This window comes from Xenopus laevis, chromosome 3S, assembly GCF_017654675.1.
Source record: "Xenopus laevis strain J_2021 chromosome 3S, Xenopus_laevis_v10.1, whole genome shotgun sequence".
NCBI lineage: Eukaryota > Metazoa > Chordata > Amphibia > Anura > Pipidae > Xenopus > Xenopus laevis.
In genome coordinates, this window is record NC_054376.1 from 72640000 (window position 1) to 72894190 (window position 254191).

Here is a 254191-nt window from a genome sequence, read left to right on the forward strand (position 1 = left end):
GAAAGCATCCATTCCCACAGGGTTTCGTAAACACGTGTCTTGGCTAAAACTTGTCTGGAATATACATGACCCCAGAATCAGAAAGAAACACAATCAAATTACAGGACAAACCACATTAGCGAGGCATTGAAATAACTAAAATTCTCCATAAATAGCTCCGGTGTTCATCAAGTAAACCCCCTCTTGCTAATTATTGTGGATGAAGCAAAATGTTATTTACTTTCTATATATCATCATTTTATTAAAGGAAAACTATACCTCCGAACAATGTAGGTCTCTATGAAAATATATTGCTTAAAACAGCTCATATGTAAAACCCTGCTTCATGTAAATAATCCATATTCATAATAATATACTTTTGTAGTAGTATATACTACTGGATAATCCTAAAGAACTAGGGGCTGTCCCCTGTGATCCTAAGATTCACAGTACACACAATCAAATTAAACAAACCATACATGTTATGTCATATGAGCCAATTATAGGACAAAGTTCTGACTTTTGCTTCCACACTTCTTCCTGTTACAGTTAGAGCTGCAATATTTCTGGTCAGGTGATCTCTGTGGCAGTACAGAGACCATCATAAAATGGGGGTTCAAGACAAAAGATATGAGGCCGAAATTAACTTAAATATATATTTCAAATTGGTAAGATTCTTTAATATGCCAGTTGATGTGGTGAATGCTATCTGTTGCTTAAGTATTTTTTTCATTTTGGGGGTATAGTTTTCCTTTAATAGAAAATAATGTTGAGAATTCTGCATTATTAGAAATCTAGTATTCGTGGTGTATATTTCTAATTGTTTTTGTACTTGGATGGTTTTAGTTGGAATTAAATCATCTGTACAAGAAAATGCATTTATTAGCTTTAGTTGCAATGATATAATAGTTTTAGGTGTTCATGTAAGGATAAATTCATAAACAAATGAAGTCTAGAATAAGAATATCTAGAAAGAGAGAGAATCAATATGTAAATGCTGAAATAGATTATAACCATCCTAAAGACTGACAATATACTGTTTTGTGTTGTGGAGTCAGTAATTTACTAGAAAATGCACCTTAATTAGATTTGTTGCATTGAAACAGCTCAGGGCAGTAAATGGAAAATGTATTTATGACCTACAATAAACATAGAGTATCTTATTTACTATTTATACATAATAGGCACATCAATATGGTCATGCTATATACATTACAACCTGAATGGACCCAAACCTTTCAAATTTTAGAAGCTGGACTCCCTGGGTGGCCCAGCCAGGAATAATGGCATTTGATACCAACATTATGGAAAGAAAAATAACAAGTCCAGTATTTATTTCCATAAAAGGTGGTATAGTTTAGCCCCCTACCACTAGATATACCATGCATTGCAGGTTATCTATTTAATGGCACATTTGGCATATTATATTTTATTTTGATCATATAGAAGTATGAGATGGATACTGGTTTTTTTTTGGTTTTTTTTGAAGTAGCAGTAGAACAGTTAGGAATAGTCCATCCAGGCGAGTTAACCAATAACAGGTAACATTCTTTTTTTATTATTATTATTATTATTATTATTATTATAAAAAGAAGGCATCTAAGTTGGTTTTAGCTGGTAGTTACATTTCTCTGCTTTAAATAATTTGGCTTTTAATTATACCATGTCAGAGTTGTACAAGCAGAATGTGGACTGAATACCATATGCTGTTTTTAAAATGGTTCTCCTTTGGCTCTGTCATACTCCTGGCTGCTCGTTACACTCACCCTTGCAATGGACATCTGAAATGTATTAATGATGGTTAGTTATAGTTATAACTTGAAAAAATGAGCACTGAGTTCCAGATTTTTTCTAGCACATGAGATAACACAGAAAAGGTTTTGCTGATTAGTAAGGTTGAACCATAGACTTTTATTATATTAAAATAAATGTGCATTCTTTTTTGCAATATAAGACAATTAAATAAGACTGCTAGCAAATTAGCACACAGTTGTCAGAGGAACTGACTATTTCCTTTATATTGAACAGTATGTCTGTCAGATACATGTAGACAAATTATATCTACAAATCTAAAGATAGAACTGAACTGACATATCTAAAGGTAGAAAAAAAAATGTCTGTCTCTATCCGACATGAACATCTGAACTGCAACTTTTTTTCAGAATGGATCTATGTATTAAATCTAGATTTGTTCTTGTATTATGCACATGCTGTATACTATCAATTCTTTCTGCATATTATAATGCATTTCTTGTATAAATGTAAATAAAATGAAGCTATAGTAATATATGCAACAACAACAAAAATATCTTGCTTTTTAAACTTGTTTCACTTCTTCATAAAAATACTTAACACAGCATTGCATACCGGAGATTTTCAGTTAGTTGTTGAGAAATTTCAGCAATGTCCATATACCGTGGACCGTTTATACTATAGGACTTATCGCTCTCTTTCCTTGTGTCTAGTACCATTTTTAATAATAAGCAAGTATTCATGTATACATACACAACTATAAGCAACAAATGTGGCGGATACACTAAAAAAGGATTTTACGTTTGCAAGGTGGCAGAAACACAAAACTGAAATTTGACTTAGGAAGGCCACGTATATCCATTTATGTTATACAATGCAGAATTATGTCAGGATGATGGCCAAGGAATACTAGTGGGACCACACTGTGCTTCATTTGGCAGTAAAAAGCCGTGTCCAGAGAAGTGGCATTATATAGTATATTTTAGTTGATGTCACCAGACCCTTATTGCAGCTGTGCCAGAAACCTGGGAGTCATTGAAGCCACCTGACCTGTAGAAGAATATCTGCAATATAGGCAGAAAAATAGGGACAATGGGCCTGAGACTCCCTGTACTGTTACTGGGAACTGTGTGAACTAGTGATGTGTGGAACAGCCAGGTTTGGGCCAACCAATTGCCCCAATAGACAGGTGGTGGGCCACTGCCCGTCACTACCATGGCATCTATTCGCCGCACCAAGCCCCACAAGCGCTGGTTTATAGACTCATGCTCACCCTGCCCCCTATTATTTCAGAAAAGGGGCAGAGCTGGGCATAGATATATATAAATTGGGTCTGTGAGCCAGATTAGCTTAAGGTGGTTTAGGGTTGGGTATTAGAATTTTTTTCGAACCTGAACATCAGTTTTGTGAACTATTGAGATAGCTGGAGGAGCTGTACTAGTGACTGCCAATAGAGCGGTTACTGACTTTATCTGCAGAAAGTTGACTTTCAGTTTAATTAAAAGGAAACTTTACCCCTCAAACAATGTAGGTCTCTATTAAAAATATATTGCATGAAACAGCTCATAATTAAAAACCTGCTTCATGTAAATAAACTATTTTCATAATAATATACTTTTTTAGTAGTATATGCCATTCCAAGCTGCATCCTAAAAGTGGATTTGGTGAACAATACAATAAATAATTAAATTATGTAAATATAAATAAATATGTTTATTGTATGGAGGGGTGACAGATCTTAAATGTGAGTTCCATGACCATATAAAATATACTTTTATACATGTCATGGAACTCCGAGGTTACTTCTAATATCCTCATATTTTCCAACAAGGAGCACTTTATTTATTATAATACACAAGTTTTAGTGAGTCATGTGACAAAAATGACATCACTAATCACCGTTTATTACTGATGACATCACTAGTCACCGTTTATATAATATAATATATAATTTACAAGATATTCATGGCTTTTGTGTATTATATATATATATATATATATATATATATATATATATTATATATATATATTTTTTATATTTATATATCTTCAAAAAGAACTGCACTCTCAGGGCTTAGTTAAGTGCGAAAAAGTGATTTATTACTACGTTTCGGCTCCTAACTTAAGCCGTCATCAGCTGTCATCAGGAAGGGAAGGAAGGGACGGCTTGAGTTAGGAGCCGGAACGTCGTAATAAATCACTTTTTTGCACTATACTAAGCCCTGAGAGTGCTGTTCTTTTTAAAGTTTTGTATTATATGTTTAACCAACACTCAGGCAGTGACTAGAATTTTTGGTTTTCTGAGTGCACCTGCTTATAGTTGGATATATATATATATATCCTATACACATTCAAGTGCAAGTTAAACTTGACAGTGAAAAAGACAAAATTTTAATTTTTAGTACACATGTGGTTAGCTTTCAGGCAAACATGAAATCTGGGTTAAGGCTGCTTGGAGAGTGGATTGTGAAAACATGTGCTGTGAAACCCTTCTGTTGCCAGTAAGAATTCACTAAATCTATAATTTATGGACTTGAATACAGAATTCCCCACTAATCCAAACCAAAGTTTTCTGTTTCAAACTTGAAGGCTAATCCAAAACATTTGAATCATCTAAAAAAAAATTAATTTTTAGTTTTAAAATCATATGACTGTAAGGCCTATGGCACGCAGTGCTTTTTAGCACCACTGAATCAGAAAGGTGTGAAACACAGGTGGACCTCTGCTCAAAAACACTTCAATTACTAGCACGGCAGCAGGTAAGAGGAGGCCACAGGTCTGATGCTCTCCACCAGAGGGCAATGGATGTCAAAAGGGGCTCATCTCTGTTTACTGGGCTTTACTGTGCTTATTAAAATGTTATACAAGTAATTTTATGTAACACCACTCTTTTGGTGGCAAAAGAAACTGGTGTAAATTTGGGTAAATTATTGTACAAGACACTGCTTATCCCCTTTGTATCCACTTTAGAACATGCCTGTTTGCATGGAAGCTCCAATAATGTACACTGCCAGTGAGCTCATATATGTATTGATGGTCAAACCATGTTTTCTCGTGTAATCTATCAACAGTGACATCTGTGTGCAAACAATCAGAAAAGAAAAAATATGATGCCCTTAAGAATTCAGCCAAATATGATTTCTGCAAAAAGTGCTGGAAATGTTGCATATTTAAGAAAAACGGACTATAAAGTCAAAATAAGTTTGCCAAAATGAAAATAAACATTTAAAGTGAGAGTATCGCTTTTGGGTAAATATATTTATAGGTAGAAACTGTTTAAGAGTCATATAACACCATGTTGCATTGCAAAAGTGCTTGCATTATATAGACATACAGGCATCTCAGAGGTGGTAAGGTTTCTCAGTTCCCTAAACAGCTAATGGGCGCTGACAAATTTTTCTGCTTAAATTTTAAAGGGCAAAAAAAATCTGAATTATTAGAGAAAAAAACTTGATTTTTTCTAGATTTATTATGCTCCTAAACTGCTAAGAATCAGAATCCGAAAATACCTAGGCTAAAACCTTTCAAAATCATGTAGAAGAAAATGGTAGATGGTCCCTTTAACAAATAGAACATTTTTTTTACCTTCAGGATTCGCTATAGTCTTGGGATGCCTGTGCAGGTTTTTGTTCGATAATCCGATAATTTTGAGTTTTCTGGGCAACAACTCCATAAATTAGAGTTTTTGGAATGACAATTCTAAAAAGTCACACAATTCGACTTGATGCTCAGTTTTGTCAACTTTTTCTTGCACTCGCATTTTATCAGAAACAATTATTGATAAATTAAGGGAATTCAGGTTTGGGAGTTTGGTTAAATTTTTTTTAAATAAAGTGTGAAAAAATCAAGTTTTAGTAAATATGCCCCTTTCCTGCTTTTATTTTTTTTATACATATCAGCAATGCTTTCTTAAATCTTAAATGTTATTTCTTTCATATGTGCTTCGGACTTAGCAAAGAGGCCAGTTGGGGTTGTTCACCTTCAGACACTTTTCCAGTTCAGTTGGTTTCAGATAGTTCACTGGAAATAAAGCATTTTCCCAATTACTCATTTACTTCCTAATCATTGCTATGAGATTTTTAAAAGCATATTTATCAAATGGTGAACTCCACTGATAAATATGATTCTAAAAATCCCATAGGAATAAATAGAACATGGGTGAGTTATTCTGTGGTGAGTTCTAAACTCATATTTTGATAAATCAGCAAATTAGTTGAAATTAGTTGATACATTTGTTATCTTTAGCCTTGGGGAGCAAAATCGCTGAGCTTCATTAAAGGGGTTGTTCCCCTTCAAACACTTTTTTCCATTCAGTTGGTTTCAGATAGATCACAGACATAAAGACTTTTTCCAAATACTTTCTATGTTCTGTTTGTGACCGTTTTTTTAATATTGTCAAATTTTCACCTTCTAAAGCAGCTGTGGTGGGGGTCGCAGACTCTTTAAGGGCAGAGACACACGCTGCTATTTCGGGAGATTAGTCGCCCAGCGACTAATCTCTTCTTCGTATTTGGAAGGTGAACAATCCTATTAAAGAATTGCTACAGTAAATATTATTAGTGATTTCTAAAAAGATCTCCACTATGTGCTTATGAAAGTGGATAGGAAAATTGGAATCATTATATCACCTCAAGAATACCAGGGATTAGTTACTCCTTTAGGCCCCACAGTTTGGGAACTACAGGCCTAGACGCTTTACCAGTTATTGTGAGCACTTCTCCATCCTTTCACGTACATAACACCACAAGGAAAGTAATACTGGGACCTTTAAATATATAGTGATAATAAGTAATGGAGTGATTGAACATGAATGCAAAGCTATTAAAATCAAACTAAACACATGAAGGGAAGGTCATACATCTTGCTACCCATACAATGTGTATCTTAGATGAACAAATATCAGTTGCATAAAACTACTCCATGGACCTTCTTGTGGATCTTTAGCAGATTATTCAGACTGAAACAATATGTTTCCCCATAGTATTAAAAAACATTGGATTTGAATATACTGCATGAATGGTGCCAAATAAGAATTACACTACAGCTATCTGGTGAATACATTCTGTAGAAGAACAAGTTGTGTATATGTATATGTCTAATTAACCAACTATATATATATATATACATAAAATACATATATATACAAATGCTTGGGATGTGTTATGTGTAGTACATTGATACAGGGCACATACTTTACACACCCATGTACTGGCAAGAGATACACCATTCGCCAAAGAATGTCATGTGATACCACTATGGTAGTGTATATTATCAAGTGCCCACATGGCCTCATATACTGTGGGAAAACCATCAGAAAGTTAAAGGAAAGAAGTGCAATGCATAGGTCCAGCATTCGAGCAGCCTTGGACCCTGATAGGGCTGAAAAGGGTAAAAGTAAAAAACAAGATATTTCCCAACAGCTTGTGGCAAGACACTGGGCAGAAGCCAGACACAGCCCAGTGACATTCAGATGTATGCCCATTGAGCAAATCCCGAAAAGATCTAGGGGGAGATTATGACAACATGCTGCTAAAGAGAGAGGCATTTTGGATCCACGAGTTGGATTGCATGGCACCCAGAGGATTGAATAGAATATTGGTCCTCAGTTGCTTTTTGACATAAAGGTGTATTTTCCCCTGCTCTAATAGGCAGATGGATGATAATGTTTGAAATAATGATATCTTAAAAATATGCATAAACATGCGTGATTTAAGGAAATCCTTATTTTATTTTAGGTGAATTCATTATGTATGTGTCGCATTTGGAATCAAAGTAAGCAATACTTATGTTTTTATGTATCGATGCATAGCACTATTTTTTTGTTACATTTTGTTGTTTAATTTTAATTAGCACTTGTATCAATTTCCTTTCGAACTACATATACAATGAACTTTGTACACATACAGATGCTGGAGTCAGAGAGCGACACCAAGTGGTGGAATTTGGGAAGTGCTTTTCACATAAGCGATCTATGGAGACTTTTTTGCACCTATTGCATCAATGGACTACTAATGACATCATCTTGGCGCCTTTTTTCAAAAATGGGGGTTGGGAATGTGTGCATATATGTCACTGATCAATCACCCACATTTTATCTTTGATGAAGGCCCCAACGGGGGCCGAAACATTGGATACACGAGTGATGTTAAAATAAAGAATTTTGTCTTTGTATCTAACCAACAAACCAGGCACCTCCACCAATAGGCACTTCTTTGCAAATAACTAGAGGCGGCAATGCATGGAAGGGGGCTGACTTGAAGGCAGAGGAAGCAGAATGTGAGTGAAGAGGAACAGAATGCCTTAAAGGGATACTGTCATAGGAAAAAAAAAAATTTTCAAAACAAATCCGTTAATAGTGCTGCTCCAGCAGAATTCTGCACTGAAATCCATTTCTCAAAAGAGTAAACTGATTTTTTTTATATTCAATTTTAAAATCTGACATGGGGCTAGACATATTGTCAATTTCCCAGCTGCCCCAAGTCATGTGACTTGTGCTCTGATAAACTTCAATCACTCTTTAAACAAACAAAAGAACAATGGGAAGGTAACCAGATAGCAGCTCCCTCACACAAGATAACAGCTGCCTGGTAGATCTAAGAACAGCACTCAATAGTAAAAAAAAAAAACCCATGTCTCACTGAGACACATTCAGTTACATTGAGAAGGAAAAACAGCAGCCTGCCAGAAAGCATTTCTCTCCTAAAGTGCAGGCACAAGTAACATGACCAGGGGCAGCTGGGAAATTGACAAAATGTCTAGCCCCATGTCAGATTTTAAAATTGAATATAAAAAAATCTGTTTGGTCTTTTGATAAATGGATTCCAGTGCAGAATTCTGCTGGATTACCACTATTAACTGATGCGTTTTGAAAAAAACATGTTTTCGGATGACAGTATCCCTTTAACTTTAGTTGCATAATGCTCCAGGGCATGGCAAAGAATGGCTGCAGCCATTTAAACAAAATAAGGATACTCAAGAAAAAAATGTTTTTCTGGAATTGATTTGCATTTTAAAAATAGTATTTTCATTATTGTGTGCAGTTTTCATATTTAGTGATTGAAAGTGGTTTTTATCCTAATCCCAAACCATTAACCAGAGGACAATGCAATGTCCTGGAAATGTATAGGTTGTTTATTTGTGACCTTTTACATTAGTTTGTTTTGCTGTTTCAGAGCCATGTAGTTCACATACGTACAGACGGAGGTAAAGTGATCTGCCTGGGGACAGTCCATGGAAATGTGAATATTTATGCTTCAGCTCAGTGTAAGCAAGAATGGAAGCTGCCTTTTTTGAGGTTAATTCTTATTTTGCTATTTGTTACTGTAGGGAACCATAGGGTTAATTCCACATGTCTTGAAATCCCCTGTGGACTGAGCTAGGGGTTTCCCAGGGGCTGGACAATGGTGCCAGAGCCCTTGTGCTGGTGGCAGATACCGGAGTAAGCCACAAGGTGTCGCTGTTGTACCACTATAAAAGGAGATGCCATGTGCTCATACAGCCATTGTTACAGTTTTACTGTTACAGCCATCTGACTGCTGGATACTATTTCATGGAGGAGATAATGATTCAAGCTACCAAGATGTAGAGGCAGGCAGCCTCTGAGGCTGGGGTAGTCGACCCCAAGCCTGGAAGCCTGACTTGGAGGGTCTGGAGCTCCAAAATCTGCAATTCTGTGTGCTCACATTATAGACAACATTAGGAGCTGGATGTGAGGAGTCAAGGGGATAATCGTGCTCACGTTATGGACAGCGATGGGAGCAATACCCTGAAGGATTTAAAGCCTTGTTGTGTTCTTGGCTAGGAGAGCCTGGAGCTTCTAAAGACTTCATCACTGTGGATGTTTGTTCCAGCTCTGTGTGAGCCTACCTGTCTGTGTGAATCCCCAGGGTGAGTGTTGACTGAGGGAAGGTAGAAAAAGAATAAGATCCAGCGATCTCCTGTTTGGAAAACAGGCTGTTTGTGTGCCTGCCGTGTGGGAGCAAGTACTTTCCAGCGGGAAATTTGGGCAGGTTGTGCTACCTGGGACATTCATACTCTTTTGGGGAAAAGGGACTGAGACTCTCTGATTCTGCCAAAGGGAATAGTGCGGGACTTTGCCTGGCATGGAGGGCCAGGACTGCCACAGGTTCCCAGGGAAGAGGATCATTTATGTATTATGTAAATGTAGTTTTACTTACCCTTTAATTTACACTTCTTTATATAAAGTTGATGTTTTTATAAAAGCAAAGAGTGTTTGTTGAATGTTATTCCTAATGCACCACCCGCAGGTGTATTCCCGGATCCCATTATGTGGAGGCACTGCCGGAGAAGAAATCCCAGTACCCTTTTACCTTGTAAAGGGGACTCAGGGCCGGAAATAATGAACAACCTTGGCACCAGGGGGGTCGCCAAGAGGGTGTTACATTACTGTAAGACTGTCCAATTAATTATTGTGTACAAAATAATTCTTTGCACAGCCATCTTAATATCATCCCTTGCATATAGTGACTAGTGACTAGTCATTTTCATTGGAGACAAACATCACTGTTAATGTTGCCGATAGCAACCAATCCGCAATTAGAATTGAACAGTCACAAGTTAAGCTGGCTATAGATGCAAAGATCCGATTTGTACGATTTTCGGACCGGGTGTGGAGAGTCGCGACATTTTTCGTGCCATGGAGAACGGTCGTTTGGACGATCGGCCAGGTGTAAAAGGTTGAAGATAACATTTAAAAAACATACATAAAATTGTCTGTGTTGCTAAGACGACTTTGAGCCCTGGGAGGCAGTGTTGAAAAGTTTACAGATGGCAGGGAATCGTCCTTGTTTAAAGGAACAGTTCAGTGTAAAAATAAAAACTGGTTAAAGGAGAAGGAAAGGTTAAAACTAAGCGTTATCAGAAAGGTCCATCTAAATATACCAGTAAACCCCAAAAGTAGTGCTGCTCTGAGTCCCCTGTCAAAAGAAACACTGCATTTCTTTCCTTCTATCGTGTACACATGGGCTTCTGTATCAGACTTCCTGCCTTCAGCTTAAACCTCATTGCCCTGGGCAAGAGCATGCTCAGTTTGCTCCTCTCCCCCCCTCCCTTCTCTGCTGTAATCTGAGCCCAGAGCAGGGAGAGACTCAGGCAGTAAGTGGTGTCACACCAAGCTAATACTGCAGCTCCTATCCTAAACAAACAGAGTTTCTAGAGCTTTTTACTCAGGTATGGTAAAACATTCTACAGAATAAATATAGCATTCTAGCTTGCACTATTGCAGCTAATCTATTGGCAATAAAATGCCTCTGTAGCTTTCCTTCTCCTTTAAATACATAGGTTGTGCAAATAATGTTTGTAATATAGTTAGTTAGCCAAAAATGTAATGTATAAAGGCTGGAGTGACTGGATGTCTAACATAACAGAACACTACTTCCTGCTTTTCAGCTCTCTAACTCTGAGTCCTTAGTATTCAGCTTAGATTTAAAAGCAAACAGTTATGACCCATGTGCCCCGTCCCCCCTCAAGTCACTGATTGGTTACTGCCTGGTAACCAATCAATGGAAAACAAGAGAGCTGAAAATCAGGAAGTAGTGTTCTGGCTATTATGTTACACCCAGTCACTCTAGCCTTTATACATTACATTTTTGGCTAACTAACTATATTGAAAACATTTTTTATTTTGCACAGCCTATCAATTTATTCAGTTTTTATTTATATACTGAACTACTGCACTTGCCTTGCAACACAAATGAATAGTGTCCTATCCCCATTACCTGAGACTAATACCCGAATCATCTGTACATTACATGGTAGCCAGGAGCTGTCCTCTCTAGCATCTATTGCCAAACTTGTAATGTTCATGCAGATGAATTAGCAGAGATCCTTCCACCTTCTACATCCCTTTCTAAATGTTTATTTGTTTACCTCATCTGTGCCATCTCTACCCCATCTTCACTGGGCACTACCGGCAGTTTCACTGCTAACTCAGATTTGTACCCTATATCACAATATTCATAAGAATATGCCCGTTGGAATGGCTACTTGAAAACCATACACATGTGGTACCATCATGGCCAATAGTATGCATTGTGCATTGGTCTTTCCATTTTTCCTGATTCCAGAAGCAGTGTGCTCTACACCACTCCACGTGCAATGCTTTGTATTTGGCTCACATTAGATGTAGGTGTAAAATGCATGATTCTAGGCACACCCTGTAGTCAGTTGTAGGATAACTGATCATTCCTATGTGATACTCAAATGTGGCCACAAGATGGCCTGTGAATATTTATCTTTATAGTACTGGCTACAAATCCAATGCAGTCATAGTAGATACCAAATTGTTCAGGCATATTTTCTCTTATTTACAGAATAAAATGTGTTAAAACCTAGGTCATTACATTGTAGGTGCAACATTTCCCCAGTGCTGTTACCCACAGAAACCAAAGCTATTATATTCTAAATTTTATTAGTCTAATCAAAAGCAATTGCAGTTACTGTCAGATACTGACACTTAAAATTAAGCTGTTTTTTAAATATATGATAACACTGTCCTTCAAGTAACAATTACTTACAAAAGCAGAACTATCAGTGAAAAATGTTCAACATGACCTCTGGTAACTTTTAATGTACATTAATAATTTAAAGAGTATTTTTTGTGTCAGTATCACTATAAGTTCACAAATGAGACTTTTTATGAACTGCCTGGAGTTTGGTATCTTACTGCAATGAGGGCTAAAATTCCCCTGTCTTCATCACACCTTTCTTGACAGTAGGATTTAATCGTATCTAGACTGGGGTAATGTAATGTTAGACCTCATTTTTAAAGGAACATTTCAGTGTGAAAATAAAAACTGTGTCAATAGATAGGCTGTGCAAAATAAAAAATGTTTCTAATATAGTTATTTAGCCATAAATGTAATGTATAAAGGCTGAAGTGACTGGATGTCTAAAAGCAACAGATTCAAAAGCAACAGATATGACCCATGTGCCCACCCCTCAAGTCTCTCATTGGTTACTGCCTGGTAACCAGGGTAACCAGTCAGTGGAAACCAAGAGAGCTGAAAAGCAGGAAGTAGTGTTCTGGCTATTATGTTACACACCCCAGTCACTCCAGCCTTTATACATCACATTTTTGCCAAACTAACTATATTAGAAACATTTTTTTTTTGCACAGCCTATCTATTTACCCAGTTTTTATTTTTACACTGAACAATTCCTTTAACACGTTTTATTCTGTATAGAAGAGAAAATGTGCCTGAACAATTTGGTATCTACTATGACTGCATTCGTTTTGTAGCCAGTACTATATAGATAAATATTCACACTGACACAACAGAGGTTAATAATGCTTTGTGTTGTTTTACTACCTTTATCGATATTTGAGAATGACATGATGATTTACATGCCATTGAAGGACCCTTATAACACAATACAGCACTTTGTGTCCTGTTTAACTCAAGATTTAAATAGATATATTTTTTATGTAAATAAAATCTATTTCCTTCGGTTTTGATGAGCGAAATAAAATCTTTTGGATTTCCGTCTCCGCTTAAGTGGTACTAAGCAAATGGCCAAACATAAAAAAAAGTATTTTTTGTTTAACATAAATTCACAGAAGCCATCTCTTTATAACCTTCTGTGGAATATAGATATTATAGACCTAAACAGTTTACCTTTGGTAATCTATCTACCTCACAAGGACCAAACATGGAGTTGCTTTAAACACTATGTGTCCTGTTTAACTCAAGATTTGAATAGACAACATATTTTTATGAAAATCAATAGCGAAAAATTCTCTTGTGCATTTTAGACATGGTAGTTTAGTGGGGAGTCACTGGGTTAGAGAAGAGCATTTGCCATTTGCAACATAGTTTGAGCGCTGCAGATCTAGATAATGCTTGCAATTTTGGATAGAAATAAAGGAGAATTTATGGAGACTGAAAACACAGCTAAGTAATTATATCTTGTTATAAATAGTTTGAGTATTGTGCCAAGCAAAATATAGCTGGCTTATCTTAAGGGATTTTCCCCTTTGGCACACTGTCTAGAGAAACATTTGTACTCATTATGGCCAATAAAATCTTAGTAGCATATGTTTTGTTATTACTGGAAACAATATGGCCCTCTGAATTGCTTTAAAAAATACTTTCTGCAATACAACATACCTCCTGTTTATTTCCCTATAATATTTTGAGTTGTTTTGTGAACTCACAAGGGCTATTGTGGTATTTAATCTTGTTTGCCATTGCAGTTTACTATATAATCAGCTGGTTTTGTTAGAACAGGATGTATAGAAGAGCTTCCCTCACAAAGTGAAGCGATAAGAATGGTCTTCTTTCACTGCCCTGCTGAGTGGATGAACATAAATGTGGTCTTCTGACAAGCCTGTATAGGCCTCCATTATGATCCAATCATTTGCCTGGGGTCCAATCTAACAAATCAGTCCAATTTGGTTATTTGATGTGATCATAACATGTTATATCTACATTAGTAAAGATCACTGTTATAATTTCGGGACAACATTTTTTTGGGATAAAGATACTAATTTAACACTAAGGCATACGTTATGGCCCTGGGAAACGTTATGGGAAACGTTATGGGAAACTGAATTATTAAAATGGGAGTATATAATTATATACACTTTTTTATTTATGAGCAACAAAGATAGAACTTATTCTTTAAATACATTCCTATTCCTTTAATTAAAATATGTTTCTTTGTTCTTTTTATTATAAACCGGTACCAAAGCATTGGTTTACTCTCATCTTACCATAGTTAGTTAAACTATAGATACTGAGCTCTGAATAAATCACCACCTCCCTTCACCCTTTGTTGTGACTGTTTTGTTTAGTCATCTATTATGCAGGGGGATTATCTGTGCACTGGTAACCCAATTATCTACCTCGTTAGTACTAAACATGGGGTAGATTCAGTTTTCCCGTTTAACTCAAAATAGATTTTTTTTGTGATTAAAACAATTTTGGCTATATACACCAGGGGGTATACTGCCCCTTTATGAAAATCATTTGTGATTACTGCACAAACCAAGTAAAATTTCCTAAAATTTTCCTAAAATAGACAGCAGATTGGAGCCACTTGATGTTTGCTGTCTGGTAATAAAATTCTCTGCAGCCCAAATACCCAATTTCCTTTGTAATTAGTACTACATTCCATTTTATGACTGTTTATGACTGGCTTTCATGGAGTAATTTCAAAGTGCAAAATATCTTAAATATGCTTAATATAGCTTACATATGAATTACATTGAGACAAGAGATATATACAATATATACAAAATTAAGCGTAGGACTGGCCAGATATGGGATGACTTTGACGTAGTTGGCCAGCTTAAATATATTGCAATATATGGACAAACAATTCCTGTTTTGCTTAAAGGGTAAGGCATTTTTCAGTAGCAGTATGTACAAAGGGGCAAATTCACTAAGATGCGAAGTTGCGCCAGGCGCAACTTCGCCGCACTTCGCCGCACTTCGCCAGGCGTAGTTTCGCCAGCGCTTCGCAAATTCACTAAAATCCAAAGTTGCGCACAGGTTGTACAAGGTTGCGGAGTTGCGCTAGCGTTGTTTCGCTATATAAAGCGAAGTTGCGCTAGCGAAGGCTAATTTGCATACGGCGCGAAATTCAAATTTCAATGGAGGAACACGTATCTGCACTACAAATGCCTAGAAAACCTTCAAATCTGCAAATAAAAATTTTATTTTGCCCTACACATGTGCCCACTGTCTAGGTAAGTTGCCATGAGTCAGGAAAAGTAGGGGGGAGGAAGGGGTGCCCCAAAAAAATTTCGATCTTTTTCAGCATATCAGCCATCATGTAGAAAACACGCCAGCGTTTTTTGGGACTTAGAAAAAATTTTTGACTTTTTTTGAAAAAATCCCTATCTACTCTATTGCGCTTCGCCAGGTCTGAGGTGGCGAAGGAAGTCTAGCGTAAAAGGTAGCGTTCGCTACACTGCGCAAGTTAGTGAATTTGCGTAGTTTCATCGCTAGCGAAGATTCACCTGGCGTAAGGTTGCGAAGTAACACTAGCGAAACTACGCCAGCGTTCGTTAGTGAATTTGCGCAGAAGCGAAAATGCCAAACGCTAGCAAATTAACGCTAGCGTTCGGCGCTTCGCGCCTTAGTGAATTTGCCCCAAAATGTCTCTGTCTTAAATATATTGATAATGGGTTGAGTGCAGAGGACTCTTGTATTTGTCTATATGTATTTTGTGGTCACAGCCTCATTGCACCCCTGACTAATGGTTTTAAAAATTAGTGGTAAGCACAACTTTCCCTTGTTTGTTATGTATAATGATATAAACCTTTTTTACTCATGAGCAACATAAATAGAACTTATTCTTAAAATACATTCCTATTCTTTTAATTAAAATATGTTTCTTGGTTCTTTTTATTGTAAACCGTTAACAAAGCATTGGTTTGCTCTCATACTTATCTGTGCACTGGTAACCCAATTATCTACCTCGTTAGTACTAAACATGGGGTAGATTCAGTTCCCCCATTTAACTCAAAATAGATTTTTTGTGATTATAACAATTTTGGCTATATATACCAGTGGGTATACTGCCCCTTTAAGAAAACCATTTGTGATTACTGCACAAACCAAGTAAAAAAGTTAATATTTTCCTAAAATAGACAGCATCCTTTAGTAACACCCAGTTGTCCGGGTGCTCAGCAGACAATGAGTTGGACAATTTGTGATTATAACAATTTTGGCTATATATACCAGTGGGTATACTGCCCCTTTAAGAAAACCATTTGTGATTACTGCACAAACCAAGTAAAAAAGTTAATATTTTCCTAAAATAGACAGCATCCTTTAGTAACACCCAGTTGTCTGGGTGCTCAGCAGACAATGAGTTGGACAATTAACATCCATAAATATTCCACACTGGGCCAGAGATCTGACCGAGTGCATTAAATCTTGTTCACTGATTGAAAATAATTCTGTCTGTAAGCTTTTGTCAGGCACAGAGTGCAGGTGGGTCTTCAGTATTGACTCACATTAAAGCCAGATTTTACTTAGACAAAATATAAACATACATTTAAAGCAAACCATTTTTCCTCAGTCTCTTATTCTTGTTATTAGGCTTATTTCAGTAATTTTCAGACAGATCTGTTACTATACACATAACCACAGTTCAAAACATAGTTAACATAGATATTATAGTGCACATACACAATGAAATGTGTTTAATGTTAACTGCCTTTATTTTTATTTGAATATAATAAAATAGTAAGTTAACAATAGTTTGGCCCCTGGGTTGTATTAAATGTGGGGGTACCATGACAGGGTGAGCCACCAAGTATTTAGTCACCCAACATGCCCCAAAGTTGTTTTTCCTGTGCTTTTAGGAGCAAGCTTGGCTATTCATTTTATGGCAAATGAGATAGAAAGTGTCTCTTTGAAATGCCTGCTCCATCACAGTGAGATATAATAATAAAGTCATACACTGAATGATGTAAAATTCATGTAATTAAAATAAAGTATAAGATGTCATGGGACAGGTGTAACTGTCATCAGGAGTGTATTTTGAGATATAGGGAGGGGTTTCATTGGTAAGGTCTTGAATATGAGTGTTAGTATTTTGATTCATGGGAGATTTGGAATTATTGAGGGGATTTACATAGGGGAGAGGTTGATGAGTCTAGCATCAGTGTTTAGAACAGATTAAAAGGTGATATATTGAAACACCCACAAGGAATATGTTAACAGTAGTCAAGGCTGGGAAAAAAATTAAAGACTGAATAAGTGTGTCACGGTCGGCACCCTAAATTCAGAACCAATGCTAAGAACCCTGTTCTCGGCTCTTGCTTCCGCTTTTCACCTCAGAAGGTGCCCTCAGCTAATCGGATGCCGCCAGGTCTTATTAAGAGAGGTGCCAAGCGAAGGGTTCTGAATGAGCAAAGGGGCACGATGGAAATGCAAAGTCTTTTGGGCAGAAGGTCGCGGTACAAGGTGTAGACAGAAGCGTAGTCAGATCAGGCCGAGTCGGAGCAGGCAGAATACAAACGGAGTCAGGCAGGCAAGGGTCAAATCAGGAGATCAATCAGAGGGGATATGGATGCAGAAGAGTCGGTTATCAGGCAGGGTCAGGATTCCAGAAGTCAAGATAATCACAAATAGGCAGGGATCACAACAGATAATCAGAATCAGAAGCTTTAACAGCACAGGGGCACGAGGAACTCTAAGAGAAGAAACCTATAAAGGGCAAAGTACTGCAGCCCTAATGCGCCTTTCAAACTTTCAAACTTCGCGCCATTGCACGCTGATGTGGTGGCGTCCGTAAAGAGAGCAGCGCACCCTTAGTGCTCACAACGCGGAAGAAGAGGTTATATACAGACAATGGGGGTTATTTATAAACACCTGGGCAGTAACCCATGGCAACCAATCAGATGATTGGTTGCTATGGGTTACTGCCTAGGTGCAAATTTGCCCATTGTTTATAAATGAGGCCCAGTGTTTTACAGATAAAAACAGCAAGATGTGGCAAGTATTTGGATATGCACTGAAAAAGCCATGTTATAGTTATAGCGAGTGTTAGGGCCACTAAACTCCACTGTGCTATCCCTGCACTGTCCTTGCAGCTGCGAGCCGGCTCGTCTTATACTTGATGCAACGCAAACCATCTGATATCATCTCTCCAAGCGTGCTGATCAGGGAACTTGCAATGAACGACACTGTAGGCTTGTGTGTTGCAAAACAAGTTCAGTTTATTATGGGTAGTACTACAACTTATATAGCATAGTAAACAAAGAGATTCCATTGTGATGACATACACAATGTGATTACCCTATATTTGGTAATGTTTGAACACCTGAGTGGCTATAGTAGGTTTACACAGTCTACAACTTGTGTGTATTTGATAAGAAGCATACTTGTGCAATCAAGTGTTCAGGCAGGAAAAGACATTAGCCCTTTGCAATCCCTTTCAATCCCCCTTTTAGTCACATAAGTGACTATACGCGAACAGCATGAATAAGCTTAAGTTGCAAGCCCTCAGAAGAAGTAATTAAAGATGAAGTTAATTTCCTGATATAGGGAATTATACAGCAGAAAAGAAATGAAACAAAAATTAAGACAATCAATAAGGTGACACCGATCTGAGCTAAGATTTTTTTTGCCAACGGAGTTATACCAGAAGGTGGTAGTGCCATCACTTTGTTTGATTGCAACTTGTCATTCATTAGTAGACTGACCTCCTAAGGTGGCGATGGGGTTTGATCGTTCATGGCGATGGAGTGTTGTATTGCTCTTGAAAAACTGGTAACAAACTGATCCCAAAGGGCTGTGAGGGTTTGGGTAACATATGCAGTTAAGGATTATCATAATCGGGAAAAATAGAAAAAGGAAAGTGCCAATTATGCACCATAGTGCATATTTTGTCGACTTCCTCATCATCATCGGTGGTAGGGGTGTGAGGTCCTGAGACGTCATCTTCGGGTCCTTCTGTGACGGATTTGGTGGTGGTGTCCTGTTCCGTGTTGTCAGTTTTACTCAGTTCCAGCGTTGGAAGTGTTGGCGCGAGTTTCACTCGTGAAGCGTGGATCCAATGGTCGCTGGCATCGGTGAGGACTGCTGTCCGTGTGATGGCAATCACTGTGACACGTGGGCCAAATGGGAATAAATGGGAATCCCCCTTTTCGATAGCGATGGAGCTGTCGAACCACAACAGGATCGCCTGGGCGAAATGGATGGGTCGGCTCCTGGGGGGGCAAAGGAAAAGACAAAGAAACATCACCATAGATGCCATTCAATGTAGTAATAAGATTACGTACATACTCCTCCTGAATTAAATTAAGATCAGTGTGTTGGATGACTAAGGGGCCTTTGACCCAGGGAGTGGGAAATGGGCGTCCCATGACAATTTCAAAAGGAGATAATTTAGTAACTGAATGTGGTGTCATGCGTATTTCAGCTAGTACTGCAGGTAAAAAGGACTTCCAATTAGTCCATGTGGCAGATGTGGCTTTGGTGAGCTTATCCTTTATGGTGCGATTCATTCGCTCAACAACACCGGCACTCTGTGGATGGTAAGGAATGTGAAACTTCCATGTGATTAGTAAGGTGGAAATTAGAAGCTGGAGGACCTTACTAACAAAAGCTGGGCCAATATCGGAATTAATTTGTTGCGGACAACTAAATCGGGGTATGATGTCATTAACTAGGAACTTAACAACGGTTTTGGCGTCCTCGTGACGGCAAGGGAAAGCTTCTACCCAGCGAGAGAAATGGTCGGTAAAAACGAGCAAATATTGCTGTAGTTTGCCAATCTTAGGAATATGAGTAAAATCAACTTGCCAGTGAGAAAAGGGTGCAATTGGGGGAGGCAAATTTTGGTGTACTTTGTGTGTTTCTAAGGTGTTGGCCCTAAGACAGGTGAGGCAAGTTTTAACAAAGGTAGAACAATGCTGTCTGAGATTCTTTGCGATTAAATGTTTTTGCATTTCAGCCAAAGTGAGCTTAGAACTCCTATGGCCAATGCCGTGAGCTTGAGAGATAAGTAGGGGTAGACTGTTTTCGGGGATACCCACTTTGCCTTGGATGGAATAAAGACCAAACTGGTCAAGGGTAAGATTTTGCTGTTCCCAAAAATGCAGGTCAGTCTGAGTGGCAAATGTTTGCAAATACTGTAGAATTTGACTGTCTGGACAACTCGGAGGTGTGTGGAGAAACATGGGGATGACAGTGAGAGTGGCAGAGGATGCAGTAGTTTTGGCAACCTGGTCTGCTAGGGCATTACCGAGGGAAATCTCGTCAGTTCTGTTGGTATGTGCCCTGCAATGGATAATTGCAATTTCAGAAGGAAGTTGGATGGCCTGTAAAAGATTATCAATGAGGGCAGGGTGTGCGATGGATTTCCCATCTGTAGTAACATAACCTCTTTGTTGCCAAATTTTGCCAAAATCATGAACTACCCCAAAAGCGTATCTACTGTCACTGAATATATTAACGGGGCAGTTGGCAAACAAGTGACAGGCCCTGGTGAGTGCTATAAGTTCTGCTGCTTGTGCAGAATTAACAGGGATAGACTTAGTCTCGAGTACAATATTAGGGAGTTGGACAACTGAATATGCTGCTTTGTAGGTGTCAGCAGAAGGCCTGGAGCAGGAACCATCAACAAAAACATTAGTAGCATTTTGCAAGGGAGTGTTAGTTAGATTGAGTCAAGGTGAGGTAGAGTAGTGGATAGATTCAACACAGTCATGAGGATCGAGTATAAAAGCATTAGTAGGGTCAGACAGATGTAATAGAGCATGCAGTATGGCAGCAGGCCCTTGAGTGTTGATTGCGTATTTGATCTGTAAATTTGCAGTACCTAATAGAATAACTTCATAGCCACTTAATCTTTGGGAGGTCATGTGTTGGGTGGTAATGTTCTTCAATAGGTGTGTAACTTGATGTGAGGTGTGCAAAATAGTATTGTGGCCTATTGTGACAGACTGTGACAGTTCAACAGCCATAGCACTAGCTGCTAAAGCTCTGAGACACGCCGGCATCCCCTGTACCGGAAGCGGCATTACTTTGGAAAAATAGGCCACAGGACGAAAACTTCCCCCAGATTCTTGAGCACAGACCGCAGCCATGGTTTTACAGGTGTCCTTGACATACAAATGAAAAGGTTTAACATAATTAGGTAAACCAAGCGCAGGTGCTGTAACCAATGTCTGTAGGAGAGAATGAAAAGCATTAGTCATTTGTTCAGTCCATTGTACGTAAGGTGGTGCATCCTTTTTAGTACATTGTCTTAAGATATTGTCAAAGTAAGAACAGTTCGGTATCCATTGACGGCAATAGTTGACGATGCCAAGGAAGGACAGCATTTCCTTTGGAGTTTCAGGTTTTTTTATCTTAGTCAGTGCTTGTACTCTCTTTGGGTTTATTTGTCTCTGGCCATGGGAAAGAATGAATCCCAAATATTCAACAGTCTCAGCCCCCATCTGAGCTTTATGTTTAGCAACCTTATGACCCTCTGCTGCCAGATGTTGCAGCAGTGAGGTGGTATCATGGTGGTTAGCTTCCTGGCTTGGACTACACAACAATAAATCATCAACATATTAAAGCAGGACAGAACCATGGCCTGGGGCCCATGACTTAAGGGTATGCTGGAGCACCAGGGAGTAAGCCGCTGGTGAATCCACTAGGCCTTGGGGGAGGCGTTTCCAGGTAAGTTGGAACCCCTCAAAAGCAAAAGCCAAAAGTAACTGTGTCTCAGGGTCTACTGGAACCAAAAAAATGCATTAGATAACTCCAAAACCGTGAACACCAAAGCATCACACGGAATGAAGGTAAGAAGAACCGTAATGTCTGGCACAATAGGTACAATTGGTATAATTAGTGAATTAATAGCTCTTAAATCTTGTACAAATCGAAATTCGTTGTTCTTCTTAGGAACTGGATTGATGGGAGTATTGTAAGGAGACACAACACTAGTGAGGATATCCTGATTAAGGAATATCTGTATTAACAAGCGGATACCATCTAACTTTTCCTGTGAAAGAGGGTATTGTTTTATGTATACTGGATGTGAGTGTGGTTTAAGTAGTGCTTTGTAAGGTGTACAGTCAACAAAGCCCACATCAAATTTGTCATTAGCCCATACAGACAGAATGGAAGGGTTAGTAAAAAGGTCGTTAGAATTTAGAAAAATAGAGTTAGTTTCGGAAACAAAAATATCTGCAGAAAGGCCCCCATCAGGGGAAATTCTGATGGATTGAAATCCTAACTTGTGGAATAGATCTCTGCCTAACAGATTTTCGAGGCACCCAGGGATGAGTGTAAATGGGTGTGAAATGGTACGGGTAGAGCCTGGGCATACAATAGGTAAAGGCGGTGTTTGGAAAGTGGGAGTTAGTACCCCGTGGTGGCTCCCGTGTCCACTAGGAATAATAAATCCACTCCTGCAATACAATGTATGGGTCTGCACTGAATGAAGATGAGATGACAGGGAAAAGTGGGGTACAACCTTCAGGGCAGCCCTATGTAGAACCTGGCCAGTTGATGGTGTGTCTGGGAGTGGAATTTGTCGAAGTCTGGGGTTGTGTGTGAAGTGCTTGTGGTTGAAATGTTGGGGCTGGGGCATTAGGGACTGTTTGTTGATTTTGAAAAGTAGGACGCGGCGTCCCGGGGCATTGATTACGCCAGTGGCCAAATTCATGACACTTAAAACATTGAGTATCATTTGGTGAAGTATTGGAGTTATTGGGAGAACCCCAACTATTATTCTGATTAACCCAATTACGTCTACCTCTTCCTCTACCACGACCTCCATTCCAGCGACCTCTGCCATATCTTCCTCTTTCAGCGTATTGATTATTAAAACCCTGAGGATTATGAGAATACATTTCTGTAGTACTGTTTGGACCAGAGATAGTCCCATTTTGGGTATTGTATTCTGGACTAACTACTTCCATATACGTGCCTTGTACTTTCTTATCTGTTCTAATGAGGTTTTCGTAACAACTTGCTGCTTCTTTCTCTATTACTCTTTTCTGGAAATCTCCTGAGGTGAGTGTGGGCCATTCTGAAATAAGTTGTTTAGTAGTAAGACTAAATTGAGGAGTCATGTTTCCCAAACATGTTTGAACCTTTAGTTGAGACATGTTTCCCTCAGAGGAAAGGGCGGCTTCCTCTTTCCATACTTTATAGAATCTTTTGACAAAGTCACTTGCTGTTTCATGCGATTTTTGCTTACATCCCAGAGCGATCGACATAGACTGTCGATCGGTCCATAAGCGTTTCATTTCCTGTTCTACCTCCTGCCACATGATATCTATGCCTGCTGGGGTATTTAATAGATATTGAGCAGCATTCATGGCGTTAACATTAACAGGTACAGAGATTGAGGGAACCTTAGTCCAATCCCATCCTGATTCAAGATCGTAGCCCAAGATCCCATCAATAATCAATTTTATATCAGACTGATGCATACATTGTCCTTGACACATTCTTTTTAAATAAACAAGACACGCACCGGGATTCTTTCTGGGATCAGGGGCATTAGCAAGTATATTTTGTAAATCTGTGGGGCTTAAAGGTTTCATTATGAGTTGTTCACCAACAGTAAGAAAAGGATACTGTTTTGTAACTGGATATTGATCCCCCCTTTTTTTAGGTTCTCTTTTCCTTACCGTCATCTTCAGGACGGCAGGCAGGAGTGATATGAACTATTTCATAACCTGCTTGAGTTATTATGCCCATATCTTTTTCTAATTCGGGCATTTGGGGTATCTCGATTTTTATCAGTATCTACTGTATCTAAGCCAGATAGGGGGAAGGCCGGCAATGGGTAGGCTGCAGCTTCAATCATACGGGGTGGGGCAGGGACAGGCATTGGTTGTTGAACCAATGGGGCTGCTTGGACTAGTGCTATAGGGGCAGCTTGGGGTACTATAGGAGCAGAAGCTACAGCAATGCAAATCTCATCATCCTCCACGGTATCTGGTTTATGTGTCAAATTGGGGTAGATAGCCATGTAAGGGGGTGGGGTAGTATTAACAGTTTGATCACAGGTTGTAGAGCATTGTGAATTGTGTCGTTTAAATAGTTTTAAAACACCAGTTTTTCGTGGATTGTAGTTCTTAGGGAGGGAAGGTGTAGAGTACCAACCTGGGGCAATCTTAAGACAATTTTCCCCACCCGGTGTCATATATGTATAATCCCATTTAGGGTCACCTTCTTTCTTCTGAACACACATTTGATAAACTATATTCATATAATATAAATCATTAGCTCCATCACGTGGAAAAGGATTGTCTAGTTCTAAATGTTCACACCAACCTGCAAGATTATCTACCCAGGGGTCAACATAAAATCCTCCAGTAGGACTACATCTATACACATACTGTTTGCAAGTCTCATTAAGGAGGGGCGGTGGTAAATTTTTTGAAGTCTTACCACCCATCTTGATTCAAGACAAGTACAGTCTACACATAAGATTAGTAAGTATCAAAAAGAGAAAAAGAAGGTATAGGATAGACTAATTGGTGGTGTAATGATTAAATGTAACTCACAGTTTTCCTAACGAGAACTGTTTATTTGTTCTTATATTATAGGCTGACTCTCTGTTACAGGTTTATTCACCTACTGCCTGGACTCATAAATCTAAACTTTTTGCAGGAAAAATAGCCTCGAACTCTGAACACGCAGAGTTTATACGTCTACGGTGTATAATGGGATAAGAATAGGCCGAAGGAAGAGAAGTAAAATAAAGTCAACAGAAATATTGGTTAATCAATTATGTGGACTATCGAATTCAATTAAAAAAAACAAAAAAAACAAACATCTCAATACCTTAAATTCTTATCAAAGAACGTGTCATGTACGATTGCAACAAAACAGAGAAGCCAGGGCTGAACTGAGATCAAGGTCCCAACAATACCCGTTTAGCAACTCGTGATCACTCTTAACGCTGCAACTGTTCACAGATATATTTTAAAACACAAATACACAAATACACAAACAAGACAAGACAATAATACGCATGGAAAGATGAATCAGTCAGTAAGAAATGGTTCCCGTGCACAACCTGAGTATCCCTATTTTACTATACTACCATGGGATCTCTATAACCAGTCTCAACCATACATGAGACAGTCTCAACCATACATGAGACACTTTAAGCTGCTAATCATGCCCTTGTCTCAACCATACATGAGACAGTCTCAACCATACATGAGACACTTATTTAAACTAAAGAATCGGTCAATCGGAAAGAGCCAAAGGTAAGAGAAAACACTGTCAGTTCAGACAGTGATTCTACTTACCTCTGGATTTCCAGCCGTTCCACTTCTGACACCAGAAAACTGTTAGGGCCACTAAACTCCACTGTGCTATCCCTGCACTGTCCTTGCAGCTGCGAGCCGGCTCGTCTTATACTTGATGCAACGGCAAACCATCTGATATCATCTCTCCAAGCGTGCTGATCAGGGAACTTGCAATGAACGACACTGTAGGCTTGTGTGTTGCAAAACAAGTTCAGTTTATTATGGGTAGTACTACAACTTATATAGCATAGTAAACAAAGAGATTCCATTGTGATGACATACACAATGTGATTACCCTATATTTGGTAATGTTTGAACACCTGAGTGGCTATAGTAGGTTTACACAGTCTACAACTTGTGTGTATTTGATAAGAAGCATACTTGTGCAATCAAGTGTTCAGGCAGGAAAAGACATTAGCCCCTTGCAATCCCTTTCAGCGAGAAGGTTAAAAGCTTCAGAGATGAACATGTCATGGACTTGATTACATTTATAAGTAATAGATTTTGCATTCCGGTGCACATGGGAAAGGAAAAGAGGGTGATGGCTTTATGTGACTGTATTGTATGTATTGTATGTATTTAAGTTTGAATAATTAGTGGTGCATAAGGTCTTATAGACTGTAGAAGAGGTTAAACCTGTGACTGTATTTAGAAAGGGATGAGGGAGGGGACCATAGTTTGGGGAGACATCTCCAGTGAAACCAGACTTGTCTTGTTGACAAAAGTAATGAAGAGATGTCCAGTATTCAGTGGAAGGTTCCAAGCCAACTATTAATCCAACTGCTGTTTAACCAACTTGATATGTTGTAGTTAAAGTAGAAAGGAATGGTATAATGACAAAGGGGTGCTAAAATGTTAGGCACCACCAAGCGATTAGAATTGGCCACATGAGTCCCCAGGCTGGTGCTCCTGTTGGCTGAAAACTGCACTGACCTGGGCTACTGCTGTAGGAGCACCATTCTACCATCTTCTTTCTGGATCTTCTCTATGTTTGGCTGTATTTTAAATTGCTCCCCTGCCATGATTTTGCTATAGAGCAAAGGGTCACATGGGTAAGGATGGGCACTTGAGTAATTAAATTTGTTCAAAAACACAAGACTTTTGTAGTCTTGGTTATCTGGTAGAACTGCAGTAAATTAAGCATTTGACACAACTGAACCAAATGTGTCTGTTAAGCAAGTAGCCAACGTTGCTAGATAAAATTTATTAGCAAAAGAGTGTATAGCACACACCCCACAATTGAACAATTATATTAGAATTTTGGCAGCTGGCTGGATAGGTAAACTGCACAAAGCAAGGCGTAGTAGGGCTGATCTGATTTTGCAGGAATAGCACATTCCCAAAAGTTTCACAAATGCCCATGGTATTAAAATGCAAATGCTACAGAGTTGCAATCGCTGCCAAACCCTGGTATCTGATAAAAACCCTGTTAGATTAATACTGTGAAGGGGCCAAAACACCTTACACATACAGGGATATAGGTGGATTATTGGGTTTAAAGAAAACAGTGATTTGGTTATTGAAAACTCTGAACTCTAGTCTGCAACTCTGCATTTATCTTTATAATGTACTCAGAAAGTGCAGTTTATTTCTGTACCTCTTGATTGTGCCTCACCAAAGCTAGGGAAATATGGCAGGGCAGATCAAATTTTCCTATGGAATTTTTAAAAGCATATTTATCAAATGGCGAAATGCGATTCTAAAAATCCCATAGGAATTAATAGAACATGGGTGAGTTTTTCTGTAGTGAGTTCTAATCTCACATTTTGACAAATCTGGCCCTTTCTGTCCCCTGTTTGTTTTGTCCTCTATCTGTCCTAACCACAACGTTGAAAATAGCTCACAGTTCTGTATAGCATTGTGTAAGATTTTAGGAAAGTAGGACCCCAGGTATTTACATCTTAGGCAAGGATCTAAGAAACATTCTTAATAAATGTTAGTGAAGATAAAATGCACCAGGAGTGACAGGGTGTGATCATTTGGACAGGCAGCATGGAAGGAAAAATCACACCAAAGAACTCTGCATGACAAATTGGCTGAAGGAGGAATGGAAGCAAAGGTCTGTTTATTCTACCAGCTTTGCTTCCAGTAGGGGCTGTATTCAAGATGTGGGGCCCATGACAGGAGATCCACTAAATACTAATAATTCCAACATGCTATTATTTAAATTCAGGTCACAGTCATGCTAAAAGTTGTTACTCTTTGTTCTGCACCTCGCCTGTCATTGTTAAACATGTACTGACAATATTAAAGCTAAAGAATGTGTGGCAAGTGCAGTATGAATTATTATGCAGTTATACATTTATTTGATTTGAGAGCAATATGGGAAATAATGGAATAATATATGTAGAGATGCTACACTGTAAGTGCCACAGTTTGTGCTTGTCTCGTTGACTATATTTCTGCACAGTGTCTTGTGCTTTTCTAGCAAAAACACCAGAAAATTTTACAGACCTCTTTATGTGGCACTGCATACATGTGCCTCTTGCATACATGTTGCAATCCCGAATAAATCTAATGTAAATCAATCAGCAATAATTATTTTGTCATGACTCTTCTCATCTTAAACCTCTATGTATCTGGGATCATAGAATCTACAGTGCTTGGGGCACTATACCCTGTATATTCCACTAATAAATCACTCAACTGATGGAAGCATGTGACTTTCATTAATATGTTGGTTTAGTAAAAAATTTTTAGAACCTCTCCTCCCCCCCACACACACGCAAACAAGGTGTCAAGCAATTTCCAGCTCTCTTATTTTTCCCTCTTTTTATTTTTTTAATGGCCCTTTATTTAATGTTTTGCCAACAGAAATGTCTGCGTAATTCAGAAAGAAGCATTTGTTACTATTTCCTTGTTTAGCACAGCAGTCACACAGGCATGGAATATTATAATCAGCAGAAATTTTTTTTGGGGGGGAGATGTTGGATAGAAATGTCTTCCCATCTGTAGTTCCTTCTAGTTTTCCAGATGGTTGTAATCAGCAGCTCCATGGCCCAGTGCATGAATAAGTAGTGAGGGAGCAGTGTCTTCCTTTAACGCCCACAGGTAGTTATGGAATGTTGTGACTATGGAGAAAGAGAAAATAGTTCTGATCACAAACACCAATTGAGTTTTGTTTATTTCTGCTTTAGACATAAAATGTTACATTCTAGAAGTAGTAGTATTATTGTCTGGTTGGCCTATCTGCAGATCATTTGCAGTCCATCTTTGATGCTCTGTTGTTGTTATTATGTTGTAAACAAATTCCTTCCTCTCAGTATGTGAAGCATACACTGTTAATTCACAAGTTACATGGAGTATATACTAAGAACTATTCTGCACTACTTTATAATAGGAATGTACTACTTATACAGCAGCTTATACAGCAGCTAACACTGCAATGCTGCATGTGGTCCCCTCCACTATAGAACTGGAAGGTGAGATTTTATTTATGTTTTTACCCCATATGTATTTATATAATATACATTAAAAAATGTTTACTGAATATTTAGTGCCCCTGTTTCCTGCTATGAGTATTGCTCAAGGCCCCTCCCATGCATTCTGTGTTGGGTTGTTGCCACCTTATAATTAGCTTGCCTGTCACAATCAATATCAGTGCATTTAGTTCACCTTGAATCTGCAATATTCAGTGTAATTTGCCTGTTTATCTATTTTTCTTCTTAGTCACAATTAGGGGTGCTCCTTCCATGAGAGAAAGTGTCCATGCCTCAGGTGGCAGATGTAGCAGGTTACCAGGGATGGTAAAAAGCAGCCTCTTTACATTTGCCTCTTCTAATGATGCAGGATAAACCTATATGCACTCCCCCTTTTTCTTCTAAAAATGTAGTGCAGAGGTTAGAATTGATGCTTTGTATCACTTGTTCAAGAGCAGTGTCTGTCAGGAATGTGTATGTTCCTCCTGTGTTTATATGGGTTTCCGCTGTTTTTCCAACACTTCAAAAGGCAAAGGTTAATTGGTCCCTTTAAAGGGGCAGTATAATCACTTGTTCTGCATGAGTTCAATGTATAGGGCTTGTGCTGTATACACAAGTAGCTATGTTCCTAATGGTGCTGCTTTCTGCATCCAACTATAACCCCTATATTTGGGCAATGGACCCTACTGAGTAAGCTCCTTCTGATTTGGAAAAAACCCTTTGTGGCATGGCGACTGGCATGGAAGCCTATGAAGCTCAGCAGGCTTGCATAGGACAAGTACTAGAGGCTCCTCTCTCCAGATGCTACTGCTTCTCCAGTCTCTGGAAACCCTCCTGCTGCAGTAGCTCCTCCTCTGACCTCAGCATGAGCACATGAACCTCATTTTCTGCCACCTTCTCACTACAGTGGGGATCCTGAGTCTTGTAGAGGTTTTGTGAACCAGTATCTCATCCAATTTGAATTTCAACCCACATAATACTCTTCTGAGTGAGTCAATCTCCAGGTTGGAAGGTAAAGTACTAAAATGATCATCTCCATTCTTGGAAAGGAATTCTCCCCTAATTCATGATGCCAAAGCTTTTCTCCAAACCTTTTGCATGGTGTTCAATGCACCTGGTCATTTTACTGCTGCCTCCTCTCGCCTTTTACAGATCTGTCATGGGAATTGCAGTGCTAGTGAGTATGCTTTTGATTTCAGAACCCTGGTGACAGAAACCAACAGGAATAATGAGGCAAATCAAGGATTGTCCAATAAGAGGACCAATAAGAGGATCTGATTGCTCTCGCCATCAAGGTTGACACCCGCCTAAGAGAGAACCAAGCTTATAAAGAAAGAGGCAAGAGATTCCAACCTATATTGGCACTATGTTTTAAGAGACCTCTTCTTCACAGCCACTGTCCACTTCCTCAGAAGAACCTATGCAAATGTGGAAGGACTCATCTCAATGAACAAGAGAACATTTGGAGATTCTCTGCTGATCTTAGTTTATACTGCGGTGGCAAGGCCCATTTTGCCAATAACTGTCCCTTGAAGCAGGGAAACTTCCAACAGGTAAGATTGGGGAGTCTTATCTGGGCGGCATTGAACCTTCCCAAACTAACTCTCATAGATTTTTACTTGCATTCCTCTAAGACGAGCAATTTGCAAGCTTTCCTTGATTCCAGAGCTGCACTGAATTTCATGGACTCGTTGTGGATCCTGGTGATTGATGATAAACATCTGTCTTCTGAAATCATCTCTAAGACAAAGGGGGAATTACCTTTTTCAGTTGGTTCCCTGCATAAAGAATCTTTCCTCATTATTAATTGCCCGTCTGCTCCTGTGGTCTTGGGGTTATCATGGCTCCGGTTACATAACACCTCCATAAAGTGGTCCACCAATCATATCTCTTATTGGAGTGTCTTCTATCCTAAGAACTGTTTGCCTGCTAATGCTATCCATCAGGTATCTCTCGCCTCATTTGAACCTCATCAATCCTTGCCATCTGCGTATAAGGATTTCTCCAATGTATTCTGTAAAAGATCTGTTAAGACTCTTCCACCTCATCGCCCCTATGATTGCCCCATCAATCTTCTTCCTGGAACCATGCCCCCTAGAGGTCACACATATCTCCAGCTGAAACGTCATTAAGAAGGAGTATATCCAAGATCATCTTCAGCGTGGGTTCATATGGCCAACTTTTTCCTCTGCTGAGGCTGGATTCTTCTTTGTAGAGAAGAAGGATGGTGATCTTTGCCCATGTATTGATTATAGGGACCTCAATAAGATAACGATTAAGAACCGCTATCCCCTACCCCTTATCTCTGAACTATTTGATCAATTAAAAAGGGCTAGGGTCTTCACAAAATTAGATATCTGTGGGGCCTATAACCTGATCCAGGTATAAAAGGGGGATGAGTGGACGATGGCCTTAAACACCAGAGACAGACAGGCATTCTGAGTACCTGGTAATGCCCTTCAAGTTCTGCAATACCCCTGCCACTCTGTGCACAGTTGTGCTCAGCGCATTATTACTCTGCAATTTTATTTTATTTTTACTTGTTATTTTAGAGAAAATAAATAGATTTATAGCATTTTCAGTATAGCACTGTGCTCCCATTATGCCTTTTAAACTGTCTGGATGGTAATCTATCTGCTTCTACATATATAGAAGCTACAGTGTCGGACTGGCCCACTGGTGGGCCCAGGTGTCAGTGGGCCCTCATGCTGCTAAACTTTTGGCCTATTTCATGACTATTCCCTATTTCTATGAGGACAAAGAGGCTAAATAGATGGAATAATTGATTATAGTATAAAGAAAACAGACTAGGAGAATATAGGTTGATTGAGGAGATTAAGAATATTAGTACTCAGAGTGGGCCAATGTCTAAGGTTTTTGGGTGGGCCCCTGGTGTCCCAGTCCGAAACTGCTACACTACCTGAACTTCTTAAAATATACAGAGATCTATACACTGCAGCCAGGGACCCTATATGAAATCTGTCAACTTCATGATGCAGAATTTGGTTTAAGCCATCACTTTTTGTTACTAATCTCCTAGCAGGAAAAAAATGTAGGTTCAAATGTAGGAGCAAATGATAGCTCTGTCCATTCATTAATTGATATAACCACTGTGTGCCTTCTTAGTTGCATATGAGTACAGTGCCTTATATGAGCCAGAGGGATGGCCCCAGTAAGTGAGATGACAGTGTTTCAATTTGGGATTATCCAGTGGCACACTTATAAAAGCTAAATATTTTCTATTAAAAAAGGCCCCTTCTGCCATAGCCCTTACGATAGTGATTTCATGTTTTGTACTACCACCCCTAAACTGGGTGCTAATTATTAGCCCTACAGCAAGGGAGCTTGTGTACAATGTGTGGAAAACCAACATTGTCATATAAGAAACATATTTCTATAAAAGTTACAGTGTATAAAGTTAATATTTTTTGTAATTCTCTTTATGTAGATCCTTCCTCTCTCTACTAAGGATGCATTACAGTGAGAGTGAAAGCCTTCCAACATCACTACAGCTTGATGGAACCGAGGATGATGTGAGCTCAGAGATTCAGTTAAATGAAATCCAAACTACTTCCAAAGAGGGCCAGGTAATGCTAACAGGTAAAGCCTGATAAATGAGTGTAAGACATGCTGACTTGGAAAGTCTGCACATTCACTTAGACTTGATGACTTTTACATCTTGTATCCTGGGGAGGATGCCTGTACAGCTGCTTAGAGTCAGTCCCAAGAGATATTTGTGTTTTGTGCTAGAAATCCTAAACCAGACTGAGTCATAAAACAATATAACCCTCTTGGTTTTGTCATGATAGCCATAGCATAAATAATCCATTGGACCGGATTCTTCATAGTTAGACATACAAAAGGCATATTATTTTAACATTCCACATGCAACCCACACTGCTGTGCGTCTGTTTTTTTGCTACAGTAGCCTCAAGCTCAGGAACTGTATATCAAGCAGGGAGATAAATATTGTTCGACAACTGTTCAAGTTTGTATATCAGAATAGGTGTCATACTTTACTCAAGTAATTGCATGTATATTTCTCTGTTATTCTTCTTCTAGCTCTCATATGTAGCTGTGGGTTTTATAATGTTAGGTTTTGCTCAGCAAGGTGTAATCATGGTACCCATGCAGCCAATCAATCGTTTTCTTGCAGAATGGGTTTGGTTAGTTACTAGAACACAGGTTGGTACTTTGTACTGATTAGATTCGTCTCTAACTAACAAATAGAGAGGGACTCTACTAGATATTTAGTAATGCTGGCATCCAAAATTTTCTGAAATACCCTCTTGTTTTCTTTTTTCAGCCTCCATTAATGAAGTCTGTGAAAAAGAGAGATGGATTATGAAAGCATAAAAGGAACAGTTTCCCTAAAGCTGCAGAGCTGGCTCCAGTCCCTAAAGTTTCCCACAACCTGAACATGAAAACATCAGCCTGATGAAAATTTAAGCCTGAATCTGGATTTTGCCACTTCAAATGGCTGTAATCTTTTTTTTGGCGGTAGTCACTTTTCCTTACAGATTTGCATGTTGTCAGTAGGAAAGATGGGAAATACAGTGGCAGGTTTCATGTGTTTCCTTTGTTAAAGAAGCTGAGGAATGCAAACATGAAAAGCCATGCTTTATTGTATTGTATGTATAACTGTATAATGTGATGTGTAGAAAGTACATTACACGTAGCATTGCATCATATTATGTTAGCGTATGCACTGTGCCTTCGGTCATGATCTGCACAGCAGTGTAGAGCTTGTTAATAGGTGGAATATCAACCATGTTGGCTTCTATTCAGGGATATACTAGAAAAAAACACACTGTAGCTGTAGGGTTTTTTAATCTAACTGTATGGTTTTACAGCTTGAGGAAATAGGGTGAGCAAATTCTGTATGATGGCCACTGTAGTTGGCAATAAAGACACCTTACTGTGGTGTTTTACTTCCTTATTGACATGAGAAGTAGCTTATATTAAATTAAGACAGTTCCCTATTAAAAAATTACAAGTCATGAATTTATATTGGCCCAATATGGCCACTTTTTAATTGCAAAGAAGCTGGGAGGTAGGTACAACGTATAGCACTTTCGGGTGATTATGTGGCCTCAAACATGCACCAACTAAATCATCTACAGACCAGACCAAAAATACTTCAGGCTAAAACTACCCAAACTAAAGATTTTACTTTTTAATTACTTTTTCCAAATAAGTTTGCATTCAGTATATGCATTCGCTTTACAAACTCTTAGCACTGCCATTGGAAGAAAATGTGTGTGTATTTTCCCTGCCACTTCTGTTTCTTCCAAATAAGAGACACCATGCATCAGATTCCCATAGCGATCATATCCAAACCATAGGGGAGGGTCTTTATTATTATTATTATACTGCAGCATTTGAAGCTTTGATTCTAACTTCACTGCAGCTGTTCTGCAATACAACCCATGGAATGAGAAATCTGCAGTTGATTTCTTGCAAACTTGCCCTTTGCACTCACATGATAATGAAGACATGAAGATATTACTATGGCTTAAAATACAAATGAGAGCAGTGTCTGCTGGCAATTGACCTGGCCTAATTAGAAATCATTCAGATATGAGCAGGGCTTGCCAGATAATCCTGTTACTATTAATCCAAGGGCCAATGGTGGGGATCTATCCAAGTTTTGTGATTTTACACTTTGTACAGAAATGTTCCATTTTAGTTTGTGGGGAACAATTTATTTAAGTAGGCCAATCACATTAATGGGAAAACAAGTTTTTTCAAAATGCATCAGTTAATAGTACTGCTCCAGCAGACTTCTGCACTGAAATCTGTTTTCTCAAAAGAGCAAACAGATGTTTTTGATTTAATTTTGAAATCTGACATAGGGTTAGATATATTGTCAGTTTCCCAGGTGCCCCCAGTCATGTGACTTGTGTTCTGATAAACATCAGTCCTTCTTTATTGCTGCACTGCAAATTGGAGTGATATCTTCCCTCCCTCCCATCAGCAGAACAATGGGAAGATAACCAGATAACAGCTTCCTGGTAGATATAAGAACAGCAGTCAATAGTAAAAATCCATGTCCTACTGCCACACCTTCAGTTACATTGAGTAGAAGAAACAATAGCCTGTCAGAAAGCAGTTCCCTAGAACACTACTGGCTCTTTCTGAAAGTACATGATCAGGCAAAATGACCTGAGATGGCTGCTTACACACCAATATTACAAGTAAAAAATACACTTGGGTTAGGAATGAAATTTTACATGGCAGAGTGAATTATTTGCAGTCAAACCAGTTTAAATGAAAAATTAAAACTACATAAAAATCATGACAGAATCTCTTGAAGATTTACTGCTTTGGCCAGCTTATGTTACAGTATGGGAATTCTGAGCTAGGTCTGGTTATATAATTAATATTATTCTGTGGAAACAATTTGGCTGCTGACAGAAATAAGTTCAGAATTAATTTCCATCCCAAAGGCATGTTAGAATCACTATGCAGGCATAGTTCTGAAAGGCTACTAGAAAAAGTTATCCTACAATGTAACCAGCTAAAGCTGCTATCTCCTCTTTGAAGATTCTTCCAGTAAATAACAGCAATGTGTCAAAAACATACCAGCAGGTTAATTTGCTTCTGACTAAATTGACAAATGATGTACAATGTCTGTAAAGCACTGAGGCAATGTGTTGGGGCAATAAAATTAACAGGAGGTTTTTATTTTTAAAGCCTTACTTGGTAATATTTTTGCAGTATAACATTCTCAAGACACAAAGTTGTCTGCATCCCTTCCGTAAGCACTTCAATGTTCAATGAGATTGGCGCATCCAGAGTTATCCAAGACCTGAAGATAAGAGCACACCCCAGAGAGAAACTAAATGCTTAAATCTGTCACCTGCATGTCATATTAAGCATTATTATACAGCAGAAAGTGTGAGTAGTGATGTTTTGATAGAATTTTATTGTTTTAAAAATTAACAGGAGTGGGGGAAGGAAGGAAAAGAAGGGGTAGCTTTAAAGCTGCATCAGTCACTGAGAGGACATAACAGGCGATTCAAGCCATGGGGTCATTATTATTTATAGTTATCATGTAAAATAAGAATATGAATTGGGCATCTGCATACTCATGTTTAATTCTTCAAAAGTTTCAAAAACACTTTGCTTTCTGAGTTAAGTTAATAAGGCCTGCCAATGAAGAGCATTTGGAAAGCACTCTGTTCCTGAGCTGTCGCACAGAAGCTTCTAACTTAAGTAAAGAGCAGTTAGGTACTCCAGAGTGAAAATATATTTTTCCCCATGTTGAATATACCAGACTCTGTACTTCCAAAAATGTATGACTTTCTAGGGTTAACTTGCTATTATCATGTCAATTTAAATTTTTGGGCTGACATTTTTGGCATACCATTAATATGTTGTATACATTTACCCAGAAGTTCCCTAGCTTTTATAAAGTGTATTTATAAGACCATGTAGTAGTTCTAGTGCTATTACTGTGATCTTTGGATGATTTTTTGGACAGACATAATATCAAAGTCTATTGTGATACTAAGCTCTATAGTTAGTATAGGTATGGGTATATAGAATTTAATTAAAAGTAGGGAGGGTGTATGTATGGATGCTGGGTTTTCATTTGGAGGGGTTGAACTTGATGGACTTTGTCTTTTTTCAACCCAATTTAACTATGTAACTATCTTTGTGATGATATGTAAATAAAAAAAAAGAAAGCTATATATGGCAATAAAATTTGTTTTTGCTTGTAAAAAATATTATATTGGTGTTTTGCATTTAGTGGAGTTTCTTCTTTTGGATTTGACTATGTGAGCAGTCTAAAGTATGTTTATGGTGTTAGTAAAAAATGTGCCTCTGTACTGCACTGGTGGGACCGAAACGTCGGATTAAGATGTAAAATCACTTGAATAACTACTATTTTCTTCATCTACAACATTGTGAGTGCTGATCCTCTCTATACTATATATAGATATAGATAGATATATATATATATATTATACATACAGTAGTACACACACACACACACACATTTTGGGAACATTTGAGCACAGTGAATGTACTAAAGAAATAGTGAACCTAACCTGGAATTTTAATAAGTATAAATATAATAAAATATAATTGATTCACAATTAATGTTTCTTAAATTCATGATACTACAGGGGGTTGCTTCTTCATTGAAATCACCTCTATCTGTATATATCGTTTGAATGAAGATATTGTTATGTACACATATGTTAAAGAAAAAAAACTGTATAAGCGGTGTATTAACTTTTTCACATGATATAGTTTCACATTTTAAAATTGGCCCATCTGTCTCCAGTGCCTCCCCTTCATGGAATGTGTGTTACATTTAACCTTGATGTATGCATCATTATCCAATTATCTTGTGTATCCCAGCACGATAAAAAGGTTCTCACAGCAGTACTTGTAAACAGACATTACCAGACGTCAGGCTCCAATCTCTGCTAAACTTCAATGTAACCAGTATAACCACTGCAGCCTATTAAAAGTTGATTGCTAACAGCTGGGTTTTGTTAATCAAAATGGATGTTTGTAGATAACAAAGTGCAATGTTCCATGGTCTGTTGTAAGTGACCTGATCAAATAGAATGCAAGATGCAAGGGAAATTATTCCTACTGATGAGTCTTACCCACATCTTGTAAATGTATAATACCTACAAATATGCATGACACAGCAAGTGGTGAGTGCAGGATTCAATTATTGGAATTCTGTAACATATAGAGTTCTGTAGCACTAATGTTTTCCTGATGTTTTGTTGGCGATGATACATAATCTGAGGTTTTTCATCTTTTGCTGAGCAGAACCACATACACGCTCTTATTCTTCTGCTTTGAATTTGTTCCCATTTTCATGAATTACTGTATGCAGGAGTGCATTTTAGCATTTGGTTAACCCAGAATACATCGTAATCTAAAGTGTGCATAACATCTGAGATCATCAAAAAATAAGTGTTTGCAGGAATCTATGACCTGCAAACAACATTTGTTCTAGGGATAAGGATTGCCACCTAGCAACAGCTAGTGGGAGATGGTGGCAGCCTCCCGGAGAAGTGCTGGGAAAGTTTAACTTACCCACAGCATCCAGTTCAGGAACTCCCGCTTTCTACTTCCTGGTATGGGAGGGAGCACGATGATGCTGCCTCCTCATTGGTGGATGCCTCCTGTGACCATAATTAGGTCACAGAAGGCTGGTAGGCGGGGAATCTGAACCGTATGTTAGATTTTTTACCGGGAGCCTGACGATGACAATCCTTTAGATAATAAATAAATAAATTAAGAATATATCCCAGAATATGAACAATAAACTACTTTATTGGAAAAGTATTCCATGTTTTGTCCAGAAACTATAACTAGGAAGGAGCTAAGCATAACTTTGTGGTTTCCAAAAAACCTAAGGATCATGTGTTTGCAGATAATGGAACTGTCCAAAAACCGCACTCATCTATTTCGTAGAGAGTCTGTTATGATGAACTTCAATATACTCGAAACATCTGTTCCTTAATTCTCCTTGTTTTTAGGCTGGTGAGTTGTGTCCTTGTTTGTTTGATGATTCCAGCCTAGGAAGAAGAAAATAGTCACACAATTATTAGCAACTACTAGGACTCCTCTTAGGAGTGAATACATGGGAGGGAAGGGAGGGCCGCTGTTGCTAGGTGGCAATCCTTATCCCTAGAACAAATGTTGTTTGCAGGTCATAGATTCCTGCAAACACTTATTTGTTCCTCCGGGAGGAATTGCCACCTAGCAACAGCTAGTGGGAGAGTAACACACACCTAGTAGTGGCTTTCATAAAGGTTACTCTCTCTGTCTCAGATGGTCTCCAGTAGTGTTTGACAAAGGTTCTTGATGAGGACCATCTTGCAGCTTTCATGATTATTGGCAAAGAGACACCTCTGACTGCTGCCTTAGTGGCTGCTGCTGCTCTCAGGGAATGACCCTTAAACTGAGAGGTGTCAATCCCTGCCAAAGACATTGCTGATAAAATCCAACCTCTGATTGTATTAGTCTTGGCTGGTCTGAATGGCTGTCTACAAGTAATGAATAATTGGGTAATATTCGCTCTGACAGATTCTGTCCTCTCTAGGTAGGATGACATGCATGTTACAACACATAAGGAGGAATCAGTTGTATCTCTTATTAGGTCGATCTCCACTGGAGTTACATCCAGCATAGTTTTAGTGCGACCCATAAGTATTAAATGAAAACCTCCTGGGGTCTTGGATAACCAAGGATCTGTGATGTGCAATAAAGAGAGTTCTGCACCTCTGGCTGCAAATGTCAAACCTAGTAAACAAGCCAGTTTAATGGCTAAATACCTTACTTCAGATGGGTTTGGAGGAACTTTAGAAAGGTATGTCAACAGAAGGTCTATATCCCACGTTGAACTATATTTTGGTTGAACTGGTCTTGAGATGTTAGCTCCCCTAATTAATCTGGAGTAAAGTCTGTGTTTTGTAACCTCTGGGAATAGAATAGCAAAGCTGAACCATAGGTTTTAAGGGTAGAAACTGATAAACCCAGGGTAAACTTGTAAGACAAAAAGTCTAAGACCACCTGGATCATATCTGAAGAGTGATCTGTATGTGGGTTATTTGTTCGCCAATTCTGAAACTCTTGTGTAATAGCTTTGTATCTTTTATATGTCCTGGGACGCAAAGATGCCTTAATTAAAGCATTCGATGTTATCGACAAATGTGGTAAGGTTAACCCCCTCACCAGGGCTGCTAGCCACATAGACTGGGTTAGGGACATTAGTAACTCCTTCGGCCCTTGAAAGCATTCTGCAGTGAAACCCAGGGGAACCTTGGGGCCCACTATCATCTTTTGTAGGACTGGGTACCATATCTTGGAGGGCCATACTGGGTAAACTATGACAAGGTCTGTAACCTGTTCCTCCTGGACCTTTAATAGGACTTTGTGAATTATGGCCGGAGGAGGAAAAGCATAAAGACCCTTCAATGTCTGCCATTTGAATGAAAAAGCGTCCATCCTCCAAGCGCCTTTTGACCAAATTCTGGATACAAACTTCTGAGTTTGTGTTGACGTTGGAGAGGCAAAGAGGTCTATTTGCCTGGTCCCCAATGTATCCTGAATTTTCTGAAATAAACTGTCGTGAAGTGTCACTATTGCCAACGAGAGTTTGTGTCTTGAAAGGGAGTCTGCTAATTCGTTCTGAACCCCCGGAATGTATTCTGCTGATAGAAACAGATTGTGGCGTAAGGCCCAGTTCCAGAGAAGAACTGCTTCCCTGCACAACTGCAGTGAACGTGTGCCGCCCATCCTGTTGATGTAAGACACCGCTGTCTTGTTGTCCATTTGGAAATGAATAGAAGCGGGATAGGGAGGGGAATCTAGAATCTGATGTACCGCTAGGCGAGCTGCCCTGAGCTCTAATATGTTGATGTGATCTAGCTTTCCTTCTGCAGACCATCGCCCTTTTATGGCTTTTGTTCTGGAAAAACCTCCCCAGCCTACTAGAGAAGCATCTGTAGTTATGACTAGTTCTGGGGTCTGCCGTACTGTTGGAGAAGGAGTGGGATCTAATATGGTTAGCCATGTTTTTAGGTCGTTCTGGGACTCTAAGTCTAGAGTTAAATATTCTCTCCACTGCTTCCCTTTTTGTAGGTGATAATTTAGTTGAAACTGTAAGTTTCTGCAGTATAGTGGGGCTTGATGAAAGCCTGGAGAAAGTGCCACTAGTTGGCCTATAAGAGCTGCTAGCTTCCGAAGAGAGAGCTGTCTCACAGCTAGGACCCTCTGAATTAGTCTGGAAACTATCTGAAGTTTCAGTGGCGGAACCTTTAAGGTCAGGTTTGTAGTATTGAGGATGAACCCTAGAAAGGGAATCTGTTGGCAAGGTTCTAAGACTGACTTTGCTGTATTTACTAGAAACCCTAGATTTGAGAAAAGATTGAGAATATCCTCTCTTTCCTGGATTAATATTTCTCTGTCCTGATGAACCACCAGTAAATCGTCGAGGTACACCAGGCAGGAAATTCCTTTTAGGCGTAAATGACCTAGTACTGCCTTCATCATTCTGGAGAAGGTGTACGGAGCATTTGAAAGGCCAAACACCATGACATTCCACTGGAATAAATCTGTTCCCCATTGAAACCGAAGAAGCCTTCGATGTGGGGGGTATATGGGTACAGAATGAAAGGCATCTTTTAAATCTATTTTTATGGCCCATTGGCCAGCACATAAAATGGTGGGTAGGTCTTTTAAACCCTCCATTCTGAAACGCTTTGGTTTTATGAAGGTATTCAACTTTTTTACGTTCAGAACTGGACGTAATGAACCATCTTGCTTTCTGACCGGGAAAAGAGGGCTTACCCAGCCTCTCTTTGTTGTGTCTACTGGGGAAATCTTTCCTGCATGAAGGGCTGTCAGCAAGATCTCGTTTTAATGACTCTGGACAAGGGGTGTGTGAAATGCTGAATTGAAAAGGAAAGTTTTTTAATGGGAGGGCTAAGCCTCTCCTGACAATCCCCAATACCCAAAGGTCTGATGTAATCTCTGACCATTGTGTTATTCTGACCAAAACAGAATGATGTAAACCTACCTGGTTTCTTCTTGGAGAAATTTCCCTTGGAGGGAAAGTGGGACCTGTTCTTAAAGGTCGACTGATGTGAGCCCTGTCCAGACCGGGACGACTCCTGGGCTCTGGAAAACCGTCCCTCCTTACGAAAGGGTTTAGCGGAAAATCTCTTAGTAGGTTTAATGTCCGCAAAGGACTTCTTGGCCTTATAACGGGATTTAACCTCTTGAATGAAATCCAGGCCAAAGAGGTGAGGAGTAGAAATATTGGGACACTCTGAAGACTTTGGAGCCAGATCAGCCAACCCTGCTGACTTAAGGAGGCGTGCCCTCCTGATGTTAGTAACATGGTTAAAGGTCTGCCCAATAATTAAGGATGCCCTGGATATTGCCTGAAGCATAGCAATCCTAGAGGCCAGGAGTGTGGTTCTAGGAAGGTGTTCGGTGTCCGGACCTTCCTGTTCTGCCTTTACTAGCATCAGGGCTAGTGGACCAATTGCATCAGCGATCTTAAACTGTATGTTACGCAAAGATTGATCCATTATGTCAGCCTTAAGTGCCTGGTTACCCAAAATAGAGATCAATGCAGGGTCTAAAGGTGGCCATACACGGATAGATCCGCTCGTTTGGCGATGTCGCCAAACGAGCGGATCTCCCTCCGATATGCCCACCTTGAGGTGGGCAATATCGGGCTGATCCGATCGTGGGCCCTAGGGCCCAACGATCGGATCCTAGCGTTCGCCAAACGGGCGGTCGGATCGCGGGACCGCATCAACGAACAGATGCGGCCGCGATCCGACGGGATTTTTAATCCCATCCGATCGAGATCTGGCCGACTTTCGGCCAGATCTCGATCGGGGAAGCCCGTCGGGGGCCCCTATACACGGGCCAATAAGCTGCCGACACGGTCTGTCGGCAGCTTTTATCGGCCCGTGTATGGCCACCTTAACTCTGGTGCCGCAAGCTGTGACATATCAGTATACCAACATGTGATCGGAGTATAAGCTCATCCTCCCTGACTAAAGGTGTTCTAAAACCTAAGTGCAGGAAATTGTACACTTCAGTGTCTTTATCAATGCACCAACGTTTAGCTGTGAGCTTAGCTGGAGGTTGTTTGCCCTGCAAATTAACTCTCGTCATTTGCAAATGACTACACTCTCCTTTGTCTCCAGAGGTATATGAAAGGTTAACTTCCTCAGACTCCCAGTCAACTAGCTGAGACATGGGAAACAAAGTTTCCTCATCTGACATATTAAGGCCTGCGGATACTGACCTCCCAGCAGGTGAGCAGGTGCAGCTAGAGCTACCCAAACGGGCCCCTTTGGCTGAAGAGCTGCCCTGTGTAAGTCTCTTATTCTTGCCTCCAAACGGAGCAGAGACATGTTTGTGTGCTTTTTTAGTAGAGGGAAACCCCCTTAACAGCATGCTTACTGCCCCTCTCAGGGTTGTCAGGGGAAGAGTCCCCAGAAGAAGAGGATATCATTCTGCACTCAGTCCTCCTTCTCTTAAACTCTGGCTTTTGTGCCTGAACCTCCTCAGAGGAAGAAAAATAATTCCTGAGGTGTTTTAGGCTGCTCCTAGAAGGAACAGACCGAATCTCAGGAGACAGCACAATGGAGTCTGTAGCAAATATGGAAACTGCGTCCTCCATCTTGTGCTGAGGAAAAAAATCTAACATACGGTTCAGATTCCCCGCCTACCAGCCTTCACAGGAGGCATCCACCAATGAGGAGGCAGCATCATCGTGCTCCCTCCCATACCAGGAAGTAGAAGGCAGGAGTTCCTGACCTGGATGCTGTGGATAAGTTAAACTTTCCCAGCACTTCTCCGGGAGGCAGCCACCATCTCCCACTAGCTGTTGCTAGGTGGCAATTCCTCCCGGGGAACAACTGATTTTGCTCATACATTTTTGTATACAGAAAGGGGGTTATTTACGATTTCACATTATTTTATAAAAACAAATTTGATAAAACTCCCATACACACTGTTACCTTATTTATCAATAAAATTACTTCTGGTGCTGGAAAAGGCTTGATAAAATTTTGAAAAAAAAATCCAAAACATGCAAATTTTGGGGATTTTACGTATAAAAATTCAGATTTTTTCAGATTATCACCCAAAAGCCACAAATTATTTGTATTATTGCCTCGAAACCCAGCACAGATAACTATATCTTCCAATTTTAAAAGGGACATCAGCCATTGACTCCTACATGACCTCAGCAGGTTTGAGATGCTGTATTTTCGGATTTGGACTTTTAGCAGCCTTGGGGTATAATATTTGAATACACACAAAAAAATTGTATTTTCCACTGTAAAAGCCCAACCAGAAAACTTAAGATTTTAGTAAAAAAAACCCTAAGGGGCAGATTTACTAAGGGTCGAATTTCGAAGTACAAAAAACTCGACCATCGAATTAAAAAACTTCTAATTCGAATATCGAATACAAAGGTTTTTCAACAAATTTGGCAATCCTGTGGTCGAATAAAAATTGTTCGATCAAACAATTAAATCATTCGAATCAAACAATTCAAACTATTTTTAGCGATCGATTGAAGGATTTCTATTTGACCAAAACAAACTTAGAAAAGTGCAGGAAGGTCCCCATAGGCTAACATTGCACTTCGGTAGCTTTAATTTGGCGAAGTATGAAGTAAAAATTTTTTTTAAAGAGACAGTACTTCGATTATCAAATGGTGGGATAGTCTAATGATTTTTACTTCGAATCGTTCGAAACGAAGACGAATGGTCAAATATCGCCTGTTCGATGGTCAAAGTACCCAAAAATTTACTTCGAAATTGAACTTTTTGACTAAACGAGAAAACAATAAAAGTTTTAAACAAGTAAATAGAGTGGCAAGTTCACTTCACTTGACAATATATATGTGTAATCAATGTGCTTAATTTACAAAAGGGTTGCAAAGTGCTACAGTGCATTCAGAATACAAGTATGGGACCTGCTATAACGGATGCTCGGCAACAGGGGGTTTCCAGATAAGGGATCTTTCTGTAAATTGGATCTTCATATCTAATGGTTCAAAGAAAGGCTTAATGGTTGGCCCCACACATTTTCACCTCACCAAATCTGGCCCTCGTTACAAAAAGTTTGGACACCCCTGCTTTACATAATAATTCCAGCCAAAAGGCGCTGTGAAGTAAAAGATCTTTTACCCAGAAGCACACAGTCCCCAACTGTTTTCTGCAGGAGAGTCTTTAAGATTAGGTACACAGTGATCAGTTCCCACAATTGCCATGCATTAAATCAAATATGCAGCATGCTGTGTAAAATATTTAGCACTGCAGCAAAGAACTTGAACCAAGCCAAATAACCACACCACACCCCCTGAGAAATGACTCACATTGTATAAAAAGCACATTCATTTTTATTTCAATAAAATTTATACTGCAATAACAGCTTCCTGAAACTCACATTATTTCTTAATCGAGTTAAACCAAAATGAAGACGTTAAAAGGTACCTTAATAAAATAGAGGTGTTATATTGCCCTACACATGTGCCCACAGTATAGTTTAGGTGCCATATGTTAGGAAATGTAGGGGGGAAGGAGGGTACCCCAAAAAAAATTTACGATCTTTTTCAGACTATCACCCTGTAAAAAGACGCCAGCGTTTTTTTTGGGACTTAGAAAAATGTTCAACTATTTTTGAAGAAACTCCTATCTACTCTATTGCACTTCGGCTGGTCTGAGCTGGCGAAGTAAACTCTGGTGCAAGAGGTAACATTCAGAAAAATACGCATCTTAGTGAATTAGCGTAGTTACGTCCCTTCGCCAGAGTGCAACTTTGCCTGGTGTTAGTGAGCGAAGTACCCCGCTAGAGTCTATCTACTTCACTAGCGAATTTACGCCAGTGACCATTAGTAAATCGGCAAAGTAGCAAAATGACGTCACGCACTTCGCACTTTAGTGAATTAGCCCCATGGGGTCTTCTCATCCTCTTCTGTCAATTGCAGATACAGATCTTGTTGGAACATGTGCAGTAGAAGCTTATTCAGGACATCAGAAAGTAATGTGGGCCAAATTAGACAGACTTTGGGGTATATTTATCAAAGAGTGAAGTTACAGATCACCACAGTCCTTTACAGTGAAATTCTGCCACTCTCCATTCATTTTGATAAATACACTCCTTTAAGTGAACAAATCCTACCTAAACCAAATCCTACCTTTATGTAAAGGTTTAAAACAAAATTCACATAAAATGACTGTATTTTTTCCTCAAGAAACATAATGTATAAATGCAATTTCTCATATCTAATATTTAAACTAAAAGCGGAAGGAAAAGTTATCTTTTCTATAGGCAACTTAATTATCTTGTGGCCATTTCCTGTTATGCTTTCTGATACTATAGCAATGGGCCAAGAAAAGCTTCCCGATCTGCTGAGTAAAAGTGATAAGAGTAGGAAGCTATACAACAAGTTAAGAAACATAACACTTTTGCTTCTCTATTTTATTCAGTGTCATGTCCAATGCCAGGTCAAACTTGCAGAGTGCAAGTGGGGGGGGGGGGGGGCACAGAGTGGAAATGTGATGGGCAACGGTGACATGTGGAGAGGAAGCTTAAAATGTGCCTATTGTGTTCCCCTCTCCATTGAACTTCAGGCATGTGCCTCTTCTGCCTACACCTAGTTTTAGCCCTGGACGTGTCTGCTTTAATATAGCCGTGACTAGCTGCCCTCTGTGATTACACCCTAATAACTTTTAGGGGCTACACATAGGGGCAAATGTATCAAGGGTCGAATATCGAGGGTTAATTAACCCTCGATATTCGACTGGGGAATTAAAATCCTTCGACTTCGAGTATCGAAGTCGAAGGATTTTGTGCAAATAGTTCGATCGAAGGAATAATCCTTCGATCGAACGATTAAATCCTTCGAATGGAATGATTCGAAGGATTTTAATCCATCGATCGAAGGATTATCCTTCGACCAAAAAAAGATAGCCAAGCCTATGGGGACCTTCCCCATAGGCTAACATTGACTTCATTAGCTTTTAGGTGGCGAACTAGGGGGTTGTACTTTGACTATCGAATGGTCGAATAGTCGAACGATTTTTAGTTTGAATCGTTCGATTCGAAGTCGAAGTCGTAGTCAAAGGTCGAAGTAGCCCATTTGATGGTCGAAGTAGCTAAAAAAACACTTTGAAATTCGAAGTATTTTTTCTTCTATTCCTTCACTCAAACTTAATGAATGGGCCCCATACTGTACACCCTGCATTGACAGCCCTCTGCCTGCTCAGTACAGCACCAAGCAGCAAGGGTTAAAGGCATACTGTTGTGTGAAATGGCGATAATTTTTTTTTTAAAGGTAATGCTTTATTTGTTTTAAAAAAAACATTAAACATTAACAAACTATAAACAATGTTATTTCACTCTTGTGTCATTGTTTTGATTTCCATTATGACCTATACATGCTCCCTTACTTCCTTACTTTAGGACAACCATACATATAAGATAGTTAGCATTTTATTACTTTACTTATTCACCATGTCATTCCTTGGCTGAATGCCAGGGCCTGACTCCCACCAGGGACTCCATATCTTATCAAATTTACGGGCCGTACCTCTGGCTTCTTGTAGGAGCTTAATCAAGGGTATTACCTCATTAACTAGCTTTATCCAGGAGTCCCCTGTGGGAGGGATGGGTCCCATCCAGTGCATAATTAAACATTTCTTGGCATAATACAATAATAGGGGAATGTAATGAAAGTTGGTAACGGAAAAACTATTTGCAATGCAAGAAGTTATGCCATTGCACGAACAAATTTTACTTTGCATGAACTTTTTAGCGACCACTTCCATAATACTACTATAGACTGGTATTATGCTAGTATACATTGTTTCAGTGGCTTCATCCCAGTCTTCCTGGGTGAGCTCTAGTATCTGCGACTGCCATTTGTTTTGTGCAGAATGAAATGGAGGTGAGATACTTGCTAATAGATTGTGATAAAGTCTGGACGTTCGTTTTGTAGGCTGATCAGTCGATAGGGACTCTTCCAGTGCCAAGGTAGTCATAATTGGAGAGAGAGAGAGTTCAAAATTGGGCCCTGAATAGATGCCAAATTTGGAAGTACCTGAACAGGGGTATACTCGCTGGTGCACATTTGCTTTTGAGCTCCGGATATGATAAGAATGTATTATTTATTAGAAGGTCTCCAAGATATTTGATTCCCTTTTTGGCCAATACAGGAAATCTTCTAGATTTCTAAAGTGTGGAAGATTGGCATTTCCCCACAGAGGCAGTGAAGGAGTTAGGCGTATGGGGTCTTTTTAAAGATGTTTCAGCCCTTGGCGCCAGGCTCTGTGGGGTGTAGTAATGGTGGATGGTAACACACCCATGTCAGAGAATTTACGGTGGGGTAGGTTCTTTAGACTTTCTAGGGACCCCGTTATATTAGCTTGTAGCGCCATATTGGGATTGTATGGGTCAGGGTGGAGCCACCAATGTAAATAGTAGATTTGGGATGCTAAGTAATATAATTGGAAGTTAGGAAGAGCTAGGCCTCCATCCTCTTTATCAGTACTCCGCTTCTCCCAGGCAATTCTCTGCACCTTTTGATTCCATATAAAAGGGAGAATCAGGGAGTTGATTTTTTTAAATACAGACTTGGGGCTTTGGTTTGGGGCGTTGTGCAGGTGGTATAAGAATTTGGGTATATATTAATATACCATATTAATCAGATTTATTCTCCCCTACAACGTGAGGGGGAAATTCGCCCAATTTTGCAGGTCAGACTCAAGCTTTGTTATTATTGGATTAATATTGATTTGTGCAAATCTGTTGAGTTTGTATATTGAGACCAAGGTACTAAAACGTCTGTACCTACATTAGTGAACCATTGGTGGGGAGGGGTGGTCTGATTTTCAATAGGGAATATCAGGGATTTGTTCCAATTAATCTTAAAACATGAGAATACTCCAAACTGCCCTATTACAGCAAGAGAGTTTAGGGTGTCTGCTAGATATATTAGTAAGTCATCAGCATACAGGGATATTTTCTTGGTAAGCGGCCTGAGAGTCAGACCAATGATTTCTTTGGATTCCCTTATTGCTATGGCTAGGGGTTCAATTGCCAATGCAAACAGAAATGGCGACAGTGGGCACCCCTGTCTGGTTCCCCTATTTCATTGGAATAGTGGATATTATCCCATTTACCCTCACTGTTGCAGTTGGCTGTTGGTATAGTAACTGTAGCCATTTGATGAAATGTTCTCCCAGATTTAACCTGCGCAGTGTCTTCCAGAAATAGGACCATTCTATGGAATTGAAGGCTTTGGTGGAATCAAGTGAGGCCACTGCTCTTGTACCCACTTTGTCGTGTTCTATTTGTATGTTGGTATGTAGTTGCCTAAGATTAATATTAGTGGACCTGTCCGGCATGAAACCAGATTGATCTGGGTGAACCAGGTCTGTAATATACCTTTGGAGTCTTTTTGCTAGAATTTTTGCCAGTATTTGGCATCCGTATTTATGAGGGAGATTGGTCTGTATGAGCCACATCTATGAGTCTCTTTGCCTGATTAAGGGACCACTATGAGAGACTCATTGAATGAAGGGGAAAGTGAACCTACTTGAAAGGAGGTTTGCAGGGTTGCTAATAACTTGGGGGCCAGTTGATCCACCAGGGACCCTTGAGATAACTTGTAGTATGGCGTAGAGAGTGATATTCTGAGATAATTTGCCATTTGTTTTCATTTTTTATTATTGAAGGTTTTTGAGTTATTCAGCTTTTTAGTCAGCAGCTCTTCAAGTTGCATCTTAACCAATTTGGTGACCAGGGTCCAAATTACCCTAGCAACCATGCATTGATTTGAATTAAAGACTGGAATATAAATAGGAGAGGGCCTGAATAGAAGGATCAATAATAAAAAGTAACAATAACAATACATTTGTAGCCTTACAGAGCATTTGTTTTTTAGAAGGGGTCAGGGACGCCCATTTGAAACCTGCAAAGAGTCAGAAGAAAAAGGCAAATAACTATAAAACTATACAAAATAAATAATGAAAAACATTACTGGCAGTTTGCTAAAAAAAATAGAATCAGACATGTGGGTACAGGCAGTGGTGGAGCTGCAAAAGGCTGATTTTATTTATTTATTTTATTAATTTGTGATGGTTTTTTTTTAATACAGGATCCCATTTCTGCAGCGCTTTACAGAAATTATACATCATTTACATCAGTCCCTATCCCAGCAGAGCTTACAATCTAAGGTCTCTATCACATTTACTCAGAAGGGCCAATTTTATTTGGAGCCACTTAACCTGTGGAAAGAGAGGAAACAGGAGTTTCCAGACTAAACCCTCACAGACAAGGGAAAAACATTCAAACTCCTTACAGAATCAGAGTCAAAGACAAAATAAGGATATTGATTCTGCAGTCAGTATAGTAACGAAACTAGCGGGGGGCAGGCACTGGTGCGGGATTTGCAGTCTAAGGCTACACACCCCCTCGCTTAGACTGTCAACTTCTCTAGAATATTGTTAATGATGAAATACTGTACCTACCTCTTTCTTTTTACAAAATGACGCTTTGCAGAAGAATGCATCAAAAATCTGTAGTACATTATTATTCTTTTATACACATTAAAATGTTAAAGGCATTTTTACATTACCTGAATTCCTGTGCCAGGAATCCCAAAACATTCAGAAACACTTAGGGGCCGATTCATCAAGGGTCGAATATCGAGGGTTAATTAACCCTCGATATTCGACTAGGAACTAAAATCCTTCGACTTCGAATATCGAAGTCGAAGGATTTAGCGCAAATGCTGCAATCGAACGATCGAAGGATTATTCCTTCGATCGAACGATTAAATCCTTCGAATCGAACGATTCGAAGGATTATAATACAACGATCGAAGGAATATCCTTCGATCAAAAAAACTTAGGCAAGCCTATGGGGACCTTCCCCATAGGCTAAGATTGACTTCGGTAGCTTTTAGCTGCCGAAGTAGGGGGTCGAAGTTTTTTTTAAAGAGACAGTACTTCGACTATCGAATGGTCGAATAGTCAAACGATTTTTAGTTCGAATCCTTCGATTCGTAGTCGTAGTCGTAGTCGAAGGTTGAAGTAGCCCATTCGATGGTCGAAGTAGCCCAAAAAACACTTCGAAATTCGAAGTTTTTTTACTTCGAATCCTTCACTCGAGCTTCATGAATCGGCCCCTTAGTTCTTTTATCTTGCTATGGGCACCAAATGCTGCCAATCCCTGCAATAAACAAGCATGTCCATAATATATAACTTTGTTTTGTATAGAGATGATTAGGAACCCCCTACTGTGATGTATAAGAATATTAGAAGTCACCACAAATTTCCATGACCATAGGTTAAGGTAACAAAACTCCAAAGTGACTTCCAGTATCCTTAGAAATCTTAGTACAGGGAATGTTATCCTTTATAATATTTTACTATGTATTTTATTAGAAAATATTTTATTTTTTTTATAAATTCTTTATTTTTCATTTTAGTAAAGAAAAAGACAAGGGGGGATACAGAAAAAAGAAAGGGGAAGTGGGGAGTAGGCAATAGTAATATCCAATACAAGCAGATGCATCCTGGAAATTAGAAAGCTGAGAATAGAGTAGATCCATGTTATAAAAGACTCTTCTGCAATTTTTACAGCAAAACACAGCAGTACTGTTGAATACAACTATAGAGTGTGTTACTAGAATAAAAGTTCCTATTGTCCTACTTATCCAAACTTGCAACATTTGAGTTCGGCAAAATACCGCATAGCATACATCACAATCTGCATAGATACCTTTGCGACTTCTCATATTGCTATCTAATAGTAGAACAATAACATATGAATCAGCTATTATTGCAAAGCTGGTATGCCAAAAAAAAAAAAAAAAAAAAGAGGTGGGGGGAGAGGAAAGGGGAGCAAAGAAAAATTCGACAAGACACAGAGTAACTTCAACAGGATCAGAGTGAAGCTGATTTTTGTTTTTTATATATTTTTGTTTGCCGTTCTATTGCCTGAGCTGCCTAGTTGCTCGGTATGAAGGCAAAGTGAGAGGTGTTACTATCTGCAACTTAAAATTACAGGCATGGCATCGAAGCCAGAACGCTTAGAACCTGAGGTTGTATGAAATGCATGGTAGGAGGGAGGAACGCCAAGAGCACCTGAATGCGCATGAACACTGAACCCAACTCTTCACTAGGTGATCTCATGCCTAAGAATGTTTATGTTGTTGAGGAAAGTAAGGCCTTATATTCCGGAGTTTCTGTATAAAGCAGCCAGTGACATTTTAGTCTGCATCGAGTCCCACTCGTTTGCCCTTCATCAGCGTCTTTCAGTTTTTCAAAGAGATACAATTCTTGAACTTTCTGTGCCCATTCTTTAATAGTGGGAATTCTCTCCAATCTCCAATATTTGGGTATCAGTGCTTTCGCAGCATTGATCATCGTTGAAATACAAGAATGTCTATATTGTGCCGTAGGCATGTGGTTGTTATGTAATAAAAAAAAAAGGATGCAGAGTCAGTGATCAATAGATCGGTAAATTTAGGTAAAAGCTGCATGATGGCCGTCCAGTATGGTTTTATCTTAGCACAGTCCCATAAGATGTGAGTGAGTGTCCCTCTTCCTTGGTTACATCTCCAACAGGTATCAGGTAGGTTTGGGAATATCTTGGACAACTTGGTAGGGACTCTATACCACTGCGAAAAAATCTTATCGTTGAGCTCCTGTAGTTTTGTGCACTGAGCTGATCGAAACGTTTTCTCTTGGATAAGGGATAAGGGATCATAGAAAATATTTTTTATTAAAAAAAAAAACCTCCTGGGTCTCCTGTGGAGCATCTGGAATTAGACAAATATAGTACTACCCGATTTCTTCCCCTCTATTTCTCTGTGGCCTGCCGGTTTATTTCCATTACTAAACATCTTCCCTTCTGCTTCCTGCAAGTTTACTCCGAATGTTTATGCTGTTTACCAGCACCTCCTTCAAGTCTCTGACTTCCACTTGTTTAAATAGCTGCAGTCAGGTATTTGCCATTCCCAGTGTTCTCCAAGAAATCAGAACAGCTGCATAATTTCCTACTTCATATTTTTTTTAGTCTTTTCAACAGGCTGTGTCTTTTTAGGTTACATTTAGTTTATGTGAAGTGAGGTCCAGGAAGTGGGTGTGAAGGATAGGAAAGTGTTGGCAGCTATGGAGATGATCCTATGCCCATTCCTCCCACAACACAGGAGAGATTTTTAGTGTTGTACTAGGCCACCTCTACTATTTTGTACAGAGACTAAATATTTCCTCACTGGCTCTTTCATTTCTTCACAATTTTTTTTCATATTCATATACTGCTTAAGTGAGTTCTGACATCAGAACATGCTACTTACAAGTTATTTACACTATTTCCCTCAACCAGCCCCCCCCCACCTATCCTATTCTATCCTATTCTCTCTGATGGGGGAACAGACCAACAAGTCACATATCACAGAAGCAATCCCTGCTAGATTAGAATTTCTTAACATGGACAAATGCTTCCCTGCCCCAAAGAATAATTTAAAAAAACAAAACACGGTAAACAGATAAACATTTGCTCAGTCACCAAGGCTATAAAATAGGCAATACATAATTAAGTGCATTCATGTTCAGCTTATTCTCAAATATTCTACCAGACTTCATTCAGACCAAGGAGACAAATAGCAATCCAGCAACCTTGGATCACAGACACCACTGAAACGACTGATGCTCAGACAACATTGTACATGTAGGATGTATCCAGTAACCAGTATTGTACATCATTCAGATGCAGTCCGTTGCTCCTGCGCTCTAGAAAAACAAAGGCTATGGTCCACATTGTACTACAGGACTATAATGCCACATACCATCCTAAAACAATAACAAGTAAAAAACTGCATTGACAATATGAAAATGTCTGGAAGTCATCATTATTAAAAGCTTGGACAGAAATAAGGACAGATTTAAAATATTATAACCCAACACAATATTTCTTCAGCTGGTAGAACTTAGATATATGGCATAGTAGTCTCCTTTCTGTTCAGCAAGCTCTTTAAACATGGTAAAATTTCCATCTTGGAGCAATAAGTAAACTAAATGACAGTACTGGATAAAGAGTGGGTTATGAAGCTATAATCATATGCAGTACTGTAATTTTCTGTACCATGTTATTAGAATCAGGCTGTCAGTGCAACTCTGGTGTGCTTATTTCAGTTTGGCTTGGAAGAACATAAAGAAAGAATCACAGAAAGTGAACATCCAGTTTAGAATGTACTTTCTTTAGTTAGTTTGATGCAACCAGTAGTATTGCAGGCATCGGCAACTGGTGTTAGATTTTATATTTTGAATTAAAAGGGTTGTTCGCCTTCCAAACACTTTTTTCAGTTGAGTTGTTTTCAGATTGTTCACCATAAACAAAACTTTTTCAATTGCTTTCCATCTTTTATTCTTTACTGTTTCCCAAAATGTACATTTAAAGTTTTAATGGTACTGTCTCAAGTGTCTCAGTCTGACAGCTCAGTGTTCCAGGAGCATCTGAACTGTTACAAGTAATTGGAAAAAGTCTTTATTTCTGGTGAACTATCTGAACTGAAGTATTTGAAGATGAACAACCCCTTTAACTTTTTGTGTACTCTGTAGCTCTTTCATTTGGAATGTAGGCTCATGGTACACCAGGTGTTTTTTTTATTGCCAATGCTGCCTGCCATTGACAAGCAAATATGATTTAAAGCTACCCTGCCTCCTGCATCAAGCTTTATACTAGCGAACAGCCCATGCAAAATGGTACATAGGTCATAGTTTTGCAGCCAAAATCATGGCCATAGACACTAATGGGTGAATAAAATGTGTAGCACATCAAAAAAAATTTGTTGCCCATAAACTAATATATTTTGGCAAATTTTCAGATTCACCCATTACTATTCATATTAATTTCTACATAGTAACATTGTCTAAATGCGTTTATCAGGAAGCTAAAAGTGGAAGGGATACTTTATTTAAAAAGTGTTAAAAAATGTTGGGAGATTGTGGCTGATATAGCAATCTTCTGCCTTCTTTTCAGGAGTGGAAGGTAGTACAGACAGTTTTAATTTTGCCATTGTAAATAAACTGGCAGAAAAACAACAAATATGCTATTAGCATTAGTGATGATCAGTTAACATTTATCAACTTGTAATCTAAATTGAACAAAGATGCCAGGTTACAATGCTAAATTATACCTAGAGAATAGGAAAAGAGTTTTAGGAGTAGTTTGCCTTGCATTCATTAGATGTATCTCCATCATCATCATGCGATCTGAAGCAGCTTCTGTTGAACTTACAATTTGTCACATATTGTGGAATATTAATCGTGAAAAAATTGTGACATTCTATTTTTTGTTTATGGTATAACTATATAAAATACCATTTTGCTGTAAAGCATTTTTTAGAAAATAAACAAAATATTTATATTAACATATCTGGTCTGTAATATTGGTCCCAGACAGATCTATGGAGATAAGTGATGTCATGTTTCCTAGTACCTCAATGCCAGAATCTGTCAAATTTATACGGTACAGAAGACTTAGGTAGGTTAAACTATGACACCTAAAATAAAAATAAGAAAACATTTTAAAATATGAAACCAGCAAAAAAATATTTTTTTTTTTTGTTAGAGATTTATTTTATGAGATATCTCTAGCCAAAATATTGCCAACATGTCATTGCTGAGAATGGAAACCGTAAGTGATGAGGGTATCGAGGGCATGCGTAAGGCTTGGGCTCCTTCCTCTGTGCGTGCTCCCACCCTGGCTAGAAGATTTGCTTCACCACCAGGAAATGCAGGCTCATGGAGACAAAACAAAGGGATTGTGGTGCCTGTACAATAATGAATGCTGCACTATAAATGTAAATTTTCATAACCACCTTTTCATGTAATGCCCTTTTATATGCTAGACATCACTTTATTAGCCCATTGAGTGATACTGCCTGGTTAATTTGCTGCCCATTTCTCCAATTTAATAAAATCTCTCAAGGACAGTAACAGCAAAGGACTCCTGTTCCAATTAGAAAATGTTCCATTTACCACCACTCTTTGTAATGTATATTCAGCCAGTTCTCAATTTTAGTAAAAATCATGTTATCCAGGCCAATATTGCTTAATTTAATCAGTAACCTTCTGTGTTATACAGTATCAAATGCTTTAGCAAAATTGATCATACTGTACATACTGCTACCCCAATATCGAGGTTTCTGCTCAATTGAATATGTTTGATAAGCACATAAAACATACTGGCACAAGCTCATAATATTGTGATTTCCAATATATTCAATGATCAAATTTATTATTTACCCCCTCCAAAAGCTTTTCTTCCACAGATGTCAAACTAACAGGCCTATAGTTTTTAGGCTATGAACAGAATCCCTTTTGTTTTCAATAATGGCACCACATTAGAAATTGGCCAATTTTGTAGTACATACCAAGAGTGAGTGTCAGGATCAGCCCAGGACTTGAACTCTGGTGGTGCTGTTCTGCTCTTTGTAGCACTTACCTCATGAGCCACTGGGGGCTCTCGGGACTGGTCCTGAACTATTGTGTCTATTGTTTCTGTTATATGCCTGTTCACAGTGTTTTCCACCCACCTCGTTTACCCTCATGTGTTTCCCATTTCCTAATCACCTTCCCTTTATAAACCCCGCCCTGAGCTTTGCTCAGGGCTGAGTCATTGAATGTATTCTGTTTGTTCCTGACCTGCTAATCTGAATCTGAATCTGAATCTGAATCTGAATCTGAATCTGAATCTGAACCTGAACCTGAACCTGAACCTGAACCTGAATCTGAATCTGAATCTGAACCTGAACCTTGAAACCTTGTATGCCTAGTTCCTGAAAACCTTGTTTCCTGAGTGAGTACCTTTGTTCCTGTGTTCCCCATTTTTCCCTCACCATCTGGATACCTCGATTAGCCTTTTTGCCTGTTCCTGCCTTTTGTGTTTCTGTGTTCCGACTGCAATAAACCTACTATTACTTCATCATCATCATGTCTTTGCCTACAATTACCTATGGCTACACCCCTGGGCTCCCACCATATCCACTCCCCTAGGAGTGGCTATCCTCGGTTACAGCGATTCCTCGCTGTGAACGTTACAGTGAGATCTTTTAGTACCCTGGAATGAATATCATCAAGTCATGGACCTTTGTTTATTTTCACATGTTTTAATGTATCTGGAATTGTTCCCAAACAGCAGTCAATAGTTATAGTATTAGAATTAGGTCCATTAAAAAGGAAATCTTTTTAGCTGGTTCCTCAGTTGTGCAAAGAGACAAAAATAACAGTTCAAAATCTCTGCTTTTTCCCTGCTCTCAAAAACCAATTTATGGGTCCCAGCCCTGCTTACTTAATTTTTACTATTTTCATATTTAAAAATGTATTTTGAATTTATTTTACCCCAGTAAAATACAAATTTTCACTTTTATTTTAGCTTGTCTCATTGCTTTTTTGAATGCTTTATTAGCCCTCTTTTGCACCTAATAAAAGTTTCAGCTGTCCAGCTAACTTGAAAAATAAATAAATCTCACAGTCTCTTCCACATAATTTCAAAAGGAACATGTTAAAATGACCTGAAGTCCCTGAATTTCTGAAATAATCAAGTTTATCTTCACTATCCCTCTCTCTTCATTCAGGAGTTGGGTGTCAGATGAATGATCCAAAATACAGTATCTTATAGGGGGGCTCCTTTTGCCTAATAGATGTATTAGAGCTCACTCTATTAAAGTCACCAGAAATTCTGTCTCTCAATATGCAGAATTTGTGCAAAAGGCAGTTATTTCTTTAAATTTGTTTTGTACTGGAAACAGTTATTTGAGTGAGCTCTAATACATGTGCTAGGAAAGGAAGCTCCCCTACAAGATATATTGGATCATTCATCTGACACCCAACTGCTGCAAGAAGATAGAATGAAGAGAAACAGAGGTTGATAGGAAGTGAATATAAACTTGATTATTTCAGAAACAATGCAGAATTTTTAATTGATTGTAATTTGAAAGTTTATTACTTACATACAGTATGAGGAAGCTTATATTAAATTAAAATTTTTACATTAGTTCCCCTTTAAGAAACTATCATGCAACTTTTAAAAGGGCTGCTTAAAGTAGTTCTTATCAGATCCCCTTATAAAAGAAGTCACCCACTCACCCATTGTCTGAGTCAGTTTGTAAACTGATTATTTACAAATAAATTTTAAAAATGGGTTTATAAATCAACAGAGTCTTACTCTTCAACTGTTCTGCAGATACGTATATTTGAATGGCATTCAAGCATGGTGTCAGTTGTTTTAATGAGCTCTGCCACAGACCAGTTATAGTACTGTAAGAAATATGCCTTTTTTAAACCACATTTATTTGCTTATAATAATGAGTTTTAAAAATAACATCTGCCTGGAAATATTTTCTAATAATTTTTATTGAGAATCCAAACTTTCAGTAACATAAAGTTCAGTAACATATATATATATACTGTAATATATACTGCAGCAGCCACCAGGTTACCAGGAGCGACAAAAAAACACTCCTGGTAACTTTAAAGGAACAGTTCAGTGTAAAAATAAAAACTGGATAAATAGATAGGCTGTGCGAAATAAAAAATGTTTCTGATATACTGTAGTAAGTTAGCCAAAAATGTAATCTATAAAGGCTGGAGTGACTTAATGTCTAACATAACAGAACAGACAGACTAAAGGTGGCCATACACTGAGAGATCCGCTCGTTTGGCGACATTGACAAACGAGCAGATCTCTTCCCGATATGCCCACCTTGGGGTGGGCAATATCGGACTGATCCGATCGTGGGCCCTAGGGCCCAACGATCAGATCCTAACGAATAGTAATGTGCTGTCGGATCGCGGGACCGCATCAACGAATAGATGTGGCCGCGATCCGACGGGATTTTTCGTCCCATCCGATCGAGATCTGGCGACTTTCGGCCAAATCTCGATCGGTGAAGCCCGTCGGGGGGGCCCCCATACATGGGCCAATAAGCTGCCGACATGGTCTGTCTGCAGTTTTTATCGGCCCGTGTATGGCCACCTTAACTCTGAGTTAGTCAGTGACTTGAAGGGGGGCCACATGGGACATAACTGTTCAGTACGTTTGCAATTGATTGCAAAAGGGAACACACTGCACTGGAATCCATCCCCCAGAGACAAGTGAGGAATCAACTGCTGCTGGTGATGGCCAATCCACTGTGGTCATGTGGTATGACACGAAAAATCATCAAGGCACACTTGCAGCCCACCATGTAGCAGGATTGATAAGAACGAGTTTGTAGATAAAAATCCAAATTTATTTAGGTAATCCAATAAAATCATTTCTACGGCAGTGAACAGTATTAAGAACACTGAATTACAACAATATAAATATATGTCATATGCATTATATGTTCAGATAAAATTCAAAGCCATAGTAAACAGTAAAGATTGAAAATTAAAAGATAAACCAAAACTAGATGTTATTGAATTAATCAACAAAGCAATTGATTTCCTACTCTCTATGTAACCCACCGGGGGTAACTGTGTCCAGCATAAAGATCCAAATCGCTTCCCTCTTCAAGAGGGATTTTTCAAGGTCTCCTTTCCTTACTCCAGGTGTGAGTCTATCTATTACTTGAAAGGTGACACATTGTTTGCCACCATGTGTTTCTATTAGATGCTTAGCCACTGCTGAACTTTTGTCCCCTCTGGCTACACAATTCATATGTTTAGAGATACGTTTTCTCACCGGTCTATTTGTTTTGCCAATGTATTGGATACCACATGCACAAGTAATTAAATATACCACCCATTTTGTACTACAATTGGCCTAAAATGTCATCTAATATATCCGGGGAACTGTTTCTAGAACCAAATTCCTTAGCAGGTTTCATGAAATTACAGGCATGGCAGCATGATCTACCACTGCCTTTTACACCCAACCAGTTTAAATTTCCAGTTTCCTTGCAATCCAAGTATAAACTGTGGGACAATTGTGAATCTGAGCTTTTGCCCTTCTTTAACACAAATCTTGATCGGGATAGTAATAAGGTTTTCAAGACAGACTCCTGTCTCAATATACTCCAATGTTTTTGTAATTTGCAATTAATTCTTAGCATTCAGCTCAGTTTCAAAAGCAACAGTTATGGCCCATGTGGCCCCCCTCAAGTCACTGATTGGTTACTGCTTCGTAACCAGGGTAACTAATCAGTGGAAACCAAGAGAGCTGAAAAGCAGGAAGTAGTGTTCTGTTCTATGTTACACATCCAGTGACTCCAGCCTTTATACATTACATTTTTGGCTAACTAACTATATTAGAAACATTTTTTTATTTTGCACAGCCTATCTATTTACCTAGTTTTTATTTTTAGACTGAACAATGCCATTAAGAGCTGAAATTCTTGTTATTAAACTGGAAATTTGGCTCTTCTAGTGCAAAGAGGGCAATTGCCCCCTGGACCCGCTCCTACACAAGAACAATAAGTGTTGGGAAGCGAGGGGGCGGCATCACAGGAGCAGCCTCAGGCGGCAAGGGGCACAAAATTGACCCTGGGGAAGAGCAAAGCCCACAGTTCAGGCCCCTGCAGGGTGGGATCTGTTTCCTTTATAGTTACGCCACAATATAGTTGTTAAAGCCCCAATAGTGAGGTTACACAGGCTGCCATTTGGAACATTGGAAACACCCATTGTTTTCAAGCACAAATACAAGATCCAAAAATACCCTCTCTTTTCCCATATTAAGGAACATGTGTTAAATACCAACCGTGAATTGCAGTGTAATACCACTTCTTTACCAGTTCATTTGACTCTAAATTCATAAAAATGACACATTTATTCATAATGTAGCAAAATATATCATAACATTTTATATGAAGAAAAATACAACTGATTTGCATAATCTTATGGAAATTTCTCACGTATATAGATTTAAAAATTCAACAGTATAATAGCAAACTCTCAAAGACCTGTACCAGAAAAACATACTTTGCAGTGTCCAAAAGGTTCCTAACAATGAAAGTTGGAGGGGTGCCATGTACAGAAAAATGTTTCTGGGGGGAGCTATAATTTAAAGGACAATAGCAGGCATTTAGTCAATACAGATCTGCTTTTGTCATGGGCATTTGAGGAATTGCTGCCCCACCCCCATTCTTTTCATTGAAAAGATTATAAAAGCTACGATATGTGGTATTTTGGTACTTTTACTCACAGGTCATGGAATCTGAGGCCTGGCATTTTTAATCTGGCATAAGGTGCCAAACACAGCTATTGCTATAGGCCCAATAATTGCTGTAGAACTTGGGGAACGTGTCTTAGTTTCCAATTTATTTGTGGTATTCATTGTAAAGAGATTTTAAAAGCCAAGTCAGCTTGTGAATACCACATGTTATATGATAAAAGCTCTGGCGTGAATCGCAAATTTTATTAACTGTTAGTTCCCATTGTTTATGTGCACATTTAACGCCAGATTTTAATAGGCAAAATAAGCATTTCTGGATGTATTTAATAAGCTTTTAATTGTTTATTAATTTATTTAAATAAAAAAAAAAAAAAAGTAATATACCATATATACTAGAGTATAAGCCGAGTTTTTCAGCATCCAAAATGTGCTGAAAAAGTCTACCTCGGCTTATACTCGGGTCAGCGGGCAGTAGCCGATATTGCAGTCACTTTTAATCATTCCTATACCAACAGTTCACTTGGGGAGAGACTGCAATATCCCACAATGCCCTCTGTTGGTTTTATGAAAGAATAACAGTGCGCCCTCTGTTGGTTATATGAAAGAATAACAGTGACTGCAATATCACACAGCGCCATCTGTTGGTTGTATCAAAGAATAACAGTGACTGCAATATCACACAGCGCCATCTGTTGGTTGTATCAAAGAATAACAGTGACTGCAATATCACACAGCGCCATCTGTTGGTTGTATCAAAGAATAACAGTGACTGCAATATCACACAGCGCCATCTGTTGGTTATATGAAAGAATAACAGTGACTGCAATATCACACAGTGCCCTCTGCTGGTTATATCAAAGAATAACAGTGACTGCAATATCACACAGAGCCATCTGTTGGTTATATCAAAGAATAACAGTAACTGCAATATCACACCGCGCCATCTGTTGGTTGAATAAAGGATTAACAGTGATGGCAATATCACACAGCGCCATCTGTTGGTTATACAAAAGATCAGTGATGGTTTTATGACACACAGCACTTTCTGCACAATTCTCTGTCACCATCAACTTTGCAAAGAAGTCCGGTCGATCGCTGGGGGAGTCTCTTTGGCGGAAGGTGCGCTGCTGGGAGACAGGGCTGTAGTTGTGTCTAGGCTTATACTAGAGTCAATAAGTTTTCCCAGTTTTCGTAGGTAAAATTAGGTACCTCGGCTTATACTCGGATCGGCTTATACTCGAGTATATACGGTACTGACTAATTCTTTAAGTATCCTTGTGGCTATAACGCAAACATTTTTTAATATTTTCTCCTTTACACAGCCATGATCACTGATTTCTTCTCATTCCCATTTTGTCTGTATACAGTAAACATTCTTCATTATAATGTTCTGAGCCACATGGTTATTGAACCCTGCTAAGAGTGACGACCATCAGAACCTTTTTCTGCAGAGGTCAATGGAAATTTCTTTGTATTGTGATACAGGTATGGGATCTGTTAAAGGAATAGTTCAGTGTGAAAATATAAACTGTGTAAATAGATAGGCTGTGCAAAATAAAAAATGTTTCTAATATAGTTAGTTAGCAAAAAATGTAATATATAAAGGCTGGAGTGAACAAATGTCAAATAAAACAGCCAGAATCCAACTTCCTGCTTTTCAGCTCTATAACTCTGAGCTAGTCAGCGACTTGAAGGGGAGCCACATGGTACATTTCTGTTCAGTGAGTTTGTAATTGACCCTCAGCATTCAGCTCAGATTCAAAAGCAACAGATATGACCCATGTGGCCCCCCTCAAGTCTCTGATTGGTTACTGCCTGGTAACCAGGGTAACCAGTCAGTGTAAACCAAGAGAGCTGAAAAGCAGGAAGTAGTGATCTGACTGACATGTTATACCTCAAATCACTCCAGCCTTTTTTGGCTAACTAACTAACTATATTAGAAACATTTTTATTTTGCACAGCCTATCTATTTACCCAGTTTTTATTTTTACACTGTACAATTCCTTTAATCATCAGCAACCAAAACCAAGTTCTTCTCAATTGTACGAAAATGGACAATCTGCACCGTGTGCCCCTAGCCTTACAGCATTCCTTAAATATTCCACTTTGGTAAAGATTACGTTTACCTGAAAATTCAATATTTGGTTCATTTATATATGTGTGTGTGTGTGTATGTATATATATATATATATATATATATATATATATATATATATATATATATATATATATATATATATATATATATATATATATATATATATATATATATATATATATATACACACACACACACAGTCAGATGAAAAAGTTTCTTTGTCGTTTTGGCTGAGCTTTCAAAGTAGCAACTTCCTTTTAATACATAACATGCCTTATGCCTTAACATGCCTTATGGAAACAGCAGTGACATAACGTTTATTGGATTAACAGAAAAATGCACTATGCATCACAACAAAATTAGACAGGTGCATAAATTTGGGCACCCAAACAGAGATATTACAACAATACTTAGTTGAGCCCTCTTTTGCAAATGTAACAGCCTCTAGACGCCTCCTATAGCCTTTGATGAGTGTCTGGATTCTGGATGGTGGTATTTTTGACCATTCGTCCATACACAATCTCTCCAGTTCAGTTAAATTTGATGGCTGCCGAACATGGACAGCCTGCTTCAAATCATCCCAAAGATTTTCGATGATATTTAAGTCGGAGGACTGTGACGGCCATTCCAGAATATTGTGCTTCTCCCTTTGCATAAATGCCTTTGTAGGTTTGCAAGTGTGCTTAGGGTCATTGTCTTGTTGGAATATCCAACCCCTGCACGACTTCAACTTTGTGACTGATGCTTGAATATTATCCTGAAGAATTAGTTGATATTGGGTTGAATTCATCCGACCCTCGACTTTATCAAGGGCCCCAGCCCCTCAACTAGTCACACAGCCCCACACAGTGGCGTAACTAGACCCCTAAGGACCCTGGTACGTAAAATGTAAAACTGGGCCCCCTTCCCCCCCCCACGCATTTGGCTGGAATACAGCATTACCGGGTTGGGAGAGCAAGTAGTAGGGTGAGGATTAGGGTTGCAGGCACTCGGTCAGCTCCAGTCTATGGAGTCCTGCTCTGTAAAAAGGGACTTGGTGGCATTGCTCAGAGGACCATTTCAGAGGCACCATCTCTCCCTACTATACCTGCTATCCCACAGTCACAGTCCCTTCCCAGAGACTATTACCCCACTGCTACTATAGGCACCATCTCTCCCTACTATACCTGCTATCCCACAGTTACACTCCCTTCCCAGAGACTATTATCCCACTGTTACTATAAGCACCATCTTTCCCTACTATTTCAGTCACACTCCATTCCGAGGATTTTGTAACCCAAGCCATTAACTAATCTGGTCCATGGCAAATTGCAGTTGATACATGTAGCTGGTTAAAAATATTTTTGTATCCAATGGTAAAAACCTACTGTATAGCCATTTAGCAAACCTATCCAAATGGAATGATCAAGCTGCAAATTGCAGCAGTGTGAGGGATGCCAGTTCATTTGATTGCTTATATGTGAGTGAGCACTATCAGTAGCTAATCCATGGCGTGTCATTGGAGTCTCGTGGGGGGGGTTACGGAGATGGACAGAGCCGGTACAGGAGCATTATGTCCAGTTACAAGGAGGCTGCAATAACCCCGGGCCAGTCTTACCTCCCCTATAGCCGCCTGACCCTTCTATTTCCCTTCACGGTTCTGCTGCTTGTGTTGTTCCTTGAAGCTCAGTACTAGAGCCCCGCACTCCCTTCCGCCCTGCCCGGGCCTGGCCCTCTCCTGCTCCTCCCTCAGGCTCTGCTGTAGGTGCAAGATGCAGTATTTCAGCTTCTCGTTCTCTGCCCATAGCTGTTTCAGAGCGGGGTTAAGGTTGTGCTCCACTGTACCCTGCAGGCCCAGCTGCAAGAGGCTTCCGATCTCCTTTCCCTCACCACTTCCACTTCAACGGCTAGGGGCCATGGTGGTGTGAAGTGGATTGGACGGGGGAGGGAGGGAGCCCGAGCCCGCCCACCCAGTCAAAAAAAAATTGTAAAAAAAACAAACCTGGAAAAAAAGTCAGTGGAGGCGGAAAATTCTGGGCGGGCCCCGAGGGCAACTGCTCCCCCGGTAGTTATGCCACTGGCCCCACAGCATGATGGAACCTCCATCAAATTTGACGGTAGGTAGCAGGTGTTTTTCTTGGAATGTGGTGTTCTTATTCTGCCATGCAAAGCGCTTTTTGTTATGACCAAATAATTTGTCTCATCAGTCCAAAGCACTTTGTTCCAAAATGACTGTGGCTTGTCTAAATGAGAATTTGCATACAACAAGTGACTCTGTTTGTGGGGTGAGTACAGAAAGGGCTTCTTTCTCATCAACCTGCCACACAGATGTACTTTGTGCAAATTGTGCTGAATTGTAGAAAGATGTACAGACACACCATCTGCAGCAAAATGTTCTTGCAGGTCTTTGGAGGTGTCTTTGGGTTGTCTGTGACGATTCTCACAATCCTCCACATATGCCGATCCTGTGGTTTTTTTTTGGCCTGCCAGACCTGGGTTTTACAACAACTGTGCCTGTGGCCTTCCATTTCCTGAAACACCCCAGAACTCAGATGTTCCTGAGAAATGAAATTGTTGAAAGGGAAGTAAATTATTATGCAGGCTGAGAGGGGTTCCCAAACCTTTTCATATGACTGTATATATATGTATATTAGGAAACTTAAAGGAACATTATACAACATAAAATTGGTCATTTACTGAACCCAAGCTCTAGAGCTAAATGAGAGTATTGCTAAACATAACTTAGGTAACACTTCAACGAAAATCAAATCAGTCAGCAATCTTGGTTGCCCTTTTATTGGCCACCAGTGGGATCACCTGATTATAGCTGAAAGGGTGGGAGCTACAACATTGAGCTGGCCACTGTTCCTGTATAAAGGATAACAAACAATAGAAAGTTGTGCTCCCCACTATTTTTTAAAAACATTAGGCGGGGTGCAATGAGGTTGTGACCACAGAATTCACATTGACCAATACAAGAGTCCTCTGCACTCAACCCATTATCAAAATATTAAGGACATTGAAACATTTTGTGACTTAAGCTACTAAAAATGCCTTACCCTTTAAATAAAACAGGGATTGTCTTGTCCATATATTGCAATATATTTAAGATGGCCAACCACTTCAAGGGAAAGCAAATCAGTCATTGATACAGTTCACCAAATCATATGGTTATTCTATAACATAAACTCAACTAGTATGACATCTGAAGGCTGCAGTCTTAATTTTTTGCAAAAAGCCCTCCTTTTTGGACATAAAATATTGTTAAAATTTTTACCTGGTTAAGGAATTGAAAAACATAACCATATCCATTTAACTAATGTGGTACTGCTATTACATGTATATTCTATTTGTGTTGCAGAGTTGGTCTACTATTATGGAATGAGATTCTTATTTTTCAGCAGAATTATACATACTGACAAACACATTACTGTAAAGTTTGAAAAGCAAATTAAGTCACTGGGTGTCAGCCAGCTGAGTTGCTTTCCAAGCAAAATATTGCTGTTTCCAAGAAATAATGCTGGCAGTTTGTTCTTGGCACTGAATTTCCATGCCTTTTGTAATATACAAAAAAACTTAAATGTTGGCCATTTATCTAATGATTACAGAAACAATATTGTCAACAGCAACTGCACTGAATTTAAAAACAAGAGACATCTCACATTGGCTGGATGGTGTGAAAACTGTATTGCATTGCATTTAAGGCTTCAGGAACAGCGAAGCCAAGTCAGGTACTGCAGGTGTTGCAAAGTCAGAATTTACAAAATGCATAAAAGATCATTAAAACTCATCTCTAGACATTATGGGGCAAATTCACTAAGATTCGTAGTTGCGCCAGCGTCCACTTCGCCAGGCGTATTTTCGCAAGCGGTACGCAAATTCACTAAAATCCGAAGTTGTGCTCAGGGGAAGCGTAAGGTTGCGAAGTTACGTTAGCGATGATTAATTTGCATACGGCGCAAAATAGAAGTTACAATGGAGGTATATGTAGCATCACTACACAAGCCTGGGAAACCTTCAAAACAGCAAGTAAAAATTTTTAATTTTGCCCTACACATGTGCCCACTGTATAGTTAAGGTGCCATGAGTTATGAAATGTAGGGGGGAAGGAGGGTAGCCCCAAAAAAAAATTTCAGCCTATCACCCATAAAAAAAGAAAAAACGCCAGTGTTTTTTGGGATTTAGAAAAATTTGTAACTTTTTTTGAAGCAATCCCTATCTACTCTATTGCACTTCGCCTGGTCTGAGGTGGCAAAGAAAGTCTGGCGTAAAAGGTAGCGTTCAGAAAAATTCGCGCGTCAGTGAATTTGCGTAGTTACGTCCGTTGCGCAGGCGTAAGGGTGCGAAGTAACACTAGCGAATTTATGCCAGCGTCCGTTAGTGAATCGGTGAATTAACGAAAATGCGCTATGCTAGCGAATTAACGCAGGCGAATTAAAGCTAGTGTTAGGCGCTTCGTCCTTTAGTGAATTTGCCCCTATGATGTACTTATTCAAACACTGACAAATATGGTTGTGCATTCCACAGTAGAATGGCTATATTTAATTTTGTTTGAATCTTTTCAAGCTGCATGCGGGTGGCTGGCATATGAGCAGGCAGCAAGGCCCAACAGCATCAGAGACCACAGAGATTTTTCATGGTATCCCAGTGGGCCAGCCCGAAGCTGAGAGGAAAGTTTTTCACTGGTGGCAGCACTTTTACCCCCTGTGTCCTAATCTGGATTATGGCAATTAGTTCTTAAAAAACAATACATATTTAAATACTCTATAACTACTATAAATGCATATCCCATAACTTATTTAGAAAAAGAATAGCAGTAAAACCCCACACTTCCTTAAATTATCAGACTTGATTAGAAATACATATAAAGTGCTTCTGTGTTCTATAAGGTGCTTAGGGGCAAAAATGCACTAGCGGCTTCTCTGCACTTCGCCACACTACGGCAGGCGTAGTTTCGCCAGGGCTGCATAAATTCACGAAGATCCGAAGTTGCGCACAGTTTAACGAACGGTTGCAAAGTTGCGCTATCGATAATCCGATAAGCAGTCCGAAGTTACGATAGCGATGCCTAATTAGCATACGGCATGCAGTTAAAGTACAATGGACATCTATGTTGCAGCAACTACATTACACTACACAAGGCCAGGGAAATTTCATAAAATGAAATAAAGGTCTTATAATGCCCAACACATGTTCCCACTGTATAGTTTAGGTGTCAAATGTAAGGGGGAAGGAGGGTACCCCAAAAAAAATGTCAATCTTTTTCAGCCTATCACCCAGTAAAAAGTAAAAAAAAGCCAGCGTTTTTTGGGACTTAGAAAAATGTTCAACTTTTTTTTGACAAACTCCTATATTGCACTTCGCCTGGTCTGAACTGGCGAAGTAAAGTCTGGCGCAGTAAAATACGCAACTTAGCGAATTAGCATAGTTATGTCCCTTTGCCACAATGCAACTTTGCCTGGCGTAAGGATGTGAAGTACCACTAGAGTCTGTCTACTTCGCTAGCGCATTTACGCCGGGGACCAGCGAAGTGCCAAAATGACGTCACGCTGGCGAATTTTCGCTAGCGTTAGCAACTGCGCCCTTTAGTAAATTTGCCCTTTAGTGCTGATACAATCATGTGTAACAACTTACAATCAATTCTGTGCCTGCACACAATTCATTAATAATAAATTCAAAAAGTCAATTGTATCAGTGTATAAAAAACTAATTAAGTAAAGTGCTTGTGCTGTTTTGTCAATCTTCCCTGCATTGCGTATGGAGCTGCAGTGCTGCTGAACTCTCGTTTTTAACATTTGAGTTGTCATGCCCACATATTTCTTATTGCATGAGCACTGTAGACAATAAATCACTCCCCTAGATTTACAGTTCATATAAAATTTAAAATTGACCTTGTGACATTTTACAAACTGGTCATGAAAGGTTGAAATCTTTGACATTTTCCCACACATGTTGAATTCGCCGCATGGGAAGCATCCCTTAGTGTTAACTGGTTAGCTAAATATAATATACCAGACCGCAGTCCTCAGTGTCCTGCCTTCTCCTCCATGTGGTGTGCCAGGGCATAGAAAAATCAGCAGATAGTTTCTTCGCTACAACTCCACCTCTATACTATTTTCCATATCTGATCTTTTACTCATGAATTGCTGGCACTTTTTCTAATTTTTCTAATTATGAACTCACTTTTAAATTATTAAATACAGCACAAGCACTTTACTTAATTTATTTATTATACACTGATACAATTGACTTTTTAAATTCATTATTTATGAATTGTGTGCAGGCACAGCATTGATTGGAAGTTGTTGCACGTAATTATATCAGCACTAAGCACTTTATACAACACAGAAGCACTTTATATTTATTTCTAATCAATTCTGATAATTTAAGGAAGCATGTTTATCCTTTTTTTTGGATTTGCAGTCATTCTCTTATTACAGAAATCTGTTTGTAGCTTTGCAGGAAGAAATTATTCAATGTAAGATAAGGAAGTATCTATATTGCATCCAAGACTACTTGTCAGATATAGAATTGTATAGAGCGCTGTAAAACAATAAAATGGGGGGGGGGGGTTTAACATTGACTGGTGACAAGCACAGATTTTTATTGGCTGAGACTATTCAAAAATACAGGAATGCACCAATTTTTAAATAAGGGTTTCCTTATTCTAAAAAATGTCAATTTATTGAGAACCTTTTGGAAACAAAGTGATTCAAAAAATAGTGCAGATTTACATAAAGAAAATGCCATTATCAAGAATAAAGTGGGTTTCCTTGGAGCTAATTTTGTTTTGTTATTTAACATTATCCAATTACTGAAGGACAATTACTGAAGAAGGATGTACAGCAAATTGTGTTAGTTTTAGTTCATTTGCAAAATTTTTAAATTGTAAGCTTGTTTGGACAGGTTCCTCTTTATCGTTTGGTAAACAGCTGTTATTGGTTGTTTTTTATTTAAATCTGTATATTACATACATACACCCATTCATAGTAACATAGTTACATGGTAAGTTAGGTTGCAAAAAAGATAATTCCATCAACTTTTTATGTCTATATATAACCTGCCTAACTGCTAGTTGATCTAGAGGAATGCGGAAAAAAAACCATTGAAGCCTCTCCAAATTGGAAAACAATTCCTTCCTGACTCCAAGATGGCAATTTGATTAGTCCCTGGATCAACTTGTACTATGAGCTATCTTCCATAACCCTGTATTCCCTCACTTGCTAAAAAGCCATCCAACCCCTTCTTAAAGCTATCTAATATATCAGCCTGAATAACTGATTCAGGGAGGGAATTCCACATCTTCACAGCTCTCACTGTAAAAAACCCCTTTGGGTGACCTTGTGTCAGCTGGAAAGACCTACTGGTATATAAAGCATTAGAGAGATTATCATATGATCCCCTTATATATTTATACATAGTTATCATATCACCCCTTAAAGTGATACTGACACTAAAAAACTACTTTTTAATATATGAATGTACATTAAAAGTTACCTACAGGTCATGTTGATCGTTTCTAGCTGAGAGGTTGGTTTTTGTAAGTAATTGTTAGTTAAGGGTTGCAGGCCAGAAATGAGTCAAATGTCCAACAGGAATGTTATCAGAGTAAGACACTAACCACATGTTAATTAACAGCACATGAAAGTAACCATCTGCCAAACATATTCATCTGGAAGCCAGTGTTGCCAAATGGCCAGCAATCCCTTATTCTGATCATCTAGCCTGCAGTCTTGGATTTCTTACTCTTTACCATTTCCCTTTTGCTATAATGAAGACATGAACCCCAAACATGCCAGTAAGGCCACTGTAGAAATGGCTAATGAGCATTACATTTATCCCAGACATTTCAATATAGTCACAACAGAAAATGCATTATATTATTTTTAATTAACCCCAGACATGATAGCATTTTTACTACAGAAAAACAACAATGAGCACTGCAAAATGAAAGAGCATTGCATTTACCTCAAATATGCCAATAAGATCCTGCAGAAAATAGATAATGTGCATTGCATTAACCACTTGAATGGCAGTGACATCACTGTGGAGGGGCATCAGGCTGAAGAAATAAGGAGCTAATAAAGGGACTGGACAGAGGCAGCATGGGAGTTAATTGACATAATTTACATGGAGGAAAAATAAAGAATTGATGGAAAATGGCAATACATTCTGATAAAACAAAAGTAACTGGGTCTTCTAGGTGCAAAATTAGGGCAACAACATCCTATTCTCAGACTGCTCATAGTTCCAACTGAGGTAGTAATAAAAGTCTCATCAAGAAGTCAATACCTTCCTTCTCCTACTGTAATAATTCTACCTTTGTCAGTTGTTTATTTCTTTGACTGACAGCACTTCTTTTCATGTGCATACTATCCACACTGTGATTGTAGAAAGGTAGGAAGCCCTTTGGCTCTCCAGTCTTGGCACATCACAGTGCTGCTGGTATCTTCAGGGGAAAAATAGAAATTTGCAACCTCAGACAAAGGGAGGAAATGTTAAATAAATACATTGCCTTGGCTTTGAACCTACAGGCAATTTGCTCTCACATTTATAACAGCCTGTTATGGTAACTGATTTTTACTTAACACTTTTTATAAGCAGATGCTGCAAACAACGATCTGACTGGCAAGGATGGCAGGAGGCTGAATAAGTTGAATCTCTCAGCAATCTCAGCGTTGATCACAGCAACTGCTTGTCACAAGTGTTAGGTAAAGGCTGGGCATTGTAATAGGGCTTTGGATAGAGGAGAGAAAAGTTATTTTAACCTCAATTTTGTTGTGGCACTACCAAACAAGTTTACGCTTATGGTAGTATTTATTTTCAGTAGAAGCCCTATTAGGTACATGCTAAATATAAGCATATATTAACAGTTTAAGTCATATATTTCAAATGTACCACTAACCTGTACAAAACAAAAAAATGGTTAGTTATACAATTTGTGCCTAAACTGAAACTCCACATCTTTCAAGTAAAGGTAACACTTCAGGAGAGGGCTCATCTTTCTCTATATGAAGTCATTTTATGAGGGAATGGGTTATACTGTGCGTTATACTGTGCACAATGTTTCTCATAAAAAGGCAAAAAATTGAAAAAAAATCCAGGCCTTGTACAGAGAGATAGAGCAGGGATTTTAGGACATCCAAACACGGGATCCAATTAACCCAAAATTATCCTTCTGTAGGTATGCATTAGAACAGCCACAAGCATGCTAGTAAATGTATGTGCAAAAATACAACAGAGATTCCATTGCTTACCCACAGAACAGTATTTTCACACATTTTGTTGCCCAGATTTTGCAGCAAGTTTTTCTGATTAATTAATTCAATACCAGTCAGTGAACTGTTATTACTGTAGGACATTAAAGTAGTTTACAATGATAGACAGACATTCTGAATAGGGATGTAGCGAACGGTGGAAAAAATGTTCGCGAACATATTCGCGAACTTGCGTCAAAAATGCGAACGGTTCGCGAACGTCGCGAACCCCATAGACTTCAATGGGAAGGCGAATTTTAAAAGCTAGAAAAGACATTTCTGGCCAGAAAAATGATTTTAAAGTTGTTTAAAGGGTGCAACGACCTGGACAGTGGCATGCCAGAGGGGGATCAAGGGCAAAAATGTATCTGAAAAATACATTGTTGACACAGTGCTGCGTTTTGTGCTGTAAAGGGCAGAAATCACACTACGTCACTCAGGTGATGTTTCTGGACACGGAATGTGAAAAAGCTCACACAGCTAGGTGGCACTTGGTTAAAGACTGGGCAAACAATGCCTGCAAGGGCAACGTATACAGTAGTGGATACGGAATATATTATTGCTGCTGTAAAAACATCACTCAGGTGATGTTTACGGACACGGAATTATTATTGTTATTTAGACAGAATGTGAAAAAGCTCACACAGCTAGGTGGCAGTTGCATACCTCCCAACTGTCCCTCTTTTGACCACTTAACCCCCTGTCCCTCTTTTGTACTGGAAAGTCCCTCTTTTCTCTGCACTGAACAGCCAGAAAAAAAACAGTTTCTAACTTAATTAGCTTTTGGCAGAGAGCTCAGAACAGCTAACAGGTGCAAATAAGATACTTTGTAACAATTTTGACTCTGGTTGGTGGTGGTGAACTACTAGGAGGAGCAGCACACCAGTCCCTCTTTTCTCTGAACTGAACAGCCAGAAAAAAAACAGTTTCTAACTTAATTAGCTTTTGGCAGAGAGCTCAGAACAGCTAACAGGTGCAAATAAGATACTTTGTAACAATTTTGACTCTGGTTGGTGCTGGTGGTGGTGAACTACTAGGAGGAGCAGCACACCAGTCCCACTCCCCAACACAGCTAGACTAATAGCACTGGGCTCTTACAGTAGCAAAGTAAAAAAAACAAAAAAGAAAATAAAAGCAGTCCTTACAAGGACTATTGGGTTACAGGCAGCAGTCAGCAGATGAGAGATCAGCAGCAGGACAGCTGCCCACAGCAGCTACATACAGAGCACTGCAGTAGAAGGTAGATTACTAGCCAGCAAAGCTACCTAACCTAAAATGTCCCTCAAATCCCTGCAGAGTTCTGTCCCTACAATACAGAGCAGTATCAAGTAGATTACTAGCCAGCAAAGTCAACTGTCCCTCAAATCACTAAACAGCTCTCTCCCTACACTAGCTCTTCCAAGCACACACAGGCAGAATGAAAAAACGCTGCAGGGCTTCAGTTTATATATGGAAGGGGAGTGGTCCAGGGGGTGTGGGGGTGGTCCAGGAGGGAGAGCTTCCTGATTGGCTGCCATGTATCTGCTGGTCTGGGGTGAGAGGTCAAAAATAAGCGCCAGCTAAGGCGAACCCAAATTGGCGAACGTCGCGCGACGTTCCCGAACATTCGGCGGACGCGAACAGCCGATGTTCGCGCGAATTAGTTCGCGGGCGAACAGTCCGCGACATCCCTACTTCTGAATAATGATCTTATGAAATCTTTTCTCCTGCTTCTTAAAACTACATTTTTAGGTATGCTTCACTAACCTTTATGCTTTAAAAGGCAGCTTTACAACAATTTGGATAATTATTAATAATTTAGATTGTTGTTCATACAAATTATGTAATACTATTAGTATCTGAACAAATGTATTTGAAGGCATTCTTCGAAACCAAAGTCAAATAAAGTTCTACAAAGCTGAAATCTTTTTTTCATTATCCAATAAGTATGAGCTGTTTATAACTATGACACTGCTTTGGAGCGGAGCCAATGACCATAGTGCTGTGCTTTAGGAGACTGTAAGCAGCTGCAGCCTTGTAATTTAAAACCGCTGAAGTTTCCTGAAGGACCAGTACTACTTGGATTCACCATGAGAGAAAGACATATATTTGCTCGTTCCAAGGTTTTTATTTTATTCTGAATGGCAAAGAATAGCAAAGGACCAACCTGAGTGCAAACGGACAGATCTAAATAGATGAGCTAGTGGCATCCTTTTCCTGAGCCCAGGTACTGTAATCCTTTGTCTGGAAATTGTCAGCAGTAAGCCAAGCTTAAAAACTGCAGGTTTATAAGGCATCTAGAGAGAAAGATAACCATAAAAATAGCTGTGCAACTACAATGTAGAAAAGCTTGTTTAAATCTGCAACTACATTAAATGTATAATATTCTAGCACTTGTAGCTTTTAGATACACAGACCCAACTTTTTACTTAGCAGTTCACAATAAAGCATTGATTTTAAAAACTGAAAAAGTCACCCATTCTTTTAGGACTTGAATTGTGAACTTTGTATATAGAATGAAAACAATATTTTACAGGCTTGATTTTGATTTTTTTTTAAGTGATGGGAACACATTATAAGAAATACATTTTTGAAAAATGACAAAAAGAGACAGATTGATGAATACATTTTCTAAAGTTAAAATCTGTGATTTTATGAAAGCTTCATATTCTGCATGAGTATAGCAAGTACACAAGTTAAACATAAAGCTCCTTTTGTGCCAGGGAAGCCAGTACATATTCAAGCCAAAATGCAATGTGCGTTTCCACACTGCCATGCCGACACACCTCTCTCGTTATTCCAGAGCCACATTACAAAGAACTCATTTAAAATGAAATGCTGTGTATATTCAACCACCAGAGGCACCTCTTATATACTTCTTCCCTAAAACTCATTATACTGTAAAGTAGCTTTAAGTCCTATTTTATGAAATATCTAATAAAAACTTCACTATAATCTATGGGAAAGTAGACATTATTTTAGATAATTCTCCATTTTAATTTAAGAATAAATATAGAGTAGTTCTGAACTTCTAAAGGGATTTTTGTCTCCATATGACACTTTTCCCTCAAGCTTGTTTTGTTGCAGTGATATGTGCCTTTTGTTAACAAAAGAATTCTACAGAACTGTACTGTAGATTAGAGCACATTCTCTGATTTTTCTTGTTTATTTTCCTCTATCACCACCAGAGTCAGCCATGTTACCTTTGGCAAACTTACAGCTGTGCAATGTCTAATAATAACACAGTTTATTTGAAATTTCAAATAAGTCCAGGTTACAATGTAGCACTCACTGCCCACATTCCAAGAAGCGATTTTTCAATAATGTCACAAAAAAAGTAAAGGGAAAAACAATTTACCTTGACACAATTCATAGGGTAGCATTGTTTACATCAGTATGAGGTATGTTAAGATACAGCAGTGTGGGGCATCCTTCAGAAATAATTCTCATTGATTCATCCTGAATAAGGTAATTGAACAAAAAGGAAAGGAAGAAGACATGGACCACATGCTGTGTTTCCAATGTGTGTTCTTTCTGGCACACACAAGCATGTTATAACCAGATAGTAACACTACAGAACAGTCAAGTGAGCGAGCATGGACACAGAACACTCCAACAATAACTGCACAAGAGAAGAAGGGTAAAAACACAGAATACTTGCTAAATCTCCATATAAAAGCAAAACTCCACAATATAAACACTAATGTAGAAAACAAGTCAGCCATGTCATGCCAATTTGGGGCCCTCCAGATGCTGCTCAGCTTCAACTCCAGTGTAAATAATGGACATGCTGGGAGCTATATTTGGATAAAAAAGTGGGACACATGTCACCCATCTCTGAGCTAGCTATTTCAGTTATCTATAGAGATATATTTTAGAAACATATGTTAAAACCCATGGCCTGTACAGCCAATTGCTGCTTCCCTCTGCACGACATCTGGATCAATGATGGTGCAAAAATGTATCAGCACAGAACCTGCCATTACTTATATATATATAGAGTCACTATAGATGCCGGCACTTACCATATTTCGAAAAAATTCCAGGTGCTTGTCAATAACCTCAAACAAATGCAAACACTGGAAGCACTCACTGGTATAGAAAAAAAGATTTATTAATTTATTTTAATTTATTTTATTGGAGCTTCATGTGGATCTAACACTGACATATTTTGGTTGTCCTTGAACTGTCATTAGAATTAGCATCCTTATCTTAACATATTAACACCTAGTTAAGAATGGTTTAAGAATTAGATATATTTGGGGAGCTAATTGCTGTAAAAAATATTCTGATGCAGCGTGCTCAACCAAAATCTTTCTGGGTTTGGGATGTCAGAGGAAGTTACGTCACATGTATGTGCAGAATCTCTCTCTCTGCTGACGTCAGTGATGTTCTGCGCATGCACAGACAGGATTTTTACCTGCAAATCATTGGAAATCAGCAGAAATCGGGGGGTGGGAATGCAAGAGTGGCAGGAGACCAGGGGACAGAGCAGAAAACCTGGTCACTCCCAATCAAAACTGTTGATGGAATGTTTCTCATAGGTCAGAAGTGTTATTGTTTATAAGATCTTAGGGAATTAGCCTGTTGTATAACTGCCGAGATATATGAAGCATATGATTGTGCTTCATTCCCCATGGGCCATACTTCACCTTTGTGTAGATGTGGATACTTATACAAAGGTATATGGTAGCAGTGCACACAATGACAGTTATTCTATTACTTATGTTGCAGACCCCATAAGAGGTTAAGGTGTGCATGGCTGAGGGCATGAGTCATTTGTTGAAGAACATCTGCAAAATCCATAAATAGATTAAGACTTACATTCTACTAATGGATGAATGCCGAGATATTATTTCTAGTGCTAAGCCGTTAAATGACATTTTGACACAAATGTTGCACAACAAAGAAAAAAACATTGCTCACATTTCATCGTTAATCTCTGTAGCCAATGTTCAAAAAGGAGTTATGTTTTGGGGTGAATATGCACTCTGATCATTTTCACTGTTCACTGAAGTTCAATGAGTACTTTGGCATCAGAACAATGACTGAAATAAATGGGACATTCTATTAAGCAAAGGAGAGAGACAATATAAGGCTTAAACATTGATGTATTGTTATATTTTGCTACATATAAACCATTGAGCATATTTGCCCTTGTCCACGCATTGGTGCTGCTGCCCAGTATGCTGGGTAAAAAGAACTTGACACCAAAAAAATTTGGTGTAGCCAGATCAGACACTGATGTTCACAAGTTATCTCCAGATGTTACAATAAAAGTTCATTACAAATAAACATTAAAACACACTGATTTTTCTGATTGTATATATGGTTAACATGTACATTACTTTATTTGTATGCTACAAAACAAACAGGATTATCCTTTGTTCTCCAACAAGTGCCTTTTATGCTGCAACCTAGGTCAGCTCTATTCTGCTGAAATGAATAAGTGAATCCATATGTAGATCACATAACTTAGGAACTTTTTCCAGATCCAAATTTAACATAACATCTGGCAATCCCACATAGAATACATATTATTTATTTATTTTATTTGAATAAATTGCTATGGGAAATTTAACAGGCTTAGGGCTGCCCTACACTGGCAATTTCCTTGGATCAATAAACACAGTTTTGTAACAGACAAAATAGCAACAGGATACAACCTTGTTAGCTACAATAGTTTTTGTTTTCTAAAAGTTAAGGGTTTCTAAAAGAACACTGAAGGGTTTAAAATTCAAACCCTTTTTTACCATAAAAGCAGCATTGCAGGTGAGAAAGAATAACATTCTGTGTATACAGATTCCCATGGAAGCCCCCTATCTTGGATGGATTCTGTCCTAAAGCTATATTGCGCATTATCAAGTTGAGCAAGAGGAAGAACCATCACATGGGCATGGGCAATTCTTTGTTTTTCTATGCTGTGAAGCGATATCTCCATGCGTTTGCAATGATAATGCCCTTTCTGCCAGTAAGTTCTTATGTCATAGGCTCACAAGTTTATAAACGCTTAGTTCAGAAGCTCATGACAAATATCTTTTCACCTCAAGTGGTCTCCGGTTCTTTAAGTTCTACAACAAAGGCATTTAGTACTCTTTATTTTGGAGGACACAGTTGCTTTGACATCGACCCATTACTACCCCCTTGTGTGTCACCTTAGGCAGCAAGGAAGCACCATTGTGCTCCGGGTGCAAAGGAGCCCTCCCCTTAGTTCCTGCCCTATGGCAAGGTATAGAGTGCAGAAAGAACTTAGCTCTAAAGAGCACAATTTTTAGTTTCATAGTGCTGCTGCATTTGCATATGGGGCATTGGTACATGATCCCTTAATTACACATTTAATATGTGCAGTGTATTTATCTAACTATACAGCAAATAATAAAGTTGCAGTAGGCTGCTTTTCTGAGATGATTGCATGGTACATATTAACTTCTATTATTATCTTCTAATAAATGATATGCAAGTTCACCTTGAAGATGCTTGGTGCAACTTGTACTACATGTGCAAAACACAAGTGCTATTGAGCCCATTTTGATGCATCTATATACAGAAACAACCAACACTGAAATTATAAACAAATAATCTACATTGGTCTACTGAAAACAACTGAATCAAGGAAAGCTACATAGTACATAAGGAATGGCATGTGCACTCCATAAATAAGCCCACAAATGTGAATGTATATTAAAGATGATAAAATGGAAGAAACCCCTAAGTCTTTATTATTACTACATATTGTCAATATAAGTACCTTAGTGTCCCTGCTTTTGGAGATGCACATAGCTTCATGTAAAAAGTAGCATTTTGTACCATCTTAGTGAATCATACACAAGTACTATGTAGTAGATATACAATCCAGCCAGGTGCATTTAGATTTTGATAATTTTTCTTGAATCCCTTAATTGCCCTTATCCTAGAGACAATTCTAAGTAAGGATAAACAAGATGAGAAGATTACTTTTTCTAAAACAAACTATAGCATGATTATATTAGTGAAATGTATTTATAAGGCTCCCATATATTCCACAATTTTTTTCTACTGGCAAGGGTTAGGCTGTTTCCAGTTATCTTTTTAATACAGCTCTCTCACAATTAATAGAACAAAAACACCATACAATTTCCTATTCTCTTGTCTTTCAGAGCAAGGATTCCATGCAACCCAGCTGCACACACTGATTTTAACCAGAATATTTAATATTAACTGCGTGATCAGGGCCAGCTGGATGACAGGATGCGAGTGGTTACCTTTCTAATGCTACTTTGCTTTTGCAAAATATCTGAGTGTAGAAAGATAAGAAGAAACAGAGAAAATGACAAAACAAACAGCACTAAAAGGACTTCTAACACAGTAAAACGCTATGCTCCAGGATTGCCCTGTGAAACATACATATATCTTAATGAAAAGTACTTGGACTGCCAAGAGAAGAGACAGACATCCATACTCCCTGCCTGGCCAGAAGACCTCATACACATATTGCTTGCAAGAAATCATATCCGTATACTTAAAAACAATGCATTTTCTAAGTTTCAAAAAGTAAAAAGTCTGGATTTACAACAGAATGCAATAATAAAAATTGAGAATCTAGCATTTTATGGTTTAAAGAGACTTACAACTTTGTTACTGCAGCACAACAAGATAAAAGTGCTATCAGAAGAAGTGTTCATTCACTTGCCTCTATTAAGTTATTTGCGGCTTTATGATAATCCTTGGGACTGTAACTGTGAGCTGGAATCCCTTGTCACACTGCTGAAGATTCCACGCAATAGAAATTTGGGGAATTATGCCAAATGTGAGGCACCAATAGAAATGAAAGGACTAAAACTTAAATCAGTCAGTCCTGAATTAATATGCCAAGATGATAACCTGGAACCAAAACATGTACAAGGCCCTAAAGTAACTAAACCCCTAGTAGACTCCTCACTTTGCCATACCTACCTGTACCCAATAGCAACACTGGACTGCAAAAGTAAAGGTATGTGGTTCTGCTACTTTACTGATGCTGTATTTATTTAATCCCATATAGAGCCTACATGGAGTATATGTACAGATATACACACAGGATGACCAACACATGCATAGTGATATATCACATTCATAGTTAACTACAGGAACATAAAGGAATAATTTGCATGTCTCCTCCCATGATTCCTGGAATGGGAGGTAAAACATTATTTTTGGTTTTAAGGGAATGCTATTTATGTAACATCAGGTATGTGCTTTCATCTAGAATAAGAAGGCTTTTGCTGCATTTGCTGCTTGGTGAAAGGGATTTTGCCATTTTTTAGCCCTTCTCATCCTAACCCTCTGGTTCTTTCATACATATGGGAAAAAAATCTGAGGTGTCATCCCTTCCCATCAGCTGCATTGCAAAGAACAACCTTACCATCATCAACTTTTTAATTTTTTAATAAGTGTATATTGGAAAGTTACTCAGAATTATTTTGTCTTTTATTTGGCAAATTCGATATTTGGGTTTATATCCCTTATTTTGTTTGTGTACTGCTAGAGACTTATTATGTAAAGAGACTGTGTAACCTTTTTAAACAATGAATTCAATGAATATGGCTTCTGCCAAACATAGTTTTAGTATAAATTGAGCTAAATAAGGTAAACCGGTAGATTAAGGCAACTCCATATTTTGGTCCTTACAAGATATTTAGATTATCGGTATAGAAAGCAGTCTATTGTGACTGAATTGTTAGCTGGTACCTATTTGCAGGTGGCTCATTTGTGCACTGCTTTGTGAAAACTACTTTTTATGTTGCAGGAAAGTTTAAGTCCCAGACATTGGACACTTGACTGTCCCCTCTCCTTGCTAATCTGACCACTAAAGACTGTACTGTGCAAATACTAATCATGGTAACAGATGACACCCTCCCTGTCTGGTGGAAATGTTCTTCTTATAAATAAAACATTTGCCATCTGCTTATTTTCCACTTGCAATTTGAAAGGAAATAGGCAAATTAATTGTGGAGTAGTTTACAGCCCCCCTCACATGAGCAGAGAGGAAAAGTCTCAGCTCCTGTTTATTTAGAAAACTGAAAGACTTCTAGTCTGAATGTAGTTGTCTCTAACAAACCAGAAAGTATAGTAAAAGTGCAAGTTCTAGAACCCCTGAATAATAGTGACCATAATATTATTACATTTATTGTTTCCATTCGAATGCACAATTATAACGTGTGGTGATGCTTTTTATGGGAAAATAGTTCTACCGTGATTTGTAGATAATGCCCTCTAATGTACTTGTAAAAAGTAATCATGTCCCCTGCAAGTGTCTTTATTATTACAACACCAACCTTGACAGTCTACCCTCATAATTTAAGTCTTCCATCCCTCTAACCAGTTTAGTTACACATCTCTGCACTTACTCCAGCTCATTTATGTCCTTCTGAAGGAATGGAGCCAAAACTGCACTGCATACTGTTTAGTGTTTAGTCCCCTGGGATGAATACAATCAGTCTCAGAGCTTTGTTTATCTTTACAAATTCTAATCTCTTTTGAATTTCCTCTTGTGTGAACCATGCATCAATAGTTGTATTACTAGAAATTGGACTATTGAGAAGGAAACCTTAATTAGCTGGTTCCTCATTTGTGTAGAGAGATGAAACATAACAGTTCAGAATCTCTGCTTTTTCTTTGTTCTCATCAACCAACTGATCCCCTCTGATATTAAGGGTCCCGCACCTTCCTTTTGCATTATTTTTACTCCTTGCCGCAATAGCCTTTCCCACATCTATTTTAGCTTATGTTTTATTCTAAGAGTGATTATGCATTTGATGGGGGATACCCCCTCCATACTTTTCTGGAGGCAGTTAGTAGACAGAGCTCTCCCATTTATCAAACTAACATTCGAAACAAGGGGGCAAGTTTGACAATGTGCGTGGGGCCTGGTGTGATCCTGACTACCTCGAGCTGTACGCCTGCCTTTTCGGTGTGACCTGTACTTCACTGATACAAAACCTTCTGTCAATTTAGGCATTGGCAACCACCAGTGACATAAACCAGCACCAACCAACCAGACTGTATCTGACTGTAACTGTCAATTATTCCACTTTATTTAGAAGTCCCAAATTCTAATGATTAATAACCAGGACCACAAGGAAGTGTTCCAATTTGTGAAGTTCATCAGTCCGTACTGACTGACTTTCCAGAGCGGCAAACAGGCAGATATCAGTAAGTGACAGAATTCAGGATGGTAACTCTCTGTGCGACTGCCTCTGAGGAATTTTTGTACCTCTGCCTAACAGTTGTATTTGGACTTCAGTGCCCTAACTGCATGTTTTATTTGGTATTGTAGAAGGTAGAGAATATTGCTGATGGAAGCAGCTGGCAAGAGGAACTTAAATGTAATTCTTAGCAGAGTGAGGTTGCCTCTTGATTGGGACTGGCAAAGCAATGTGGCAACAAGTAATGTGGGTTACAGAAATCATCTAACGGCACAGTGAGGCATGGGTAATAGCAGCAGTTTTAAAGAGATTCTGTCATAGAAAACCAAGTTTTTTTACAAAATGCATCAGCTCTCCTCCAACAGAATCCTGCATTGAAATCACTCTTTACTGCTGCACTGCAAGTTGGAGTGATATCACATCCTTCCTTTCTCCCCAGCAGCTCAATGGGAAAGTAATCAGATAACAGCTCTCTGATAGCTGCACTGCTAAGAAATGTTCCCATACTCCATCTAGTGGTAGATATGAAAACAGCAGTAAAGATCTAAGTCCTGCTAAAACAGAAAACAGCCCGTGTGAAGTGCTGGCTCCTCCTGAAAGCACATAATCAGGCAAAATGGCTGCCTATACACCAATATTACAACTATAAAAACATTTATTGGTTCAAGAATAAAGTTTTATATGACAGAATGAATTATATGCAAAGTACACTGTGTAATTTAGTAATATAATTTACACAATAAAAATCATGACCTAATTCCTTTAAACATGGTAGACTGACATTCCAGCTAGAATAATTGCAGAATGTTATTACAAGTATTATTACAGATACTCTGCATCTAACAACCTATATTAATTAATTAAAGTATTCATTATTAGAATTGCTTGTGACCTCTAAATGTTAAATGTTGATTGGTTGCTATGGAGTTACTTGACATGTCTTACTCATTAGAGCAAAAAACGTCAGTCTTTTAGTTATTTATTTAATTTTATAATGAATACATTTGTACTATAAATTAAGGTTTTCAGATATATCTTAAATGCAATAAGTTTGCAATCAGTTGCAATCAGGGTATCAGAGCATAATAGATTCATTTAATGTGGCCCTGATTTTCCAGGTGATCTGGTAATCTTACTGCAAGTGCATATGACATGTCCTTATCCACAGTAAGATAATAATAGTGCTATTTCCAGAATTACAAACATTAATCCTTTCCATTCTTTTAGAATTACAAGGCGTGCCAACTGACATTTCTCCAGACATTGTAAAGCTTGATCTGTCCAACAATAAAATCAAACAGCTGCAATCAAAAGTGTTTGCAGATACACCAAATCTTGAAATACTAAATTTGAGCAGCAATGGAATTGAGTTAATAGATCCAGGTAAGTCAAGCTACGTGTGATTCTAATCAAAACTGCAAATACTAAACAAGATTTTTATTTTTCATTACAGAGTCCCACACCATAGGATAATCTGTACTCACTTTCCTTCTGTATATAAATTTATCATTTATAACATTGCAATAAACTGTATGTGGATTATCAATTTTATAGGAACCAAAAACACCAACAGTAAATTACTTTTACTACCCTGTAATATTTGTATTAAGGCTGCATTAAACTAGACTTCATCCTGCACAAACTTTACACATGGTTTTTGGTCTGTTGCTATATACAAACCTTTTTGTAGGTGGGTGAAATTAATCTAAGGAATAGGAATGTTTCTTTGTGCGTTTGCGCTTTGTTTTAATAAATAGAGACTTTCACATTGGGTGACTGCCACCACACAACATGTATGAAATCAATGGGCAATTCTGAATGGCTATATCACTTATGTCCAGGGCCAATGTCTAGTTTTGCCAGAGATGCAAATGTGGGCCTCAGGATCACACCCAGAGACAAACAATCCCTTGAATTTACATTTAAATGCTTGCAGTTATTTGCAGATATGCTTGCAGATAAGCCATGCTCATGGATCTGTGCAATTTTACTACAAAGTGTCAAGTGTTTCAAATGTTTATTTAGCCTTAAAATATACAAGAAAAGCAACTTTTGGGCCTATCATGCACTTTATCAAGAAACAATTCTACGAAGTTTAGTGTTTGAGTGCTCCTTACATAGTGGTTTAGGATCCACATATCCAGTAAAATGCTAACACAATAGAATCCACTGGACATCTCAGTTAGTGCAGTCAAGTGTTTAGAGATGCATAGCACTACATGTTTTAGATCACAAGGATCGAGAAATTTAAATTGAAGTTAAAACACCCTGAAACAGGTCAACTAAATTCTAAAGTATTTTGTAAATTTACTGGGTAGTAAAAAAAAAATACACATCTAAGGTGTTTTGTCACATAAACAAAAATGTGGGACAACATGCAAGAATTCTGGTGGACGAGATATACATTTTATTACTGTACCTTGTCTCAGAAAAAGCCACAGTGAAAAAATGTCAGGTGTGCCAAAAAGCCCATGCAAAAACTATTTTTACTAATGTTTTTCTCTCCCCATAGCTGCTTTTTCAGGCTTAATGAATCTGCAAGAACTTGACTTATCAAATAACACACTTTTCAATATTCATTATGGTGTACTGGAAGACCTATACTTTTTGAAAAAGCTATGGCTCAGAGAAAATCCATGGAGGTGTGATTACAATATTCATTACTTATTTTACTGGCTAAAACATCACTATAATGTTAACTACAATGGTCTGGAATGCAAGTCACCTGAGGAATATAAAGGCTGGTTTGTTGGAAGGTATGTCAGAAGTTATTATGAAGAATGCCCAAATGAGAAATTCCAAGTACAAGTAGATCAAGGAATGGATGAAGAGGAACGGGACAGAAGTAATGATCGTTCTTGGCAAATTGAAAAAGCAAGTAAGAAGAGTGCCAGACTAACAGTGTTAAGTTAAAGTGCTGTGTTTTTTTAAGAAAGATACTGGTTATTTTCATCTTCAATCATTTCATTTTTACTGTGCAAATGATTAAACTGGCAGGCAATACAGACCATCAAAATACTTTGAATGAGAAAATCATCTTGTATTACAACAAAAAAATCAAATATATCAGAATATGTTATATATGCAGCAAGTAGCCAGTCTGATTGCTGGTTGTTGTTTCTGCAAACGTGTTAGTGACAATACTTTTAGATTCTGCCTTGCAGTAAAAGCCCATTGTCTCATGTCATGTTTCCAAAATCATCCTTATCTCCTCCCATACTCCTTATGTATGTCTGTACATTCTTTTACAAAAAAATACTGTGAAGCATTGTAAGGCTGCCAAGGGAACATGTGTTGTTAAATAATAATAGGTCATAAAAATGAGAAAGTCAGTCTGTACAAAGAGATACAGTAAAACAACATTTTTATTATAGGGAATTTAAATATTCATAGTAACATACATATGTTTGTGAAAGTTCTCATCCATCCAGGTCATGGTATATCTATTGAAATAAGTCAAATCAACTGGCTTTCTCAATTCAGAATGGTTACAGCAAGCAACAATTGATTTGACTTATTTCTATAGATAGCAACATACATAGTTTGTAAGTAAGACACATCTGACAAGGGCAGTAAAAAATAATCTTCAACGCAAGATCTAAATAAAGTAAAGACACTGAATTACTACCACAAATTAGCCTCATGAGGCACTCAATAGATGAACATGGTGGCCATGTGTGTGAGGAATAAGGGGCAAATGAGGACTTTATCTGAAGACCACTGAATAGCAGGTAGTAAGCTGCAAGGCCTTTTCATGTGCCATGTCAAACTGCACATCTTATATTGAAGTTTTAGAGTACAGGGCTGCTCTTGCCAAGAAGCAAGGTGAGAACCTTGCCTCAGGCGGTAACGAGTGGCCGGTTACAAGGGCAGCAGAATGCCTTTTTTAAAAGCAGAATTTCTGGGCAGTATAAAAGTATAAAATAGTGATTCATTTCAGAGACTGTGAAAAGCATTCAATGAGATCATCTCACTAAGTAACTATTATTTTTCACTGTATATTTGCTATAATTCATAAATTAATAACAGTCTTCATAAACATGTGCAAAGCACAGAAATGTATAATAAATGACAAGTAAAATGTACATGTGATATAAGTAAAATATGTAAGGATGGGGACTGTGGCATATAAGGGGAGGAAACTAAAAGAAACAGATTTCAAATGGTAAATAAACACAATATAGTCTTTTAAAATAAAGAATATACAATTACTATTTTAGAAAATTCAGAGCATTTCCACTGGGAAAAAAAAAGATGCCAGTAAAAACATCTCTCAGAATAGCAGAAACATCTTTAAATCTGCCCAACTAGAAAACATTCTTGCTCAATGACTCATGTTTAAATAAACAAGACAGTTTGGCAAGTATCTGATTTTAGGAAATGAGATAAAATATGTTTAGCTGAATAATAATAATAATTATATAGCTCTAATAAAAAATGTTATGTTGTGTCTACTTATGCTAGGATATTGATATACAAATTATAATATGCCAAAGGAATAATGCATATGTATAACTGACATATGTTACCCCTCTCTTCTTAACCTTCACTCCATGTTACTGTATAGTTATATGCCTGCGCATACTTTCTTTAGTTGTAGTTATCAACAATAATTAGATCTTAAGGTGTACCTTGTTTTTTACAATTACAAATCTGTTTTTTCACTCTGATATGAATTTTATAAATAAAGAGAAAGAAAAAAAAACACTTACAAAAGTAGACACAAATCATAATGCTATCTTGGTGCCTGCATTCACTTCCTTGGCAACATATGATTTGCCTCTGCATCCAGCTGACCAATAGCCACCAGACAATGCCTAAAAGACTTAACATTTTCCTGCTGATACTTTCTGGAGCACATTATTAAATAACCTATACTAGCAACAAAAAAAAAAAAAAACAACCTATGCAATGCTAGAAAACTTTTTTAAACCAGTTTGTAAATAATTTAAAACTGTATGTATCATGTTTTTGCATTTTTTGTATTTTTTTTGTAAAATTGGTTTCAATAAATTAAGCCACTGATATGGTTTAGATAAAAATCATGCTGGTATATTTCAGTTTTACATTTTTCGTTGTGTTTATTTAAGTAGATAAAACTAAATCTACTATATAGAATTCCATTTATTGTTGTCAAAGTAATGTTCTGTCTTGAAAACTAATAAATCATAATGGTGCACTGTGCTAAGTATTAGATAACATGTTCAGCCCAGTTTAATATTATGTTTGGCAGTTGCTCCCATTGGCAGGCTTGGAGTAGGGATAGGGACTTTACCTCATATTCTTTGTATCAGTTATTCCATTACTGTCCAAGAGAAAAATAAAAAAAAGGTCTAGTCACCCATAGCAAGCAATTTGCATGCATCATTTAGAGGTCGTTACTTTGTGCTTTAGCTCCATCTTGTCGAGCAGCGCAATACACTCAAAATACAGCTTCTGCAAATTGTTGATATCCATCTCTTCCTTTGGCCGGTCAACCCCTGCTTTCATAAGTACGTTTTATGGAGGGGAGGATTTTATTTACTATATTGACTCAGTGTGTAACTGAGGGTGTTTTGGTTCCCATCCAATTCATGATTACTATTTTTTAGCTAAATATAATAGGGACCTGGTAAGAGAGCTATATTTGTTCAATAGGAGTAATTATTGTACTAAACCCCGGAGACATCCTTCTGCTATGCAGATGCTGGGGAATGCCAGATCTACCATGTATTGGACTACTTCTTTCCAATAGGCCTGCAGTGATGGACATTCCCAAACCATGTAAAGGAAGGTGGTGTTTACGTTTTGGCATCTAGGACAGTCGGCTTTGGGCCAGATGCCCATTCTTTGTAACCTCAGTGGAGTAATATAAAGTTGATGTATGAATTTAAATTGCATAAGTCTACGAATTGATATCAAGTCTTTGTATGAGGAATCAATTGATTCTTCCCATTGCTCTTTGCTAAGAATGAGCAAGCCCATTTAGCTTGTGCACTAGTGAAGGGAGAGTGAATTGTATCATTGAGGCCTTTGTAGAGACGTGATACTAGTTTACTAGGTAGAGGGTCCCGAAGGGCAAGTTCCACCGAGTGGGTGCTATACTGTGTGCAACTGTCTTGGAATGCATGATACAACTGTAAGTAGTGAAAGTATTGTACTGAGTGTTCCTTACACTTGGTCCTGAGCTGTACAAGGATAAGAAAATTAACATCTGCTATCAGATCAGCCAATAGTTTAATCCCCAGTTGAAGGTTCCTAAGATTGGGCAGATGGGAATTTTTTCCAAAAGACATATTGCTAACAAGCTTAGGGTATATTTTTTAACCTGATGGGGGTCTGTTTAACACGTGACCATCATTTTAGCATTAAGTCAGATTGATTCCAGTCTTCATATCTAAAGTCTTGTTCTCAGTACAACATGAATCACGGACAGCAGTGAAATGCAAACAACTGTGTATTGCCCCCTTGAATGGTCTGTCCGTTTAGCCTGAGGACCTATCGAGAGTATACATGATTGGTTGGTCTCTTTGCATTTCTCTGCTCAGCTCTCATAGCAGAAATATGAAGACTCTTCTTTGCTCACTAACTTAAATTTTTTGATGACTGGGTGGCAGAACTGAACAGCCAATTGCTAATATACTGTACAGTAGAACACCGATTCCAAGTTTCCCAGGGGACCCCATCAAAGCAACTTAAATTGCAGGACACCGTTAAATGCAGGAAAGAAAAAGAGACACCTCTTGCCTGAATTAGACTGCGACAAAATGGCATCAACTGCGTGGGTGTAAAAAAGTGAGGTTCCACTGTATCTTGAAAACTTAAAAGAAAATCATGAATTTTGAAATTGTCCAGGAAAGTGCAAATTCATGTTTAACTCCAATGTGGCATATCAGTAAGCAGGGCCGCCATTAGAAATCACGGGACCCCGTACAACAACATGTACGGGGCCCCCTGGGCCCCACCAAGCCTGTCGCCCAAGCCCTGCCCCAGACCCTGCCCACTCCACATCACAGTTAAAAGACCACACAGACATCAGCGCTAAAAAAGTAACCCCCCCCCCCACACAAGTTATAAAAAGCTATTGATGATCAGGGCCCCCCATAAAAAATTTTTTTAAAAAGCATTGGTGCCAGGGCCCCCCTTACAAGTAAAAAAAAATTGGGGACCCACTTGTCCCTCCCTAATGGCGGCCCTGTCAGTAAGTCCACATACTGATCATTTGAAAGGAAAAATATCACTATTTGATTTTTAAAACAGTATTTTATTTGGCAAGAGATCTGTTATTCACAATTCCATATTGTTAATTCTTGCCTAATTTACAAGAGCAAAGAACTGTAAATTGATGCTTTCCTCCACAAAAAAAAACCAACTGATCCTCAAATAAAAGCTGGCCATACACGTAATGAGCTACACACCTGAGGCAGATTTTACTTGAATAGTGGTGAGAAATAAGCAAATACAATCTAGGGTTAAAGTGCAGCCAATATGTTTAAACTGAGGTATGCTCCAAGCAAAACTGGTTTGGAATTGAATATACGATCTATATGCTGTGACACCATGTCATTACTGCAGAAATCTCAAATACTTGTGTGGGTGGTTTAAAAGTACTGGGCACAGTTTTTTTTTTATGTGGTGCACCTCAGCTTGCCGTTAACGTTGTCAGATGCATTGTCAATGTATTCTGGTGTACACTAGGATTCCAAAGTAACCAGTGCAGCAAATATGGATAAGGACCAATGAGAAAAAGATTCCTGCTTCCCTTTGCAATACTTAGCCTTAAAATGGGGATGGTAGGGGGGATAGATAAAGAACATCTGGATGGCTACAGATTCAACCAGAGGTGTAACTAGGCCCCCCTGCAAAAAAAAAAAAAATCTTCAAGGGCCCAACGCTCTTCGATCCCCATCCTCCCACCTATGTCCAGCCTCCTCCCACTCCCCGTCCACTATATGCCCTGTGCCAACAAGCTCTGCTTCCCTGGCGTAGGTAAGAGAGCGGCTAGGAAAGGGGGTTCTAGTTGGCTATAGAGGAAGCAGACCCCGCTGTGGAGTCTGCTTCTTCTATAGATATGACACCAGATTCAACCTTTCAGATGGAACTAGCAAACAAAACAAACAGTTGTTACATAATGCAATATGCTTTTGCCAAAGACCTGTTCTAACCAAAAGGTAAAGGCCCTGCCATAGTTTGCCATTTTACTAGTTTTTATAATTGCTTACATTCATTGAATACATATGCTTTCCAATGTTTACTTTCACAATTTGTCTGCTAAATAATGCATTACACATTAATGTACAAAGCAGCAAGTAACAAGCAAAAGGAAAAAGTAGTTTACATTAAAAAAGCACTCATGGTTTTTAATAGAAGTTCCATATATTCTGTAATCTATATTTACATTTTGTGTTTCAAAATATTTTTGCTCAAAAAACTGACGATATAAAGGGCATATTCTCCATCAGTATTGAAGTAAACAACAAGGTGAGAGAAGAGATGGGCAGCACTCCAGGATAGGATAAAAAAGCCTTTATTCACATACAGCAGGGCAGCATAGCAACGTTTCGAGCCTCGCACGGCTCTTTGTCAAGCTAGCATATCATTATACAAAGTCTCCTTTATATACACCAACATCATAGCACCCTCTAGGGGCTGCATCTAAGTATCAAAATTGTAACACAATGTTTCACTTATCTGACAATACGTAAATTAGTAGTCCCATTTCAGTCAAAGACACACAATGTATCCTCAGATAAACTGTAGAAAAAGGAGAACATTAAAACCAGATTAAAAGCAATAATATAAATTATCTAAAAACAGGAGATAGATCATATTCCAGATTAAGTCCATTCGGTGCTAGGGTATCTAATTTCCTGATCCACCATGCCTCTTTATATAGCAATTTTTTGACCCTGTCACCTCCCCTTCTCAACTTCGGGACAGCATCCAAGATCTGGAATTTTAATTGTGATATCGTATGTCCCCATTCTATAAAGTGTTTGGCGACCGGCTGATCCACTCTTTTACATTTTATAGTTGATTTGTGTTCTCTGATCCTATCTCTGGCCATGCGTGAGGTTTGACCCACATAAACTAAGCCACAAGGGCACTTTATCGCATAAACCACAAATGTGGTAGTACAGGAATAATGGCCAGAGATAGGAATAGGGATACCACTTCTAGGGTGGTGAATCACCTCTCCCTTTTGTATATTGCTACAGCAATTGCATGAGCAACAGGCAAATGTGCCCTTCTTAACCGGACGTAGTACCGTCTGTCTACTCTCTTTCCCTGAGCCCAAATCTGCCTTCACCAACATGGAGCCTATAGTACGGGCCCTTTTATAAGACATAACAGGTGGATTCTGGAAAGCAGGGACGCCCCCCAGATTAGTTTTTAAAATACCCCAATGTTTTCTAATAATTTTCCCTATATTATCACTCAACGTGTTATAAGTTGAAATAAATGGTATTCTGGCATGATTTTCTCTCTCTCTTTTTCTTAAGAGCTGTTCCCTATCAACATTCTCGACTTCCCCTCTTTGTCCATCCACCACCATCCTAGGATAATGTCTAGAAAGAAATTTCTCAGACATTTCATCCATCCTTACTTTTGACAGTTTCTCGTCCGAGACTATCCGTTTCACTCGTGTGAACTGTGATTTTTTGATCTGTGGTGGATGGAAAGAAGAGAAATGAAGCAGAGTATTCTTATCTGTTTCTTTGGTGAATAAATCAGTATGGAGCATGTTATCACACATGTATACTCTGGTATCAAGGAAAGCAATCTCCTGTGAATTTACATGGACAGTAAACTTGATATGTGAGCATGCCGAGTTAATTTCCCTATGGAATTGTTCTAGGGACAAACGTGGCCCCTCCCAAATTATGAATACATCATCTATATAGCGTAGCCATTTTATACAATGTTTTTTGAAAAGTTGATTCGTGTAGATGAATTTTTCTTCAAATTTACCCATAAATATATTCGCATACGAAGGAGCCACGTTCGATCCCATGGCCGTCCCTTTCAATTGCAAAAAGAATTCGTCTCTGAACAAAAAGTAATTCCACCTTAATACCATTTCCAGGCAACTTAAGGTGAATCTCTTTTGGGCTCCATCAAGGGACTCATCTTGTTCCAAACAGATGTGAACCGCCTCCACACCCCCATCATGTGGGATGGAGGTGTAGAGGCTTTCCACATCCATTGTGGCTAGCCACACTTCCCTTTCAGGTAACGAAATTGATGCCACTTTATTTAAAAAGTCACCTGTATCCTGGATATAGGAACACTGGGAGATAACATGTGGTCTGATAATGGTGTCCACAAATCTTGCTAAAGGGGTAAAGACTGAGTCAATCCCAGCCACTATTGGTCTTCCAGGTGGTTTTTTTACATTTTTATGGATTTTCGGCAGCATATAGAACACAGGGGTCACAGGGTTCCCCTGTGTCAAGTATGCCGCCAATCCCTCATCAATGACATACATCTTTAGCATTTTGTAAAAGTGTCCCAATCTTTTTTTGTATATCAGACAGTGGGTCCCCACTCAGTTTAATATACGTGGTATCGTCAGATAGTAATCGTGTAATTTCTCCAGTATAGTACTCAGTAGACATGATAACCACTGCACCCCCCTTATCAGCACTTTTAAAAACTAAATCCTTACGATTTGTAAGTTTGTTTAGTGCATCAAATTCATCTTTTGTCAGGTTAGGGGTCATTGTGTGTATTTCCCCACGCCTATAGGCATTTTCTAATGATTTAATTTCAGTGGTTACCATGTGTACATACGTTTCAATTGGAGCATTTTTGTTGTCAGGCATAAAATTACTAAATTTAGATAGGCCCAATGTTTTGGCACAAAAAGTCCCCATGGCCAGTTTTTCCTCATAAACATCAACATTAGCATTAGCATTTTCTCTTTTGCGTTAGTTACTGGCCCGGACTTTTTTGAACTGGACTTGGCGTTATTTAGATTCTTTAGGAACCTAAGGTTAAAAGCACAATTTGCTAATGTTGATGTTTATGAGGAAAAACTGGCCATGGGGACCTTTTGTGCCAAAACATTGGGCCTATCTAAATTTAGTAATTTTATGCCTGACAACAAAAATGCTCCAATTGAAACGTATGTACACATGGTAACCACTGAAATTAAATCATTAGAAAATGCCTATAGGCGTGGGGAAATACACACAATGACCCCTAACCTGACAAAAGATGAATTTGATGCACTAAACAAACTTACAAATCGTAAGGATTTAGTTTTTAAAAGTGCTGATAAGGGGGGTGCAGTGGTTATCATGTCTACTGAGTACTATACTGGAGAAATTACACGATTACTATCTGATGGTACCACGTATATTAAACTGAGTGGGGACCCACTGTCTGATATACAAAAAAAGATTGGGACACTTTTACAAAATGCTAAAGATGTACATGTCATTGATGAGGGATTGGCGGCATACTTGACACAGGGGAACCCTGTGACCCCTGTGTTCTATATGCTGCCGAAAATCCATAAAAATGTAAAAAAACCACCTGGAAGACCAATAGTGGCTGGGATTGACTCAGTCTTTACCCCTTTAGCAAGATTTGTGGACACCATTATCAGACCACATGTTATCTCCCAGTGTTCCTATATCCAGGATACAGGTGACTTTTTAAATAAAGTGGCATCAATTTCGTTACCTGAAAGGGAAGTGTGGCTAGCCACAATGGATGTGGAAAGCCTCTACACCTCCATCCCACATGATGGGGGTGTGGAGGCGGTTCACATCTGTTTGGAACAAGATGAGTCCCTTGATGGAGCCCAAAAGAGATTCACCTTAAGTTGCCTGGAAATGGTATTAAGGTGGAATTACTTTTTGTTCAGAGACGAATTCTTTTTGCAATTGAAAGGGACGGCCATGGGATCGAACGTGGCTCCTTCGTATGCGAATATATTTATGGGTAAATTTGAAGAAAAATTCATCTACACGAATCAACTTTTCAAAAAACATTGTATAAAATGGCTACGCTATATAGATGATGTATTCATAATTTGGGAGGGGCCACGTTTGTCCCTAGAACAATTCCATAGGGAAATTAACTCAGCATGCTCACATATCAAGTTTACTGTCCATGTAAATTCACAGGAGATTGCTTTCCTTGATACCAGAGTATACATGTGTGATAACATGCTCCATACTGATTTATTCACCAAAGAAACAGATAAGAATACTCTGCTTCATTTCTCTTCTTTCCATCCACCACAGATCAAAAAATCACTTCCTAAGTCACAGTTCACACGAGTGAAACGGATAGTCTCGGACGAGAAACTGTCAAAAGTAAGGATGGATGAAATGTCTGAGAAATTTCTTTCTAGACATTATCCTAGGATGGTGGTGGATGGACAAAGAGGGGAAGTCGAGAATGTTGATAGGGAACAGCTCTTAAGAAAAAGAGAGAGAGAAAATCATGCCAGAATACCATTTATTTCAACTTATAACACGTTGAGTGATAATATAGGGAAAATTATTAGAAAACATTGGGGTATTTTAAAAACTAATCTGGGGGGCGTCCCTGCTTTCCAGAATCCACCTGTTATGTCTTATAAAAGGGCCCGTACTATAGGCTCCATGTTGGTGAAGGCAGATTTGGGCTCAGGGAAAGAGAGTAGACAGACGGTACTACGTCCGGTTAAGAAGGGCACATTTGCCTGTTGCTCATGCAATTGCTGTAGCAATATACAAAAGGGAGAGGTGATTCACCACCCTAGAAGTGGTATCCCTATTCCTATCTCTGGCCATTATTCCTGTACTACCACATTTGTGGTTTATGCGATAAAGTGCCCTTGTGGCTTAGTTTATGTGGGTCAAACCTCACGCATGGCCAGAGATAGGATCAGAGAACACAAATCAACTATAAAATGTAAAAGAGTGGATCAGCCGGTCGCCAAACACTTTATAGAATGGGGACATACGATATCACAATTAAAATTCCAGATCTTGGATGCTGTCCCGAAGTTGAGAAGGGGAGGTGACAGGGTCAAAAAATTGCTATATAAAGAGGCATGGTGGATCAGGAAATTAGATACCCTAGCACCGAATGGACTTAATCTGGAATATGATCTATCTCCTGTTTTTAGATAATTTATATTATTGCTTTTAATCTGGTTTTAATGTTCTCCTTTTTCTACAGTTTATCTGAGGATACATTGTGTGTCTTTGACTGAAATGGGACTACTAATTTACGTATTGTCAGATAAGTGAAACATTGTGTTACAATTTTGATACTTAGATGCAGCCCCTAGAGGGTGCTATGATGTTGGTGTATATAAAGGAGACTTTGTATAATGATATGCTAGCTTGACAAAGAGCCGTGCGAGGCTCGAAACGTTGCTATGCTGCCCTGCTGTATGTGAATAAAGGCTTTTTTATCCTATCCTGGAGTGCTGCCCATCTCTTCTCTGGCTTTGGCAATCTGGTGTGGAAGGACACCACGGGAGGTGCACCCAATCAAACGAAGTAATTAACCAGGTGTGTGCCCCTCAAATCTTTTTCTGTAAACAACAAGGTGAACAGCTATGACTGGTTGGTTCTCTGCCAGCTGAAAAATGTTGATGGAATATCTGGAGCATCTGGATATCTTAAATAAATGCTGCAAATGGCCTTTTTATTTTGCTTAATAATTCAACTGCTAGCCATATATATCTTCTGCATTCCTGATGTAGCAGCAAATACAGTTGTGTTCAGAATAATAGCAGTCCAACATCACTAACCTGATCAATCATTGATTTTGGTAGAAATTATATTTCTACATGGCAAATAATTCACTAGTTGGTATAGTAGAGTAAAAAAAGAATAGCCAAAATGGCAAAGACTTAGCCAATGATGAGCTATAGAAGGTATAAAGTTACCTGTGAGTACAGTTACAATTAGAAGACACCTATGTGAAGCCAAGCTATCGGTAAGAAGAGTTTTTAAAGGAGAATGCAGATATTGCTATTTTTTTTTAACCCATTTTCTTTTCTTCACTTTGTTAAACGAATAACGAATTATAATAGATCCCCACTGCATAATTTTTCTTCATGTTTTGATTTGGAATCGAATGTGCAGTGTTCCCAATGCATTTGCATGTATGCCAATAAAAGCTACTATAAGGATTTTGAGCTTTATTCACTTTTGTAAACACACTGCTATTATTCTGAACACAACTGTACAAGAAATCTGCAGTTGGCAAAGGTAACTTCTTCAAAGTTCCAGCACAATTATTTTGTATTTATTATTTGAATGTCAATAATATTCAAAACAGATCACCACATAATGATAATATCTACTCTAGTCATTTGCAGGCCCAGATTTCAGTCAGGCATGTCCCGAGGCACTTCGCACCACAGGGTCCTACTAGCGCTGGCAAACTTTTGGCCTCACAGATGGTCCGTTTACCGCTTTATTTTTCAGATGTAAAAAACCAATGTGATCCTTATATGGCAAGTTTAAAAGGTTCTTCCACCCAAGAAGTGATGAAAGAAGTTTAATTCCAGTATAGATTAATCATATATAGACAAACAGTTTTTGGGTGGAGGATGCCTTTTAAGGCATTGGTCATGATTTTTATGGTCTAAATGACATTGCATACATAGCAAATAATTAATTTGACCATTTATAATTGTATTCTTGAACCAATAAATATATTATTTAAGGTGTACTATTGGATGTAGGCAGCCATCACAGGACATTGTGTTTGTTCCTAAGCTTTCAGAAAGAGCCAATATAAACAACAGCAATAAGCTATTGGTTTTTTTCCTATACAATAAAACTGGAGGAGTTATGGCTGAATGAGGTAGATAAGAGAATAGCTCAGGAGCAGATATGTAGCTAGGGGCATGGGAGCATTTTTAGCAAAAACTTTATCTGTGGCACACCACTTACTTGTAATCATAGGGTGCATTCAGTCTCAGGCTGCTTCCAATTTCGCTTCTCATCTCACCTCAGATTTCCCCTGTGGAAGGGGGTTGTTCCCGAAAGCTTGTGCTACATTACTGCTGTGGTGGTCTTTTTCTATGGGCCAATTACACTCAGCCTATTATGATTTTGGGTGTATTGCCTTCTTAAAAGTACTAAAAAGATTTACATTTTAACTTGTGTTTTACTGAATGGATTAGGCTTTGTAGATTGGGGGAGCTAGAAACCTCTGCACAATACATAGAAGTGCTGTTAGCTCATATCAAATTTGTTTACCCAAGATTAAGGCATTTCATTTGCTAATGTATAATTCCTTAATAAAACTGGCAACTCTGCAGACAAAGCAATGAGTAGTGCTCAGACTTTTCTAAATAAATGTAAATAATATAAATTACCAATTTTTTTTTATTACAGGACAAAGCAAAGTGCATTTTGAGCAGATCCCTACATATTTGTATAAAATATTTATAATCAGCACCAGATGTATAACCTTCAGTTCCCTAGCTGCCTTCCTGTAGGACCTAGCAACTATATGTTCACGCTTTGCTTCACTCATACTCTGCATACATATCCTTGCCCTATTTACACAGAAGGATGTGGTGTTAAAGTAATTTTCTTATCCCTTTTCCCCAATTTTCTGCAATCATTAATTTAAGATGCAGTGTGATGACATTGCCACTACAAACTCAGTTTATTGCCATAGCAGCAAAAGACCCAATGTTGTGATGTGGAAGGCATTGTTAGGCAACTAAAGTTCGCCGTAGAATCTACATCACTGGCAGAAAAAAGGCTAAGGGGCCGATTCACTAAGGGTTGAATATCGAGGGTTAATTAACCCTCGATATTCGACTAGGAATTAAAATCCTTCGACTTCGAATATCGAAGTCGAAGGATTTAGCGCAGATAGTTCGATCGAACGATCGAAGGATAATTCCTTCGATCGAACGATTAAATCCTTCGAATCTAACGATTCGAAGGATTTTAATTCAACGATCGAAGGAATATCCTTCGATCAAAAAAAGTTAGCCAAGCCTATGGGGACCTTCCCCATAGGCTAACATTGACTTCGGTAGATTTTAGATGGCGAACTAGGGTGTCGAAGTTTTTTTTAAAGAGACAGTACTTCGACTATCGAATGGTCGAATAGTCGAACGTTTTTACTACGAATCCTTCGATTTGTAGTCGTAGTCGAAGTAGCCCATTCGATGGTCGAAGTAGCCCAAAAAAAAACTTCGAAATTCGAAGTTTTTTACCTTCGAATCCTTCACTCGAAGTTAGTGAATCGGCCCCTTAATGTAAGAAATGCATGTCACTTGCATTAATATATAAAATCTTCTAGTAAAAGTATTTGATGAAATTAAAATATTAAGATGTATTTATCAATCTTCAGATAGTTCATCGTTGTCCATATTAAGATGTATAGATTCTCCATGGTTTAATACAAAAAAATCATCTGCATTCAGTCCATATCTTTCAAGGGCTTCAGTGAGTTTTCTTGGTGGATCCAAATAGTGCTGTAAAAACAGACAATTGGGCATTTTAATGTCACTGTACATAACTTCAGTTCAGTACATTCAGCTTTAGGAAACCCAGATAAGCATAAATCCTTTACAGCAAGACTTTGGCGCTTATATAGTACATTGGTTTAGGCTAATGTTACACTTGGTAAAGCAAACCTTAATTAAGGAAACCTTAATTAACCATAGTTCATAAATGAAAAGGCAACATAACCTATATTTTATGTTAATGTTCTATAAATATTTAATATTTTAACATGTTTTTTTTTTTATTTATCTGCATGTATCTGTTTAATAAGATAGAGCTACCATATTGTTTCCCAGCAGTGCCCCCAGTAAATGCAATTCATAGACTCCACTAAAAAAAGCACTCTACAGATTTTTCACTAGCAAGATAAAATGATAGCAGAATCTTATCTTTGCTTAAGGCATATATGGTGCTCTCATGTTTTACTAGAAAACAAAATTTTTCTTTACGGTTTCCAAATTGCATAGTTGATCATGGTAATCTGCCATTATTTCTAAAGAGACTTTTGCATGGAACAAACCTCATTGGCTAATGCAAACGTTCCCCAGTGAACGCCAACAGATTTCTTTGCACGGACATCAGCATGAATTCTAACTGCCTCTTCTGGGTCCACATGCTGACTTCTCATAACCCATCTAGTAAAACACAGTAACATTAATTAACAGTGATTCCACAATCAATATAAGAAAAGACAAAAAAAAGAAATTACATTTATAAATGGGAGTTATCTTTTTCCTGTAAAGGGTAATGATATCGTGCACATGCCCAAATTGGCCTTTGAGCAAAAATAGAATAGAATTTAGAATATTAATGTCATTTAAACCTGTACTTATAAATGTTATGTTCCCCAATATTTTTTGTCCATGTGTAAATATATTATTATAAATAAATATACCATAAATAAATAATATAAATAAAATACTTTACATATCTACATGTTTGAAGTGGCACTTTGACCAATGGCAAATGCCAATTTTTTGGAACCCCGAAGAGTGCAGTGCAACAATTAATCTCTTTTTAAATAATTTTGGTTTCTGCTAGGGCATTCATTAGAACTTCTTGACTGCTACAGATAAAATATACCTGAAAATTGAAAAGCCAATAGCAAACACACTGCAAAATAAATTTTAAATTCTACAAAGAAAATATTTTAATATGTACAATATAAAAAATACAGAGAATGTCTGCACAAATGAGTAATTTTCATTTCTGGCATTATTGGTACTAAAGTTAAATGGGCAAATACATTTTTTTCTATAACCACTAATGTATCAATATATTTTCATGAACCTTGATAGTCTGTAATTGTAGCACATGAGAAAACACACTAATAATTAAATGTTATTACCTTGGTTCATAGGCTCCAATTGGAATAGCAGCAATGTCAAAAGGACCAAATCTCTTTCCTATCTCTTCAAAAGCAGCACAATACCCAGTATCTCCTGCAAAAAAGAATCGGTTTGATGGTCCAAGGACAGACCAACTACCCCAAAGCACTTTGTTGTCATCTATAGGTGTCCTTTTGCACCAGTGCTGGCATGGGGTAAACACAAATGTTACTTCATCATGTCCAGGTACACAGTTTTGCTCCCACCAATCCAATTCAATTACATTCTCGCAGCCACATTTCTGCATCCAGTTTAAAAGGCCCAAAGGTACAAACCATCTCAACTCAGTACCAAAACGCTCATTAAGACCTACTACTGTGTTATAATCCAAGTGGTCATAATGGTTATGGCTGATTACAACAGCATCTATTTTTGGAAGTTGTTCCACCGAACATGGAGGCCCACGGAAACGCTTTGGCCCTGCGAAGCTTATTGGGGATGCATGTTGACTGAAGATAGGATCAGTAAGAAATATCACATCATCCATTTCTACCATGACAGAAGCATGTCCTAACCATGTGACCCGTATTCCATTTTTGGTCTTGCCAGCAAGATCAGGGCATTGAACAAAGTAGGGTTTAACAATTGGAAGCACCTTGTCAAGCTCCTATGGACAGAAAGAAAAAACTTGCAAAGTTAGTAGAAAGTAGATATTTGCTGTGATTGCAACACATAGGCCCCCTTTCATGGGAAATCAAGCTGAAAACCAGCCATCAGCAATGCTAAGTATGCTCTCCTGAGTTGTAGCTGTTCAGTCAATTCACGCAGTAGCAGGGGCCTTGCATGGACTAATGATCATACAGTTGTGGCAGAAAATGACTGCAATAACATTGCAAAATGTTGCTGATGACTGTAACACACAAAAAACAGTGGTTAGTCCATTTGATAGAACGCTACTCATTGGAGAAAGCAAAATCCACCATGTGTTATCAAATGGATAAGAAAATGCTAGTAAGGGGTGCATAGCTCAGAACATGTTTGTTCACATTTAGGCCACACTTCAGATGTAATGTTATAATAGACATTGGTAACCATTGGTCCTACAACTGTTCAACTACAGCGTCTAGAATTCAACAACAAGTGGAATGCCTCATAGTACCGTCTGCTGATCTAGAACAGTGACACTTTATAAAACTTAATAAAAACCATAATAATTTAATTCACCCGTACAGTGACATAAAGTAATGCTTTGTTTGCAAAGAAAATTGTATTATCAAATTCACTGCCTTATATTCAGACAATATAGAGAATCGTAATGTACTCACCTCCTTTGAGCTGGGAACACTGCTATTATCTTTTTCTGTGACTACCCATTTTAGAGCATTCCAGATGGAGGGTGCCTTCCATGTAGGCCATGGGTTCACAAATCTACCATTCTTGAGTCTCCTTGACTTGGTAACTTCCTCTTCCATTCGGACATCTAACTTGAAACTTTTCCTTGATGATCTGCAGGAGTCACTACTTCTGGAGCTCCGTATAGAATTCTGTCGTTTCCGAACTGTCTCTTTAGGATACACCTCATTCTTTTCACTGCCATCTGTATCTGGTAACCTAAAATTGGGAGAAATGTCTTTACAAAGTACACAGTAAATTAAGGGTTGATAACGGAGTTATAACGGATAAATTTTAAAGAACCCTGAATTCAGTATTTACAAAAGGAATACCTTGATAAACACTATTTTGCATAATGAAAGAATAATGTTTGACCTTAAATACAGTATATTATATTTATATATTTTCATATTTTCCTTCCTGTAGTATAATGCGCTTCTAGCAGTACATCAGACAGCTGCCTGGCACAGCTACAGCTCCTGGGTAGTGTGCATACTAAGTTTGACTATGAATCTTAAAGTACCAGTAACATCCATCGTGCAGCACTCGATTTCTCCTCCCTGGCTATCTCCTATAGAAGTCAGGGAAGAGAAATTGAGCACAGCACGATCGAACGTCGCCCTGTCACCTTTTCTGAAGAGGAGCTCAAGCAGAGTTTTGGTAAGTTATTTTTTTATACAGACTTTGTGATTTTAAAGTAACATTTGTCTTGGTGGTTTTTTTTTTTCGTTCTACAAACAAATTTAAAAAAAAAAAAATGACGTTACTGGCCCTTTAACAAAAATATGCAATAGTACAGAACATAATTTCAAGGGCTCTTTTAAGTTTGTTCATCTTCATATTCAGTTTGGTTGTTTTCAGATTGTTCACCAAAAAAAAAAAAACCTATTGAGTTTTGAGTATCTATTCAATAGAATAATTGTTCATCGTACATTGTACAAAGTGGTATAGCGTTGAACATTGTAGCTACACATATTATTCTGTTTGCAGGGTTGACTTGTAAAGACATTCTGGTAAGGTGAGAATATTAGAAAGGTATGGGGAAAGAAAGGCAAAGAACATAAACAAGAGAAGATGAAAAGGAACCAAATTAACAGTCTAACAGTATTCCAAATTTGTATTTTGTAATATTGTTGTCTCCTGTCAGTTATTCAGGTGTGCCCCAGGTGGGGTTTTGGTAGAGTTGTTCGTGTCCAGGCTGTCATTCGTTTTGTTTCTATATACTAGCCAAGTTGTCCATATACAGTTGTATGTGGAGGTTCTGTTTTAGCTGTGAGCTGCCATTCGTTCCATTTCTGGTGTTCATCGACGTGACATTTGCTGTATTTGGTATGGGCCTGCAGCGTTTTGCAATCAAGGTTGTGGTGGAGTTAAATAAGTGAAAAATATGTTTTTTGCTGCATTTGTGTACGTGCTCCGGAAACATCAGACTGGTCGGTGTTTCATGAGAAAGTACGTAAAACACGTGTAGGCACATCTATCTGTCTCATGGAGTTGGTACTTTTCTTTTAGGTCTGCAAAATATAGGTACATACGAGTACCGTATAAGTCCATGATAACCAATGTTGAAGGTTCTGAAGGGGCATTCTGGGGGAAGGTAATTTGTGTGAAGCATTTTCAACTTGAAATTTGTCCCAGCCGGTGAGTATAATTTTGTTGGTAGGCAGTATAGTGGTGGTTTTTGGTCTGGTGTATTCCATAGCAGTTGGGGAAATACTTGTTGATCAGTTCTCGAAATTCTGCATCCAATCATTTCCTGCAAAACTGTGGACTCTGCATTTTAATGGTCGTATCCATTAAAGATGTTCTGTAATAAGTACCGTAATATACTCGAGTATAAGCCGAGTTTTTCAGCATCCAAAATGTGCTGAAAAAGTCTACCTCGGCTTATACTCGGGTCAGCGGGCAGTAGCTGAGATTACAGTCACTTTTAATCATTCCTATACCAACAGTTCGCTTGGGGAGAGACTGCAATATCACACAGCGCCCTCTGTTGGTTATATGAAAGAATAACAGTGCGCCCTCTGTTGGTTATATGAAAGAATAACAATGACTGCAATATCACACAGCGCCATCTGTTGGTTGTATGAAAGAATAACAGTGACTGCAATATCACACAGCACCCTCTGTTGCTTATATGAAAGAATAACAGTGCGCCCTCTGTTGGTTATATGAAAGAATAACAGTGACTGCAATATCACACAGCGCCATCTGTTGGTTATATGAAAGAATAACAGTGACTGCAATATCACACAGCACCCTCTGTTGGTTGTATGAAAAAATAACAGTGCGCCCTCTGTTGGTAGTAAGAAAGAATAACAGTGACTGCAATATCACACAGCACCCTCTGCACATGGTAGTGGGACAGTGGGACAATGTACACAGTAATCAGTTTGGCAATTCTCTGTCACCATCAACTTTGCAAAGAAGTCTGGTTGATCGCTGGGGGGGGTCGCTTTGGTGGAATGTAATGGTGGAATGTGCGCTGCTGGGAGACAGGGCTGTAGTTGTGTCTAGGCTTATACTAGAGTCCATAAGTTTTCCCAGTTTTCGTAGGTAAAATTAGGTACCTCGGCTTATACTCGGGTCGGCTTATACTCGAGTATATACGGTATTAATATTCGATAGGCCAAAGCCCCCTACCGAGGCTAGTTGCTGTAGTACCCCAGCTGCTGTGTGTGTTTTTTTTCCCTGCCTATATAAAGTCATTGATTTGCCTTTGCACTGTTTTAATTTATCATGGTGGGAGATTAATCTTTATAACATTTTTGGCAGCAATTCATTTTAGTGGCAGTTTTTCTCCTCATCCATGAAGTATATAGTGATTTCCACCCAAGATAGCTGGCCTGAATGGATTTTTTTAAGGGGATATAGTTATATTAGTATAGGGATACCCTATACACCCCTGCCTTGTACCGATACTGAAGGTGCATGACAGGACTGCCATGGCGATCACCCTAGCAGCGGGGTTGGAGTATAGAGGAATCATTGCTTTCATAAAGGTGTCCCCTATCACAAATTTGAGAAGTGTTTGCTTCATACATCCCCAGTGGATCCTGTCGAAAGCCTTCTCCACGTCTAAAGACAGCAGCAAGGATTCTCCCATTTGATAAGGTGCATTAGATTATAGAGTTTTCTGGTATTATCCACGGCCTATCTTCCAGGCACAAATTCAAATAAAGACTATTTTAAGGTGCTTTTCATTTTTTATCAATTCAGTTTTCCAAAATGAAAGTTTAATATTCCTCCTGGTGTTTCTGTGTGGCAACTCTGTAATCCAAGTGCAGATTCTGAACTGTTATAATTTGCTACAGTTGACACATTTCTCATCAGAATTAGAAACAGCTGCCTTTAATAAAACTTATGACAGCTGTTCAGCAGGGCCAATAATAATAATAAATGTTTCAACTAATGTATCAATTTAAAACAGTTTAAAGTGTTGGCATCCCTTACCCTTCCAGGGCTGCTTTAGAAAGACAAGATGAAAAATTAAACCTTAACCTTTAATATTAGAAAAACATATAGAAAATAGAAAGTGAAAAAATCTTTTATTTCTGAAAACAACTAAACGGAAATAGTGTTGGAAGTGAACAACCCCTTTAAGCAATATTGTTTTACTGTTGTACCTCTAAAATGCAGTAAAGATGTGAAGTTTTAAGTAAAAATGCTGCGTAATTGGATCTAAATCAAAACTCTCACTTAAGCCTTGAGTTCATACAATGTATAATGGCAACACATTTTACATTTTGGAGTGGTTTCAGAAAGAGCTTTTGTGCAGCATTAGATCCGAAGGAACAAGACAGAACAAGCCTTGCACTCATGGATCATCACATGACACTGAAGTTGCATCATACTAAAGAAACCCTTTTTTGTAGCTTTTCACAAGAAAACTTTTTACAGCAGTTTATTTAAGTGATAATTTTTAAATAAGCTTAAACAATATTGCCCCCCAGTAAATTATCAAATCAACTACCAAAATTTTGTTTTTCCAATGTGAAGGTGTTGCGTTATAATAATATCCGTGCTACATTTGTGGCAACGTTTGTTTAGCTGAGGAAATTTTTCCTTAAAACAATAATATAGCGTCAGTCATGGGAGGGAGAAAATATACAATAGAATCAAACACACCAGAAATGTATGTACAGGTCACAAGAGAAAGACATGGTTTTATTAAAATACTTGAGGCTAAGCAAATGTCCTTTGACCACATCCCTAGTGATCAAGCAGGTTTGTCAACCTCAGGTATTGTCTTCTGGTATTATGTGTCACTAAGTGACATTTAAGTGGACAAGAAGAACGTCCTGCTACATGAAAAGGATATACAGTATGATTTTACTCCCATAACTTTTATTGTTCTAGTTGCCAGGGTCAGTACCCCCAACAACCAGAAGGCATTTTCAATTAAGGGCCAGGCAGAGGCGTAACTGGAAGGCAAATAATTTGAAACTATAATATTTTTTTTAAAAATGGATAGGTGCTTAAAATAGGTCCATACTTTTTTAAGTATTTTTGCATAATTTTTAAGTACTTTCCACTGCAGTATTTCTTACACGCACTTTACAGCAGGAAGAAAAGCAGCCCTTCTTTCCAATCACTTTGTATTCACTCACTTTGTACTTGCGCAGGCAAGCAATACACACAGGATGAAACACAATTTAAGGGTGGTGGCACAAGCTCCGATTCAGGGAGATTAGTCGTCCAGCGACAAATCTCTTCTACGGGGCGACTAATCTCCCCTAAATGTCTTCCTGCCAGCAAGAATGAAACGTCAGGCAACTTCGATCCAGGTGCCATCCCACCGGCGATTTACTTTCTAGTCGGCAGGCTTTGTCACACAAATAGGCAGTGATTCCCTTGTGTTTGTTATTAATTGCCCAGTGCCAAACAGGTAATAAATGGCAGTGCAACTTAAAATTATTATTATTATTCTCAGTTTATAGGATGCTTACTACACTTTTATGTAAGGAGGGTTCTCTCCAGGCTCCTACCTCACAGTCGGTGGTAAGACTGTGCACCTGGACACGCTGTATTTGACAAAGTGCACAGTATCAGCAAGTGAAAAATTACTGTGGGTCGATGATAGGGCAGGCTATGGCACATGGTGCAAGTAAAAAACATGTTATGGCATCAAGAATGTAATAATTTTGGGGAAGTAATTTGGGGTTGTCTGTTCATATCATACTGAATAAAGGGAAGAAATATGGCAGCCTAAATAAAGGGGAAAAAATCACAAAAGACTGATTGGTTCAAAAAAAGCTATGCCCAATATTTTGCTGTGAAAAATAAACCAATTTATATAACCTAATTTGGAGTTTAGTAAAGTGTTCCTGTTATGAAGATGAATTTAAAAAAAGCCACAATAGTGTTACTAGCCCTCACAGAAGCAGCCCATCATGCTGCAGTTCCCATCATGCCAACAAATGCTACTTGGTACTTTTGAAACTCTGCAGCTAAACTACCTAGGTGTCAGTAAATTCCTTTCTGTGCCTGTCACACAACATCACTAATCTGCTCTTAAGAGCGGTCTTCATTCATGCACGACAGAGGAAAATTCCAGCAAAGTAAAGGTATATATATATATATATATATATATATATATATATATATATATATATATATATACATACATATATATACATATACATATATATATATATATATATATATATATATACACAAGCATACAAGTTCATCCAGGCTGAGAGCCTAAATGATCTGGACTGGTTTTGGTTTCTTAACTGCCAATGCACCATATAGAGGCGGATATGGTGCATCAGCAAATGATGTCTAATTGACATCCTGGTGCAAAGATATGCATCCTCAGCAAAAATTTATAGAAAATATTAGGAACAATGTATACTTCTGCTTAAGCCCTGGCCTGGACACTAAGATCTTAATCAATGTGAGAGAATCCTCAAAGATATGAGCAGAGATCACTTTTAGGGCAGGGCTAGAAAAGTTTTATCAATTACTTTAATCACATAGAGCTGATGACCTTAGGAATAAGCAGACATGCCAAGTATTCGTGCACTTTCCCCGGAAATTTTATTGGCAGCTACTGAAGAGTGTTCTGCCACATCACAAAGTTATCACCAGTACTGTCAAACTGACCAATTATTTTTGGCAAAGGTAAACTCAATTGTGGCCCATCCAGACCTGCATATAACATCAAATAAGTAAAAAATTATGAACAGGACACTAAACTGGCCTTTATGTCCTGTTAGTGTAGGTCCAATTAATTCCAATTAACTCTACCCACAATAAAGACAAAGAAAATGCAGTTCAGAGACAATTAGGATAATCGAATAAATGTTTTCAGGTCTAGAAGCCCGTAGCATCCAACCAGAAGGTATAATTTATAGGTTACGGTTTGAAAACATCCAGTTTGTTACTATAGGATTACTAGTCCATGTACAAATTATGTGACATTACCCCCTATTGTTTCACAGGGTTTACTTACACTGCATAATATAAATAGGATACATCTACTTTCCTTTTCCTCCAGAAACAAGAGTATTGATTGATAGTTTGGGACCTTGTATGTGCACATACTTCATTATATGTCATACCTTGGAACCACTCCCTTTTCCTACAGGTCTCCCTGTATCCTCTGTAGTATGTACTAATCTACAGCAATTATCTGTACCTTTAACATAATCACACTTTCTGACTATTATACCGCTGCACCGTTCCCATAACTTCCTCATATAACTGCCAATGATTTGTGCTGCTTGCACTAATCTACAGCCAATATCTGTACTTGGAACCCACACATCTACCTCTATGTTACCTGCCCCTGCCCACTGAAACACCTCCTCCCTGTACTCTTTTCTGCTATCACACCCTGCTGACTTTGCAACTATTTTACAAAGGAATTTTTACCTAACCTTATTTTGCTTTTACTATATATATATTATTATATATTTGACTTCCTCTCAGCCCCCCCTTTGGCCACCAAGCAGTGATAAGTCTGACACCCCTGCCAAAGGCTCTCATTCCCAAAGAGTCCACCATGTGCACTAATGAGTTAAAGTCCACCACACACACTTTTGTTAGAAACCCCTGAAACCATTTTATTGCCAGATGACTGAGCAACATTCTCAATCTGTTACTAACTACAATGGTCTGTATTGTACACTGAGCATGCAGTGTTCTGACTCATCTCATTGGAAGGCAGCATACTTGAAACTAACAGGTATGGATGCAAGTGCCCCTATTCCTATGGAAGATGCTGGCTGTAATTTACACTGCCAACTTCCAGTCTGGTCTATTCTACTGGATGAAAGCCAGCCAGGCTACATGTGAGAATATTTATCAAAGCGTAAAACTACAGCAATTTGTTTTTACCTTTTGATAAACATCCACTTAAAAATCAATTGCAAGTGTCCAGGGGAACTGGAAGTTTCTTTCTGGTGATCTTTATGTCCACACTTTGATTATTGGGCACGGTTTGTGGACGTTGGTGGTGCCTGCATCCAATTCAGTTTTTCTGCATAGGAATATTATTCCCCACTAGTAAATGATGCTGAGAAATAAATACCTGTATTATTTCTTATGAGGCAAATAGAAGAAGAGCAGGATCATTGTGTGATATTACCTTTTTGTGTCTGTTCAATGATCACATGCTATGCACCCATCCCTGGCTATAGTTCAGGGTTAAGTCACAAACATATTGCAACTCATTCAGGGGTAAACACTTACCATGTTACAGCTGCCCGCAGCTTCCAGTCTCAACATCTTACAGCTGCAGGTGGGATGCCAAGAATAGCAGTAGGGCCGCTTCTTGGACTGGTCCCAACTGACTCTACCACACTGCACCTCATTTTTCCACAGGTTATACCACATACTCCCCCTTACTGCATTCCTGCACGTGTCTGCTGCACCTTGCATAACCAATTACTTTGCCAATAGCTACAGCGTACCTGTCCTCTGTCCCCTGCTCTTCATCCACAACGTCCATTAAAATGGCTGCGAACTGGCTCCCACGTCTCCGCTGGGCACTTTAAGGGTCTCCAGGGCGCTCACTACTTCTTCCGGATCTGCAGCAGCCGTAGCGCCTACTAACTGCGACAGGCACCAAAGCCACTAACCGCACGGAGCTCCCGAGCACCTTGCAGCTCCTCCTCCTCCATGTCATTGGAGCCCACCCGCCTGCTAGGAGGGGTTGGCTCATGCTCAGAGTCTGTGTGTACAGAAGCGATGGTGGGAGGGGCGAAGTGGCCATATTGCTCCGGGAAGGGAGGACCCTGACTTCCTCGCTTGTCAAGAGTTGGCAAATTACGTAATTCCGTTCTGTATAGGTGTGCTTTTAAGGTTTAATGACTAGAGAAGTGTGGTTTTATGTCACAGTGAAACATTAGCAAAACTACTTAAAACTGAGAAATCTATGTCCTATATAAGGGCTATCCTGCTACCTGCATGACAAGTCAACTTGAATTCAAAAGAGGTCCTAACATTTCAGGTACACATAGGGTTGCCACCTGGCCTGTATTTTATCGGCCTGGCCCAATAGTGACCGTCTATGACCAGGTCCAAATTTGTGGAAAGGCCACAAAGGTCTGGGCCTAGGGCTGCAGAATTTTAGGGGGCAGCATGTCGCCTAACCTGTCTGCCTGCATTGGTTCAGAAGCACTGGGGATTCACAGGAGTTACAACAGTTTTTAAATATTTCTGTGCACCAATCCCCAGTACTCCAGACCCGATGCTGAAAATTTGCGCATTTACACAAAGGAAGGGGAGGGGACTGGGGCGATGAATGGCAATGAGATGCCTGCTATGTAAATCCAGCCCTGTCTATGGCATCTTACAGCAGCTTCTCTGGCATTTGCCAGAATCTACAGATTGTGGAACTAGGTCTGTTATCCATTGCAGCACTCACTTATTCCACTCCCAACATTTGAAAAACAGAAAGAGGGACAAAAAGTTGTGGTGTGTGTAGTGCTGCGAAAATGTTGGACCACGCCCACTTTATGGCCAAACCCCCTAATTACCATTTCCCTGTTACAAAATTTGCCAGGTTATCACAGTTTGAACTAATTTCTGGGAATTTTAGTGCAATGTTTTACGTGTTATAACAGTTTGGCTAATGAAGCTGAAATTTCCCTTTAAAGGGGTTGTTCACCTTAAAGGAATTGTTCAGTATAAAAATAAAAACTGGATAAATAGGTTGTGCAAAAATAAAAAATGTAATATAGTTAGGCAAAAAATGTAATATAAAGGCTGGAGTGATTGGATGTCTAACATAACAACCAGAACACTACTTCCTGCTTTGCAGCTATCTTTGTTTCCACTGATTGGTAACCAGGCAGTAACTTGGAGTAATTTGGGGGAAGGGCCATATGGGACAGAAATGTTGCTTTTGGTAACATACTACATAGTAACATAGTACTATGTTGCTAAAAGCAACAGTTATGGATATTATGTTAGACATCCAGTCACTAAAGCCTTTATACATTACATTTTTGTATATTAGAAACGTTTTTTATTTTCGACAGCCTATCTATGTATCCAGTTTTTATTTTCACACTGAACTGTTCCTTTAACACTTTTCAGTTCAATTGTTTTCAGATTGTTCCCCAGAAATAAAGACTTTTTCTTAATTGCTTTCGGTTCTTAATTTTTTATAGTTTTTCCATGTTTTTTGTGTCTCTGGTGTCTCAGTACTCCAGAAACAGATTCTGTAATGTTACAATTGGATACATTTAGCGGCTACATGAGTTGCTATATTTATCAGCAGTGTCTTTGGAATAATAGCAACAATTGTATAATTGTATCAACAGCTGCCTTTAATTAAACTCAGGGATTCTGCTCAGCAGGGCTAAATATAACAAATGTATCAACTAAAGGCCCCCATACACGGGCCGACCAAGTTGGCAGCTTATCTGCCCATGTGTAGAGCTCCCGACGGGCTTTCCTGATCGATATCTGGCCGAAAGGTGGGCAGATGCTGATCGGGCAGGTTAGAAAATCCCAAAGGATTGCGGCCGCATCTTTTTGTTAATGCAGTCCCGCAATCCGACCGCCCATTTGGCTTCCGATATCGCCAACTTCAATGTGGGCATATTGGGGAGAGATCCACTCGTTTGGTGACATCGCCAAACGAGTCCGATTAGATTACGTGGAATATTTTAGTCCTTGCCTACTTAACGGTGGGGGGCAAGAAAAATCCCCACCTGATTGGGAATATGGTGGCTCTATATATAGATGTAGTTAATCGCTTTTTTTATTTTATTGCTTTCATTCTGCCCTGTCAGCCGTCAGGAGGGTGGAGATAGCCCATGATTAAATGCTGACAAGGTTAGCCATGGAAACCACAATGGGGATTGGGGAAGTATAGAAAGGACATGAAGTTATGGGTATGTCATGTAATTCAGTAATAAATATCAGTAAACAGAATATCAAGTCTGGACTAAGATTCAAAAAGGCCCTGTCATTCCAAGTACACAGATCCCCAAACAGCTATCCACCAACCCACTAAATAGTGATTGTCTATGACATCTTACAGCAGCCCTTCCAGCATTTGCCAAAAGCCACCAGGCCAGCATAATATTGGTGGATGTTTGGCCTACAATTATAAAGGTAACTGCAATGCTACCATACTGCTACCTGTAATCACAGAAATGCCTCATGGATCTATATTTACATCTGTAGGTAATATTTGTAATTTATTTTCATCAATATAGGTTAACTTAATTTGTATTTATCATTGCAGTATTTGGCTTTGCAGACAAAAATTATTTTATTGCATCCAATGTATACAATATTTCAACTGCTGTACACATTATTTAGGCAGTGATTCCCAACCAGTGGCTCTTGATCAACATGTTACTCACAAACCAACTCCCAGTGGTCTCAAAGCAGGTGCTTATTTTTTAGTTTGGTTTGAAGGCAAGTCTTGATTGCATAAAAACAGGTGTACCGCTAAACAGAGCCTGCTGTAGGTAGGGTAGCACCTTTTCATTTGAATAAAATCAACCTTTGGGTTGGGGAGTGGTCTGTTATGTCCAGGCCCGGATTTGCGGCAAGGCCGCATAGGCCCGGGCCTAGGGCGGCATGCCGCCCAGCCGCCGTTCAACTACACCAGCTGCGCCAGCGTTTTTTCGCCGGCGCGCTGGGAAGGCGGGCGCTAGGACCGCGTGACCGCCTGGTCGGACCGCGCGGCCTAGGGGCGCCCAGAAATGAAATCCGGCGCTGGTGATGTCATATGGGGGGAAACATGGTTGGATTTGGTGGGAAATGGGTGGGGTGGATATGGAAATAGGGAGGGTGGGCCTATCCATATAAGGGTTACTCTCAGAGTAGGGAGGGATTTATAGAGTTGAAAATATACTGGCAATTACATTGCCGGTGAATTTGTAATTCTGGCCCTAGCTGGTGATTTAGTTGATGTTTAAATGGTTAGGGGAGGACAAGGTGCTCCAGAATTAATTGTAAAGTAACTCACCAAACAGTGAAAGTGGTCCGGGTGCACCAATCACATCATTTAATTTTCACCAGCCAAGAACATTTTTCTCTATTAATTTCCTTCAGCTATTTGCAATGTCTCTTACTCTCATACTGGGCAGGAGCAAGCACTTGTGCAAATACATACATTTGTGTGGAGTGTGTTTAGGTGCAAGTAATTTTAATGAATGGCATCAAGGCACACAATAGCAGCATCCATTTTAGTTCTACCACATCTGCGTTGTAAATGAGCCCTTATATGTTTGCTCCTGAAACTCGACACACAACCCTGTACCACACCTTCTAGAATTGCTGTTCATTTAGAACACTACCGGGTTACAGCTACTTTCTGTATCAAACTCCAGCATATATTCTAAAGTGGCTGAACTGTAGGGAAAAACACTTTAAATCTGTTTTTTTTTCGTATTGCCCTCCATTAGTAAATTATCACTTTGATGTCATGCCTTGTGCCAGCCAGGGAAATAGTGTTTTGTGTTTTTGTTTAAAAAAAGCAAATAAAGCTTTATTTTAGTAGTGCTAAAACAGTACTGCCTCTAATGGACAGTTCAGCATAGCCCTAATTTATCAAGAAGTAAACAAGAAGAGAGCATATACAAAGCACAGTTAATACAGGACTACAAGTATGCGTTATAGACAGGCTGCATAATTTACAAAGCGATGGGAACAGAAGGGGCGGGACGTTAAAGCGATGGGCGGGTCTGGAATAAAGCCGTTGCTACAACTAACAGAGAAGTGTGTGACTTGGTTGTAGAGTCCCAGGCTCTGCAGGGCAACAGTACAGTAGTAACTCAGTCCTCCATATAAACAGCGTCTGGAGACAGAGAGTATAGGACGTCGCTGCAGCTCATTGTCTCCGTGTATGTGGCTACTGCCATGGCAGACATCCTGAGGAGACTGACCAACAGCGAGAGATGCAGGCTCCTGCAGGATAAACTAGACGATTGGTACAAAGACTATCACGTGAGTGAGCTTGATTCTTTAGGTATATAATAGTGTCACCTACAGACTAGTGACGTAGCAATATTTGGATTTGGATTAAAACGTGTTAAATGTGCTGTCTACTTAATGTGTGGGACCTTTTAGTTACAAAGTGGATGTTTCAAACAGGAGTAAACAGAGAAAAGCAAAAAAAATTGATTAATAGTCAGATTATTGAGGATTTCTAAATGGGAAACATGACAGTATTATTGCAGGGCACTTTTTTTTGTTATTTCATTTAGGCCCAAAGTAACTATTGCTGTGCCTCTTGCATATGTATGTTATCAGCAATGCATATTGAACCTTCTTCAACTGTCAATCAGTTCACTAGTCAATCAGTTCACTGGCCCGTAGTGACTGTACGGAATTATGGAGCCACAGCCCCACTCTGTTAGGGGGTTAATCTATGATCGCATCATGCACGGTGTACTTGTGTTGGTGTTACACTTTGGCATGCACTGAATGAAAGACTGCAGGAATGTACGGTAACCAAGGACGCTAGTTGCCATGGTGATCGGAACCTTCTTTCAGTCCAGAACCGAGCTTGTAATTTATGTTGCAACAATACTGGGATATGTTGCTCCTTACACACTGTCACTGCTCGGAAGCATTTACACCACACATGCATATATCCCATACAATGAGCCTGTGCTGGGAGGCTGCGTCTGGTATCTGCATAATGATGGAAAATGAAGCTGGATATGCTTTTTTTTTTATCCTTTTGCAGTAATACATACAACTTTTTGGGGAAATGAAACTTAGGTTTAGGTTGATACTTGCATTCACTAATAGTTTGTACAATAAATGCCATAACCTTATTGTCAAACTGAATAAAATACATTGTGTTACAAAGTGTTTATTCAAGTATTTTTTTTCTGAACCCAGCATACACAATTTTCTAGCATTTCATGCATGTTTTAATTGTCAATTGTGAAATGCATAAAATCACATCATGATAGAAACCCATTTTGGCAACATTTATATTTAGAGTTAAATATTTAAAACATGTATTAGCCCCCTATAGCTGCTGTCCTATAGATCTAAAGTCACTTCAGGAATTGGTATGCAATATCAATAGCAGTTAGGGTATGGACTTGAATTGCAAGTCAAAAACACTGAAACAAAGTTGCAACTATGATGAACGAAACCATTGTATACTGTACTTCTAGAAGAGAGTAAGGATGTCAAGTCAGTTATGCAGTGTTACTAATTTGCAAGTTTATAAGTTATAGTGTCACTTTGTATGCAGTCTTAGAAATAAAAGCAAGTATGCTAACCCATATGGCCACTGACCACAGTTTAGAATATGGTGTTCTGTGCTGCTTATTACACGGCTTCATACGTGTGCCCTCTGATTTTCATAAAATTCAGCATCAACAGGAGGGCCCCAGATAAGATTACAGAAAATAAAAATACACAATGCTCATGTTTTCAGTATTTTCAAACATAGGAAACTAGGGATGCACCGAATCCACTATTTTTGATTCGGTCGAACCCCCGAATCCTTCACGAAAGATTCAGGAGAATACCGAATCGAATCTGAACCCCAATTTGCATATGCAAATTAGAGGTGGGAAGGGAAAAACATTTTTTACTTCCTTGTTTTCTGAAAAAAAGTCCTGCAATTTCCCTCCCCGCCCCTAATTTGCATATGCAAATTAGGATTCGTTCGGCTGGGCAGAAGGATTCGGCAGAATCCGAATCCTGCTGAAAAATGCCGAATCCTGAACCAAATCCTGAATTAGGTGCATCTCTATAGGAAACACTGATCCTACTTTCACATAATACTGTTTTCTAAATCTCTACAGCAGGTACAGTATATGTAGCGTGCTGCTGAACTACAAAACCTAGTATTCACAGCAAGGCTAAAGATGGCCTTACATTGTAGGATCTGCTCATTTGGCAAGGTCAGCTGGCCAATTTGGTCATTACCTAAATTAAATTGCCAACTCCCCCTAAGGGACCTATACACAGGGAGTGAGTCGGCAACTTTTATGAGCTTTACTCACAGAAAACTCGGCTAACTGTCCTTCTGTGAGTTCTTAGGGGCTGAGCAAGGTTTCTTTATAGTGAATATTTACTAGTGACTTTATTCACATAACATAACAGATATATCTCATATATCTCCTAAACATTCGCAACTGACTAGTGTGTTGGCAAAATGTTGTTATAAACATTTTACAAATAGGAAAATGTTATTGTGATACCCACATGAAGATGTATGTTCCTAACATTGGCATATTGCAGATTATTGCCCTGGAGAATCTCCCTGTGTTTTATAGTTTGCTGTTTGTTACTAAGGTAAATATCTTGGTATGGCACAACAACATAGCCATTTAGAAAATTAGACTGCACCCCTTCAGAGAATGCAATGTCATGTGGTTCACCTGCATCCAGTCATCCACAAGTTCCTATTCATTCATTTACAAATTAGATTTCCCATTAAACACCAACATTATTGCACAAAATTAAGGGGCAGATTTATCAAAATGTGAAATTAAAACTCACCACTGGAAAAACTCACTCAAATTCTAATTCCTATTGGATTTTTAAAATTGTATTTATCAAATGGTGAACTCCATTGGTAACTACTTTTCTAAAAATCCCATAGGAATAAACAGAAAGTGAGTGTGTTGTTCTGTGGTGAGTTTTATTCTCAAATTCTGCTACATCTGCCCCTTAGTGTGTTCTGATCTCTGGTATTTTGTCTGATGTGGGTTTAATGTTTTAGCAATGTTTTTTTTCATTCTATACAGTTTTTATGTTGCTATGTCTTTTATATCCAGAGCAATTCTATGAGGAACATTACCTAATGCTGCACTGCCAAATAAGCAGCTTATTGCATTGAATTAGGTTAGGACTGATAATGACCTTGGAGGCTTATTGTTACTAAGTGGATTTTATAACATTCTAGATTTCAAGGAACATCACATTTTGTTTTGGGCAGCAATATCAATATCAATATAAAATACCATTGCTGATAATTTATTCATGATCATTCAAAGGCAAAATATAGAGCTCATTTATATCCACTAAAAACAGTTTTTTATTATGCAAAGTTAGCCACAGTCGTCATATAATATTGTGTTTACAGGAGCTCCTTGCAATTTCCCATAGTTTTGCTCAGCTTCACTCAGTCCTTCCCACATGGTGACTTGAACCCAAAATTACACTTTGTACAGTTAACCTGAAGTGAGTCAGCGACCTCCTTATGTTTGAGATTACTTTCCATGCACCATATGTTTCAATATAGGTGTGCTGTCCCTAATGCCAGTTATTATATTCGTACATGTTTGGTATATTCCTCACCTCCCCTGCTGTTTAATGTTTGTTAGTTCAACCCACTAGCTGGGGCCCTCACCTGCTGTTCCTTAGTTTCAGTTGCTTTCAGTCAGTTGGATAGAGCTGCAAAACTACCAGTTCTTACCTATAGAACCCGTTGATCTTTTGGTCTTTCTGAATATCCCTGGATTAAAGAACCACCTGATTATCAAGCAGTGTTTTATTGAGTAAACTCTCTGCCATCAATATATCTCAGCAAATTTACGCCGTCCAAACGAGCGAGGGTCTCAGGAAGGGTATCTTCTGCATAAATCGTGTTGGTGACAGAATAATAGGTATTGGTGTTCTATTTGAGAACTGGTGTGTCCTGAATTAAAATAATTTTAAAGAAAAGCAAACAGGCACACATTCTGTTATAAGATGCAGTAGATAGTCACTATTTATTTGGCCTGTGGGGGCTGCTTCAATTCTCAGTGTGGAGCTGCAAGCAACAGTTCTTTTATATACAGGTGATGCAGTAACAGAACGATTGCAGGAGTCCTGGTGCAGGCAGAGCAGCCGGCCCCCCACCCCCCTTCCGGACACAGTTTTCAGCGCATCTTCGCATCGGCGCGAGTGTCTAGAGGGCCCCAAGGGGGTATAGTCCTGGGTGCGATCACCCCCTTCCCCCAGTCCTGGTAGTTCTGCCCCTGCAGTGTTGTTTTTACTTCCTGAACACAAAGATATTTGTGTCATGTCCACTGTAATTAGAAACTCATATCATATTAGTGTATTTAAATTGGTAAATTATCCATGTGCAACCCCCCTTCATATCTTGAAGGCTTGCAGCGTTTTTAACCTGTGCAAAAAGACAAGAATTTTGTCAATTCCTTATGGTTGTTTGCCAGTCTGGACTGGGAGTTAAAATGGATCCTGGCATTCCAAGTACAGAGAGGCCCAATCAGCTCTCCACCAGCCCACTAAATAGTGACTTTCTATAGCATCTTATGGCAGCCCCTCTGGCATTTGCCAGAAGCCACAGATTGCCAGTCTGGGCCTGGTAGTTTGCATACCTAATTGACAACAGTAGATTCAAATCCTTTCTGTGTGATCATGTTGGTGATGAAGTGAGTTTGTTTGGTTACCATGGGAAGCATTGTTAACCAGTATGGTAAAAGTCAAAACTTAAATCTCTTGCAAACACAGATAACAATGTCAGCTTCCAGTTAAATGGATAATAAATATTTGGTGAGTAGGAATTTCCTGCTTGTCTGTGTAATATTAAACTTTGAGGTGAGCTTCTAGTTTGGACTGCTTAGCTTCCTTCCTATAAGGCTAGTGCAGGGGTCAGCAACCTTTACTATAAAAAGAGCCATTTTGCCCCCTCTTCCACAAAGGAAAATAGTCTGGAGCCGCAAAACATAACACAGCTTACTCACTAAACTTTTAAAAGTTTTAACCTTTTTTTAATTTTAACTGTTACAACAACAGAATACAACAAACAGAAGTGCAGTGTGTATGTGTAGGCCTACTTTTAAATAAATTAAACACTGAATAGCCCTATTAAATGCTAGTGTTCTCATCTGTTTAATGTGACTTCTGTTTCTGAAGCTCCATGCTGATCTTGCCTCTCTTGTCTTGAGTGTGTGACCGCGGTAAGGCGATTGGAGTAGACCCTCGCACACCCGTTATGTAGATGCGTAAATTAGCTCGGTGCTCGATGAATGGAGGGTACGGTGACCTCCCAGTAACTAGAACAAAAGAACACACCGGCACACGAGACATGCTTGACAAAGAAGGTATAGTTTTCAAGATAGTGCTTTTCATTGTTGAATTCAAGCCATTTCTTGAAAACATTAAGAATATTAAGAACAGAAGCAATTAAGGGCTATGTTACAGTAAAGACTGCTGTAAATAGCTTCAGGTTACTCCCTGAACAGCTGCCCAGTAGTGATGCCAACGATAGAGAAGACAGCCTCTACTGTATCTAATTCTGGAAGGCTACAAGCCTAAATTAAAACAGCAAACTAGTTATAGTGGAACTATTGCGAAAATGAAATTGTAATATAAGCTACATCATACTGAAATAAGACACTTTCAAAATAAAATCAATTAAAAATTCAGTACTGTTTCTGAAATATACTAGAAAAGCAAGCCCATCCCTTAAAAGATATATTAGGTCTGTCAATCAAAATTTGACTCTGACTCCCCTTTAAATAGAAAATGTCCATCTTGAGTTCCTCCAGCTTTTTTTAAATAATTATTTGAGGTAGTATGTAAAATTAGCTTTATTATTGTAATAGATCACTCAAAATAAACTCAGTTTAATTCTGATTTTGTACACCTATCTGTTTTCATGGATTGTATATTCTTTCTGACAGATCAATTCCTGTGACAGTAATTTGAATGTATGCTGTGAGCTTCTCGAGTTGAATTCCAAAGTTCAGGGACAACTTTTTAAAATTCTCAGTGTTACAGCTCAGGAAGGTAAGACATCATTTGCAACTATCATTCACAAAGATTTGTCTACCAATCCAGTAATCTTCTTTACCAAGAACACTGGGGGGGGGGGCAGATTTCTAAAAATATGAGATTAGAGTTTGCCACAGAAAAATTCACCCACTTTCTATTTATTCTTATGGGATTTGTTATTTAGCCAAAAATGTCATCTATAAAGACTGGAGTGAGCAAACAGTAACTAGAACACTAGTTCCTGCTTTGCATCTCTCTAAGTCTGCATTAGTCAGCGACTTTAAGGACATGTGACATAACTGTTCAGTGAGTTTGCAATGAATCCTTAGCATGCAGCAGATATTGTATCAGATATTGTATTTTGACATGGTTCTGCCTCTAAATAGTCATTTCCAATAAGTCTGCCCCTCATACTGTTTGGCACCAATCAATTATTGGTTTAGGCTGTGCATGTGACTGACAGAGAGGCTTTGCACATGACAAAAAAGTAATGCTGCAATGCTTAACCCTTGTTATTAATGCAGTACATATTGTATTTCAAAGTAAAACTCACTCCTGTGCTTATTCCAGATTTTACATAATTTTTTCCTTGTCCCCTGAAAAATGTAAAATGGGGGTTCTGAACTTACCTGTATCCGACTGTAGCTTAATTTGTACTCATATACAGTATAGTTTGCAGCTTTGGTTTGTGTTTGGCTGTGCAGCATAACTTATGTTACTTCTCATTCATATGAGTAGATATAATACAATTATATTATTAATAACATTTCTGTTTCCTACTAGGTGGTCAGTATGCAGGTGTGGAAACTATCAAGAGCCGGTTTTTGCCATGGTTGGGAACCTGTTTTTCTACAGCTTCGCCAGGATCATTTTCTGAGAACAGTTTTGTCACTTTAAATGTATGTACAAAATTAAATGTCTTAAAAAATACAGTGAAAGTGGCGTGAGAATAGGCTCAGGCACTATATAGTCTTGTTAAAAAGGGTTCAAGCAAATATTTGACTTGTGACTAAAGTTAAATCATACCTATTTGCCTTCCTGATGAACATTGCACACTTAGATGTCTTTAGGGAGGAGCAAACATGGACTACCCTGAGCAAAAACATGGATGACTACCTGAAGCAACAACAATTTTGGGACTCTGCAGATCAGTAACTGCATATATAAGCTAATTAAGATTTTGTTTCATAGATGTATCTATTTTTTCAAAGGGTTACAATAGCTACATGTTAAAGGGGTTGTTCACCTTTGTAACAAATGGATAAATCTAACAGTTCACATTAATAGAACAAACTTTGACATATAAATAGTTAACAGAAAAAGTACAGTTGAAGAGATATTCACCTCAGAAGTTTCCCTGTCCTGGTCCTTTAGTTCCACATGGACCCTGTGCTGGGAGGGGGGTCACTGACCCCCTAAAACACTACATAGTTCACATCCACTTCCTTATATGACATCACACATTGTACTGGCAGCTAACTTAACTCATATTGGCTGTGTCTGCTGTCAATCTGCCACTGCTTCCTATGCTGGGCTGTGCTTGGGAATTTGAGCATCATTCAGGTATTGAAGAGAAACTGTTACAAGTGTGGGGGGGATCAAGGTGCTTGGGACTTGGAGTTTTACGGATAACGGATCTTTCCATAATTTGGATCTGCATACCTTCAGACTACTAGAAAATCATGTAAACATTAAATGAATCCAATGGGCTGATTTTGCTTCCAATAAGGATTAATTATATCTTAGTTGGAATCAATTACAAACTACTGTTTTATTATTATAAAGAAAAAAAGGAAATTATTTAAAAAAATTTGAATTATTGTATTATAATGGATATTATGGGAAATGGCACTTGTACTTTCCAGAAATATATTATTTGGGGGGGGGACAAATGTATTATTTTGTGTATTTACCCATTAGAAACATTTTGCATAACCTATCTATTTGCCCAGTTTTTATTTTTATACTGAACAATTCCTTTAACAGCCCAAGGGGTGACAAAGAGAGTGATGGTATGGTTTGAGGCTACTAAGACACATAGTTAAAAGGCTAGTCCTTTGCAAACAAATGTGCCCATTGTCTTTTTTTGTTAAGGATAGTTTGTTAGAAAAGATGCATTTTAATCCCACATATTTACATTCCAGGAATCAATGGAAAGAAAACTATCCACAAGCCATGAAAGAGAACTGAATGAAGTAGAATCCAAGCTATCATCAACACGTATTGAGCTAAACTCTGTCAGACAAGAGTAAGTACAGTATGGCAGTACTGCATCACAACATATTCTATAAACAAGAATTTCACACAGAGTAGTCCACATTGATTTCTGTCCTTTTAGGCACCCATTAACACCATTAAAAATAATTAACAACAGATGCAACAGTCTGTAGATAACTGTTTTTTTAATTTAATAGTACCTGTGCTGCATTTACAAATGACTGAAAATATCTCAAAATTAATTTTTTAGTAATGTTGCAAAAATGAATAACATTGGAATTTAAAAAATCACATTACCTAAAATAAAATTTACTTCTATCCTGTTCATATTTAAATTCCTCGATACCATTTTTTCAGGAATATTTTATGTAATGTTAATGAACCTTCCTAGAAGCTTGTCAAGTCAACCTAACTTTAAGGGCAATGGCCAACAGGTTGATTTCTCCCCTGCAATGAAGTTACCCTACTGCGGCCAACAAATCTCCCTAAAATACTTCTTCATCACAAATAATTAGGTAAAATATATGCCTTGTGAAGTCAGAAAAAGGTAGCTGCACATAGGTGTGACGCAGGCATGACTTTCTGCCAGCCCATCCTCTTCATCCTTCCCCACCCTGTCCAAACCCCAATTTTTGTTAGACAAAACTACTTGCTGATGTCAGAGATGGGCTGGGTGCAGAAATATTTATATTTAAGTAATAATTTATATTTGCGGTGGGCCTGGTTGGATGAAGGTGGTTTAGGTTCATTGCAGGAATTTTTTTGACACACACATCACTAATACATCATCACTTACATTTAGGCTCAGAAAGGCTCACTGGGTGCAGGGAAATAATTAGATAGTTTGAACCGAAAACAGCCTACAATTGACATCCATTTTTTTTTGTGATAAATGCATCATTTGTTTGAAGTTTCCAGAAAATTATGATTTTTTTTTCCGAACTCCAGATTATTAGAAACACAAATGGATCTAGAAGACACCAAAACCAAATCTGCAAACACTTTATTGGCAACTGAGGAAGAGATATTACAACTACGAGCAGAGTAAGGAAACTAACACTTATATTAAATCCTTTAATCCACTGAGAGCTCAACATGCAGTATAGACAAAAAGGCAACCAAAAAATATAAAAGTGTGGGCTTAATCATCCTTTATTTTAGTGTCATTTGTACCGTGTTTTCAAGCTTGTAAAGGTGATCATGTTGGTCCTGAAATTAAGTAGATATTATTTATGTTTAATGAGCCGTAACTCTTTAAAGTAAATTATGCTGTATTGTTGTTGTTTACTTATCTATTCACAATAGCTTTATAGTAATGCAATGTTATGCTAGAATACTAAAAGGCACAAAGCATGCCTTTTGGATAAGTACATCTACTCATAGCACAAAACACAGTGGCACAATACCATGTACATGAACAGACATTAAGGGGCAGATTTATCAAGGGTCGAATTTTGAGGGTTAAAAAAAACCCTCGAATTCGACCCTCAAAGTAAAATCCTTCGAATTCAAATACTGCAAAAGCTTTGATTGAACGATTTTAAGCGATCGATCAAAGGATTTTTATTCGACCAAAAATAAGTAGCAAAGTATGAAATTGAAGTTTTTTTTAAAGAGACAATACTTCGATTATGGAATGGTCGAATAGTTGAACGATTTTTACTTTTGAATCGTTCGAATCATTCGATTCGATCAACTTTGATTGAATTTGACCAATTTGATGGTCGAAGTACCCAAAAAATGACTTCGAAATTCGAATATTTTTTTATTCAAATTATTCACTCGAGCTTAGTAAATCTGGCCCATAGCAAAGGTCTCCATATCTACCTTGCCTCTGCATGGATGCAACGCGCTGCATGGGGCGTCATAGCCATATGCATGCCCTTTGAGTAGCCTTAAAGTTGTACCTGACAGCTCTGTTTGCCTTACAAAGAATAGCACCTGATAGCACTAGGCCACAAAAGGGGGCATGATGCACTGTGGAGAAAAATATATTGTAATGTCCTATAGACTTTTGTGCTTTGTGCCTTGCCCCCTTAGTGGACTATCCCTATAATTTTTAGAACATATTTCTGTAATACAATATTTGTATTGCATATTTTTTTCAAATGACAACTAAAACCCTTGGTAAACTGCAGTATATTAACCCTTTAAATGCCAGCAGACTTTCCCCATTTCATTTGCACTCAGTGACAGAAGGTTTTTGAACATTTTATGGTCTCTCACTTTTGGGGCATTTCCTCGGGGGGGTTTAGTTTATCTACCAAAACTGCTGGGAAGAAACACAAAAATATATGTTGACCACCAAATACCATATATTGTTGGAAAGTACACATTCAGCCGAACCAAAATGGGTAACCATGTCTTTCTACCCCAAACTACTGAGTCGCAATGCTTTCCCAAAATTGTCAGTTTTGATTAAATAACTGAAAAGCGCATCAAAGTTTCCACTGTCTAGCGTCTTATCTCCCACATAGCTAAGGGAAACCATCCTAAATATGAATGCCAGGGATACACTGTACAGTTTGATGCTGAGTGCAAAGGATTACCAAATTATTAAAGACACCAAAAATAAGTTTGACCTCCAAAAACCATATATTTTTAGAAATTTCATGTTCAGTCGAATCCAAAATGGGAAACCATGCATTTCTACTCCAGCAATACTGTCCCAAAATTGTCAGTTTTGATGAAATACCTGAAAATCGCCTCAAAGCTTTCACTTTCTGGGATCTTATCTACCACATAGCATTAGGTACCAAGAGAAAACATTCTAAATACGCGCTAAGTGCGCCAAATCTTTTTGTCCCTCTTTCTGTTTCCTAAATGTTGGGAGGTATGTATTGTGTATTTTTTTGCAATGTAGTCTTTTGACCTGGTTTTAGGTTGAGAGCTGCTAGAGAGAAGTTAGAGTTAAGATCTCTAGATTCCATTGATGAATATGAACGCCAAATACGTCTGCTGAAGGATGAGATCTCCATTTTGTCATCTGAGAGTAGTATATTAAAAAGCAGGTATGGTGGCACTTTTCTTTAAAAATATGTATCTTTACAAAACAAATGTAAAATAAATATTTCAAGTTGCGTAAGACTGATGTTGGCTTGTAGACTGATCACCAGTTAATGTTTGGCAACTGAAATATTCACCTATCTGTGAAAAGTACACAAAAGTACATTTTGATCCCCTTTGATACTGTTATGCAAAAATGAGACCAGAACCCCTGGACAGTTTGTGGCTTTTGTCATTTGGAAACAAATATCACCTCAAAATGAGGATTATTTCACTTGATAAAAATATAACCTGAAATTGTTGGTACATTTATGTCCAAGAGTTCCATATGCATCATGATTCTTCTTCAAAATAATGAAATGAAACATTTTACCTTCTGGACTTTTGATAACAATTGCCCTATGTGTCATAGTATTGAATCATGCTCCGCCCAATTAGTGAAATTAAATGTGACAATACTGCACTTATGCTGTTAATTAAAACAAGGCAGCAATAGCATGTTTAAAGGGATACTGTCATGGGAAAAAACATTTTTTTTCAAAATGAATCAGTTAATGATCAAAATAATCAGTTAATGCTGCTTCAGCAGAATTCTGCTCTAAAATCCATTTCTCGAAAGAGCAAACAGATTTTTTTATATTCAATTTTGAAATCTGACATGGGGCTAGACATATTGTCAATTTCCCAGCTGCCTCAAGTCATGTGACTTGTGCTCTGATAAACTTCAATCACTCTTTACTGCTGTACTGCAAGTTGGAGTGATATCACCCCCTCCCTTTTCCCCCCCAGCAGCCAAACAAAAGAACAATGGGAAGGTAACCAGATAGCAGCTCCCTAACACAAGATAACAGCTACCTGGTAGATCTAAGAACAGCACTCAATAGTAAAAACCCATGTCTCACTGAGACACATTCATTGAGAAGGAAAAACAGCAGCCTGCCAGAAAGCATTTCTCTCCTAAAGTGCAGGCACAAGTCACATGACCAGGGGCAGCTGGGAAATTGACAAAATGTCTAGCCCCATGTCAGATTTCAAAATTGAATATATAAAAAATCTGTTTGCTCTTTTGAGAAATGGATTTCAGTGCAGAATTCTGCTGGAGTAGCACTATTAACTGATGCGTTTTGGAAAAAAAAACATGTTTTCCGATGACAGGATCCCTTTAATTTAAAAAAAAACAATGAATAAGACATTTTCAACCTAAGTCCTATTCACTGAGCTAAATATAGGTGCTTGCTGTTTCTTTAATGCCTTTTGTACTTCATACGATTAATGGACACAATTGAAACCATAAGTATTCATCTGACAACTCAGTGACTCATTACCAACCAATAACTGACCAAAATTGCATTTAGCATTAGTTAAAATGCACAAAATACATTCATCATAAAAAGTCTAAAAAATATATTATTTTAAATACTGCACAACAGTATATTAAAGATTGTATATGATTTGATTTAAAATTTTTCTTATTGTAGACTTTCAAGAAGCCGATCTCCTAGCCCTATTCGACATTCTAGCAGATCATCTAGTCCATTTGCCAGGAGTGAGTCCCCTACCTCTGCCAAACTTACCAGTGCCTCTCGTCAAGCCCGCCTAATATCTAGATTTAATGATATTTTTGCTAACGATCGTCTGGATGCACAGACCCTTCTTAGACGCTACATTCAAGATCTGGACATGGTTCAGAGGATCATATTTATCGCCACTGTGGTATGGAGCTATATCTTAGTTTGCACCTTTAGGGGTGTATTTGTTAAGATTGGAGACAGACATCACCAGTGATGTTGCCCATAGCAACCAATCAACAACTATATTTAAACAGTCACCTCCTAGACAGATGTCTGTCTCTATTGTTAATAAATACAGTATGCACCTTCGTATTTAAAAGTAGACTAATCAGATACCAGTTTGAAAGGAAATTTTATGTTTCAGGTATGTGGCACAGCTAGATCCTGTAGGGGTCATTTCCGACCTCAAGTGTCTCTGCATTGTGTAAATTGCTGCACGCCTCTGCACTCTGTACATTCACCTGCCGCTTGCCCCTTGAATGCACCACTAGTTGCGTCTTTCTGCTCTGGAAGAAAGCTATTGTTCTATTTCTGACTGGTGTTGCCGGTTCCTGCTGCATAGTGTTATTTTCAAAATCGATTATGATTGCTAAAATAGAAAGGAACTTGAACATGCTTATATATCTATATTTTGTACAGGAATCCTTCCATTCTGCTAAGATGGCCTTTAGGCAGTTTAGACTCCGAGTATGTAAATCTCTATCTCCTTCTCACATGGGACCTGAATCACTGGAAGATGCTGTCATTGACTACATTGTTGGCAACCTAGATCTGTATGATGTCCAGTCCAGTGTTAATGTAAGTTTATATTTCACCTTTAAAAAGTGTCCTGTGAGCAGAAATGTCTGGCAGCTGGGCTGGGGGCAGCGCAATCCCACCATAGGCTAATTATAAATGAAAAAATGAAAACAGGACTCCAGCCTGTTGAGGGATTGCGCTGCCCCCAGCCCAGCGAGACAGACTCAACTCAGGAAGATGATTTAATGGTGTCGGAGGGTCACCCTTACAAGGACTTTGTGATGTGAAGAATGTCTAATATTGTTTTAAAATGCATACTGTTTAATTGTTGCTGTTATTATAGTTGTCCAAATGCTTTCCTACTATAGGGGGAATATGTGGTGTTCATGCAAATGGCCTGTAGATGTCACTGTGCTCATAATTATACTGTGCATACTTCCTGGTAGCTTAAAAGTGAAAGCTTGTAATGCCTGCATGACTATGCTGATAAAGCACTGTTATACTCTACTCATCCTCGACTACCCAAAACATACTAATTACTGTTATAGGAATGAATCCACTTTGAATACTAAGAAGGTGTGTATTACATGGAATCCTTGTTTCTAGATGACAAGTATAGTCAAAGTTAATTACTGAACTAAGCAGACAGCAGGGCTCAATGATAACTTGATAATAAGATAGATTCCAGGCATGCTGCCTGTAACAATCTTAGTTTCAGTCCAGGTCATACACAAGAGAATAAGGCAACTAACCAATGAATTTTGCAGGAGCAGAGTCAAAAACGCAGGCCGAGTCATACACAGGAGATCACTAACACAGTAAGAGGGTTTAACAAAGTCAGATAGGTCAAGATTCAGAAACGTTATGGATCTTAGGAATACCCTTTCTACCACAATATAAATTGCAGGAATACCCTTGAGAAGTTGTTCGCTCAGGCAATGAGGAACTTTAAAACGTTTCCTGTAGCTGCTGATTAGATGAGACATAAATACCTTTAACGCCCTCTCATGGATGGACCGATCCCATAACAGCGTGTCTGCATACTTATGGCCATATAGTGTATTTGAGTCATATGTGTCGGCGCTAACACTGCCCCCCCCCCTTCCTTAGAATCTACCCTCCTGGTTCCAAGGTGGCCAAGCAGGGAACCAGGGGAGGCAAGAAAAGATTTTCTCAGAACTGAATGCACCCTTGGTTCATCTACTCATGGCTCAAATCAGGCTCTTCAGAAGATAACAGTTCATACCTTAGCACACTGTTGAACTGCAGTAGCAAAATACTGACATCACATGCGGCAATCCTGTATAATCGCCGAAAATGCATAAGGAGGAATTTTTGAGTGATTGTCTGAAATCGCAGCATGTAATGTCTTTACATGTGGAGATTAGATTCCAGCAATTGTGAAGGGGCAGGTATTGTCAAGTGGGAGAGGAGATTTCCCACTGGGTGATGAAGCACCCAGGTGTCAGTGCCCTTAAAATTTTTTACAGCGTGGAATATTCAAATAGTACTATATAACTAATGTTACACACACATACTTATTCAAAATATTCAACAATTCTTTAGAAAAAACAGTAATGTGCTTAATCTTTGTTTATTTTAGGAGGTTATCAGCGCCATGAATGTCAATCCTAAAATCTCCTTCCCTCCTGAAGTGGACTTTATTCTGATCAGTGGATTCATCCGGGAGGTGTGCCGAGTAGCTTTTACAATGCAGACCTTAGATCCCCCACTGGATATAGCATTTACAGTTGATGGAGAACTCTTTACTGACAGCAAGTAAGAATTTATTTTCCTTGCTAAACATTGATCGGTAAATGGTACTAACAGCTTAGACTTCATGATAACTGTGTTTTTTATTTGCTTATTTCTCACTTTGCTTTAGTGGTGGATGGATACTGATCAGGAGCTGGCCAGGAAATATGTCCTGCACACAGCTTTTCTGCCATTCTCTACTCCCTTTGTACATATGTCCCAGTCTTACAGTCAGAGTATGGGCTTGTAGTAGGTGGAGTCTTGGGCAGATCTGGGGCATAGATGTGTATGGTGGGGGTCTAATGTGCCATTCTGTGAATCAAAATGTTGGGAGATATACATACTGTGTATGCCAGCTCAATGAAGTTTTATTTCAAATCCTTGGCCTGCAAGCCTGCGAGCCTATTCTGTTGCTGTATCAGTTTGCTTCTTTTCCTGGGCAGATTAATCACAATATAACTCTCTAGGTATCGTCGCACATATGATTCAGAACACACAGCCCCTCTGGTATATTATCATGTATGGCCTGCCTTAATGGAAAATGATAATGTCATTGTTAAAGGAGAGGCAGTAACAAAAAGAGGAGCTCTGGTAAGATTATATGATTATCAATATATTTTAATCAATCTGTTGGCAACAAATATTATAGTATTTTATATTGGGAGAACTCACACACTTGATATTGTATATATTTTCACGTCAGGCTAAAAATTTCATGGGAAAAAAAAAATTTTGAAAATGGGCTAAGAGTTAAAGGAACAGTTCAGTGTGAAAATAAAAACTGGGTAAACAGATAGGCTGTGCAAAATAAAAAATGTTTCTAATATAGTTAGTTAGCCAAAAACAAAGGGGGCCCATTCACTAAGCTCGAGTGAAGGAATATAGGAAAATAGAGGAAAAAAAATTCGATTTTCGAATGGTTTTTTGGCTACTTCGACCATCGAATTGGCTACTTTGACCTTCGACTACAAATCGAGCTTGATTCGAATAAAAAATCGTTTGAATATTCGACCATTCGATAATCGAAGTACTGTCTCTTTAAAAAAAACTTCGACCCCCTAGTTCGCCACCTAAAACCTACCGAGGCCAATGTTAGTTTATGGGGAAGGCCCCATAAAAAAATCCTTCGAATCGTTCGATTTGAAGGATTTAATCGTTCGATCGAATGATTATTCCTTCTATCGAACGAATTACGCAAAATCCTTTGACTTCGATATTCAAAGTCAAAGGATTTTAATTCGGCAGTCGAATATCGAGGGTTAATTAACCCTCGATATTCGACCCTAGTTAAATGTGCCCCATAATGTATAAAGGCTGGATGTGTAACAATAGCCAGAACACTACTTCCTGCTTTTCAGCTCTATAACTCTGAGTAAGTCAGTGACTTGAAGGGGAGCCACATGGTACATATCTGTTCAGTGAGTTTGCAATTGATCCTCAGTGTTCAGCTCAGATTCAAAAGCAACAGATATGACCCATGTTCCCCCCTCCCCCCTCAAGTCTCTGATTGGTAACTGCCTGGTAACCAGTCAATGTAAACCAAGAGAGCTGAAATGCAGGAAGTAGTGTTCTGGCTATTATAGAAATCCATTCACTCCAGCCTTTATACATTACATTTGTGCATAACTAACTATATTAGAAAGATTTTTTATTTTGCACAGCCTATTTATTTAGTCAGTTTTTATACTGAACAATTCCTATAAGATGTTTACTTTTAACAGGTGACCAGTAAATTTTACCCACTGGTTGGTTCACTGGGTTTCAAATTATTATGCACCCTCAGTGATTCCAGTGGCTTACTAAAGAACCAGGGGTGGAGCTTTTTCTTAAGAGTACTGGTCCTGGATACTTTTCTTCTCAGTGTTGTGCTGGCATACTCATGCCACATCATATTAATGTTAATATTTTGTCTTCACAGTGGAATTCAATAAGGAGCAGAAGCAGAAGTGCTAGCCCTCTCCGCTCTCACTCGGATAGCCCAGGTCACAACCTGGTATGTGACCTTGTATCTGCAGCCGAATTGTTTGTTCCAAATAGTCATTGTTTGTTCTAAATATTCTCTATTTATTACTATGGTCAGGGAAAGATAGAGATAGGGTTGCTGTCTTTCCCCTTGGGTAGATGGCGCGGGGCCACAATGTGACGCGTTGGACTGATGACGTGATGGGGTGGCCCTATGACACATTGGGCTAGGGCTATGACGTGGCAGTGGTGATTGGCCGATCACTGCGTTAGTCTTGGGGAATCCTTATCGATTTTCCTAATTTGGAAAACCGGGCAGGCAGTTTTCAATAAAACGGTCTGTCCGTGTCAAAACCGGACAGATGACAACCCTAGATAGAGAGTGCTGAGTAGACAGGATTAATAAGCATTCCGTCAACAGAGATAGTAAAGGGGGGAAGTAGGACCAGGCTTAGTTGGAAAGATGATTAGTTCCATTTTTGTTAGGTTCAGTTGCAGATTTCTAAAAGACAGAGATGTAACTCTCTGTTTCAACTGTAGATGAAGGGGTTGATAAATATATTTGAATATCATCAGCATACAGATGATATTTAATGCCAAATGAGCAGATGTGATCTCCCAAAGACAGAGAGTACAGGAAGAATAACAATGGCCTAGTAGCACCCCTGCATTAAGTGGAACTGGAGATGAGATTCTGTTAGCATAAGAGTGTGTAAAGGATCAGTTAGAGGGGTAAGAAGAGAGCGAGGATGCAGCCTGGTTACAAATACCAAGTGAATATAGAACTTGCTTCAGTAGGGAGTGGTCAACTGCATCAAATGCAAGATTATAAAACAAGTCAGAAGTGTGTGCAGGCTGGAAACCAGATTGCCGTATGTCCAACAGATTATTATGGGTGTGCAGAAAGTTAGTCATATGGGAGAACACAGGGTGGGTCAATTGTTGCCTTTTTAAGAAAAGGCTTACCACAGGCCTGCTTGAACAGGTAGGGAGCGTTCCAAGAATCAGAGAAGAATTGAAGATGTGAGTAAGAGAATTAATTGTAGAAGGAGAGCTCTTGCACACCCATAAATTCCTCTTAAACTGAAGAAACTTGGTGCCCAATGATGGAGGCTACGGCAACTTCCTAATACATGTGGAGAAAAAGCACACTGGCACATAAGACTGCAATTGATACAACCTTGCAAAATCTTTAATGCGGAAGTGCAACGTCTTGGGGACACCCCTTTGTCAAGCATAGTTGATCCTGGTGCAAAGGTACATTTAAAAGTAAATGATTGAGCCCTGTGTCCAAATTAATCTTTTTAATCTAAGACTTAATTTTGCAAAATTTTATTAATAACTATATGACAAACCATATTTCTAGCAACAGCATTGGTCAGGAGTAAAATAATGAAAAGAAAAAATAAGGCAAAACAAGCACAAGGTCTGTCTTTAGAACTTTTAGATATACTTCATGAATGATTGTTAAACTGTGATCCACATGTGAGAGCCAATCACAACAGAGGTCATTTACAAAGGCCCAGATACAAATGCTCTAAGGCTGGGCTGGGCACAGTTACATTAGTGATAATCACTTCTTTGGAATAGGTGGTTTCTGGAGAGGTGCATGAAAGCTAGTTTGAGCAGCCATGATATCTCTAAAAATGTTTACTCTGCTATTTTACAGACTAGAAGCCGCAGTCCTTCCCCAAGAAGAAGTGGCACCCCAAGTAAGTGACATGTTAAAGGTTTTAATATTAAAAATCAGTCTTAAAATCAGAGTTCAACTTTGTTACTTCATCTATTGCACTTATAAATGAACTTTAATAAAGAAATTGATTTACTTTGTTTATTTGAATGCATTAACAAGATACTAGCTTGTAAACTTTGTTGAACACCTTGTATCTGTTACATGCTGCCCAGTTCAGAATGCAGTGAACTATTTAACCAGTGCCACAAAAGGCTGTATTATATTATACTGTTGCAGGATTTTAACTGTTAAATGGTCAGCCCCAATAAACACAGCAATACTAAATTGACCATAAACATATATGGCCACCATAACTCTATTTAAAGCATTACAGATTCAAACTCTCTTTAGGCATGTAATCACTAATTATTCACAAGCAGTGCTTTAATCTTTGTTTTTAAAATACTTACAATTAAACTGATTTCTAAATATTTCTCTCTCATAGGATTCTAATCGTGTGTCATATGAGTTCATCAGGAATCGTCAGAATCGGTGGTGCTTATTTATTTACCTGTACCTCAGACCTTCAATACAATAATTTGAATGAATATTTCGAAGACTTGTGTGTACATGCAGTGTTTACAGTGTTTATGCTATTTTTTTCACATTTCTTGTAACATTTATTTTAAAAGGGAAAAAATGGATCTCCACTCCAGCAGTTCTACAAACTTCCTACTGTATTTGAAACAAAATTTAAAATCTATGACAGTCACATGCTGCAGAATTTAAGAAAACAAAAATGTAAAAGTAAAAAAGTAATATGTATATTTCAAGCAGCGTCGGAGGGAATTTGGGGCAGAGGCAATAATTCCATGCAGGGAGCAGGCATGGGCCTGCCGGGTTCATGAGGGTGTGAGCCCACCAGGTTTTTTCCCAGCCTGACCCTGATTTCAAGAATACCTGTATGCTCTTTATCATGCAGTTTTTAACATATATACCTTAATATATGTATATTTTATTAAAACAGTGAAATTCATTCTTAAAGCAACATAAGTCAAGACTGGAAACATGATTTCCTTTGTATAATTCTTCTATTCTACTTGGACATATCACATATGAAGTTTTGTCACTAAATAAACGGATTCTGGAATTGTCTCCAAGCAAAATAGGTGTGAATTAGGAAGATAGTCATCTACAAAATGAGCCTGAAGCCCCTCACTATCTAAAAAAAATATTATATGACAACATAATAATAGAACATATGAAACATAATATTACTGTGCCAAAATGTCCAAATGCAAAATGAAGCCCTTCATAAGTTTGTTTTTTTGCCTGCTGTAAGCATTCCTTTTTCAAGAATTCGTCATCTTATATATGTGGCCTTAGTTTTAAAGAAATGTTTAGCCGCCATACATTTATGTTCCTTATTTGTCACCTTCTCACATAAACCAATCCACAAGGGCATTTTCAAATGACTGACCAGGATATTTTGTCCCCCTCAGAGGTGTCTTCTTTAGTGACACTCTTTCCTATATTCCTCCCATTGGATTTCCTTGCATCCATGCTTAAAAATTATCGCTCCAGGCTTACAGGGCACATTGGGGCTTGCTGCTAGATTCTGAAGAATGAATATATTGCATTGTGTATTTATCCAGATACCATATCAAACTGCATTCTTATACATAAATCAATAAAATTGACGTTGCCCTTGGAGGTCTCTTATTTATAAAAGGTTACAGCAGGGGAGCATCAGCCTGTAGAAGTAATTCAGGAGATTTTTTTCTCCATTGATAATGTAAACAGGGAAATACCAAATGAAAATTATCCTTTGGGTAAAAAGTAAGGGTTACCATATGGGGTTTACTTGATGTGGGTATGGTGGCTTACCAATTTAATGATCATAAATGTGTGACATATTAATGATGTATATACTAGCAAGGAACAAATTAGTAGCAACACATTTGGCCAATTAATGTGTACTGATCATTAATGTGTACTGTCCCCATTGTGTGTTTGTGTCAATTGTATGTAAAAAAAAATATCCTGCACATTTGCACTTTTTTTTAAATATAAATAGTCTAAATAGCAGTTGTGAATACATTGTTTCTTTAACAATGTAATGTAAGATAAGGAAAGGTCCCACCATATTGCAAATTTTGGGACCTTACCTTTATAATTATTAATAATAAAGGAGAGTTTACCATCAAATACATTTAGTTAAGAATAATCACACAAAATAAAGTTGATGTTTAAAGTTAAAAGGAATCAATCTCACTGGTCTGAACAATATATTGTGTTTATTTCTAAAATTTTAGCAGTTTGCATACAATTCTATGGTGTTTTCACTAATGCAGTTTATCTTTTGTTCACTATATACTGATAAGATAAGTACTTATCTCATGCAATAAAGTATCCCTGTGCAGTATGTACAGGCATGTATCATAAATCTAAATTATTTAAAAATTGTTTTTGATTATTTTAAATATTTTGTCTCATAAAATCTTATAAATGATCATTCTGCATACTGATATTTCTATAGGAATGTTGGCATCTTTAAAAGAAAAAAATGCCTGTGTCAAGCACATTGTACTTATAAATTCTATTTACGAAAGAAACAAATTTCTTGTCTGAAGCTAGTCGAACATGCCCCTATTTGGCTCGGCAGTGTGGCCCACTTCTTGCTGTTCTTACTGTATGTATATGACCACTTGTAGATAACCATCTGTCTGGCCTGCAGGTAGATTACTTAACTGTGTATGGCCATTTTGAGTCACTTACAGTGTATAGGAAAGTTTCTTGCAGCACATTCCAATGAGTCAGGACTGGAAGTTTGAATGGTTGAGCCATGATCCTCTGTTTAAAAGATTGGGTTCTTAGGATGACATAGGCATGGTTATAATAAGGTGTCAACATCCCTTGATATATACTCTCCAAATGTAAAAAAAAAACATCTGAACTGGACTGGACCTGGAATTTTCATAGTACATGGAACCCCTGTAGAATGAATTGGACAAGTATGGGAAGAAGGTAAATCATTATAGTGTAATAATGTGCATTTTTTTCAACTGAAATTTGTATTACATTTATTGAAAGTAATATTTTATTGTGAAAACAATGAAACCTCAAATGTAGGTTTTAATATCATTGGAAAATGTAATACCATATAATCAATATGTTTTGGACATAAAATAGTGATATAGTGGTTTGGTGCAGTTTTTATATTTTATTTATGCAAGCAGGCAGCAATGAACTGGTGAAAAAAATAATTGATCAGAAATAAAGGGACAAAACATCCCCTTTTTGACATCTGGCTGCCAAAAATATATACATACCAGCGGTGTTGCATTCATATAATGAAAGTTTGTGAATTTTTAATATTTCTGCATACATATGAGCTACAAGTGAAAAAATCATGAGAACTGATTAAACTAAATAGCTAAAAACATAATGCTTGTTTGTTTATTTATTGCTTTCAATAAATGGCATTCACCAATGCAAGAGGGCCTTAAACATGATTTTTACAAAATGCATATGTTAATAGCACTCCTCAAGCAGAATCCTGCACTGAAACCCATTTTTTAAAAGAGCAATTTTTTTTTTTAATATTTAATTTTGAAGTTTCAATGTTCTTATGTGCCCAAAGGTTTCCTCTTGAAGAACCCAAGTCCAATCACGACTTCTCCAGTTACACTGAGTAGGAGAAACAATAGCTTATCTGAAAGGAGTTTCATTGTGAAGTGCTGGCGCTTTCTGAAAGCTCAGGATCAAGTACAATGACCTTAGATGGCTGCCTACACACCACTATTACAACTGAAACATTTTTTTTATTGATTCAAGAATTTTAAGTGGTAGAATAAATTTTTTGCAAATTAATATAAACTACCTCAAAAAATTGACAGAATCCCAAATTCTGGGCAAATTTCAGATTCATTGGCAAAACATCAGCCATGGCCCTATTAAGTAAAATATTAGGAAAAACATACCCCCCAAATGTCCCGTTTTTCGCAGGACAGTCCAGCTTTTATCCGCCTGTCCCGGAATATGGCCTTAATGTCCCGCTACTGGGCATGAGGCGCGCACTGTCTGCTTCTGCCCATTTAAAGTGATACGGCTTATTTACAATTTGTAAAATGAACATGGTAATTAGGGGTGTGGCCACAAAATGGGCGGGGCCAAACGCTGGGTACAACTTTTTGTCCCTCGGGCAAAAAATAAATTTTTTGCAAAGTAATATAAACTACCTCAAAAAATTTACAGAATCCCAAATTCTGGGCAAATTTCAGATTCATTGGCAAAACATCAACCATGGCCCTATTAAGTAAAGTATTAGGAAAAACATACCCCCAACTGTCCCGTTTTTCGCAGGACAGTCCCGCTTTTATCCGTCTGTCCCGGAATGTGGCCTTAATGTCCCCCTACTGGGCATGAGGCGCGCACTGTCTGCTTCCCCGGCTCTCCGCCCCCGTAAAGTCGCACCAGTAAGGCGTAATCTGTCAGTGCGGGGATATTACGTCACGCGTATGCGTTTCAATAGGACGATTAAACCTGAGAGCCGGATGGCGGGCGCTAAAACAAATCCACCCTATCAAGAGGTTGCATGGCTTCGGACACGTGATCAATAATATGCGCTCAGATTTGCGGACGCCTAACAGGGCGGGGTTAGAGGAATATGCGGATAGGCTCGCTTTTTATAGTGAGGGATAGAGTGGGTGGGGAATGGGAGGGGACAAATTCACAGCTTCCATCTTTGCGATATTTGAAGTTGACTGATTTGAAGACTTCTGTACAATTTATTGCCAGAGTTCAGTCTGAATTTGTTTTTCTTTAGGTATCCGCAGTCTATAGGTGTTGGTTCTGGGAGTTGTAGTTCAATAACCAATGGAGGGAAGCCAGTTGCACTACAACTTTATACATCACCTTAGTAGGGACTGCCATACAGCTCTCCCTGCCCATTTAAAGTGATACGGCTTATTTACAATTTGTAAAATGAACATGGTAATTACGGGTGTGGTCACAAAATGGGCGGGGCCAAACTCTGGGCACAACTTTTTGTCCCTCTTTTGATTTCCAAAATGTTGGGAGGTATGGGAAAAATACTATGATGTCGTTATCGTATAATTACCAGAGAGCTTATTAGATAAAATCAAAGAGCTTCTAGAATACCTCAAGCACGACGACATCTAAGCGAACTAAACAAAAATGGAATCAAAGCGAACCTTTTTTCTGGTATATAGAGGTACGTTAGGGTCAAAACAACACTCTGCAACATTGCGTCACGAGTTCTAGTCATGTGCCGCAGCTAAACAACCTCCATATCATGACAACGCGTTTTTAACGGAAATGACGTTTGGGAGCTGGCTCAGCCAAGATGGCGGCGTCCTTAAGGAGACTGAGTGGATTTATCGGGAGGGCTGCAGTCAGGGGTTTGGTGAGCAAATCGCAGGTACAGTGGGCAAGTCTGGCGGTGGTGTGAGCCCATGCATGGATTGGCTACTTAGGCTGCCGGCGCGTATGTCAGATTTCTGTGTTATTCAATGTATCGCTATAGAAGAGCTCGTACCCAGTAACATCTATGAGGCTGTTATGTAATCCCACAGTTATATCTGTGATTGTCATTCCCTGTGTAATATGAACTAGAGATGCAATAGAAGATTGAAATGCAAAGGAGTGAAACATCTTTTAAATGATTTGTGTTATCAGCCTACCCATCTTCCTACCTGCTGCCAGTACATAGAATAACAAGTATGCTTTATATTATAACTCTTGAATATCCACATACTACATAATACATTCTAACAAGGCAGTTTGTATTCACCCAGTGATCAAGCATTACTGCAGTGTGACCGTGCCCTCTGGCACCTTATTTGTTGCCCTTGTCTCCACCCCCCTTCTCTGACTGTGTCTAGAGAGCTCAATTCATTTCATACTTTGGATAAAAGAAAACAGATGGCAACATTGATTATATCAATTACATTTGTAGCTCTAGTGAGCAATTCCATCTCATTCAATTTTATTTTGTAATAATTTTTTCCTAAATTATAAATTAATGTGATGTATAATTTACTGGCATTCTATAAATAAATGACGATAATCTGGTTTATGTAGAAGCCATGTGAGTGGCCTATACCATAACCCATTTCTCTTTGTTACATTTTTTTATCTTCATTTTTATGCAGCCTGGTTCTCATTGGTGCTAAGCCTGAGTTGGGCATTTAGCCATTTAAACAGGTGCTGTTATGTGATTTGACAGGTTGCTGATGAAGTTTAAATTATTAATCCATCCTATCTGTCACCTATAATCCCCCTCCCCCCAGGTATAGTGCAGATTTGAGACAAAAATCTATCTTTGATATTTTTTTTTTCATATGTAGTCAGATAATCTGGTAATCATTTTAAATTGAGTAATTAAATATGATTATGCTATTGTTAAAATTGCCTTTATTTGGTTACAGTTTGCTGAGATTGGTTGCATGTATGTATGTACATATGTAGAGCCAGTTTAGCAAAGATAATTGTTAGTTATCATCAATAATTTGTTTTCCTACAGATTTCTTATTGCAAAACATGAATTGTTGGGAATATAGGAATAGGCCAACATGTCTTATGTGCAGAATAAAAGTTTAATGTATAATGGGGATGTAATATAATTGTCAGTTTTATTTACACTTCTTTCTGTCTTTTTTTTACCAATCTGTATAGTCCATAAGATCTGGAATAATCAGAAATAGGTCCACACAAGCATTAACCCAAGCAGTTCTAAATGTACCAGAGACTAAAGTGACTACTTTGGAGAATGGACTAAGAGTTGCTTCAGAGGACTCTGGACTTTTAACTTGCACGGTACGAAAACATTTGTATTTTGAATGTACTCTCTGCTGTTATGATTGTGTATTGAAAAAATATAGGACAACAAAGAAAAGCTTTCCTGAGATAGCTGGGCAGTGCAAATAAAAATATAAACCATGGTTTTAACTATTGTTCCCTATAAGTGAAATCCTGTGTGTTTTAGGTTGGACTCTGGATTGATGCTGGAAGTAGGTATGAAAACCAGATGAATAATGGAACTGCACATTTTCTGGAGCACATGGCATTTAAGGTAAATTGGGAAATTTTATTTTTATTACATAAGAGTATTAAAAGGAAGTAAACATATTCTGTAACTGGAGTGCTTGTGTGTTTTACCCAAATCTAAGTCTAACTGCGATTTAGGATAGACCCCCGACAGCCACTGTTGTAAGTCTTCCTATGGTGAACAGACCTACAATTTGAGGTTTAAATCATGGTGGTATTTTAAATTTAGCTTCCTGGGGATTTACAGATTTATGTGAGACATCATCTAACTCAACACAGTGGCAATAAGTCTATTAATATATGGCATGTTAAAGAGAATCTGGATATTGCTGAACTACTGAGCTGTTCATTGTGTTCTTGTACAGAATAGCGAGTGACTTCAGAAAAGGCAAGCGTTGTAGGTTTAATTACTTCTTGTAAGAATAGGAACTAGTCACCAAGCACAAATACTATTCCTAAGAGTAATGGGACACAAGTGTTTTGTCACATGTAAATTACCTCTGGGTCAGGCAACATAACACCTGAAAATACTTTAAAAGACTTAAAATCGCCTTAGTCTTGCCAGTTTAATCGCATAATCAGACAAAAAGTCTTCCTTCATGACACAAGAAGTGCCAAATTGCTCCTCGTGCCATTATCCTAATACAGTTGGAAGCAAGTATTACAAATTTTATTTTTTCAGGGAACTAAAAACCGTTCCCAGCTTGACTTGGAGCTGGAGATTGAAAACATGGGTGCTCATCTTAATGCATACACTTCTCGAGAGCAGACTGTATACTATGCAAAAGCTTTCTCCAAAGATCTACCAAGAGGTGAGTCTTATATTTGCACAATTACAGATTATCTCCTGAAAAGGCAATGTTTGCATAACTTTTTAATTAATACTATTAAGATGCCTTTGGTGTTTTAACTGTTCTGTAATGGAACCAGAGTGATCAACGTTGATAAATGGTTCTATTTCAATCATATATGTGACTGTTTGCCATCCATTCCCCATGCACAATGTAAATGATAACCTTCTAAATGATGCTTAGTGATGAAATGTGTTGTCATTTTTTTTCATTGATGTATTTACATCACTGACTCACTGAAAATTGTGTTTTACAAATAATAATGTTGTGAAATATGAGGATATAAGAAGTCACCGTGGTGTTCCATCATCTGTATAAAAGCACTCTTAGTAGGGTTTTATCATATAATGCATAATAATTTCCTGGTGACTGAATGCACTTGATGAAATTTATAATTGTGGGGGGAACCAAAGGGCGGCTTGGCCAAATTTTTAATGTATAAAAGGAAAACAGTGTTTCACAGGAGCTTGTTGTGTAGTGTTTGAGAATATTTTTATTACTGCAAACAACTTTTTATTCCAGGTAGTGGTAAACACAACATGTTTCGGGTTCAATACCCTTTATCAAGTGATTCACTTTAAAAAAAGCTGTGCTAACCACCATCCCCCTCTTCTATTTGAGAATATTTTCATCTAAGAACATGCAATGGGGCTGTCTCTCCGGAGGCAATCTGTAATGTGGATTCCTCTTTCCTATAGTATCCTGAAGCATCCTGTATGTGATTTAATGAGCCCTGTATTGACCTGTGTTGTGATTGATGCATATAATAAATATATTTGGCTTTCAAATAACATGACCTCCATTGTATATACAGCAGTGGAAATCCTTGCAGACATTATTCAGAACAGCACCCTAGGTGAGGCTGAGATTGAACGGGAAAGAGGAGTCATTCTACGGGAGATGCAGGAAGTGGAGACCAATCTACAAGAAGTGGTTTTTGATTACCTACATGCAACAGCATATCACAGCACTGCTCTGGGAAGGACAATACTTGGACCCACAGAGAATATCAAGTAGGTCCAGCAACACAGACAGCGTTACCTTGCAAGCAATAGTGTTATTTGCAGTTAGTATTGTGGTTGCTGTTTGTTTAGTAAATGCTGCAGTTGGTATTGTGGTTGCTATTTGTTTAGTAAATGTTGCAATGTTCTCTTACTTTCATAGATCCATAAATCGCAACGATTTAGTGGAGTATATAACAACACATTACAAAGGACCAAGGATAGTTCTAGCAGCTGCAGGAGGCAAGTACTATGCATATCATTATTATGCATATCATTATTATATAACCTGCATTTGATATGGGTGACCACTCCCTCCTTATGCAAATTGTGCATTTTCTTGGTATTAAGAATGAACGTAAATTGCAAAAAGTGCTAAGAATAGCACTTTCATTGATTTTACATTTTTGTTTTAAAGGTTTGCATATTTTTTTAACCAATCCTTCACTATCTGTTATGCTAACATAACTGTTTCAGGAGTGCTGCAAGGTCTTGTGCTTGATCTTTTGTTATTCTCCCTATACACATGGTATTTTGGAGATTCCATGTTTGGCTTTAAATCTCATCTGTATGCTTGTGATCTCCAAATATATTTAGTAACCTCTTCATTAATAGATGAAATGGAGACTGAAATCTCTAACAGTCTTCTAGCAATCTCCAACTGGATGAGCCATCTGAAATCCGAAATGGTCATACTCTACCCTACTATGTCTATTGGTGGCATGCTCATTAATCTTGTCAACTCAAACGTCTGGGGGTTATCTTTGACTCCCAACAGAAAAACACCAAGGACCTGCTCTGAAAAATAGTTTTCCTCCTTTCTATTCACTTTCTTTTTTCTTAAGTTCCTCTTGTCATAAAATAACATTTAAGACAGTCCTATTCTCTTGCTAGAAGGCTAGCATCACTCTTATATCAGAAGCACTTGCTCATTTCCTTTGGGTTGCTGCTCTGTTCAGTAAACAGGAATGCTGCTGGCCCCCTTGCAAGAGGATTAGAGCCCCTTACATGTTGTGGCTTGCAGAAAAGAAGAAACTGTTCTGTTTTAAGCAAGGTAGATCAAAATATGTTAAGTATATTACAAAGTGTAATCTCAGCTATAGATCCCTCTAGTATCATATGGACTAATATATTTAATGCATTTGATTACAAACCATACTATATAGATAAATATATAGAGTGGTGCTTGGAAGTTTGTGAGCCCATTAAAATGTTCTATATTTTTATATGAATGTGAACTAAAACGTTATCTGATTTTCAAGCAACTCCTAACAGTATATGAGGAAAACCTAGTTAAAAAAAAAACCTAGTTAAACAAATAAAACAAAAAATATTATATTTGGTCATGTATTTAATGGAAACAAAATGATCCAATAACCTATCTGCGTGTGGCAAAAGTGACATTTTAGGATTATCATATAATTTGAAGGTGAAATCAGAGTCCAGTGTTTTCAATCAATGGAAAACAATCAGGTGTGAGTGAGACCCTGTTTTATTTAAAGAATGGGGATCCAGCAAAGCCTGATCACACATAAATAACACATTTGTTGATTTGTAGCATGACTCAAACAAAGGAGGTGTCTGTGGACCTCAGAAAAAGAGTTGTTGATGCCCATATAGCTGGAAAAGGTTACAAGACTCTGTCTAAAGAGTTTGGACTCCACCAATGAACAGTCAGACAGATTGTGTACACATGGAGGAAATTAAATACCCTACCTACCTAGTGGTTGACCATCAAAGATAACTGCAAGGCAGTCTTAGAGGTTACAAAGGAACCCTGGGTAAGTTTTAAGCAAATGTTGAATTTTGAGTTCACCATCAGGAGAAAACTGAACAGCAATGGTGTGTATGGCAGGGTAGCAAGGAGAAAGCCACTGCTCTCCCTCAAAAAATTGCTGACGGTCTACAGTTTGCTAAAGATCACGTGGACAAACCAGAAGGATACTGGTAGAATGTTTTGTGGATGGATGAAGCCAGAATAGAACTTTTTTGCCTTAATAAGGAGCATTACATTTGGAGAAATAAAAACACTGCATTCCACCATAAGAACCTTATCCCAACTGTGAAACATGGAGGGGGGAGTGTTCTGGTTTAGGCCTGTTTTGCTGCATCTGGGAAGTTTGACACAATTGATGGAACAATGAATTCTGAACTATACCAGAGAATTCTAAAGGAACATCTGTCCATGAACTGAATCTCAAGAGATAGTGGATCATGCAGCAAGATAATGATCCTAAATACACAAGTTATTCTACCACAGAATAGTTAAAGAAGAAGAAGCAGGTGAATGTTCTGGAATGGCCAAGTCAAAGTCCTGACCTTAATCCAATTGAAGTATTGTGGAAAGACCTAAAGCAAGCGGTTCATGTGAGGAAACCCACCAACGTCCAAGAGCTGAAGCGGTTCTGTATGGAGGAATGGGCTAAAATTCCTCGATGTGCAGGACTGATGAACTGTAACCACAAATGTTTAGTTGCAGTTATTGCTGCACAAGGGGTCACACCAATACTGAGCAAAAGAAAGCGAATACTTATTAACTTATTTTGCCACACGCAGATATGTTAATGGATATTTTTTTTCAATAAATACATTTCCAAATTTTTTTTTTTCTGATTTGTTTAATTAGGTTTTCTTCATCTATTTTTAGGACTTGTTTGAAAATGATGTTTTAGGTGACATTCATATAAAAATATAGAGGATTTTAAAAGGTTCACAAACTTTGAAGCACCACTGTACTTTCATTTAACTGGGCAAACCCTTCTAACAATTTTCAAAGCAAACCCAAGATTTAGTGAACCAGTTTTTCAAATTTCGGTTGCCTCTTAGTGGAAATTGGATTCCATAGTTTCTTTGACAATAGACCGTATTTTAATATAGGTGTGGGTATGCTGCTATTTATTTATACCCTTTTAGGTGTGTGCTATGCTAAAATTAAGTTTTATACAAATCTTTTTTTTATTTTGCAAATTTTATTTGATGCCACAAACTGTACCTGTCTGTTTCACCCATGTTTATCTTATTGCAAATTTAAAAAAAAAAAAAATCTAACCTTTTTTAAATACTGTAGCCCAATGTTGAAAATAAAATGTGTGGATTTCTTACACATTAGAAATTCTGAAATAAATTTGTTTTGTTTGTTTAAGGTGTATCTCATGACGAATTGCAGGACTTGGCAAAGTTTCATTTTGGTAATTTACCATCCATATATGATGGGGAAACCCTTCCTTCCTGCTCCTTCACAGGCAGTGAGGTATGAAGTATTTATCATTTCCAGATTAAAGATAAAACATTTCTGTGACTGTAGAGGTACTTTTGGGCAGATTTATCAAGAATAGAACTTGTGAGTTGTACGAGGGTTTTTCTACCTCGGATAAACTCGAATTTCAAAGGTTTGCGTATTTATGGAAAAATTCAAATGTCAAAAAATCCAATGAAAAACGACAGGGGGAGAAAAACTATCGATCAAATTTATGTCCCGGAAACTCAAGTTGATCTGGTTTTCAAATAAAAACCTTCAAATCAACCACCAAAACTTTGAGCTTTGCCTAGGACAACTCCCGTCGACTTCTACATGGCCTCGCCTGATTTTAGATGGCAAATTTTTTTTTGCTTATTAACTCAGAGACAAGTTTTTAAAAGTGTGACTTTCGGTGCAAAAAAATTTTAACCGTGGAAAGAAAACACAAATTAATTTAAAGTACAATAGTCTGCGTATTTCTGTGTTGTGAGCTTGCATACTAATACATACATAGTACAGGAACCCCCTTTTTTTTTTTTTCTTTTACTTACAGATCCGCGTTCGAGATGATAAAATGCCACTTGCTCACATTGCAGTTGCTGTAGAAGCAGTGGGTTGGTCCCATCCAGACACAATCCCACTCATGGTAGCCAATACACTTATTGGAAACTGGGACAGATCATTTGGCAGTGGTGTGGTACAGTCAATTATTTTTAAAAAAAATTTTTTTTATGTGCAGTTTTATGTATTTTTTTTAGTATTGTTTCTGATTTTAAAACCTATTCCTTCTAATATCAATATATGAAAGGTGTTTTAAATTGTAAATATATATACGATTTTGCACCATGAATGCAAATGTAATTTAAGCAACTTTCCAATATTTGAGTCTTAGAAAACCTTCAATGATTTTAAAATTAGATTTTCATATAATTGCTATTTTAAGAAGTATCTGTCTTTCCTTTACTATCATCTGCACTGCTGATTTTACTTCTACTAAGGGCATGTGGTCTCATCATGCTAGAATTGTGATTCTTGACATTACAGATAGCGGAACCTGGGAATGCAGAATGTATGGCTCTGTTGCTTACTTGTTACTCTGTGCCACTTAAAGGGTTAATTGTAGAGGGAATCTTTGTTTATACTCTGTCTATTCTCAAACATTAGCATGTACACTCTAACTGGGATGAATCTTCAGCTTTCTTTATTTTATTTAATACGCAGAATTTATCCAGTAAACTAGCCCAGCTCACATGTCATGGAAACCTCTGTCACAGCTTTCAGTCGTTCAACACATGTTATACAGACACTGGACTCTGGGGGCTCTATATGGTGTGTGAGCCCAACACTGTGGAAGATATGATGCATTTTGTTCAGAGAGAATGGTAAGGATTCTGGAGCCAGTTATGCCTTTGTCACTATTGCTTGTTTCCTCAAATTGTGATTGCACAGTGTCAGGTGCCCAGTCCTACCATGTGTTTGGTTTGCTGAATAAGAATCAAATTCAGTATAATCAGAGTTTGCTTCCAGTTAAGTTTTTTTCTATTTTCTCCAAAAGGATCAGACTCTGTACTAGTGTGACTGAAAATGAGGTTGCGCGCGCTAAGAATCTGCTAAAAACAAATATGTTGCTCCAGCTTGATGGTAAGTTAAAGAAATGACATTAAATCTATAAAATGATATTGTATGTTGTGTTTACCATTGCTTTTTCATTTTTTGAAAGGATCCACCCCTATTTGTGAAGATATTGGCAGACAGATGTTGTGTTACAACCGCAGAATTCCATTGCCTGAACTTGAAGCAAGGATTGACGTAAGTCTGACTTTCTAAGTGGCCATATTTCTTTCATTTTTATTTGCTTTTTTTTCCCAAGACCCATAAAATTTTTGCTGATTTCACCTTCTGCATATGACACACTGTCATCTGTGTTTTGCACATAAATCTTGTTGCATATTTTTCCACCTCAAACATTGCTTACAACAATGCAGGATAAAGTGCCTTAATACACTTAATTAGTATACTATTTAAATTATATGGCATGGTCTTTTAAGTTAACTTTACATTGACAGATTTCCACTTGTCTGAGATGGCTCAGTTTAATAGTTGCCCATGATCAGGGAACATATTCCTATGTAATGGACTAAACGGATAAATACAACCCCTCTGTAGGAAACTCTGATAGATCAATATATGTTAATGAGCACTATATAAAGCATGCTATTGAAGGGGATTACCTGTTCATGCATAGATTTATGGCAACTTTCTATATATGCTATGAGAAGACAGGCTAATGTCACACTAGTCTGTTTGTCAGGGGTCCCCAACCCTTTTTACTCGTGAACCACATTCAAATGTAAGAGTTGGGGAGGAACAAAAGCATGAAAATTCCCTTGGGGTGCCAAATAAGGGCTGTGATTTGGTTATTTGGTAGCCACTATGTGGCCTGGCAGCCTACATGAGGCTCTAGTTGGCATTATACATAGTTTTTATGCAATTAAAACTTGCCTCCAAGCCTGGATTTCAAAAATAAGCACCTGCTTTGAGAGCAACATCCAAGCAGTCGGAGAGCAACATGTTGCTCATGAGCTACTGGTTGGGGATCACTAGTCTAGCTGCATAGAAATGCAGCTAGACAAACAGCTTATCTTAGCAGATCCACATCCATGCTTGTCTGCCTGCACTGATTTTGGTACAATAATGTAAAGGTATGCATTTTTTTCTTGCCAAAAGATATTCATGTGCATACAGGCAGACGAGGCGCTGGTCAGTGCACTTAACACACTGAGTGAATGAATGGGGATCTGTGCTCATCTGCTGTTTGTCCAGCAGCGTTTCTATGCAGGCAGACAAGAAGCCTAAGGTAACTGTCCCTACTAAGGGACTGTTTACAGACAGTTTTTTGCAAACAAAAAAAAAACTGTCCATGTATCCAAAAACTGCACAAAAATGGATGTAAATGTACTACAGGTATTTATATTTGAAGGTTGCCACATGCTGCATGCCTGATTTATAGAACATTTCAGCATTTGTTCATCTTTTTTTTCTCCCTAACATGTTGCTGCACCTGTATGGATATAAAACTGTGGGCAGCGAGACCTCACCTAATTCATACAGCAGGGCAATAAATTGGCTTCCATGTTAGCCATACTAAAAAAAAATAAAAAAAATAAACAAAACAGAAGCTATAAGTTAAGAGGACAGTCTGAATAATGTTAAAAACCAGGTTAAAATTCCTTAATGGAAGAAGGCCCCAAGATGGAGGAGCAACGCCCTAAATCAATGATGTCCAACTTCTGTGGTAACAAGGGCTGGAATTTCTGGCCTACATGGTGGAGGGCCGATAAGGGAAGCCAGTGTTGATGACTCTGTTTTAAACCACTCCCATATTACCACAAACGTTTAAGACCATGTCCACATCAATGGTGATCGGAAACGGAAAAAACCAAGGATCTCACTTATGTCAAAAAATTGTCAGATTAAAACATACACTTAAATTCAGCAGCAGTTTCTGGAATGTGAACAATGTGGGCATTTACAGTCTGGGTCTGAGGTGTGAACAGTACATGGTTTTAACGGGGGTGAACAATCGAGGTGTTACAGGTGTGAACAATGCAGGCGTTTATAGTCTGAATTTAGGATATAAACAATGCAGAGGCCAATTAATCTCAGGGGGGCAAGGGAAGCAATCACAGCAGGCAAACTTTCATGTGGGGGGGTCACACAAGGGGCGGGGGGTTTGGTGGTGGTTGTGGGCTGGAGGCAGGCTACCAGTGGGACAGCACTGCCCTAAATAAAAGCTGTATGAAGTAGCATGGGTATGGAATGAGGAGTACAGATTAGGAGATGAATTCAATCAATATGCTCTCCATAAACGACAATGTGCAGCGAAATTTTACTCTACTGCAGATCCCAATAAGCTTTTTTTAAATTGTTTTTCTTTTATTTAGTTGATCAGTGCTGAAACAATACGTGAAGTATGCACCAAATATATTTATAACAAGAGCCCTGCAGTTGCTGCTGTCGGTAAGCAATAATTACATTTTATATGAATGTAAAAGTTGAATGGCTCTAGGGGCAGGTAACAATGTCCAGAATCATTCATTTCAGTAGCAATTGCCTGGACCCATGGGTGCATTTAAGGGTCAGTTCATTGACATGAAACTTGTCAGTTAACATTACGTAATGAAAAGAGCTTGACCTGTGAACGCGCACACACATATAAGCAATTGCTATTTAATTGAATTATTCTAGACATTTTGTTATGTGAACTATTAATGCTTGAGCAGCAAAATACCCAGAATTATTCTACGTGTCATTTCCCTAAAATGTAGTTCTGTGATAAAGGGTTATTGTGGGGTGGAGACCAGGAATCCTTGCCTTAGCTTATATTCATAGCAATGTCAGAAAATATGCGGGTGGTACCAGGTGTTTACATGCAGCATAATTCTTATCCTTTCTGTGCAATGTTGTCCTTTTACTGTAAGGCAATTCAGAATCAAAATATATAGAGTATTCTTTTTTTTCTGGCAAATAGAAGATCATGCTCTTTCATGTCTTACCTGGGAAATTCACCTTCACAAAACATAACATTTTTAAATAGTACAGGTATGGGACCTGTTATCCAGAATGATCATTAATTTGTATAGTCATTACTTAAATCTACTAGAAAACATAAAATAAATCCAGTAGGCTGGTTTTGTTTCCAATAAGGATTAATTATATCTTAGTTGGGATCAAGTACAAGCTACTGTTTTATTATTACAGAGAAAAAGGGAATCATTTTTTAAAATTTTAATATGGATAAAATGGGAGACTGCAATTCTGTAATTTGGCGCTTTCTAGATAATGGGTTTCCCCGATAACTGTCCCATACCTATACTAATTTTAGCTCTTTTTGGCATATCTTCTGGGAGCACCATGTGCTACTTTTGAGTTCACCATTGGTATATATTACACATATATATCCATCAAGAGTAGTTAGAAGGGGATACTAAAAGAAAATACAGAATGCTTTTTGTACCATCCACTCTAAACTCAAGGACATATCCGTGGACATATATAGATGCACTTGCTGTGGGGGTGATGAACCTTTTTTGCAGGGTTCAGAGTCCTGTACATACAGGACAGTATGAGCACAATAAACCCACACATTGCTGTGACATGGAATGCAATAATTACACCACACAGCAAGAGTATATTTGATGCTCATATGCTTAGGCCCTGGTTACCTTGTGCTTTGTTTTGCTTAAATGAACAGCAACAGCACAAAATGAAAGTGTTTTAAAGCAATGAAAAAGGAGAAAAGGCAGAGGATATACAGCAGATAACAGAAACTCTGTAGTATACAATGGGATTCTCCAGAACATATGTTATCTACTATGTATCCTGTGCTTGAATGGCTGCCCCCCATGGCTACACAGCTGCTTATTTATATTGTAGATTTTCTAAACCAAACACACCAGTATATTATATTTCATTTTCTTGGTGTTACTGTTCCTTTAAATGTCACTGGTGTTCACTGTCATTTTTATTGTTTAAACTAGGCCCCATTGGAGAACTTCCCAATTATGACCGAATAAGAAGTGGAATGTACTGGCTAAGAGAATAAATAGGAGGCATCCCAACACCTGCAGCATTGGGCAGACTTGTTGCACTCAGCTAGATAGATGTTGTGCTAAAAGGTTCTGACTGCGTATACTGTACTCTATGGAAGAACCTACAGAATATCCTTGCCTTCTGACCCAAGATGGATGAAGACTAAGCACAGGAACCAGCATTCAGAGCAATTCTTTGGGAAGACGTGGGAAAGTAACATACTATGGCAGCAAGTGATCTCTTCAATGTGCATTACTAGAACTGTGTATAACATCTACTGTTAACAGAATTTATCACTTCATATACTGTCTGCACTTTTATTATAAAACATTCAAACATTTAGAACATGTTCATTTCTTAGTCTTGGTGGCATTCAGCACTTGTTCTTGAGCAGCTTTTTTTGCTTTCACCATTTCCACCAATTCCTAGAGAGAGAAGAGAACTGTCAGCATACAGATGCAAACCTTGTGCAACTAAATGCAAGAAAAATGGTTATTTACAAGGGAATATGACTTGCACTGACTTACTCAAAGAATAATAGTTTTTATTGTAACCAGCCGTGCAACCTAACACAGGTACAAGACTGCAATATTGTGTGGTTGCCCTCAATCTACAAGTTAAAAAATAAAAGCAAAGGTCTGACTGGTTGTTTTGTGCAAATACACTGATCTATGCTAGTATAGCACCGCCTCTGAAACTTTTATACAATGCCTTACAGTTCATTACTTATGAGCATTATGCCAGAGGCCAGGAATTTTAATTGCAGGCCTCCATCTTTTATGTATTTCATAAGAGATCTTATCTTGTGCTGATTTAATCTACCTTCCTAGCTCTGGAAATTTCAGTTCTAGAGACGTGCGAATGACTTAAAGGGGGACCCGTCATCCAAAAAAAAAATTATTCAAAACCCTATTTTATCACATCAGTCAAGCAAAATTAACTTTAATTACACTATATAAATTATTTGAATCTTGCTTCCTTTAGTCTGGGAATTCATAATTATAGCAAGCAGGCAGGAGCCATTTTGTGGACACTGTTATTAAGACAAGCCTTGCATCATCTCAGAATCTTGTTTGTGCACCAGAATGGGGGACCTCATGTCCATCCCCATGCCCTGGCTACACAATTAAACAGTGAAGGGAATGTGGGGAGAGCAGTGACATCTAGGAAGTGCTGAATGGAAAGTGAAAGTAATTGTCTGTCCCACCTCTATGTCTAAGGCATAGAGGAGGGGCAGACAATATTTGATTGACAGCTGAGATTTTTTAAATGAGCTTACAACAGCTATGAATGCTTTAATAAAAATAGAAATTGGATTTCATGTTTAATTTGAAAATGACTTTATACAGCTTTTGTGTCTGGGTGACAGGTCCACTTTAACAAAATGATGTAGATGGGCCCAGGGTGACACTGAGAATTTTAAGTATATGTTCATAAAAAATGTCTTGTGTATGGTTTGAAAAGGCAGTCACAACTTACTGTAGGTCAAATCATTGCATAGTTGTGTATGTCTTGCATTTGTTCATAAAGAGAATGGCCTGTACCAATAGCAGACACCTCCATAGCTTACCATAATTTCCTTTTGTGCTTAACTCTGAAGGATAAACTTGGAGCAAGTAAAATTATTTTTGCATTGGAATGAGATTGCTTTTCGGAGTACAACTGTGCCTGTGGCAAGTAAAATCTAGCTTCTCTGTAATTCAGTGTCATACAATAATCCATATTGTTGCTACATTAGGGTGGTGGCACACAGGGAGATTAGTTACCAAGGGACAAATCTCCCCGAAATGCCTTCCCGCGTGAGGCAACTTCGGACAACGAAGCAATATATGTGTCATCCCACTGGCGAATCACATTATTGCCGGTCGGAAGGGGAGATTAGTCGTCTGCAGTAGTAAAGATTGTTGATTGGTGACTAATCTCCCCGTGTGCCACACCCTTAGGTAATACATAACTGAATTGCATATTAAGGTGGTCCACCAACTAAAAAGAAGTAAAACTTTCAAAAGTACACAAACTGTCTATTTTATGCCAAGTGCTGTGTTGGTTTCATAGTAATTGCTTCTAAGAGCAGTTATCAGGGAAATAAAACATGAACAGACACAGCACTGGAGCAGCAGTCTCTTGCTGGTACCCCTGACAGACAAAGTAGTAGTAGTGTGGAAGGTTACTACTTTAAATTCATCTAGGTTACTTATACTGTATATTCAGAGCAAGACATTTTGCCCTATATGGAAACAGCATCTTTCTAGAGAAGGCTTAAGCTGGCTATACACGTTCAGATTTTATTTCTCATATGATGACGTTCAACAATAATAAACTAAAATTCAAATGTAAATTGTAGGGTTAAAGTTGGTAAAGTAAAAATCGGACAATATTGTGGCCATTAATTGACAATTGTACGAAAGTTATGTCCCAGAATTAGTAGTGATGTGTGGATAAAGATGTCAATCCAACAATAATTGTTGGATTGACATTAAACACGGGAGCAATCCCTTGAGCATGTTACGTGTGCTGGAGTTACTTTTGTTCATTAATGTTGGAGGGGCCGTCCTCCTATACCCCAGACACCGTACGTAATTATTGGGAGAGGCCAGGTGTGCGTGTGCGACTCTTTTGCCTAATCTGGATAAAGATGTCCACATTTTACTACCATCTATACAAATCGTGCATTATTAAATATCCTGTATAGATGATATTTAAATGTCATATCTTCATTCCATTTTAAACTTTTTCTACAGTATATAGACATTCACCAAATAAACATACATAAAGTTCCTCTGTGGGTGAATTTTGTTTATACTCAGGTCACACATGGATATCGTCAGATATTATAGTTATGCAACACAAAATTTGTATCCTGTCCAACTGTCACTGTACGAAAATTGTCAGGAAGATTATTCAGAGGCCACACAGTCCAAAAATCATATGAAATGGCTTTTGCTGAACCTTGAATTCAACTTTAGATTCATGGCTGTTAACAAATACTGCAATAAGTCTGACACACAAGCAAAAAACTTTGGTTCCCCTCTATTTAAGTAGCTTGTTTCATTAGTACAGTGTAGGCTATGCTAAATTTTTGATAGGAACTAGAGCATCTTGCTTTCAGGCAAGCATTCCTATTTGCTGTGTCAATTCAATTTAATTGGTAACTACTCTTAAAAGCCATTTCCAGTGAAATGGTTAAATGTAGACAGTTTTCTGACCTTTTAAATGGCACATGATCATTTCAGGTGTATGGGACGACCCCTGGAATTGAAATTTTAGCAGCAGACTTGTTGATTGGCATTCTGCTTGTTTTGCTAAAATTCCAATTCCTTGGCAAGGTAACACATAGTAACGGGTGAATTTGTCCCTTTTTGCTTTGGCGAAAAATTTGCGAAAAGCCGCTGGTGTCTCGTTTTGGACGCCGGCATCTGGTTTTGGACACAGGCACGCATTCGCCGGTGAAAATGCACCAGCGTCCAAAAAAAAACAGACGCCGGTGTCAATTTTATTTTGGAAGCCGGCGAGTTATCGCGGCAGTTTTGCGAATTTATGCCTGGCAAATAAATTTGCCCATCACTAGTAACACACAATAAATTAGGAAATGGGGAAACAAACCTTGTATCTTTTCATGCAGTCTTTCCTGGATCTGCCAGGAACAGCTTCTGCTATCTTCTCCCATCGCTCCGGAGTATTCACAGCATATGTTTTCAAAGCTTGCTCTAATAGTTTCTGCTCTTCAGTTGTCCATGGAGACATTTCCACAGCAGGGCCTTTCACCAAAAAACATATTTTTTTAAGGTTACACTCAGTAGATGTCGAAAACACTAATTGCTTGTCCAATGAGAATTCCAGTGGGATTCATAACCACTGTTGGTGTGCAAGGTGCCAATAGAGTTCACAGCTGGTCAACATTAGTGTTTCCTCCATATTTAATTTTATTTCATTCTGTGCAAATTTATGGAAACAATGGTCTTTTTCATTCTAGTTTCATTTATGTCGTGTGTGTGTGTTTATATATTAGCTTACAGTCTGCAATCACAGTTTGATTTATTTGTTTATCTTTTTGTTAAACTATTGCCTTTGATATGTCCCTATTTATTGAGGACTTGTCTGATTTTTCTGACATTTGTTATATATATCTTAATGACTGCATTTAAACAGGCTGCGTTTTGATTCTGCTTGTTTTATGGTAAAACTTCAATAAAATATTTGAAAAACAAAACATTAGTGTTTCAGTGGTGACCTGCTACTAAAATTAACTGTACTTGTGCGCGATACAAAAAAATAGATAATTTAACTACCACAGGTTTCTGTGGTTGATTTTAAGGAATTTCCAGGCAACAGTCTACTCCTATCATTCACTCCCTACTGAGAGGCAATGGATGCCCCACAGGCCAAATGCAGATATAACATTCAGTTATACATGATCTTACAGGCTGATAATCCTCTTAAAGGAGAACTAAACCCTAAAAATTAATATGCCTAAAAATGCCATATTTTATAACTTATTGCACCAGCCTAAAGTCGACAGCAACAAATGTGGATACGCGCCCTATCATTGTGCCTTACCCAAACGAAGCACCCTGACATTCTTATATGGAACAACCATCTACTCAAAGAGTTCCAAAACATAGAATCCGCAGGGCCATGGTCTAGCAAAGGAATAACAACCATTAATCACATTATCTCTGATAATTCACTCAAGCCATTTGTGGTACTTCAACAGGAGTTCGGAATTTCAGATCTTCCTGGTTACTGTATGAGCAGGTCAAACATACATTCCTTGCTGACCCCTTTAAGTTGGGTAAACCCCCCTTTTGTAGAATATTAGAGCTGCAAGATAACCAACACTTAATTTCCAACTTATATGATGTGCTGAGATTTTGTAAACATGATAGACTTAGTCCCAATCTACTTGCAATCTGGCAGAAAGATATTCCCACGTTGACAGCCGAGGAATGGCAGGATGCTCTAGAAGCCCCTAGATTTGTCTCACCAAATGCTGATCATAAAATGATTCAGAGATACATAATTCATAGAGCATACTTCACACCGGTGCGGCTGAACAGAATAAATCCACAACTTTCCCCAACTTGCACCCGCTGCAAGGTGAATACCGGCACTTTTATACACATGCTGTGGGAATGCCCCAACCTGAATCTTTATTGGCGTGAAGTGTTCCGCACTATTTCAAATGCAGTTTCTGTGGAAATACGACCCACCCCAGAACTGGCTATACTTAACATAGGCGAAGGCTTCCAATTTAACAGGTATCAATTGATTATGATCAGGCAAAGTCTTTTCCAGGCCCGTAGACATATAACGATGAGATGGAAAAGTCCAGAGGCCCCGACTCACAAAAGTTGGTTGGAACAAATGAAGCTCTACATTGATAGGATGCAATATTTGTTCACTAAAAGAGCCTCCTCTGGAAAATTTTACTTAATATGGGGAAACTGGCCCTCTTCCTAGTAGTTTTGTAGACATATAATGGCTCTTTACCCTTTAAAGCCCCCCCTATAAGAGGTTACGTATCACAGACTCCCATTCTAGATGATTGATGATGGCCTATTTTGTTGTATCTGTTTCACAAGCTGTATGTATGATGTTGTGAATATGACATGCGACGGATACCAGGCTAATTTGTTTTCGCAAACTGAATGTACCTTGCATAATGTTTAATACCATGAATACAATGCGGGTATGTTCAACTGTATGTCATGTTTTATCTTTACAATAAAGGTTATGATGTTAAAAAAAAAAAAAAAAGTCGACAGCAACAATGATCCAGGACTTCAAACTTGTGAAAAGGGGCCATTATCTGCGACACTCACACGCTCAGTGGGCTCGGAGCAGCTGTTGGGAAGCTAAACTTAGTCGTTAATTATCAACAGAAAGTGAGATTTGTCTGTTATATAAGCTAATGCTATATAAGGCTGGTGATTAAATTCTGACGCCAGTTGCACTGGTTTCTGTACTGCCATGTAGTAATTATCTGTATTAATTACTAATCAGCCTTATATTGACATTTCTATTCTATATTTGGTCTTTAAATTGGTCCATAAGCTCAGCATGTGCAGTGTCTCAACAGAAAAGTAGATGGGAGCTACTGGGGCATCTTTGGAGACACAGATCTTTACTGCTAAAGGGCTGTGGTTGCCTTGGGCTGGAACAGAAGCCCAAAACATAACGTACAACATTTCTAGCCTACTTCTTTAGCAGAAGGTTCAGCAATTTTTAAAATCTTGGTCTTGCCCAAATAAACTCAAAATAGATTTAAGATAATGTAATCATTTCTTTATCATTCCAAGACAAAGTATAATCGACATCCATAAGATTTATACCAAACTTTTTGGACTGCTATATTTGTCCACATTGCTTGAATGTTGTCATTACAAGGGATATCAGGCTAAAGGAACAGATTCTGTAGCTAAAACATCCAACACCTGACCGGTAAGTATTATACCTGAAGTTTATCCTGTTTTAATTCCTCATGAATGACCTCTGGGTGAGTAAACCCAGCTCATGGTCCCCAGGTATATAACTGCACTACCATGCAACAAATCGAAAAATTCCAATATTTTACTATAGGTGACCAGGGTGACTCCCTTCCCTATTAAAACTTCAGGGAGGGGCTCTTTACCCCATGGTTCCTGTGTTCCCCTCAAAATGATAGAAGTAAAAATTCCACTTACTATAGGTGACACGGGTTTCTAAAAACTCTCTTCCTATTAAAATCTTAAGATATGTTTAAAGCTGTAAGGGCAAATATATTTTTATATATTTATATAATGCCAGAAGCCCTTTAGCAACAAAGTAATAAATCACAAACTTACCTTCAAAGCGTTCTGAAGGTACAGCATTATCCACAGATGGAGGTACCACTTTGTGTTCCTTCTTAAATTTGTCAAATGCTTTCTTATTTATGTCATCCTTCTGTTGAGGATCTGAGATGAACAAATGTGGTTTGTATCACCTTCTCATATATATTTGTACATTTTCTTTTATTTGTATTCTGAAATCTAGGGTCTAATGAATGGCTAGAAATCCCAGTAACTATAAATAATTGCATATGCAATGTTTGTTAAGTCCATCATATTAACAGCACTTCAATAGCTGTAAGTTAAAATTCACATAGCTGAAGGTACCTGGTAATATAGCAATAGATTCAACCCCGTCCCACATACCAAAAAAAAAATAATAATTTTAATGTTATGTGGGAACAGATCACTAAAATGGACATTACATAATCAAAAAATAATATTCCAGTAAACAATTAAGCTTTTACATACATATTTCTGAGGAATAATTTAGCTATACTTTAACATTAAAGCAGCTTATTTTCTGGGTGCACGTGTTCTGTGAGGTTCAGTAGCTTTTGTGTTTCCCACGTATAAACCCATAACCAGCATATTGTTAAAGGCCTACTTTATCTTTAAAGAATAGACTGCAATAAGTACCTAGTTTCTGGAGAGACTTTGCTTTATTGATAACGTCTTTTGATGTCCTTTTTATCCCAGAAATGGAGTGCAAATTCATGTAATTAGCAATAACTTCCCACCTGGAAAGTAAACATAAAACAGATATATAAAGCTGTATTTTCAAAACAAGCAGTGACAATATTTTTCACATAACACACATGGATATACGTGTAATAATCTTTCCTTATAAACAGGGTTTATTCAAATTCCACACCCCCTCTCACCTCCAATTCTGTACATTCTGTAGCTTTACCTTGCATTGGTTCCAGCAGGAAACAGGTTAACAGCTTTAATCAATAGCTGCAAGTCATCTTCTGACCAAGATTTGCTGCCACTACCTCCTCCCATAGCAGAGTTGTCTGCTCCCCTTGTGGATTGTTTCATACGAGCCTCCTCTTGTTCTTTTTCTTTTTTGAGCTGTGCATTCACTTCCTCAATCTGAAAGACACATGCAGTGTTGAACAATATACAGCCCTGGCTTGCCAACAGGAGGAACGATATATCATATTGTCCCTTTATCTAATGCTACCCTGTTGTGTCTTGATTTTCACTTTATTCACCCTATTATCATAATCCATTCATTGTACCCCTTGCATTCAGTGTCGGTTTACCACCCTATAAGTGCAGGATGAATCATCTTTACTATCAGATTATAAAGTAATCAACGCCAATTACAGAAGCTATATCCAACACTACCGATAAAAATACCTGTTTTTCCACTGCAGATTTTCCTTCTTCTTTTGTGCTGACAGCAAGGGTATCATTTAGGGACTGGAAGCTGAAAACACAAAGCAAAAGAAGCCCAGATTGTACTATGCCCCACATTTCATCACAGTATATGCGGTTTTTGGTTTTCAGAATAAGTGTGCCTGTGCCCATTAGGAAAAGGAGATTCTGGCCTCCACTGGGGAGTCAAGAGGCCAGAAAGTCATCAACACTCAGGGCCACCATTAGAAATCACGGGGCCCCGTACAAATTAAATTCTTGGGGCCCCCTTGTCCCCGCCCACTCCACATCACAGTTAAAAGAACACACAGACATCAACGCTAAAAAAGTAAACCCCCCACACACACACACAAGTTATAAAAAGCTATTGATGGTCAGGGCCCCCTTATAAGTTAAGAAAAAAAAGCATTGGTGCCAGGTCCCCCCTTATAAGTAAAAAAAAAATTGGGGCCCCAAATATTTTTTTTTTTAAAAAAAGCATTGGTGCCAGGTCCAAGTTAAAAAAAGCTATTGATGGTCAGGGCCCCCTTATGAGTTAAGAAAAAAAAGCATTGGTGCCAGGTCCCCCCCCCTTATAAGAAAAAAAAAATTGGGGCCCCAAAGAATATTTTTTTAAAAAGCATTGGCATCAGGGTCCCCCTTTACAAGTTAAAAAAAATTGGGGCCCCAAAAAATAGTTATGTTACTGATTAACTTGCCCTTTACACCACTATACAGCCAATACAAGATCGTTGTCTTTTTAGCCAATTCCCTTCCTGTGTATGAGATATGATTCCCTCATCCAATACGCTAGCAGCGCCACTAGATTATATAATATTTAGTCGTGACGTCGCGAGACTGTAATGTAACGTTCCGGAAGGCTGCCGAAAAAAGCCGATTGGTGAGGCCAAGAAGAGCCAAAAAACTAGACATTTTCAGGACAGCAAGATGCAGCATGGAAAGCGGAGTTGGGACGTTTGGGAGTGTTCTCTAAAGAAGAATCACTTCCCCACACTGTAATACTTTATTAATTAAACCACTGTGCCTCGTAGTCTTTGTTGCGCTAATGCACATGCGAACTAGACTTTATTGATGAGAGGGCACAACTATAGAGGAAGCAGACCCTCCCTCCGACGCTGTATTAAAGAAAAATTTGCATGCACGCAGCATCGAGCAGGTGCGCGCGCTCAAGCGTCGGAGAGAGTGTGTGTGTGTGTGTGTGTGTGTGTGTGTGGGGTAGGTAAACAAAGGATGCAAAAGGGGTAAAGGGCCACTAGTTTGGGTGCAATGTGGTAGAGCAGCAACAACTAGCATCATTTCTAGAACAGTGTGACAGGATGGGAAATTAAAATAAGCTTGTGTGATCAGTTCAAAGATAAACTTTAATTTTGCTGCAGTTGGGAGCTACAGTATTTTCTTAATATAGTAAACTCATCAGTATAATAAAGAATAAATTCTGACCATGCAACGTTTAGTTACAATTAGCAAAATATCTATGTATATAAAACCTCCACCCTCAAAAGCCATGTGCACTACAAATAATGACTTAACTGTAATAAGCAGTTTTACTCCTGATAAACAGTGGGCAGTTTTTTTAGCTATTGATAAATATTCATGATACAGTGTATGTTAACATTTACCCCACACCTTCCAACCAATTACCTTGCAAGTTCAAGCCGATCACAGAGTTTTTCAATCTCCTCCATCATTTTTACACTCTCTGATTCATTTTCAGAAAAGTAATTCCAGTTCTTTAGAAAAAAGAAAGTTTCAGCAGAAGTGTATTAAAAAGCATCAGAGCCAATAAATATGTGTGTCTTTTGCAAATTTTTTTTGCATTTTAGACTTCTAATACCAGGCTGTTTGTTCAACTAAGAGTCATCATTCCTAGGATTAACAGTCCTGAAAGTACATAGACACTGCATAGCCCATTAAAGGGATTCTGTCATGATTTTATGGTGTCGTTCTTATATCTAAATTACACTGTTTACACTGCAAATAATTTAATCAACCATGTAAAAAGTAATTCCTGACCCAACACGTGAATTTTTTTCTTAGTTGTAATATTGGTGTGTAGGCAGCCATCTCAGGTAATTTTGCCTGTTCATGTGCTTTCAGAAAGAGCCAATGCTCTTAGATTCACTAACAATGAGCAAATCTCCACCCTAGGCAGAAACTATGGCAACCAATACATTATTGCTTTAATTTTTTATCTTGTAGCTAATTATGAATTTTTTACTTCAGCTAATTACTGATTGGATGCCATGGGTGAATGTTCAGGTGCAGATTTGACCAGTGTTAGTAAATGAGCACCCAATGTGTTTGGAATACTGCTAAAAGTGTGTACTTGTTTTTTGAAGTTGTTGTTGTCCTTCACATAGCCTTTCGGGTCATATTGCCCCATCTCCTGTGAAACTGATTTTCTAGTGCATTCAATAAACTTTGTTTTTTGTTACCTTGTTTTCAAGGTCTATGAGTGCCGTGATTTACCCAGTAATACACTATGTGCACTCAAACACTTCCATGTGGAAAGTGAGTGCAACTACTTACACTCGTACATACATACGTACACACATGTACAAACCTTGCATGACGTCCGGAGCCTTTGCCGTTCCTTTTTAATTGCTTTCTTTTGTATTTCTTTTTCTCTCTTTATAAGAAGTGATTGTTGCCGAGCTTCCTCTTCTTCCTTTTCTTTTGCAAAACGAACAGCTTCTAATTCTGCTTGTTTTACCTGTCATATGCATATTTAAAAAAACACTATCAACATTCATGTTACCCAAGTAACAAAAAGTTAAATAACAAAATAACATGGTCACATAATTTTATACCAGTGATAGTTCCCACATTGTCCTTAAAGTATAATATTGAAACTCCTGTATCTCCAGAAGACATAATCAGTTACCACTAAACTGTGCACTACTGCATGCACACACACAAGTTGTACGAGATACTAGTGTAGGCAACAATATTGTAATTTCATAGTTTGGTCCCAAACATCTTGAAGAGCACATATTCTCAAAGTGTGCACAGAATACATTTTTGTCCCCAATGACTACAAAACATTGAAAGGAATAATTCTCATTATGAGCACTTTGGTTATTAATGGCTATTTCTGGCAGTACAGCTACTTGAAGTTACTAGTGCTGAACACTACACAGTGTCAGTTTGTATGTGTAAATGTGGAATGAAAATGAGATTTGTTGTAAAGCAATGATTTAACTGTATCTTTGTTTTTCATTTTTTACCAATTTTTGTTCTGGTGCCCTTAAAAACATAAAATGGGGGCTAGAAAGTATTTAGATGAATATAAAACATTTTGTGTTACTGTTTCCTTAATGTGAACAATACTTCTTTTTCAGCACAGTTTGGTATATTATTGTCCAGGACATAGGGATGTTCTGCTATATCCCAAATACTCTAGCTTGAAACAAAATAACATATGTCTTTCATTTCTTACCAGTTCACCCCAGGACACATGTATATCTAAATCAGAACTCCAGCATGTACACAAGCTACTTGTAGCACTGGGCAGGATACTAAACAGGTGTATTGCTTCAGAAGCAAGAGAGGATATACCCAAACTATACACAGCCTGTTCTCTGCAATGCAACTTATCATCTTTTTTTTATTTTTTATTAAACACATATTTATAAAGCATCTGCATATTCTGCAGCACTGCACAGTCGATGCAGTAGACATACACAGATTACATGCAAAATACAATCCAATTATTCAAAAAAAAGAAAGGGTTATGAGACACAAGGTGTGGGTTTCACAGAGCAGTACCTGGAAAGTGCTACAACAGCTCTTAATCCTGTAAAAAGTTTATCTGCCAAAACTTCCTATGGCTCTTTTTTATTTCCTCTTTCATAGAAATTGGAGGCAGTCCTCATTAAAAGGGAAAGCCTTGTTGAGTTTTAAGCATGCAATTAATTTCCATTTCTCACTTACCCTTTCTTTTTCTTCTTGTTCTTTTCTTCGAGCATCAGCTTTTGCTTTCTTTTCAGCTTCTTTCCGTGCTTTTTCTTCCTCTTTAAATTTCTTTATTCTTGGGTCACTACTATATGCATTGTCTAGAAAATCAATATATATTTTAGAACTGTAACTATACAATTCAATATTATATGTGAATACCGATTATTAAAAAGCACACTTCTTCCTCCTTTTCTAAGAAGAAAGGTCTGAAAGACAGACGGCCCAACACTTTCTTCTTAAACATGATTAGCACTCCTGAAAACAAAACATAAGGTTCCAAAGCCCAGTATTTCATCACTAGAGACTTTGATCACTATTTTCAGCAAAAAACAAAGCAATCAAAACACTTGGAACTGGTGACAGCCATTTCCCATACTTCTCTACTTTTTGAGAACAAAGATGTACTCACTCTGGTGTCCTATAAAAAGCAGAATTCCAAAGTATGCTTGCTTTTGTAAATTCAAAGGCAATGAAAAACAAGTGAAGTTCACAACCATAAAAATAATGTAGGGCTATAGACATATCTTCTTATGCATGCATGTATAATCATGCCTATCCATAGTACATCATTGTACCAGCACACGAGAAGAATGTCAAACTATCTCTCTGCTGCCAAGAACTCAGTTAAGAATAAAAAACATTTGGCATGTACCAACTAATGTTCGTATCCTATTCATTTCTTCTTTTTTCCTCTGTGCTCTTGCAGCTCTGTTTTGCTTTTCGATCCACCTTCTCTCATCACGACTAAGAATACCAACAAGGAAAGAACGGTAAGTGCATTTAGTTCAATTACATGTCTTCATAGTGCACGTGTTTCTTATAGTGTAATGGGATACAAGCATTAATAAATATCATATAGCAGTAACATTAAGTAGTTGATACTTTTAATGAGCTATTTCTAACTGGACAGGTCGTCCTAACGTTTTTGTTAAAAGTGCGTTAGTGATTTATGAATAATCTATAGAGGACTTCCAGATAGCATAACAATTCTGAACCATGTACTGCTTATTAAAATAAAAAAGGGAGTTGTCTGAGTACTACAAGGCTAAGTGAAATAAATGTAAAGTATTATGGAGATGCAGTTAATAAATATACATTTCCTGGCCCTATGTTTTATCAGTATTATAGTCTGTGCAACTGCATACACACTTTTCCAAAGAAATACATCCAAGCAGAAAGGTGCCAGTATAAAAAAAAGATATGACCAAAGGTAAACAGGACTACTTTTTGGGGTTTACCGTTATGTAGTATGATGGCTTTTGATGAAACTTTTAACTAAAAAAATCCATTCAAAATGTATGCACTTGCAAAGATACTGAATTAATAATGAAACAAGGACCAGGGACTGCACATTAACCAAATCCCTCTATTTTGTATGTTTGTAATTCATATGTCCAGATCTGTTGACTTTTTATTATATTTTACATAGTCTTGGAGTGCTTCCCATTTGTATTATATTTTAACAGTTATTCTACAGGAAGGTAGGACACATTTCCATGTGCTTGTAGCAGCCCAACACCCATCCCTTTAATGGTCGTTTTAAGCCAACAATGAGAGTTGGTCTTGAAGACCTCTCCTCTAAAACAAATCTACAGCAGGGGACGAATCAGTACATGACGGCAATGCTTTAATCAAGAGACACTTTCCATAGAAAATTCAACTAAGCAGGGAGGTGCCATAAGACCAGAGGAAAATAGTTAGGACCACTATATGGGGAATAACTTGAAATGGTATACACTGCTTATTTCTATGCCTATTATAATATTTTGTTAAGGCATTGTTTTTTACAAGAGAAATTATTTATACAACCCACAACATCTATCCTTTTCTTGTGACTACACATTTCATGAGCAATATTTTAAACCCTTTAATTTACCACTCAGCCTTTTCTTTCTCTTCTTCATCCAAATATGAAAACTCTCTCCATGAGTCAAAATTATACCTTGAATTAAAAAAAATAAGCACACAATTATACATTAAAGGAGAACTGTCATGAACTATAAACCATACCATTTTTCTCACTAATATATAACATTAATTAGTATAACTAAATCTATACCGAACTGCATCAATTTTGTGTTATAAACACACTTTCTTATCACTCATTTCTAACAGCTCTCCAGCATTTTCAGAATCTGAAATTAGGAATCAACAACATACAATTAGGCCGCCCATGTTCCCAGAGTCATATTTCCCCTCCCTCATCCTCTAGTAACATCATATCTGAGTGCAACACTTCTCTGTTTGCAGACAAGTAAGCATTATTGAAGAGCTGCATTTGTGCCTCTGGTTTGGTTGACACAGAAAAGAACTTTTCAAGGATCATGTATTGTTCACACCTCTAATATCCCCCAGTATTGTTCATGTCTATAATCCCCCTCCAGTATTGTTCACGCTTGTAAAACTGTACTGTTGCTACATATAACAGTTATGTACTACGGTATATACTATGTTCCCTATGTGTTTGCCATACTCTGCCTGTCCTACACTGCCTGTGTGCCATACTTTATGCTGTATGGTTGAGGTTTTAGATATGTTTATAACACAGCATTATTTCACATTGGTACAGCTTCTCTTTGATACCCATTAAAAGAAGCATCCCAGCCCTATGGCATTCTTTCACATTGGCATATTTTCTCTCTGATATCCATTATAAGCAACTGTGGAGGTGGTGGGTTAAACATACTAATGGAATGAATGTCACATTTAAACTACAATCCCCATAATTCATTACAAATAGCAGGCTTCTGATAGAGGGTATGACTTTATGACATCAAATTTGGTGTGGGGGGGTCAGTTTAAGTTTAACTCTGAAAAAATACTGTATTCTTTTTAATTGTTAACTTTACTGCGTAATACTTAAAAGTTAGAGAACACTATATCTCATGACAGTTCTCTTTTAAATATAGACTTGTTATGGATTATGCGTTTAATATAGACTTGAGGACAGAGAGAAACAAAGAAAACATACCAGAAAGAGTAGAATCCATCAACTTCTTCAATACAGGAGCTCATATCTCCAAGTTTTGGTATATTCTTCTTATTTGACCACCTGCAATATTTAATCACCATTTATGGTCTGTAGCTAGTTGCCAAAATAACACAGGCTTAGATTAGCTATACTAGCAATGAAAAAAAGAACAGAAGATCGTTACCATTTGTTTTTAAGCATGCAGCAGCTTTGGCATTTTACCTGTTATTTCTCTCAAATACAGGAGAAAATACTTCAAAGAAGTTGTCCTTTCCTTCATTCTTGGATGGAATGTTATTATCAAATGTAGGATCTATGCTATTGAATGCTCTCCTTTTTATAGGATCTGACAAGATTTCATTAGCTGGCAATGAAAGACAGAAAGGAAATGAGAAAGAAGCAATTAACAATAAATAAGAATAATTTCAGTATCACGTCAAATTGAATACACAGTACCCTCTGTAACTTTCACCTAGTTGCTAACAACAAGTTATCAATCAAAAGATTGCATATAGTTTAAGGTTGAACAATGAATTATCTGTAATGGTACACACTGGCTTGGATAAATGTGTCCATTAGTTAAATAATTTCTTGTTCAGAAAATAAGTTCCAGCTCAAAGTCTGATAAATCACCCACAAGAATATCTTAGTCCATTTGTTTCCAGTGTGCTCTATATAGAGGCATACAGTGTGGACCAAAGACAACATATGGTATGTTTCCAACCAAAAGGTTCTTCTTCCACTCATTATCCTTGGGCACATTTAGGGGCACATTTACAAAGCTCGAGTGAAGGATTCGAATTAAAAAAACTTCGAATTTCGAAGTGTTTTTTGGGCTACTTCGACCATCGAATGGGCTACTTCGACCTTCGACTACGACTTCGACTCGAACGATTCGAACTAAAAATCGTTCGACTATTCGACCATTCGATAGTCGAAGTACTGTCTCTTTAAGAAAAACTTCGACCCCCCTACTTCGGCAGCTAAAAGCTACCGAAGTCAATGTTAGCCTATGGGGAAGGTCCCCATAGGCTTGCCTGAGATTTTTTGATCGAAGGATATTCCTTCGATCGTTGTATTAAAATCCTTCGATTCGAAGGATTTAATCGTTTGATCGAACGAATAATCCTTCGATCGTTTGATCGCAGAATTTACGCTAAATCGTTCGACTTCGATATTCGAAGTCGAACGATTTTAGTTCCTAGTCGAATATCGAGGGTTAATTAACCCTCGATATTCGACCCTTCATACATCTGCCCCTTAATGTTTTAAGAGAGATCCTATAATACAACTAAAGATTATGGCTGTAGAAACGTGTGTGCTTTTAATCTCACCTTTAGTTATACAAGTAAAGTAGTCATTGTCTCCTTCAACTATCTGTTCACCAGCTGCCTTTCTCTTGTCTGGATGATGCTTCAGAACCATTGCTTTATCTTGGTTAAAAAAAAAATATTGAAGATAAATGGTATGATTATTACAACCATGTTATTTGTCTCGATTTTATTTTAAAGTTTCATAAAGTTCTGCAGTGTTGGATAACAATGAAAACCATTGTACAGTCATTTTCAGCAAAAGAATGAAGTGGCTTAGAATAATATGGACAACAATGTTTATCTTTGAGAGATTCAAAAGACATCTCCAAATCACCCCTACAAATGTGGGCCTGTTATTTATTTCGGTATTATAACATCAGTCACCTTGAAACCTTGTTTTAGAGATTATGTAAGGGCATGTATAGATAAAAACAAAAAGTTTACATGTGATTGGTCAGTAAAGCCAAACCGTATAATATTTAATATAACACTAAGGGGCAGATTTATCAAAATGTGAGATTAGAGTTTATCACATAAAAATCCACCCACATGCTATTCATTCCTGGGATTTTTTAGAAATACATTCATTAAATGGTAAACTGTAATATTCAACCATTGATAAATACACTTATAAAAATTCTCAAGGCACTCTAACTGTACAATATAGCTTGACAAACGAATGTATTTCATGTTTTTGATGCTAAATGGATAAATACTATACTGTACACAAATGTCTAAACTTTTCAGAAATAAAAATATTTAAAAAAAAAAAAATTCTCAAGGCATGAACAGAAAGAACTGAAAAGAGTTTACCTTGGCAAGGGAAATAATATGAAATGTCCCTCAAGTAATAAACCAATAAAATTTAGAGAAAAATACTCGCTAAGCGGAATAAATTATATACATGCCTTACTAACCATTTTAAAAAAAAAAAGCAAAAAATAAACCATTTGATTATATAGAGTTAAACTTGGTTGAAAAAAAGTTCTAATTCAGCTGGAAGTTGAAGAAGTAGCTGGGGACTGGGGGAAAAAAAAAAAGATGATTTATGGATTTGGAAGGGATATGTTCTAAAGGGGGCAGACACGCAAACCAGAGACTAATACATTAGTTTTTAAATGCTCACTATGTCCATCTAAGCCGATATTCTTCACCTATCAAAAAATCTATTTACTTTGCAAAAATCATTAATTTATACAGTATCTATAATTTATACAATATCTATAATATATACTCAATCTGCAAGAATATTTTCTCGTATTCAATTATATATGTGTGATTATGACTTACGAGCAGCTTTGATCTGTTTCTGCGTTGCCTTGTACCTTAAATTCTTCAATCCAAGAACTGCATAGTGATCTTGGTTCTACAAAAATCATAGTGCAATATAAAATTACAAAGTGCTTGTATTATGAGAATACTCACCGATTACCAACCCCTAACTCCACCCACATAAACTACCTTCAGAGAATATTAACAAGTCTTATAATAAGCAACTCTAGAAAGAAATCATAGGCAATACATAAATAAACAGGTAGATAAAAAGACAATTATAAATAACAATCCATATCTGGAGAAATCATCTGAACCATGATGGCAGAAATCCAAGTACATATTTTTACCACTTGGATTTGTTGACAAGGCTATGCCTACTGCATATGCAGTAACAATGGTGTTTTCCATACACATACTCAGGTATATTTTTAAACCTGCCCAAAGAGTTCTCTGATTAACACAATTTCAATATAACATGCTCCACTCTGTGTTGGATAATTACTGATTATAAGGGAAAAATGGGGCAGCTCTGCTAAAATTAACAGATACGTATTTGCAATATGTTCTCTCTTCATTAAAAAGTATTCATATATATGAACCTTCCAGTCCTTGGGATCAAGAGTCTTTAAGAGGGGGAATTCTTCCAGCTGAAATTCTTCATCTTCTGATTCCTCTGACAATTCTTTTTCATCCTCCAACTCCTGGAATGAAGCTGATACATTCCTGTTCCTGCGTTTGATGAAAGCTTCAAACCATCTTCCCACAGGCTCAACCTTGCACAATACTGAAGCTGTCAGACAACAAGGCAATAAATGCCTGATTAATACGATATATAAACAGATTACTTTCCAAAAAATATATGGTTGTTTGGTAAGTAAATAGCTGGTATATAGAGCCCCACAAAATGGAAATAGTGCATACAAATTTCAATGGCTGTCACTATGTCTACTGCATTGCCAGTGTTTTGTGTATAGTCAAATCCTAAAAGTAGGTTGACCCCAAAAACATAGCTAAAAGTACAATTTACTCAAAAGTATCAAACCCCAAAGGGTTAGTAAATCATCTGCAGAAAACAGTGACAAAATGTGTATGTCTGTCTAAGTTTGGGGGTGGCTATTTTGCACACGCAAAGTGGGAGCAGGCTGGCAACAGAATGGACACGTAGAAGTGTTGCAGCATCCACAGAAGGCTGAAGGGGTGCTGCGGGGGGTAACACAGGGCCAGGGGGTCCTGAAAAAAACACTTGAATAAAGGGTTAAATATTTTAAAGCTTTCTTGGCTAGTTTATATTTTATATCTAAATTATGATGTCATACACAGCTATCTATGAAGCCTATAGCAATGCAGGGGGCTATAAAAAAATCCAATAGGTTTGTTTTTCCACCGTTAAGTATTCATGCAGCTTAGTTGCCATCAAGTATAGGGTGTTGTTTTATTATTATAACAAAGTGTTTTTATAATCTATGTCTCAATTGTACCATAACCTTTAGTTTGTAAACTCTAATCTCTAGGTCCTTCTAACCCTATTGTACTCTGTAATTCTTGTTTGTTATCCACCATTTATTCCCTGTTTGCTAAAACTGCAGTAAAGCACTGCGCTATATAAATAAATGATGATGATAACAACAATTTAAATTTTCAGCTAAAAATGTCAATGCATTATGCAACATTTTCTCTATCGCACTCATATATGGTTTTAAGATTAATCCCTAAGAAAATTTATTTTACACCTTAAAGGAAAAGGAAAGCTACCAAAGCAGTTTATTGTCAACACCCCTAGAAGCTCTCGGTTTGTTTAGGATAGCAGCTGCCATATAAACTTGGTGTGACATCACTTCCTGCCTCAGTTTCTCCCTGCTTGCTCATAGCTCTGGGCTCAGATTACAGCAGGAAGGGGAGATGGGAGGGGGAGAGTAGCAAACTGAGCATGCTCAAGCTGCGCCCTGGAGGTTTCAGCTGAAAGAAGGAAGTCTGATACAGAAGCCCGTGTGTACACAATAGAAGGAAAGAAATGCTGTGTTTCTTTTGATAGAAGATTCAGAGCAGCATTACTTTGAGGGTTTACTGGTGTGTTTATATAGACCTTTCTGATAAACTGTACTTAATTTTAGCCTTTCCTTCTCCTTTAACTCAGTCCTGGTCAAATGATATGATATTAAATTAGATCACAAAATAATTGTGCTACTTGGCACCAAATGTCTGCATCAGAAAAAACATAAAAAATGTAAATATCACATGCTTCTACAGCCCAAACTGTACCGACCATGACCCTAATGAGCCCCTGCTTAAAAAAGGGGGGTCTGAATCTAACTTTTTATCTAGCACAAACCCAGAGTGTTAATCTGATCACACTGTTATTTTATCAAAACATCATCAGAACTGTTCCAAACAAAAAAAACTACAAGCATGATAGCTTTTTTTGCCAGTAAAAATATAGTGCAACACCTTACCATGTCAAATAATTTTACTTAACATTTACCTGCTCAGAAAAAAGCCATGCTCTCTGGGACACAACTATAACATTGAAAAATGACCTCTTAAAGGCCTAAAAGGAGAAAACATTTTGTGTTCTCTAGCTCTGACTCTTGAAACAATGTAGCAGAAGTCAGATGTCGTAGAGCTGTCAATCAGATGGCTTCTGACACACTGATTTAGAAGTAGCAATGTGGAGAACAACGAGACTAATTATAAGTACTAATAACTTTAACAGTTTTTTTAATTCATCACTGGAATGTTGCTTAGAATCATATTTTTTTAGTTATGAAAAAACGTATGTTTGGGTGGATGTCCCCTATTCACATATTAGTACTGCTTTTCAAAAAACATTAGTATTAGGTTTAGTTATTAACCAAGGAGAATAGGTTTCATTACCTACTTCTTCAGGTTAAAAGAACACTGGGTGACTACAGAAAGAACTGCTTGAAGTTGTCACAGTTAATTTGCACCCTAAGTATTTGCAGGGTATTAGTTGGAACACAGCACACATGGCATCAAATCCACAGTCGACTGGATTCAAGGCAACAGCTTAATGTGTGTATGTGCTATTTATTATTGCTCATTATTTGCCTACATTTATATCCAATATTTTCAGCAATAAATGGTCTGTGCACAGCATGGATCTATTAACACAGATTCTGCTTTACAGCAGACGCCCTTGTTTCTGTAGCAGGACCAAAATACCAAATGGAAATCCGTAAGAGTCCGTACTGATCAGTTTTCTATTCTTATAACAAGTACCTGTATGAACCCTAGAGGCGCGGGAAGGAGAGGACACAGCTAAAAGGTCCCTTTCCCTGGGAAGCTCTAAGCAAATTACCAAGTAGAAACACATGTCAGAATGCCCTCCAATGTATATTACCTGCACACAGGCCTCTGGTGACAAAGGTGCATTGCTCTGCCTGCGCCTCTATTAGCATAGTACCGGGATCAGCAAGCACCGAGCCACTGAGAGCAGATTGTCTATAGCTTCACCCGGCACTGTCTGACGAAGCCGCATGGAGACAACACAATCACTTCCGGGTTAATGCTGCGTGACTCCATCCAATCCCGCGGCCCGCCCCGTGTGTTTGCTGGACTTTGATTTGCGTACTGACACTGGTTGGATTGCGTTTTTACGCGACACATCTGAAAGTAACCTGGAGGCATCTGAAAAAAGCAACGTACTGATATTTTTCAACTCAGACCGGCCTTTACTTAGATGGATAACATAAGTGATTGCATTGCGCCATCTGTATCGCTGTGTCTTATTTGTATAACTGGTTTAGGGTTACAACCATCATCGTCACGTCATTTCCATCTATTGTATATTTTTTTGTTTACGCGATCATAAAACGTGTTCTTTTACCTCCCTGCCTTTTTCTTTTTGATTATCTATTATTTGAGCCCCTGAGGAAGACTACACTACAATGGTCGAAACGCGCTGGACTTACTTATTAGTTTTGTAATTTCTGTTACTCTTTTTTTTCTGTAATAAATTTTATTTACTTTTTTTGGAATTTTGAAAAATTGAGTGTGCAATCCGTTCTTGTTCTTTTGTATACATGTTTGGAGACCCTCATGGGTAGTCACCTATGGAGTAGCACCTCATACTTTATCTTTAGGGTGTGCGCCTTCTTACCTCTATTTCTAGATTCTTTTACCTCCCAACTGTCTTGTTTTTTAGTGGGACAGTCCCGCTTTTTGACAGCTCAATCCGCAGACCTGCACTTGTACTGGAAACTCCCCATTTTCTTTGCACTGAACAGCTAAAAAAAAAGAAACAATGTTTCTAACTTAATTGGCTTTTGGTAGAAAGCCCAGAACAGCCACAAGGTTCAGATAAGATACTTTTGTAACAGTTTTGAGATAAGCAAATAAGTAATTGTAACAATTTAGATAAGGAAGTCCCTTGGGAGAAGTTAGACTCACAGCTTAAAGGGCATTTCACCTTCATTAGCAAAACTGTAATAACTGAAAAAACCTATAGAAATATGTTTAAACTTTCATAACCGGCCAAATCTTCTAAAATGAGCATGGTAATTGGGGGTGTGGTCACACAAATGGGCGTGATCAAAAACATTTTGCCGCACTACGCGCTGCAAATTTTTTTTGTCCCTTTTTTTTTATTTCCAAAATGTTGAGAGGTATACGTTACATTGCTCAGTTTGCAATAGATCTGTTTGCATTATCTCAGCTAGGCTTCCTTATCTCATGAATGAGTAAAGTGTGTAGTATTTTTCACTAAACACTATAGTTTGCCAGAACATTGGCAATTTACTAAAAAGCAAGTACAAACAGTTTGGCGAATTAACTTAAAATTTGCAAATACTTACATAATTTCGCCATGCAAAATTTCTCTAGTGCAAAACTTCAAATAGCCACTTCCAGTGCGTCACAACACGTTATCGCCAAGAGGAATGTTGAAAGGTCCAGGCTGGCAAACTACCACAATAACGATAAAGTCACTTTTGTATCTTATTACACGTTTACAAATGTATTGTTATTGCCAGTGGTAGAACTACAGGGGGAGCAGTGGGTGCAATTGCACCAGCCCCCCCCCCCTCGGGGCCTGCCAGCAGTTTGCGCACCCTCATATCTACCAAGAAATTTGCTTCCGGAGGGGTCGGCTGCATGGCCCGCACAAGGGCCCGATGCCACTTAGTTGCATTACTGGTTATTGCTTCTTTTTATTACTCACCTTTTAATCAGGCCCTGTCCTATTCATATTCCAGTCTCTTAGTCAAATCAATGCATGGTTGCTAGGATAATTTGGACCCTAACAACCAGGTTGCAAAATTGCAATTGTAAACTGCAGAGTTGCTGGATAAAAGCTAAAAAACTCAAAAACCACAAATGATAATAAAAAAACGTACAAATTGTCTCAGAGTCAGTGTTCCACAACCAGTGGCTCGTGAACAATATGTTGCTCACCAACCCCTTAGAAGTTGCTCCCAGTGGGCTCAAAGCAGGTGCTTATTTTTGAATTCTGGCTTGGAGGCATATTTTGATTGCATAAAAACCATGTGTACTGCCAAATAGAGCCTCCGGTAGGCTGCCAGTTCACATAGGGGCTAATAAATAGGCAATCACAGGCCTTATTTGGCATCACAAGGAACTTTTCTATGCTTGCATTGCTCCCCAACTCTTTAACAGCTGAATGTTGCTTACAGGTACATCAGAATATAATTATCTACAACATACTAACAGTTAAGTCAAAGGTGAACAACCCCTTTAATATAACATTTCAATGCGTTTCGACCCCTAAAGCAAATGGTGGGTCGGGGGAGTCACATGTTTTCCACATGTTTTCCAACAACCAATTTATATTATTGCTGGTGGAGATAAATCACCAGCGGTAGAGCAGATTTATTGTGGGCGTCTAAATTCAATTAGTGCCATCACTGTTAGGGGCCTTTTTATCAAGTTGTGTAAAAAGTGGAGTAAAATATTATTGGTGATATTGCCTATAGCAACCAATCAGCAAATAGATTATAACAAGTAGAAAAAAAAAGCAAATATCTGATTGGATGCTGTGAGCAACAGCACCAGTAATGTTTTACTCCACCTTTTACTCAGTATAAACCACTTTGTATATTGGCCACTTTAGTATTTGATCCTGTGTTGTCTTGTAGGACAGGGGAAGTAGTGAAATAAAACTTTTGTTTTAAAACACCACTACTTTTCATAAGATAGCACATTACTTTTAGATAAAACGAAACACTGCATTCTGTATCTGTATGTCAGTATCACTTTAAACACAAATGTACTATAGATGCATAGTTATCGTGGGATACAAACAATGCCAGTGGGCAGTATCCAATTTGCCAAATTTTCAGTATCAGACTCTTGTTTGACTTGGTTTTGATGCTCATACATTTCATGATCTATAAAAAAAAAGTAAATAATGACTCACCTGTGTGATCTTTCAATCTATCTCCCCTAATGGGGAAAGCTCTGGTCTGATAAAAATCATTCTTGACAACTTCCCCCCTTCCAATAAATTTGCCATTGGTACCAATGTGCACCAAGACTTCTGTCAGCTTGTTCCATCAGATGCTAAACTCTAGCATCCTAGAACCTCAATGTTGAAACCTTCACCAACCCTCAGGTAATAAGCTTTTTGGAAGGGATGTCTGGGGTGTCAATATCCATTTATACTCACTGTATAAAGAATTAGGGACTAAAGTCCTCATTGCCTCTCATTTTCATCAGTCTACTGAGTATCTGCACTCCAAGGCAAACTTTTCTTCCATATGCAATTGGGGTGCACAGTTGTAATTCATGTATATCCACATATATAAAAAACCGGCACACCCATGTAAAAATCTTCACCTCTTTATTTACATCATATCAGAGTCCAACGTTTTGGCCCTCTTCTTGATAAAGACCCCAGTGAGGGTTGAAATGTCGATCTAAATAAAGTTTTGCAACTTTTGAGAGTGCAAGAGCTTTTTTGCAACTTTTATAAACATTTCCTGTTAGCACCAGGGCAGTATCCCCTTTAAGGTGTGTGCAGCAGTCTTACATTATATATATATATATATATATATATATATATATATATATATATATATATATATATATATATATATATATATATATATATATATATATATATATATATATATATATATATATATTTTTTTTTTTTATCTATGTATGAAATACACAAAAACCTTGAATATCCTGTAAATGATATCCTTATAAAAGATTTGCACAACTCATTCTAGAACACCACATTTTATTGTTATAACTCATTTTAAGGTGAGCTATCCCTTTAAAAATAATAGTTGTTCGGGATCGGTCTAAATAAACTATAGTTGAGACGTGTTCATGCTAACAATTCTAACTGCTGCCCAACATATTTTGCCGTGAAATATAAGCCATGCCAATGCAGTGGGGTATAGTGGAAGAAAATGGTTATTTAAAATTGAGGAAAGCATTCAGTAACCAAGAAAATGGCCGGTACACCACGTTCAGGCGACTTCATATTGTTTACAACTACTACTCCCAGGTCTGGAACTAAAATCAGTTCCGGGGACACTCGCGCATCATTAATGACGTAACTCCGGTTCCTGTTGTCGCCGGAAGTACTGGGTTCTTGCTGTGTAATTACCGGCAGCTTCGGCATTGTTTTTGTGTGACAGTTCTTGTGCTTTGTGGATAGACACCATGCCCGACTATCTGGGAGCGGACCAGCGGAAGACCAAAGAAGAAGAAAATGAGGACAAACCTATCCGATGTTAGTGAAAGTGTAATAAGAAATCATAGACTTGCGGGCCTTAATGTACAAGCATCACGTAATATAGCCGATATGTTTCCTCATAAGATATAGAGATGCAGTTTAGACATCCATTGTGGGTTGTGTCAGAGCTTTTATTATTATTATTATTATTATTATTATAGGTCCTTCCTGCTCTTCTGCAGTCAACAGCTACAGTCAGAGATAAGGACGTACATGATGGATATTCAGCCCATTTACTTACATTTACACGACAATTTGCTGTTGTATTGTTCATCAGGGAGAACTGCCATGTCATTTGTTTAGGGTTTCATCTGTAATGTCTCTTATTTCACAACAGTTTAATATACTGTGCTGGTCATTTACGAACACTGGGAATATATGAGCCAGTGCAATGAGAGATCTACTTTATTTACTCTTTTTGTAGTTGGCCCTTCCACACAGCTTGCTGATTGGTTACTGCACTTGGGTTTGTCTCCTATTGGTAAATGAACTGTAGTGTTGATTAACCTCACCTTTACATAGAATCTTCATTCCTCTGCATGTCAGGCTATGGAGCAGATCTGTGTAGTTATTTCTTTAGTTTCTGTTGAAAAGGGCAACACTGGCAGGTACCTTCAAGACATTATCAACAGACAGAATGTTAACGAATAAAACACCAATGGCACATCCAAGGCTTGACAAAGGTTCATGTAGTGGCCTGAAACTTTGCCATTTATGAGCTGAATTAATAAACCCACAACTGGTCTCACAAGCATTGGATGTGCCATTGGTGTTTTATTCGTGGACATTGGTTTTGGGCCCTTGGCAGTTTTTGGGGCCAGACACCAAGAGACACCCGACACCGAACAGGTAACACTGGTAGCAGCACTCCACTTTGGAACAGACTAGCTATGCTAATGGAGCTTAAAGGAGAGCTAAAAGCAAACGAAAGAAGTAGGCTAGAAATGTTGTACATTATGTTTTGGGTTTCTGTACCAGCCCAAGGCAAGTATAGCCAATTAGCAGGAAAGATCTGTGCCTCTAAAGATGCCCCGGTAACTCTTCATCTTCTTTTCTACTGATTCATAACACAAGCTCTGTGCTGCTGTCCGATATCAAAATTTAGGGACTGATGCGCATTATATGGTTTATTCATACCAATGTACAAATACAAATGTAATTACACTGATTAGTACTTAATATAGTTAATTACTACATGTCAGCTCAGAAATCAGTGCAATTAGCATCAGAATTGAATAATCAGCCTTGTAGCATCAGCTTATATTACAGGCAAACCTCATTTTCTGCTTAATAATTTGTGACGACCCCTAAGCTTAGCATCTCAACAGCTGCTCAGAGCCCACTGAGCATGCAATTATATTTACCAATGTAAAACTGTTTCCATTCAGCAATAGAAAGCAGCATGTAAATTCTGTCTTTACATCCTCAGTAGAACTTCACATGCATACTACAGTAATAAACATACATAGATTCTGTTGTATTGTTAGTTTACATCAAAAAAGTGAGTGCAATTGCAAAGGAATTAAGATCTTCAAATGCAGGACATTGATATTAATCAACATATGTTCTTTTGTTTTTTTCATTTCAGCTCTCGATGAAGGAGATATTGCATTGCTGAAAACCTATGTAAGTTAAACAAATTGTTTTGTATTTTTAACACTCACATGAGTGAAATTCCTGTTGTCTATTAATTTCTAAGTGATTTTTAGGGGCATATTTATCAGTTGGTGAAAGTGAGCGTTTACCATTTGATAACTATGCCTCTAAGAGAGAGTGGCAGTATTTACCTGTGGAGGGCTGTGGTGAGCTCCAATTTGACTCTCTGAAAAATATACCCCAATGTATGTGGTTTATGCAGAATAGATTTGCTGAGATAGGAGTGGACGAACTTGTCAGCATGGTCAGAGCACTCAACTCTGTGCATTGTTCAACTATGAGCCAGGCATAATAGCTCAATGTGAGTTCCAACCTTGCTAATTTCCCAGTGGCCTGTGGTTTCGGAAGGCACCTAGGATTTGTCCCAAATATTATCCTGCAAAAAAGAAAAAAAAAAAAAAAAGCTTTGAGATGTGTTATAGAGCCTACATTACATTATTCTTTTTTGCTTTACTCAAACACGCAATCTAAAAGCTATGCTTTTCAGAGAATGTTAAGTTCCTGATGAAGAATACAATCCAAGAAAAAAACCAGCAAAATAAAACTAAAATATATCAAACAACAACAAAGCAAAACATATTTATTTATTTATTTATTTATTAGCGAATTGTTCATACTTTTATTCTCACAGAAGTACATTAATTTTTTCTATTTATTTGTGATTATATTCTTATTGTATTTACTTATTATTGACAGGCATAGTCGCACCCTTTTCTTCACATATGGTTTGTAGAGATTCATTCTCTCCACTTAAAGGTCATAGTACACAGTGTGATTTATCTATGGCAATGCTGCACCATGATGTTTTTTTTCCCGTAGTGACCTTCATTGTTGCAAAGGTATTTCACGCAAGCAATCATTTTTAATACAAGTGGGCAGGTTATATGCTAGGTATCTTAAGTAAGTCAGTTAGGTGAGACATGGACAAATGTACTGCTGAAAATTGTTTGTGTTGAGCAAAAAAAAAAAGTGATCTGCAGGAAATCCATTTGCGGGGATGACTTAGTCTTGTGGCTTTTGACGGTTTGTATCTGTTTGCTAAGGCCTAAATATGAAAACTGTCCTTACAGGGACAAAGCACTTATTCAAGGCAGATCAAGCAGGTAGAGGATGACATACAACAACTGCTTAAGAAAATCAATGAACTTACCGGTAAGTTTTTATTCATTTACATAGTTTCAAAAAAATTGTGTTTTGTCTCATTGCAGGTATTATAAGCCACATCCTTATTTTAAAGAATCTGCATGTGAAATGTTGATTTCTATTCATTTGAATACATCATTCCGTGCGTTAATATTTTAAACCTTTGTATTAATGTTCTATTGTATTCCCTAATTTTAGTGCAATGAAAAGTCTAAATTGAATGTTTAAAGAATGTTATAGTTCGATTAGTAGGGTTTAGGAAATTTACGCTACTCCATGGTCGGATCTTCAAGGTAGATTACTAGGGGCCGTGTACTGGTAATTTTATTTTATTATTTTATAGCTGGCAAGAACCAAACATGGAAAAAGATGTGGGTTGCCTGTTTGCCCTGTTTAGCTTAAAGGGGTTGTTCACTTTTAGTATGCCTTAGAGAGTGATATTCTGAGACAATTTGCAATTGGTTTTCATTTTTTATTATTTGTGGTTTTTGAGTTATTTAGCTTTTTATTCAGTTTGCAGTTTTAGCCATCTTGTTGCTAGGGTCCTAATTACCCTAACAACCAAGCATTGGGTTGAATAAGAGATTGGAATATGAACAGGAGAGGGGCTGAATAGAAAGATGAGTAAAAAAAAAAAGTAGCAATAACAATAAATGTGTCAGGGACCCCCATTTGAAAGATGAAAAGATTTACAATAAAAAGGTGAATAATTCAAAAACGATAAAAAAGGAAAATTGAAGACCAATTTAAAGGGTGCTTAGAATTAGGCATTCTATAACATACTAAAAGTTAACTTAAAGGTGAACCACCTCTTTAAGAAATAACAAAAAACATGGATTTGACATGATTAAAAGAATTGGCTAAAAGTATGTTTAACACAAGTAGCAATGGGCGAATCTGACCCGTTTTGCTTCACCAAAAATTTATCTAATGCATTGAAGTCTATGGGCAACAATTTTTTCTTGACGAGCAACAATTTTCTTCACCCATTGGAGTCTATGGGCCATTTTTTTTTTACAGCAAAACCTGGCGAAAAATTCTGCTTGTCACTAAACACAAGTTTAATGAAACATGAGGTTTATTTAACCTTCCACCAGGTTGGTTGGTTTTCAGCCAAGGTACAGATTTGGGCTGGTTTCTTGCCCTAATGTGCCAAGCCTGCATCTCACATTGCATGTTGGGTAATGTAGTTTTTGTTTAACTATTTGCCAAGTTTAATGTTAGACTACAATACTCGGCATGCAATGGGACTGACTTGTGTAGAAGTCTTGAGTATTTTGGGCTCTGTACCCCAGTCGCCCTTCCCTCTTAAGCATTCCCGCATTTTCCAGTGACTTTCCTCAATTTCAGACAATTTTGGGGCAAAAATCTGTTGGCCACCATAATGTCTACAGGTTGACCCGTTTTACCAATATATATTGAAATTGTATATGAATTAGGCCTTACGGGGCCCCTATACCTCCTGGGCCCCCCACTGTAATTGCGTCCCTGGTGACGGGTGAATCTGATCCATTTTGCTTTTTGGAAAAATTTCTGAGTGAAAATTTGAAAAGGGCGTATATTCACATTTATTCATTTATTTTTTTAGACTTTTTTTCACTGCACATATTGTGCTATTTTTGAGCTACTTTTGAAGTGCCTCTTGGCTAGTTCTGGACTGGTTTTGTAGCTGACTTTGCCTGGTTTTTAAAATTAGACCTGGCAACTCTGCCTTCCACCTGTGTATTTGGATATTAGTTGTACTTGTTTAACTGCATAGTGATTATCTTATTTTCAGGAATTAAGGAGTCTGATACAGGACTTGCTCCTCCAGCACTTTGGGATTTGGCTGCAGATAAACAGACACTGCAGAGTGAACAACCACTTCAAGTAGCAAGGTACTCGTATTAAGAATGCAGAATAATTTGATTTGAGGCTGTATGGTTTTCACCAAATTAGATTGTAAACTCTATAATACAGGGACCTCCTTTCTACTGTGTCTTATTTAGCACATTACATTTATGGGCTTATTTATCAAAAATGTGATTTATGTTGTTTTAGAGTTTTTTTCTACTTGTAATAAACTCAAAATATAAAAAAACTTGAATGTCTATTTATTAAAAAATCTAAATATTAAAACCTTGATTCAATACAGTCATGAAAACAACTTGAAAACCTCAAATTTTGTTAGTTTACAAGCTTAAAATAACTCGAAAATCTCAAATTAAAAAATAGCTTGAATATTGCGTAGGACAACTCCAATTGCCTTTTACATGAACTCGCATGTTTTACATTTGCGTTTTTTTTGTTCTTAATAAATACCAAACAGTCGACTTTTTGGAAATATAATTTGAATTAGTGAGTTTTTGTGCAATAGAACAGTAATAAAAATTTAAATCACTAGTTATATTTTTTTACTATATACTGTATCTTATTATAATTCTAGGCCTCCCTGTGTGCACTTTTCTATTCTGCATAATTGTACAGCAGTTCGTATTCATTTCATTCTTTATAAATAAAATTATAAATACATGACAGTTGGCTGTGTATTCAGGTTTTTGCGGACAAAATGTCCAAACATACTTTCTCCTTGATGTATATGCGAATTGCTGCTAGTAAAACATTTCAGTCGTGTAACAGCCTGAAAGTGGCATGTGTTTTTTACCTTCCTGCTAAATAGTAAATGCTGATTGCAGGGTGAAAGATGTGTTGTTTTCCCCCAATAATCATACATGTTGCCTTTAACCCAGATTTGCAGCAGGTGTCTGAAATACCATGTTTAACGCTTGCAAATTGATGTGTCCTTTTCTAGATGTACCAAAATAATCAACGCAGACTCAGAGGACCCAAAATACATTATTAATGTAAAACAATTCGCTAAGTTTGTGGTAGACCTCAGTGATCAAGTTGCTCCTACTGATATTGAAGAGGGAATGAGAGTTGGGTAAGGAACAAACTAATGTAATGTCACTAAATGTAGTGTGTGTTTAACGTGAAACCATACAAGTACAGCAGGAGAATTAATTCATATGGTAATAGTTCTTGTGCATTAAAGATTTGGCCTGTTCTTTCAGGTATATTTGCTCCAGGTTCTTTAAATTCAGCAGATGATATTTGTGCATCTTAATTTTCAAATTGTACCACAGATTTTGACCTCGTCTGTGGGATAATTACCCTGCTGACAGATTAAGCTTTATAGTAGAGTGAAATTGGGTCTGTTGCAGTATTTCCCTGCTTTGTACTATCAATTCTTCCTTCTGTTTTAACACCCAGTCCAAGCAATAGAAAGCAGTAGGGACAGTTGAGTCCTAAAGTTTATATACACAAATGCTAACTATTTTCAAACTGCATTTTGTACAGATTGAGACAAGTTTAAATTCTTCACAAGTTGTATGTAATTTTTGATATGTGCCCAGTATTCAATTTGTGGCACACGCATAGTAACATAGTAAGTTAGGTTGAAAAAAGACACACGTCCATCAAATTAACCTTTTAAGTCTATATATAACCTGCCTAACTGTTATTTGATCCAGAGGAAGGCAGAAAACCTCATTTGAAGCCTCACCAATCCTGTATTCCCTCACTTGATAAAAATCCATCCAACCCTTCTTAAATCAATCTAATGTATCAGCCTGTAAGACTGATCAGGGAGAGAATTCCACATCTTCACAGCTCTCACTGTAAAAACCCCTTCCGAATATTTAGGTGGAACCACCTTTCTTCTAATCGGAATGGGTGACATCATGTCAGCTGGAAGGACCTACTGGTAAATAAAACATTAGAGGGATTATTATATGATCCCCTTATATATTTATACATAGTTATCATATCACCCCTGACTTTACATTTATCAACATTGAATCACATCTGCCACTTAGCTGCCCAGATTGCCAGTTTGTCAAGATCATGTTGCAAGGACGACACATACTGGATGGAATTAATTGGACTGCATCGTTTTGTGTCATCTGCATCAAATTTGTCTGACATGACCTATCCTTCTTAAAGCCATGCTGATTACTGCTCATAATGCCATTCAATAGGACAACATTTTGAATGTGATCCCTTAACAAGCCTTCAAATATTTTGCCCACCACAGGCAACCCGCATCTTTTTGCTCTTAATATACTTTAAAAAAATTTGTGGTTAGTCTTAGCCTCTACATCAATGCGCTCCTCATTTCCTATCTATTGCTGTTTTACAACTTTTCTTATAATGTTTATATTCAATAAATGCAGCTTCTGACCCCGCAGACTTGTAGTTTTTAGATGCCTTTCTCTTCTTTCCTATTAACTTCTTTACTTCTTTAATTAGGCCATATAGGGTGTTTCTTGGGTCTATGAACTTTTAGCTCAAAATTTCTATCTGGGTTTATCTGACCTCAAAACCTTTTCCCTCATGAGAACTTTGACCTGATTAATTTATTTTTTGGTGCCACCCTCCCATACAGACCAGTGTTATGCAGAGAATGTTATGTGGTTGTTCCAAGCCTAAAGTTAAGTATGGTGGTAGTAGCATCATCAGGTACTGAGAATGTTGTAAAACTGTTGCAAAGTACAGTCAATTTGCTGCAAGGTTACCTGTTACAGTCTGTTAAAGAAACTGTTCAGTATAAAAAATGAAACTGGGTAAATAGGCTTTGCAAAATTAAAATTGTTTTCAATATAGTTACAGTAGTTGAACATCTGTTCACTCCAGCCTTTAGAGATGACATTTTTGGCTAATATAATAGCCAGAACCCAACTCTCTCCTTGTTTACCAATCCGTGACTTAAAGGGGTCACATGACATGTAACTGTTCAGTTGCTTTTGAATCTGACCTGCATGCTAAGGATCAAAAGCAGTCTAACTGAAGAGTTAATTCACATGTGCACCCCCCCCTTCAAGTCGCTGACTAGCTAAGAGCTTAGAGATGAATTAGTGTTCTTGGTGCTTTCTTGGACATCTGTTCACTATATTGAAAACAATTTTATTTTGCACAACTTATCTATCTATTATTTATTAAGTTTTATTTGTGCATTGGACTGTTGCTTTAAAAAGCAACTGGGGTGACTGGCTCTTTTAGCAGGCCAGTCACCCCAACACAAGGTTCCTCATTGGGGTGATTCAGGAATCTAACAGTGATGTTGTCAAAGCCCTAAACTGAATACAATCCGTGTCGGACTGGCCCACCGGGATACCGTGAAAACTCCCGGTGGGCCCAGGTGTCCGGGGGCCTCATGCTGCTAAACATTTGGCCTATTTTATGGTCACTCCCTATTTCTTTGAGAACAAAGAGGCTAAATAGAAGGAATAATATATTAATATATTCTAGTATGTAAAGAATAGAGACTAGGAGAATAGAGGTTGAGTGAGGAGAATAATAATAACAGTACTGAGAGTGGGCCCCTGGTCTAAGGTTTTTGGGTGGGCCACTGGTGTCCCAGTCCGACACTGAATACAATTGCATATCAGTTACACTGTGAAAATTAAGGAAGACGTGTGTGTAAACAATATTATTGTTGGATTTGAATACATATGTTGATTTCCTTAAGAGAAAACGTCAGAGCAAATAGTGGGCCTGTCACCCAGACACAAAAGCTGCATAATAAAAGTCCTTTTCAAATTAAACATGAAATCCAATTTCTATTTTTTATTAAAGCATTCATAGCTGTTGTAAGATCATTTAATCATCTCAGCTGTCATCAAATATTGTCTGCCCTCCTCTATGCCTTACTTTCCATTCAGCACTTCATAGTTGTCACTTCTCTCCACACATTTCCTCGTTCTCTTTACCGTTTAATTGTGTAGCCAGGGCATGGGGATGGACATCAGGTCCCCCATTCTGGTGCACAAAAAAGATTCTGAGATGATGCAAGGCTTGTCTTAATAACAGTGTCCACAAAATGACTCCTGCCTGCTTGTTATAATTATGAATTCCCAGACTGAAGGAAACAAGATTCAAAAAGTGTAATTAAAGTTCATTTTGCTTGACCAATGTGATAAAATAGGATTTTGAATAATTTTTTTGGGTGGCGGGTCCCCTTTAACCAACAGATATTATAAGACGTGACCTGACATAGGATTTTACTTAACCAACATAAACATATTAGTAAATATTGTCCTTTTACCTTGAACCATCATTTTGTGTTGTTCTGTGTGCTTTCTCAGATATAACCTTGCTGGAAGAAATGCAATATGTAATCTAGCATTACCGTGGTTTGTGTGTGAGCATGGTGCCTCATGTGAGCCAGAGGGTAGCCTTTAGTACATAAAATGGCAGTTTTTATATATGGTATTATCCAATTGCACATACTACTAGAAAGGTATATTTTAATGAACAGACTTGATATGAAAGAGGTATACATCTTCTGTGCCTATGTGTGCTGCCTGTAATGCTTATGTTAAACTCAAACATGTTCATAAGCAAGAGGCAAAGCACTTGGAAAAAATGGTCTTCAATTGTCCCCTGACACGAATCAGTTTGTCACATTTAGGTTCACTGTTTAGTCTGGCGCTATATTCTGTTTCTTTTGGCACATAACTGCATTTGACTTAATCCTACTATATCTCTCTGATTCATACAGTGTTGACAGGAACAAATACCAGATTCATATCCCTCTTCCTCCAAAGATTGATCCCACAGTAACAATGATGCAGGTAATGTCTAGCAGCAGTATATACAACTCACTGGTTTCTGTGGTTTTGATGCAAAACCACTAAATGAATGTTTAAAAATTTTTCAGTATATTTATCAGTATGGCAGACCAATAACCACTTGATGGGTAAATGTGATTCTTTTTTTTTTAATCTCCATAGGTAGAGGAGAAACCTGATGTGACATATAGCGATGTTGGAGGCTGCAAGGAACAAATAGAAAAATTGCGGGAGGTTGTGGAAACACCACTGCTTCATGTAAGTGCTTAGCTGTCCGGTTTGTGGAACACTGTGCAGTAGTACATATATTGCTAACGGGTCATGCAGATTTGGGTCGAATTTACCATACTGCAGATGCTCCTGCCTAGAGTGGTGCAGGATATACTTCGGTAATGAATGGAAGTGGATAGAGTGGTGCAGGATATATTGACCCGCCCTGCCGATTACATCACAAAAGGGGTGGGGCGAGCAAGCTCTCGTATTTAAAAGTGGAAGCCGGCAGTGTAAGGTGGCGGGCGGGGAGAGCAGGAAGAAGAGCTCAACCCAGACTGCCACCTGCAAATGGGAGTGCGAGGTCAGCATCGAACCCACCCGACCCGTGGGTAAACCCATGGGTATCGGGCCGGCCCGCACATCACTAGTGCAGGATATACTTGGAAAGTGAATGGAAACATGGATAACAGAATCCTAGAAGACAGTACCCCAGGGTGGTGCAGGTTTATGTACCAGGTGACAAGCTTAGCACTTGGCTTCACTGGAGAGTTCCTATCACATTAAGGTTTACAAATTCGTATGTTTATATTGACTGTTGGTTCAGTAGAATTATGTTAATCTTCCAAAAATGAATTGGAGGATCGTGTTTCTATGTAAAAAAAAAAAAGTAAAACATATATGTACGACTTTTGGTTTGTTACTTCTTTTAGCCGGAGAGGTTTGTTAACCTTGGTATTGAGCCTCCCAAAGGAGTACTGCTGTTTGGACCTCCTGGAACTGGCAAAACCCTGTGTGCACGTGCTGTAGCCAACAGAACAGATGCCTGCTTTATCCGTGTCATTGGATCCGAGCTTGTGCAAAAATATGTGGGAGAGGTAAATGCTGAAAATAACATTTCTTTTTATTGGCACACCTTGCCTTCATTTCATACTGCATATATTCATGTGGCAGCGTTTATTTAAAAACCCTCCTTTTATTTGAAATTTTGCAGTCTCCCCCCCCCCCATCCCTTTCCAGTAAAAACCACAAAACTGTTGAATAGTAAATGATTTAATCAAAGAGATAACAGAATAACTACCTATTGATTGTAAAGAGGTGAATCAAAGAAAAAAATTTTTTTTTTATCCCTGTAGGGGGCCCGTATGGTGCGTGAACTGTTCGAGATGGCCAGAACAAAAAAAGCATGTCTTATATTCTTTGATGAAATTGACGCCATTGGTGGTATGTTTAAACAGAATCCTTCTTGCTTTAGTACCTTCCTTTGAACGTTGTACCTATGTCTGCAGCCAAGCACTGTCATACATCAGGAGAGACGCAAGTCTCAGTATTCACTGGCAGGGCTGATGCCCCCAAAGAGCTCAGTGGTTTTGGCGTTTCTTTGTCTAATTCAATACAACATGGTCTGGGTGTATGCACATCCTATAAGTGCAGCCAATTGTTTGTCGGCTCCCCAGCAGACTTTTTACTTTCAATAGTAGCCTTGTGATCATGAGTTAAAAAAAAAAATAGGATGATCCTTTAATCTTGCCTAAATTTAAAGGGGAACTATCATGAAAATGTAATATAAGCTTCATCATACTGAAATAAGAAACCTAAATATAATCAATTAAAAATTCTGTACCGTTTCTAAACTAATCAAGTTTATTTTCACTATTCCTCTCTCAGCATCTGTTGTCAGATAGTCATTGACAGAGAGATACAACATATCTTACAGGGGGGCTTCTTTTTCCTAGAAGATGTATTAGAGCTCACTCTATTAAAATCACAAGACATCTACATGCAGAATTTGCGCAAAAGGCAGTTATTTTGTTAGATAGTGTTTGTACTGGAATCAGTTATTTGAGTGAGCTCTAATACATTTGTTAGGAAAGGAAGCCCCCCACCCCCTATAAGATACTTTGGATCTAACTGTTAATGAATATCTGACACCCAACTGCTGCATGAAGAGAGAATGAAGAGAAACAGATGCGGAGAGTGAAGATAAACTTGATTATTTCAGAAACAATGCAGAATTTTTAATTGATTGTGGTGATAAAGTTTCTTATTTCAGTATGATGAAGCTTATAGTACATTTTCATATTTGCAATAGTTCCTCTTTAAAAGAGTTAAAGCAAAAGCCATTTCAAGGATTGAGCCTGAGCCAGAATCCAGTACTACAGACACATTTCTACTCCCTTTGAGTTGATTAGTTTTATCTGGCAAGTGACATTGCCTTTCAGAGAAATTATGTACATTCTGAACCATTTCATTTTCTCTCCTTTTAAATCTTAAATGTCACTAGAAGAAACATTTCTTAATAGTACTTCTGGTGCTGCCAGTCATTTGTCAACACATTAGAAAGTGGTGGATTAGAACAGGGTTCATATCCAAGACATTCCTGAGGTGCGGAGGTGGCATACAAGGTCCACGAATTGCACTATTTTAATATTCAGCGGAAAATGTTTACTTTTAAAGGGGCTCGATTTGATGATGGAGCTGGGGGTGATAATGAAGTTCAGCGCACTATGCTAGAACTAATCAACCAGTTGGATGGCTTTGATCCCAGAGGAAACATTAAAGTATTAATGGCCACTAACAGACCCGACACTTTGGATCCTGCTCTTATGAGGCCTGGAAGACTGGACAGAAAAATTGAATTTAGTTTGCCAGATCTGGAGGTAAAAAAAAAACGACTATCAACATAAGCACTTTTTATTTATTAATATTTTATAGGCCAATGTGCATTTTAACATTCACTAGTTCTCTTGTTGAGTTAACAGTTGGAAAATGTATTTATAAACTTGTTTTAGTGGTGCTCATTCATGGGTCAAACTGTTTTATGATTTCAAACTAAAGGAGCCCAAGCTAAAGAAAGAGGGCTCTAGTATCAGGCAGTACAGATTACAAAGGAAGCCACTTGAGGTAAAGGATTTAAATAACCTAGGGAACAGTCTGGAAACATATGCCAACTTGTAGCCATCTGCATCCTCCTATTGACTTTCCACTGCTCCTCAAATATCAATATTATTTTCAGCCATATAAACCATCCGAAAATTCCAGTTAAGACGGTTTAAAGAGAGATAATTGCATAATTAAAGCCTTGCTTTTGCCGAAATTTTATTATGTGAACACAGTTGGCTAGCAATAGCATAGGTCAGTTTGAAATTTATTGCCTTCGTGAATTTTCGGGTCGTCCGTATTCAATTGAATATGAGACGTTCGAGTAAATAAACTCCCATTCGAGTTGTGAGTAACTTTGAATTTATTAGATTTAAAAAATTCTCATAACTTTGAAATTCGACCTTTGATAAATCTGCCCCTTAGTGTATGTATTGGAAATTGGCTTAGCATTAGTTTTTCTTTCATTATGCAAAAAAAAATGTTGGCTACATTTAATAAAAATGAATGATAGAATGTGGCCCAGTGAAGGTACTTGAATAGTGAGAGAACTATTTCAGTATATATATCATGGCTGATGAGGTATGAGAGATTTTGCCAAAGTTCCTCTATCACTTATTGGCTGAAAACCTTGGGGGAGGAGTTGTCAATTTGGGGATGCAATTTTTTTGTTCTTGCTTTATACAGGAATAACTTTTTTGTTTTGTAATCCAGGGCCGTACCCACATATTTAAGATTCATGCTCGTTCTATGAGTGTTGAGAGAGACATAAGATTTGAACTTCTGGCTCGGCTGTGTCCTAACAGTACAGGTATGACTTGCCGTGTTTCTTATACTTGTGATTAAAGTAGGCATAACCATTTCTTGCACTCTGCTCGGGTAGTACACGTCTGTTTACATGTTGTTGTTTGGCCTTTTCTACACAGGAGCAGAAATTCGTAGCGTGTGCACGGAGGCTGGGATGTTCGCTATCCGAGCTCGCCGCAAAGTTGCAACAGAGAAAGATTTCTTAGAAGCTGTAAACAAGGTCATAAAGTCGTATGCAAAATTCAGCGCTACCCCAAGATACATGACCTACAACTAATTGTAACATTTCACATGCAGCAAATGCTCCTGTTTTTGGCACCGTTATGTAGAACAATATTGTATGGGATTCTAAATAAACAGCACTAACTACATTTTACTTTGCATTCATTTCTCTGTCAACTTGGTTTTCAACTTTAAATGATTGACACAGGCAGACTGGTTTGCAATGAATGATTTTATTTGATTCAAGAAACCCTACCTTCATATTTTGTGATAACAAATAGTAACATCTCCCATAGCAAGACAAATTGACTTTCAATAAAGAACATAAAAATATACATCTATAAAAATATACTATTCGCAAATCAATTACACTATTTCTTTAAATAATAAGTAAACAGAACATTTATCAAAATAAATGTCAGGTTTTAGCACTTTTTTTTTTTTTTTAAATTTAAAATGATTCGGAGATGAATAATTTGCTCTGACAAAGTCTTAGTAAGACCTTTCATGAATGATAGAGAAGAATTAGTTTTATTGGCGGAAAATCTCCATGTGGAGCAGCTCAGCACCATTACACACGCTGAACCCTATTCATGATTGTACCATGTATGTATTTGCACATTTAATAGGAAAGGGTCCCATAAGTACAGATGTTCTTGTCTCATTGGCATGTAGAGATTACAAGAAACCTCCTTAAACCAATACATATTCACTTGACTGAACTGTAAGCTTGACTTCTGTTTCTATTTTCAGAGGCAGCCAAATGGTTTCCAGCTGGATATATAATGTGCTTCCATTCTTGCAAAGAGAGTTGTTTAAATGTTGTTACTAAACATACCTGATATAGAAATATTGCACTTACGTTAAACCAGTTAACACTGTGATAAAATCGACATCTTGCTGTATTGAAAACTCTAGTTTCCTATATTAATAATTCAAAGATGGTTCCTCATTTGGCTAAAAATGCATTTTATGGGCACAGTATGTTGACAGACCCCCCTCCATCTCTCCACACTGAATACAATTAATCTTAAGGATAGGCCACAAATATTTACAGAACCTAAGGATAAGATACTATCCTCCTATGTCCACTATTTGTAAACCCGGGCCCACTACATGATTGTTGGTGACACATATAGGACAGGAAGTTCCATTGAGCAGGAACACGCTGAAATTCAGCCAAGTTCTTAAAGGGATGCGGTCATGTGAAAAAATATTTTTTTTCAAAATGCATCAGTTAATAGTGCTGCTCCAGCAGAATTCTGCATGCAAATTCATTTCTCAATAAAATAAACAGATTATTTTATATTTAATTTTGACATAGTGTCAGTTTCCCAGCTGCCCCCAGTCATGTGACTTGTGCTCTGATAAACTTCAGTCTTTACTGCAGTACTGCAAGTTGGAGTGATATGACCCCCCCCCCTTTCCCCACCAGCAGTCTAACAACAGAACAATGGGAAGGTAACCAGATAACAGCTGCCTGGTAGATCAAAGAACAGCACTCAATTTAAAATCCAGGTGCCACTGTGACACATTCCGTTACATTGAGTTGGAGAAACAACAGCCTTCCAGAAAGCAGTTTAATCCTAAAGTGCTGGCTCTTTCTGAAAGCACATGACCAGGCAAAATGGCTGCCTACACACCAATATTACAACTAAAAAAATACATTTGTTGGTTCAGGAATGAAATTTTATATGATAGAGTGAATTATTTGCAGTGTAATTTAGAAATAAAAACAATAAAAATCATGACAGAATCCCTTTAAAAATGGAACCCACTTGTTCCAGGCCACCATTAGTTTCTGCAATTGACTTAGTCATTCTAGTCTAAGTCATGGTTACCTCCCCTAATGCCACAGCTGCTACTGTAACTTACTCCGTACCAGAGCCATTACTGAATGAATAAGATACTGGATTAAAGGAGAAGGAAAGCTACGGAGGCATTTTATTGCCAATAGACAAACAGAGTTTCTAGAGATTTTTACTCAGGTATGGTAAAACATTCTACAGAATAAATATAGCATTCTAGCTTGCACTATTGCAGCTAGAATGCTATATTTATTCTGTAGAATGTTTTACCATACCTGAGTAAAAATCTCTAGAAACTCTGTTTGTTTAGGATAGGAGCTGCAGTATTAGCTTGGTGTGACATCACTTCCTGCCTGAGTTTCTCCCTGCTCTGGGCTCAGATTACAGCAGACAAGGGGGGGGGGAGGAGCAAACTGAGCATGCTCTTGCCCAGGGCAATGAGGTTTAAGCTGAAGGCAGGAAGTCTGATACAGAAGCCCATGTGTACACAATAGAAGGAAAGAAATGCAGTATTTCTTTTGACAGGGGACTCAGAGCAGCACTACTTAGGGGTTTACTGGTATATTTAGATGGACCTTTCTGATAAGGCTTACTTAGTTTTAACCTTTCCTTCTCCTTTAATGTCAGGAAATGACACATATTTCAGACACTGCCCATTGGCTTCTTATTTGTTTACATGGAAGAAATTGTGACTATTTGTGCCTTTCTAATACAACTGAAGCAGTGACGCTGGACACACTCTGTCTGAGATGCTCTTGGCAATGATACTTTGTCTCCCAACTAAAACTGCAATGACACTTAAGGACAGTTAACAGTTAAAGTACAATAATAGGCACATTTAGATTTGTCTGAAGCATTAAAAAGGTTTCTTAAACTGAATCATAGCACTGCAGCTGAAAGGCTAAATAGAATATATATATATATTTTTGTACACATACTGTACATACTTGATTCCACTTATTGCATGTAAACCATGATACAACACAGTCTGCCTGGGACTGCATATTTGGGGATCAGCCTTTGAACAGCTCATTATCAAGGGCTTCTCTGTGGCTGGTAATTAGTTGTAACAGCTTCTTTGACGTTCTTTGCGAGCACAAGTGATAGGAATTGTTCAATTGAGACTAGCCTCATATTCTTGTTTGGAGCCAGAAATAACAGAAACGATACAGACTTCTTAATTAAATGGGCAAAAAGTAAATTTAGTACAAGCCCTATTCATTCAGCTCATGTTAAAAAGGGGTGTATACTGTCACTTTATGCAAACAAAAATTCACTATAGTTGACTGGGCAACATTTCTAGGCACAAATAAAAGGTCTTTATACTTTCCCCCTTTTGAGTGGTATAAAATAATTTGAGAAATATATCATATATCCAAGCCAAAAATGAAAAGACCTAAATGTAGATTCCAAGTCCTCCATTTCTGCTTTGTACAAATAAAAACACATGGTACCATGATTATTCTGTTGGCTTGTCCCGTAATACACACAACTTCACGTCAAGCAAAACGTTTCCGAGCCAACTAAAAGCAATAGCGAATTCTTCCCAAAAGCATGTATAAATATAAACTTTTAGCAAGTGTAACAGACAATCATTAGCACTTACACACAGCTTATGATTCTTTAAAAACCTGTGAATTCTCACACAATCACGTTCATTTAACAGATATATAAATATAGTCATTATTTTCTAGAGAATAAAGTAAAATGGGGACTGGGTGTGAAAAGTCACAGTTAAACGGCTTAAATTAAGGCATTTTTGTTCTTAAATATTTTTCAGTTAAGATGTATGGTTTATATATATATATATATAGAGAGAGAGAGAGAGAGATCATTTTTTAAGGCAAAGGTGGGCAAGGGGCATTTAATTGTGTTTTATTAAGGACCTTTGAAATGTAACTATAGGACAGGTATTTCAGCTTCTAATTTTAAATTAACAGTGACTATAAAAAGGGACAGCCCTTGGAAATAAACACTTCGAATACTAATAATACATTAAACAAATGTGTATAAACTCCACACTAGGATTTTTCTTAATACTAAAACTATGGATGAATATTTTGTTGTAGTGAGACCTGCCCATAGCTTGGCTAGGGCTATGGACTTACTGAGTGGCCTGTATGTGTAATGATAGGTACAGGAAGCGAAGGAATAATTCAGTATCCATTGGGATACAGTGACAATAACATCCAGGTGGCAGTTGCATGACTGCTGGCATGACATGGGGTGAAACAGTATTGCAGAAGTGCACTAGGCTGGAAAGAGCTGGTGTGTTTTCCATGGAATAGTGACAATCACATTGTGATTAACTATTAACAAGACACATACATAATAAATGAAAAACACTGAACAATTTTTTTTCCCTGCCCCAAAGCCCTTATCTCCTCTGCTACCAGTAGCAAAGAAGGGGTGAAATAGAGTCCTAAGTACCCAGACAACAGTAGTGCAAACCTGGTTAATGGTTTCTATTTGCACCATTTGAGTTACAAAAGGAGCTGGATTCCCAGAATGCATTGCTTGCATGCCTCCTCTAGTAAAAAATCTCCCTTCATTTCTAACGGTTAGTTGCCTACTTTTTATGTTGAAAAAGAAGGGCAACTTCCTTAAATGTGATAAGACGTGGGGCTGAGGCAATATTTTGGTTATTGCTCAGTTATCTGGAGCTGGAGCTCAGATCTGACTCGGTGTATCTGAGCTGAGAACCTGTTCTTCTGATGAGGTCAGAGCCAACGAGGAAGCTTTCTGCTTACAGTGAACCACAGCATCGTGAATACTATGAAACAAGATGTCTCTCTTGTTTGATGCATCAAAGAAATTTAATCGTGTCAGGTCTTTAACAACCAGTCCTGTTATAAAAAAAAAAAAACAGAAAATATTACAGGAAATGTCAAAAAAATCATGAGAAGGAGATTTATCAATGTTCAAGAAATAAACTCAAAATAATTTCCTGTCTTATTTGATTCAACTGGCTGACTGATTCGATAGGCGGTTTGATATGGATCAAAATGTTGTATGTATGGTCTAAGATGTCAAATCCCATAAAAAAACAACTGTATGTACCCATTTAATATTTCAGAGGATCTCATTTAAGTCCCCATATTATAAGAATTACTGTATTGTGTTTGCACTCCATCAAGTGTTAATGACGGTTTAAACCTAATTCCTCAATTATATACTTTACAGTGCTTCACATGCTTCCATGATTGCTATTAATATCTTAATGTCACTTATATATTAGGGATTGCTTGTCTCTAGTAGAAGTTGACAACTTGAATTCTTTTGTATGTTTCTAGATAGTTCCATTATAACAATGTGTGAAGAGATAAAGGTTCCCATTAATAATGCAATTGCAGGTGTCACATCATGATCTTTAACACACCATGCCTAGCAACATAAATATAATGAACGGGATACAACACTGTTAAGTCTATTTGCAGCACACAGTAAAGACAGGATCCTCAGCCAGAAAACCGCTGGATCAGTTGTTATTGGACTTTTGGCTTCAAGCCCCTATTTTAGGTCAAACATGTTCAGGGCCCTCCTTAGCTCAAAAAAGGTTACATATATATGTAAATATTACTGTAGCAGCCATTTAGCCATGGTCCCAAGATCAGGGGCAGCAATGAATCACTCAATATCTCATCCTAATTGATGTTTCTGCAGGGCTTCTTAGAAGTATCTTGTACAGCAAATAGACATTCATTCCAAATTTTTCCCTAACGTCTTAAAACACAACTGCAACGTTTGTGCCTAGCAAAACTTTCACTTAGGTCAATTTGCATAGGGCAAGTTGTATGGATGACTTTATTATAAATGTTGCTGCAAATGGTTTAAGTTACCGGTTTATATTACACATGTCCAGGGAACCTTAATAAAGACCAGAGAGTTAATATAATGCCCTACACATGAGCCCACTGTAAAATTAATGTTCCATATATTATAAAATGTATGGAGAAAATCGCTTACCCAAAAAAGTAAGTTAAGACTTTTGCAGCCAATCCCGCTTAAAAAAAGGAAAAGTCGCCAGCGTTTTTTGAACTTTAATGCATTTTCTGCACACAGGATATGATGTAAGTGACAGAAGATTGAGGAAGATCTAGCTGCTTTATAGCACTTCACTTGGTCTGAGGTGGTGAAGACAACTCTGGCAAAAGAGCTAACGTTCAGCAAAATCCGCATTTTAGTGAATTTGCGGAGTCACGTCCGTTTGCCAGAGCGAAAAGTCGCCTGGCGATAGAGAGTGAATGACTGCTAGCGACGGTCCAGTTCACTAGCAAATTGGCGCCTGCGCCAGTTAGTGAATAGGCGATGTCCCTGTGAATGGCAACGCTGGTGAAAAGTCGCTAGTGTAAGCCACTTCGCTCTTTAGTAAATCTGCCCCTAAGTGTGTCACTGCTCTAAGCAATGAATGTAAACATGTAAAATCAGGCCCTTAAACTTTAGCAACTTAATCAATGCAAAGTCTCAAACAGCAACACAGTAGCACAGGCAGGCAAATAAGGTGTCCTCTTAGTTATTGTCTCTTAATTCTTTCCACTTTGATTACCTTTAATGGGGTTGTTCACCTTTATGTTAACTTTTAGTATAATGTAGAGAGTGATATTCTGCGACAATTTGCACTTGGGCCTTCTGCTGCAAATACATTTCTATATTATTAATAAAGGGTTTTCATTTTCTATTATTTTTGCGTTATTTAGCTTTTTGTTTAATGGCTTTCCAGTCTGCAATTTCAGTGCTCTGGTTACTAGGGTCCAGATTACCCAAGTAACCATTCATTGATTTGAATAAGACAGTGGAATATGAATAGGAGAGGGCTTGAATAGAAAGTTATGAGTAGTAACAATATCAATAACAATACATTTGTAGCTTTACAGAGCATTTGTTTTTAGATGGTGTCAGTGACTCCCATTTGAAAGCCGGAAAGAGTCAGAAGAAACAGGCAAATAATTAAAAAAAAATTAAAGAAAATAAATAATGAAGATCAATTGAAAAGTTGTTTAGAAATAGCCATTCTATAACATACTTAAAGTTATCTGAAATGTGAACCACCCCTTTAATTACATTCCATTGTTTTAATAGCCCCATAATGAAAGCTAACATCTAACACAATGGGTTACCAGACCAGTAAAATGCAAACTCTTACCCAAACATTCCCCTTTAAGGTGCAACATTTATTCATACCCACCTCTGGTCATAAAGAGATTTCAGGTATATAAAAACAAAACACAGTCAACAGGCAATGAGCCTTAGTTCTGGGGTATAAATCTCAGTTACAGTTTGGACTGTTACTTTAAAAATAAGAATAATTTGAAGGACTTACCACTGCAGCCTGACACTAGGATAGTAACACCGATTTCTTTATAATCCTTAATAATCTGCAAAATACAATTAGAAAGTCGTCATTTTTGTTTTAGAGAGAAATGTGTAATGTTGGACTGAATACTATACAGAACTGTGGCTTGGAACTGATGCTGGAACTTTCTTCCTACTTCTTATATTTCCATACATTATTTTTCCTCCTTGATGAGGAGGTGACATACACAGGGTTTAACACGTTGCCTATAACATACTTACAGATTTCAGTGTTTTTACTCCAACAGAGTCAACAAAGTTAACTGGTGTGAAGTCCAGAATGATATAATGAACACTGATTACTGGAGACATAAAATATTCCAGTTCATCAGAGGGCGTATCATGTAAGTTTCTTTCAGATAATCCATTCTTGCCATTTGCTGCCACATCTATGATTGGGTCATCATTCATTAATTCATGTTTAACAGCCATCTCCACATCATTAGTCTGTAAGACAAATACAGAAGCAAAGTAAAATATTAGTAGATATTTATCAAAGGATGAACTTTAATTTTCACCCATTGATAAATACTCTTTTAACAATCCCAATAGTGATTATTTGCTTCACTCTTTGATAAATATACCCCAAAGAGTGCACTATAGCAAAACGTAGTATTAGTATTCTTAAAAATATTTCATGTAGACGGATTACTATGCACAAAACAAAGAAAATACGGGTCGTTTACTAAGAGGTGGCAATGTGCAAACCTTTCCCCTTTGACTGGCCAGGCCCCCAGTAACAGATTTCTAGGCTACAACCCCTGCAAGTCAATGGTAGTGACGAGGAAGATTAAGGCAGCCTTATTAAGACAATGGTAGCACCAACAAATGTAAAAGCCAAACCAGCACCACTTTTTATAGTAACAATGGATAATGACTATGTATTCTCCCACAATATTTGTGATGGACAAATACAAATGGAAAAATAAAAACTGTTTAAATTCAAATACAAAAATTACAGTGAATTAAGTAGTAAATTCCCAGTGGTCAACATATCAGGACTAGGGTAATGGGCTTGGGTGTTTTGCCTGCCACATTTTCAGTTAATCAGCTGCCTTGTCTTACATTGTATCAACAGTCTGAGCCATCAGGGCAGAGAATAGAATGAGACAAACACTGCTTTCCTTTAGTAATACATATACAAATAACTTTAAAACCATAGAAAAACTGTAATGAATGTATTTTGCAAAGTTGGTTAGAATTATGGTTTCTTTTATAAGCCAAAAAATATTTTTGGGTTGACATTCCTTTTGAAAGATTAGACTGTTCAAATTATTTTGATGATTTAGTACATTTAATTACCAGGGGAGTGAAGAGAGAAAGAACATGTCTATTTCACATAATCAATCACTCACAAGTTTCAATACGGCTCTTTTTTCTTTTTTCTTTGCTTTCTTCATTTCTCTGGCATGTCTCTTCTGGGCTTTTCTCTTTGCAATTAATATGGCAGCTGGATCAATTCCAGTCTTGATGGGGAACAAAAAAGATGACAAAGTCATGTGTTGTCTGCAGCTTGAAAGAATAGATAACCCTGTTTTTTTCTCATTTCATGCAGTGCAGTGTCCATTGGCAAAAGAGTCTGGATATTAGTATAGGCTCCAATTTATCAACTTAAGTGATGTCTGACTTTTTACATACAGAGGATCATATATTGCTGCATATGCTTTTTTTGGATCTCACCCAAAAATGTAATTTACAATAGCCCCAAGCCCTTCAATTTTTTTTAAACTTAGCTTTCTTTTTACCAATTTTCATCTCGTATGTCTGTATATTTTTCTTTAAACCCTTCATATATGCTTCTTCCTTCTAACCTTCTCCTGTCTCCTTTTCCAGGTTTTTCCTTATTTCACTTTCCTTCTATAGTTTTACGGTGTTGTCCACATTTTTCAGACACACCCCAGGGCTGAAGGGGTGCTAGACAACAAAAGGCTGCAGTCAAGGCTTTCTGCATGAAAAACCATCAGACCAGATCAGATTTTTAATACTGCAAAAAAATGCCATCCTGGGGGCTCCACTGAAACATGCAAAAAACGGGGTCTCGTGTGGCAAATCAAATGAAACTTTCACCTAAGGCTAGGACAGACCAGAATCTTTCTTGTGCTATCTAGGCACTGAAAAAAAAGTCTCCAAAGATTCTGGCCAGGTTTTTTGTTGTTGCATCCAGTGGCCTGCATGGCCTTTATTTAAAGGGGATGTTTCACCCCAAGAAATAATTCCAAATCCTATTTTATGATGTCAATCAAGCAAAATAATCTTCACTTACACTATATAAATTATTTAAATCTAGTTTCTGTTAGTCTTGGAATTCACAATCACATAAAGCAGGCAGCCGCCATTTTGTGGACACATTTTGCATCATGCCAAAATATTGTTTACTTTCCAGAATGGGGCACCTGATGCCAAAGCCCATACACTGGCGTCACAATTAGATGATGAGAAGGGAGTGGGAAAGTGATATCTAGGAAGTGCAGAATCAAAAGTGAAAGTAATTGCCTCCCCCCCCCGAGGAGGGGAAAACAAGATGTGATTGACAGCTGAGATTGTTAAACAAGTTTATAACAGGTATGTTTTAATAAAGAAAAAAATCAGTTTCATGTTTAATTTAAAAATTACTTTTATTATACAGCTTTTTATGTCTGGGTGACAGGTCCCCTTTAAGGCTCTGTGCTTGCTGATGATTAGCCATGTTGGGAAAAAATCTACAGGTTTTTTATCTTTGAGTAAACCTAAGTCAGAAGATATCATAGCTGTGCATACTTTTATATGATGTGCGTGTTATTATGCCTATTGAATGTATACAGTATACTTACAATGTGGTAAAGTGTCCCATAAAATCTACATATACTATCAGCAATGACTGGTGTTTAAAAGAAGTATCAGTACAGAATCACCAATAACAGATAACTGTTCCTGACTGACATGGCTAAATGGAATAGGTTTTGCTTGAAATTGGACAATAATCAAAAAAAAGAAAACCATTAACTTACCTTTTTTCTCAGGGCACTGACATACAACTCACTGTTAGCAAAGTAAAGAGAGGTGTTGGCTTGAAATATTTTAATTCCAGTAGATTCTTTCACCTTGAAGGAAAGAGAATCAGAAAATAATTTTATTATTCCTCAGACCAAATGAAGATGTTAATTTATCTGTGGTGTTGTTGCAACATCTCATTTCCCAGACATTATGGTATCATGGTAATACTATCTCTGTTTGACCAGATCTTTCTATATTTCAGAGCAATGAGATGGAGAAAGTATTGTAGGCCCATGGCCTTTTAAAGGGGCAATGCAGTAGCCATGATAATGGTGTGCTATTCCCAATACAATTGTTTGGCAAGCTGGAAGCTGCCATTAATAAAGGATATCATTTGTCCATGATTATGCCATTCTTAGACATAGGAAAGGTATCAAACTGGTCAGCTCAGAATTCGCAAACAGTTCTGAAGCTTTTTAGTTTTAAAACAGAACCAGTTGAGTGTTAATTTCAGTATGAAGCTGATTTTATTTTCAACTGTGCCTAATAGGTCATCTTAGCTGTAGTTTACTCCTCTGCAACAAAACGCTGTATATGGTTTCAAGCAGCATGTTGTTTTGCACAGTGGCCACTCCAAGTCCTTATACAATTGCCCTATAACTACTAAATTAATTGGTCTGCTGTCTTATGGCAAACAACTATTTCTTAGAATGTTTATATACTTGTTTTCTGTGTCATTCTTACCTCTTCATATTCGTCCACATCACAGTAAATGTCTGTGTTTGGAATCTGTCCAAGGATTCTATACTGTGGACTGAAAAATAATGAAATTATCAATAACATATTATATAGTCATAAATTAGCCAAAAAAAATAAAATCACTTTTGATAATCAGAGTAGTGTCAGTCTGCAGGTGAGACATGTCTTCTATCTCCACCCTACGCCACCAACAACCTGACACTCTGAGAAACTAAGGAAAAAACAAACATAAAACAGCATATTCGAAGAGTCAGCCAAAAACAAATGTGCAATTTTGACAAAATGATATCACTTTAATCTGATCTATTAAACACAAGCTTTAAAACGGCCCTTGGCCAGCGTTTTATTTCAAAGGAATAATTGATCACTTTTGCTAGAAATGCTGACATGTGATTGGCAATGACAGCAAAAGCTATATTGTACCTCAGTGATTTGGCTGTATCTACTGTGTTTATGGTGTTTGTTTGTTCCATCTAGGGTTGCCACACGGCCGGTATTTTACCGGCCTAGCCGGTAAAACACCTGCCGGGGCTGTTATTACAAATTTACCGACAATGTAGCTGCCTGTAATTTGTAATACCCTTAACAAAAGCCCTTGCCCTCCAGTGGAAACTTACCTTTTCCTCGTCATGTTGCCCTGCCCCCTTTTGCAGCACAACCCGCCCCTTTAGTTCCCGCCCCCACCACTGGGCGGTAGACTTTTTAAAAAAGGTGGCAACCCTAGTTCCATCTACCAAAAAGAATAAAGAATCACCATGACTGTATGCTAAAGCTGGTGGATAGGTAAAAAACAAGGTGATATAACATTCCCATCTTGCCTCATTCATCAATACAAAAATGAGCTGTGCCAAAATGGGCACATATCAGCTTCTTAAGAATAAAGAATTTGGCTTCTTTATTCTAAGTCAGCAGCTTATTTGCCTGTGTGGGGTATTCCAATGGGCCTACACAACCGTCAGTCTGAAAATCTTACAGATATCGTTCAGACAGGTTAAAATCTCATTGGAGTAATGGCTGCATCTGCTCATCAATGTGGTCCTTGTCCCAACAGCCTGTATCCCTGTTGGGGCGAGGACCCACCTCAGAGTGGCCATATTGGGGAAGATCGGCTTGTTTGGCAACCTTGAGTAGATGTTTCAATGTATGGTCAGCTTTACGGTTATGGAAGAGCATAGAAGTCATTGTGAGAAGAAACCTGCAAATGAAGAAAGACAAGAAAGCTACAGAGCACTAAAACAAAGCACCTGCTCTGGCTTTCACCAATGTGTCTTATTCACATTCTCTACTTTCTGTCCAGAAAGCAAGCAGAAGATTGATTGTAAGGGAATGGGAGGAGGGATTTGATTGTAAGGTAGTGGAAGGAGGGAGACTGGCTTATTATGGTTATTTTTTTGTATCAGGAGGGAAACTGAAGGAATCAAGTCTTATACTGAAAAGGGAGCATATGCGGTGACAAAACAAACTCTAATTAGGCTACACCTGGAAAATCTTTTCAACACTGTCAGGTTGTACAATACTGTGATTTAATATAGGCATTGAGTTGTCTAACTTTATTGAGAGACTAAGGAAAGGTTATGAACTGCAGTTTAGCCAAGTGGCCAATAAAATTAGACATGGCACTGAATGGAAGCATTCCAAGAGCCACAACACTGTGCTGAGATAGGGCACTTGCACTGCTGTGGTTATAGATTTCCTGCTGTACCTCACTTATTAATCACTTTTTAATGTACTGTACTTCTGCACATGGAAAAGTACAATGCAGTCACTAGCACTTGCTTACTTATCACAATAACAGCTTAATATTCCAGTCCATATATGTATGTACTCATCATGTCTCTTAGAATTGCAGCTGCCATCTAATATCCTTTAGTGGTAAATCAAATCACAATGTGCCTGCTGGAATAAACAGTAACATTGCTGTCAGATGCTCATGGGTCATACAGCATGGAGTAACTGAAAATCTGAAAAAAAAAATTCTAGCACTGCAATGCCAACTCTGCATGTATTAATGATTTATATTGGTTCAAAATAAACCTTTATGTCTGCTAGAAGAACAAAAATAAGTTCATACCTTTGAGTGCGGTAGATCACTGTTAAAATAGCAAACGTCACTGCAACGAGTAAGCCATAGTCTAGCCCTAAAGAAACAGAAGCCAAAAACGATACCACCCAGATAGCCTGAAATAAATAAAATGTCATTAAGACAGGAATTAAAAGGAGAAGTGAAACAGTTTTGACAGCCAGCCCTTTTCAGAACTATGTGCTCATGGCACAGTGAAGTGGGACTGGCTTGTTTACTGCATATTTGTGTGTGTGTGTGTGTATGTATATGTATGTATATATATATATATATATATATATATATATATATATATATATATATATATATATATATATATATATATATATATATATATATATATATATATATATATATATATATACACACACACACACACATTGGTTTGCTGCCAACCACTGAGGTTGTTCTGATTGCCATGGCTCCTTCTGAATATCATGGTTATGAAAACACTATGCTCCATAAAGAATGAAAATTGACCCAGGGGAGTCAACCATAGAAAACCAAGATGATTACTTTATACCAGCTGATTACATATTTGTTAACATCCTACTGAATATAATTGCCAGAACAGTATTGCATTGTGTGGGTTTAAGCGGCTCACTTCTAGGTTCATGTAATTAGGGTTGCCACCTGGCCGGTATTTGAAGTTTGATCCCATTATTAATAGGGGAAACGCATAAAAATATAGGAGGGCAAATAAAGGTGGCAACCCTATATGTAATAAAACACTTTAGTATGATGTAGAGAATGACATACTGATATAATTTACAATTGTTTTTCATTATTTGTGGTTTTTGCGTTATTTAGCTTTTTATTCAGCAGCTCTCCAGTTTGCAGTGTCAGTGGACGCCCATTTGAAAGCTGGAAAGAGGAAAAGTTGCTTAGAATTGACCATTCTATAACATACTAAAGGTTTACATAAAGGTGAACCACCCCTTTAACAAAGCTGTCCATTTGTTTAAAAATGCAGAAAAACTACAACTGCACAACTATAGTAAATCTACCATTTAATGTGCTATAGAAATTATGAAATTTTCTTATTTAAGCAGATCTGTTGAAATACGTACATGCTTTAGTAGGAAGCATGGCTTTTTTGTGAATGTTTTTCCATGCTGTAACCTAGAGGTTTTGCTTTAAGTGAAATCAGGGGCCTGGTCCATTATTCCTCCTCCACCACACTGTATATCTGCACTTTGCATTTAGGCAGCCAGTGTTCTAATAGTAACTGTCAAACCCAAACTTTTCTGCCAGACTCCATTTATCACTTCAGAGGATGCATGTTTATTGCTCCACAGTCCAGTGGCGTTAACCTTCACACCACTCCATCCAACGCTTGTGTGAGCACATGGTGGTTTTTGGTTTGTTTCTTCCTTTCTCACTATGAATAGTTCTTGTGCTGACATTGCTTCCAGGCAAAGTTCAGAACTCAGAAGTGAGTGTTCCAATTGAGCACGTCATTGTCTGGATACTTTTGGCTAAAATATGCCCGATACTTTCAACCATAAAGTGTATATTGGTGCTATGTACTTGCCCAAAAGATAAAAATAATTGTATATTAATGAACAGTGAATATTGTGGTCTAAATTGGATACTAATTACAATGTGCAGAAATATAGGTGGTGGAATTTGAATAAACAAGGACACTCACTACCACGAAAAAAGTCCCAACCCAACAGTATTGCAAACTAAAGTGCCAGTGAGTTAAACAGATGGAGTGTTGCCGTGACATCAGTGACATCAGATTTTCACAAATGCAAATCCTAGCATTATTTTTTTTTTTTTTTTTTACTATACTCTTAAAATATTAACTCTGATTTCCGAAATGAGCCAGATAATGCGTATGGAGGAACTATTGTCATATATGCACGATAGACAAACAGTGTATGTGAAGACATGGACAGCTTGGGTTATGTTTCTGGAATCAGACGCTATAAATAAAAAATGTCTAACCGGACAGGAGCAATCTTTTAATTGAGTACAAACAATTCTATAACAGAATGAGCAAAATGTAGTGTTTGGCCTAGTACAAGTTTCTATAGTTCTTTTTTTTCTTTTTCATTTCTCTTTCTTTCTGATATTTTTCGTAGTTGCTTGCCCAGGGTGTTCCCACTAGATCCCTCCTAAACCAGCTCACCCCCTGCCGATTCGTTTCAGGGGATCTATTATTATGATGTAACTTAAGAGAGATGGACGTAGTGACATTACACTCTCTACCATAGGTCATGAGTAGAGCATTAATACTAAGCAATATAAGTATGGGTTAACACTCTATGTTTCCAAGGTGTCAATAGAGAAAGGATAATTGGGTTTAGGACTAAAGAAAAGAAGTAATCACCCTGGTCTTCCCCTATGTCTCGCATTCTCTCTAGCATTTGAATGAACACACTGTATGGAAAACATGCTTTATTATTGTAAAAAGAACGTTGAGATGTTATTTTTATGTATGCTATATAAACTAAAAATAAAGATTATATATATAAAAAAATATTATTAACTCTGAAAATGGAAAAAAGCTGCATCTATTCAAAATATTACATACCCTTTTTATCACAATATAAATCTAGTAACATCTTAAAAACCTACTGCTTACCAGTTCCAGCCTACTGGTCCGCCATAAATTTGGAATATCTGCAAACTGCTTGAACATTCCTTTCAAGTTCACCATCACAATGGCCGCTAGCACAGCCTAGAGGAAAGAAAAAGCAAACTTCAGTTGCTCAAATAATTAAGCCGTTCATTTAACATTTGATGAATCCTGTGTACCTTTGAATGTTTTTTTAAGGGTGGTGGCCTCACAAGGAAAGTTCGGGCGACTTTGGAAACCCAAAGCGATTCATATGCCATCCCGCTGGTGATTAGTATTCCTGCTGGCAGGAAGGCATTTCTGGGAGATTAGTCGCTCAAAGTAGTGGAAATTTGTAGCTGGGCGACTAATCTCCCTGTCTGCCACCACCCATAAAGCCAAAGCAAGGATGGAAAAATGCATTTTCTATTATTTTGTCAGTTAAAGTGAAGGAAAGGTTAAGACTAAGTAAGCTTTATCAGAAATGTCTATATAAATACGCTAGTAAATCCTCAAAGAAAATGCTGCTCAAAGAAAAGTTCTCTGTCAAAAGAAACACCACATTTCTTTCCTTCTATTGTAGACACATGGACTTCTGTATTAGGCTTCCTGTTTTCAGCTTAAACCATTAGGGCTTGAGTTTGAGCATGCTCAGTTTGCTCCTCTCCCCCTTTCTCCTCCCCTTCCTGCTAAAATCTGAGATCAGAACTATGAGCGAGAAAGGAGAGACAGGAAGTGATGTCACAGCAAGCTAATATGGCAGCTGCTATCCTAAACAAATAGAGAGAGTGTCTAAAACAGTTTACTCAGGTAGGTATAGAAACACATTCTAAAGAATAAAAATAGCATTCTAGCTTGCACTGTTGCAGCTTTCCTTCTCCTTTAAACCCAAGTAAAAACTGACTCGACTTGGATTTAAGGTGACTTCTAGCTTGCACTGTTGTGGCTTTCCTTCTCCTTTAAACCCAAGTAAAAACTGACTTGACTTGGATTTTAGGTGACTGAAGCAGCAAATAAAGCAGAAAAACAGTGATATTTTATTTGCATACATAAAAGTATAGTTGTGGGAGAAAACTATAGTTATCTTAAATCCCAGGCAAATGTTCAAACTATGATCCAGACAGATTGGCAGAGCGATGGATATCCTTTTTACTTACCTGTGGTAATGGTTGGAAAAGGTATCCAATGACCACTATTACCAAAAGCACCATCAATGATGACAACAATCCTGCAATCTGAAAGTTCTGTGATTAGTTCCTAGAATGCATGTTAATACACAGGGGAGGGCATGAGATTTAGACAACCTGGATTTTGGCTGAAGCTGACATTTCCATCTGATCTGCTCATTAGTAACTAAACAGTCTAACATAAATAACATTTGGTTATTATGCTATTAAGTAAGTGCTATTAATAGCACTTACAGAATGTAAATAATCCATACTCTGAGATTAGATTCTGTTTCTCACCCTGTAACAGGATCTAATATCCTGACATTTCTAGCTTATTATAAAGAAGCAAATCATGCTATATCCCATAGCTTTACATAATGATAATAAACCACAGGCCTCCTGCTATGAGATTTAAATTCCCAATAAGTTGTTGGGAGCTGAATTCTATACATCACTTATAGCAATTTCCAGCTGTGTAAATGTATATGCTTCTAAATAGGACCCTTAAAGGGGTGGTTCACGTTTAAGCAACCTTTCAATTGGTTTTCATTATTTATTTTTTAGAGTTTTAAAGTTATTTGTCTTTTTCTTTTGATACTTTACAGCTTTCAAATGGGCGTCGCTGTCCCCTACTAAAAATCAAATGCTCTGTAAGGCTATAAATGTATTGTTATTGTTACTTTTTATTACTGATCCTTCTATTCAGGCCCTCTCCTATTCATATTCCAGTTTCTTATTCAAATCAATGCATGGTTGCTAGGGTAATTTGGACCCTAGTTACCAGATTGATTAAAATGCAGATTGAAGAGCTGCTGAATAAAAAGCTAAATAACTCAAAAACCTTTAATAATATAAAATGAAAACAAATTGAAAATTATCTCACAATATCACTCTCTACATCATACTAAAAGTTATCTCAAAAGTGAACAACCTCTTTAAGTATATAGAGGCAGATACAAGCTGACAACAAAGTCAGCAGCTTATTGGCCTATGTATGGGACCCTACAAGGGGCCTTCCAGACCAATATTTGCCTGAAAATCAGGCAGGTGTCAAAGAAGCAGGATCTGTCCTGCAAGATCTTTACATGTATGGCCAGCTAAATAATCTGAGACATACACAACTATACCTATATATGATACAACTATTTCATTGAATGGTATTTTATTTTACTATGACAAGTGACTGTTAATACATTTCTGTATTGATTACACTAAACCCTGCTGACGTCTTGGTCTTGACTCCTGACCAATAGAATGTTTTAAAAGCCCTAATGTTAACTACTGTAACATTACTACAGGAAATGATACTGTCTGTGCTATGCTATAATTCCATTCTAACATCAAATCTAATTTTGTTAAAACAGACAATTACCTGGGTATTGCCTCCAGTGCTCTCTTGGACAAGGCTACGAGACATTGAGCAGGTTACAGAAAATGTCTGAAAGAAGGAACCCACTGAATTGCAAACTCCCAGAGCAATAAGTTCCTAACAATTCAAAGAAAGTACACATGATATTAATACATTTTGAAGGCACAGACAGTGTTGTGCTCAAACAATAGGGCACACACATCACTCAAAAGGACATTAGCAACACTAGAAATGATGCCAGACACACTGTAAACATTTTTTGGAGCAATGAAGTGCACGCACAGCTGCTGTAATTTTGGCGATCAGACACAATAATAGTAGGCTGGCACCATTGCACCAAGTGCATCATCTACTTGTGACTGCAATGATGCTGAATTCTGGAAAAAACCCACTTCATTGTGGGGAAAAAACCATGGTAACTGAGCTTAAAATTGCACTAGCACACATACATGTGCCCTTGTATCTTTATGAGATGTTGCCTTGTGTTAAGTACAAAAAATTAATATGAATTTTGAATTACTATTATGATTATCTCTTGAAATCATGAAACAGCCTAAAGCACTTTGCTTTTCATTATATCTGTTATGTTACCATAGGATCATTTCATTTATTGTTAAATGGCAATAATCAAGGTATTATTAAAAATGCATTGACTTATAGTATGTCTGAAATTTGAAATTATAGAGCTCAATGTTAACTCGCCCTTAACAAAATGAAGGTATCGTAGAGGCTAGAAAGCTTGTATAGTCCATTTGTTTCTTACCTGATTGCCACTGACCTCATAACCATGCTTAAGAGCAAAGATTTTGGCCATTGAAATGGTCATGGAAAATCCAACGATAGCAATAGCCACGGCATCCACAAACACGTCTTTGAACAGACTGATGTCAGGAAGACCAGGTGGGCTGAACCTGCATTTTAGGGAGAACTCGTCAATAACAAATGTACAGTGATTATCACAATTTCATGCTTTCAGAACAGTGCAATAAAGTCCTGGCAACAAAAGATCTGCTTAAATTCTGAACCTTTATATAATGAATAATTATTAAAAAAAAAACCACAAAGAAATAAGAAATGAAGAGTGATTGCAAATAGTTTTAGATTTATCCCTGATAAAGGAGAAGATAGAATAGGAAAGAACCGTCTGCTTTCTTCAGAATGGAGTAGGGATTTATAGTTTTCTTTACAGAGCTGCTTTTGGGAATAAAGTGCCATAGCATTATGAAATATGCTGATATGCTGATGCTATCATTATATGTTACAATGCTAGAGCCATGAACAACATCACTCTCAGTAACATTTATGGCCTTGAACTACAGGTCTCAATAAAAATATCACATCAAACAGCACAGATGAATTTCTTTCTACCAAGAAATATATTCTAATAGATGTGCCATTGGATAGTCCCATATTGAAACCCTGACATTTTAACTGTTAAATTCCACCTTAATGGTTCATACGAGATACTGTGCTCACACACAAAGTGCCCACATATATGCTAGGTTACATCAGCCAATGAAGGGTAGAGCTGTTTTTGCTTCCACATTTCATTCTGTTACAGTTAGAACCTGCATTTCTTGCTGCCATGTGTTCAGCAAATGGGTTCATGGTCTGTTGTTTGTAAAGAACATTCTTCTGGTATACTACATGACTGGAAACTGCCATATAGCTTAGTGAAACATTACTGATAACGGACAAAATAAAAACATTGCTTTTCAAACCTTGATGGTTCTATTCAGCTGAGGTTTAAGGTGCATGACAGCCCAAGGCAGCATTTTAGCAGTTTTCTTGCAAAATATTCTGTGCACATAATACATTAAGACCTAAACTTTATTTTTAAAATAAGTAAAGAATACAGGCAGAAATTCTCAGTGAATATTTTTCTGATTGGTAGGTCAATGTGGGATGAAGATTTGTTTGTTAACAAACTGGACAAAACTATTTTCCAGTCCTAGTAAACAAAAATTTTTGTAAAATAAAACAAAGCCATGGCCCCCTGTATGTCAGGAAGTAATAATAACAATGCTTTTCGTCTAACAACTAAGGTTTTTATATAAAGCATGACCCCCTCTGTTTCCTTGTCAGTCTGTAAAATATTGAAAGATACCAGAACATAGTCCGCAAGCATTTCATATCTGAATGTATATTAAAAACTGTATAAATACGTGCTACAGGTCACTGTAAATAAACTGATTCTTACCCAGTGGGGATCTTTCCAACAATAGCTACCTTATGAGATTCTTCAAGGTTTAGCCCAGCAGAGATCCCAGTTGAAACTATTACCTAGGACAAAATAAATGGAAAAGGTTGATCTCCCATTGTTCAAAACACAATTAAATGGTTGTTTCTTTGTCACAAACATAAGAATCAAATTTTCTAGGCAGCAAAAGTAATCAAATGTTAAATAAGCAATATGGGACAACTAATACATTGCCTTATTTAGTATATTTATAACTCACTATATTTATACATGAAATAGAATATTAAAAAAGGTATTTTCTCCACATACAGTATTTATACATTACCTATAAAAGTACTTTATGGTAAAGGAGACCTTGCATACCTTCTATATGCATTCAACAGTATTTGTACAAGAAGCCTTCGTCCCAGATCAGGGCTGGAAGAGAGCTTTACAACTCAAATACTAGTTCAGAATTCTTTACTTCATTGCAATTACTATTGTTACAGCAAATATAACAGGGTGATCATGAACACCAAACCTAAACAGGTGACTAATTTTTTGGGTTCTGCATCAGCGTTTCTGTGCCAAGCATACAATCGATCTTCAATAAGTTAGATGAAGAAATTCATTTTACAATAATAAGATGCAATGGTGGCTTCGTTATTACACTTGGTGAATGGCCACATTCATGTCCCCATAGTCCAGTGGTTTCCAAACAGTGCAGCTACTCTCTCTAGGGGCTCATAAGCAGTGGATGGGGAAGGCAAGTCCAATTAGGATAAGATTTGTGATTGATTGCTTATTCCCCATCTTGAATATCCCTGTAAAGATGGTAGTGTAACTGTTACAGATATGTTTTCATACGTCTCCATACTTGTTATGAGCTAATGCAGCTTGACTATAAGTTGCTATTACAAATTGGAGGGGAGCCAAAAAATAAACAAATGAATTAAAGTTTGAAAACCTCTGCTAGAGCCCCATACTATTGCCCCACTCATGACTGGACTAAGTCTACTCAGGCAACAGGGATGATACAGAGATTTTATAAATGGCCATATACAAGTGAACAAGTAAGGTTCTATGCAAGGAACCTGACAATTATAGACAGATGTTCCATTGAAGTAATAAACTGCAGTGGTATTCCCTGGTCAGCAGAATACTTACAACAATAATCTCCATGGGAATAGGAATTGGCAGTTTCTTCTTGAAGCGATCATTGATTTCTTTGGCTCCCAGTAGTAATATGATACATGATATACCCAAAATCAACGTGGCAATATTCACTGTCATGATATTTGATAGCACAGCAGTAAAGCTCTGGTCAGACAATAAGCAGATGAGATAAACTAGCGTGACAGATAGATAAATAGAGAAACCTAATTTACATTAATCCCCTCGTTGCTTTTTTTAAGCTTTTAGTTTTGCTTTTTATGAAACAAGTCAAACAAACCACACAACTAAATCATATAAACAAAAACAAAGAATGAAAATAAAAGAAGTCGGAAAGATCCCCCTCTATTTTACCACATAAGAAATTCTACCATGTCCTCAATAACTTAACCTTTAAACCATTATCAGTTATATCACACTTACCATGCTAGCATTAAAATCAGTGAGAACTCTGATTTTAATGCAAACACTGTGCATGGTATATTATTCCTACTAGTGTAGGAATGTTTCAATGTAAATATTCAAAGATCATAATAGCTAGTTGTGCCTTATGGTACTATACAGATATTATTGGATAGACAGAAACCTTTCATTAACATCTTTGTGCATCTACTACTAATAATAAACAGTTCGAAGTGCTGCCTCCCCATCACCCTATTTAAAGAACAAAGATCACCAAGAAAATGGTTGCACATGCTTTATGTAATGGGTTACTTACATATATTACTGCCAGAGGCTCTTTGTATCTTTTAGTTTTAACCCCTAAGAGATATTTTAGCTGAGATGTGAAGACATGTACCGCAGCTGCAGTTGTGAAGCCTCGTACCAAAGGCTCAGTCAGGTAGATGGCAACAAAGCCAAATCGAAGGATACCTAGACACAGCTTAAAACACACACATATTTTAGCAATAATCCTTTAACCAGTAAATGAAACAAATGTTTTTTAAATTCCTATGTGCAAGGTAGGTCAGCAAACCATCAAATGCAGCAGTATAAAACAATTACCTACAGATCATTAACAAATATACAGCTGACACTATGGTGAAGATTTATCAAAGTGGGAATTTATAACTCACCTGAGAAAAACGAACTCACTTTCAATTTATTCCCATGGGAATTTTAGAATCATATTTATCAATGGAGTTCACCATTTGATAAATAAGCTTTTAAAAATACCATAGGAATGAATAGAAAGTGAGTGAGTATTTCTATGGAGAGTTCTAAATTCCCACTTTGATAATTCTTCCCCCAGATGTGCCAAGATGTTTGGCAGTTTGCTGATATAGACCATCCAGTCCAACCATAAGAACATTTGGCCAGATCATCCTGCAATCCCATCAAACAACAGTCCATCTATGAGGATTGAAAATCTACTCTGCCAATAATTCAGAGAAATGTAAAAAGGGGTATAAAAAAAACAGTGAATTAATGATAGCTACTTTTCCCTGAACTTATCTTCTGACCATTGTTTAAACAAGGAAACCAAGTTGAGTTTTTTGTGCTATAAATAAATACATGTGTGTTATAATTAAATACCTGAATGATCCCTGAAAGCAAAGTAAGAGCAACCGCTACTTTCACCCTCATTGCGTCTCTTGCATCAATCTTCTCTTGATAGTCAGTGCTGTTTGTAGCATTTGTTGTCTTTATATCAAACATTTCATCAGGTGCGATTCTTACAGCGACACCCCCAATCATTAAGCTTATCACTGCAAAGGTACCTGCAAGTTGCACAATTAAATAATAACTGCACCCACAAGAGCATAAAAATTGCCTTCTGGTCAATGGTTATTTGAATTTTTCACTAGATAACTGTGTAGATTAATTTCCCTTTAGTCTAGGGCCACATGGGGGCTGAAATTGGCTAGCTGAAATGCACTGGCACATTTCAGCCCTACCGCAGACAGCAGCCTCCTCATTCTTCCTCATTCTTTTAGAAGCGGCGCAAACAGACTTCAGCAGATTTCGGTTCAAAATGCAGAGACTCTCGGTTCTTTCCCATAATCCACCACGAGTCTGTTAGTGCTGCTTCCTTTTAGCACTTCTGAATGAGGAAGAGAGAACTATTTTCCTAGACAGCCTACATGCACACACATGGCAGTCACTGCACCTCCAGTTGTATCTTGGCCCATACACATACACGTATATAAACAAACAAATGGAACACAAAGAATAAAAATCACAAAAGGAGAATTCCCTCTCCCACTATATAACTTTTAATGAGATAGAGGAACAGAAGTACCAGTTAAATACAGGTAAATAACCTTCAGGTTATAACATAGACCACAAAAAACGTATTGGAAAGATGTAGGAGGCCTATAAGCCACTAAAAAACAGTGTACTGACCAATGCCAAAATAACACTGCAAACCTGTTCTAGTGGGGATACTGCAAATACACAAATACAAAGAGTTTTGAAAATCACAATATAAGAATAAGTAGAAGAAGGTTACCAAAGTCCCATTGCTTAGTAACCAAAAGCTAACCAACGAAAGGCAAGGCTGCACCAGCTATGGAACATAAGGGTCATGGCACCTCCCAATTTAGAAATATGGAAAATGGCTGCTCTATTATACTCTATGACATTAAGAAAACAGGGTACAAAGTGCAAAAAAAGGGTGCAATGTGACATTATTCTGCACTTTGCACCGTCTAAATGATTTAACCCAGATCTCTATATTTTGAGCCTTATTTATCAAAATTCAGATTTGTGTAGTTTGAGAGTTATTTTCTACTTTGAATAAACTCACAATCATTTCAAAAAAGGAATCTTACCTTATTTAGTAAGGTAATCTGAATATAAAATCTAGGATGAACAAAATCGCTGAAAAAAATTGAGTTTACAACCTCGAAAAACTCTAATTGAATAAATTAATTTACATTTTGCCTAGGACAACTCCCACTAACTTCTTAATTCAATGATATTTTACATTCAAGTTTTTTTATCTTAATAATTACTTTATTCTAAGTTATCATTTGAGTTTGTAAGTTTTAGTGCAAAATTCGTGGTAAAAACCCAAATTCGAATGTTGCTCAATCAGCCCCTTAGTTTCAGAGCACAAAGACTTGCAGCCAGCCCCATGAATACAGAGCCCTGATTCAGTTTGGTAGAGCTGTATTCATTCCCTTAATAATCGTAATAATTACTTTATTCTAAGATATAATTTGAGTTTGTAAGCTTTAGTGCAAAAAAACCCCTCAATTTGTGGTAAAAACCCAAATTCGAAAATTGATAAATCAGCCCCTTGGTTTCAGAGCACACAGATCTGCAGCCAGCCCCATAAATAGAGATCCCTGTCTCCTTTTGGCAGAGCTGTATTCATTCCCTTAATTTCTAACATGATCACAGATTAAAGAATCAAATTTCCCAAATAATGCATGCTATTTAGCAGTTATTTCCTGGGTCAATAGCTAGAAGTGGATACTGGTAGAATTTTTCTGAATTTTCTGCAGCACACAAAAGCTCAGGTGATATCTGGGCAACTTGTCTAACCATACTGCTCTATGAACTTTGCTAGAGAAAAATTTGCTGTGCAGGTATGGGATCAGTTATCCAGAAAAACATTATACTGGAAAGGCTGTCTTCCATAGACACTATTTTATCTAAATAATCCATATTTTCAAGATGATTTCCTGTTTTCTGTAATAATAAAACAATACCTTGAACTTGATTCAAATTGAGATATAATTAATCCGTTTTGGAGGCAAAACCAACTTATTGGATTTATTTAATGCTTACATGATTTTCTAGTTTTAAGGCATGAAGATCCAAATTACAGAAAGATCCCTTATCTGGAAAACCTCAGGTCCGAAGCATTCTGGATAACAGGTCCCATACCTGTACAACAAAATTGTAAGCCCTGAGGTTTCACGAACCTAATTTACACATCTGTGAAGATTCCACCCTGTTCTGCTGCAGTTTATTACTAATGTATAAGTCAGATCCGTATTGATACCAAACACATTAATATAACAGCAATTAACTCAAGTCTATGTATCATAAATTTTACAATACTGAAATGAGCTGTTCTTATCTTCTACATCCTGTTATGGGAGCAGCTGTCACACCTAGTGTTATGTAATGGAACTTACTGATTAGATATTGTATCCATGTCTGTACATGCAAACCACCGTATGACAATGATTGTACCTATCTGCTGTTATCTGCTACTTGTTACAGTCTCCAAAATAATAATTACTCACACCCGTTACACTGAATAAATAGTTACACTAATGCCATCATACTTCTCTAGTAATCGCAGATTCTTGTCTCACATGTGTGACTGCCACATCAGTCATCCCTTTATTTAACCGTTATAATCTTTAAGTAATGTAATGTTAGATTTATTTAGCTTTTTATTCAGCATTCTGGTTGCTAGGGTTCAAATTACCTCAGTAACCATGCATTGATTTGAATAAGTGACTAGAGTATGAATAGGAGAGGTCCTCTCCTGAAGGAGGAGAAATAAAAGGTAGCAAAAACAAAAAAATGTAGTCTTACATACAGTTAGGTCCATAAATATTTGGACAAACAACTTTTTTTTTCTAATTTCGGTTCTGTACATTACCACAATGAATTTTAAATGAAACAACTCAGATGCAGTTGAACTGCAGACTTTCAGCTTTAATTCAGTGGGTTGAACAAAAAGATTGCATAAAAATTTGAGGAAATTTTTTTTAACACAATCACTTCATTTCAGGGGCTCAAAAGTAATTGGACAAATTAAAAAACTGAAAATAAAATGTCCTTTTTAATGTTTTGCCAGGCATTTACTGCAGCAGCTTTCAGTTGCTATTTGTTTGTGGGCCTTTCTGGCTGAAGTTTAAGTCTTCAACAAGTGAAATCCAGCTCAATTCGGTTCAGATCAGGTGACTGACTTGGCCATTCAAAAATATTCTACTTTTTTGCTTTAATAAACTCCTGGGTTCTTTGGCTGTATATTTTGGGTCATTGTCCATCTGAATTATGAAACGCCTCCCAATCAATTTGACTGCATTTAGCTGGATTTATGCAGACAGTGTCTCTGAACACCTCAGAATTTATTTGGCTGCTTCTGTCCTGGATAAACACTAGTGTCCCAGTGCCACTGGCAGCCAAGCACGCCCAAGCCATCACACTGCCTCCGCCATGTTTTACAGATAATGTGGTATGCTTTGGATCATGAGCTGTTCCACGCCTTCTCCATACTTTATTCCTGCCATCATTCTGGTAGAGGTTGATCTTGGTTTCATCTGAAAATACATCTGCAGTGTTGGGGTCGCCAAGCAGTATAATGGTTACGCACCACACAAAAGAAGTGGCCCAGGTGCACCGCCCTGAGCCCTCAGCACAGGGGGGCGGATAATCCGACAAATCAAAATGGAGCAGGCACTCAAAAAAGGCAAACTTCCACCAGGCAGTAGTTCAAATTGAAAATAATTTATTGTATCCTTCACTTTGAACTACTGCCTGGTGGAAGTTTGCCTTTTTTGAGTGCCTGCTCCATTTTGATTTTTTGGTTTCATCTGTCCAAAGAACTTTTTTCTTGAACTGTGCTGGCTTTTTTATATGTTTTTTTAGCAAAGTCCAATCTTATGAGTGGCTTGCAGCTTGCAGTGCACACTCTGTATTTACTTTCATGCAGTCTTCTCTTTATGGTAGACTTGGATATCGATACGCCTACCTCCTGGAAAGTGTTGTTCACTTGTTTGGCTGTTGTGAAGCAGTTTCTCTTCACCATGAAAATGATTCTGTGATCATCCACCACTGTTGTCTTCCATGGAAGTCCAACATAACAAAGGAATTGCCCACCCCTGCTCATGAAATAGCCTTTGAGTCAATTGTCCAATTACTTTTGAATAGGGATGCACCGAATCCACTATTTGGGATTCGGACGAATCCTTCGTGAAAGATTCGGCCGAATACCGAACCGAATCCGAACCCTAATTTGCATATGTAAATTAGGGATACGAAAGGAAAAAGTGGAAAAAATCCTTCTTTTGTGATGGAAAGTCATGTGATTTTCCTATGCCCCTAATTTACATATGCAAATTAGGATTCGGTTCAGCCAGGCACAAGGATTCGGCCAAATCCGAATCCTGATGAAAAAGGCAGAATCCTGGCTGAATCCCGAACCGAATCCTGGATTCGGTGCAGCCCTACTTTTGAACCCTTGGTCCAATTACTTTTGAGCCTATGAAGTGATTGTTTTAAAAAAAGGCTTTTGTTCCTCCCATTTTTATGCAATTTTTTTGTTCAACCCACTGAATTAAATCTGAAAGTCTGCAGTTCAACTGCATCTGAGTTGTTTCATTTAAAATTCATTGTGGTAATGTAGAGAACCAAAAGTTAAAAAAAAAAGTTGTCTGTCCAAATATTTATGGTCCAAACTGTAGTATAGTTTTTTTAGATGGGTCACTAACCCTCATTTGAGATCTGGAAAGAGTCAGAAGAAGGCAAATAACTGAAAAACTATATATAAAAAGGATGCTTAGAATTAGCCATTCTATAACATACTAAAAGTTAACAACCCTTTAATAGAAGGTACTGCTTTATATGTCTTTTATAAATATTGAGTCTTTAAATAGGGTACAATATAAAAAAAATCTCTGGACTATAGCAAAATGTTCCCAAAAACGTATTATATAAAACGTCACAACAGTTGTGTCTATGGTGGCCTGTGAGACTCAAGCTACATCACTAACAAAGTTTTCTACAAAAATATTACACCCAACACAACAAATAATTTGTGTACCTATTGAGATGTGCCGTGATGATCCAAAGAATGTGTAGAGGAAAACTGGATAAAATGAAGAATATAGTCCATAGACTGGTGGAACAGCAGCCAGCAAAGCATAAGCCAAACCTAGAAAGAGATATAGAACAAATTGTTCAGTGTCTTAGTATTATCCCAACCCACCACAAGGTGGTTTCTAGGGGGATAAACTGGAGGCAGTAACGGATAATATCATGCTAAGTAAACATGTTATGCTTGTGTAGGGGTATGGTAAATTAGCCACCCTTGATAATATTGGCAGGCAAATCCCCAGTGCTATAGATGTCTAAATGGGTCCTAATGGGGGACCTATTTCATTATTCTGCCTAAAGCTATGCCCCATGGTGTCCACACAGTGACCAGTAGATGGCATTGTGCTATAGTATAAAGGTCTGAGTAACCATGTGCTCAGGGTCCATTGCTTTAGCCCTTACTAAGCAGGCAGGAAGGGAATGGGTAGTGGAACCTAGGTACATTAGGCCTAGTAAAGGATGTGTTTGGGGTTGTTGTCTTGTTAAAACACCAATTTCAACGGTATTACCTCTTCAGCATAAGGCAACATGGCCTCTTCAAGTATTTTATTAATGATAAATAGGTCTAATACCATAGTATGAGAAACATCCCCATATCATGATGCATGTGCTACCATGCTTCACTATATTCACACTGTACTGTGACGTGAATTTAGTGTTTGGGTGTCATCTGATAAACTAGAAGCAAAAAGAACAATCTTGCTTTCATCGGTCCACAAAATGTTGCGCCATTTCTCTTTAGGCCAGTCAGTGGGGGTCATTTATAAACACTGGGCAAATTTGCACTTGGGCAGTAACACATGGGAACCAATCAGATTATTGCTTTCACTGGTCAACCTGCAGCTGGCTGAAAAAAAGCTAATCACTGATTGGTTGCTATTGGTTCCTGCCCAGGTGCAAATTTGCCCAATGTTTATAAATGAGCCCCAGTGTGTTCTATGGCACCTCTTCAGTATGTCTTCAACAATGGGACTTTGCAGGGGCTTCTTGCCAATAGCTTGGCTTCACATGGGCATCTTCTAATTGTAACAGTACTCACAGGTAACTTCAGACCTTCTTTAATCATTGGCTAAGTCTTTGCCATTTTGGCTATTCTTTTATCCATTTGAATGGTAGTTTGTCTAGGATTTGGTTGTCATTTTAAATCACTTGAGATCATTTTAGATGAGCAGCCTATCATTTCTGCACTTCTTTATATGTTTTTATCCAATCAACTTTTAAATCTAAGTACACTGTTCTGTTCTTTTAGAAATGCACTATAACCAGCATGCACAACATTTGCTGCCTTCCTTCCTTAAATAAATGCCGTAATTGACACCTGTTTTTTTACAGAATGAATGAACTCACTAATTGAACTCCACACTGCTATTATGTGGAACAAGCCTCAATTAATGATTCAATTATACAGAATCAGCAGCATGCATGTTATGTCTGTTGGTTTTCTACTATAATATACAACTGTATATTGCGTGTGTTAATGATGTGGAAGGCGTCAAAAAGTCAATCTGCACCTGACCCAAACCCTACCGAGACTTCTATTTATAGATTACAAATTATTAATGGGAGTTTTTACTATTAGATTGCTAACAGCCCTGGGACATGGAAGTTGTCAAAGATACACCATCTAAATAGCTGTTGTTTTTACAATTTGATATCTAGTGGCTCTGGACCACGGACAATTGTAAAAAATACACCATCTAAAGCACTGTACAATGTATCCTAATTCTAGGATAATTAAACAATGTAACTACAATTTCCTGTGCCAAAGAACATGTCATTAAAAACGGCCATCAAATGGCCATTGAAAAGTCACATGCAAAGATAATGTTATAATAGATGTAAAAAAACCTTTAATTTCTGGTGTCAGTATCTCTTTAAGGAATACCATTTACATGCTACTGCTTGAACGAATGTCTATGCCTCCACCTTTTGGGAAATTCAGTCTAGTTTATTGCCTTCAAAAGCAGTTGGCCATCTAGCTAAAAGGTTATGCTATGTATATATTACTATGTATATATAAGCTTTGTGCATGTGCTAACAGATGAGTTTGTTGTAGGGCCCAGTAACATTTTGTTATGGCACTCTGCACACAGTTTACTACCAACCTTGTGGAAGTTGCATCACACCAGTGCTCAACCCCGATATCAGGTCTCCAACGATATACTCCTTCACTGGATATCGTGGCAACCATTTTAGAATTGGGAGGAAACTGTAAAGTTGTGATTTTGCCTTTTTGGAAGTGCATCTGCAAAAGGAACAATAATGTTAAAGAAGAAAATGTCTGGATGATAAGAATATAATCTTATCACCCCTTTACTGTCTGAGGGCAAAAGACATTGACATGTAAATGATAAACATGTACACTGCTGCATTATTTAGAATATTCTAGACACCTTTCAGTGTTACATATAATTCACACAATGTGAATTATAATAGTAAAGGTCTCTGTAAATTCTAACAATGCAAACAGCTATGCCATAGAAAACGAATCAAAGGAGCAGCTGCATATTGTTTGGTTATGCCTGTCCCAAATAACCAGCAACTTGCAAATTCAGAAATGGCTGCTCAGTGTCATTACCATTGGAGATTTACCAGATAAAATTGCTGGTCTGTTGGTTCTGCTGGGCCTAATGTCAGATAAAATGTGATTTACCAATACATGTGGATGATAAGACTGCTAAAATCTGATTATTTTCACCTACAGTTCAAGCCACTGGATCACCAGAAAAAGGTGGGAAGATGGTATGTACAAGTGTGCATGCTGCATGTGGGGCTAGGTACTTTGGATCCTAGCAACCAAATTTCTGAATTGCAGACTGGAGAGCTGCTGAATAAAAAGCTAATTAATTAAAAAACACACATAATAAAAAATTAAAGCCAGTTACATATTGTCTCAGAATATCACTCTCTATATCATGCTAAAAGTTAATTTAAAGGTGAACAACCCATTTTAGTACCTTCTTGTTTCCATGGCTCTGCTCTTGTCAAAGCTTAATGCTAGCAGCTTTCCAAGAATAGTAAATCATAGCATAAAGAATTAAAAGAACCTTGTTTGTGACTGTATAAAATTCACCAAACCTCATATGTTAGATACAAACTTTCCCCAATATCTGTTTGTCACAATTATAATTGCTATTTGTTTCTATTTGTTGAATTATAGTTGAACAAGTAACCTTTTCTGCTTCAGGTACCCAAATTGATACTTTATTGTAATTCTCAAGGGTGAGCTGATAACACTGGGTTACATGAATTGCAGAATATAAACAATATTGCTTAATGTAGAGATTTGTTTAATTAAGCTAGAACCAGCTATATAGTAAATAAATATAAAGTGCCACGTGCAATATTCACCATATGGATTTCAAATAAAACGTTTTGAAAAATCTCAATTGTTTGGTTGTTTGTTTGCTTCTAAAATAGTTTTTTAAAACGGTGCCATAAACAATTGATAAGACTTAAAAATGAATCACAATGAATTCTTAATATTAATTTAATCACCTTAATTAATCTAGCTATTTGTTTTTTTTATGGTCCCTAGGAGGCAATTTTTTGAAAAAGCTAATAGCGAAACGTGCGTCAGGGCAACTGACGGACTCTCGGATTTTAGCTAATAATCACCGGATGGTGCGGTGGTATTGAGACTACGAATTTTTTTTAAAATATCTTCTCAGACTCTTAACTAATCTATTTTCTATTCTAAGGACTGTGGGGTTTGCGGTTTTGTAGGTTATGATAGCCTCTTCCAAGTAAATATAGGAATGTAAATTTGAGACCGCAGCCCTACAGTTCCTGTAGTTCTCCAACTTTGTGGTGCTCCTAGGGACCAGAAAAAAACGAATAGCTAGATCTTGGGAGCAACTCCACCCTCTATACAATTTTTCACCTTTTCTTATCTTCATAGAAGGATAAAAATCCAGGGTTTATGTTTAAGATCGCAACAAATTAATCTTTAAATTGCCAGTTTTAATTATTTGCACAAGCCACTTTATGTTGTGCACCCTATATATACAAGTTGCTGAATTAATTCAATTGCATAAGTCACTTTATAATCTATTAGGAATTGTAGCAAATTAATTTTGAAATCAATTGTATAATTAATTGCACAGGTCACTTTATATAGTATGCACAATTTATTTATAATTAACCTGTGGAATTAATCAATTGTATAAGTCACTTTCTTAATTCATGAATTAGCCAGGTGGATTGATTAAAACGTCAAGAGCAAATATATATAATCACTAATAATTGGAGTTCTATATAGTACCGGTACTTAGAATTAATTAAGGTGATTAAAATAATATTAAGAATTAATTGTGATTCATTTCTAAGTCTTATCAATTGTTTATGGCGCCGTTTTAAAAAACTTTTTTAGAAGCAAACAAACAAACAAACCATTGAGATTTTTCAAAATGTTTTATTTGAAATCCATATGGTGAATATTGCACGTGGCACTTTATATTTATTTACTATATAGCTGGTTGTAGCTTAATTAAACTTATCTCTATATTAAGCAATATTGTTTATGTTCTGCAATTCATGTATCCCAGTGTTATCAGTTCACCCTGGAGAATTACAATAAAGTATCAATTTGGGTACCTGAAGCAGAAAAGTTCAACTATAAATCAACAAAGAGAAACAAAGTAGCAATTATAATTGTGACAAACAGATATTAGGGAAAGTGTGTATCAAACATATGAGGTTTGGTGAATTTTATACAGTCACAAACAAGGTTCTTTTCTTTCTTTCTTTTTTTTTAAACTCCAATAATGCTCCTTGATTGGCTGGAGAGTCTGGGTATCTATATATTAAGAGTTAATTTTTGCTTCTCTAATAAAAAAAAAAAAAAAAAGCATAAAGAATTAGTGTTTATGGAGGTTTTAGAGAAGATTATCTCAAACTAAGAATAGGTTGCTGGATACATGCCATTCCTCTTAAGTAATCTATCATGTATCAGAGACTAAAACAATATGCATGAATAATATGCATTATCCTTTTTGATCAGACAAATCGAAGTTGCTGGTGTCTAAAAAAAGAATATAAGAAAAGAAGTAAATGATAATATAAACAACAAAGGTTTTGATTGACTAACAGTGAGCGACGACTAAGAAACAGTTGTTATGAGAACCAGCTGTGAATTGATATAATGCTTCATTCTGGATATTAGGTAACATAAAAGCTAGAATTCTAATGAGGTTATTATTACATTACATTTATATTAGGGGTTTAAACAATTGGCTTTATGAGCCAACAATTTTGCCACAATGAAGCTCCTTAAAACAAAAGTGAGACAAGAATATGCTTCCATTACTGCAGTCTCCACAACAAAACCACAATATATTTGAACGGAGTGCTGTTTCTATTGCAGTATGGAAAACAGATAATGGAAGCATAGAGCTATTTTGTTACAGAGTTTGTTACTGGTGTGGTAATTTAATCTTACTCAGTCTTAGTTTTTAAACATCCAGCTTTAAATAATCAGTCATATTTGTATTTTAATAACATGATAATTGTAATGCTGCATGCCAGTTCTAAATGTAACATGTGCCGTTATACTCACCGACATGATTGTTTAATTTTATGGACAAGAGATTTTGGTTCCTCTTTCCGCAGATGCAACTGGTCCTCTAGATATTCCTGGGTGTATACTGGCCGCTCCACACAGTACATCTGTCCCTGACAAAGACAATCATCTTCCCCTGAAATTAATTCCATAGCATATTTCAAACCTTTCTTGGTCGCTGGTGCCCGTAAATGACACTGAAATAAAATTAAGACATTTAGGAGGTTATTTACTAAAACTCAAAATGTTCTCATTATTTTAGTAAACAAAACCCCCACCCATGATTTTACTTTATTTATCAATAAAATAACTCAAAAATGTAATGAGGGAAAAGACTAGATAAAATTGTGAACAAATTTGAATCATACAAATAAGTTGTCTGCTCCATGGTGTCACTGACCCCCTCCCCCTGTCCCGACTGTGTGGCCCTGAAAGGTCGCAACCCTACATTGAAGTAAAAGCCAAATTTCCTTGAAAGAATCTCTATGAGAAACAAACAGATTTTTTACACTGTTACATGTTGACTTTGACCAGAATAAAGTATCTGAAATATTTGTTATGGTAACAGGTTATGGTTTCCAGACTCATGAAGGAAAAACATTTTTATACAATGGGTTGTTAAAATGTACTTTTCAAGTTAGGCTTGCGGGGCTCACATAATAGGGCTACCATCTCAGCTTGCAGAATCTTCCTTGCTTGAATGTGCCATTGTTCTGTCTTGTTCTTATAATCATCCTTCTCCTATCCCCTAGCCTTCCTGTCAATTTAAACTAGCACAGAGATCAAGACCATGAACTTCCAGCATTGGGGCATTGCCCTTTAAAAGTGCTTGAACTATGACTATGCAGGTTACAGTACAAGCAATTTTATATGTGCTGCAAATGTATTTTCCTATACAGAGTATTAAATGAAAAAAGTTTACCAACAATACCAATACCGCCCACATGTAACAGTCATGTGTGATAGAGCAATCCACTTAGCTGTGTGCAATTCAATAAAATAGGTGCAACTCTGTGCACATTGTCACAAATCAAGTGCAATTGCGCCAAATAGCCTGCACTGATGCTTCTTTTGAAAGAACTATAGGAATATATACCTGTAATGGAAAGTTGCTTAGAATTACTTTTTTCTTTCATTATACCAGAAAAATGGACATCCATATTAATTTCTTCTTGTTTTTACACCTTATTACTGCTTAGAATGCCTATGAGATTGAATCACTTTTTACATACTATAGCACAAGTCACATCCACAATTTGCAGGATGTTTAACTATTAGAAGGTTATTTGTTATGCAGTCCAGAGCCAGATCCTAACTTTGCTGCTTAACTGTTGAAACTGGAGGATCAGAGATTGCTCATCCCTATCCCAAGCTATATGCAAGCTAATTAATGCATTATCATTGCACCTGATATCAAGATATTCATAATCGAATGCTCTTTTACCAGGTTGTATATTATACACTAACTCCTTGTAAGCATTCCTCCTATGCACTGGTGATATGGGCATCTCCAAACTTTAAACGCACACACTGCCAATTCAACATTCTCCATTTCCATGCGTTCAGTTATATGTTGCAATTCACAGTGACCAGCTCAGCAGGTAGACTTAAAGGAACAGTTACACCAAAAAATGAAAGTGTTTTATAGTAATTAAAATATTATGTACTTAGGGTTGAAAGGCTGTCCTGGTCAAAACTGCCTGCAGAGTTTTCCAAATTAGGAAAACTGGGCAGGATTCCCTATGATTATATGATATATGCCACGCCATAGCACCGCCCTTGATGTCACCCCCTCATCTGAGCATGTCACAACCACACCCACATCACAGCCACGCCCCCTGCCCAGACTAAACGGTGGCAACACTGAATATACTGTTGTCCTGCACTGGTAAAAGTTCTGTGTTTGCTTCAGAAACTATACTTTAGTTTATATAAACAAGCTGCTGGGTAGCTATGGGGGCAGCCATTCAAAGCTAAAAAAAGGAGAAAAGGCAAAGGATACACAGCAGATAACAGATGAGCTCTGTAGTATACAATGGGATTCTGCAGTGCTTATCTATTATCTACTATGTGTCCTGTGCTTGAATGGCTGCCCCCATGGCTACACATCAGCATGTTTATATAAATTGTAGTAGTCTTTCTGAAGCAAACACCCCAGTGTTACTAGTGCAGAGCAACACTACATAATTTATTAATTACTTAAAAACACTTTCATCTTTTGCTATTTTTGTTCCTTTAACTAGACTGGTGAAAATACCAAAGCCTGGATGAATGACAAAGCCTATCTTAGACTCTCACAGTTCAGCTCACCCTTGCTTGCCCTATTAGCTAGAATGTAGAAAAACTATTGTAAAAGCACAAGTTTCTGATCAGGCATTACCGTTAGGTGAAGCAAATACAAAAAACTGCATGATCAAAGAATCTGAATTGAAAATATGAAGCATCTAAGTGTACAAGCTATGTGGTGCAATAATCTGGATCACTGCCAAACCAGACAAGACAAGGGTAAATGTCAGCACATCCAACATAAGCAGCAGAATTTAAACTAAGATAAACACTTTGTAGGGTTATTCAACTCCCTAATACTAATATTATGATTAATTATTCTCTCGAAGTTCAACTGTGCCAAAGGTACAATAAGATCTAGTTTTTGTGACTCCTTTCCAAAGTGCAGGGAGTTAAAGGCCAAAACTTTAAGCCCAATGATAAATGACTCCAAATCCTGTTTTTACTTATTTCTCTCTATAAAGAAACAGTACAAAAAAAAATACATGAAGAGAATGAAGTATATAAAGGGTAGAAACTATTGGAAGTAGGTGTCTTCGCTAAAACAGTAAAAATACCATTCCCTGTTTCCTGAAACACAATTAATAGCCCTCCATAGGTACACAGACATGATCATCTGTAATATTGGCTTAACAACCTTTATAAGGGACCATTGTAAAAATGAAAATCTAATATACACGTTATCATTCTGAAATTATAAACCTTTCTAAATATAATCAATTAAAATTTGAGTAACATTTCTGAAATAATCAAGTTTATCTTCACTATTTCCCTCTTAGTATCTGTCTCTCTTTTGGTGGAGGGCTTCCTAGTTAGGTTTGCCACCTGTCTGGTTTTGACCCAGAGAGTCTGTTTTTTTGAGGGGCTGCCCAGGTCAAAACTGCCCAGGTCCGGACTGAGAATTAAAATAGGGCCTGGCATTTCAGGTACACAGAGGCCCAATCAGCCCACATAGAGGCCCAAACAGCCCCCACCAGCCCACTATATACTGACTTTCTATGGGACCTTATAGCAGCCCCTCTGGCATTTGCCAGAACCCACAGATTGCCAGTTCGGGCCTGTTAACTGCCTACCAGTTTTCCCAAATTAGGAAAACCAGGCAGGATTCCCTATGTTTGGCATGTTGATCAGCCAAATGCAGATCGCCACATCACAACCCACCCCCAGTGCATCACGGCTCTGCCCAATTACATCACATCCCCCCTCCCTGCCCAAAGTCAGATTGGGCAAAATTTGCAACCCTATTCCTAGCAGGTGTTTTAGAGCAGCTTGGAATGGTGACAGTATCATTAAATGACACACACTGAATGAGGTTTTTATGAGTATGGAGATTTTTCCAGCTGTAAACATTAAGCCACAGCAGTATGTGAGCAACACAGTTGTGTGTAACACAATTTCATTAAAGGTACTTGCATCAAAATGCACTTAGGTATAGTTGTGCTCAGCATCACTCAGTCTTTCCTGCCATCTGTTTGTAATTGAACGCTGCTGTGCCTAATGATCCAGGGGAATCCTGGAGCTACTTCCAACTCTGGACCAGGCAGTAGTTTCAGGCTTCCCAAAGTGCCCTGTGTACTTGCTGCAGTTCTGGCGAAAAAATTATGTAATATTGATTTGTGAAAAAGTGAGCATGACTCTCATTTTGGAGAGTTGGATGCAACTGTGCTGCGGCGTCAGCATTTTCAGGCAATTCACCAAAATGAATGCAACTGCGCAAGCACTTTGCCACAAATCAAGCAAGACATCACACCTTTTGAGACCACAATGTTGTCATAACTCTTGGGCTAATACGATACAATGTGTGAAAAAAAAAAAAGATGCTCTCAATATTGCACTTACATACATACACGTGTCCTTATAGCTCAGCTATAAACATATCTAGAATGACAATGGCAATAGTACAGGTGTGGGACCTGTTATCCAGAATGCTCTGGACCTTGAGTTTTCCAGATAACAGATCATTCCGTAATTTGGATCTTCATAACTTAATATGTAAATATTAAATGAACCCAGTAATCTGGTTTTGCTTCCAAAAAGGATTAATTATATCCTAGTTTGGATCAAGTACAAGGTACTGTTATATTATTACAGAGAAAAAGGAAACTACTTTTAAAAATTTGGACTATTTGGATAAAATGGAGTCTATGGGAGGCGGCTTTTCCAGAGCTTTCTGGATAACGGATAACAGATCCCATACATGTATCGTTATCATATCAATAAATGGCATATGGTGACTAAAGGTGAGGTTTTATATCTCTATCTAAGCAGCAGGGAACCGGGAGAAAATACATCAAGGCATAACTTTTGATATCCCACAGAACATAAAAAGCATTTGCTGTTGGGCTGTTAGTATCATTATTAAAGGAGAACTAAAGTTTAAATAAAGACGTTGGCTAGAAATGTTGAACATTATATTTTGGGCTTCTGTATCAGCCCAAGGTAACCACAGTCCTTTAGCAGTAAAATTATGTGTCTCAAAAGATGCCCCAGTAGCTCCTCATCTTCTTTTCTGCTTATTCACTGAATATGCTCTGTGCTGCTGTCACATACTGAGCTTAGGGACCAACTCACAATATACAGTACACATAGAATATAAATGTCACAGTATAAGGCTGATTAGTAATTAATACAGATAATTACTACATGGCAGCACAGAAACCAGTGCAACTAGCATCAGAATTAAATAATCAGTTCTGTAGCATCAGCTTATATTGTAGGCCAACCTCATTTTCTGTTTGATTATTTGTGACAACCCCTAAGCTTAGCTTCTCAACAGCTGCTCAGAGCCCACTGAACATGTGTCCAAGATGGTGACCCCTGTGACAAGTTTGAAGTCCTGGATCATTGCTGCTATTAAGAAGCTGAAACTTTAGGCTGGTGCAATAAGTTCAGTATATAAAATATGGCATTTTTAGCCACATTCATTATTAGGATTTTGTTTTCCTTTAAAATTGCCATATAGCTACTTGACAAAGACTCCTTGTCACAATAAAACAAAATAAGAGTTTTTATAAATATAATGCACTCTTGTACAGGCCAATCTAAGTGGTTTATTTATTCAAGCCCAAGTTCCTGAGAAAAACATTTTGTTCTGATGACTGTACCTCTTCACACAATTATGCTAATGTCAAATGTAAGAAGAAGTAGTTTATACAATTATGGTATGAAATGAAGAATTCTCAAATGTAAGCCTGTAATTTAATGCTTAGAGCAGATCTATTTTCCTGGCCAGTGGGAGCTTACAGTCTATTTTTAGTACCACGTTCACATATACTAGGGTCATCAGGAGCAAAATATTCTGCACCTTAATTGTATCCAGAAAAAGAGCCATCAGAAAAGTTATAGTGCATCACACCATCCATAAACCGTGAACAACTGATTTAACATTATGGCAAAACAAGGACAAATCATATTTTTGGAAGATCATTTTTGTGACTGTAGCATTGCAGTCAATGAATGCTGCAGATGCAATTATATGTACTGCAATATCATTATTCCCACAGGTTCCCTGCATGTGTGCCTCTGAGCTAGTTCTTATTCAACCTGAGGACACAGAGGTCATGCTTATTCTATGAAAAGGCTGTAGACAAAATCACTTCTTGATACTCACTAAAGCACACACAGAAACACAAGTGAACTAGTCAGACCATGAACATACCAAAGGCTAACCGCCTAGAATGGTTTCCCTCTGTGCTGACTAATGCTGACAAAACAATTTTAGCTTCTGTGAATTGGTTAGAACATTCCAATATCTACAACTTAACTACCAGCAAATTTGTAAGGGGTGGCAGTTAAGTGCTCAATAACATTGATGGAATTGTTTGTTTTTTTTTGTGTGTGTGTGTTATGTTAAAATATACATTTAGTTGTTCCCATCAACTACACCAGTGCTGTCCAACTTTTGTGTTATCGAGGGCCGAATTTTTTCTGGCCTACATGGTGGAGGGCTGATAATGGAAGCCAGTGTTGGCCACTCCCTGTTTTTAAACCACTCCCACTTTAAACCACAAGACCATATCCACATTAATTGTGGTAGCACACCAAAAAAACAAATGGTTGGTGCTCACTGCAGGGATATCACTTATCACTTATAAGTGAAAAAAGTTGTCATATTAAGACATACCCTTAGATCCATATGCCTCCTCATCCCCTGTGGATAACACAGTATCCCAGCACATGATTAAACACCTTAGGGGAGGCAGAGTATGTCACACACAGGCAGAGCAGGGCACACGCAGGCATGGTAGGGCACACTCAGGCATGGTAGGGCACCCGCAGGCATGGTAGGGCACACACAGGCAGAGCAGGGCACACACAGGCAGAGCAGGGCACACACAGGCACAGAACGGCATACACAGGCAGAGAAGAGCACACACAGGCAGAGCAGGGCACACACATGCAGAGCAAGACACACACAGGCAAAGAAGGGCACACGCAGGCAGCGTAGTGATACCATTTAAACCTTACACATGGCAAGCAGACACAGTTGGACAGCCCTGAACTACAATGGCCAAGGGCTTTGTATTTAAACACATCACAGCCATCAGCCTTGAGAGAGAGGAGATACATTTACTAAAGGGCGACGTGACTAACACTGGCGAAAATTTGCCAGCATGACGTCATTGCAGTAATTCGCAGATTTACTAACGGGTGCAGGCGCCGTGGACACAACTTTGCATGTTAGTGGATTAGCGATGTCTCCGAGAATTTTCTCCTGGTGAAGTGTTATGATGCCTGCGAAGCCGTCTCTGGCGAATTTTCCCCCATTAGTAAATTTGCCCCAAAGGCTTTAGTTGTGCCTTTTAAACAGCTTTGTGAAAAAGGCATAAGCAGTTACTTTAAATGTCAATTAAAAGTGGCCTGTAACAAGAAAGGTTAATTAACTAATCAGAATATGAAACAAAAATGCCTGTTTACTGCCTAATTCTCCTATACATCCAGGTATGGATCTATGGGACTACCAGAAATTCTTGTGTATACAGCAGATTATTCCTAAATGTAAAATGTTTTCATACAGTGTGCATGTACAGTATATACATATATGGTATAACTTTTACTACTACTGATTGACTAGTAAAATGCAAGGGTGGTGTTAACTTTATAATATATGGGATTAAGCAGAGTTTTTTTCTTCTTTTTCTAGTACCCTAAAATATTAGTTGCCTCTTGGATGTTACAGAAAGGAAAAAGTTGTGCTGTGCCAAAATAGAAAAGTTTGTACCTATTTGGGTTAAGCACTTGCAGGTACAGCAAGCAAACAAATGACATTTTAGGACAGCTGCCATGGATTACTTCACATTGACATTAAAAGAGAAGAGACATCAAATGTCCTACATGGGCAAATAGTGCTGACATTTCAGCAGGGCACGCAAATAATTACCTGCAATGTCAATCCACTGCATTTCCATTTAAGTCAAACCAAGAAAATCTTTAATATCAAACTTCACCAAGTAAAAGATGTTGAGGTGCTACAGAATGGGAACTGTTCTGATCTTATTAGACTTTTTTTTCCTCTAGTAATTGTTCAAAAAACTCGAATATTTAGAGGTTTTCGAAGCATTTGTATTTGTTAGTGCATTATTCAGTGCTTCTTTTGTTTCCACTTTTTATAATCAGATCTATTAATAAATTCAATGTCATTTGTGGTTTCAGAGTTTGAGTTGTGGTTCCCAAAACCTAAAATTCGCCCCTCAATAAAAAAGCCTCCACGTGTACCCTAGGCCCATGTACAAAGAGGACATCATGGGTTCTGGGAATCATGTCTGCCCCTGAGGGAGCTATACAGGCAGACAAAATTAGAAGTGATTGGGAAAACAACAGTAACAAGTAACATAGTAGAAACAGGCAAAAGAGAGGGAAATCTGTGTTAAGAAGTAGAGACACAAGGAAATAAAAGAAGAAAGAAACAGACAAAATAGAATACAATTACATAATGGAAGTGAGAAGTGGAATAAGGAGAGTAGAAGAACAGGAAGAGAGCCCTGTGTCCAAAGTTTCCTACAGGGTCCCACTACACCAGTGATCCCCAACCAGTAGCTCGTGAGCAACATGTTGCTCTCCAACCCCTTGGATGTTGCTCCCAGTGGCCTCAAAGCAGGTGCTTATTTTTGAATTCCAGGCTTGGAGGCAAGTTTTGGATATATAAAACCAGTTGTACTGCTAAACAGATCCTCAATGTAGGTTGACAATCCACATAGGGGCTACCAAATGGCCAATCACAGCACTTATTTCGCACCCCAATAAAATTTTTCATGCTAGTGTTGCTCCCCATCTCCTTTTACTTCGGAATGTTGCTCACGGGTTCAAAAGGTTGGGGATCCCTGCACTACACTAATGCTCTAGTACCAATGTTCAGTTCTGCTAGGTGTGATAATCTTTAAGCACAAAGAAATACAAAGTACAAAGAAAGCATAGAAATCAAATTGAATAAATCAACAAATACATCAAGTAAAACTAATGACTTCTGTAGAAAGGTTATTGTGTAACTAAAATACACATGGCAATTAAGGAAGTATTAAGGGAGTCAGAGGAAGCAGTGTTACTAAAGTGAGATCTTGAGCGGATTACACAACTGTGTAACTACGTCTTGCAGTAGCATGGGATTTTCATATGTTGCCACATAAATATACATCTGATTAAGAAGGAATAATCAGTAGGATTAAAGTGATTAATATCTTAATCTCCTCTCAGGCTATTGCAATCATGAGATCTATAGTGAGTCTCACACTAGTGCTGAGGTCCATGATTCAATCTTGAAGGGGGCACTATCTGCAAGAGGTTTGTATGTTCATTCTTGTTTCTCCTGTTTCCTCTCACTCACAAGAATATAACAAAATTGACCATAATATGTGAGTTTGTTGTATGAATGCGATGGAGACCTTAACTATTATGTCCAACAAGGGCCGGGACATTTTTAAGCATAAATGATATCTGTAAAGTTATTCATGAAAAAGGAATAATAATGTATGCATTAGTCGCAGCCTGCCTCACTGAGTTCTAAAATAATGAGGCCTGTAGTGATAGTCAGGTGCTGCTATTAACTTACATAGCAGCAAACAGCACTTAAAAGTTTTTGTGTGACTATTTGACATTTTGTGAGTCTGTCAATAAATAGTTGGAGTATTGATAGATTGGATGCACGTGAAACTCAATATTTGAACTGAAACAAAAAGTTCACGGTCATGTCACCAGTATTTAACAGTAATATTAGCCATGGTTTGTGATTAATAGGTGTCAATGTAAAAACACAGAACACACTCATGCTTAATAAAGTTGTACAAATACATTTGAAATATAAAGTACAGTGGTTGGAGCACACAGACAATGGCAGAAAATACACTCCTGTAGAAACGGCTCCATTTAAAGCACATAGATCAGAGTCAGGTGGACCTTGGCAGAAAAATGCTTGAGCTCTCACTGATCTGTGTGTCTAAAGTGCTTTATCCTGTGACTCTGTAAATGTCTCTCTGCTTTTTTCTGCAAGCTCCAGTTAAGATCAAGACAGCAGGCATGCACACTGCTCCTCATTCTTAACCGTGCGCATGCCCGGATCAAGTTTTCTCTCTGCTTTCCATTTAGTTAAATCATTCTGGAGTATGTTATAACTGGAGCTGGAAAGGCGCATGCGCAGAGAAGGGAGCAGAAGTTTCAAATATGTCGGTCGCAACCGAGTGCAGGGGGGAGAAAACAGATTCCTACTTTTCCTATGAGGAACACTTTTGAAGAAAATAAATGTGGCGGTTCAGGATGGAGCACTTATTTTCAGTGATCGCATACCTCTGTGTAAAAATCTGATGTAAATGGAAGAAGCTGCTTAGGAGTACTATGTCAAAATACTATGTTTATCCGTCATGTTTTTCTTCCATGTATTTTACAGAGTGACTTTTACCAGAATTTTTACTCGCTGCTTGAGTTTTTTCCCATTGGCTTTAAGGAATTAAATAAGTTTAGAATTGGTGTAAGGGCAAGGGCACACATGCTGTTTTAACGTTGCATTTTTAATACGTATGCAACATCACACTACACATTTTCGTGTTTTTTCAGCCACACATTTTCATCTTCCCACAATTATGCACAAAACAAAAACTGTGGTACAGTGTTAGCCAGTAGCAAAAATAACAAATAAAAAAACAAACAAATACAAAAAGTATTGTAGAAGTGATGCCTATATTGGCTAACAATAAAAATACATTGCAAGCTTTCAGAGCACCAAGGCCCCTTCGTCAGGCAAAATACAAATGAAAGCTAGAAAGGCACAGCATATATTCTGTTAGATCAGTGAAAGGTATTCATGGGCAATAAATTAAGACGTTACAGATAGATAGAGATCAATTGTAGAGATAATACAATGAATAAGGGTGGGTTATAAATAGTCCAGGAGTCTAAATTCAGTCAGGTCACATAGTGTGATATGAAACCTGACCCTAAACGAAGGCCCTGTCTTAATGTGTTAAATAACTCCATACATTTGAATTCATAAATCTTCCTTTCCCGTTCAGTTTTAAAGGGGAAGGAAACCTCGTCGCGCTAACCCCCCTCCCCCCTCCCGTGTATTGCCCCCCCTCCCTCCTCCCCCTTGGCCTACCCCTCCCGCTGGGCAAATGCCCCTAACTTGTTACTTACCCTTCTGCGCAGGTCCAGTCCAGGGAGTTCACAGGCGACATCTTCTTCCACGCGATCTTCTTCCTCCTTTGACCGGCGTTTTCACGCATGCGCAGTAGGATCGTTTCGCCGGTACGGATCTACTGCGCATGCGCCAAAAGTCACGCGCATGCGCAGTAGATTCTACCGGCGAAACGATCCTACTGCGCATGCGCCGGTCAAAGGAGGAAGAAGATCGCGTGGAAGAAGATGTCGCCTGTGAACTCCCTGGACTGGACCTGCGCAGAAGGGTAAGTAACAAGTTAGGGGCATTTGCCCAGCGGGAGGGGTAGGCCAGGGGGGAGGAGGGAGGGGGGTTAGCGCCGACGAGGTTTCCATCCCCTTTAAAGTTCCCTTTTAGAATTAAGACCTGCATGTCCTAAGACTGTGATTTTGACTGCAGAAATGTTGTCCCACTGGTGTATCACATGATTTGGTGTTGATTTTATGTCTGTGATGGTTCATCCTTGTGCGCAATTTTTGTCCTGTTTCACCAATGTATATGCCTCCTGTATAGCACCTAGTACATGTAATCATGTATACCACATTGGATGAAGCAAACGAATATTGGTCCAGAATGGTGTCGACTTTTTGTGTATTCGGAATTGCAACTTGATTTTTGCACAGGATGTATTTGCAGGTTTCACATCTGTTGCAGGGAAATGTACCTGTATTTATTTTAGTCGGGTCTCTGGTTGGAGCATGGGTTGCAGGTCTCTGGCTATTTTATCTAATAATGTTCAGTTGTGGGTTGTAGGTAACTACAATGGGTACTCTGTTGTTTTCTGTCTTTTCTTTGTAATCCAAGAGTGTGTCTCTGGGTATTTGAGTTTCTCTGTGGATTTGATCATCAATAACCTGCGGATGGTATCCCTGATTAACAAAAGTTTTCCGTAAGGAATGGATATCTCTACATTTGATCTCTATCTATCTGTAACGTCCTAATTTATTGCCCATGAATGCCTTTCACTGATCTAACAGTATATATGCTGTTCCTTTCTAGCTTTCATTTGTATTTTGCCTGACGAAGGGGCCTTGGTGCTCTGAAAGCTTGCAATGTATTTTTATTGTTAGCCAATATAGGTATCACGTCTACAATACTTTTTGTATTTGTTTGTTTTTTTATTTATCTTCCACAATGCAATTTTCAGAAGTTCATGTTTCCCAGAATTGCAGGGTGGGTGCCTATCTTCTGCTAAAAATTACTAACAGTGTTTTTTTTTTCTCCTTTAAGAATATTCTCCTACTTGACAGCAATTCCTGTCAATGTAATGCATTCCCCATTTAAATTAATAGGAAGTGCTTTAGGCAGGGAATGAAGTTCTGACTTTCACAACAGGTAGGTAGCACTTACTGGTCACCTCTTTAAAAGCAAACATCTAATGGGCTGCTATGGGTTACTGCTTCTGGGCAAACTTAGCGTCTGTTATTTCATTTGGGGGTTACAGTTTAATTGAAATCATTCTTTGTACAGAAATTGTTGCACTTCCTATTTAATACATGGCTGGAAGAAAAATAAACCCCATGTAAGAATAAGCTGATGCAATTACTAAATCCATTTGGCCACTATATGTACTTGGAGTTGCTAGGAAATGCATGCAGTTCTTATTTGTGAAATTTTGTCATATCCTAGTAGTCTAATTAAATCCAAACTAGGCTAATAATTAATCAAAAGGGGAAATGAAAAGTAATGCCATCCGTTAGACATATGTTTCATAAAATATTTTCATACATCACTGATAATAAGCAAACATAACATGACACAATATTGAATATAACTAATAAGAAAAGCAAATAGCTCTTCCTGGTCATCAGCTAACTATGCACTATGGAACACTTACTCTTGGACAGTCAGCACTGCAGTCTACAGATGGAGAAACGTGGTGCCTGTCATGTTAGAGAAGTAAACTGTAGCATTACATGGGTTTAAGAACTAGTCATTCACTCCTGTCTGTCATGATTTTAAGAGAAACAGGTAACCATGACACTTTACAATGCTTCTAAAGGTGGTCAATGAAAGCTGCCGACAGACAAACTCAGCAGCTTATTGGCGAGTGTATGGGACCATTGACTGGCTATGTCAAAATATCTGGCCAAAAATTGGCAAGATGACGATCAAGCAGGCCTAAAATTACCATCTGATCGAGGGCCTAATTGGTTCGTTGATGCTGTCCTCGGTTCCCACCGCCTGCAATTCTGGCCTTCTGATCCAGTTGTTGGGCCCTAGGGCCCACGATCGAATCAGTATGATAATGTCCACTGAAGGTGGACATATCAGTGCAAGACCGCTCGTTTGCCAACCTTGATCTACCCGTGTATGGCCATGTATTGAAACTGATAAGCAACAGAATCTAAGGAGACAGAAGAGTGTGTGACACATACAGTCCCAAGTTACAAAAGACTAGAACAGGGTCTTGATTTTGTTGTCAATTTGAAAGCCAAAAGCATTTGGTCTCTTTCAATCACAATTTATGTAATTTGGTCTCACACTGATGGCAAACTAGATATAGTTTGTAATGCTGCAACTGTCTGTTGTTGATTTAGAACTGCATGACTCTACAAAGTTTGGAGGACAGTAGGTTAGTCTCACTAAAAGGTAAATAACTTGTTTCAAGTTCAGGGTAAGAGGTTAAAGTCCTGAGCCTTTTAAATTTTCTAACAGTTCTCTCTTGCTATAAACATTATGGCAATGTTTTGTGTGTATCTATGGAACATAACCATTATAGCTAATTGAGTTGTACTAGCATTAATCACTTCTATACTGCATTAACAGACAGGACTGGATTGGAAATAAAAAGCATCCCTGGCAAAAAAATCAAATCAGCCAACATATAAATGTGCAACATTGGTGGCCAGCTCCCCCCCCCCCCTACAAGTTAAAAAAAATTGGTGGTCAGGGCCCCCATAAATCAAAAAACAAATTGTTGGCCAGTCCCCCAAGTTAAAAAAAAAAGAGACATTGGTGGCCAGCTTCCCCCCCTCAAGTTAAAAAAACATTGGCCATGGTCCCCCCAAGTTAGCCATTGTCAGGGCACTCGCTCCTATAAACATTAAAAACATTATAAACATTAAAAAAACAATGGTAGCCAGGGAAGAAAAAAAATAGACCACTGGTATTCAGTGGAAACTTACCTTTAAACTTTGGCTGGCGGTCTTCATCCAGCAGCCTTTTCTGTTCTCCTCGGCGGCTCTCAGTTTTGGCTCCTATATGGCGGCTCCAGAGTTCCCCAGGCCCACTTGGCTATAAATGGAGCGGCCCACCGGGCAAATGCCTGAACTGACAAATTGTCAGTCCAGCTTGGGTAACAAGCTTCACTAGTACTAAGACATATGGCTGCCCACTTAATTTAGCAGAGTGCATCGCCTTTAAACCACAACACATATTAGGGGACAAGAAACAGAATTACACAGGTCATATTTGCTCTAGTAACAATATTTTCAATATGGATACCAGTGGTGACCGACCTGCAGCTCTCTGGCTGTTTTACTACTGCTCCCAGCATCCCACAAGCAGCCAAAGACAAATAACCCTGCATGCTTCTGGTCATCTTCTCACTGCACAATCTTTCCATTCCAAACCACTAACATATCTCAGAGCCCTATTCCAGTTCTTTGACAACCAGCCCAACCACGTTTATTATAACCCACTTTGTCTACACAGTTTTCTGTAATATTTAATGGCAACAGCTAACTGTAGACTCGCAAAAACTGAAATGTTTTGGAATAAACGGAGGGGCATGTTTTATAGAGAAAATATAGGGAATATAGTCACTTGGGATAATTCAAGGCTTGAGATCTATAAAATACAGAGTTACCAATATCACTTAATGTCCTTTGTTTGGTTTAATGACAGTGCTTCGAATTGCCTTTCTCTTGAGCTCCCTGCAGAAACTGTATCAGGGCCACTAATAAAGCTTATTAAAAACATTAGCATTCTACATGGCAAGATAAACCATATCAACAAACAGATACTGGTTTTCATACTATTGACCAGTTAATTCTATTTGCTGGTGCTATTATACCTGGGACCAACTTTAATCACTTAGGGTTAGATTTATTAAGGTTCGAATGGTAAATTAGAATTTTCCATGTTTTTTTGGTCAAAACTGACAAATTCGAATTTTAATTCACCAACTCGAATTTGAATTAGAATGTGAGATTCATCACACCTTGATCCTGGAAACTGTTCTAATACAAATATTCGCCACCTAAAACCTGCCAAGTTCTTTTACAAGTTAATGGCAGAGGTCTGTTGAACCATTTGAATATGTCAATTGCTTTCCTGACATTCAAGTTTTTTTTCAGAGGAAAACTCGATTCAAATTGTATTCAAATTTTCAGGTCATTCGTATTCGATTGAATATTGGACGTTCACGTTTTTTCATAAATACATTCAAATTTATTTAAAAGATTCACATAACTTTGATATATCTGCCCCTTAAAGTCTGTGTGAATACTGAGCACTTTAAGGGTACTGTCACACAAAGAGATATGCCACATGCAATAAATCTGCCCAACCACAGGCAACAAATCTCATGAAAATGCCATCTACTTGCCTAAACTTTGAATTGCTGCATCTGCAGCAAGTAACAGACATTTCATGTGTGAAAGAAGGCATTTGTTCATGTGTTTCTCTTGCGACAATCTGAAGGTTAGGTAAAGGAAAGCTATTTTCAGGAGATTTGTCACAACAAATGACTTATTGCTTTAGGTTGTGTATGACTGTCAGAGAGGTCTTGCAAATGCCCCACCATAAGCCATAGTGCTGCAATGTATTTTTAAGATTTTTAATCTATAGAGCCCTGGATGACATTTGACTTTGCAAATCTTTCTGCATAAGGACAGAAAGTACTGTATTCCATAGCTCTTATCTGGCTTCACTGTATGGCTTCACAGCAGCTTATTTACATATAATAGTGTTTCTGGAGCAAAACAACAACTTTAATAGCAGAGGGTAACTTGTACTTATGCTAACATGTATATAAATCACTTAATTTTTGGTGTTACTTGTTCTTTGTTACTTTGTTACTTGTCTTTTGTTACTTTGTTCTTTAATCAGTCAACTTGCAACACTGTTGCACGGGTCAGAGGTAGGAAGCAGATAAAGTAAATAGTCAAACATGAATTGCTTTTAGGCCAACACACGGGAGGGGGGGTTTTGGCCCGCTCGCACCCCCTGCTCCCCCGGTAGTTCCGCCACTGGTTTCCAGTTTCAGCCAACACCTACCTGAATAGTTAAATGGAACCATTGTGATTGGATTTTGGTTTTACTTTTGGGGTGGGGGTTAAGACCTTGTAAGTTGTCTAACAAATAAATGTCCATTCCTTCTTACTGAAGTGCTGCCTTCATTTATATCACAGCTTAGACTGCAGCATTCTGCCTTTAATGTATTTCCCTCTTCCTCTGGGGCAGCTGGCAGAACAGTTGGGCTATTTTCACTAGGACACAAATTTTGAGTTGATTATTGAATGCAAGTTTTTTTTTCAATGTCATCTAATATAATATTGTATTACTTTGAAACTGCAGTAAAAAAAAGCAGCTACTGTTTTTGCAAGGGGGCAACATATATCTGATTATACTCTCTGTATGTAAGATCTCCCATAAATGTCACAGTTTGCATCTCCATTGTGTTTTATGTGAAACAGACTACAAACATTGTTTCATGTTAAACAACCCAAGCATTAGTCCTGATTTCCAGTAATGTGGATGAACTGAACTTTTTCTATAATTTTGAGAGCATAAGATAATAAGAGAGCACTCTGCATATTATTTTCAAAATAGTCTTGGCTTTGTTCATGTCCAGTAAAAAATGACTTAGTACTTAACCATACTGCCTGTGGGCTCATCACTTAGTAGCTCATTAGTGAGCCCATGTATGGGACAGATTTCAGATTGCAGTGCATTTTTAGACAAAATCCACCCTCTGTGCTCAGACTCGTGAATTACAACTTTTGCCAGTGATTATAATATGGACTGAATCAGCTGTTTCTCCTCCAGTGGAAAATTGCTGATGGAGAAACTGTTGAAATAACATTAGCCTACCCAAAAATCCCCCTCCGCCTATGGTCACATGCAGAGGAGCAGAGGTCAGTCCAAATACACAGACATAGTCAAAAGCAGTCATTTCCAGGCCAACTTCCTCTCAGCTGCGTGTGACTGAACTCAAGCAGGTCTTATTTAAATCAATAGAGATAGCGCATGGAGTGGATCTGCTTCTCTCGGCCTGAAAAAAACACACCTAGGCTGAAAACATTGGCCTTAATGCCAATTCCATTCACAAATAATGTAATACCACTGAAAAGAACATCATTAACATAAATTGGAAAGTTGCTTACAGTTGCATTTTCTTTAACCGCGCAAAGAACACATTTTAGGTAAAAGTCCTATATAATTTTGTTTCCACAATTATAATTATGGAAACACACTGAGATTCATGTGAGTCACCTTGTTTGTTTGGTTAAACTACTTTTAATGTTTTTCACTGAAAATTTTACTCTCAAGATATGTAACTGTAATCATTTCTACATATGTAGAAAACTGTATGACAGGAAACCTGAAAGTTTTAATAAATACATTTTACAAAAAAATTTAATTCTAAGCATCTCTCAACTATACATTCATCGCAAACTTCCAAAGGTTTTAAAGTTACTTGTGAATGTAATTGCAAGCACAATCTGTATATCATGCTACATAAACCAGCAGTTTAACAGACGTGTGAAAAAGCATGCAAAGCATTCAAGGAAGTGGTGTCTTTGCTAGAGGTAAATTTATTTCTATTAAATAGTATCAAGAGTCCGAATGAGCAGTTCAGAAAGGGACAAACAGGCACCAGGTAGGTTGTCACTGAAGAATCCTGTACAGGTATGGGACCTGTTATCCAGAATGCTCGGGACCTGGGGTTTTCCGGATAACGGATCTTTGCGTAATTTGGGTCTTCATGCCTTAAGTCTACTAGAAATTCATTTAAACATTAAATAAGCCCAATAGGCTGGGTTTGCTTCCAATAAGGATTAATTATATCTTATTTGTGATCAAGTACAAGCTACTGTTTTATTATTACAGAGAAAAAGGAAATCATTTTTAAAAATTTGGATTATTTGGATAAAATGGAGTATATGGGAGACAGCCATTCCGTAATTCAGAGTTTTCTGGATATCTGGTTTACGGATAAGGGATCCTATACCTGTACCATGAAGAATGGTCACTACCCCATGAAAACAAAATCTAGCAGAAGGAAATACAGGCATTTCCCGGGTTACGTATGAAATATTGTCTGTAGGTTTTTCCTTGTATGTAAGTTAAAATATATCGCACATTTACTTATTAAATGCAACTTAGACAGATGTTTGTCTTAGCATAATATTTATTTTTACCTTTCTGTGCTCTGCAGTAGACAATACACACCAGTGGGGATTTCAGTTGATTAAAGCTAAATGCTAATAAAAGTCAAGCAAACCACGGTATGTTACTGTAATAGCCTCCGGTTGTAAATGTGAGTTGTATGTAAGCCAGGTGTTTGTAACTCGGAGACTCCCTGTACAAACAAACTGTAAAAGGTATAACTGAAGCACAAAATGGGCTTATATCTTACGATGTGCAAAAAAAAAAACAGTGAACAAATGCACCACACATTACCAGGCATCACAGCGTAATAAACGGCAGAGTACTTATTTTCAGTGATTGCATACCTCTGTGTAAAAATCTGATGTAAATGGATGCAGACACTTAGAAGTACAATGTCAAAATACTGTGTTTATTCATCATGTATTTCTGGAGATTTTACTTGCTGCTTGAGTTTTTCCCAGTGACTTTAAAAAAAATTACACAAGGTCAGAATTGGTGGATGGGCAAGGGCACACATGCTGTTTTAATGTTGCATTTTTAGAAATGTTAATACTGTCATAATAAATAAGCCAGCAAAATCACACTACACATTATCACGTTTTTTCAGCCACACAGCTTCCTCTTCCTACAATGTAATTTTCAGAAGTTCACATTTCCCAGAATCCCCATCTATGAAGAACCTCCAGGTGCGTACTTAAAAACGCCATTATGTACTGTTATTAGGGCATGATTTAAATAGGACACCTCACAAGAATTTTGCTGCCGCAAAAAAAAAAACGGTGTATTTCAGCCAAATGTATCTGCTACACTGTGGATAATATTCTGTTCTATGGATATGGAATTTTACTAGCATATTGGTACTTTAGTCAGAAAGAAGAATGGTGTTTATTAGCCGATAACGTCTTGTAAATACGGGTGGGTTTACTGAAGCACATACATAGAGCATATTTACCCCAGTATTAATGTCTATTATAATGCAATCAGGGTGTAACTACAGAGAAAGCAGACCATGCAGCTGCAGGGGGGGGCAGGAAGCACAGGGTCCCCTATTTCATATACAATTTTAATAAATATTGGTAAAAGAAGTCAACCACTAAATGACACATGTGCCCTTGTCGGTGATTGTTTGTGTAAAAAAAGCACACACCTTGATAAATCTGCCATTTATTTTACACTGTTTTTCTGGCATTAATTATTTTACACAGTATGAAAAATAGGCCCAAGAAAGTACTGTAACAAAAGATATAAGGTACTGGTCTTGTCACCTACAGCAATCAGCAAGTGCCAGTTATAAGTCACCTGTTTAAAAACATCTGGTTGCCATGGGTGACTAGCACAGGGCAAACCTTGCACCTTTTATTACATTACCTACAGTCCCACCATAGCAGCATGTAGATAGCACCTTAGCCCAGTAGTTCTGGTCTATTGAGTTGTGCTAAGGGGGGAGGGGGGTGTTACGACTAAGTAACCATGTCATGTGTATGAACATAGTCATTTGTAATTTAAAAGAGTGATTTTTCAAAAAAAGAGCGGCAGCTATTCTTGCATGGAAAATCCCATATATGATGAAGAATCTCCAGGGACAACTGTCCTTGCATTTTAGCATGTTCTAACAGATGTACAAGTGTGGCACAAGATTATATATATATATATATATATATATATATATATATATATATATATATATATATATATATATATATAGATATAGCACAGTGTATACAAATAGCACTATATACATGAATTAGAAACATAGATATATATAGATAGATAGATGATATTGGAATACAGCTTGCATTTCATTTAATGAAGTAGTTTAAATCCCCACAGAAGAAAACACTGTTGCATTGAAATAAATCTAATTGTAGCTCATGGCAGCAGAAATATGAAATAACAGAGCAATCACAATGATGAATGAAAGGTATAATTAGGGATACAACTCCCTGTAGCTTCTGTGACATTATGACAAGGCTACTGTGAATTTCAAGGCTGTCAGGAATCGACCAGACTGGAACATTTGCATATTATCTCCAAGAAAGAAGGTTCACTCTGGGTCACTTACCTTTATGACTCCTTGCGCTCGCCTCTTCCAATACTATATCCGTACTGGAGCTTTTAATGCTTTACTAATATGGTTACAATTTAACAGCAAGTGCAGCTCTCACTTACTTAGAGAACTATCAGCTCCTTGAAATGTGAGAAGCTACAGATAGGACACCAGTACGCCTGTGTAGCGTCCAGCCCCTTTCCAAGATTCCCTGGGTAACGTGGTTCTTAGCCGATTGACGGAGGAATTTCAAGACTAGAAAGAACTACCAACCCCACAATGCATTGCAGCGGAGCTAAAGGTTAGTTTGAGGGCGTTTGATGACTCCCACTGTGACAAGTGCAGTACAAGTGCGAGTCGTTGTGATGTAGCTACAGTAGCTGTGTCGTTCTGACGAGCGGGCAGAGTCGTTTGAGGGTGCAAGAAGGGTTATTGTTTAAGTTAATTAGACGGTGACTGTTCATGGCAGACTTTTAAAAAAGGTTTTTAATGTTTAGTGCTAATTGTGCAGCGCTCTTCTGTAGGGTTGTGGGAGCTGAACCTGTTGAGGTTGTGACATATCGATGCAATAGGTTTTTATGGCTTGATGAATTAACTGCACAGTTTATAATGATGGTGATGGTCCTCTTTGCATATTTATAAGTGTTAAGGTCAGTATTGAAAGCAATCAGTATAGAGAATACACAGTGACTCAATGCACAATACAACAGTGACCCACAGCACTAAATGGCCCGTGGATTGGTTACTATAATCCCAGCACTGACACCCATGTTATCTCCTCCTTTGCTCTTCCTATTGTCTCTTTTCTCACCTCTCTCTACTTTTTGTTTCCTATTTCCTTTTCACTTGATCTCTCCATGTTTCTCACTTCTTTCTTTTTCTGAATCCTCTGTTTATATTTTGCTTCCACTTTTTTCAGGGCTCTGCGCATATTTTCCTTGTGATGAATGCACAGAGTTTTGGTGCACTCGTGGGTCAGACATTTGTCTCTCAGACCTGTCAGTGTACCTGCAGGTAAGTCACCAAAACTGCCAGGGAGCTGTTCAGAGCATTTTGCTATCCGCCTGTTTGCCCAGGCCACAAACATCCCTGAAACAGCCTTTGTGACATAACACTCATCCAACTCACTGCAATTCCCCAGTGGAAGTGGCACTGTGGTCCCTACTATTGTTGCTACCATCATCAGACTTAGGGGCTTTGGGCCCACCAGGGCTGTTGTCTCAGGGCCCTCCTAGGCCCCACCCTAGCAGCAAAGACCCCTCTGACATTCCCCATCAACCCCAGCTGCAATCCCCCTCCAGCCCCCCTGTGCATACTTCTTTCTTCACACTGTCGCAATCGGGGCCAGGGAGGTCAGGGGCAGCAGCAATGGATTCAGGCAGGGAACAGGTCTAAGCCAGGGCCCACCAGGTTTTTACCCGGTGTCCTGGTGGCCCAGTCTGACCTTGGTTGCTGCCCTGCTTTACCTTTTTCTCCTTAGTCAATTCAGTATTTATCCCAATTCAGTTTACTATTGGGTAGACAGGCCCATTTGAATTGGCAAAAAAAAGCCTCAGGACATGGAAACCTAGATTGCCATGCTGGTGCAAGGATTCTATTAGAACAGGGCCCTACTTGCCCAAATACGCGTCATTGGCTTATGGCTAGCACTGCATTATTGGTCCTCTCCTGTCTGGAGACAGTAACACCAAAAAACGAATGCATTTATACAGGCCCATACACAGGCTACTTGTATACAGGCTGATCAGATTCAAATTAATGGAGCAGGGGCATAGATCAGATCTGGGCTTCTTCCATGGCAAGTGAAAAATGACTTAGTACTCAATCATGCAGTCAGCCCATGTATGGGACAGATTTCAGATTGTAGCGCATTTTTAGACAAAAATCCTCCCTGTGTGCTCAGACAGGTGAATTAAAACTTTTGCTAATGCTTATGATATTGGACTGAATTAGCTGTTTCTGGAAAATCACTGGTGAAGTATCATCAGACTTGGCCTACCCAAACGAAAAAAAAATCACATTCCGCCTATGTTTCCTATTATTTTTCAAAATGATTTTGCTTTTTGTTCAGCAGTGCTACAATTTGGAATTTCAGCAATTAGGAGGTGGTTTCAATGAGATTTACTACTGAAATATGAATAGGAGAGGGACTGAATAGAGGGATAAGTAATAAAAAAAGTGACGTGTCAGTAACCCCTCATCAGAAAGCTGGAAAGAGGCAGAGGAAAAAGGAAAACAATTCAAAAACTATTTAATAAAAAAATGAAGACCAATTGAAAAGTTTCTAATAATTGGTGGCAATAAGTGATGCGCAACTCTGACCCATTTCGCTTTGCCAACATTTATATATATAGTACATGGCTGTTTATGCATAATTGAATACACTTTGGGATTTTCACAAGACGCCTCTGTGTTGCTGGTCTTTTATATATATATATATATATATATATATATATATATATATATATATATACACACACACATACAAATACAAAAGTCCTCTGCACTCAACCCATTATCAATATATTTGAGACAGACATTTTGTGCATACTGCTACTAAAAAATGCCTTGCCCTTTAAACAAAACAGGGATTGTTTGTCCATAAATTGCAATATATTTAAGCTGGCCAACTACGTCATCCCATATCTGGCCAGTCCTATGCTCAATTTTCATCTTATTCATTAAGAATTCTATTGCTTCATTATACATTTTACACAGGGACTAAGTTTTACCTGCAACTTACTTGCTGCTTTCAAAGTAAAACTCCCAAACTTGGCTGCCCTTTTATAATGCACCAGTGGGAGTGCTGGTCCACATTCAAAATTATACAGTCTATTTGACCATAGCACCCACATAAGCATTGGAGAAAGAGTGCAGGTACTTATTGCACATATTATATATATATATTTATCTTCATATTTTGCAACAGGGGGTACTTTATTTATTATAATTTTTTATACTTATTATAATACACACGTTTCAGTGAGTCATGTGACAGAAATGACATCAGAACTCACCGTTTATAACTGATGACATCAGAACTCACCGTTTATAAGGATATAATTTACAAGATATTCATGGCTTCTGTGTATTATATAGTGAATAAAGTACCCCCTCTTGTAAAATATAAGGATATTATAAGTTACCGAGGAGTTTCATGACCATATAAAAACACGAGGCCGAAGGCCGAGTGTTTTTATACAGGTCATGGAACTCCGAGGTAACTTATAATATCCTCATATTTTACAACTGGGGGTACTTTATTAATTATAATACACAAATTTTAGTGAGTCATGTGACAGAAATTACATCACTACTCACCGTTTATAACTGATGACATCACTACTCACCGTTTATAAGGATATAATTTACAGGATATTCATGGCTTCTGTGTATTATATATATATATATATATATATATATGTATATATATACTCCCACACATTTATACACATATTAGATATAGTTCACATAAAAAGGCTGCCAATTTGAAAATAATTGCATAATTTATACACTGAAATACTGCTATATGGACTGACCAAGCAAACACATCATTCATGTGGCGCCATAGTGAGATAACACCTGACAGTTTACAAATGATTCATAGATTCATATAGTTGGATATTGAATAACTGAATGGCTAAAGGAATGTGATTGACAGTGAAATATAGATATGGGCAGTGATACTGTATGAAATATGCACATTGGCACAAATATTGCATAAAATCTGACAAGGGGAAACAGAACTCACAGAGTTTGTTCTCAGCTGGTGTTTGTGTTTTACGTTTTTATGTTTGTACAAAAGGGAGAAGCACATTACGTATTATCGTAGGCACAGTTTATGTGGATAAGAGAGGAAGTGATTCATAGGTTCAAAACCGTTAGGCTTTTACTAGCCTGAATATGATGCTCTTATGGCAATAAGTAACTATGCACCATTAATAAACATCATATTTAGTTGACCCTTTTTTGACTTGAGCTTGTAAAATTAGGTAATTTAGGTTGTAGGCACATTGCCGCTTCAGAGAGTTTCTCTTGTAATGAGTTTTTCTAACTTTTTCTAACTAATGTCTGACCAACAATATAGTAGGTAACTGAGACTGAATAGTTTGTACATGATACAAGCCTTATACATACAGGATGTGGATTCAAAATGTGGTTGGTAAGGGGTGAGGTGGCAAACCTAGCTAAACGTATATACACATGGGAATCATATCTAGAAAGCGGCTATCTGTGTGACTGCTGAGCAAAGTGATTACAAGAGGAGGGAGCCAGTGCAAAACCTCATGTGTACACCTGCAAATTCATAAGCCCAAGCTTTTGGCCACCAAGAGATTGTGGGGTTCAGATTTTAGAGCACTATTAATCTCATTTTGCAAACATTTTAGTATAAAAATAAAATGGTTCACCTTTTAAAAATGTGAAAGGTTTTTTGTGTACAATATCAAAGCTGTAATGGATATTACATTCTGAAGTAAGGAAAAAAGGGAACACTTTTAACCATTAAACATTTTTGTTTTAACATTTTTTTACCATTTGAGGGGCATGCTACATTTGTATTAGGATGGGCTCATGTCTAGGACATTAGTTTTTATTTAGCTTCCTTGGACATTTGGAATAATAAGTGGCCAATTCAAGCATTTGCACCAACATGTCTAATAAAGCTATATATACCCATCCTATTCAAATTGACCTAAGCTTAAGAGTTCTAACAAAGTTTTGTGAGGCAAAAACGAATGTTAACGAACGTTCACTATGAAATGCTTGCACTGATGAATTAATACTAGTGAAACTTAGCCAGCATTAGGCTGCTGAGACGCACATTCGCATTTTCGTGAATCAGCGTAGTAGTGCGAAGTGTGGCAAAGCCTTCGCAGGCAAAAATTTGCCCTTTAGTGAATTTTTCCCTACATACTGTAAGTAATAAAATTCTCAGGTCTCAAAATGTAAAACTCACCAAGTATAGGAAGAGGTCCAGGTGCACCGCCCTGAACCTTCAACTAAAGGAGCGGATTACCAATATAGTAATTTGCCCCTACATGTTTACTCCACTCAGTGGATGCCAACCACCACCAGCCTTTAGAATGCATGTGCGCTTATAATCTTATATATATTTAGATTGAGACCTAGGGCAGGAAAGTGCAGATTTCTGCCATTATTGCAAATATGGTCTCACCAAACATTGAGAATTTGCGACTGTGGAGTTATTATAACAGATTATTTTGATCAGGATTATTGCTGTTTACTAGTTTGTAAGATTACATGGTGATTTGTACGAAAACAAGAGACCAATAGGAAAGCTAGATCAGCTTTAGTGTAAGGAACAGGACAAAGGACCCATAGGAAAATGTCAGGCCCTAAAAGCCCCTATTTGAATCTGTCACTGTTATTGTCGCTATAAATTAAAAAGGAAATTTGATCTTACCGTAATTTCTCTTTCCTTTGGATCCAAGCAGCAGCACCTATGAGATTGATTCCTCCCTTCAAAAATAGGACAGTTAGACACACCTCCAACAATTAATTATCCAATAAAAACCCCCCTTTGCCCCACACTCCTCATTGTCATAACAAGTAAACCATAATGCATCTTAACCATTTATTGAGAAACAACGGGTGGGAAACTACTGCTGCTGCTTGGATCCAAAGGAAAGAGAAATTACGGTAAGAACAAATTTCCTTTTTCCTTTGCATCCCTCGCAGCAGCACCTATGAGACATAGAAAGTAATTCTTTTATACAGGGAGGGAATTTCCAGACATCGCCGTGTGGAGAATGTTTCTGCCAAAACTTGCTTCTTCTGAAGCCCAGATGTCAAGCCTATAATGCCTCGAGAAGGTATGCAAGCTACTCCATGTAGCTGCCTTGCAAATTTGCTCCGCTGACACTTGACCCTTTCAGCCCAAGATGTGGCTACAGCTCTGGTGGAATGTGCTCTGACAAACACTGGAGGAGGAAGATTTGCCAACTCATAACATAAGTGAATAGTATCTCTAATCCACCTAGCAATAGTAAACTTGGAAGCCTTGTTGCCTTTTGTTCGACCTGAAAAAGTGATCAGTAAACTTTCGGACTTCCTGATGGGACTGGATTTCCGTAAATAACTTCTCAATGCTCTTGCTACATCCAAAGAATGCAGATTCTCTTGCTCTTCTCCAACGGGATTTGGAAAGAAAGATGGCAGAACTATTTCCTGGTTTATGTTTGAAGCCATGGCCACCTTTGGTTGGAAGGATGGAACAGTTCTTAATACCACTCTGTTTTCCAAAAAAAGAATATAAGGCTCTTTAGCAGATAGAGCTCCCAATTCACTGATCCTCCTCGCCGAGGTAATTGCTAGCAGAAATGTCACTTTCATAGATAATATTTTAATGTCTGAGTCTTCAATAGGTTCAAATGGGGCATTACATAATCCCTTAAGAACAACATTCAAGTCCCAACTCGACACAGGCTCTTTATAAGAAGGACGGATCTTCCCAATAGCCTTCAAAAACCGTGTCACCAAAGGATCCGATGAAAAGACAATCCCAGTGAAGGCAGAGATCGCAGAGACATGTGCTCTAATTGTACTAGGCTTTAACCCTTTGTCAAATCCCTGTTGTAGGAAATTTAACACATCACGCACAGACGGGGTCAATGGCACCACCTTGTTCTCCACACACCATTTGCTAAAGACTTTTTGAATCCTTGCATAGGCTTTATTCGTGGAAGCTTTCCTAGATTGCAGCATGGTTTCGATTACCTGATGTGAGAGTCCATACTTCGTTAGTAAGGGCCTGTCAAGTTCCATGCTGTCAAGCGAAGTATCTCCAGATCCTTGTAAAGATATTTGCCCTGAGACAGTAGGTCCTTGACCTGTGGGAGAATCCGAAACTCCCCATGACTCATTTTCATGAGTAGGGCAAACCATGCTCTCTTGGGCCAAAAAGGAAGTATTGCGATTACTCTCGCTTGGTCCTCTCTCACTTTCCTCAGTACCCTGGCTATCATCGGGAAAGGAGGAAAAATGTAGGCCAGGCTGTAATCCCACGTCACTGACATTGCATCCAGCTCCTCCGGAGCATCTTGAGCAAACAGTGAATGAAATCTGGGGAGTTTGGCATTCTTTCTCGATGCCATTAGATCTATTTGTGGAACGCCAAATTTTTTTGTTATCTTCCAAAACATCTGAGTTTTCAAGGACCATTCTCCCGGCAGAATTACCTCCCTGCTCAGTTGATCTGCCCACACATTGTCCACACCCTTTATGTGGACTGCCATGATCTGCACCAGATTTGTCTCTGCCCAATGAAGCATCCTGAGAGCCTCTCTTAGCAACAGTGGAGATCTGGTCCCTCCTTGGCGATTTATATAGGAGACGACCGTAGCATTGTCCGTCTGGACCTTTACTGATTTCCCCCGTGACAAACTCTTGGAAATGTATTAATGCCAGGCTTACTGCTTTCAATTCTCTGAAGTTTGAGGATAGAGTCCTCTCTATTATGGACCATGTCCCCTGAATTGAGCGACTGCCTAGATGGGCTCCCCATCCTTTGCCGGACGCATCTGTTGTCAGTATACACCACTTCCTCTGAAGTAGTGACCTGCCAGCCTGGAGCCACCATCTGAGCTGTGATCTGGTGTCTCCTGACAATATCCAACATTTGTCCAGAGAGTCGAGTTTTCTGTCCCACATTGTTAGCAACTCTTGTTGCAACAATCTCATGTGGAGACGAGCCCAGGGTACTGCTTCTATCATTGATGACATTAAACCCAGGACTTTCATTACTCTCCTGGCAGATATGGGTACAGGCTGCCTTAGCCTTTTCACATGATCTATTAATTTCATCTGTCTGTCCTGGGAAATCGTTAGACTCATTTGTCCTGAGTCTATCACAAAACCCAGGAATTGTTTCCTCCTCTCTGGTTGTAGAGATGACTTCTGTAGATTCACTATCCAACCTAAAAATTGTAGGAGATTCAGGACTCTGTCCAGGTGTTTTTTCAACAGACTCTCCGACACCGCCTTGAGCCACCAGTCGTCTAGATATGGTACTATGACGATGCCCTCTGTTCTCAATACAGCCACCACCGCAGCTACAACTTTCGTGAAGACCCTCGGGGCACAAGAAATACCAAACGGTAGGGCCGTGAACTGGAGATGCCAGACTTCTCCCAGAATGTGAACCGCTATTCTCAAATATTTTCTGTGTGGTTGAAAAATTGGTACATGCAGGTAGGCATCCTTCAGATCTAAGGTTGCCATATAATCCCCCTGCTCCAATAGATTGATAACCGTCTTGATCGAATCCATTCGAAACGTCTTTTTCCTTATAAAGGTATTTAAGTATCTTAGGTCTATGACCATGCGAACTCTTCCGTCCGCCTTTGGAACCAAAAAGACCCCTGAGTAAACTCCCAATTTTACTTCGTTTGTAGGTACTCTCTCCAAAACCTTGTTTTGGACAAAATCCAGAATAGCTAGTTGTAACACTAGCTGTTTCCTCTGGTTTGTTGATTGAGGGGTAATAAGGAAGCGTGGGTTGGGTGACTTTATAAACTCTATCTTCAAGCCTTGGTGTATTACTTGGAGTACCCAAGGTTCTCGAATGACCTCTACCCACTGCTGTGAAAAAAAGCGCAACCTTCCTTCTACCCCTTCCCTTCTGGCGTCATGCATCTGAGGGCTTAAATGAGTAGGGATATTTACCCTTGGGCTTAAACTCAGTATTCTTCCTATAGGGTCTAAACTTTGCCCTATCTCCTTGGTTCCTATATCCACCTCTGTTGACATATCTAGGGGGAGACTTTTTCTGCCCCCGAAAAAAAGATTTTTTCCAGTTACCCTTCTTTTTCTGTGGTAAATTTTTTCCCTTGTCATCTGACAATTTTTCCATGAGATCATCTAATTGTTTCCCAAAAAGATGTCCAGGTTGAAACTCCATATTGCATAGATTATTCTTAGAGGCCACATCTGCTTCCCAAGGCTTTAACCAAATAGCCCTTCGAGCTGTAGTAGACAACCCCATAATCTTTGCTGCTAGCCTAAGATTTTGGATTGAAGCATCACAGAGAAAATCTGTCGCCATCTTAATATCCTGGAGAGATTTTAAGATATTCTCCCTTGAAACTTTTTTCTCCACATCCTGCTCTAACTGCAGAACCCATGCTCTGAGAGCTCTAGAAACGGAAGTAGAGGCTACTGTAGGTTTGCATTGTGCCGCCGCCGCCGAGTAGACTCTTCTTAATGATGTCTCTGCCTTACGGTCCATAGCCTCCTTGAGGCTCGACCCATCCTCCACCGGAATCACTGTTCTTTTGGAGAAGCGGGCGACAGCTACATCCACCTTTGGTGGTGCCTCCCATTGATCAACCTCACTCTGTTCTACTGGATATAACAGCTTGAATCTCTTATTTATGACTGGAGCCTTCTCTGGATTCCTCCATTCCATTTTCATAAGCTCCTTCATAAGCTGGTGTACCGGGAAAGTTTTATTTCTTACACAGCCTCTAAGATCCCCCTCTGGGTCCTTTGGCTGAGACTCTCCCTCAGAAATCTCTATTTCTGTTCTTACCGCTTTTATCAATTTGGGCACTTTTTCCGTTTGGAACAAAGCCAATTCCACTTCCTCCTCTGAGGATGATGAACCGACCTCATCTAGGATTACTAGATCCCCTTCTGGACCTGTATCAGAATCCTGTTGAGCAAAACTTCTCCTAGGGTCGCTGTGATGTCCCGACTCCTGCATGGACTCTTTAATCAACTGTTTGATTAAATTAATGGAGGACACCGAGAGTTGGTCTCCCCTCTGGGATTCCCTCTCTAAACACTCCACACAGCGCCCCCTCTGATAATCATCAGGAAGAGGTGCTTCACACTCCCTGCATATAATATGCTTGCTCTTCCTTTTCCTCTTTTTAGGTCCTTGACCTTCCATAGGACTTGACATCTAAGGTAGGTAACAATAATATATTTTATTATTTGTCCCCCTTTTATATATACATATCATATTTTTACTATCCACTGCAAAAAATACCTTAGGCTCTTCAGAAAAAAATTCTTCAGGCAGAAAAAACCTCCTAGGTACCACAACAGCCACCCGTTTCATACGAAGAGGCCTGTTGTCAATAATGCTGGCTATAAATAGCCTATTCAAAATTGTTTGGCGCGAATTTCGTCGTTTCCAGCGTCCTTACGTCATCTTTGCGCACTTGCGCCTTCGCGCATGCGCAGTAACGTCAACCGCCGTTCCTACGTCGGCTCGTCCGCACGTCAGCGTCTGACGTCACGACGGGCTGCATTCCGCCCCGTTGCTTAATCCCAGCAGGACATTCTGAGCAAAAAAACTGGGGCCAGATGACAAAGAGAAGACTTCTCTCCTACACAGAAAAAACGTCTTCCAATACGCACCTTCCTCAATCCGCCTGCCAAGGTATTTGCCTGGTTCCAAAGCCCCCTGGAGGTACTACTGCCCCTTTCTCTTCTAACCATCCTATCTTGTCCGGTAGGACAGAAAAAAACAATGAGGAGTGTGGGGCAAAGGGGGGTTTTTATTGGATAATTAATTGTTGGAGGTGTGTCTAACTGTCCTATTTTTGAAGGGAGGAATCAATCTCATAGGTGCTGCTGCGAGGGATGCAAAGGAAAGATCTTATGATCTTTCAACATGGAATATAATCATCCAATCAAAGGGTGTCCTCTAGTGGTCATATTATATTCTGAGACTAGTAACTTTTGGTACTGACACATCATGATTATGTATTTATAGAGTGTAAATTCATTGTGTAAAATCATGGAAAACATGGTGTAAAATCTGGGGAGAGCACCCACTAATACGCATTATATATTGGTGGGATCACAAAAAATTATTGTAAAATGCAGGAAGATTTAAAATCAGGGTGTATAAAATTGAGGTTTCACTGCATTTGGATTTTGCCATATAAACTTTGGCTTTTTAAACTAGGCCTGTTGGTCTTGGTAATGTTTTTGTACACAGACAGAAAACTGGATCATGTACAGAGAATGGTTCAGTAGTACATTCTCTACTTGGAGTAATATT

The 254191-nt window shown here is 38.0% G+C and overlaps 9 protein-coding genes across 11 annotated transcripts in view; 5 read left to right on the top strand and 4 right to left on the bottom strand.

Annotated features, from left to right (window-relative positions):
• fgl2.S (fibrinogen like 2 S homeolog) overlaps positions 1–520 on the top strand; it is a 7750-nt gene extending 7230 nt beyond the window's left edge. The window contains exon 2 of the mRNA XM_018255766.2: positions 1–520. This exon is cut by the window's left edge and continues 1524 nt beyond it. The gene's annotated coding sequence lies outside the window, so the exon portion shown is untranslated.
• Positions 521–18407: 17887 nt separating this feature from the next.
• Positions 18408–25933, bottom strand: LOC121402183. 2 transcript variants are annotated; one of them, XR_005966659.1, is made up of 2 exons: positions 25008–25472; positions 18408–19420 (listed from the first exon to the last, which is right to left on the bottom strand). XR_005966659.1 is itself a non-coding variant. In XM_041588491.1 (2 exons), exons 1-2 carry the CDS (start codon positions 25747–25749, stop codon positions 19030–19032), a joined length of 660 nt encoding a protein of 219 aa, XP_041444425.1. In that variant the 5' UTR covers positions 25750–25933; the 3' UTR covers positions 18408–19029. The 2 variants fall into 2 exon arrangements, 1 of the variants encoding a protein (XP_041444425.1); XM_041588491.1 differs by lacking the exon at positions 25008–25472 and adding an exon at positions 25481–25933.
• Positions 25934–73929: 47996 nt separating this feature from the next.
• lrrc17.S (leucine rich repeat containing 17 S homeolog) lies at positions 73930–85456 on the top strand. The gene is made up of 4 exons (XM_018255767.2): positions 73930–74125; positions 79035–79867; positions 83289–83444; positions 84574–85456. Exons 2-4 carry the CDS (start codon positions 79126–79128, stop codon positions 84972–84974), a joined length of 1299 nt encoding a protein of 432 aa, XP_018111256.1. The 5' UTR covers positions 73930–74125; positions 79035–79125; the 3' UTR covers positions 84975–85456.
• Positions 85457–98274: 12818 nt separating this feature from the next.
• Positions 98275–109386, bottom strand: napepld.S (N-acyl phosphatidylethanolamine phospholipase D S homeolog). The gene is given in 5 exon segments (NM_001114824.1): positions 98275–98502; positions 99054–99168; positions 99882–100528; positions 101187–101472; positions 109176–109386. Coding segments are annotated over 5 exon segments (1221 nt in total). The 5' UTR covers positions 109214–109386; the 3' UTR covers positions 98275–98367.
• A 4146-nt stretch (positions 109387–113532) lies between these two features.
• Positions 113533–134800, top strand: spata18b.S (spermatogenesis associated 18b S homeolog). Its single transcript, NM_001096182.1, is given in 13 exon segments — positions 113533–113676; positions 119337–119442; positions 120211–120326; positions 121572–121675; positions 122593–122688; positions 124527–124655; positions 126129–126363; positions 126861–127019; positions 128563–128738; positions 129182–129305; positions 130633–130707; positions 132346–132388; positions 132854–134800. Coding segments are annotated over 13 exon segments (1458 nt in total). The 5' UTR covers positions 113533–113589; the 3' UTR covers positions 132862–134800.
• Positions 134801–137700: 2900 nt separating this feature from the next.
• pmpcb.S (peptidase (mitochondrial processing) beta S homeolog) lies at positions 137701–150748 on the top strand. The gene is given in 13 exon segments (NM_001095449.1): positions 137701–137791; positions 139048–139188; positions 139358–139444; positions 140102–140231; positions 141085–141283; positions 141435–141514; positions 144415–144521; positions 145063–145206; positions 145731–145891; positions 146065–146150; positions 146230–146318; positions 148454–148529; positions 150050–150748. Coding segments are annotated over 13 exon segments (1440 nt in total). The 5' UTR covers positions 137701–137716; the 3' UTR covers positions 150115–150748.
• dnajc2.S (DnaJ heat shock protein family (Hsp40) member C2 S homeolog) lies at positions 150405–171376 on the bottom strand. The gene is made up of 17 exons (XM_018255773.2): positions 171171–171376; positions 168412–168602; positions 167828–167903; positions 166559–166657; positions 165447–165588; positions 165225–165305; positions 164130–164195; positions 162906–162997; positions 162230–162351; positions 160860–161009; positions 159938–160026; positions 158279–158348; positions 157824–158008; positions 157550–157650; positions 156926–157036; positions 153705–153859; positions 150405–150526 (listed from the first exon to the last, which is right to left on the bottom strand). The coding sequence occupies exons 1-17, from the start codon at positions 171226–171228 to the stop codon at positions 150452–150454; spliced, it is 1863 nt and encodes a 620-aa protein (XP_018111262.1). The 5' UTR covers positions 171229–171376; the 3' UTR covers positions 150405–150451.
• A 3973-nt stretch (positions 171377–175349) lies between these two features.
• On the top strand, positions 175350–189213 carry psmc2.S (proteasome 26S subunit, ATPase 2 S homeolog). The gene is made up of 12 exons (XM_018255774.2): positions 175350–175532; positions 177124–177161; positions 178262–178343; positions 180112–180211; positions 181126–181257; positions 184876–184948; positions 185108–185203; positions 185869–186033; positions 186292–186379; positions 187613–187815; positions 188750–188846; positions 188962–189213. Exons 1-12 carry the CDS (start codon positions 175463–175465, stop codon positions 189117–189119), a joined length of 1302 nt encoding a protein of 433 aa, XP_018111263.1. The 5' UTR covers positions 175350–175462; the 3' UTR covers positions 189120–189213.
• Positions 189214–191406: 2193 nt separating this feature from the next.
• slc26a5.S (solute carrier family 26 member 5 S homeolog) lies at positions 191407–243377 on the bottom strand. Of its 2 annotated transcripts, XM_041588492.1 has the most exons (20): positions 243172–243377; positions 241454–241573; positions 222836–223035; positions 219384–219523; positions 217226–217336; positions 212029–212213; positions 211211–211375; positions 210487–210639; positions 209341–209423; positions 207904–208051; positions 207144–207257; positions 205760–205837; positions 204630–204725; positions 202028–202134; positions 199942–200011; positions 199212–199304; positions 197580–197690; positions 196447–196671; positions 196193–196247; positions 191407–193718 (listed from the first exon to the last, which is right to left on the bottom strand). In XM_041588492.1, the coding sequence occupies exons 3-20, from the start codon at positions 222988–222990 to the stop codon at positions 193543–193545; spliced, it is 2265 nt and encodes a 754-aa protein (XP_041444426.1). In that variant the 5' UTR covers positions 222991–223035; positions 241454–241573; positions 243172–243377; the 3' UTR covers positions 191407–193542. The 2 variants fall into 2 exon arrangements, with proteins under 2 accessions (XP_041444426.1, XP_018111261.1); XM_018255772.2 differs by lacking the exon at positions 241454–241573 and having other exon boundaries at positions 243172–243375.
• Positions 243378–254191: the final 10814 nt, after the last annotated feature.

Bases quoted from the DNA above. Each gene is read 5' to 3' on its own strand.
- LOC121402183 (XM_041588491.1), bottom strand. From the start codon at position 25,749: ATGGAATCTCTTTGTTTACTATGCTATATAAGTTGTAGTACTACCCAT. The intron at 19,421-25,480 runs GTAAGTAGAATC...TTGCCCCCCCAG, and splicing joins GAACGGCTGGAAATCCAGAG to GAGCCGACCCATCCATTTCG.
- lrrc17.S (XM_018255767.2), top strand. From the start codon at position 79,126: ATGCGAGTGGTTACCTTTCTAATGCTACTTTGCTTTTGCAAAATATCT. The intron at 79,868-83,288 runs GTATGTGGTTCT...CCATTCTTTTAG, and splicing joins ACTGGACTGCAAAAGTAAAG to AATTACAAGGCGTGCCAACT. The intron at 83,445-84,573 runs GTAAGTCAAGCT...CTCTCCCCATAG, and splicing joins AATTGAGTTAATAGATCCAG to CTGCTTTTTCAGGCTTAATG.
- dnajc2.S (XM_018255773.2), bottom strand. From the start codon at position 171,228: ATGCTAATAGAGGCGCAGGCAGAGCAATGCACCTTTGTCACCAGAGGC. The intron at 164,196-165,224 runs GTATGTTTTCTT...TTTTAATTCAAG, and splicing joins GATGGATTCTACTCTTTCTG to GTATAATTTTGACTCATGGA. The intron at 162,998-164,129 runs GTAAATTAAAGG...TGGTATTCTTAG, and splicing joins GAGAAAGAAAAGGCTGAGTG to TCGTGATGAGAGAAGGTGGA.
- psmc2.S (XM_018255774.2), top strand. From the start codon at position 175,463: ATGCCCGACTATCTGGGAGCGGACCAGCGGAAGACCAAAGAAGAAGAA. The intron at 184,949-185,107 runs GTAATGTCTAGC...TAATCTCCATAG, and splicing joins CCACAGTAACAATGATGCAG to GTAGAGGAGAAACCTGATGT. The intron at 187,816-188,749 runs GTAAAAAAAAAA...TTTGTAATCCAG, and splicing joins TTAGTTTGCCAGATCTGGAG to GGCCGTACCCACATATTTAA.
- slc26a5.S (XM_041588492.1), bottom strand. From the start codon at position 222,990: ATGGAATTAATTTCAGGGGAAGATGATTGTCTTTGTCAGGGACAGATG. The intron at 208,052-209,340 runs GTAAGAATCAGT...CCTAAAATGCAG, and splicing joins GTTGGAAAGATCCCCACTGG to GTTCAGCCCACCTGGTCTTC. The intron at 205,838-207,143 runs GTAATTGTCTGT...CAGAACTTTCAG, and splicing joins GCACTGGAGGCAATACCCAG to ATTGCAGGATTGTTGTCATC.